Source organism: Plecotus auritus (assembly GCF_963455305.1).
Source record: "Plecotus auritus genome assembly, chromosome: 12".
Taxonomy (NCBI): domain Eukaryota; kingdom Metazoa; phylum Chordata; class Mammalia; order Chiroptera; family Vespertilionidae; genus Plecotus; species Plecotus auritus.
In genome coordinates, this window is record NC_137778.1 from 21,797,460 (window position 1) to 22,020,489 (window position 223,030).

General features: G+C 42.2%; 5 protein-coding genes and 2 pseudogenes across 15 annotated transcripts; 3 read left to right on the forward strand and 4 right to left on the reverse strand.

Annotated features, from left to right (window-relative positions):
- Positions 1-2,644: 2,644 nt before the first annotated feature.
- FAM163A (family with sequence similarity 163 member A) lies at positions 2,645-51,526 on the reverse strand. 4 transcript variants are annotated; one of them, XM_080648456.1, is made up of 6 exons: positions 50,857-51,050; positions 11,064-11,155; positions 7,455-7,475; positions 6,149-6,263; positions 5,535-5,679; positions 2,645-4,814 (listed from the first exon to the last, which is right to left on the reverse strand). In XM_080648456.1, exons 4-6 carry the CDS (start codon positions 6,239-6,241, stop codon positions 4,576-4,578), a joined length of 477 nt encoding a protein of 158 aa, XP_080504582.1. In that variant the 5' UTR covers positions 6,242-6,263; positions 7,455-7,475; positions 11,064-11,155; positions 50,857-51,050; the 3' UTR covers positions 2,645-4,575. The 4 variants fall into 4 exon arrangements, with proteins under 4 accessions (XP_080504582.1, XP_080504580.1, XP_080504579.1 ...); XM_080648454.1 differs by lacking the exon at positions 50,857-51,050 and adding an exon at positions 51,400-51,526 and having other exon boundaries at positions 2,645-5,679; XM_080648453.1 differs by having other exon boundaries at positions 2,645-5,679.
- A 29,044-nt stretch (positions 51,527-80,570) lies between these two features.
- On the reverse strand, positions 80,571-139,184 carry TDRD5 (tudor domain containing 5; the record flags this gene model as incomplete). 4 transcript variants are annotated; one of them, XM_080648807.1, is made up of 17 exons in its annotated part: positions 80,571-80,818; positions 88,876-89,086; positions 90,619-90,759; positions 92,743-92,922; positions 94,606-94,767; positions 96,893-97,048; positions 97,548-97,748; positions 112,641-112,707; positions 113,237-113,449; positions 116,990-117,210; positions 118,271-118,443; positions 123,286-123,439; positions 126,353-126,409; positions 130,339-130,422; positions 134,935-135,128; positions 137,941-138,348; positions 138,953-139,184. In XM_080648807.1, 17 exons carry the CDS (start codon positions 139,182-139,184, stop codon positions 80,571-80,573), a joined length of 3,102 nt encoding a protein of 1,033 aa, XP_080504933.1. The 4 variants fall into 4 exon arrangements, with proteins under 4 accessions (XP_080504933.1, XP_080504934.1, XP_080504932.1 ...); XM_080648808.1 differs by having other exon boundaries at positions 94,606-94,716; positions 118,271-118,479; XM_080648806.1 differs by having other exon boundaries at positions 118,271-118,479.
- On the forward strand, positions 98,435-99,116 carry LOC308237518 (U2 small nuclear ribonucleoprotein B''-like; annotated as a pseudogene). Its single transcript has one exon. The product of its transcript is annotated as a U2 small nuclear ribonucleoprotein B''-like (transcript).
- Positions 139,185-148,294: 9,110 nt separating the features above from the next.
- Positions 148,295-162,108, forward strand: NPHS2 (NPHS2 stomatin family member, podocin). 3 transcript variants are annotated; one of them, XM_080647627.1, is made up of 8 exons: positions 148,295-148,641; positions 150,093-150,196; positions 151,823-151,895; positions 152,941-153,023; positions 156,228-156,431; positions 158,573-158,628; positions 159,957-160,035; positions 161,173-162,108. In XM_080647627.1, exons 1-8 carry the CDS (start codon positions 148,362-148,364, stop codon positions 161,449-161,451), a joined length of 1,158 nt encoding a protein of 385 aa, XP_080503753.1. In that variant the 5' UTR covers positions 148,295-148,361; the 3' UTR covers positions 161,452-162,108. The 3 variants fall into 3 exon arrangements, with proteins under 3 accessions (XP_080503753.1, XP_080503755.1, XP_080503754.1); XM_080647629.1 differs by having other exon boundaries at positions 161,031-162,066; XM_080647628.1 differs by lacking the exons at positions 158,573-158,628; positions 159,957-160,035 and having other exon boundaries at positions 161,173-162,060.
- A 3,046-nt stretch (positions 162,109-165,154) lies between these two features.
- Positions 165,155-220,665, reverse strand: AXDND1 (axonemal dynein light chain domain containing 1; the record flags this gene model as incomplete). Its single annotated transcript, XM_080647806.1, has 25 exons — positions 165,155-165,348; positions 168,308-168,537; positions 169,775-169,857; positions 170,960-171,064; positions 172,711-172,815; positions 176,137-176,247; positions 180,285-180,381; positions 181,171-181,370; positions 183,268-183,361; positions 184,387-184,588; positions 187,585-187,819; positions 189,658-189,733; positions 191,400-191,563; positions 192,702-192,803; positions 194,220-194,340; positions 198,508-198,612; positions 199,386-199,526; positions 202,613-202,734; positions 205,819-205,921; positions 209,961-210,017; positions 211,629-211,714; positions 212,575-212,695; positions 218,385-218,488; positions 218,907-219,079; positions 220,590-220,665. The coding sequence occupies 25 exons, from the start codon at positions 220,663-220,665 to the stop codon at positions 165,263-165,265; spliced, it is 3,099 nt and encodes a 1,032-aa protein (XP_080503932.1). The 3' UTR covers positions 165,155-165,262.
- LOC308237165 (tubulin alpha-1A chain-like) lies at positions 214,262-215,610 on the forward strand (annotated as a pseudogene). Its single transcript has one exon. The product of its transcript is annotated as a tubulin alpha-1A chain-like (transcript).
- LOC308237166 (chromatin target of PRMT1 protein-like) lies at positions 216,281-216,981 on the reverse strand (the record flags this gene model as incomplete). Its single annotated transcript, XM_080647725.1, is given in 2 exon segments — positions 216,281-216,486; positions 216,489-216,981. Coding segments are annotated over 2 exon segments (693 nt in total). The 5' UTR covers positions 216,976-216,981.
- Positions 220,666-223,030: the final 2,365 nt, after the last annotated feature.

Sequence of the window (223,030 nt, forward strand, 5' to 3'; positions counted from 1 at the left end):
TAAATTAAGATATCCGTGTAAAACAGTGTCTCCAGATGACGTCATTCCTATTTGTTCACAGTGTAGGTGTCAGGTTGTGGTCTAAATTTGCCTCAGTGACACTGAGACTGGGCTCTTGAAACTCGTTTCTAATAAACTGCCCTGTCACAACGAGGCTTCTCTACCTGTTTTTAAAAATACATATGTAAACTAAGGAAGAGCCTAAGCACATGACCAGCATCCTCTAATCTGCAAACGATCTGTAAAGGTAAGTAAGTGATTTGGTTTTCAGTGACTTCCCTTCCAGTACTACCTGCAATAAGTATCTAGTTCAGCTTGTTCTGTCTTTAAAAAATCCAGAGATCGGTTCCTGTCCTGGGAAATGATCGCCCACTTTCCTCATTGGGGCTCATAAACTAAATTTGCTGTTGGCTAAGAGCACTTACCTGAATGAAAAAGAGTGCTTTGGACTTGGGAAGCAGCAGGCCGAGTAACGTCAAGGCAGGGTAGAGCTAGCAAGACCTCAGGCACAGCGATCTCCATCTTCCTTTCCCCGAGACCACACTGGGCCGCAGCCTCATCAGCACCAAGCTTAGGCAGCTGCTCCTCGCTGATCACATGACACGAGATGTAAACCTATTCGCCACCCTTGCACCAAATAAAGAAGAGCACGTTGACTTTCAAACACAACTGCCTTTTGCTTTTTTTCTGTTTTTTCTGTTTAACAAAAAAGAATGGGCTTTGCCAGTGTTCGTGTCAAGGGTCTTGGTGTTCCCCTTCATCCCTCGCTGTGACCGCTTTTGCATTTGTTTCTTATGGATGTTGAAGAACGTGCCTTATTCAAATCAGTCGTCTGGTTTTACCAAAAATAAAGTTCCTTCCTTTTTCACAGTTGACTGATTCTTGAATTATATCTCCAAAAATAGCAGGTTTATAGAGATGGGCACGTGGTCATCAATGGAAGGAAAGAAGATTGCCCTCAATTGGCAAATTCAAAAACCGAAGAACCCTGTGTGGAGTGGTGACCTCGTGGCCAGGTGAAGGATGCGGGGCACCTGCGCCTGGAATCTGCTGCTCTCATTGGGCTTCGCCGCTGCTCGGCCTACTTAACGGGGCTGTTTGGTTTTGGAGTTGTGAGCTGGAGCTTGGGAATGGCTCCGAACCTGGGGTGTGCTGATAGAAAACGTGTTCAGTTGTGTGTGGGGAGTGGGAGAATCCAGACAGTGCGGACAGTTTCTGCCTTGGACTGCTGCCGAAGGAGAATCAGAGCAGAAGCACTGCAATACCCATCTCAGCCCCTTCCCCCATTCTCCTGGCTTCCTACCCCCACTATTCTGTCCTCAACCAAAACAACAACCTACTGACATAGGCACAGAATAGCTTCCTACCACACCTGAATTTGATTTTGAAAACCTGGTTTAGTGTTTGCAGTTTAGAATAATAGGCCTTTGTGTTTGGAGGAAGAATTCAGGGGATGCTGTCAGGAGGGTCAGGCCTCTGCTTTGATTTTAGGATGTTTAGTTAGACCCCGAACACACATCCTCTCAGGAGAGCAGTCCGTCGTTAGGAATAAGGATGCAATTCCCACTGGGTAGGAAACCTCTGGCCCAAGGGAAAACCCAGCCCAGGAGGATACCTGGGTACCAGGACGGGCTGGAGTGCAGCGGGAGTGCACGTACCTGCAGGCCAGCACAGAAGCTCCGTGTTCCTCCAGGTGGTCAGGTGCCTGTGGGCAGAGCCAGGGAGCCTTGTCCTCTTCTGGGGAGACCTGGAGGGAAGGCGATCTCGGGTGCCCCGTGTGAGCCAGCCACAAAGCCTCTGGCCACTAGCTCCTGTGAAGATCCAAACTGTCCTGCCCACTGCGGGAGAGGGCTGCGTCACCACCCCCCAACTCCTAGCTGTGTTTTGGGCTCCTTGCTGGTGGTGGTATGTGTGTGTAGAACAGGGGTGAGGGGTGGGGTGGTTGATGACGGGAAACACAGGAAGGGTGGGAGCCAAGTGCTGCCCTTGGGGCCTGGGCACATCCTCCCCCAGGGACCAGCCACCCTTGGAAGAGGACCCCCTGGGGAAGTAGCTCACCTGAGATGGTGGGGGTCTTCTGGAGAGGGCGCTGGACTGCGCAGCCAGGCTGCCCACTCAGCTGCAGTCAGGGCTCTGGATGGCCTGGGGTGGGGAGAGCGTCTCGCTCTCTCTCACACACACACTCCCGGACACACATGCAGACCGACATTCCGTGCCCCCGCCCCCCCCACCCCCGCCGCCCCCTTCCCTGAATGTCCCTCTTGCACACAAAGCTGTTTCCTGGTTCCCTGGCCCTCACCCCCACTGCTCCTCCCTCTGCCGGGGGTCAGAGCTGAGGGTCTGGTCCTCAAAGTCTCTTCTCACCCTGAGGAGCCCCATCCTTGGCAGGCAGGACTGCATCTACCTCAGGGAGCAGCAGCTAGCTACACCGCAAGTCCCCTTTCCCACAGCAACACATCTCCCTGGACACAGCTGGGACTGAGGCAATGGGGTGGGGATGGCAGGACACATGGGGGGGGGGGAGGGGCGGGGAGAAGGAGGGAGCCAAACTCGCTAGCGTGGAAGCAGGAGGGGAAAGGAAGCTGGTAGTCGACCTTACATCCATGCCCAGCTCCCCCGGTGAAGAACGGAGGACCCTGTGGGATTTCTGTTTCAAATGCCTCATTTATTGACATTCACTTGGTTGTGACTCCAAGTTATCGAAGACGCAGGAGAAGTCTGCAGCAGGAGCAGTGGTGGAGAGAGGGTGGCAGGAGGACGGGGTGTTCCCAGCCTCTCCTCTGCCTGTTTAGGGTGCAGTTTGGAAAGTGTCCAGATAGTGTCCCATCACTAAAAAGTGCAGTGCAGTTGAATGGGCTGAGCTTCTCCTTGCACAGGTGAGGCCCTGGCGGCTACAGGGAGGCAGGCGGGCTACATGGGGCTGTATGTGGGGGAGCCGGCGCCCACCATCTCTCCAATGCCTCCAAACACATTTTCATTTGTGGGGTGACAGGATTTAGGCTGGGAAAGCTAAGGAGACAGGACTGCACACGATGGTTCTCACTTGGGGACCCTAATAGATCAGGGGTCAGAAGCAGGTGACCATTGACCAGGTTGTCTTGATTTCTGCAAAGGCAAGAGGTAAGATGACACTTTTTTTTGCGGGGGAGGAGGGACAGCCCTTGCTCAGGGTGATTGGCTGTGGAATTCCAGGGCAGCAAGGCCCTGGGCTGGTGGTCAGGATGCGGCCAGGGCTGCCAGGCCCAGCTACCCATGTCAAGGGGGTGCACTTGACCCGGTCAGGGCTGGCGGTGGCGTGGGGTATGTTAAAGCTGCTGTCCTAAGCTGGTCCCTCTTGACTCAGAGACAGGTCTCATTACACCCACCTAGGGCTGCCTCCTGGTCTAAGAGAAATGGTACCATTTGAGGTCACTCATGGGAGAGTCAAACGTGTGCTTTTCACATACATTTCCAATTGCTTTGCCTGCTAACCCCATGTCTGACTGTGGTCTTTCACCCCTTAGCACGCGTCCCTGCACACAGGATCAGGCAGCTGGCAAGTGTGTCCAGCTCCTGCCAGGACCGGGGCGAGAGAGCGTGGCTGGCTGGCAGACCTTTGCAGGCAGTCCTCAAAGGGCCCTTGGAGTCCATCTGGGCAAGTCTCAGTCCCCTGGAGGAAATGGGGTCTCAGAGAAGATAAGTGACTGGTTCTGGAGCTAATGAGTGACCAAAGTGTGGCTCGACCGAGGTCCTCTGGTTCTCAACCCAGTGAGCCTTACAGATTGAGATGCAGGGTGCCCCGAGCCTGAACGGTGATGCAAAGGTGTGGTGAATCCCCCCCATGCTGCACCCCTCTCCTGGCCGCACCCCGCCCTTTCTCCAATACAAAATCAGTATTTCAGCAGAGGGGCCAGCTCCTTTCCTGCCCCACCCTCTGCAGCATTCAGTGATTCTGGATGGGTGGGGGTTAGTTATGCCCTTAAGAGGGGTGCAGCCACTCCTTACTACAGAGGCAACTAGAAAACTCATCGGATGCACTCACTCAAATGGTGTAAGGCCAAGGCTGAGTTAGAAGTGGGAAGTGGGAGTTGGACTTGGGTGAGAGTGAGACAGCCATGAGAAGGCCCTCACCCAGAGAGTGGGGGTCAGAGTCAGGCAGCGGAGGGAGGGCAGCAAGCAGAATCCAATCGCTACGTCAGAGCCCTCTGGTCCTCAGGCGCTGTCCCTGGTGGAACCAGCGGTCTGGCCCTGCAGCGTCGCGGCTGAATGACAGAGTAGAGGGGCTTACAGGGCAGCAGCATGCCATGGGAGGCGCCCGGCCTCTTCCTGTAGCAGCCACCTCACTGCAGTGGCACTGGTCACCTTTAGCACCCGCTGCCCATGCTGTCTGCGGGTCAGACTTTCCCTCCTAGTTGCTACATCCGAGACCCTCCCACTCTGCAGCTCCTGGGCGCAGCAAAGCCCGGTGTTGGTGGTGACAGGTGTGTGCACACCCCAGAGAATGCACACGCCCTCGCGGGGCTGTACCCTCTCGGTGTGGGGGACCACAGCCCCAGAGACCGTCAGCAGGACCTCACTGGCTAAGCTACTCGAACTCTAGTAACAACTCTTAAAAAAGGTTCTCAGCGGGGCAGCTGGTTCCCGAAGCAAAGAAAGGATGTGGGGCGGGCAGGAGTGGGGGACAAGGTTAGACAGCCGCTCTTTGGTGCATTCCTCACAACAACCCGATGCCTTTAAAGCCAACTCAACATGGTCCACAAGGAAGGGTGCAGTCACAGCTGTGCTGTGGTCAGGAATCAGCATCTGTATTTGAGCAGTTACAGGCTTTGCAGTCTCTATGACAACCGAAAAGACAAAACTAAATTGTGAACTGGCTTTTGGATTTGTTTTAGCAAGTCCTGAAGCGGTCCCTTTAACACCACCCTCTTCCTTCTCAAATTCTGCGGTTTTACTGTGCCCTGGCCCCTGCCCTGTGTCCCCCTTCTTCTTTCACCCCCCAAGGATGCTGGAGGCCTCCAGGCCTTTGCACAGCTTTCCTTCCTCTCACAAGACTGGCCAAGCCAGGGGTGGGGGTGGGGCACGAGAGGGCCTGGGGGTGCTGGAGGTGGCCCGAGGCCGGCACAGCTGCCATCAAAGCACCCAATGGCTTCAATCCTGGGGAACCTCCCACGGCGGGGCAAGGAAAGCCAAGGAAACAGACAGTCCTGTGGGGCGTTGGGAGGCAGCCGTGGGCCCAGTGCCCCTGACGGAGCAGCCTGTTGGTGTGTGTGGGGGGGTCCGGGGTGAGAGGGGTTACACTTCTGTACTAATAGCCCTTGGATTAGTGAAAGCCTCACGCCCAGAGCCTGGCCACGTCACCGGGTAACTCTGGGGTGCTGCCAACTGGAGGGACGGGAATCCCCCCTCCTTGTAATATGTGGGAGCGAAGGAGAACCTCTCGCTTCCGCCCCCATTGGGCACCATGTCGGCTGTCTGTATGTAAAAGGGGGAGCTGTATGGGGAGCAGGTGGCGCAGTGGCCGGCTGCCACCCCACCCGGCTGGCCGCAGGGCTCACTGGTGATGGGCGCCACGCTGCCTCTGCCGTCCAGGGCTTGGGCGCTGCAGGCATTGCAGGGGGGGCCTCTGGAGGGTGTGGGCAGGTCGTGCTCCTCCTCCTCCTCCTCTGCATCCTCCTCTCCGCTCTTCTTGCAGCAGTAATACTGAGGGGAGAGGCGGAGGGCCCCTCTGAGTGGCACAGGCAACCACGCCCCTGCTCCACTGTTGATCAACTCAACCCGAGACCACCTTCCACAGGTACAGATTCCCAGCCTTGCAAAACTTTCCCTTTTCCTTCCCCGACTCCCTAGTGTATTAACTCCAGGCCGTGGCTGGGGAGGCAGGGCGACAGAGGGAGGGACATACAATCACACTGAGGACAGGGCTGGGGCGGCTGGCAGCAGCTGTCAGAGTCCCCCCAGATGGCGCCCTTCCCACCACTCAGTCCCGGGGAGACAGCACAGTGAGCTCTCTGGGTGCTCCCTTCTGACCGCCCTCCAACTCCCAGCCCCCTTGACTTGTGCTTCCCACAGCCCACAGCTCTGGGCCTTGTCACCCTGAAGTGGGCTCCAGGGTCGGCCTCCATAATGGGAAGTGGTTTGCTGGTGGCGTCTGGCTGGGCCCGGAACTGACCTGGAGCCTACAGTAGCACAGGACGGCGATGATGGAGAGGAGGATGACCGCAGCTAGGATTCCGCCAGTGATCACAACTGTTCCCGCTGTCATCCGCCCGATGCCCCATCCAACTCTGCGGAGAGATGGGTGGGCAGGTGAGGGAGCCGCCGTGAGCTGGGAGCCTCCGGGAACTTCCTGCACAGCTGGAGCCAGGAAGGCCCCACCCCCTGAGCCCGGGGACACCTGAGGCTTCCTGAAGACGGGGCGACAGCCTCACACAGGGGCTTACAGCTGAGGGAGGATAGAGAGGAGGCCGAATGCTCACTGAGGCATAATTCTGCTTCCTGTTTCTACCCAGTTTCAATCTCCTTTAATTCTCTTTTCCTTCTCCTATCTCCCGTCCTCACACCCTCTTAAACTTAAACTACACCCCTCCCCCACCCTATGGTCCAAGACACAAAGGAAAATAGCTTCTGTTCGCAGTGCCCTAAGCACTCCCCTGGTTATCTCAGTTAATCCTCCACGCAATCTTTGGGCTAGTTCTTTTTTGGTTTTTGTTTTACTTCTCCTCATCCGAGGATATTTTTCCATTGACTCTTAGGGAGAGTGGAAGAGAGAGGGAAAGACAGAGAGGAACTTCAGTGTGAGAGAACCACGTTGTTTGGCTGCCTCCTGCATGCCCGACCAGGGCCCAGCCCAGGGAGGAGCCGCAACTAACCTTGATCAGAATGGAACCCTTTGGTCCATAGGCCGACGCTCTATCCACTGAGCCAAAACTGCTAGGGCTGGGCTAGTTCTTAATTATCCCTATTTCACAGGTGATGAACCAGGCTTTGATTTAGCTGAGATCCCACCCAGCATGGTTCACCCCAATGGCTATTCTCTCAATCACTGCCCTCCAGAGTCCAGACACCAGTGGTCTCTGAGCCCTTGATCCAGGTGGAGAGGACAGGGTCTGAATCTCAAAAATTCTCCCCAATTCTGCCCTGGCTCAAACCCACACTCCTTTTGGGGGGAATCTCTCCTCTTCCCAACTCTGTGGAAAACAAGGGCAGATGAGCCTAGAGGAAGCAGGTAGGTGGCCTTCTGGCTCCGGGAAGGTTGTGGCAAGGCTGGGGAGACGGTCCTGGCTAATGTGGGTTCACAGAACAGAGGCCAGCTCGATGCGAGGCTGTCTGGCCTCAGGCCGACTCCCCTTGCAGGACACTGAATGGGATTTCCAAGTCCCGGGTTCATGGGGACCAAGATTGGTTTTGCCAACAGGGCAGGAGGGTGGGAGGAGCCTTGGCATCTTGAGGATGGAAGAATGACTGTGAGCACTTACGTTCAGTAAGGGAACGGTGACCTGCAAGACAATAAAAGGGACAGAGATGTTGGAAGCAGAGTGTTACCCCTGAAGAAGGTCCCACAGGTTAGACTGGTCCCTGAGCTCCACCTCACCTCCTCCTGCTTCCCTCACTGTGTGCTCCATCGACAGGAAGCCTACAGGTCCCAAGGCTGGGTCTCCAGCTCTGTCTCCTACTGCCAGTGGACAGACATCTTGCTTGGATGTCCCACCGGCAGCTCGAACTCAGGCTAAGTGATCACCCGCTCTCCACATGGGTCCCCGCTCCGACCTCTGTCTGTTAGGGTTCCCCAGAGCTGCTATGAAGGCCCTTGCAGGTTGTTCATTACTCAAAGGGCAAGTGGGGGTGGGGCCTCACATTGCATTCTGCTCAAGAAGCCACGCACCACCGTGCTGTGTTCAGGTGGAGGAAGGAGCACCTTTTCTTCACCCAAAGACACCATCTGCTCCTCACCATGTGCTCCTGGAGCACAGCATGTACCCCAGCCCTACTTCTAATTCACTCAACCTGCTCACAGTGAGGGCTCTGGACCACCTGGGAGCCAGTTAGAAACGCAGCATCTCAGGCCCCACCCCAGGCCTAATGAGGCAGAATCTGCATTGTAACAAGGTCCCAGATGGTTAATTTGCATAGTAGAGTTTGACAAGGCTTCAGCATGTTCCCCTAGTTGCCCAGACGTTCAAATCCTCAAATTCTTCTAAGGCTCCCCTAGTCTTCTGTTGTTCATCAGTGAAGACGCTTTGCATGTCATGCCTGCCCCGGTGCAATGGCTTCCTGATCGATTTCACTAGTTTGTCTCTGAGCAGCCACCCACACTTTAGCCTTTCATCATGCCCCAATGCCCTTCTCTTCCTCCAGAGCCTTCCCAGCATCACACTGCCTGCAGGGTACGCTTACCTGGGCAGGAACTTTTAGACCAAACTTCAAAAGCTTTGTCCTGCCCCACATCCCTGCATGCTCACCACCAATTCATGTTCCCCCTTCTCCCCCCGCAGGGTCCCCCTACACGAATCCTCTGCCCATCAGGCAGGCCTCATTCTTAAGAAGCTTAAAGCCTGGGATGAAATGACACTTAGTAGCTTCCAATATGGTGTTTACAGCCTAGTGGTGAAAAGACACTGAATGTGCCTTATGATCTGGTGTAAGACACACAAGAAGAGACACACAGACCAAGGGCGGGGGAACACAGAGGAGGGGCCCCTAAGTATCGGGGAAAGGTTACAAGGAAGGTGTAAGCATGAGCAGAATCCTAAAAGCTGAGAAGCTTGTCCAGTAGACATGGTGGAGAGGGCATGAGGTGCTCCAGGACCTGGAAGGAACCTGGAAGGGCCTGGACGGGGGCGGGGGGAGGCACGAAGCTGGACAGGCTGTAAGCCAGGCAAGGGATTTAACTCTCGGAGATGATCAGGTTCCCAAAGGGCTTTCGGGAGGGGAGTGCATGACCTCACTTTCTCCGTCTATTTAAGTCCTGCCCATATTTGGAGGCTCCAGGAAGCCTCCCTGACTGCCCCACCGCGATGCTCTCTCTTTCTGTGCTCTTCACAATGCCTTTCCGTGTGTCACGTTTCAAACCCTGACTTGGTAGGACGCTTGTCAACATCCATGTGCGAACATCTTGACTCCTCTACTAAATTATGAGTCCTTTGGGATTAGGAGTTGTGCTTTATATTGCTCTGTATCTCCCTGCAGCATTATACACAGCAACTCATCTGGTATAGTATTTCTGGCAGTTATGACTCTGATCCACCACCAGGGGGCAGCAAGTTGCATGTCTCAGCTCACATCCTATATGCAGATGTGGTTCAAGACAAGTGTGACTTTGTCCAGGTGACATGGTGGGCTATGCTTCAAGGGTCCAATGGACATTTGATATGGGATGAAGCTCAGCCTAGGGAGGATTTATGTACCTTCACATTTATGTACCACTGAGGGCTGCTTAAGAGACACAGGCCCATGGAGTGAACTGAAGTTGGGGGAGGCAGCAGTGACCACTCTGCTGAAAGTTCTGGCCTAGTCCCCTGGGGTGTGCCCAGCCCATTAGGAGACAGGGGATTGTGATGCCTTATGAGAACAGTGCCCTCCCTCCTGCCCTCCATGCCTGGTCTCCCTTCTTTCAGTACCTTGAAGGCTGTAGAGCAGAAATGGCCCAGAAATGGTTGGGGGTGGAAGGGAGAAGAAGGCAATGAAAGCAGTCATGGGTATGAAAGCCCATTCAAGACCCAATTTTACCACTTACCAGCCACCCCAGCTTGGAAACTGATCACCTTTCTCACTTGTAAAAGAGAAATTAACCAAAAACTCAGTTTACAGGTATGATTCTGAGCAAAAAGTAAGATTCATGTCTGCAAGGGCCCCTTGTAAACTAAAAGATCCTTAGTTGTGGGAGAAAGAAAGACCTAGACATTTTGTGGCTGCTTAAGTCTGGCCTTACAATCATAAACCAGGAAGGCTTGCAGTGAGCTAGCGAGGCCCCAGTCGGTTTCCCTGAGGGCCCAGAGCTAATGGTACAATTTAGCATTTAAACTCCCACATCCAGTGGCTCTCTATTACTTCAGATGGGCTAACTTTCTCTTTGTAACTATATGCGAATGATAATAATAACTCAGTACATCTAAATAGCATGCTACAGTTTACAACATGCTTTCATTTGTATCCCCTCCTATGATGGGCAGGCTCTAAGGCCCCAAATGAGCCCCGTGTCCTGTGTACAACCCTCCTCTTCAGGCTAGGTGTGACCTGTGACCTCTTCCACCCAACACAATACAGTAAGGTGATGGAACGTCACTTCTGTGGATAGATTATATAAGATTCTGACATCCCCTTCTTGCTGGCCAACTTTTTCCCTTGCTGGTTTTGACACAGTAAGTTGCCATGTTGAGGAGGCCCATGTGACAAGGAACTGAAGATTCTTCTGTCCTTCAGTCCACTGGACAGAAGGAATGGAGGCCCTCAGGCCAATGGCCCAAAAGGGACTAAATAATCACTAAATAATCACATAAGAGTGGAAGTGGATCCTTCCCCAGTTGAGCTTTCAAAGGAAAATGTAACCCCAGTGGACACCTTGAATGCAGCCTCAAGTCAGACCCTGAAGCAGTGGACCAGCGAGCCACGCCTGGAGTCCTGACCCACAGGAACTGTGAGATCATCAATATGTGCTGTTTTAAGCTGCTCAGTTTGTGGTAGTCTGTTATGGAGCAAAAGAGACCTAACACCTCTTTTGGACTGTACAGAAAGTCCACACACGAGGGGAACCCAGGCCATTGAATGACTTGCCTGGTCATAAAACAACAACAGTCTCAGTTAGGACCCAAGGATCCTTGCTGTGGAGTTTCCATCATACCAGCCTCCTCCTGAGGACAGGAGAACGAGGTCCCCATGTTTCCTCCCAGGGCCTCACAGATCTGGACAGAATGGATTCAGTGGGGGCCAACTCAGGGGCTGCGGGCAGCCAAGAAGGACAAACCTGTTGCCAACTCACTACTCTGAGGCTCTGCCCTCTGTGACCAGGACTCACTGGAGCTCCCTCCCCACTAACACTCATCACCTTGTTTTTTTGGGGAGAGGGTTGGCCTGAGCCTCACACTTACCTGAAACACCTGGGGCAGCGATGACTCAGTCAAACAGGCTGAGCCTGAGCAGACAGTGGTTGGGGCTGCGTCATGGCCAAGGGCATCAGTCCCTGCCGAAGAAGAGAGGGGGAGGTCAGTGAGAGCTAGAGGGGAGGCCAAGAGGATAGACAGGCTCACTCTGGCACCAGGTTGTGACCCCAAGACTCTGGAGTGGATGTCCCCAAAAGGTCTTCCTTCTGAACTCCGCAGCTGCCTTGGTTTCTGAGGTCCCTGGCCTAAGAACCCGAGGCCACATTCTATCTCAGTGCCACTGTCCAGAGCAGCAGCAAGGCGCTGGCAGGAGTCTCTGCCTGTTCTTGGAAGTGAGGCTCAGTGGGTGAAGAGAGTTCTGTCTCATGCTTCCCTGGAGAATGCTGACCTGTCTGCTGGTGAGGTGTCCTTGTTTCCTGCACGGATGATACCTTTCTCAGTGGCCCTGCATCCCTCTTTCCCATTCTCTCCTCCATTCTCCTCTGGGCCTGTCCACATTCCCAAAAGCTGCACACTCCTTTCCCTTTCTGTGATATCCCGACACCCCTCAGGCCAGCATAGCCACTGGACAGTTGGATGAACAAGTCCGACAAGATGACAAGATCATTATGTGATAATAAGATCATCATTCTGACGTGCTCATGGAGGATGGAGGAGGCAGGATCCAACGGAAACATTTAGAAACCCAGTGTAGACTAATTAGTGGGGGTTCCTTCAAACCAAAAACTTTTAAATATCCTCTCAACATTATTTAGAGGAGTATGAGCCTTACACTGGGAATGGGGTGTGGGAGAAGAAGGACACTCTCTGGTGGTGATGCCCCATCCGACCTAAGCAGGGCCGGTCCCACTGGGTGTGTGTTTGATTGGGGAAGGAACCCAACCATTAACAGGACTGGCAAAGCCGCCTTCTTTGGGGACAGAGCAGGTCAGGAGCAGGGCTCCAGAAGACAGATGGTCATCTACAGCATTGCCCCATCCCTGCCTTCACCTCCCTTCTAGATCTAGGCTTTAATACTGTCACCAGCCCTGCCTTGGGTGTACCAGTACTCAGGTTTTCTTTTCCCAAGATGTTCTCACTCTCATTAAAATGAAAGTCATATGGAGCTGGATGCCAGAGCAGGACTCTTCCTCCCTAAGTTTTGATTGAGTTGTGAGTTTGGGATGGGTCCCTCTTCCTGGATTATGTGCAGGAGACTGGACATGGGAAGGTCAGAACATCTGTTTCAGGATCCATGAACCCTTCCCTCCACTTTGTAAAATACAAATGGGTCAAAAACTTGGTGAGGAAGATCTCCTTGGCAAGAACTGTAGCTGAGCCATGAATCCCTCATTCTAGGCCCCAAGGGAGGAGGGCTGTGGAGCTGGCCTGGGTGGCTGTCTTAAGTCCTGTCCAATAGTGCCACCTGGAGGCCTGAGAAGACCCCAGCCGATGAGGCTAGAGGTGACCTCCAGAGGCCCAGGTGCTGGGCAAGTTGTAGGGGACACCTGGGCTAAGGGAACTACAGAAAAGGGGGACCCAGCAGAGAACCTCAAAAGAGACCACAAGAACATTCACAAAAGCAAGAGCCATCTTGAAGCATCTTCCTGGTCTCTAAGAATTTCCATTTCAATTCTGGCATTTAGTCACACGGCAGATTGGGGGTGGGGTGTAAGAGTCAGGGAGTATAGATAGCAGATGGACATGGCCTGCCACCCCACCTGCTTCCAGACTGAAGCAGATCCAAACTGGAGGAAAGAAGAAGCCTAACACTATCAAATTAGGAGTGGATTTAAAAAATATATACATTTTTATTGATTTCAGAGAGGAAGGGAGAGGGAGAAATAGAAACATCAATGATGAGAGAGAATTATTGATTGGCAACCTCTTGCACGCCCCCTAATGGGGATCAAGTCGCAACCCAGGCATGTGCCCTTGGCCAGAATTGAACCTGCGACCCTTCAGTCTGCAGGCCGACGCTCTATCCACTGAGCCAAACCAGCTAGAGCAGATTAGGAGTGCTTTGATTACTACTCATTTTGATTTAATTTCTGAGTTTAGATGGCATCTGTAACTTGGAGTGCCTACCTATATATATAAAAGCTTAAGCGACCGAACAACCGAACAACCAGTCACTGTGACACACACTGACCACAAGGGGGACAGATGCTCAATGCATAGGATCGGGCTCCCTCCTATCTGGATTGGGCCTGCAGGGATCCGGCTGAAACCGGCTATCCAACATCCCCGAGGGGTCCCGGATTGTGAGAGGGCACAGGCCAGGCCGAGGAACCCCCACCGGTGCACGAATCTATACACCAGGCCTCTAGTAAGACTATAAGAATGGACGAGAAAGCAATGGGACTGGCCCAAGTTTTTATCTCAGGTCAGGGGAAGACTTCTCCCAGTAAAGGTTTGGCCTGGCCGGCATGGCTCAGTGGTTGAGCATTGACCTACGAACCAGGAGGTCACAGTTAGATTCCTGGTCAGGGCATATGCCCAGGTTGGGGGTCGATACCCAGTGTAGGGTGTGCAGAAGGCAGCTAATCAATGATTCTCTTTCATCATTGATGTTTCTCTCTCTCTCTCCCTTTCTCTCTGAAATCAATAAAAATATATTTTAAAATAATAAAGGGATGCTTGAAGAAAAAAAATCAGTTGTTTTTTGAGGACAAACCATGCAATATGCTTAACATGCCAATTACTTATAGAAAAATGATCCACAGAAATGGAAAAACTCTAAGAGAACTGGATCAATATTTTTATTTTCTAGATGAAGAAACCAAGCTCAGAGAGCACAGGTGACTTGCTTAACCATACACAGCAAGACAGAGACAGAGCGGGAAAGGCACTGGGAGCAGAGCCAGGGCCCTGCCGTTAAGGATGCTGCTCTCCTTCCGGAAGATCTGCACGTATTTCGCCAGGAACTGAGGTGTCCCCTAGAGTAGGGTTTCTCAAACTGGATGATGGTAAGAATCACCTGAGCCATGTATTAAAAAAAACAGAGACTCCAGACTTCCTAAAATAGCATCTCCAGGCAGGGGCCCCAGAATCTGTGTTTACAACAGGGCTGAGCCTTACCATCTGGCCCTTTGGGAAACGATGTAGGGATAAAGGTCTCTGGGAGGATTTCAGGCTGGAGGCCCAGGGAAGGTGGGTGACCTTGCAGAGCCTGCTGCCCATAACAAGACTGGCACTGGATTCTGCGTCCTTGGGGTGAACGGGCCAGAGAGTAGCAGGAGGAGGGGAGTGAAGAGAACCAAAGGTACGTGGGTCCCTGTGAGGGATGGAGCCAATAAAGAGGTCAGGATGGGACCTTAAAGGCCATTCTTCTAGTGGAGGCTGGGGCACATGAAAAGCCCTGAAAGAACGTGATGGGAAGTAGGTTTCCCACTCTCTACAGGCCGGGGTCTGTGCTCTCTCTGAAGGGTCCCTGCCCTCAGTGACTTCATTGCGCTGAGGCAGGGTCACCTACCTCACTGCCTGGGTGAACACAGGAAGGAAACGCCAGCCACAGCTGGCACCAGCACATGTAATTAATGATGGCCGTCCCCTGCTCCCTGCCCGGCCCCCTTAGGAGCAGAGGTTAATTGAGTGGGGCATAAGCTCTGGCTGATCTCAATTTCTTCTGATGCAATTAAGCCTTCTCCAATCATTTATTAGCTCATGAAATTGACACAGCAGGTTAGCAGGCCTGGGAAAGAAAAATATTTTTTTTCCTTGTTACCTGTCTTCCTGGACAGCAAGCCTCAGGCAAGCCTGGCAGAGGGTATGGGAGGAAGGGGCTCCTTTTACTTGGACTGGACCTATGGCCATTACCAAGCCCCGACCCCCAGGATGAAGGTATGAGGAGTCAGTGGTCAGATCGGTTCCTTTGCCCCAGATGAGCAACTACAGCATTGAAGAGGCCTGCGCTGTTTGAGAAGGGACCTAAGAGATATGAGGAACCTTTGCAAATCATCCAGGGGGAAAAAAGAGCCTCAGTATAATAATGGGCCATGGGCAGGTGGGTTATAAAAGAGGAAACCCAGAAACTAACAAGAAAATGAAGTGATGTCCAAACTCAAGAGTAATCTGACAAACACAAATTGAAACCAGAAAGAGCTATCACTCTATAGGTAGGACTGGCAAAAATGAAGAAGCTGGATAATGCCAAGTGTTGACACAGATGTGGGAATTTAGAGGCACTGCCAGTTAGGATATAGCTAGGGCAGCTGTTGAGGGAAAGACGGTACTACTTGGTCACATTAAGTTCACACATACCCCATAAAACAGCAATTCTACTCATGTGTCTGTCCACAAAATTTCTCAACACATTCATAAGGGGAAGTCAAAATAAAAAATGGAAGAGGAGATGTTAAAGTGATACCACAGAAATACCAAGGGTCATAAGAGTATACTATAAACAATTATATCCCAACAAATTGGACAATCTAGAAGAAATGGAGAAATTTCTATAAACACACAACCTACCAAGACTGAATCATGATGAAACACAAAATCTGAATAGATCAGTTACTAGTAAGGAGACTGAATCCGTAATTAAAAACCTCCAACAGCCGGCCAGCCTGGCTCAGTGGTTAAGCACCAACCTATGAAACAGGAGGTCAAGGTTTGATTCTGGTCAGGGTACATGCCTGAGTTGCGGGCTCGATTCCCCAGTGCAGGGCGTGTAGGAGGCAGCTGATCAATGATTCTCTCTCATCATTAATGTTTTTTTCTCTCTCTCCCACTTCCTTCTTCTCTAAATCAATAAAAATATATTTTGAAAAACACACAAAAAAATCCTCCCAACAAAGTCCAGGATCAGATGGCTTCACTGGTGAATTCTACCAAACATTCACAGAAGAATACCAATCCTTCTCAAACGCTTCCAAAAAATGCAATAGAAGGGAACTCTTCCACACTCACTTTATGAGGCCAGCATTATCAAATACCAAAACCAGACAAGGATGCCACAAGATGGATGAGATGAAGCCGATGGGAGCAGATTGATGGTGAACCCCAACAACAATGATCCCATAACAGATGGCCGAGAGGACATCCACAACAGTGGTTTTCCTACCAGAACTCAGGCATAATCCCAATATCAGAGGCATTGGACGCCGAGAAAGGAGCTGGCGTTGGGCCTTGAACTTGGGCCTTCAAACTACTAGCTGAGCCAGCTTCTCCCCCTACCATCTGAGCTGATGACTTGGGTGTTTGCTTGCAAGATAAAGCTCAAGTTCAAGGCTCTCTGGAGCTCTGTGCCCTTTATTAGTTGTGTGACCTTGGATGGAGCTCTTAATTACTTTTTAGTTTGTATTCTCATCCTGCAAAATGTGGGTGGTGATATTACTTCATTATTGGATGACTTTACTTTCCTGCTAGGGTGGGTGGGTGGCCCAACAAAGATAATATGACAGCACTTTGTCAACTTAAATCCTTCAGCAAATACAGTATTGAGTTTTTAGTCATTGCAGGACTGGTCCAGGACACTCTTTGTCTTTCCCTTTTAAGGGACACCTCAAGGCAAACTTCCTCCTGGTTGGATAATCAGATGGAGGACTTGAGACTTGTATTGGTCTTCACAGGCTTTGACACATACAGGGAGGCAATAGGGTCAGTGGAAGAGCAGGCTTCCCTGAGGTCAAGGAAGCCCCTCTAAGAGGAGGTAAATGGGCTCTGAATGGTTAAAGTGCAGTTGGGAGTAACAGTCCTATTTAAAACCAGAGGAATATCACTTGGATTTACCAAATATATGAACTGGTGTGTGGATGGTGGGAAAGAGGGAGGATTAGTCACTTTCCAAATGGGTCCCTTGTGTTTCCCTTAGCTGGAGAAGAATTCTCTGCCTTGAAGGGTCCGAGGCTGGAGGACTAGGAGTGGACGGTCAGGCCTCACATTGAGAGATGTGATCTGGGGATATTTGACAAAATGACTTTTACAGAGAAAAATCCTGAGAAACATATCACTCTTATTTGCCTAGCATTTTATAGCTACAACGCCTATAGGTTAATTCATTGTCTTTTAGAAGCTCTGATCTAGAGGACACATGGCCAGGAGTTCCCAAGCAGGCACCAACTTCATCTGGGAGTTTTATTACCATCCAGACCCATGGAATCAGAAGCTCTGCAGGTGGGGAGCTGAATGGCTAAATGCTCCCACGGGGCTTGGATTTGGGCACTGCTTTCAACCAGGCTGACAACCACTGCCTCCCATGGTCTCTCTCCTGGGCCCTGCAGTGGGCTCCTGTCTCCAGTTCTTCTCTGCCCAGTCCCTTCAATCTGCCCCCAGACTAAGCTCCCTAAAACACATCTCATCAGGCCCCTCCCCTACCACCCTCCCTAACTCCCTCAGGGTAAAGGCTGGCACTTCAGGGGCTCTGTGGAGTGAATATTTAGACCTCACTGTTACCACTCCCAACTTCTTGTGCAAAGCCCCTCTGTGAAGTGTTTCCTGATTTCACCCCAGGCCTGTAATAGGTGCTATGTATCTTCTATTACCATTGCTCTCTACGCAGTTATTTGATTTTAGACCCAAAAGAATGTAGGTTAGGGGCTGGGTCTTGTTCATTTCTGTATCGCACGTGTCAGGTCAGGACCAACACATGCTAGCAGCTCTACAAACACTGAATGAATGAATGAATGAATGAATGCCTGGTTGCAGGTACCTTGAGCTGTCATTTATGTTCACTTTAGATCAAGCAAGTCTCAAGAACAAATGTGTTTAGGGTGAACGCTCCTTGCTCAAAGGCCTAATAGTGCTGCTACATAGCTTACTGTATTTACCACAAATTAAGAGGAGCCTGGGCTAAAGAGATTGCCAAGGAGTTGGAAGACTCTGCTTTGGGTTTGATACCACTTATTTCATGACCACTAAATGTTTCTGAAATAATCTCATTTCCAACATTATTAATAATACGGTTTCTAAGTCAAAGGATGTCAAGGTTCGCCTAATGGATGTTATCTAATTCACCCTCCCATATTCCTGATGGTTAGGGAGGTCCCCTTCCCTTTTCCTGGCAGCAGGCCTCTTGTGGCCAGTGTGCAGGCAGAGCTGGTGGCACAGTGCCAGTGTGAGGCACAGGTGCCCTGCTCTCCCAGCCAGCCCATCCTCTGCCAGGCCCCGGAGAGAGGGCCCTGGACAGGGACCCTTCACTAACCTGTGCCTGGTACTAGATCTACCTGGGGGGACCTGGGACCTTGGTGCTGTCTCTGTCACCCTCCTGAGGGTGAGGATCGCAGAGGAGCCTAGCTGAAGGTGGGGGGAAGGAGCATCCACTGCAGGTTAAGCTCCTGGGGGTTCTGGGAGCTTCCGTGATGTGTGAGGAGGTGCTAAGTGATGGTTTAGATTAGAAAAACATGACAGCTTTTATGAATCCACCAAATTGGTCGTCAGTTTGTCTCAGGAAGTGAGGAAATGGCCACAAGCATACACTAGTGAAGTGTAACTATGTTAAACCTTCTAGAACAGCGATTTTCAACCAGTGTGTTGCAAAAATTTTTTGTTTAATGGACTTAGCCTGGAATAGCCCAGCCAAGGCCCAAGAGCCCAATCTAGTCCCAAAGGAATGACACTGGTTCCAAAAAGCCTGGCCTAACCCCTAAGACCCCAATCTAGTCCCGAATAAACAATGCCAGTCCCGAAGGGTGAAGCCTAGCCCCGAAGATGGGAGCCCAGAATCCGAACAGCTTTAGCCAGACCACGAGAGCCCAGGCCAGTCCCGAAGGGTGAGCCTAGCCCTGAGTAATGGAGCCCAGGATCCGAACAGCTTTAGCCAGACCACGAGAGCCCATGCCAGTCCTGAAGGGTGAGCCTAGCCCTGAGTAATGGAGCCCAGGATCCAAACAGCTTTAGCTAGCCCCGCAGGGCGGAGCCTAGTCCCCAAGAACCAAGTTCAGACCCAAAGCACCGAACCCAGACAAGAAGAGTGGAGGCCCCATGCCTAGGCCCGGACCTAGCCTGGAATAGCCCAGCCAAGGCCTAAGAGCCCAATCTAGTCCCAAAGGGCTGACACTGGTTCCGAAGAGCCATGCCTAGCCCCTAAGACCCCAATCTAGTCCCGAACAGCCAGAGCCAGTGTCTGCTGCCAGAATTTTTAAAACATGGAATACGTATCTATTAATTAGGGGCAATGATTTTTTTTTCTGTAGATTTTTTTTAAAAATATATTTTATTGATATTTCACAGAGAGGAAGGGAGAGGGATAGAGAGCTAGAAACATCGATGAGAGAGAGACATCGATCAGCTGCCTCCTGCACACCCCCCACTGGGGATGTGCCCGCATCCAAGGTACATGCCCTTGACCGGAATCGAACCCGGGACCCTTCAGTCCACAGGCCAACGCTCTATCCACTGAGCCAAACCGGTTTTGGCTCTGTAGATTTTTTTTAATGTAATAAATCTTTATTGTTCAGATTATTACAATTGTTCCTCTTTTTTCCCCCATAGCTCCTCTCCACCCAGCTCCCACCCCACCCTCTGCCCTTACCCGCCCCCCGACTGTCCTCATCCACAGGTGTACGATTTTTGTCCAGTCTCTTCCCGCACCCCCACACCCCTTTCCCCCTGAGAATTGTCATTCCACTCCCTTTCTATGCCCCTGATTCTATTATATTCACCAGTTTATTCTGTTCATCAGATTTCTTTATTCACTTGATTTTTAGATTCACTTGTTGATAGATATGTATTGGTTGTTCATAATTTTTATCTTTACCTTTTTTTTCTTCTTCCTCTTCTTAAAGAATACCTTTCAGCATTTCATATAATACTGGTTTGGTGGTGATGAACTCCTTTAGCTTTTTCTTATCTGTGAAGCTCTTTATCTGCCCTTCAATTCTGAATGATAGCTTTGCTGGGTAGAGTAATCTTGGTTGTAGGTTCTTGCTATTCATCACCTTAAATATTTCTTGCCACTCCCATCTGGCCTGCATAGTTTCTGTTGAGAAGTCCACTGACAGTCGTATGGGTGCTTCCTTGTAGGTAACTGTTTTTCTCTTGCTGCTTTTAATATTCTCTCTTTGTCTTTTGCTCTTGGCATTTTAATTATAATGTGTCTTGGTGTGGTCCTCTTTGGATTCCTTTTGTTTGGGGTTCTCTGTGCTTCCTGGACTTGTAAGTCTATTTCTTTCACCAGGTGGGGGGAGTTTTCTGTCATTATTTCTTCAAATAGGTCTTCAGTATCTTGCTCTCTCTCTTCTTCTGGCACCCCCATAATTATGATGTTGGTACGCTTAAAGTTGTCCCAGAGGCTCCTTACACTATCTTCATATTTCTGGATTCTTTTTTCTTTTTTCTTTTCCGGTTGAGTGTTGTTTGCTTCTTTGTATTTCAAATCTTTGACTTGATTCTTGCGATCCTCTAGTCTGCTGTTAGATCTCTGTATAATAATATTTTTTATTTCAGTCAGTGTATGCTTAATTTCTAGTTGGTCCTTTTTCATATCCTCGAGGGTCTCGCTAAATTTATCGGCCTTTTCTAGAAAATTCTTGAAAAACCTTATAACTGTGGTTTTGAACTCTATATTCAGTCGTTTGCTTTCCTCCATTTCTTTCATTTGTGAACTCTTCCTTTGTCTCCACATTTTGGCTGCTTGTCTGAGTTGACAGAGTGGCTTTGTGTGCTAGGTGTCCTATAGGGCCCAGTGGCTCAGCCTCCCCAGTTACCTGAGGTGGACACTCTTGATGCATCCCTTTGTGGGCTGTGTGCACAGTCTTGTTATAGTTAAGCCTTGATTGTTGTTGGTATCACTGGGAGGAATTGACCTCCAGGACAATTGGCTGTTAGGATCAGCTGTGTCTACTCTGGGAGAACTTCTGTGCTGGAGACACCCTTATGGGAGAAGACTTGCAAAAGCCTCTGTGCTCAGCTTGAATGGGGCGGAGTCTCAGGGCAGAGCAGACAGCATTGGTTTCCTGTCAGCCCTGCCCTAATAGGCCCCTGTGTCTCAGTGTCTCATGGTAATTGCTGCAAGCACCTCTGAGAGAAAGCCGCCCTCGAGTTCCACCCACTGCCAAACAGTCCAGTTTCTCCCCTAATGAGTCTGGGTCCCCAGAGTCTTGCCCGGAACCAGAGTTAAGAGCAGTCGGGAGCTTTTGTCTCCCTCCTGCTTGAGAAAGCCAGCCGTGCACTCAGTTGCCAGTCCTCCCTTCACGCGCGCGCACGCGCGCCTCAGTACCTCTGCTTCCTGCAGCTCCTCTGAATCTCAGTGTGCTTTTCTCTTTCCTTCTAGTTGTAGAATTTCCACTCAGCCAGCCTTCCTGTGGTTCTGGATGATGTCCGTTTTGTCTTTTAGTTGTAGTTTTGAAATTGTTGTGTGAGGCAGAAGTTTAGGTGTTTACCTATGCCGCCATCTTGGTTTCTCCTCTGTAGATTGTTAATAAAAAAAATTACACCAGCCAACACAACACAGCAATAGCTGTCCAGTGTGAATGAATCAAAATTATACCTTTTTTAAAAAATCAGATCAGCATAAGATACAACATATTTTTGGCGTGCTGCAGAATTTTAATAATTAGTTTTTGTGTGCCAGGAAATGAAATAGGTTGAAAATTGCTTTTGTAGAAAGCTATGTGTCAATATGTGCCAGTGTAAAAAATCAAGGACCTATCACATCCACTTCACATTTTTATCCAAAAGAAGTAGTTACCACTCGGCTGGCATGGGTGAACATAGACCTATGAACCAGGAGATCACGGTTCAATTCCCAGTTGGGGGCACATGCCTGGGTTGTGGGCTTGATTCCCAGAGTGGAATGTGCAGGAGGCAGCTGATTTATGATTCTCTCTCATCACTGATGTTTCTATCTCTCCCTTCCTCTCCCTTCCTCTCTGAAATCAATGAAAATATATTTTAATAAAGAAGTAGTTATGGCTATCTGCAAACTATAAGTCAATAATGTTCACTGCAGCATTACATATGAGTAATAGTCTGGAAGCAATCTACACGCTTAACAGCAAGGGCAATATTGAATACATTATGGTACCTATAGAATACTATGGGAAAATAATCCTATATAATAAATGGGTAATATGCAAATTGACCCTGATGGCAGAACGACTACTGGGCCAGTCACTATGAGGCGCACTGACCACCTCTTGGTCTCTTGCTCCTGCCGGCAGGCTCCGATTGCCTGATGGCCACCCACTGCGAGGGCGGGGCCAGTGAGCAGGCGGAAACAGCTGACCTCTCGGTCCCTTCCCCCGGCCGTCAGGTACCAATCACCCGATGGTGAATGAGGAACCGGGGGTGGGTGGCGGCAGGGGGCAGGGCCAGCTGCGGGCAGCTGGGGAAGATGGCCCTGATCGCAGGCCAGGCCTAGGGACCGTACTCGTGCATGAATTTTGTGCGCTAGGCCTCTAGTATTAACATAAATACCACTGAGGAACCAGACTACAAAATAGCATTACTAAATGATAGTCTTTAAACATGTTTTTGTAAAGAAAAATATGTATATATACAGCCCAGTGGGGGAAAAGCCTAGAATAATCTATAATAACTAGAGGCCCGGTGCACGAATTCGTGCATGGGTGGGGTCCAGCTGGCCTGCCCCAATCAGACCAGTTGTTCTCATAGTGACCGGTCATTCCGGTCGCTTGGCTTTTATATATATAGATAGATAAAAGTGTAATATGCTAATTAGACTAGATGTCCTTCCGGACAACCTTCCAGACAAAGCCGTGGCTGCGAGGGAAGCCCGGGTCCCAGGTGCCGGAGGGAAGGAAGGCCTAATCTTGCATGAATTTTGTGCACTGGGCCTCTAGTTGATTATAAATCTCAGAATATGGACACAACTCCTTTCCAATGCATCCTTCTCTGTACCAGTGGGCTTTGTCTCCCACAGGTAGCACCAGTGACTTACCTGTGAATGAGCAGCCAACCCAAGCGGTACCCGGCCCAAGGAAGGACCCTATCAGCCTTTCCGTTGGGCATGTCTCTCACCTTCATTGTTCAGTTTTATAATAGCATCGGAGAGAAATTCCACACACAAAATACCCAGCTTTATCTGCTCTGAACAGGTATGGAAGTCAATGACCCTATGGCAGAAATTCTTGCAGGTTAGGCTAGTGTAATCTAAAATGCTAACAGATTATTTGTAAGGGGTAGGACTATATGCCATTATTTGTCCATTTTGCTTTCCAGTGTTTTCCAGGTTTTTACCTTTAACTCATATACCTTTTATACATCGTGAATAATTGCTATGAAGAAAACCAAAACCAAACCAGGAGTCTGGTGAGGTGCCTGGGGCACACCGTCCCACCAGAGGCTCGGCATTCCCAGGTGCACCCAGACGGCGCTTCAAAGTGAGCTTTTTTGACCCCCAGCGGGATGTTCTCTCATTTTGCCAAAGGAAAACCTCAGCTGGAAGATGTGGGTGTGGAGGAGGGAACGTGCTACAGACTTCTCCCACTCGTGCTTTAGAAACGCCTATATTTATAGCCTGTGCAGTGACCTTTCTAGTCGACAGCAATTTATCGTTTCTTAATTGGTTTTCTTGAAACAGGCAGTGGTAACTTATGTCCCAGGCAAGGGAGGAGCAAATCCCACCAGAGGCCTGGGTGAGGGTTGGGAGTGGATGGGAGGGGTAGGGATAGGATGGGAGGACAGGGAGGTAGCAGGAGAGGCTGGACCTGGTCTCTTCACAGCCTCCCTGACATACTGAATTACCGTGCCTTTCATCGATCCGGTGAATCACAGCAAGGAGATGTTGGGAGGCTGGGCTCCAAATGAATAATTCTTGATGTCCTATATTTATTTGTCCTCCTGCAGTGATGTCCGTGGCCAACTTCTAAGGTTGGGCAGCTTTTTTCCCCACACTGGGCCCACCTGCCTGGTAGCCAGGCAATGGAAGCGTCCAGCTTGCCGGGCAGCATTGAAGGGACAGGGATGGGGAGGATTCAAGTCACTTGTTAAGTCGCTGAAAGAAAAGAATCACAGGAAGGGGACTGGAAGGAACGCCTCACACCCCCCAGCATCTAGCTTTGTGCACTGCGCTGTGTCTTCATTCTGGGCCATCTCCTACATAAAAGAAACGAGACACAGTACCCTTTTCTTTTTCTGGCATTTAACAGGAATGCAGCAAAAGTATATTTTTCTTTCCAATTTTATGTTTCATATGTGCAGGTGTTTCTGCCCTTCACAAGTTAAGCCCCTCTAGGGACGATGCCACGTCGTATTTTCTCTGGACTTGGGTATGTAGGTACAGTTGTCCCCTGAACAACACAGTTTGAACTGTGCAGGGCCATTTATTCGCACACTGTTTTCAATAAATATATACAGTACTGTAAGCGCATTTTCTTTTCCTTGTGATTTTCTTAATGTAATTTTCTTTTCTATGGCTTACTTTAGTCTAAGAATACAGTATATAATGCATATAACATACAAAATATGTGTTAACCCACTGTTTTTATTATTGATAAGGCTTCTGGTCAACAGTAGGTTATTAGGAGTTAAGCTTTTGGGGGAGTCAAAAGTTACACGTGGATTTTTTACTGTGTGGGGGATAAGGGTGGCACATCTAACCCCCATGTTGTTCAAGCATCAACTGTATTTAGGACAATACTGGACACAGAGTGTGAAGGGAAGTGCAGGAGGTTACACCAGAGGAATATCTTTATTGTCCCAGGCACTGCGTTAGCTGCAAATTTATTCATCCTCACGGCAGAGTCTATAACACAGACTTGTCTTTCTTTTCAAACCAGGCAAGAGTTTCAGGGATTAAAGTAACCTGCCCAGGTCACTAGGAAGCAGCAAGGCTGGGATGTGGACTTAGGCAGCACGGCTTTGAGTCCCCCACACTTACCCCTCCACCCCTGCTCTCAAAAAGGAGGCCTGGACCTGGGGGGGAGGTGGTAGTGAGAGGGGAGGGCATGGGGACAAGTGTAGCTGTGGCCAGGTCATTCTTAGAGAGGACAGGAGGTTCTGGAAGACTAAAGGTTCTAGGGGTGTAGGACAAGCTTATCTTCAAATATAACCAACTCTGCCCAACCCTGAACAACCCAGCCTTCCAGAAATCCTCCAGCTCGGTCACTGCAGACCAGAGCCAGCCTCCAGCTCGTGTGCAGATGGCAGGCCTCTCGGTGGGCTCGGAGGAGGCAGGAAGCTCACGTACACATCTCTCTTTAGGGACTTCTATTCCCAATGTATCCCCAAGGGTGAAAATGGCCAGGGTTGAGCAAACTCCGGAGCCAGGAGGTATACTTAGGGAAATGTCCCTTAGAGCCTCTAGCCTAGCCCACCAGGAAGCACAATTAGGTTTTTTATGTGCTCAATTGTAGAAAATTTGGGAAGTGTAGAGAAGTGGCTGTCCCAGATAGTGACTAAGGTTTCACATAGACTTAGCATCAGTATCAAGGTGATCTTGGGCAATTTTTAAACCTTTCTGTGTCCTGCTTTCCTCCTATCTACACTAATAAAAGAAAAACATGCAAATTACCGTCACTCCGCTACACTACCAGCCAATCAGAGTGAGTATGCAAATTAACCTGAAAACATGGCGGCAGCCCCACCCCCACCGCTCTGGGCCTGTGGGGGTTGGAGAAGTCAGGTGCCAGCGCCTGAGGCTAGCTGCAGCCTAGGAGACAAAGAAGCCTCCTGCCCCGTGATCCCAGGCCGCAGCCAACAGCAGAAGCCTCATGTACGCCTGCCCCACGTCCTGGGGTAGACGGAGAAACCGGGCCCCAGCGCCTGAGGCTGGGTGCGGCCCGGGAGACGGAGAAGCCGCCTGCCCCATGATCCCAGGCCGCAGCCAGCCGGAGAAGTCACCCACACTGCATCCCAGGGAAGACGGAGAAGCCGCCTGCCTGCGGTCCAGGCGCCAGCCCCTGTGGCTGGCTACAGCCTGGTAGACGGAGAAGCTGCCCACCCCAAAGTCCCGGGCACAAGTACCTGGGGCTGGCTATGGCCCAGGAGATGGAGAAGCCCTCCACCCCACAGTCCCGGGCACCAGTACCTGGGGCTGGCTGTGGCCTGGGAGATGGAGAAACCGCCCACCTCGTGGTCCCGGGCGCCAGCACTTGCGACTGCAGCCCAGGTGAAGCCACCTGCCCACCATCCCCTGCAGCTGCAGCCGGCCTGGGCACCTATGGCTGACCAGAGGGAGGGAAGCCCGGATCCCGGGTGCCTGTGGTCAGCTGGAGGAGGGAATCCTGGGTCCTGGATGTGGGGCCAAGGCAGAGGTGGTTAGGGGCAATCAAGCAAGCAGGGGAGCAGTTAGGGACAATCAGGCTGGCAGGCAGAAGTTAGGGGCAATCAGGCAGGCAGGCGAGCGGTAAGGAGCCAGCAGTTCTGGATTGTGAGAGGGATGTCTGAATGCCGGTTATCTCCTGAGGGGTCCCAGATTGGAGAAGGTGCAGGCTGGGCTGAGGGACACCCCCGCCCCGTGCACGAATTTCGTGCACTGGGCCACTAGTATAAAATAAAATGATCTTCTCCTACTTCTGTTGTTTCAGTGGAATGTTGGTGGGGGGGGGGGGGGCGTGTAGAAAACAGACCTAGGGAGACCTGGATTGCAACCCTGACACAGTCTCTAACAAGGTGGGTGGTCTCAGATAAGCTTCTAAACTTATTTGCAAAAGGAAGGTGTGGACTCAGGACCTTTAAGGATCACTTTGGCCCTCATGTTCTTCATTCTCAACCAGGAGGGCTGCCTGGTGGAGTGGGCCTAAAACTGTGGGTTCTAGAAAGGGAGGAGACGGCAGTAGCTGCAGAGTCCATGGGAAGGCAGATGGACACAGGAAACTGTCCAGAACCCTGGCAATGGCCCTTAAGAACCAGGTCTCCATGAACAAAGGCCCCTCCCCCGCATATCAGAACATAAGGAGGCTCTGCCCCACACCTCCTTACACAGCTCTTGAGACAAATGAAAGACATTCAAAGGCAGCCCCCTGACCACATCACCTGGCCTCACTGTGTTCCTGCTGACAGATGCCTACCAGGCCTCCTTGGCCCCTGATCATCTCTACCCCAGCACCCCTCACATTAGCGCCCTTCTCATCCCCCTCTGCATTTGCTAATTCAATGAGTCACAGGTCTGTTAAATTAAGCCCACTGCTGCCCTGCCAGAATCCTCTAACAGCCCTAATTGGAAAAACAGCCTCAACCTCTGCCTATCACAGCTGATTACATCTGCGAGCAGAGGGGCCTGGTCCTTGTCCAGGCTGCACGCTCCACCCAGGCCCGTGAGATCATGCCGTCCGGTTCCCTGGGGCTGTCTGAGTGGGTAGGAGTCAGCCCGGGGAGGCGCCTTCTCCACACTGAGGGGCAGCAGCTGGCCTCCTGGGCTTTGCCTCTGACGGCATAAACCGATTTGTGCTCATCACAGGGAACTGGAAGCAACTCGCTCTCCAAGCAGGAAGTCTTTTTTTCTCTAACCTGCGTCCACAATCCCAGTGGAATCTCGAACTAGAGGGGAGGATTTACTCCAACAAAGGGTACACTTGCCTCCGGAAGCCATCCTGAGGGACCACAGTCCAACCATGTCTTAATCCTCAGGTGCCTGCACATTTGAGTTCCTTTCTCAGGGCTCAGAGCAGTCAACCGATCAACAGAGAGCTCTCTGGGCATCTATGATGTGCCCCAGCCATAGGTGGCTGAAGGCAGGGGGTGGGGTGGGGGGGGGAAGCACACAGAAGTTTAATCACTCTTCCTCATTAAAATACCATTACAAAACTTTTTGAGATAAAATTCAAATTTTAACCATTTAAACGTATACAATTTGGTAGTATTTTAGAATACTCACAATGTTGTCAACCATCACTACCTACTTCCAAAATATTTTCATCACCCCAAAATAAACCCTGTATCCATTAGGCAGTCACTCCTCATTCTCCCCTCTTCCTCGGGCCCTGGAAAACCACTATCTCCTTTCTGCCTCTATTAAATCACAGGGTTTAATAGTCATCCTGCATACCTGCTTCCCCTCTTTCCATCTCTACATTTTTTCATAACTGGGTACCAAGAGGCCTATTGCATGAAGCACACTGGATGCTTTCACTTCCAAGATCTCAAAGCACTTAGAAACGGCAGGTTCCTCGGTTCTTGCCACACATTGTGATTGACAGGTGCCTTCTGTCCCTACATCACCAAGATGCTGAGAAGCACACTCCTGGTCCTTTGGTTTATGTCTGGAATATTGCTCCAGTCTAGCTGATACAAGTAGATAGTGTCAGATGGCTCACCCGTGTTAAGAACTTGAGTTACTTTGGCATGAAAAGTAAGGCATTTTAAGCAAACATGAGAAACCACAAAGAAAGTTAATGCAAACTGTTTTGGGCCAGGTACTGGAATAGGAATCAGGAAATGTTTAGCGAGCACCAGAATGGGAGGGCTGGTTACAATGCATTGCCGGCCCCAGCCCCAGAGCTTCTGATTCAGCAGGTCTGGGGTGGGCTGGAGAACGTGCATTTCTAACAAGCTCCCAGGTGATGCGCGTGCTCCTGGCCCAGCACCACACTCAAAGGAGCACTGAGGTGTGGACTCAGGATCCCCACCCCTGTGTGGACTAATGGCCACAGCACAGAAGAACAGTCACCATCTCATGCATTTGGCTTTGTTTATGGGTCGCTTCTTCAAGCTCACTGATTATAGTCACTGGTAAATTACATTGCCTGTATTTTCATAAGTATGTTTCACATTCAAAATTTTCCATTGCGCTCTAGAGAGACAAGCTCAGCAAATCCTTAATGTGCTTGCAAAGGGCATAATCAAGTAGTAAATGATTCTCTTTCTGAATAGAACCGTGACTATAAATTTACATGTTATAGTCTCCTACTACTTATGGTCCCCTTGGAGATCCTTACCCATAACATAAAAATACACTTGCGCCCTAACCGGTTTGGCTCAGTGGATAGAGCGTCAGCTTGCAGACTGAAAGGTCCCAGGTTCAATTCCGGTCAAGGGCATGTACCTTGGTTGTGGGCACATCCCCAGGAGGAGGCGTGCAGGAGGCAGCTGATTGATGTTTCTAACTCTCTATCCCTCTCCCTTCCTCTCTGTAAAAAAGCAATAAAATATATTTAAAAAAAAAAATACACTTGCGTAGTCCTGCGCCCTTTTGGCCCATCACGTATAGGGCTCTCTTTTGAAAAAGCGTGTCTAGCCTTGTCTCATAATATCCACATGCTCGGTTCCAGCCCCCCAGGGATGGAGCCAATAGCAGACTTTGGGTTATGGCCAGACATCCTTCAGGGCATGCATGCTTTGTAAAAAAAATTATATCTCATTGGAAAATAAATGATAATATTCACAACAGTAACTTCATACACACATACACGCACAAGCACATATAGTATTTTCACATCATCTGATATAAAGCTCAAAGCTACCCTGTGACATAAGTGATATAAGGTGGGATGGTATTATTATTCTATTTAACACATACATCAACTGGGGCTCAGTGTACTGAGGTGATTTTCTCAAGAACCCCCAGCCAGTGGAAGCCAGGCCTCTAACCAAGGCCATGGCCACCTATCACCGCTTTCTCATTCACATGAATCCCCAGAGTTAAAACCCCACTTGTTGCCCTGGCCAATGTTGCTCAGCGGTAGAGCATTGGCCTGTGTACTAAAGGATTGTGGGTTCGAATCCTGGTCAAGGGCACGTACCTGAGTTGAAGGTTTGACCCACAGCCCTAGTCGGGGCATGTGAGGGAGGCAACCAATCAATGTGTCTCTCTCACATCAAAGTTTCTCTCTCTCTTTCCCCTTCCCTCTCTTGCACTCTCTCTAAAATCAATGGAAAAAATATCCTCAGGTGAGGATTAAAACAACAACAAAAAACAAAACTCCACCTGTCTTTATGGAGGCTTTGGGACATCCACTTGAAAACAACTTAAATCTATCAGTTTATCTACAGTGGAACAGCAAAAAACAATGGGAGAAGATAAGCAGGAAATGAGAATGCATATTAGTATTCAGTTTTTAGTCTCAAATGCCAAAATGCAAAACCATGTTCCCTGGAACATTTCGGTCTATTCATTTAGCTGAAACATCATCTTATAACTGCCTGGGCTCCTTCTCTGAGACCCACTAACCAAGTCCCACTGGGGCTTTTGAGGCCTTGGGAGGAAGCAGTTCTCTGTGCCAGCTAGGAGCCACCTGACTCTCATTAAACTACGGGGCGGTCAGGAACACTGATGGGCCAGGGGCACCTGGGCTCTCCGGGGGCTGCTTTACTATGAAGTAAAGGAAGGATCCCCACCCCTCCAGCCAAGTCTTCCCCACCCTCACCCCCCTCAGCCTAGGCTAACTCCCTCTTCAAACCCAACCCTTCTTCTCCTTCTGCCACCAATACCTTGGTTCAGAGCCCTGTGACCCATCTCATGCTATGGACAGTATAAAGTATTTTAAATGCTTATTTTGACATAAGTTTTACTGACTCCTTTCCTAATAACATAAATAGTAGTAAATATTTTTTTTTAAAGTCTAAGGAAAATAAAAACCACCAAGATTCATAACCCAGGATAATCACTGTCAATATTTTCTACCATGTTTCAATATATGAGTATATATTGAAATATGTAGGTTTTACCTCTGAGATAAAGATAAAACCTAAACACTCCTTGCCTCCCTGGGTCAGTCTTATCTCGGCCCAGAACCTCTTTCTCAAGCCCTGTAATTCTAGCTTAGAGCCCGAGACACACAGCCATCAAGTGTGTGTCTGTGTGTTTGGCTGGCTGGTCTGTTAGGCCCTGCAGTGTTTGAAAGGACAGTGTTACTAGGCAGGGTGGGTGGTACCAGACCCCACTATGAGCCCTTTGGTACCTACTACCTTACACACACACACACACACACACACACACACACACACACACACACACACACGGCTTTTAGAGATGTATGTCAACTGAACAGCCCCTCTGCCTGTGTGTGGAGCTGCCTATAAGCCTTTGCTGGAGAGAGTTCCCCTGCCTGGAATGCTAGTATCCTTCCAGCTGTATAGAAAACCTGGATCAAATCCTCGTTTTGTTTTAGGTTCCATGGTACGAAAAAATGTCTTGCTCCCCTTTGCTCCTGGGGCATGTGACAATTGCTCCACTTCTATGTAACTAACCACCGTCCTTAATGCACATGCTATCTTGCTCTCTAGAATTCCTAGTAGCCTGAAATCATCCCTATGCTGCCTTTTATTTTTATAAAGTTCTATTCACAAGTAGGTGCTCAGGGTCGGTTAAACTGAAATTGATAATGGATGGATAGGGCCTTGGGCCCATCCACCTTCACCTGATCTGTCCTGGGTGGCATCTTCTTGAAGCCAAGGTCAGTGGGGTATGAGGAGGCTGCTCTGGCCTCCCACCATCTTTCCTGGGTCAGCGGGATTCTGTGCTAGAGTTTATGGTGGGAGGACAAGTATAGTCACGACTGCTAAGATGAGAAAATGTGTCTTTATATCTTACTTCAACCCACAAAGGATTTCAGGTGCTTCAGAAATACATTAGCATTCAGTAGAGTAAAAATTAAATAGATGGAGATGGCAAGGAGGGTAGCATAGCAATGTGTGGCCAGCCATAACGCCGATATACAGAATGACTGGATATGGGCTGCAAATCTAACACTGAGATTCTTAGCAACCAAAGCAAAGAGGGAAATATGGTCAGTTAGAGCAAATCACAGTTTAGAAGGAGCTCAGTTTGCTTTCCACTAAGCCTTGTGAGGAACGTCTCCTGAGGATCCTCTCAGAGGGGAGCTGAGATCTATAGAGGAAGGTTGATAGCTCCTACATTATCAGCAATATAAAAAGGCAGCTCCTAACACTATCTCCCAGGGCGGAGGACCTAACAGCCAAGCACAACTCTCTGAAAGGAAGTGTGCTGGAGGTGGCAGTGTTCACACCCACAGCTCTCGATGGGGGAGCTTCATCTGGAGCTTAGGGCATCCGGAGCGGTTCTGTTGGTGGCTGCCCAGAGCCCAGGAGGTCTAGGGAGCCTCCTCGAGTCTTCGGGGGTGGGAGAGGGCAGGTGGCAGAGTGGCTGGTGGTGTAGAGAGGCTGATTTCACAGACCTTCTGGCCTCCTCATCCATCTCACCCAGAGCATTTCTGCTCTTCTTTTTTACATAATAGAGTTTGGGGTCAGCTGTTTGACAAAAGAGTTTTGCATCAAAAAACTCAAGCTCAAAAACCTGTCATGAGTAATATTTCTCTTCGCTGACCTTTTGACAAGCATTTGCCAGCAGAATTTAAATTCATGTTTAAATTTTAGGGCAAAAACTTAGAAGGTTTCTATTACTAACTATATACCCAGAAGAACTGAAAACAGGTATTCACACAAATACATGTGCACACATGTTCATGGAAGTACTACTCACAATAGTGAAAAGGTTGAAACAGCCCAAATATTCACCAGTGGGTGAATGGATAAAAAATTGTGGCATATACTTACAATGGAATATTATTCAACTATAAAAATGAATGACATTTTGATGCTACAACACAGATGAACCTCAGAAACATTATGTTAGCCCTGGCTGACATGCTCAGTGATTAGAGCATTGGCCCACGCACTGAAGGGTCTCAGGTCAAGGGCATGTATATACCTGGGTTGCAGGGCGCGTGCAGGAAGCAACCAACTGATGTGTCTCTCATATCAATCTCTCTTCCCCCCCCCCCCTTCACTCTCTAAAAAAATCAATGGAATAAGTATCCTAGGGTGAGGATTAACAACAACAAAAAACATTGTTAAGTGAAAGAAGCCAGGCACAAAAGTTCATATATTGCATGATTCCATTTAGATAAAATTTTCAGAATGCAAACGGGAGAAACTACTTAATGGGTATGGGGTTTTATTTTGGAGTGATGAAAATGCAGAACTGGATACAGGTGGTGATTGCACAGCACTGTGAATGTACTAAATACCACCGAATTGTACACTTTGAAATGGTTATTTTATGTTATGTGAATTTCACTTTAATAAATTAAACAGAGAAAGTTGGAAGGCAAATCATCAATGTTGCCAATGAAAGGCCATGTCACAATCTGACAATTAATCAAGCAGAGGGTATGGCTGACATCCTTGTGGAAATTAAAGGGTTCCATCTGGACCGACACATACATTCCCCTTACAGAGCAAGCTGAGGGAATAAATGGCCGTGGTGGATGTTAGGGTGGCAAAGTTGCAGGTTGCTTTTCTTTCATGTGATTCCTGCCTAGGATTCACACTGCTCTTATCTCTTCAGCACCTGGCTCACAATAAGTACTCTTAAAATGCTAATTGGCCGACTAGACCACAAATCAGTGTAGGCCCCTGTCATTCTGACTCCATGACTCACCTACTTCACTTACCCTCAAATGTAACTATTTCCCTATTGTCCTTCACCCTCATCAATTTATTTGGCCTCATCTGCTTTTGAATAGATAACCAAGAATTAATGAGAATAAATCTTTCCTGCCAAGGACTCCACGGAATGTGTAGAAGTAGGCTTAACCTCAAGGAAGATACAAAGTCAGACTCATCTTTCTCCTGTTCTTTTCTGCTCAATTAAAGTCCAGGCTCATCTGCTTTCTGAGGGTCCTCAAACTAATCCCAGGGTGTCATGTGCTCACTCATAAGACAATATACTCTTTCCTATTTCCATCCATCCATCCAGTTGATATTTATTGACTATTGAGTGTCTATCACCTGCCAGGCACTAGGCGAGCCCACCACTGGGGCTGCAACTGTGGACAAGACAGGCAGGGCCAGAAGAGGGAAGTGCAAACCCAGGCACTCTGACAAGGGTGCTGGGGCTTTGACAGGAAGTGCAGGGGGCTACGGGAGTGGTTTTCCAGTGGGGCAGACAGGTCTGGGGCTCTGAGCTTGAGGGATTCACTAAACTGAGATCAAGAATTAGATCAGTGGGAGCCAACATGCAGAAGGGCTCCTCCAGGATCTGGGAGTGGAAACAGGCTGTCCTGGCTACCCTAGTCTTGACCTCCACCGGACTGAGAGCAGCTCAGGACATCGAACTCCACAGGGAACTGAGAGGATCAGTGCTGCTGGTACCAGCTCAGCCACAGCTAAGTACTTTTCCACATGCTTTCTACTCTGGCCCTTTACCTACAACTCCCTCCCCGCTCAAGCCCCCTTTCTTTATCATCAGGTATCATTCTCAGCTTTTAGTGGTTTGTGCACCCTTTTGAAAATCTGATGTATGACATGGACACTCTCCTGAAAAATAAACCCATCCTCACAGAATTCTGCCCACAAATTCAGGGAATTCATGGAACCCTCCAGAGCCCATCCTGGACCCAACTCTTCCCCCCTCACTCTCTTTTCTCTCTCTCCCTCCCCCATCCCCCAGAGTTCATGAACTCAGGGTTGAGAGGTCCTGACCTGCAGCCCAGGAGGCTTCTCCCACTTCATTGGCCTGGCTGATGGCCCTTGTCCCTCAACGTGCTTGTCCCTCAGGGCCTGGGGGAGCTCTGCCAGGGGTGTTTCCATGTTCTCTTTCCAGGCCCTTTAATGCTGGCTCTGCCTGACCCCCTTCCTCCTCATGTTCCCTGGCCTGTGCCCTTTTTCTTTCTCCAGATGCCTGTCCCTCTCTCTCTTCAGGATCTTTCTACCACCGAGGGCCCTTTTTCCATGGCTGAGGCTCCACTCCAGGCCCTCGATCCCTCCCTCCTCACCAGCTCACAGCAGTGCTGCCCTTGGCTGGGAACAGCCTCCGGAAATGGGAGGATTCCGGTGGAGCAGAAGCTCCTGACAAGCAGTGTACTTCCTTCCCATGGGGGCACACTCAAGTTCAGCAAAGCTGCCCAAGGCCGAGACAGCAGCTGGTGCTAGAAAATGCCTTGAGGAAAGAGCACCAGAACTTGGAGGGAGGGAGGACAGGCTGGGTTCTTTCAAAGTCATTTTAAAATATGCTTCAGTATGTCCTGCTCTCACTGTATCTTGTTTAAGCCACTTTTTTTTTTTTTTTAGTTGTTATATCCATCTGAACTTAATCCTAACTCAGTGGTCGGCAAACTCATTAGTCAACAGAGCGGCAAACTGCGGCTCGTGAGCTGCATGTGGCTCACGAGCCACAGTTTGCCGACCACTGTCCTAACTAATCAAAGTGTTTTAACTTTTTTTGTTTACTTATTTTTATTTTTAAGATCTTTATTGCTGAGAGTAGTACAGATGTCCCTCTTTTTTTGTTTTACCCCCTTTGCCTTCCTTCACCTGGTTCCCACCCCTAACTTTTTAAGCAGAGGAGAAACTTGCTTAATGCTGGTTTAGGGCAGTGATTCTCCAACTTCAGTATTCATCAGAATCACCCAACACAGACTTCTGGGTCCCTCTCGGAGCTTCTGAACCAGTAGGTGTGGAGTGGGGGCTCAGAGGATGCACTTCCCAGCTGATGCTGAAGCTGCAGGTCCAGGCCTGCACCTGGAAAACCACTTCAGTAGATGGATAGACTTGGTAGCAGAATGAACAGTGGACTAGAGGCATAAAGACTGAAAAAATGATCTAGGGGAGGAGGGGGTGATCAACGGCTCCTGCCAGCAGCAGTGAGACCTAAACCAAGGGTGGGGGCAAGGAACTCAAAGGGATGGGTGTGAGAAGCTCAGGGGCAGCAGAAGTGACCGGGCCCATGAGCTTCTCACACACATCCGGATGTGAGCAGAGGAAGGTGCTGAAGGCGGCTGTGGGCATTTGAGCCTGGGCACCAGCGGAGGACAGTACCACTAACAGGAGAGCAGTTTGAGTTTGGCCTCCTTCAGCAATGTTAAAAATAGGGCAGGAGAGACTTTTGGCCTGGAGACCATGACCTGGGCGCTGTCCACTTACGGGGTCTTTTGGAGCGGCTGGGTAAATGGTGTTAGGAAGAGGACAGATTCTCAAAAACACAATCTGAGGTTAGGAAGATGGGATGTGCCAGCAGACAAGTCAGAAAGAGTGACAAGGACAAAAGCCAAGGTAGGCTGGCTTGGTCAGTGCCAGGGAGCCCCAGAGTGTCCGAGAGAAGAGGATGTCACCGGTGTCCAAGGCAGCAGAGAGGCCCCGGAGGCTGCCTAGGATTTGAGACTGGATGGGCATGGGTAGTTTGATGATGACTGTGAGGCCACGGGGTAAGGAGTGAATGACACAGAGGCAGTGAGACTTCCCTGGTGAGGAAAGGAAACAGAGACAGGAGGTATACTTCTCGGGGTTATGGTGGGAGGGGGGAATTTTGTAAGAGTGACTATCCAAGCAGGAGTGCAGACAGAAGGGAAGAACACAGGCAAGAGGGAGACAAAGATACTAGAAAAAGGGGCAGTGGTGGTACAAGGTCCTAAACGAGGGAGGAGAGGATGGGGTGGGAGCACAGGCTAGAGCAGTGGTCGGCAAACTGCGGCTCGCGAGCCACATGTGGCTCACGAGTCACGGTTTGCCACTCTGTTGACTAATGAGTTTGCCGACCACTGGGCTAGAGGGACACTTCAGAGACAAGATGACAGAAGGGAAAGGACAGAAACATTGCGAAGGAGAGAAGAGAAGTGATAGTAGCTCTCATTGGAGTGCCTCAGGAAGGCCCAGGGATCCAAGAGTGGACGCTGATGGATTTGGAGCATCTAAGGGGCAGAAGAGGACCCCAGTGTTGGGTGGGGCTCTGTGGGTGCAGAAGTGGCAGAGCTACAAACACACGAGACGCACCTGGGCAGGACCCTCAACGAGGGCTGGAGAGGAGAGACCACTGGGCAGACCACCTGGGAAGGCCCAGCTCCTCCAATCAAAGCGGGCATGTCCAGAGGGCACTGAGCAGGTCCTGCACGGGGGGTGCAGTGGAGGGGGGGTGGGGAGGGTAAGAAGACAGACCGAGGAGGGTAAGTGACAGATACAAAAAAGAGGGTGAGGTCACGTGGTGAACAAGCAGGCCCTGCCAGCAGAGGGTGGCACGAGGGCTTCAACTGCAACTGGAAAACTGTCAATGATAATAGGACCAAGAATATCTGTGGGATGACTGAGAGAGCACGGGACACCTAGCACTTCTTGTTACAACATACACTGCCATACTTACCCTTTCTTTCAAATCAAACGTATTTCCAGAACACCTACAATAAGTGGGCCTAAGTGCTATGATGGGGGAATTACATGGTGAGCTCAGAGAAGGCACACCGAATGACCCGGTCAAGGAACGCTTCTAGGAGGCAGTGAGGTTTGGCTGAGACCTGCGGGATGGCTACGTCATCCAGGTGGGGTGAAGAGTGTCCTAAGCAGAGGGAACAGTATGTACAAAAAGGCCTGGAAATGAGGAAGCACACTGTGTTTTGAGAAACAATTTCAGGGTGGCTGGGGCACAGGGAAGAGGAGTGGGGGTGAAAAATGAGTCTGGAGAGGCACGTAGAGTCAGGAGCCAAGGACTTACCTGTAAGGCACAGCCAGAGCTTAGAGTTCATCCCAAGGGTCTTAGTAAGGAGATCTTGTCACAGACCACGTGGATGAACCTCAAAGACAATATTTATGCCAAGCAAAAGGAGCCGGTCACAAAAGGACAAACACTGCATGATTCCACTCATATGAAGTATGAGAAATGTAAAGTGGAAAGGTGGCTGCCAGAGACTGGGGGAAGGGGAGACTTGTGTCCAATGGGTAAGAGTTTCACTGTTGCAAGATGACAAAGTCTAATATTTGTTGCACAACAATGTGAATATACTGAAAGCTACTGGACTGTACACTTCACATGGTTAAGATGGTAATTTTTATGTTGTTTCTCATCACAATAAAAAGCAAACAGAAAACAACCTCTGAGGGCCATTCTGGCTGTCGGGGTTGGAGGGACATAAAATCCTGGGATGCTGCTACTTTGATTTGTGGTGGAAGGCGTATCAGAACACCATTACTTTCCTTCAGGGCAATGTGGTGGTAGGGAAGCTGTATTTGGAACCTTATCAACTTTGGCTGAATCATTAGGAAGCACGAGGCTGCATCCCAGCTGGCTGCAGGTAGGGGGCGCCAGGGGGCTGGACAGGCTCTGTAATGTAGGAGTTGGGGGCTGGGGCTGAGGTTCACCAAATAAGAGAAATAAAAGCAAGTAGAAGCCTTTATCACCACCGGGCTGTCCTTGGGGAACATTCTGGGAAGAAAGGAGAAGGCCCAGTTGGCCGGAAGCAGCCATGCGGCGGGATCAGAAGTGACAGATACAAATGTGTAGTACACTGGGCAGACATGTGGGAGATGAGTGTGCAGCTGCTGACAGCAGGAGGTGGGGGGAGGACCTGGGGAGATTGGTTCCCTGAATCTCTTCCCAGGGCGGCACTGGCTGCAGTGCTCTTAGCACTCGTTATCATAAGCCTGGCCGCAGGGAGCCCAGGTGGCAGTGGGCAGAAGTGGTTGTCCAGCTCCACCTCTCACACGGCTCCTGGGAAGGTTCCTCTGGAATCTGTACAGGCCAGAGAGCTGAGACCACGTTCACTGCTCTGGCCGGCAGTATGAATTTGGTGCCGGGGAGAGGGATGGAAGGAGGACTAGAGTTCCAAGCTTCCAAAAAGGGAGCAAAGATGCCTCAGATGCGAGGGCTGCGCTCTTCATGCTTATTTTGATACTCAGATTGTTCGTTTGGGAGAGTTGGATCCATCCATCCAAAGTGGAGGCACAGGATGCAGACCCATCTGAAGTGGCCAAGGCCCAGGCCAGCTCCCTGCAGGGAGTGCGGAGTAGGGAGGCTGGAGGCCCAGCTTTGGGGCTGTCCCTTCAGGCCAGCAGTTCTGAACCTTTCCGCAGTCACCCCCTGGGTCCGTCACAGTCACTGTGCGTGACTCCTGGGCACTGGTGGTGCATGCACTCCTCTGTCTACCATTCAAGGGAGCACCCCATGGACCCAGTGAGCGAGAAGGGTATGACGGAAGAACTGGTCTAGAACCAGCTCTGATCTGAAAATAAGTTGTAACACTTCTCACCACGGATCTCGACACCCGCCTAGAGTCTTGGTGCCCTGCTGGCGTCTCCAGGCCCTGAGCTGCTCTTTGCTAATGCTCTAACAACTCCCACCCCTGCCCCCGTACTGAGGCTCTAATCCACGGAACTGCATTTGGACATGAACTTCACAGTTTTCTCAGACTCGCACAGGCCTGGTGTGGCATTGGTCTCAGAGTGTTGTCTCTGGACCAGCAGCATGGAGGAGCTTGTTAGAAATGCAGAATCTGGGACCCCACCCAATCAGAACCCACATCTAACTAGATCCCCTGGTGAACGTGTGCACATTCAAGTCCGAGAGGTACTCAGACATCTCGGCCGGCCTGTCCTGCCACCAGGGAAAGTGGCATCCACTGTGAGGTGGATGAAACAAACCTGCACCAGCTGCAGCTGTTACCACTGTGGGAGGAGGCTAAGGGGGCAGGAGGTGGACACGGAAGGCAGGGTCACTATAGTGCGTGATGTGCATTTAAATCCGGGGGCACTGAGAGAAAATCTATGAAGACATCCAGTCAATTCTGAGATCCTGTGATCTTTGTCATCCATTAGCAGACATATGCTGACAAAATAACAGTTGTTCCTAACTTTTACTGAGCTCTTATTATGAGACAGGCACTGTTTTAAATAAAAGTGCTTTACATGTGTTTATTTATATGATTTTACATAGCAACCCCTTGAGGTATAGATTATCATTATCCCCATTTTACAGATGAGGCAACTGAGGCACAGAAGTCAAGTGACTTGTCCCAGCGTCTGGCATGAATGCGTGCCAGAGCCAGGCTCTGCATCCTGGCCAGGTGCCCAGAGCCCACCCCCTTGATTACCATGTGAGACCATCTCCAGAAGGGAAGCATTCTTCCCCGACAGGAGTTTCTTTGGAAGCTATGACATACCTTTAGGGTGACCAACCATCTTGGATGGCCCAGAACTCAGAGCGGTCCCTGGATGTGAGACTTTCAGTGCTAAAAGTGGGAGAATCTTGGGCAAGTTTATTGCTCTAATGATACCTGACACCTCGCCTCGCACAGAAGAGTAACAGAGGGGAGGAAATTAAATGTAACAGGAAATCCTCGGGATTCTAGAATCTGAGCTGTTGGAGCACTGACTCATGTCTGGGCACCTGCTTCTGTTTGAGGAACCCAAAGCCTATCCACAGGACCTTAACCAGTGCTCGTTCTCCGTCTGTGGCTCAATTTCCTTACCCCTCAAATACCTGTACTTGTATTTGCCTCGCCCTCTTTTCCTGCTTCTGCCCCACGTAGAGCTGGAAAGAGGAATTTGTGAGCTCTTTCCAAGCACAGTAAGCAAGGTGAATAAGGAGATAATGAGAACCCAAGTGTCCCTCACTTTCTACTTTCCGACCCAATAACCAATCTCCAGTATTCCTAAAGCTGACAGCACACAACTGTACATGAAAACCAGTTCTTCATTTAAGCCAGGGGTGGGGAACCTTTTTTCTGCCAACGGCCATTATTCACAGGCCATACAAAATTATCAACTTAAAAATTAGCCTGCTATGTTTGGTCAGAAATTTAATTAATTCACCCCTGCTGCGATGGCAGGGCCAGACCAAATGATTTCTCGGGCCTTATACGGCTCTGGGGCTGGACGTTCCCCGGCCCTGATGTAAGCCAAGAGAAAGAAGGCTGTCAGTTTGATACAACCTTGTAAAAAAATGAAAATAAAGCATTTTTCTAACAAGTGGCCCAGGAAGCACGCTGTTTGGGCCTCCTTGCTGCTCTGTGTCCCCTAGACCATGAGGACAGAGCCATGCAGGCAAAGAGCTAGGACACCCGGTAACCAATTTGCAAATGAAAACAACAGACTTCCATCTTTGTGCCTGGGAACCAGGATTGCACTGCTTCTCCCCAGGACTGAGGACTGACTGGCCCTCATACCCAGCAAGAGCCCAGTTCTCTCCAGCACTTGAAAAATGACTCTCCTAGTGCTCACTCCCATTAAAGTCATATACTTGTAAATCTTGGGCAGGGAACAGAAAGAACTATTGAATCCCGGTCACATCCATTTGTAGCGATTATCTATGAGCTAGGTTACTAATGTGATTACTAGTATCTCTCTTTCTTTATGTGGTTATATGACTTTTTAAAAATCATTCTTTCTTTCGTTCACTCATTCACTCATCCACTTAACAGTAACATTTGGCGTCTTCTCCATGCTATGTAACTTCTAAGCCCAAATCAAGAGGACATTTTCCAAGCTTTAAAACTCCCTGCCTTTAAGCAGTATCCTTAACTAGGGAGATGGGGGAGGGGGTTGTTTAGTGAAGAAACAGCTAAGTTAAAACCTAAGCTCTGTTACTAACTACTTATCATTCTCTCTGAGCCTCAGTTTCAACAACTCTAAAACAGGAATAATTCCTCTTAGAACTGTTGTGAAGTTTAAACGGAGAACAGTGTATAAAGAACAATACTCAATGCTTGGCACAAAAAAAGACCTTCAATAAATGTTAGCTTAAAGACATTGACCCTAGAATCCAGTTTGTCCCTCAACTCTCAATTCACCTGACACCTCACCAACCCCAGTCAATATTCTTTCAAGCTCATCCTGCCTCCTCGGGCAGTGTTCTCGTTGCCTTGACCCTCTGCGGAGCTGGCCCTGACTTTATTCTGACGGCTAGGCTGTACGAGTTGGAGAATGTGAGCTGTATCTAAGAAGGCTGTGGAGGTCCTGGAGCGTGTGGGAGGAGGGACACACAAAGTCCCGTTAATAAATAAACACGCAGACATCAAGGCTACCGGCTGTCGTAGCAACAAGACTTTAATGCTTTCCTGGCTCCTGTCATCTTCAGGACTGAAAGCACTTAATGAATTAGTCTCGCTTGCAGTCCTGGACAAAAATACTGCGGGGTCTACAAGGAGCGATCAGGGTAAGCAGCCAGAGGCCAATCACTCTGGGGAGCGTGGTCAACCAGAGAGATCCCTAGAGCAGCTTTGCTTGTAAAAGTAGTAACTGTGTATTAGAAAAATGTGAAATTATAGACATTAAAAAAGTAAAAATTAACTGACTCTTCCACTTGCTGATAAGCAATGTTAACATTCTGTCACACTCTCATACACATACTTACTGTGTTCATGCTGGTTTCTAATTTAACAACAGATCATGAATATATTTTCATGTAAAATATGTTTCTACATCACTTTAAGTAGCTGCTGGTTTATTAGAAAAGACCCCTATTTTTTAAACATTTCAATGGATAGTAGTTATTTTCACTGTGAGAACAATCTTGTGATTTCTCTTTTTGGGATTTCCTTTTAGGATTTAGGGAGCAGCATGAGGGAGGGCGCATGGAAGAGAGGGCTGGGTTTGCAAAAGTAACCGTCGCTGGTGCGCCAGGAGTGGAATGGGATAAGGACACTCAGAGCCACAGTGGAAAACCTCATGGAGCACAGAGGGGAACACTGAACAGTCTTACGAGGTTCTAGACTTTAGAAAGAACCCTGTGGTAGCAAGAGGAGGGATGCATTGGAGGAGACTAGAGTGGGAGCTTGGAGACCCCACACCTCTCATCTGCTCCTGTTTCCACCACGTAGTCACTTGCCCCTTGAGACCCAAAGGTGGCATCTGCTGTCAGGATCTGGCCTTTGCCAACCTCCCAGCCTCCTCTCACCTCTACCTGTCCCAGGTTTTATGCTTCTTCCCTGGGTAAACATTTGGGAAGATTAACTGGATTGAGGAAACTCTGAAATCCAAATAGGCACTCTCGCCCAGGTCATATCAGCATGTTCTCGCCCAATCTACTTTTCCACATTTGACCTTTCAATTAATGAGGCATCAGGAATCCAGTAACACATCAACACCTTTTAGCCCATGTCACTCGGCACTCAGAGACTCTCCCACAGCAAGCACTGACCCTCTCATCGGTTTCTCCTCCCCCTTGCTCTGTTATGCAGTCTGGAGGCTGGAGAGGATGCTGGCTTTTGACAGCCATGTACCCATGAGATAGTCTCACCACCTGTAGGACTTGTTCTTATTGGTTCCCTGTTACTGCCCCAAATTTAACATGCTCAAAAATGTCCCTCCCATTCTCCCAAGTGTTCCCCCAAATAACTCCCATTTCTATCAACACAATCTTCACTGTTCAGTTGTCTGGGCTTAAAAACTTGAAGCTTTTAGTCACAATATTTCTATTCCCCTTAGAGACTGTCCCAAACCTTCATCCTTCTTCTCATGACCTCATTGGAACCCCATCTTCTTCATTCTTCACACACAACTTTGTCTACATCATGGAGGGTACTGATGCCTTCAAGGGTGAACTACGTGATCTCCTGCCCTCATCCCTAGCCTAACCCAAAATCTTATCTAGGATGATCCCAAACTGTGATACAGTCATTACAACAAGATCTGGTCAGATTAATATCTGAGGGCAGAAACCACTCCTATTCATCTCTGCCTCTCAGCCTGGGTACAGGCCTGGCTCAAAGTTGGCTTCAACAGATATTATGAAAGGAATAAAGGAATGAATCCCGTAAATGCCTTGTCCTCTGTTATATGAATGAGGTCAGGGGAGATTGGGCTCTTGAATTAATTGAACCTCTTCTCTCTTCACCCTGGCCCAGTGCCCTGCCCGTATGATTAAATTCCTTAATAGAATCTGCCCTGGCTAAGCACCACATACAAATCCCTCAGCATTAAGTAGTGAAAAAGCTTCCAAGTGCTTAGAGAAGAAAGAGATTGGTGCTTCAGCATTGGGATGTGAGACAAGTGTTGATGGAGGAATGTCCATCTACTCCTTAGGTACTAACAATCTGGGAGTATTGATAGCTGTTTCATACCAAAACCAATTCTGTGTTCAGCACTGCACTGACAGTGAGGATGAAAATCAAAACAGCAGCCCACGTTTGCTGTGGGCCAGGCACAACTCTGGAGTAGGCAACCTCATTACCACTCGCATCTTACAGGTAGGAGAACGGGCTCAGTGTCACATAGCTAATAAGTGCTCCAATGTTATCATCTTTCTTTAGTTTCTTCACCCTTTCTCTTCACTGTCCTCATCACTTTCATTAATTAAACTGACTCCTCCGTCCTGTCTCCCAGCTAGCCACCCTTCCTCCGTGGCAACACCCTCGTCTTCCCACCACCACAGACAAATATACTGACATCTGCCCTTATCCTCTCCTCCTCCTCTTCTCGGCCCAAAGAACGGTCCCTCCTCTTCTCAAAGCCAGTCCCTCCACCTGTATATTTGATGCTGTCCACACATCTTCTTAGAAATCTTATTATGAATTATCCTTCCTTAACCTATAACTTTTCCATTCAAGTGGATCCTTTCTGTTGGCATTTAAATGTGCTCAACTGTCTCTCATTTTAAAAACGTAATGAAACCACAAACATTGTATCCCCTGTGACATTCAATACTATTTGCCACTCAATAAATATTTGTTGACATCTTGTGAATGCAATCCTCACTTTTCAACCCAACTCTGTCTAGGTTCTGGCCTCATTACTCCTCTGAAGTTGCCCTTGCTAAAGTCATCAACAGCCTTCAAACTGCCAACACTGTGCTCCTGAGGAGCCCTGGGGTTCTACCAGCTGGACTGAGGGTTTCCTGCACTAAAATAGAATCTTGGCAGTCCTTCCCCAATTCACAGAAAAATGAGCTGGCAGAAAATTCTCAATTAAAAGTTTTTGTTCTATAAAGTTTTCTTAATATAGTGCCTGCTATTCTATGTCTGTGGTAGAATCTAGCATAAGATGCTCTCTGATTTAAAAATTATCATATATTCAGCCATTTTAATATGTAAATATTTCACAGTGTTATCCGGAGAGCATCACAGTTTCCATGGAGTTCAGGACATGAACAAGTGTTTGATACTCACTGGCCAAATCCAAAGAAATAATGTTTTGCTCTCTGATTTGTTCTCTTAAAGGTATCTGGTACTGTTTATCATGCTGTTTATTTATTTTAGCAACCAGCATGTATTGAACATACATTTCCCCATTGCCCTTTGTCCCTATTTTCCCTAAGGCATTTATTACCTTCTCTTGTGATCTCTCCCATGTACAGGCATATCTTGTTTTATGGGGCTTCACAGATACTGCGCTTTTTACACACTTGAAGGTTTGTGGCAGTTCCATGCTGAGTGAGTCTATTGGTACAAATTTTGCAACAGTACTTGCTCACTCCATGTCACTATGTCACATTTTGGTAATTCTCATAATATTTCAAACTTTTTTCATTATTATTATGCTTGTGATGGTGATCTGTGATCAGTGATCTTTGATGCTGCTAGGGTTAAACCCTCCACCAGCAAAAGGATTACAATTCACTGAAGGCTCAGATAACGATTAGCATTTTTTAGCAAGAAAGCATTTTTTACTTAAAGTATGTAAACTTTTTAGACATAATGGTATTGCACATTTAATAGACTACAGTATAGTGTAAACGTAACTTTTATATGCACTAGGAAACCAAAAAATTTCTCTGACTTGCTTTATTGCAATGTTCACTTTATTGCAGTGGTCTAGAACCGAACCTGCCCTATGTCCGAGGTCCACCTTTGGAGGCGTTCCCTTTGATCTTCCTGTGGAATCTCCTTTTCTCTCCCCCTAGCCGCCACGCTCTTGGCTCAGACACACGGATTACGTCTGTTGAATGCGGGAATAACTGGATGGGTGAGTAAGCATGAATATGGTCAGGAGGAAGGTGAATCCTCCTCCCAGTGCTCCTCCTGGGCCCTGCTGCCTCCTCACTGAAAAACCAACGGTGACAGCAGTTTGCTGAACAGAAATGTTGATCTTACATGTGTAAAACACCATCCGTTATTTTTTAAAGCAAAAGAATCTGATATAAACTTGTTATAGCTTTATAGATCTTGGGCTTGTGGCCTTCACTTTTAATATCTAATCTATGATCAAGCCCTGTTGATTTTACCACCCCCAAAAGCATAGTGATTGATTATTTTTATGGGGATATAAACAGTTTCATTCTGTTGAGTGCCTAAAAAATACTATGTACTGTGCCTAAGACAGGAGTTGGGTAATGATGACATTACAGATATTGATTTACCTTTAAACACTCCATATTCTATTGTAACCCTATGCTTTTGGCTAAGCTGTTCTCTTAGCCACTTCTACTGAGCTTGCTTATCAAAATCATACTTAACATTCAAAGTCCAATTAAAAACTCACCTCCTCCAAAAGGACCTTAATAATCGACCAGAGTTACTTGGGCCAGCCTTGGATTCACTTTAGCCCCTCTGCACATGACAACATATTGCTTGTATCTCTCCTTAGGGTGAACTTTAGTCTGCAGAGCCCTCTTGGTGATGTGAATGCTCCTCTCCCAACTCTGCCTTGTGGGCAACTCAAGCCCAGGGACCATGCCACCCACATCTTTCTGTCTTCCAGGGCCTTGAACAATAGATATTTTCTAAATTGAAGCGGTCAAACTGGTCATCCATTACAGTATGCTGCATAAACAACACGTTTTTGTGTGTGATATAAGGTGACTAAAAAAAAAAATCGTTGGGGCGCCCTCCTGGCTAGGTTCTGGCGGCCGTGGCCAAGAGCCCGCTCCAGCTTCTTGCTCTCACCCCTGTGGGCGAAGCAGCACACGAAGCAGCAGCTGCCCAGAGTGCTCCAGAATTTATCTGGGGGAAATTCAAGCTGTTCTTTCTGAAGTGGAATGTGAGTCAGAGGTGAGCCCAGGCCTGTGAGCTGCGTGGGAGGAGAAAGGTTTGCAATGAGCGGGGCTCTGAGTTCTCAGGCTATTTTTTCCAAACAGACTCCCAGCACAGACCTGCGGTTCAGAGACCATCCCGATCACTTTCCTCCTTGGGTGCAGACACAGGGCCTCATAAGCCCATCCTCACCGCCCTTCTCAGCACTACATCTGGACCAAAGCAGAGACAATCGCTCCTTCTCCTCCCTCCGTCCCTGGGGAACATCACACACAGTCCACTCAGCCCAGCCCTAATGTACACACAGAGATAGAAGCAAGACAGATGGAAATCTAAACCAAGGACGCTGCTTTGTCCCTGAACTGTGCCTTGTCCAAACCTATCCAGACTGCAAAGATTCCAGATCATCTATCAAGACATGAAATGCTCAGCCACATGCTGTTAATACCCAAACTGAGTTAGTGAGCACCTGTGTGCAGGTTACTGTGCAGAGAACAGAAAAGCCACTGAAGGGGGAGCAGAAAGGTGTTGTTTGCTTGATGGCAATGAGCCTGGGCTCTCACACATCCCCAGTTAAGAGATTAAATGACATAAAGTAGGCAGAGTGCTTAGCAGAGTAACTGAAATGAAGCTGAACCACCCAACAGTGCAAGGGAGCCCCGTCTGGTGTGGCTGGAAGCAAGCCTTTCTTCCACTGTTCCTGCTGCTCAACAGCCTGTCCTACCTGAAGGAGGGGAGGCAGTGCCTGATACCTGCCTCCCTCCCCTTCGTGCATCCGTTGGCCTCAAGGCTGGGTGATCAAGAAGGGAATTCTTGGGGGAGCGGGGACACAACTGAGCAGGGCATCTGTGCTGATAAAAAGCACCCAAAGGGGCATCCAGGGACACATAGACTGATAGTGTGACAACTCAAATAACCTTCCCTCCTCCTCTGGGGCAATAGAGCCCCAGACCCCAGAATAATTTCCAACCCTTTTCTTTCAAGGGGATCTCTCTTCCTCTCCAAATACAACACCATAAATAAACGGACATACCTTCTGCCCCTCAGATACTCAACCACAGTGCTCCTCCCATGCCCTTATTAATGCCATCTGATTGCTGATGCTTTATCCTGTATAGGGGAACATTGGGGCAATAAAAAATTTCTAGTTCTCCATTTTGCTTTCAAAGTTGGAGGATAAGATCTTGCCTATCCAGCTCAGAGAGTTCTAAACACACACACACACACACACACACACACACACTTCCAGCACACACACACACTTCCAGTTTTCCAAGCACAACCTGCAAAGTGAAAGGAATTTTGGATGGCTAGATACTAGGGGTTCTGTGTGGTCTCACAGCCTGTTGGCTTTTATTACAGTGGGAACCTCTTAGCAACATGAGCGTGTGCGTGGGGGGTGTAGTCCCACACCATTCAGCTGGAAAAGAGCTTGAAAGAATGTCAGGCACAGAGCAAGGAGAATAATTTTTAAAATAGTTAATGCAATCACAAGGTTCAATATTGAAAAGATACAAAGGGTTTACAGGTCCACTCTCCCTGGAGGCAACAGATATTATTAGGTTTTGTGTATATAGTTATGCACTGACAAGCAAATATCCTGGAACTCTCCCTTTTCCTCCTCCCTTATAACATGAACAGTAGCATATTATAAACACTCTATGCATGTTTTCCACTTAGCCATGTATCTTGCAAATTGTTCCATGTCAGTTTTAGAGTAAGCTTCTCCTACTTTTTTTTTTTTTTAATGGATGAAGAGGACAGTATTTGACTATCTGGAAGTACCACGAAGTATTTAACTACCCCCTGTGATGAGTATATAGGTTGTTCTTTCACAGCTCAAATAATGCTACAATATACATATGTTTCTTTGTGCCCATAGGCAAGTATAACAGCAAGATAAATGTCTTAAAAAAATGGAACCACTGTGTCAATGGCATGGGCATTTCAAATGTTGAGAGATGCTTCTAAAATGCCTTCCAGAGAAGTTGTACCAATTTATTCTCCTACCATCAGCATATGAAAGTGCCTGTTCAGAACCTCATCAGCAGTTTATCAGTCTTTATGAAGTTTGCTAACTGAATGGTAAATAAGTATGTCATTGTAGTTTGCATTTTAAATGTTAAAGAATTAAGCCTTGTGCATTAATTAAATCCCTGAGTCCTACGTGGAGTGAAGAGCATGCATTTACCAGGCCAGCACTAGCCGGGAAGCCTAACCGGCTCACAAACCTCTCTTGTACACAGTGGCTCTGGGTTTTCAGTTACCGCGAATGTGTCAGTTCATGGGAGGGGAGTGAGTGGCCCTGTGGAAGGAGCAGGGACTTTGGAACCAGAGAGACCTGCATTTCAAGCACCGCTCTGCCACTTACCAGCTTAAAGATCTTAGCAAATTATTTAACCTCTTCCAAACTCAGTCTCCTCACATGAAATATGGGGATAATAATACTGATTTCACAAAGCCTTGTGTATGGCACATAGAAGGTACTTAATAAATGGCAGCAACTTTCCATCAGGCCAGATCCTAGACCTCAGGGCACTTTTCACAGCTGACAGACCTTGGAACAGCACAGCTAGGGCCAAACAGCTCTTTGTTAAATAGCTACCCGGAGGATTCCCAGCTCCTCCTCTGATCCACCCAGCCTCCTTCCACAGTTAGCAGGAGATATCACGAAAACCCCTCCCTGTGCCTGGGGGCAGGGGGGCTGTTTCTGTGCCAGGCTTCCCTGTTACCAGATGATGTTTGCATTCAGACAGAGGCACTCTCTGGACTAAGCAGAGCTCATTTCCAATTACAGACGGGCAAGCTAGAGACAAAACAGAGATCCTTGGGCAAAACATGAGGGATTTGCCCTCATCAGCATCGGAGCCTTTCCCAAGCACAGTTTTTGATGAGGTCACAAAATGCAGAAATGCCAGTGATGCCCCAAACAAGGTTTCTATGTACAAATGGGACCCCCACCCCCACCCCCACCCCAAAGAACTTCAGAGGCTTTTCCCATTCCCACACGGTCCCGTCTCATTTCGTACCCCAGGCTGTAGAACCTATAGCCATGCCCCTTATGTGCGAGGGGAAACGATGCTATTGACTCAGCTAATGCCACAGCTAAACCTTGGGGAGCACATTTTAGTTCCTGTCTGGGTGCCAACATGACCCCCTATCTCTATATGTGGTTTAGGTCCCCTCAGGCATGGAGCTGAGCCATCCTGAGAGAGAACTGAGAAGTTATAACTGCTTTTAGGGCATATTCCTTTGCTCTGTGTTCCCCTAGAAGGAAAGGGGCAGGATCTGCATGTACTTAGGAGCACTGCACTAGCACACAAAGGAAACCGCCTTTCCCCTGAAGTCTCCGAATCCCCCGATTCTGAAGCAGAATGGATACACGGGATCTAAAGTCCCTGCATCATTGTTGGTCTCTTACTCGACATAAAATGTGGGTCTGGCTCAGACACTGGAGGATGTGGCAGGGCATTGGGCTCTGACTGCAGAGACTTCCACCCCTGCCAGTTACACTGCCGCCTCTTCAGAAGCCCCTAGCCCAGCCCATGAGGCTCCCCTCCTCCCAAACCCTGCCTCCAGCCAGGCCATGAATGTGGGCTGGGGTTAGTTTAGGGTTAGGGCTCCTGGCTGGATACCTACCCCCCTAAGTTGATAGAAGAGCAAACTTCCAGAGCTCCACAAACCCACTCAGAGAAAAGGAATGCCCAAGTGTGGCTGAAAAACATGGGTGGTGTATGGATCCCCAGAGTGCTGATGGAGAAGACAGATCTCCACCCCTGCCTCCTTTGCTGCCGTGGGGGACCCAGGACGCCACCCTTGCCGCCGGCCTGCTGCAGCCCCGCACTTGGTTCGCTCCGCCTTGGCCAGAGACTCAGAATGAAGGAGCAGAACTAGGCTTTCTTTCTGATCCGAGGCTTTTTGCTCGCTCCCTTGTCTCTCTACTTGGGCCAAATCCTCTTCTAAGGCCACTGAGCGAGGGGCAGGGAGGGTGGCTTCGCTGGAGCTGAAGTCTGGAGCCCAGAAGGCCACACCAGCCCCAAGGGATGGGGGTGCGGGCCACCGGCTCTGGGGCCTTAGGAAGACTTGCCTGGCGGCCCAGGTGAGGGTCCGGTCTCTCTAATCCTGTTCTGGACCCTAATGCACAGGCGGAGATATTGAAGCACGCCGCTAACGCACCGCCTCCCTCCTCATTTTATACAACTCCAGGAAAATCTCCAGCAAACCTAGCCCGGCGGCCAGGCGGGCCCAGAGGTGCCTGCGCTCTCGGACCCACCTGGCCGCACAGATGACCGGGCTGCTCCCCCCACTCGGTCCCCGCGCTTCTCACTCACGCGCGCCCAGCGCTCAGGCCACTGCATGGTCCTCGGGTGGTGGCGGCACGGAGGAGCAGCAGCCGCGTCCTGTGGGGTCCAGCTGAAGGAGGAAGGTGCCGCGGAGGAGATCGAGGAGATCGGCGAGGCGGGGCGGAGGCAAGCGCTAGCGCTGCACTCTGGGGCAGGGACTCCGCGAGTCCTGCCAGGAGGCGGGGACGCTCGACCTGCAGCCTGGCTACCAGGCCGGAGCCGCCCACCTCCCCCAGCACACCCGCGCCCTTCAGAGTGAACGGCTTACTGTGCAGAGAGGGAGAGCCAACTGCAGCCCCAGCCCCAGCCCCAGCCCAGCCCGACAGCGCCAAGGTCAAGATCGAGATGGACAGTGGGAGGCAGCCCCGGACGCGCTTAACCGGGTATAGAGGCGCACTTTCGAGGGACATCCGCACGCGGAGCCCGGTGTCCTGCGGGGTCCTCCACTAGCCCCGGACCCCGTTTCCTCTCTCCTTTTCCTTCCATGGAGGAACCCAGGTGCCCAGGAGCGCCCCAACCCGTTACCATTACCGAGGCTGAGCCAGCTCCGCGCCTGAGGCAACTCCCGCGGGGTCTGCGCTCGTCCTTTCGGGCACCAGGGACTGGGGTGGCGCTCTGAGTCCTGGCCCTGCACGGAGCCGAGAACCTCATGGCCCCTCCAGGTGGCCAGGGCTGGGGGCAGGTACTGAGCAACCTGATTGGCGCTGGCCCCACCCTGGGAGAATCCCCCACCACAGAGCCTGTTCACACAAGAGCGAAGGGAAGGGATAACACGGCGCAGGCAGGTGCCTTCCAAAGAGCCTTCCTCTAGTTCCACTGTCCTTTTGCCCAAGAAATGGAAACGCGGACAGGGAACTTGGCGTGCCCTGTACGGATAGGTGCAGCACGGAAAACCCTGAGAGAACAAGCCTCAGGACCACGGTATGTCGCTGCCCACGGGGCTTTGCCTAGTGACCGCCTGAAAGGCTCTTACGTTTTCCTTTTTCTGGCCCACACGGGTCCCTGGAAGTCCAATGACACCTGATGTCCCTGCCGTTGAGGGGTACCCCGACCTCCCGGCTGAGCAGTGTGTAATTATAGTTGTGATGGGGAGATCTGACAGGAAAGAAGAAAAGCCAGCCGCCACTCCACCCACAGTTAATGTTTAAAAGTCTACCAGTTGCTTCTGTGCTGTACCTTTGACGACAATTTCTGACATCAGTCTGATCTGAGAACATGGCCGAAGGAGATGGAAGGGAACTGACACTTTTTAGCACGTCCAAAGCATCTCCACATGGAACCCTTCCCTGCCCTGGTCTTCTTCTCCTAACTCTGCTCTCCAATCCTGGCTGGACTGAAGACCGGGAGGAGGGAGAGATAGGGCCATCCAGGTTAATGCTCAAACAGGGAGTATTCTCCTCAAATCAAATGTGTTCTTTCTCATACCCTGGGTAGTCTGATGATTCAAGTCAAAGGTGAATAATGCATCAATAAAAAATAAAATAACATATAATAAAATAAAAAGCTTGGTCCCTCCGCCCAGGCCCAACTTGTAACGGAGAGGGAGTAAGAAATTTAGCACTTGGAGCAACCTGTATTATTCCCAAATCACTGTTCTAAAAAAACAAGCAAACATCCAAAGGCAAGCTACCCACCTGATCCCTCCAGCAGGTTTACCGGTGGCTTCAACACTCCACTTATTTCCTCTCTCTTATCACAGGTTTTTAATTTTGACCTCAGATTTTCACGTGCTGCCTTTTCTCACACAAACTTCACACCTACATTCCTCCATCTCATTTCTTCTCAAAGGCAAAACTGAAATATGAAGAGATGCGTTACTTGGTTATAAATTAGACAGAAAGTGAAGACAAGATACATGTACAGCCTCATGAGTCATCATAAACCAAAGCTGTGCGATCAGCACCCAGGTCATTGCCATCACCCCAGAACCTCCTCTGCCCACCAATTTCCATTCATAGCCCTTCCCTTCTCTTTCCCCTAAAGCAGGCGTCCTCAAACTAGGGCCCGCGGGCCACATGCGGCCCGCCGAGGACATTTATCCGGCCCGTCGGGTGCCGCTGCCTGTCCTGCTTAGCAGCCGACTCGTCCAGGGCCCACAGTGCGCATAGGAATTTGTTCATATATTTTTTTTAAACTATAGTCCGGCCCTCCAACGGTCTGAGGGACAGTGAACTGGCCCCCAGTTTTAAAAGTTTGAGGACCCCTGCCCTAAAGCAACAGCGATCCTTTAGTACTTACTTCCTCTATATCTTTAAAGTTTTATAAAATTGTTAAGCATCCCTAAACATGACCATTTAGTTTTACTTTCTGTTTAGCATGAACTTGTGTGTGTGTGTGTGCACGCGCACTTCTGGCCTCTTTTTTCACTTGGTTATGACTGTGAGGTCATTCATTTTTGTTGCATGTAGTTGTAGTTGGAGCCACTACAAATAATACTGCTAATAAAGTCCTTGTATATATCTCCAGGTGTGCAAGTGCAAATATTTTAGGTGTATACCTTGGAGTAGAATTGCTGGGCTATAGGGTATGCTTATATAACTTCATTAAAGAATACCATATTGTTTTCCAAGGTGGTCATTCAAATTTACACTCCCACCAAAGATGGATGGTAGCTCCAGTTGCTCTACATCCTTGCCAAAACATCATATTGTTAGACTTCTTAATTTCTATCAATCTGGTGGATGTGTAATTGTATCAAAATTGTGATCTTCATTTCATACCCTTAATTTCTAATAAGGCTGTGTGCTTTTACATGTTTTTGTAGCCTATTTGAATTTTGTCTTGTGAAGTGCTTGTTCAAATCTTTACCTATTTCTACAGTGAGTCATCTGACTTTTTCTTGATTCATAAAAGCTTGTTGTTTATTCTGGCTATATGCCTTTGTCAGTTATAGGCTGCAAGTATCTTCTTCTACTTGTTAATCTTGATCATTTGATCAAGAATAATTTTTAAAATCAGAATGTTTATTTTGAGATAATTGTAGATTCACATGCAATTGTAAGAAATAAGACAGATAGATCCCAGGTACCCTTTACCCAGTTTGTCCCACTGTTAACATCTTGCAAAACTTCAGTGCAATATCAAAACCAGGATATTGACATTGACATTGGCATTGAGACACTCAAGATACAGAACAAAACCAGAAGAATCCCTCATATTTCCCTTTTATAGTCACTTCTACTTCCCTTTGACTCCCCTCCCCATCCCTAACCTCTAGAGACCACTTATCTGTTTACCATTTATAAAATTGTGGAATTTCAAGAATGTTATATAAAGGAAATCATACAGTATGTAATCTTTTTAAATTTTTCCAGTGTAATTTTTGGGAGATTCATCTAGGTTTATTTATTGGGTGGTATGGATGTATCATGGTTTGTTTAACCATTCACTCACTCATATAAAAGACATTTGGCTGTTGTTCCTTACCCCACTCCCAGTTTTGAGCTATTACTAATAAACCTGCTATAAACATTCATGTACAAGTTTTTTTGTGAACCTGAGTTTCATATCTCTGGGATAAATGCCAAGGAGTAAAATTGCTGGATCATATGGTAGTTGCATGCTTCGATTTTTAAGAGACTGCCAACTTGTTTTCCAAGATAGCTGTACCATTTTGCATTCCACTAGCAATGTATAAGTGACCCAGGTTCTCCACATCCTTGCAAACATTTTATGTTGTCACTAGTTTTTAAGTTTTAGCCATTTGACAGGTGTGTAGTGATATCTTATTGTAGCTTTAATTTTCATTTCCCGATAGCTAATGATGTTGAACATCTTTCCACTTACTTATTTGGCAACTATATTCCCATCTATATATTTTTGGCTATCTATTTATCTTTTGGCCATTTCTAATTGGATTTTTTGGTTTGGTTTTGTTTTACAAAAACATTGTTGAATTTTGACAGTTCTTTAGTCTAGTCCTTAGGCAGATATGTAGTTTGAAAATATTTTCTCCGAGTCTGTAGCTTGACTTTTTACCCCTTCTACATTGATTTTACAGAGAAAGTTTTTAATTTTAATAAGGTCCAAATTTTCACTTTTTCATACAATGGGTCATGCTATTGGTGTAAATCTATCTAAGACTCTTAACCTAGCCCTAGATACCAAAGATTTAGATGTCGGTATCAAGTTGACAAATTTTCCTTCTATTCCTATTTTTGTGAAAGTTTTTGTTATAAATGGGTATTGAATTTTGTTGAGTGCTTTTTTTTTTAATATATTTTATTGATATTTTACAGAGAGGAAGGGAGAGGGATAGAGAGCTAGAAACATCGATGAGAGAGAAACATCGATCAGCTGCCTCCTGCACACCCCCTACTGGGGATGTGCCTGCAACCAAGGTACATGCCCTTGACCGGAATCGAACCCGGGACCCTTCAGTCCACAGGCCAATGCTCTATCCACTGAGCCAAACCGGTTTCGGCTTGTTGAGTGCTTTTACATCGGGTTATATAATCATGTGATTTTGTTCCTTTTTTAGCCTGTTAACATGGTAGATTACATTGATTGAAAACAACCAGACTTGCATTCCTGGAATAAAGCCCACATGGTTTAGTATATAAATTTTTTTATATTGCTTGAAACAATATTTACTAATATGTTTTAAAGCATTTTTGCATCTATATTTATGACAGACATTGGTCAGTAGTTTTATTTTTGGTTTTGGTATCAGGGTAACACTACTGTCATAAAATGAATTGGGAAGTGTTCCTTCCTCTTCTATTAATGGAATAGTTTGTAAGGGATTGGTGTTAATTCACCTTTAAACATTGTAATTCATCAGTTATCTGGGACTAGATTTTTCTTTGTGAGTAGTTTTTAAATTATCAATCAATATCTACTTGCTATAGGTATATTCAGATTTTTTTATTCTTGAGTCAGTGTCAGTAGTTTGCATCTTTGTAGGAATTTGTCCATTTTATTTAGGTTTTCTAATTTGTTGGTGTACAATTGTTTATAGCATTCCATGATCATCCATTTTATTTCTGTACAGTTGGTAGATTACCTCCCTTTCATTCTTAAGCTTAGTAATTTGAGTTTTTTTTTTTTTTTGTCAGTCTAGCTAAAGGTTTGTCAATATTGTAGATTTTTTCCAATAACTTGCTTTGGTTTCATTGATTTTACATTTATTTTCTATTATACTTATTTCCAACTTAATCTTTTTATTATTTCCTTCCTTCCTTCTTGCTTTGGGTTTAGTTTATTTTTTCTAGTTTTCTATGGTGGAAGTTTAGGTAATGAATTTGAGAGCTTTCTTATTTTTTAATATTGCTGTTTAGAGGTATAAATTTTTCTCTTAGCACTGCTTTTGCTGCATAAGTTTTGGTGTGTTGTTTTTATTTTCATTCAGCTCAAATTTTCTAATGTCCCATGTGATTTCTTCCTTGACCTATTGGTTATATGGAGTGTATTAATTTATTCATATTTCTGAAATTTCCAAATGTATTTCTGTTAGTATTATCTAATTTTATTCCATTCTGGTAAGAGAACATGCTTCCTATGATATCAGACCTTTAGAATTTATTGAGGCTTATTTATGGCCTAACATATGGTCTATCCTAGAGAATGTTTCATGTGCTGTTGGGTGGAGTGTACTATAGATGTATATCTAGTTGTTTTATAGTGTTGTTCAAGTCTTCTATATCATTATTGATCTTCTGTCTAGTTTTCTATGATTGGAAGTGGGATTTTGGAAGTTTCCAACTTTTGTTTGTTGAACTGTCTCTCCCTTCAATTCTATCACTTTTTATTTATTTTTGAGCTACAATGCCATTTTTCAGATCTGAATATGCAAGCACAACTTTTAAAGTTTCACCATTAAGTATAACATTTGCAGGTCTTTGTAGATGCTCTTTATACAGAAGGAAACTTCTCTCATTCCAGTGGCCATGGCATTCTGCAGTATGACTTTGTACTTCTCCCCTGAAGAGGTGGGGTCTCTTTCTTCACCTCCTAGACTCTGGCTGTCCTTGGGACTTACTAACAGAATACAGTGGAATATGGTGCAAGTAACATTGTATGAGTTCCAAAGTCCAAGGCTTAAGAAAGAAGCCTCGTAACATCTTCCCTTGTCATCTTAGAGCCCCAAGACCACCATGGTGTAAAGAAACCCAGGATGAAAGACCATGTAGAGAAAGAGCATCCACCACTTTTGCCATATACTGTTCATTAGGAGTAAGTCACTAAATCCAGCCCACACCCAAGTATAAGTACTGTTCCCCTTCCCATTGACCTTACCCTAGAGTATATGATCCCAACCCAGAGCAGGGGGTGGGGCAGCAGCCACACCTTGGGTGAACCATGGACTCCAACTTTAGACCTCTAACCAGAATCCCCAAATGCCCCCAGTGGCCCCAACTGTAAAGCTCATTTCTTTGTACTTCTATCTTCTCTTGGTGCTTAAAGCTAGTAATTCTTCATTAACTTGTTAGCTCTTTGGTGTTTTTCAGACTTAAAGCATATTTTAATTTAGAAAATAAACTTTTAACCAACCTTTTATTTATCTTCAGCTTATACTTCAGGAGGCTGGGTCTGAATTACTTAATCTGCCACTATCGGAAGCCATGGCATGCGTTCATGTTCTGTTGTTTTAATCTGCGGGGACTTATTTTGGCTGAAAACATCCTTTCTGCTAAAGATATATAGGATAAGATCAAGGGAAAAAGTACCCATATCCTTTGCTCTCTTAGTAAAGTAGCTTGCAAAGTCAATAATATTTATCTACTGACTTTCATTATAAAATCAAAGGACCGTTTGCCTGGCCGTTGTGGCTCAGTTGGTAGGGGTGTGGACCTGTACACAAAAAGATCACAGGTTCCATTCCCGGTCAGGGCACATACCTAGGCTGTGGATTCAATCCCTGGTTGGGGCACATACCTAGGCTGTGGGTTCAATCCCTGGTTGGGGTACATGCTGGAGGCAACCAATCAATGTTTCTCTCTCTCCCCTTCTCTTATCTCTAAAAATCAATGAAAAATGTCCTCAAGTGAAGATTTTTAAAAAAGCAAAGTAACATTTAGACAGGGGCCACATCACTTAACAGAAGTGAGATGATACTCAGATATCAATCTAGTCTCCTTGGCCAGTGGGAACATTTCCTCCTCCCTTACCTGAGGAGGCTGTCCTTCATTTTCCAAAGCAGTTTTGGTGATATTGGTATAACTGGGGGAAAATATTTTTTAAATCTAAAAACAGGTTCTTCTATTGCAAGCTTCCGGATATATCAAAAAGGAGAGTTAGTTTAATTTCTTCCATATGGCCAACTCTGCCATCTGACATTCACGCCATGTATTAAATCAGCGTTAGGATTTAAGTTTGCTTTTTAAAGATGTCATGTACTGCTTAATCAGCAATTAAGACCACAGATTTCTCTAGAGAGGGACCAGATTATGAAGCCTAGATCAATGGGTTTTCTCTTATACAAGCCTATAATTCCTTATCCACAATTTGAAATTTAAAAATGTCCAAAAGTTAGTTTCTTTCTATGGCATTGGTTTCTACTTTATATCAAATGACAAGAAAGGGAAGGTTACCAGGGGGCTTCTTCCTTCCCAGAAGCTCACTGCCAGTCCTCTGAGGCCAGAGTCCAAGTGCTGCTTTGACGCAGCAAAGCCACAGCAGAGACCAGATGTGAAGGCTGTAACATCTGTCACCGTGATCGCCAGGACTGTTTGGAATGACTTTGCCTACTTTGATAAGAGTGGGGGCTCTCCTCTTTGGTTTCCCCGGAAGAGGAAACCCATTCCTTTTCAAAGGTGTACAAAGGTTACAGAGGCTTGGCGTTGATTTTCCACTACTGTTTTAAAACCACTTTATGGATGCCAGCACATGGCCTTCTGATGGCTTCCCAAATGCAGTCAGTGCTTGCAAGTGGGAGGATAAATGCCCCTGTGCAATATGAAAGGTGAGTAGGCTGAAAGGTTGGTGGGTAAGGGCTCTTTGAAATACCCAACCTATCTTTCTTCCAATCTCAAACACCATCCTCATTTCTGCCAGGGCTGATGGGAGGCCAGGCCCCAGAGGTAGGAGGCTGATGCTCAAATCTCCTAATGGAGCTTGACAGCAGCAGGATTAAAAGCACAAATGCAACACCCAGAAAGCAGTGCAGGAAAGCATATGCACCCTTTCTATGCCCATTCTCCTGCTATTGGCACTTTCTTTTAGAGAGGGAGCTGAACCATAAGATAAATCTTTTCATAGAAACAGAGGCTTAGAAAAATAATAGTGATGAAAGAGCTTTGGGTAGTGAGTGGGGAAAGAGGGCAGAAGGAAAGTTTGCTGTGAGGTTTCCAAGGGCCAGGAGCTGGGATGGTCTGCAGAACAAATTCCTTTTGGGAAGCAGAGATCAGTGTGCAAAGGACAAAATGACAGTTGCGGTAATACTACCATGCTAGCGAGATTCATTTGTCAAACCAGGCCAACTCTGAAGGCAACTACTGACTTCTCTCAGGACACAGTGAGGACTGTTACAGGCAAGTACAAGCTTTCTCAGACTGGCCCGGCCTCGTGACTTTCTCTCCCCTGACATCCTCAGCATAGGACCTCCCGGCTCTACATTTCCACGCTGGCATGAAGTTGTTGCCTTGCCCTGTTATTGCACTGTTTCATCTGGTTATCCCTTGCCTCCCCAGTGAAATTCTAAGATCCTTGAGGGTAAAGCAATGCATTACAACTAATTCAAAAGTATTTACAGAATGTCTGTCTATACTCTATATTCAACTGAAAGGAATTCAAAGAAGTTTAAAGGGGCTCACAGTCACAGTTGGAAAAACAAGATGCACACAAAACAACTATATGTCAGTGCAAGGCAATGGATGATTGAAGTCACAAATACATGGGATGATATAATGAACATACACTGTATTGCTTTGGGAAAAGGAGACTGCTAGAGAGACAACAAGGGAGGACTTTTAAGAAGCAACAACTCCAAGGGAAGAAGCTTCAGGGTGCTTGCTGCCTTTCAGCCGGCAGGAGAAGAGCAGAGGGTCTATTCTGACTGTCAGCCATGAAGATGAGAAGGAATGTTCTCTTCCCAGAACAATAGCCAGCTGGGTACAAACAGGTGCATTTACTGAGAATGCTGGGATTAACTGATTCTTCAACAGGACTTGGGGCACAGATGCCGAGGTTTGGAAACATCTGGATCTGCTGCCTGGGAAGTGAGTTCGTGCCTTGCAGAACAGCACTGCAGTGAGTTAAGGAGGAAGATCATCAGCCCACTTTCCCTTCTACAAGTTGCTTCTGCAAGTTGCTTTGTCTTTTTATCCCCGTGATAGTCTTTGGCCATTTAAGTGATGACAACTAGGGTAAGGTGTCTATTTGGCAGACATTTAGCAAACAAAAGACCAAATAAACCACAAACATGCCAACACCACCCCTCTGGATTTGTCTGGAAAATACGGAAATGCCAGAAAACCTCTCTAGAGACAACAAATTCCCTGTGCTCTCACATCTGCCCTATGACCAAGCTGAAGGTCTGACAGAGCAGCAGAGAAAAAAGGAGAAAGATCACTTACTGTCTGAGATTTGTACTTCGCAGCATCTTCCAACGCATGATTTCAAGCTGAAATGAGCTGTCATCTAAGTGCATCCTATCAGCACCAAATGCACTCTGACAGGCCACTTAAAACGCAAAGCCCTTCCATTACAATTTCTCAAAGAGTAGCTTTTGGCCAACAGTGGCCAGAGATACACCATGATTCATAATTTCAGGTAACTCTCTGAGTCACTGTACATTCCCAGGGCTCAAATAAAACAATCATAGATGGAAAACATTCTAAGGAAAAAATGAACTTGGACTAGACATAGAAAGGACTAGGGATAGGAAACATAATACTAAGAACAACTATGTGCCACTCTGTGCCAGGCGCTGGGCTCAGCACTTGATATGCACTACTTCACTTAGCCTGCACAACAGTCCAGCTACTGCCCATCTCTCTGCTCACTCACAGCTGATCTCTAGAGTGAGTGTCTAACATGGTCTCCACTCTTACAGGCTAACACTGTCTCACTTTCTAGTCATTCTTTTGCCCATTATAATCCAGCTCCTTTCCCTACCCTCCACTGCCAAGGTCACCAACCATCTTCATGTTGGGATACCTTATAGACATACCACTATATCTCACTCCCTACTTAACCATTTGGCAACATTTACCAGAGCTGACCATGATCTCCTCGAGAATCTCAAAGGCTGGTCCTTCTCAGGCTACTTTATTTTTCTCATAGGATTTATCAATAACTAAAGCTCTTTTGTGTCTCTCTAGACTAGAATGTGAGTTCACTGAGGATAGGGGCTCTGTTTTGTTCGCTGCTCTATCTACCGGACCTAGAATAGTACTTGGCATCACTGCCCCTGGGACAAACACTGGAGGATTAAGGGAATGGATGGGAGGGAGATATTTTTCTGTAGATACTTTTGAATCTTCTAAGTTTTATACAATATGTATGTTAGTAGCTATAAAAATAATAATTGCACAAAATTTACCAAACATTGGGTTTTACACTATGGGTAGTTAAGGAATCTTGAGAAGTCCTTCATCCCTCTCCCCTAACTTTTACAGGGCCATACCAAACTGCCCTACATATTATTTTAGAGGAAGAGGAAAGAACACAGATGGGAAATGATTTTTGTATGTCATCTTGATAGTCAATTTTGGTTTTCTTGTCATCTCACTCAAACCCTACTATATTAGCAGTTATTTTTGTTAGATATTATTGGTAGCCATTCATCAATCTGAGAAAATATTATACTTGGGGAAGATTGACATTTTTCATCAACCCCATAATCCTGGGAATGTTTGCAGTGGGATTCCTTGGATATTGACTGTCCTTGGAAACTGGGAGCCAATTCAGGTTTTATTAAACCTGGCCCAGGTTCTGGCCACAGATGCAAACTTCTCATCTATAATTAAGCAGACGATAACTTTGCAGGGAAGAAAGGTGATTCGTGAGCCCAAGATAGATTCAAGATGGTGTATGCCCCTCTCTCTGCCAAAATGTCAGACATGGCCTCTGTGGGTCTGGACCACATCGTGGGAGTCACCACCAAGGTGTGGGGGTCATAAATCATAAAAACAGACGAAGGCACTCTGCAGGGTTCTTGCCATGAGTCATTCTTCTTTTTTTGGGACCCAATTTGCTTGGAACAATCCTCGAGAGTTTGTGTTCTAATACTTGCCAAGAATGAGGTTGTGAGCAACAGGCTTACCTACACAATGCCAATTCAGTGATGGAGATTTCTAGTTTTCACTAGAATTCACATTTACTTTTAAACAAATTAATCCTTATGCCAATTCTTTTTATTCCAAAGGCATTGCAAGTATTATTACAAAAGCTACTATTCCAAATCCCACTAGGGAAAGCTGTTCATTCCTAAAGATCTAGGGGTTCAGACATAAATTGCCATAAGGGAAAACAAATGTCACTTGAGTACCTCTAACATGCCTGCATTGAAATTTGGAAAAGAAGGACCAGTGACTAATATACTCTGTAAATACTCTTCATGAAACATGAGGGGTAGGACAAAAATCATCGCTAAATCCAAGATCACGAAGATTTATGCCTATATTTTCCTTTAAGAGTTTTACAGTTGCAGTTCTTAAATTAGGTCTTTGATCCACTTTCTGTTAATTTTGTATATGATGCAAGGTAGGGTCCAACTTAATTTTTCATGTGGCTATCCATTTGTCCCAGCACCATTTGTTGAAAAGACAATCCTTTTCCCAAGGGTGCAATCCTTGGCACCCTTGTCAAAAGTCAATTGACCACAAATGTATGGGTTTATTACCTATCAATTCTGTCCCATTGATTTACATGTCTATACTTATGCAAGTACCCACAGTTTTGATTACTGTAGCTTTATAGTAAGTTTTGAAATCTGAAAGTGTAAATCCTTTAACTTGGTTCTCTTTTTTCCCCCACCCAAGGTTGTTTTGGCTATTCTGAGTCCCCTGAATTAATATATTTAAATTTTAGGACCAGCTTATCAATTTCTACAGAAAACCAGCTGGGATTTTGATAAGGGTTGTATTGATCAGTTTAGAAATATTGACTTCTTAACTATATTAAGTTTTCCAATACGTGAACCTGGACTGTCTTTTCATTTATTTAGGTTTCCTTTCTTTCAGTAACATTTTGTAGTTTTAGTGTACAGGTCTTGGACTTCTGTTAAATTTATTCCTACGTGTTTTATTCTTTTTAATGCTATTGTAAATTGAATTGTTTTCTTAATTTCATTTTCAGATTGTTCATTGCTAGTGTAAAGGAAAACAATTGATTTTTGTATATGGATCTTATATCTGAAACCTTGCTGAATTTATTTCTTAGCTCTAATAGGTTTTGTGTGTGTTTATTAGGGTTTTCATTTATATGAGATCATGTTATATACAAATTGAGATAGATTTTCTTCCTCTTTTCCAATCTGAATGCCTTTTGTTTTAGTTATCTGATTGTCCAAACTTGAATCTCCAGTATAATGTTGAATAGAAGTCACACAAGTACACATATTGTCTTGTTCCTGATCTTTTGGGGAAAGCTTTCAGTCTTTCACCACTATGTACAATATTACCAGTGGGTTTTCTTCAAGGCCCTTAATCAGTTGAGGAAGTTCCTTTCTATTCCTAGTTTGTTGAGTGTTTTAATAATAAAAGGGTGTTGGATTATGGCAAATGCTTTTCTGTATCTATTGAGATAATCTTGTGGTTTCTGTATATATTTTTAGTTAATGTTTTAGTGGTTGCTATAGGGATTACAATTAACATCCTAAATCAGCAGTCACCAACCTTTCAGACCTCACAGACCACCAGTGGCCCATGGACCACCGGTTGGCGACCACTATCCTAAATTATAGCAAATACTTCAGATTAATGCCAACTTTCAATTCAATTTCAATAGTGTGATGGTTAATTTTATGTAAAAACTTGACTGGGTCATGTTTTTGGTATTTGGTCAAACATTATTCTGGGTGGGTGTCTCTTTAAGGTTTTTTTTTTATGAGATTAACATTTAAATTTCATGGACTGAATAAAGCAGATTACCCTCCCAGGTGTAGGTGGACCTTATTTAATCAGTAGAAGGCCTGAACTGAACAAAAGGAGTGATTTTCTCTTGAGTAACAGAGAATTCTCCCGCCTGACTGTCTTTAAACTGGAACACTGGCTTTTTCTTACCTTCAGGCTTGAGCTGAAACACTGGCTCTTCCTGGGTCTTGAGCCTGCTGGCCTTCGGACATGAACTGCACCATTGGCTCTCCTGCGTCTTCAGCTTGTTGACTAACCCTGCAAATCTTGGGATCTGTCAGACTCCATGATCACATAAACCAACTCAGAATGAATGAATGAATGAATGAATGAATGAATGAATGAATATCCTACTGGTTCTGTTTCTCCTATATGGTGCCACTTCCCTCCTTCTTCATGTAACTGTTTTCATACAAATTACATTTTTATACATTACATATCCATCAATACAAATTTATAATTATTAGCTTATACATTTGTATTTTAAATAAGAAGAAAAAGAGTTAAAACAAAATATATATTTTACCATCTTATATATTTATCTATGTAGTTACCATTACTGGTGCTCTTTATTTCTTCATGTGGATTTGAGTTACTGTCTAATGTCATTTCAGCATGAAAGGGCTCATTATATTATTTCTTACGGAGCAAGTCTGCTAATAACAAATTCAGTTTTTAATTTATTTTGGAATGTCATAATTTCTCACTCATTTTCAAAGGATATTTTTACTGGCTATAGAATTTTTTTTAAAAAATATATTTTATTGATTTTTTACAGAGAGGAAGGGAGAGGGATAGAGAGCCAGAAACATCGATGAGAGAGATACATCGATCAGCTGCCTCCTGCACACTCCCCACTGGGTATGTGCCCACAACCAAGGTACATGCCCTTGACCAGAATCGAATCTGGGACCCTTGAGTCCACAGGCCGACGCTCTATCCACTGAGCCAAACCAGTTAGGGCTGGCTATAGAATTTTTATTGACAGTCTTTTTCTTTCAGCATTTTGAATAGGTCATCTCATTGCCTTCTGGTCCCAATAGTTTCTGATGAGAAACAAGCTGTTTGAGGATTCCTCGTATGTGATGAATTACTTCTCTCTTGTTGCTTTCAATATTATTTATCTTTGGATAGCTTGATTATGATGTGTCTCGGTGTGGATGTGTTTGAGCTTATTTGATTGGAGTCCATTTGGTTTTTATTTTGTATCAAATTTGGGAAGTTTTTGGCCATTATTTCTACAAATATTTCTCTTACAGCCTATTCCTCAAGTTAAAATGTGTCCTTTGACATTGGTCTTAGTGGTGTTTTTGTGAATTTGACTCCAAAGGTAAGTTAAACAAAAGTAAATAAACAAATGGTACTACATCAAACTAAAAGTTTTATACAGCAAAGGAAACCATCAACAAAACAAAAAGGCAACCAACTGAATGGGAAAATATATTTGCATAAGATTATTTCCAATAAGAGGTTTAATAACCAAAATATATAAAGAACTTACACAATTCAACAACAGAAAACAAACAACACAATTAAAAAATTGTCAGAGGATCAGAACAGAAATTTTTCCATGAAGGCATATAGATGGCAAACAGGCACATGAAAAGATGTTCAATATTACTAATTATTAGGGAAATGAAATCAATACCACAATAAGCTATCACCTCACACCTGTTAGAATGGCTAATATAAAAAATAAAAAATAACAAGTGTTAGGATATGGAGAAAAGGGAACCATCATACACTGTTGGTGGGATTGTAAATTGGAACAATCACTATGAAAAACAGTATGGAGATTCCTCCAAAGATTTAGAGCTACGATATTATCCAGTAATTCCTCTCTGGGTATTAATTCAGAGAATAGATAAACCTAAATTGAAAAGCTCTCGTGTACCCCTATGTTCTTTGCAGCATTATTTACTATAGTCAAAATATAGAAACAACCTAAGTGTTTATCAATAGATCCACAGATAAAGAAGATAGGTACAATGGAATGCTACTCAGCCATAAAAAAAGATGTAATATTGTCATTTGTGACAACATGGATAGATTTAAGGGTATTATACTAAGTGGAATAAGTCAAACGGAAAAGGACAAAAACCATATGATTCCACTCATGGAATACTCTAAAATAAAAAAGTAACAAATGTACAAACAAAAAAACTTCAACTATGGATACAGGGCAGGGGAACTTTGTCATGGCATACAGTGAACAAAGGTCAGAGGAAAAGAGCTGAAAATGAAAATCAGAGAATGCTGAGGATAAATAGGCTCCCTCCCAATTTTGCTGGGACAATCTTGCTTTATAAGATCTTCCAGGGATAGGATTTCCCTGTAGAACCCAGGTTGTCACCAAAGGTGTCCTGAGACATCTGGTCATTTTTACAAGAAAAAAGAACAAATTCTTGCTACTGGCATTACTGGCATCTAGTTTATCCCCAGGGCTACTTTTATCCCCTCGATGCCTGGTCAGCTGCAACAGGCGTTGTCTTCTTTTGGTAAAGGATGAGCTCTTTTTTACCATGGAAACAGGAAGCTACACAGCCTGCGTCAAATAGGCCCAAAGTAAATGTTCATTGAATTAGAAGATGACAGCCCTCTCATTTAGCGACTAGTACATGTCAAGGTGCATCTAGAGTGACGGGGAGAAGGAAGAAGAGAAAGCCATCTGCCACCAAAGATACTTCTCTCTCCATCTTTCAGTTTCTGCATTTTAGCCATGTTACTACTACACGCCTGTAAACTGCCCTAGATTTTTTTACTTAGCAATTGCTTATGAAGGTGGTAATGTCTCAAATCAATAATTCAGGAACATAGTAGTGCGGAAATAAGGTGGGTTGAAAATTTATACAAGGGTATTGAGTAAACATTGTCATCTCAGGCATAACATACTTTGTTTTATTCCCCCTCCTAAGACGTTGTGGAGGAAAATGATTTTCAGCAGCAAATCTGCTTCTCTGTGCCCATGTGTACACTCACACATTCTCCCTCTCCCTTTCCACCTTCCTGTTGGCGTCATTCGAGACTGACGCCAACCGGCTTCCTGCACTTGCTTTAATTTATCTCTGCTGAGCTACTGCATTGGGGTCACAGGGAGGTTAAAGCAGATGTTCTTCTCACTGCCCCTGCTTAATATTCACTTCGTTTTTCTCTTGGGGTTTACCAGAGTAGAAAAAAAAACCTAGGGGAGATACAAGATACAAAGGGGGCTTGGAAGCTGGGAGATGACAAGATACAAAGGAAATTGGAAACGGTAGTGCTTTCTTTGGAAAGGGGCAAATGTGACTAGAGAGGTCCAATTAATTCCCTTTCACTGTATCAGACAGGCAGGAACTTCAACCTCACTGTAAGGTCTTTCTAGGTAGGAATGATCTTGTTTATCCTCATATCCTTGGAATTTTGCATAGGGCCTGGCATATAGAAAATAAACAAGTTTTATGTTAGGAGGTAATGCTGAGAGTCTGGGGACATGGTGATTGCCTGGGCAGAGCGTTGTCAATCCCGTGCCTTGACCCAGAATGTTCCAGCAGAAGGACCATAACAACTCGGAGGTAAGTGCACTCCCCACGATGCCAATATCTCCTCTCCGGATCAGACTCTCCACGGTTCTTCAAATATTTGTCATAAGACAAGTTGAAATCGAGGGGCTATAATGCAGTGGAAAGGAGCACAGGCTTTTGAAATCACTCATTCATTCAACAGGTACTGGTGTACCCAGGTGTTATTGTTTTAGTCTGTTAGGGTACAATAATGAACAAAATGGACAAAACCCATGCCCTGTGGAATTTATAATGTGGTTGTTGGAGACAGACAATAAACAGTTATATTGTATCTTTAAAAGTAGGTGCTATGGGAAAAAGTAGAGGAGAGTAAGAGGGATCAGGATGAGCAGTGATTTCCAAAATGTCATCTCTGAGAAGATGCAGATACTGGAGGGAGAACAGCCAAGGCAAAGCCCAGAGGTGGGAGCTGCCTGTTTGGACTCAAAGAAAGCAAGGTTGGTGTGGGCAGTGAAGAGAGTAAGGAGGAGATTGTGGGAGGTGAGGTCAGATAGATAATGGGGGGCACATATCATGTAGGGCCTGTTGGTAGGGTTGGCAGAATTAGCAAATATTAATTCCCAGTTAAATGTGAATTTCAGATAATGAATATTTTAAAAGTATAACTATGTCCCAAATATTGCATGAGAGATACTAAAAAACTATTTGCTGTTTTCCTGAAATTCAAATTTAACTGGCCATCTTGCATTTATCTGGCAACACCACGTGAAGACCATTGTAGGAGCTCTGAGTAAAACCGGGAGTCCTTGGAGGGTCTGAGCAGAGGAGGGATTCCTAGGGTGCCTTGTGGAAAAGAGTGAAAGAGCAATGTAGGAAGCAGGGGCACCAGATGATGGTGTTGATTCAGACCAGGTGGCAGGAGTGCAGGTGGAGAGAAGGGGCCAGATTCCAGATACATTTTTTAAAAAAATATATTTTTATTGATTTCAGAGAGGAAGGGAGAGGGATAGAGAGATAGAAACATCATTGATGAGAGAGAATCATTGATCGGCTGCCTCCTGCATGCCCCCTACTGGGTTCAAGCCTACAACCCAGGCATGTGCCCTTGGCTGGAACCAAACCTGGGACCCTTCAGTCCGCAGGCCGACGCTCTATCCACTGAGCCAAACCGGCTAGGGCTCCAGATACATTTTGAAGGTACAGCCAACAGTATATCCTGTCTGACAGGGTGTGGAGTTGGAGAGAAAGGGAAGAGTCAGTGATAACTCTGAGCATTCTGGCTGTGTAGTTAGATGGAGGGAGTTGCAATCAACTGGGTTAGTGAAGACTGTAGGTGGTATGATCTGATGCAGATGGGACGAGGATATTGAGCTCCATGTTGAAACTGCTAAGTTTGACATCAGAGTGAAGAGGTCAAATAAGCATTTTACTATGGAGTTCAGGAAAGAGGTCCATGCTGGTGATACAAATGGAATCTTCAGCATATAGCAATTAAAGCCACGAGATTGGAGAAACTCGGTAAATGAGACCTGCTGCCCTCCTGCACTAAGAGGAGGAGCTGGGAAAGGAGATGCGAAGGACTGACCAGCAAGTAGGAGGGAACCCTGGAGAATGTGATATCCCTGAAGGGGAGATACGTCAGGCTACTGATAGGTCAGGCGAGATGAGGACTGAGGGCTTACTCTTGGATTCAGCAACAGGAGGTCACTGGAGACCTCAATAGGAGCACTTTTGGTAGAGTGGAGTTGGTGAAATTGGAATGGGTTAAAGAGGGAAAAGAAGAAGCATAATAGGAGACAATATAGGCAACCCTTTAGAGGAACCAGACATATTTAGTTCCTGCCACTTACTAGATGTGACTTTGGGTAAATTACTTAATTTTCTCAGCCTTAAGTTTCTCCTCTTGTAAAAAAGGAATAGCAATTGGGACACTGTGAGAATTAAATAAAATATGTAAAGGGTATGGCATATACTGTTAACAATATTATGACAAAATATGAATTTGTCATAGTGTGGGCAAGATACCTGGTACTTAACCTTTCTGTGCTTCAATTTCCTTATGTGTAAAATGGGAGTAATAATAATACCTACCCCATGGTGTTGTTGAAAGATTAAGTGAGATAATCTACATAAAGCACTTGGAAAAAGCCACTGGCGGCACATTATCTGAACTCAATAAAGCTGTTAATATCCAACCAATTCTCTCATAAATGCTAGTCTACCTCTTTTGTAAATGCACTGCTACCCAGAAGTGAACAGGGTACTGAACTTATAACTTCCCATCTTAGATACTATCCTTGTGTTAATGTGATCTAAACTCATTCACTTTTGATGGCAGTGTCTCTGCTGCTTGGTGATACGTAAACCTGTGCACAAGTGATGGTTATCATAACTGACTCAAGATCTTGTTGTGAGCTAAGCCCACTCTCTGAACCACAGAAGTTGCTTGTCTTCACTTGAGAGTCACAAAGGTTAGTAGTTGTTTTCCATCTTCCCAGAGAACCCAGAAAGCATACAGGTTTACTAACTCAGAGTGCAGAATTTCTGCAGGCATTCTTAATCATTTTTGAGAATCTAAGGAGGCTAAGAACTTTCCTCCAGAAAATATACAACCATCCATAATTTAACATGCAGAGATTTAAAAAAATCCTCCTAAAGACTCAAAATGTGTTTAAATTGTAAGAATTTTGCATTTTTCTACAACAGAAACCTATAAAGGAGGTAAAAACGTATCTACTTGGAAAGTCCAAAAGAAAGATGGAAAGGCGACTTTTCCCCATTGAACTTCTTCAGTGGAGCAAGATAGAATTAGTTGCTGTAGCTTCCGAATAAGATGAGGGGCTGGTGGGTGTTTCCCCACCATCTTATGTAATAAAGACAGACAGAAAGACAGACAGACAGACAGTATTAAAGTCTAAGTTCTGTAAACACAGAAAGCTCTGTGGCAGCTTTCAGCAGGGTTAAATTAGGAGAAACTTCAAATTACTCTAAGACCCTTACTTCCCAAAGGATTCACTAATGTCACAACTTGTTTTCACAAGTAAAGAGAGGTTAGATGAAGTGAGTTCCAAGTTCCATTTCCAACTCTGAAACGACAGGCCATGGAACCAAATATTTCAAGGAAAGGAATTTTATTTTAGCACAGGGCTTGGCACCAAAATTCCTGTCCTAGAGCGCCACCTAGCAGTGAGGAGAGAGCAAAACCTAATCTCCAAAGAAAAGCTATTTCATTTGACTTTTAGAACAAAACAAAATTTTAAAAATAAAAGATGATAAACTAAAAGATGCCAATTTGGTAAATCAAACTTTTCAAAAGGAGGGTGAGAGGCTGATTGTTGAGAACCTGCAAATGTCAAACTGCTTTTTTTTCTTTAATACTTTCTTTTACAAACCAAACTAGAAAAATAATCAAATATGGTTTGTGCAGAAGAATAACCCAGACAAAATATTTCCAGTCTTCCTACTCAGTTCTTATCTGGAGGGCACACTCTTTAATTCTAAATGCAAAGTTTAAATGAGATGTTGTTTGCTCGTGTGTGATTAGACTCTTCCCAACAAAGCCTTCTGTTTTATATTCAGAACATAGCAATGTAGAAAAGAGATCAAGGTTTCAATGGACCTTATTTGTATCTTATTCTTTGTCCTGTTTACTTATTCATTTACTCAATAAGACTGACTGAAGTTCTACTACGTGCGAGAAAAGACATGAAGGTGGCTTGGCCTACGTTAGTGGCAGCAGGTCTGCAGGAAAACAGGTGGACTAATGAGGTACTCAGGAGGTAGAATCTGATTTTAATGTGGCAATGAAGGGCAAGGAGCAGTCAAGGATAATTCTACTCCTGGGTTTATATCTGAGGCAACTAGTGGGTGGTGGCAGGGAATACAGGGGTAGAGGTGGGACAGGGGAGGAAGGAGATTTTTCTCACTTTTTTCTGTTCAAGAAAGTGTAAAGAGGGTTTCAGGAGTCATGGACTCCTAAAATTAGGGAACATGTGTATGAATGTGTGCTTTCTGGGGAGACAGTCCTCAGTGTTGGATATTTATTTAAAATAAAGTTAATGACCCCACAAAAGATTAGGGATCACTCCCCCATAGCATAGAGAACTTGGAAATTTTTAAATATTAAACTCATGACAAACAGAGGGCTCTACCAAGTTGCTCAAGCTCATGGTCTTTAACAGGACTCTCTCTCAGGAGTACCCATGTTGATGATCTGGTCCAAGGACAAAGCAGGACCAGTGAGCATGAATTTTTCACCTTAGCTGAGAGACTTGACAAAAATTCCATGGAACTCTAGGTTTGATACCACAAATTCATTTCCACAATATGTTGAATGACTGTGAATCTGAAAAGATCCTAAGTAAAGCCAGTACTGATAATTACATGATGTTTTCTACAACTGATTTGGCTATTATTGTTAAGCTCACCATTTTTCTCTTAAATCAAGTTTTTGAGGCAACTTTCCCGAGTCTCATGAATCCTGGTAAAGTCAACAATTGGACCAATTCCAAGTAGAAACTAGATAAGGAGTTATGTTTTTGAATCTAAAAAGTTTAGCAAATATAAATCTGCATCAATTGAAGAAAAGATTGTTGAAAAACCCATTCTGTCTACTTGATCATAACAGATGTTCCACTGCCTAAAATGTAAGATGTTACAACCAAATGTTTCACCCCTCTACTCCCAATTTGTTTAACTGCCCTACTCCAGATCAGTACAGGAACACTGTTACTTTTAAAATTCATAAAAGGATAAACCTTTGACTCTAGCCCATATCATGTATCTTTGCTTAAGTTTCATCCTGCTAAGCAAAGGGGAAACATATCCGTTAAGGTATCGTGAGGAGGAAATACGGAACATCCCTCAGGGATATGCTTTGCCTAATAGTATCCTAAATGATACGCACAGAGTTTTATTTAACTGGCAGATATTTTCATATGTGTGGTATAAGAGTAGGCTTTCCATACTCAACACTACAGTAATAGGATGCTTTGTCAAGAAGTAATTTTTCTAGTAAGTTATGAACTTAGCTGTCTTTGGTTTCTACTTAAGAGTCCAGTGGGATGACAGATGAGAGAAAAGTTTGTAGGAAATGTCACCTGAGAGGAGTGTGAGGACCACGAGTAAATAATCTGCTTTAGGCAGGAGAATTACTGCAGCAGAGGCTCTGAATGTGGCTTCAGGAAATCAAGGCAATGCAGCCACAAGATGCGACGAGGACTGGTATTCAGTAATTTAAGAATTTAAGGAACCGTAAGATGGCTTATAAGGGTTTGATATGTTCCTATAAACATAAGAAAACAAGTCTTAGAAATGTGACTGTCAGATATTTAAGAAGTGGTTCCAGTGCGAGTTAATTTCCAACTTCATGGAATAAAGGTATTTATCTGTAATATAGCAAAGGTTTACAAAGGCCAAAGTAAGAATAAAGAGGTAGTGCCAAAAATGAAGACAAATATTTTAGTCAAGAAGAATATCAAATCTGTTTTCACAATTACACAAGGAAATTGTGTATTTTACTCAAGTTCTTTCAGTCACATATTTAAGTGAAGTTTTCATTTCTGCAGAATCATCACAACAAAAAGCTAATTAAAAAAAACCCAGCTTAGACACTTTTGACGAAACCAATTCCAACTTCATAAATATTTAAATAAAGCAAGCAAAATGCTGTTACAAATGCCAAAGATTAGGTTAATAATTCCTTAAAACCAATAGCTATCTGTTTGTTCTATAACAAAAGTTTAAAGAGCAGAGATTCATAAATTTGGTTTTCTCACCAATTTATCTAAATTGCATCAAGAATATTAAACACATTGTTATATGACCATTTTTCCATAAATTAAAAAATATTTTAAAGACTGACTTGCCTCCAGTCACATTGCTTAAATTCCCACATCTGCTGGCTCCTAGCTCTGTGCCTTCTCCACAGGAAAATATTTTTTTTTTTTAAATAAATCTTTATTGTTCAGATTATTACAGGTGTTCCTCTTTTTTTCCCCCTAGGTCCCCTCCACCTGATTCCCCACCCCACCCCATGCCCTTATCCCCCTCCACTGTCTTCATCCATGGGTGTAAGCTTTTTGTCCAGTCTCTTCCCGCACCCCTCACACCCCCTGAGAATTGTCAGTCCACTCCCTTTCTATGTCCCTGATTCTATTATATTCACCAGTCCATTCTGTTCTTCAGATTTTTTATTCACTTGATTTTTAGATTCACTTGTTGGTAGGTATGTATTTGATGTCATTTTGTTGTTCATAATTTTTATCTTTACCTTTTTCTTCTTCTTCCTCTTCTTAAAGAACACCCTTCAGCATTTCATGTAATCCTGGTTTGGTGGTGATGAACTCCTTTAGCTTTTTCTTGTCTGTGAAGCTCTTTATCTGACCTTCAACCCTGAATGATAGCTTTGCTGGGTAGAGTAATCTTGGTTGTAGGTTCTTGCTGTTCATCACTTTGAATATTTCTTGCCACTCCCTTCTGGCCTGCATAGTTTCTGCCGAGAAATCAGCTGACAGTCGTATGGGTGCTCCCTTGTAGGTAACTAACCGTTTTTCTCTTGCTGCTTTCAAGATTCTCTCTTTGTCTTTTGCTCTTGGCATTTTAATTATGATGTGTCTTGGTGTGGTCCTCTTTGGATTCCTCTTGTATGGGGTTCTGTGCGCTTCCTGAACTTGTAAGTCTATTTCTTTCACCAGGTAGGGAAAGTTTTCTGTCATTATTTCTTCTAATAGGTTTTCAATATTTTGCTCTTTCTCTTCTTCTGGCACCCCAAAAATTCGGATGTTGGTACGCTTAAAGTTGTCCCAGAGGCTCCTTACACTATCTTCATATTTTTGGATTTTTTCTTTTTGTTTTTCTGGTTGGGTGTTTTTTGTTTCCTCATATTTCAGATCTTTGGTTTGATTCTTGGGGTACGTTGATCTACAGTTGAGTTTCGGTATATTCTTTATTTCAGACAGTGTATGCTTAATTTCTGACTGGTCCTTTTCCATTTTTTTGGCATTCTCATTAAGGTCCTTGAAGGTCTCATCAAGTTTCTCGGCGGTTTTTAGAAGATTCTTGAGTAACCTTATAAATGTGGTTCTGAACACTATGTCGTCCATTAGTTTGCTTTCCTCCATTTCTCTCATTCGTGACATGTTTCTTTGTCTCCGCATTTTGCTGCTTCCTTATGTTGATGGAGTGGCTTTGTGTGGTAGGTGACCTATAGGGGCCAGTAGCTCAGCCTCCCCAATCACCTGAGGTGGACGCCTTTGGTACACCTCTTTATGGGCTGAGTGCAAAGTCTTGGTGTAGTTAAGCCTTGATTGCTGTTGGTACACTGGGAGGAATTGACCTCCAGGCCAATTGGCTGTGAGGACCCACTGTGTCTATAATGGAAGAACTGCTGCGCTGGAGACACACTTATGGTGCAGGGCTTGTTTCAGTGGGGCTTTGGTGCTCACTGAGTCTGCCTTTTGAATGTATCACTTATGGATGTGAGGAGTTGAAATCTGGTGTCTCACACTGACCACTAGGTACACTGGCTTCTGGATCTCCAATGGGGTGCAGGTCAGCTACTGTCTGAGGCCACCCAGCAGGAGCTACAGCAAGAACTACAGTTTTCTCCTCTTTGCTTGGAGTTTGGAGGTTTTGGAGCTGTCTGACCCGGGCTGCAAGTGTGCTAGGTTAAGCTGCGATAGGGCAGGCCATTCATATGCTAAAGCTGCTGCTTGGAGCTTGGGTGGGTTCGTAGATTGTGCAGGGCGGGGTCTCAGGGCGTGACTAGGCTAGGGCGTGGCAAACAGCGATGGCTGCCAGTAAGCCGGCTCTGCGGCTCCGACCCTGTCCCCGCGTCCCGCGCCCCAGCACAATAAACAATTGTTCCTGCGCGCAGCCCTGCAAGCAAGCCTCCCTCACTTTCCGACCCCACGGCAGACAGTCCAGCTTCTCCCTGTAGGAGTTTGGGTCCCCCGCGTCTCCCCAGAAACGAGTTCGGAGTAATCGGGAGCTTATCTCCCTTCGGGTTGAAAACAGCAGCGCTTTCAGGCACCCGTCGCCAGCCCAATTCGCGCGTCTCCGTACCTCAGCTTTTCAGCGCTTGTGCACCCCTCAATGCTGTTTGCTCTTTCCTTCTAGTTGTAGAACTTCCACTCAGCCAGCTTTCCCGTGGTTCTGGGTGACAAACGTTCTGTCTTTTAGTTGTAGTTTTGAAATTGTTGTGCGAGGCAGCAGTTTAGGTGCTTACCTATGCCGCCATCTTGGTTTCGCTCCTCCACAGGAAAATATTTAAAAAAAATTTTTTTAACAATAATATAAAACAAAATTTAAAGTAAAATAGAAAGCTAAAAGCATTTCCTGAAAACTATGTTTATAACCAAGAAAATTTACCTGTGTATAAATTCTCTACTCAGTTTTGGGGTAGATCAAAGAATTTCATGTGAAAAGTGGCCCACCAACCAGTCATGGTTCTAAATATCAGACAGTCCTTGACTGCGAAGTTAAAACAATTTCTGTCTACATGATTCAAACAGCAGAGTTTACGTATTCTGGTTCCAATTGGATGACTCCAAAAACTTAGTAGGCTGACTGGTGACTAACAATATGAGACAAATGAGTAGGGCTAAGTTCAAAGTAAACAGACAGATTTAGTTGATATGCGCCTTGGAAAACAACAAGATCTGAATGGGCTATAGGAAATGAAATTTTTAAATGTCTTAGTGATGACTCCTGCAAAATTATGAATACTCTCTGTGGCACTGTATATATAAACAGGACGAATTTAAGTCTGAAAAGACATCAGAAGTTTGTTAGAAAAGCCTTGCTACACAGTATAAACATTAATAGGAAGCTTCAGGAAGATGGCTTTATAAGACGTTGGTTTTTCATCCCTTACAATGCCCCCTTCCAGGTTTGTTTTTTTTTTAAATATATTTTTATTGATTTCAGAGAAAAAGGGAGAGGGGGAGAGAAATAGAAACATCAATGATGAGAATCATCTATCAGCTGCCTCCTGCACGCCCCCTACTGGGGATGAAACCCACAATTCAGGCATGTGCCCTGACCAGGAATCGACAGTGACCTCCTAGTTCATAGGTCGACACTCAACCACTGAGCCATGCCGGCCGGGCCCCTTCCAGGTTCTTCAGTAGAGCTAGTCCACTGCTATTTAAGCTGCCCATGTTCAAGAATATGAGCTCTTACACATGAAAACATGCTCAAAGTCACTAATTATCTGGGAGATGCAAATCAAAACGACAATGCGGTACCATCTCACACCTGTCAGAATGGCTACCATCAACAAATCAACAAAAGACAAGTGCTGGCGAGGATGCGGAGAAAAAGGAACCCTCGTGCACTGCTGGTGGGAATGCAGACTGGTGCAGCCACTGTGGAGATCAGTATGGAGTTTCCTCAAAAAACTGAAAATGGAACTCCCATTTGACCCAGTAATCCCACTCCTGGGAATATATCCTAAGAAACCAGAAACACCAATCAGAAAGGATATATGCACCCCTATGTTCATAGCAGCACAATTTACAATAGCTAAGATTTGGAAACAGCCTAGGTGCCCGTCAGCAGATGACTGGATCAGAAAACTATGGTACATCTACACAATGGAATACTATGCTGCCATAAAAAGAAGGAATTCTTACTATTTGTAGCAACCTGGATGGAATTGGAGAACATTATGCTAAGTGAAATAAGCCAGTCAATGAAAGAAAAATACCACATGATCTCACTCATTTGGGGATAATAAAAAACATTATAAACTGATGAACAAAAAGATAGATACAGAGGCAGTAAAGCATCAAAAAGACTGTCATATTACAGCGTGAAGGTTAGGGAGAGGTGGGGGAAATAAGAGATCAACTGAAGGACTTATATGCATGCATATAAGAGTAACCAACGGATGCAAAACATTGGGGGGTGAGGGCATATATGGGAGTGGGGTGGTGGGGGGCAATGGTAAGATATGTACACATATAATACCTTAATAAAAAAAATTAAAAAAAAAAAAGAATATGAGCTCTTAGCAAACCCACCCTGCCCCCACTTCCAAAACCAGGGGTGTTTCTTCAGCTATCAGAACCACCTTTCTTCAGGATGTACCGACGACACACTGTCTTCTTGCATCAAATCATTTAAACTTCACAAGAGAGAGTTGCAATATTTTCCTGTGGAGAGGGCACTGAGCTACGAGTCAGCAGATATGGGCATTTAAGCAGTGTGACTGGAGGCAAGTCAGTCTTTCTAGGCTTCTAATGTCCTCATCTAAGGTCCCTTCTAGACCAAATGTCTACAATCCTAAGTCTCTCAGACATAGTCTGACTGCAGGCTGAAGCCTCTAGTTACCCCCCTTCAAATGGACAACTGGCACCTCAATGTGTGAAACTCAGAGGGAAGAGGCAGGGCTGGCTGTAGCTGAAATGACCCCTTTTTTTGATACCCCATGGTGTTTTTAGAAGGAAGAGGGGTATTGGCGACAAGCCACTGGAGTCAAAATCTGAGGTCTATTAGTAAAGCCACTCCCTCTTCCATCCCTAAAGAGTTTATAACCAGGAATTTCCTGTATGTCCTCACCCTCTCTCACACACCTCAGGCTCCTACTTCCCAGTCAACATTTCTTAGGCACCTCCATTATTTCTAATAGATCCTTAACACCAAATATGTGGGAAGGGGGGCTGTTCTAAGTACAGTAAATGTCAACCCATCTTTTAACAATAAAATGTAAGTAATTTAACCCTAAACCACGGAGCATCTACCTATCTTTTGAACAGTTCTTGGTGCTGTTCCAGTTAAACAGAGACCTATTTACTCATCTTCAAATGACCTATTAAATTTGTTTCATGCTTTAACTACCAAACAAAGCCCACCTTTTGGGAGAAGACAGGTAAACAGACAGGCAGATTGGCTGTCCTAGTCAAAGCCAAGTGGTTAAAATATAAAGCCACTCAAAGGTCCATTCTTTACTCTGCTAACTCAAACAGGATGTTAACTATTATTAAATAGGTTTCTAAGCATGTTGACAGACAGTGTGAGATGGCACTGTCTAAATGATTCTTCTCTATCAGGGCATTTGCAATTGGATAGGATTCTGAAAGAGCCTTCACACAGGGATTTCCTAATCCTATCTAACCGGCAAAGTGTAACATTAGTCACTGCCAGGTTACTCAGCATTGGCAGAGTTCCTGCTGGTAGCTGAATGCTTTTCAGAGGAAAATGTAAATATTAACCAAAATGTAAATATTGCTTCTACCAAATTTACCTGACCACAAACCCAATGACTGCCCATCCGGACAAATGAAGTATGTTACTCAAACTTGGTTTCTTCTTTAAAGAAAGAATTCTAAGATAAATTTTCTCCTTTAGAAACAAATTGTGAATAATTACCTAAACTTACAGGAAAAACAAAGCTTTTCCAGGCCATATGACAATATCACATATGCTATTTAACTGCCATATTGACCATTTATTGACCCTCCGTGTTACTCTTCAAATGTCTTCTCCAATAAAAAAAATGTCTTGATATAAAATCACAAAAATCCAAATGAGTAACTGTTATTTCCGGTGGGTCAATGATGTTTCCAGATTACTATTTTTTGGGTTAATTGTTATCATTCTTTGAGATCATTGGAATTAAAGGTGAATCTAGATTTTTAAATTTTATTGCAGTACACATGTTTTTTCTAAGGTCTTTAAACCAAAAACTATCAGTAGTTAGCGACTCTGGGTTTAACTTTGTTGTATGAGTACTTACTTCTAAGAAAGTAGTTTCAGCCAATAAGATTATAAATTTAAGTGCATTTCCATATCCACTGTCATCTCACTCCCTTCCTCAGTGGACATTGTGCTGATTAAGTAGCCGAGAAGGAAAGAGGAGAGATTCCTTATTGTAGAAAGAGAGAAAGGAACTAGGGGGCAGCTCTGCTGTTCAGTGCTCAAACAGGAGGCTGCAGGGGAGGGGCCAAGAAAGTGAGAACCTAGTTACATGCAGCACACCAGTAATTCACACCTCTTTCTCTGATTTTGTGTCTAAGAAATGCTTCTGTATAGGGTTTTTAGATTTTGGGGATAAGTCTGGTATTTTACCACACAAAAAATGAGTATCATTCAGATTCTTTAATTCACCTTTGTAAAGCTTTTCTTTCCTCTTGATGTTTTATACTATGAGTTTAATAGGTCATATAATATTTCACACAATTAAACTTCAGAGAACATAATGTTATATAAATGCTTAAATACCATGGTTGAACTACTGCGACATTAAGGCTCCTAGGAACTGTGATGACTACAGAATGTTCAGCTCAGTTTCAATAGTCAGCCTCTAATTTAGTTATTTGTCTTCAAAGAATTGCCTATACTGAGAGACAGCTTTTTTTTTTTTAACATATTTTATTGATTTTTTACAGAGAGAAAGGGAGAGGGAGAGAGTTAGAAACATCGATGAGAGAGAAACATCAATCAGCTGCCTCCTGCACACCCCTTACTGGGGATGTACCCGCAACCAAGGTACATGCCCTTGACCGGAATCGAACCTGGGACCCTTCAGTCTGCAGGCCGACGCTCTATCCACTGAGCCAAACTGGTTAGGGCGACAGCTTAATTTTTTTTAATGTAAAAGTATTTCTATGACCAAAGCTTCAGATGTGGATTTTCTTACTGATCGTAGTATTCCAAAGAAATACAGATGGTAAGAAGTCAAGCCCTGAATTCTTTCTCTGATAGAGAAGATTGCAAATGAATCGAAAAAGCAGCTTCAAGATTCAGACATCCTTTTTCTGGAGATAGAGATGTGAGATAATTTTTATCTTACTAAATATGGATCACAAAACATTAGTTTTTCAGTTTTCATTTATCAGTCATGATATGTACAAGAAAAACATTTATATGTAGCAACATAAAGAAACAACAAATATAAAAACTCCATTAAACTACTACATTAAACAAAGGTGAACAAAACTATACAGAATAAAAAACAACATCAATAAAAAATTAACAATAAATACCAATATTTACACAACAAAATGGACTATCAGCACAATAAAGATAACACACAGTCACACAGAGAGACAAAGGCCTCAACTACCAAAATACTATTTTGTCTCAACAGGTCCTCCTATTTTTGGCCTGGGAAATCACCACGCCCTAAGCAGTGGGTTTATTTTCTCCCCTCTCCCTCCCTCCTTCCTTCATCCCCCCTCCTTCATGCTTCCATCCCTTTCACACTGGGGTACCAGTGTAGGAAGCTCCTGGACGTGGCTAACCGGGCAGCAGCTCCTAAGGCGGCCGTGGCTGTACTTCGAGGAATGTAGAATTTCTGGGAAATCTGGTGCTCAGGAGACAAAATCAAAGAGAGCTGGTCCATGGCTCCATAGCTTTTATCTTTGAACACTGTGATAGCATGGCTACTAGAAAAATCTTCATTCTTTAGGCTCTCTGGAGAGCTTTCCACTGAAATAGAAAGAAAGCACAAGTCTTTTCAAGGGATTCTCACACGGCCTTCTCTCTCCTAGTCTAGATCTCTACTGTGTGTTACAAATATCTTCTGTTAGGTGGTGATAAGAACCAATGGCAAATCAGAGAGGATGAGACTTAGAAACTAATCAACAAGTGGAAAGGAAATGAGGATGAGGAATCATGCTTTGAGATAAAATAAACTCGTGTCTGGATGAGGGCAAAAAGAGAGAGAAAAAAAATGCACCCTGAACAAGGAAAGTAAATTTTCTTTCTAGGGCATCTCATCTTATATCCAAAGATTGGATATAATTCCAATTCCAGGGGAGAGTCCTGAAGCACTCCTATTTCCTTCCCTGGCCATTGTCTATTGCCAAAGTGGTCCCAATTCCAAGTCTGTGGCAGTGTAAAAATAAAACTGACCAAGACTGTGGTTGCTATGAAGTTCTAAAAACCAGTTATCAGCTATAACATGAATTCTTTAGGAATTAGTTTTAACTAAGAAGAAAGAACCTTTCTGGTGAAGGGATTAAGCAGTAGAAATTGGTAGTTGTAGACTAGTCACACAGATGTGGACTGCAGCATGGAGAATATAGTCCATGATGGTGAGATAATGAGGTGTGGGGCCAGGCAGGTGCTTAGGGCAGCAGGGGACCACTCTGTAGAGTGCATGGTGTTCTGGCCACTTTGCTGTACATCTGGAACTGGTGTGAAATGGTACCAGAATGTAAACTGTGGTTGAAAAATAATCTATATATATATAAAAGCCTAAGCAACTGGCTGACTGGCTGACCATCCGGGAGCTATGACGTGCACTGATCACCAGGGGGTAGACACTTAACGCAGGAGCTGCTGAACGACAGCAACTTTGTAGAATGCCCTCTTGCATTCCGGGACCCCTCAGGGGATGTCAGATGGCTGGTTTCAGTCTGTGCACCGGGCCTCCAACATCCCCTGAGGGGTCCCGGATTGCAAGAGGGCGCAAGCCAGGCCGAGGGACCCCATAGATGCATGAATCCGTGCACAGGAAGGAAGGAAGGAAGGAAGGAAGGAAGGAAGGAAGGAAGGAAGGAAGGAAGGAAGGAAGGAAGGAAGGAAGGAAGGAAGGGCCTTTTAAATGAAATAAATTGCTGGGAACTCATATTTCTCAGAGTTCCAAATAGCCAAAAAAGGGAATGCTAGGCATTCCCACATGTGTACTCTAGACAGTTCTACTAAAAGTAGCTGCTCTATGAAGTATTTATTACTTGCCTACCATGAGAGAAGTAGCTTTTTCCAGCATTCTGCTTCCTTTAACAAAGTCCTGCTTTAGAAAAAAAATCTACGTGAGCTAGACAATGCTCTATTGTGCAGTCCACCATATAAACAGTTCACACACTGGCATCAGTATGCTGACTACATTTTGAAAGCACTGCTCTATACCATGAAAACACAGGTTTAAAAAAAAATTCAGAGAAGCCCTGTTTACTCAGTGGATAGAGCATCAGCCTGCGGACTGAAGGGTCCCAGGTTTGATTCCGGCCAAGGGCACATGCCCGGGTTGTGGGCTCGATCCCTGGTGGGGGTATGCAGAAGGCAGCCAATCAATGATTCTCTCTCATCATTGATTTTCTATCTCTCTCTCCCTCACCCTTCCTCACTGAAATCAATAAAGATATATTTTTAAAAATAATAATTTTTAAAAATCAGAGAAAATAGCAGGTATAATCCAACATTTTATTCACATCTGCATCTTTAGCACTAGCTACAGTAGTAGCATGTGATATATGTTCCATACATTTCTGATTAACTAATTATATTCAAGATTTGACAGGTTATTCTAAAAAGTAAGCCTGCAATCATTAAAACTATAATTGATGCCCACAAGAGAGGAAAAGAGATGGTGTGTTCTAATGCAATAATGTGGTTTGACAGGAAGTCTTTGGTGAGTTCAGGTTTCCAAAAGTATAAAAATATCAAAGCAGGGTCATGTGATCAAAAATTTAAAAGAGCAGCAAAACTTCTGTTCCCAGACATGATGTTAATTTAACAAGGATTGAAAAACAAACTTCCTGCTTTAAGCAACTGGAGAACTGGACAAAATATAGGAAAAAACAGCTTTCAGACCTGAACAACAAATGTGCAGGACAGAGATCTCGCAGAGGAGGTGAAAAAACAAAGTGAGCCCAACGAGTGCCTCAGCTCACTGGGGATGGTTTCCAGGCTGCAGTACAGGAGGAAGAATCCAAACTGAGCCTGGAGGTCTTACTGGGCTCAGAAGACCGAGTCTGGAATTTGGGAGGAAAGTATCAGAGATGGAGAGAGAAGCGGCTGGCAGTCTGTGAGAGGTCCCTTTGAGTCTTAGGTCAAGCAGTGATCTGGCCACAATGTAAAATTAATAGTGTCTACCACCCAATAAAAAATTACCAGTTATGCAAAGAAGCAGAAAAAATGACCTGTTATCAGGAGAAAAATCAACCAATAGAGGCTGATTCAAAAAATGATAGAGATGACAGAATGCAGAAATGATATATATGCTAGAATCGCAAGACAAGGGTATGACAATAGCTGTTATACGGAAATGCCAAGTTTTCAAGAAGGCAGAGGAAAAATATGACTATGATGAGGAGAGGAATGGAAGATATAAAAAAGATCCAAACAAAACCTCTAGGGATGAAAAACATAGTTTCTCAGATGAAAATATATTGAATGGGAAAAGAACATATAACACATGGAACAAGAAAAAGTTAGTATACTTGAAGACATAGTAATACAAACTATCCCAAATGAAACACAGAAAGGAAAGACTGGGGAAAAAGAAAGTGTATTAGTGAGCTGTGGAACAACATCAAGTGGTCTATCACATGTGTAATGTGAAAATGGAGTAAAAGAAGTGGGGAGGGTGACTGAAAAAAACATTTAAAGAAGTAATGATTTAAATTCTTCCAAATTTAATGAAAACTAAAAACTTACAGACCAAGAAGCTCAATGAACCCCAGGCAGAAGAAATAGGAAGAGAACCACAACAAGGCACCTCATAATCAGATTGCCATAAACCAGTAATAAGAGAGAAAAATCTCAAAGCATCCAGAGAAAATACCACATTACAGCAGTGTCCTCCCCTTATCCATGAAGGATATGTCTCAAGAACCCCAGTGGATGCCTGAAACCATGAACAGTACTGAACATTATATATACTATTTTTCCATATATATATATATATATATATAGATATGTGTGTGTGTGTGTATGTATAATTATGATAAAGTTTGATTTATAAATTAGGCACATTAACAGATCAACAACAATAAGAAATAATAAAATAGAATAATACTAACATACTGTAATAAAAGTTATGAGAATGTGGTGTGTGTGTGTGTGTGTGTGTGTCTTCCTCTATCTCATAACTGATCTGATAACCCAGATGGCTACTAAGTGATTAAAGGGTGGTTAATGCATATAGTGTGACTATTCTGGAAAAAAAGATGATTCATATCTTGGGCATGAAGAATCAGGATGGCATAGGATTTCATCATGCTACTCAGAACAGCATGCAATTTAAAACTTATCAATTATCTCTGAAATCATAGAAAGCAAAACCATGAATAAGGGAGGACTACTATACAGAGGAACAAAAATAAGAACGACAACAGACTTCTTGTTAGAAACAGTGACAAGCAGAGTGACATCTTTTAATGCACTGAAAATTTGTCCACCTATAACTTTATATCCAGAAAAATAATCTTAAAGAAATGAAGGAAAAATAAAGACTTTTTGTAATGTACAAAAGCTGAGAGAATACACCAGTAGCAGACCTGTATTACAAAAAAATTTAAAGTTCTTCAAGCAAAAAATAATAATAATAATAATAATACCAGATGGAAAGTTGGATTTACAACAGGCATTGGCAAACTACGGCCGATGGGCCAACACCAGCCTATCACTTGTTTTTTAAATAAATTTTTATTGAAACACAGCTATGCTCATTCATTTGCATATTATCTATGGCTTCTTTGGGGCTATATTATAGAGGTATTTGCAAAATAGTCCATATGGTCTATGTAAATATGGTCTATTTACTTTCTGGCCCTTTACAGAATAGGGTTGCTGTAAAAATCAGATTTCCTAATTTACACAATAAAATAGAGAACACTTGATATAACAGACAAATGAATAAACAAAAGAGAATTTTCTCATTTTTAATTTGTTTAAAAAAATTGACTGTAGCAAAAATAGTGAGAATGGAGTTTGAGATTTACAATATATGAAGAAGTAAAATATATAACAATAGCTCAAAGGCTGGGATGGGAAAAATGGAAGTATTTTATTACAATGTTTTCATACTATACACATGATAATAAACACTGATCTTTATATCACACCATTTGCAAAAAATCAATGAACTGGATCACAGACCTAAATGTAAGATCTAAAATTATAGAATTTGGAGGAGAAACCAAGATGGCGGCATAGGTAAACACCTAAACTGCTGCCTCACACAACAATTTCAAAACTACAACTAAAAGACAAAACAGACATCATCCAGAACCACAGGAAGGCTGGCTGAGTGGAAATTCTACAACTAGAAGGAAAGAGAAAAGCACACTGAGACTCAGAGGAGCTGCGGAAGGCAGAGGTACTGAGACGTGTGCGTGTGGAAAGGACTGGCAACTTGAGTGTGCAGCTGGCTTTCTCAAGCGGGAGGGAGACGAAAGCTCCCGACTGCGTTGAACTCCAGTTCCGGGCAAGACTCTGGGGACCCAGACTCATTCGGGGTGAAACTGGACTGTCTGTCAGCGGGCGGAACTCAAGGGCGGCTTTCTCTCAGAGGTGCTTGCAGGACACTGAGACACAGAGGTCTATTAAGGAAACCAATGCTGTCTGCTCCGCCCTGAGACTCCGCCCCATCCAAGCTGAGCACAGAGGCTTTTGCAAGTTTTGTCTCATAAGGGTGTCTCCAGCACAGAAGTTCTCCCAGTGTAGACACAGCTGATACTCACAGCCAACTGGCCTGGAGGTCAATTCCTCCCTGTGATACCAACAACAATCAAGACTTAACTACAACAAGACTGTGCACACAGCCCACAAAGGGGTGCATCAAGAGTGTCCACCTCAGGTAACTGGGGAGGCTGAGCCACTGGGCCCTATAGGACACCTAGCACACAAAGCCACTCTATCAACTCAGGGAAGCAGCCAAATTGCGGAGACAAAGAAACAGTTCACAAATGAAAGAAATGGGGGAAAGCAAACTATTGGATATAGAGTTCAAAACCACGGTTATAAGGTTTTTCAAGAATTGTCTAGAAAAGGCCGATAAATTTAGCGAGACCCTCGAGGATATGAAAAAGGACCAACTAGAAATTAAGCATACACTGACTGAAATAAAAAATATTATACAGAGATCTAAAAGCAGACTAGAGCAGTGGTCGGCGAACTCATTAGTCAACAGAGTGGCAAACCATGGCTCACGAGCCGCATGTGGCTCGCGAGCCGTAGTTTGCCGACCACTGGACTGGAGGATCGCAAGAATCAAGTCAAAGATTTGAAATACAAAGAAGCAAAAAACACTCAACTGGAAAAGCAAAAAGAAAAAAGAATCCAGAAATATGAAGATAGTGTAAGGATCCTTTGGGATAACTTCAAGTGTACCAACATCAGAATTATGGGGGTGCCATAAAAAGAGAGAGAGCAGGATACTGAAAACCTATTTGAAGAAATAATGACAAAAAACTCCCCCCACCTGGTGAAAGAAATAGACTTACAAGTCCAGGAAGCGCACAGAACCCCAAACAAAAGGAACCCAAAGAGGACCACACCAAGACACATCATAATTAAAATGCCAAGAGCAAAAGACAAAGAGAGAATCTTAAAAGCAGCAAGAGAAAAACAGTTAGTTACCTACAAGGGAGCACCCATACGACTGTCAGCTGATTTCTCAACAGAAACTATGCAGGCCAGACAGGAGTGGCAAGAAATCTTCAAAGTGATGAATAGCAAGAACCTACAACCAAGATTACTCTACCCAGCAAAGCTATCATTCAGAATTGAAGGGCAGATAAAGATCTTCACAGATAAGAAAAAGCTAAAGGAGTTCATCACCACCAAATCAGTATTATATGAAATGCTGAAAGGTATTCTTAAAGAAGAGGAAGAAGAAAAAAGTAAAGATAAAAATTATGAACAACAAATACATATCTATCAACAAGTCAATCTAAAAATCAAGTGAATAAAAAAATCTGATGAACAGAATAAACTGGTGAATATAATAGAATCAGGGGCATAGAAAGGGAGTGGACTGACAATTCTAGGGGGGAAAGGGGTGTGGGGGGTGCAGGAAGAGACTGGACAAAAATCGTACACCTATGGATGAGGACAGTGTGTGTGTGGGGGGGGGGTAAGGGCAGAGGGTGGGGTGGGAACCAGGTGGAGTGGAGCTATGGGGGGAAAAAAGAGGAACAATTGTAATAATCTGAACAATAAAGATTTATTAAATTAAAAAAATAAAAATAAAAATAAATAAAATTATAGAATTTTCCTAAGAAAATATAAGAGAAAATCTTACTTGGGTTAGAAAAGATTTCTACATAGAACAAAAAACAAACAAACAAAAAAACAACTCAAAACTTTAAAGAAAAATAAATCAACAAATCTGACTTCATCAAAATGAAAGCTTTGTTCTTCCAAAGAAATTAAAAGGCAAGCCACGAACTGGGAGAAAATATTTCCCATATTATATTTGACAAAGGATTTATGTCTACAATAAAGAATATTTTACAAATCAATAAAAAAGGAGATAGTCCAATAAAAATTAGCCAAGCCCTGGCTGGTACTGTTCAGTGGTTGGAGTGTCGGACAGCACACCAAAGAATTTTGGGTTTGATTCCCAGTCAAAGGCACATCCCTGGGTTGCGGGTTCGCTCCCTGCCCTGATCAGGGCGCATGTGGGAGGCAACCAGTTGATGTGTGTCTCTCACATCCATGTTTCTCTCTTTCTCTTTCCCCTTTCTCCACTCTCTCTTCTTTTCCTTCCCTCCCTCCCTCCCACTCTGTCTGAAAAGCAATGGAAAAATATCCTCATGTGAGGATTAACAAAACAAAACAAAAAAAATGAGCCAATACTTGAACAGGTAATCCACTAAAGGAGATATACAGATGGTACATAAGCACATGAAAAAATGGTCAAAATCATTGGCAAATAGGGAAATGTAAATTAAAACCACAATAAGATACTACTACACACATACTAAAATGGCAAAATTTAAAAAGATTGATGATATCATGTGTTGGCAAGGATGTGGAGCAATCACAACTTTCATACGTTGCTGGTATAAATACAAAAGGCACAGCCACTTTGGAAAACACTTTGGCAGTTTTTAAAACTTTCGGATTGATGTAGTGACCATGTGGCCCAGCGATTCCACTCTGAAATATGTACAGAAAAGAAATAGAAACCATCATATCTACACAAAGAGCTGTACGCAAATCTCACAGCTGCTTTATTCATAACGGCACAAGCCCTGAAACAACCTGAATGGCTGTCATCTGGGGAAGAGATAAACCACCTGTATAACCCAGCACACCTGGTTACTACTCAGCGAGAAACGGGAACACACTTTCGACACTAGTAACAACTTGAATGAATCTCTGAACATTTTGCTAAATAAAAGAAGTCACTTTCTTCTTCACACATAAAAACTATAAACTTGATGAAATTCTAGAAAAGGGAAAGTAACATGCCAGAAGCCAGCAAGTAGGGGGAGGGATTGACTGCACAGGAACATGACAAAACTTTCGGATTGATGTAAATGTCCCATATCACAATTGTGGTGGTAGTTATGAGACTGTATACATTTGTCAAAATTCAAAGGATTGTAAAAACTGGCAAATTTTACTGTACGTAAACCTGACACCTCTCAAACGGCAGGAAGAAAAGAAGAGTGGCAACGTGAAAGGGAACAACTGAGCCCAGGACTTGAGACAAATGCTAAAGTCAGCATTTTCCAATTCATATTCTGGAAAAGACACGTTTTTTAGCAACATGGTGAGTCACATTTGTCGGTTTTATGTACACCTACCTGAACCAGAGTGTTTTTCTGGGGAATCCACCATGGTCGGGGGTGAGTCGAGTGCTGCTGCACAGAGCTGAGCCGGCTGTGGCTGCGTCTGGATGCTGTGCAGCTCGCACGGGCTCCCTTCTGCTGACTGCTGTGACTGGATAAGAGAGATGTAGAACTCTTCCAATTTGGGCAATGGGGAAGAATAGGAAGAACCTTCTGAGTTTGGTTGCTGCAGAATGGGAAAAAGGAGGCAAAACCATGGAAAGTAACTTAATATAATGGAAGGATTAAGCCTGATTTGTTTGCTTACTTAAAAATAAAAGATAAATATTTTTATATCATAAATTTTAAAAATCATTTTTAAGAATCTATATACTTTCTGGAAAAAACAAGTCCACTAACTTAGTGACCATCAAAACATTCACTGAACACATATTTTGAGCAAACATGGCGCCTACCAACCACTGCCACACACAGCGAAGGAAGAGTAGCAGGAAACGAGAGACAGTGCTAGGTTATTTGCAAATGTTCTTCATTTCAATATCAGAATGACCACTTTTTGGTTAGGTGTTATGTTTTTGTATTACAGAGAGCTAGAGTAAGTTATCCAATGTCAATCAGTAAATGACAAGACAGAGATCTGAACTCAGTCCAGTGTGTGTTCTCTGTGCTCAACCACACCATTTTCCAGGAAGATGTGATCCTGGTCCCTAAGGAGCTCATGGTCCTCAGTTAGGGAAACGGTGTGTGCTGCAGCTAGCCATGAAGACGCATTAACTGCAACACAAAGGAGTTAAATGGAAGGCTCCTCAGAAGAAGTGACACAACAGAGTATTAAGAAACCATGGCTTCCAGAAACACCAATCAGAAAGAATATATGCACCCCTATGTTCATAGCAGCACAATTTAACAATAGCTAAGATTTGGAAACAGCCCAAGTGCCCATCAGCAGATGAGTGGATTAAAAAGCTGTGGTACATCTACACAATGAAATACCATGCCGCTATAAAAAAGAAGGAACTTTTGCAACAGCATAGATGGAACTGGAGAGCATTATGCTAAGCGAAATAAGCCAGTCGGAGAAAGATGAGTATCACATGATCTCATATGTGGGATATAATGATTAACATAATTTGATGAACAACAATAGATTGATCTAGAGACAAATGGTAGGGGAGGGGGGGTTAGAGAGCAACTAAAGGACTTGTATGCATGCATATTAGCATAACCAATGGACACAGACACTGGGGCAGTGGGGGCTTGTCCTCGGGGGTGGAAGAGGCAGGCGGGGTCAATGGGGGAAAAAGGAGACATATGTAAAACTTTAGAAAAAAAAAAAAAGAAAAGAAACCATGGCTTAAGAGAAAAAGATGAATGTCCCAAAGAGAGACTGAATTTAACACACAAACCCACAAATTGTCCTGCTGTTTTCAGGAAGCTCATAACATAGTTGAGAAACAAAAAAAACAAATGTATTTTATTCCAGGGTTAGTGCGCCTGCCAAACAACATACAGCTAAGTTATAAAAAAATACCTGTTTATCTATCCCTAACATAGATGCTTAATCAATCTTTTAATTTTAGGCTCAGGATTTTCTTTTTAAGTATTAAGTTCACTGACATTTTAAAATCAACATACATTGTATGTATATGTATTCTACAAAATGCTAAGGGAGGGATCATTAACCAGAATTTTACTTTCTAAAAATGAAAGCACTTTCCTCATGCAAACCTGTGAAAATAACATTCATTAGACATTTACCTTTTGAATGCTGGTTGTCCCAGTATTTTTTTCCTGAGCACCCAGTCCTTCTTGTTTTTGAGCTTCTACTTGCATTCCATTCACAAGGCCTAAAGGCTGACATGAATCATCCCATGTATCTTGTGTAGAAAAACACCAATCCTACAGAGAAAAAATTCCAACAATAAACTGAGAAATAGTGACACATGGCCCCAACAGAGGATAATTTGGGCAAGGTAAAGATAAGAAATCAGTGTATATTAAACAAGAAAAGGTACTTATTAATTTTCTGTGACTTTTCCTCCTTTCATTATTGATTGATCCATACCCAGTATCCTAAATTCCTCTGAATACTCATCCTATCTAATAAGAGTAATATGCAAATTGACTGTACCTCTGCTACACCCACAAGACACGCCCACAAGCCACGCCCACAAGCCAATCAGGAGCGAATATGCAAATAAACCCAACCAAGATGGCTGCAGCCACAGAGAGAGCAGGAGGGAGGCTTGAGTTTCCTCCAATGAGGAAGCCAAGCTTTCCACCTGCCCTTGCCGGCCCAGGCCTCTACTCAATGCTACAAAGTTTCAATGATAGAAGATAAATAAATCCCAACAAAAATGGCAGCAGCCACAGAGATGGAGAGAGCAGGAGGTTAGGGTTGCCCCCGGTGATGGAGGAAGCCAAGCTTCTGCAGCCCTGGCCTGCCTTGGCCTCTGCTTAAGGCTACAAAGTTTCAATTATAGAAGATAAATAAATCCCAACAGAAATGGCTGCCGACACGGAGCGAGCAGAAGGCTTGGCTCCACTCCAGGCTACAAAGTTTCAATTGTAGAAGATAAATAAATCCCAGATACCAGGGCTTCCGCTTGGGTCGCCGGGAGGTGTGGCTGGCCTGCAAACCACCACAGGCTCCTTGCCCAGGCCACCCCATGCCCCAAGGGAACCCCCACCCTGATCCAGGACACCCTTCAGGGCAAACCAGCTGGCCCCTACCCATGCACCAGACCTCTATCCTATCTAATCCTATCTAATAAAAGAATAATATGCAAATTGACCATCACTCCAACACACAAGATGGCTGCCCCCATGTGGACACAAGATGGCCGCCACAAGATGGCCAGCAGGGGAGGGCAGTTGGTTGGGACCAGGACTGCAAGGGAAGGCAGTTGGGGGCAATCAAGCCTGCAGAGGAGGGCAGTTAGGGGTGACCAGGCCGGCAGAGGAGGGGAGTTGGGGGCAACCAGGCCTGCAGGAAAGGGCAGTTGGGGAGGACCAGGCCTGCAGGGGAGGGCAGTTAGGGGAAAACAGGCTGGCAGGGAAGCAGTTAGGCATCAATCAGGCTGGCAGGGGAGTGGTTAGGGGGTGATCAGGCTGGCAGGCAGAAGCGGTTAGGGGCAATCAGAAAGGCAGGCAGGCGAGCAGTTGGGAGCCAGCAGTCCTGGATTGTGAGAGGGATGTCTGACTGCCCGTTTAGGCCTGATCCTACAGTCAGACATCCCTCGAGGGGTCCCAGATTGGAGAGGGTGCAGGCTGGGCTGAGGGACACACAACCCTGTGCATGAATTTTGTGCACCGGGCCTCTAGTATCTCATAAAAACAAATATTAGTTATTTGCAGTATTTTCCTCAATACTCTTTTCATGGCTAGATGATATTTTATGATCATATAGTATTTAAATGGCATAAATTAGAAGGAGCACCTTAATTGCAGATATTTCTTCTTTTTCATAACCTGTGGGAAATAAATTAAAATTTAAATATGTAGTTAGGACCAATATTAGCAAATGTTCTCTCACTGCTGACATCCAGAAGTTATATTACAAGACTAATGCAGCAAAAACAAAATTCGGGAAAACAGTTTACTTATAGATCCTAATGCCCTGACCAGATGACAATGATGAAACAAAAATCATGATTGAAAGGGTAGAAAGGCACAATAAGTCCATGGTTTATTTGTCCCTGCTTCATTCTATCCCACTTCCTACCATGACTAACTTTAAAAGAAACAGTGCATTTTTTGAATTATCTTCTGATAAATCATTTTGAATTGAAGAATGTATGGCTTTCTTGAGGTGTCAACAGTTGAGTTTACATTTGCTTTTTTTTTCAGTAGTGATTCACTTTTTTTTCTCAAGGATCTAACCTTCTCTGGCATTTCTTTACATGACAGGTATGGCTTCTTTCCACCATGGCTGGAGGTAAGTAAGAGGGAGGCATCGCCCTCTTTTCCCATTTTAGCTCGCAAAGGTAACCAGTTTTCATCCCAAATATCATCACCTATGGTCACTGACTCCAGGCATGGCATTCCAGTGGGGATCTCATCCTAGAATGTATCAGAAGACAGAAAAGCTTTAATTTATAGTTCCTATATGAGCACATTTTAAAATTTAGGTTTATAATTTTTTCCTGATTCCAGTTAAAGATGGTAGTTTGAATACACAATTTATTACTCTCTCCCTCCTGAAATATCACCAAAATAAAATAAAGAAATTTAAGGTATAAACTCATGGTCAAAAGGAACAAAAGAGCAGAAAATACCATCTACATTCTGGATACGGGAAAGCAGACAAGTGACAGTTGATCAGCAGTCCTGAGAAAGTGGAATCCTAAGCTTAGAGTGGAAAAAACTAAGAAGAAACCCAAATTTATACCACTGATACCACAAAAGTGCAGGAATTGGCACACAAGGTTTTTTTAAGTAAGGGGCTAAAGTGGAAATGAAACAAAAGCACTGGTTTAAAGTCTGAGTAAGAAGCAGGTAGATTCAAATAAAATTGAAACAGACTCACAGACACAGAGATCTGGCTGGTGGTTGCCAGATAGACTGGAGGGTGAAAAAGGTGAAGGGATTAAATTATAAATTGGTAGTTACAAAACAGTCATGGGGATATAAAATACAGCAAAGGGAATATAGTCAATATTATTGCGATAACTGTGTTGGTGCCAGGTGGGCACTGGAAATATCAGGGGTACCACTCTGAAAAGGATATGACTGTCTAACTCTAACCATTATGCTGTACCCCTGAAACAAATGCAAAACAATACTGAAAGTAAACTGTGATGGAAATATAAAAAACGCCAAAGGAAAAAAAAAAAGCAGTAGTAGTTAGAGCACCAGATTCAAGGACCCCCATATCTCAAGGAACCAGGAAGCTACAAGTCTTCCTCCCTCTGGAAGGCCAGAGGGTCTTCTCAAGAGAAAAAATTGAGGGTGGAGCACAAAACTATACATGTGTTAAAACTGACAGGGCAGTGCATCAAAATAAAGTCAATTTTATTGTATGCTGGGTTAAAAAGAAACATTAACACAAGAAAATAGAAGTTATGCAGAGAAGGAAAGCTGCCATAACAAATTGGCTGTGAACAGCATCTACAGAGTCATAACACTAAATATTGAATGGTGAGCTAACAGAAAGTTTGGTAACTATATTAGTGAGATGGTGGGAGGAGGTAAAAAGGATATGGTTGTGTGTGGCCCATACATACACAGTTAACTGAGAAATCAATAAATAACATAAGCATGTTATGTAATGAAAAAAGCAGCAGCTAAAAGAGATGAAAACGATTGCTCTGTGAAACAGGAAATGTAGGGGGTGGAGTTATGTAGGGGGGGACTCTAAGCTATGTGCTCATAAGCATTTGACTAAAATAAAAATATGTCCTCCAAAAAAGTGGTCAGCATTTTTTCCTGATGGGCTTTCCTAATACTGTTTCTCAATACTAGTTTCTAATCACTGCATAATTCCTGAAGACTGCTCAAAGCTATGGGTAGTAACTGACACAGCAAAGCCAGATAAGGCCCTTTCTTTTTTGTGATCAAGACTATGTTGCTTCTACTTTGGTCTTGGTGACTGCTGAAGGGAGAATTTATAATTCATCTGTGGCAGATGCTCTGACTGCACTGAGAGCAACAGTAAGGTTTAAAGAGCTATTTCATTCCAGCCCCCTTCACTTATGGATTATTAGTATTACATTAATTACAGTTAAAAAAAATCTTTCCTTCTACCTCATTTTCTTCCTTCAGATCCTTTAGTTTAGGGATAGAACACTTTGTATCTTCTCCATAGCTCTTATCTTGAGTTTTCAAAGAGCTGAATTCAGAATCCTTTAATGGCTTCTTTGACTCATATTCAAAGTCAATGACAGCCTTTTCATCATTAATATCTTGCTAGTAGATATGAAAGATAAATTATTATTGTTATTTTTATTAATCCACACCTGAGGATATTTTTTCCATTGTTTTTTGGAGAGAGTGGACGGGAGTGGGGGAGAGGGGAAAGAAACATCGATGTGAGAGACACACATTGACTGGTTGCCTCCTGTAGGTACTCTGACAGGGGGCAGAGAGCAACGCTCTAACCACTGAGCACATCGGCCAGGGCTATTTTATTTAATTTTTATACTAATGCTGTTTCCAAAAGCTACATGCCTATATTCGGGAAGGGGAGGATTATTTTGCTGTGGTTCACACAAATGCCATATTGTTTTCTAACTTTATTCATGACCCTCGGACTTCCCATCCTGCTAAACTAGTTTAGGCCAATAAACTTAGTACATATTATGAAATGTGTACAAGGTAGTTCTATGAATTTAAAGATGAGTGCAACAGGTTCCAGCTCTAAAAGAACTCAAATATAGCAGGAAAACACACAACTGGATAATCACAGTACAACCAATAGTGCAGATCCCTCTCAGTGCTAGAACTAAAATATTACCAGGGAAGGAGGATGTTCTGAGAAGATGCAATAAAGAATTGAACACAAACTGTTGGAATGCTTAAAAGAAGAGTGGGAATTACAGGGAACTCGGTGTATGTCTGTGTAGCATAAAGGAGTATTAATATGTTAAAATATAGGCTGGATGGAATAGGGGAATTTTAAGACTTCTCTCTTTTGCAGAAAAGATGGCCTTATTTTATTTCTAGGGCTGAACTATGATTATTTAAAGACATAAACAGAATGACGATAGTATATTCTACAAATATTAAAGGTTGAATTCAATTCATTATTTTAAAATCAGGAAATATAATTGTTCTAATCAAATAATGATGACTAAGAAAACTTTAGGCTTAAGAAAGCCAAACAAACCCAATTAATTTTAACGTAAACTAGAAAGAAAAAAATCTTTATATTACATTAAACATGCAGCAATAGCCCTAGCTGGTTTGGCTCAGTGGATAGAGGACTGAAGGGTCCCAGGTTCAATTCCAGTCAAGGGCACATGCCTGGGTTGTGGGCTCGATCCCAGTAGGGGCTTGCAGGAGGCAGCCAATCAATGATCCTCTCTCATCATTGATGTTTCTATCTCTCTTCCCTCTCCCTTCCTCTCTGAAATCAATAAAAATATATTTTTAAAAACAAGCAGCAATAAACTTTCACACATATTTTTCAAAGCCAGTTAATTTCCCCAGTAGTCAAATTTGCTTTTTCTTTTCTCTTTTTGTAATAACTAGTGTCTACTAAAAAATATAATCCTATCAATAATTTTAAAATCACATATGTAAAACATACTAATATTTTCCTATTTTATTAAAAGAAAATAAGTCCTATTGTGTCCAGAAAAACACTTTTTTGGCACTCCAATTTGAACATACCCTATATTCTTAGCCCAGTACTTGCTGTCAGGAAGAATATAAGACTCAGAGGACATGTTTATTTGTTCACTGGTTGAAAATCATTTAAGTTCTTACTATGTGCTTCATTTATATGTAAAGTGGAGATATGAAAGTACCAACCTGGTAAAGTGGTTGTAAAAATAAATTAACTAGTACATGTGAGTACTTACAACAGTGCCTGCCACACAGTATGAGTGCAATAAATGTTGCTGTTGTTTTATGTTATTACTGCTACTGGAATAATAATAATGTTTGTATTGCTGTGGGTGGGAGCTGCAAAAAGGTTTACAGAGAAATGAAAACATAAGAACACCTGAAGAAGAAGCTGAGGAGTGTCAGCATTTGGATTGGTGTAAGTGAAGTCACAATCGCACCAAGGCAGCTATGGAATTGAGTGCAGAAGAATTCGTGCAGGAGGAAGCATTACTGAAGCAAAGGGTGAAACCAGAAATTTATGAGAGGTATAGGTAAATGTCTCTCACTAGACATTTCCTAGGTTTGGAAAGCCTCAGTGTCTTTACCTATTAGATACAATTATTATAGTAACTATGTCACAGGGACTTTATGAAGATTAATATATCATACTTCAAGTTCTATTTATAGTGTTTGGCATATAGTAAGCACTAATTAAATGTTAACAATAAAAATAATTATAATCATATTTGCAAAAACCTATTACCGGGGTATATAAATCACTCTCTTTTGACTGTGGACTTATCTCTCGGTCTTCATTAAAATAGTGGTTCTGGGAAGGACAACCAAGTACTGTCAAGACATCCTCTGGTGCATCACTGGATTTAGTGTATAAAACTAAAGGATTGAGTTCGCTGAAACCCTAGGATAAAATAAAGAAGAAAGTGTTTAATTACTCAGAGAAAAGTGAAAAAGTTAGTACTTCATAATTTTCAATTGTTGTGGAAATGTATTATCTTCTAAAATTAATTAATTATAGTTAAAAATAATGAGTTTTTCCAAGTCAGAAAAATTCTCAACATCAATATTAATGGTAATGCAAACATTGCTATCAATAATTGCAAAATAAGAGAGTACTGTTCTTCTCTAAGTACACCTGAGAGAATTAAATACTTCAGGGTAAATTCTCAATCAATTATTTAAAATAAAAGTATTCATACATAGTCTAAAGGACAGGAAGCTAATTGCAGTTTTTTGTGGTCATCTGAAAATGAAGAGAGTGCTCTGCATTGAGAAGGCAGGAATCTCACAGGTATCTAAGACTAGAGAATAAATAAAATAACCTTCTGTATTAAAATCTCTTCTAAATTCTCTTATACCTGTTGAGATTAAATAAAACAAATTACAAAATACTGCTCCACCTTAGAAGGGACATTTTCTCGGCAAACAATAGCATGGCCCTCTGTTCTCAAGACATGATGGAAATAGATGTCTTCATTTGAGGATGTATCACACAGAAAAATGTTAAGGATTCCATCTATGTATTCATCTACTACCCCAACTAATGGCTTCAAACCACACAACTTCTGGAACTGCAAAATGGCTCTGGATGTCCAATATTCCTGAAATAGAATCAAGATATAAAATTCACATGGTAAACTCAAACATCAATTGTATATAGTAAGCATATGCAAAAGTGAATTCCCTGCTATGCTGCAAGTTCATTTATTAGGTCTAGTAGTTTCCTGATGGAGTTTTGGGGTTTTCTATGTATAGTATTCATGTCATCTGAGAATGAGGACAGTTTTACTTCTTCTTAACCAATTTGGATGCCTTTTATTTCTTCTTGTCTGATCGCTATGGCTCGCACTTCCAGTACTATATCGAACAGGAATGGTGAAAGTGGGCATCCCTGTCTTGTTCCTGTTCTTAGGGGAAGTGAGTTTAGTTTTGCCCATTGAGTATGATGTTGGCTGTAGGTTTGTCATATAAGGCTTTTATTATGTTGAGGTATGATCCCTCTATTCCCATTTTGCTGAGAGTTTTTATCAAGAAAGGGTGTTGGATTTTGTCAAATTCTTTTTCTGCATCAACTGATACAATTATGTGATTTTTGTCTCTCAGTTTGTTTATGTGATGTATCACATTTATTGATTTGTAAATATTGTACCATCCTTGCATCCCTGGAATAAATCCCACTTGGTCATGGTGTATGATCTTTCTAATGTAATGCTGAATCCGATTTTCTAGAATTTTGTTAAGAATTTTAGCAACCCGGTTGTTTCGGGACACCGAGCCATTCTCAGGCTGTTTGGATGGTTTAACCCAAAAGATGGATATCAGACCAACTCATACAATTTATATCAACAATATGAATGACAAAATTAAAAAAGAAGAATTGAAGAGATCCCTGTATGCCCTGTTTTCTCAGTTTGGCCATGTTGTAGATATTGTAGCTTTAAAGACCATGAAAATGAGGGGGCAAGCTTTTGTTATATTTAAAGAATTGGGCTCATCCACAAATGCCTTGAGACAGCTACAAGGATTTCCATTTTATGGTAAATCAATGCGAATTCAGTATGCAAAAACAGATTCAGATATAATATCTAAAATGCGTGGCACCTTTGCTGACAAAGAAAAAGGAAAAGAAGAAAGCCAAAACTGTGGAACAGACAGCGCTGACTGGTCTGGGAGCACCAAATTCAGTTAACACCCAAGGAAATGCAACGCCAAATCCTCAGGTCCCTGATTACCCTCCAAACTATATTTTATTCCTTAATAATTTACCAGAAGAGACTAATGAGATGATGTTATCCATTCTATTTAATCAGTTCCCTGGTTTCAAGGAAGTACGTTTGGTACCTGGGAGGCATGACATTGCATTAGTTGAATTTGAAAATGATGGACAGGCTGGAGCTGCCACGGATGCTTTACAAGGATTTAAGATCACACCATCTCATGTCACGAAGATCACCTATGCCAAGAAATAACATTTGGGACACTTGTCTTTAAAGGACTTGGTGTTATTTATAGTGTTTGTTTTCATAACAATTGGTCAGGCCATTTTAATAGATGGGGCTGGAAGAAATGCAAGTAAAATTTTTGTGTAGGTTTTTAAAAATTACCTACTAGTGAACTATGAAATGTGAAGGCCTTAGTTTTGTACAATAAAGTTTTATACATAAAAAAAAAGAATTTTAGCATTTATGTTCATCAAGGATATTGGCCTGTAGTTCTCTTTTTACTTTATTTTTTTTTTATTTTATTTATTTATTTATTTATTTATTTATTTTTTTTAATAAATCTTTATTCAGATTATTACAATTATTTCTCCTTTTTTCCCCCATAGTTCCCCTCCAGCCATTTCCCACCCCACCTTCTGCCCTTACCTACCCCCCACTGTCCTCATCCATAGGTGTATGATTTTTGTCCAGTCTCTTTATGAACCCCCCCATACCCCTTTCCCCCTGAGAATTATCAGTCCACTCCCTTTCTATGCCCCTGATTCTATTGTATTCACCAGATTATTCTGTTCCTCAGGTTTTTAATTCACTTGATTTTTAGGTTCACTTGTTGATAGATATGTATTTGTTGTTCATAATTTTTATCTTTCCTTTTTTCTTCTTCCTCTTCTTTAAGAATGCCTTTCAGCATTTCATATAATACTGGTTTGGTGGTGATGAACTCCTTTAGCTTTTTCTTGTCTGTGAAACTCTTTATCTGCCCTTCAATTCTGAATGATAGCTTTGCTGGGTAGAGTAATCTTGGTTGTAGGTTCTTGCTATTCATCACATTGAAAATTTCTTGCCACTCCCGTCTGGCCTGCATAGTTTCTGTTGAAAAGTCAGCTGACAGTCGTATGGGTGCTCCCTTGTAGGTAACTAACTGTTTTTCTCTTGCTGCTTTTAATATTCTCTCTTTGTCTTTTGCTCTTGGCATTTTAATTATGATGTGTCTTGGTGTAGTCCTCTTTGGATTCCTTTTGTTTGGGGTTCTGTGGGCTTCCTGGACTTGTAAGTCTATTTCTTTCACCAGGTGGGGGAAGTTTTCGGTCATTATTTCTTCAAATAGGTTTTCAGTATTTTGCTCTCTCTCTTCTTCTGGCACCCCCATAATTCTGATGTTGGTACGCTTGAAGTTGTCCCAGAGTCTTCTTACATTATCTTCAACTTTTTGGATTTTTTTTTTTGCTTTTTGCTTTTTCGGTTGAGTGTTTTTTGCTTCTTTGTATTTCAATTCTTTGACTTGATTTTTGTGTTCCCCTTGTCTGTTTTTGGGTCTCTGTATAATATTTTTTATTTCAGTCAGTGTATGTTTAATTTCTAGTTGGTCCTTTTTCATCTCTTCGAGGGTCTCGTTATATTTATCGGCCTTTTCTAGGATATTCTTAAAAAGCCTTATAACCGTGGTTTTGAATTCTATATCCAGTCGTTTGTTTTCCTCCATTTCTTTCGTTTGTGATCTGATTCTTAGACGCCGCATTTTCACTGCTTCCCTGAGTTGTTAGATTTGTGTGCTAGGTTTCCAATTTGGCCCAGTGGGTCTGCCTCCCCAGTTAACCTGAGGTGGACACTCTTGGTGCACACCTTTGTGGACTGTGTGTACAGCCTTGTTGTAATTAAGTCTTTATTGTTGTTGGTATCACTGGGAAGAATTGACCTCCAGGCCAGTTGGCTGTAAGGATCAGCTGTGTCTATGCTGGGAGAAGTCCGGTGCTGGAGACAGCCTTATAGGATTAGACTTGCCAAATTGCAATAGCCTCTGTGCTCAGCTTGGATGGGGTGGAGTCTCAGTCTTGGCTTCCCATCAGCCTTGCCCTTGCTAGCACGTGTGTGCCTTCAGTCCTCTGCCTTCCCGGCTCCCGATTCTCCGCCCGAGAGTCCAGACTCCCCCCACAAGAGCGTGGGTCTCCGGGGGCTCGCCTGGAACTGGGGTTCACTGCAGTCAGAACTGGGGCTCACTTCAGTCAGAACTGGTGTTCAGTGCCGTCAGGAGCCTCTCACTCCCTTCCGCTAGGGAAAGCCTGTGGCAGCCTCCCGCAGCCTTTGTGCGCACTGGCGCGAGCGGACTTTCAGTCTTCCGCCTTCCCCGGCTCCCGAGTCTCCGCCCGAGAGTCCAGACTCCCCCCACAAGAGCGTGGGTCCCCGGGGGCTCGCCTGGAACTGGGGTTCACTGCAGTCAGAACTGGGGCTCACTTCAGTCAGAACTGGGGTTTTTTGCCGTCAGGAGCCTCTCACTCCCTTCCGCTAGGGAAAGCCTGTGGCAGCCTCCCGCAGCCTTTGTGCGCACTGGCGCGAGCGGACTTTCAGTCTTCCGCCTTCCCCGGCTCCCGAGTCTCCGCCCGAGAGTCCAGACTCCCCCCACAAGAGCGTGGGTCCCCAGGGGCTCGCCCGGAATAGGTGTTCAGTGCAGTCAGAACTGGGGTTCAATGTGGTCGGGGGCTCCCTTCCCCCTTCCGCCAGAGAAAGCCAGCCAGGCACTCCGCCGCCCTTCCTCTCTGCGCGCACCAAGACCCTTTGCCGTACCTCCAATTCTCTGTGAGCTTTTCTCCTTCCTTCTAGTTGTAGAATTTTCACTCAGTCAGCTTTCCTGCGGTTCTGGATGGTGTCCGTTCTGTCTTTTAGTTGTAGTTTTGAAATTGTTGTGCGAGGCAGCAGTTTAGTTGTTTACCTATGCCGCCATCTTGGTTTCTCCCTGTAGTTCTCTTTTTTTGTGGTGTCTTTATCTGGTTTTGAGATTAGGGTAATGCTGGCTTCATAGAAAGAGCATGCCTTCCTCTTTTTTGGAATAGTCTGAGGAGGAAAGTTCTTCTTTGAATGCTTGTTAGAACTCCCCTATAAAGTCGTCTGGACAGGGCTTTTGTTTGCTGGAAGATTTTTGTTTGCTGCTTCAATTTCTTCGTAGTTATTGGTCTATTCAGGTTTTTTTATTCTTCCTGATTGGGTTTTGGGAGCTTGTATTTTTCTAAGAATATGTCTATTTCATCTAGGTTGTCCATTTTGTTGGAATAGAATTAACACCCAGAAATCTATGGCCTTTTTATATACCAATAATGAACTCACAGAAAGAGAAACGAAAAAAACAATCCTATTTACCACTGCACCAAAAAAATTAAGATACCTAGGAATAAACTTAACTAAGGACATAAAAAACCTATACTCAGAAAACTTCAGGACACTGAAAAAAGAGATAGAGGAAGACATAAACAAATGGAAGAACATACCATATTCATGGATTGGTAGAATCAACATCATTAAAATGTCCATACTACCCAAAGCAATCTACAGATTCAATGCAATCCCCATTAAAATACCAACTGCATATTTCAAAGATCTAGAACAAACTCTCCAAAAATTCATCTGGAATAAAAAAAGACCCCAAATAGCCACAGCAATCCTGAGAAAGAAGAACAAAGTTGGAGGGGTCACATTACCAGATATCAAGATATATTACCAAGCCACGGTTCTCAAAACAGACTGGTACTGGCACAAGAACAGACATATAGACCAATGGAACAGAACAGAGAACCCAGAAATTGACCCAAGCCATTATGCTCAATTAATATTTGACAAAGGAGGCAAGAGCATACAATGGAGTCAAAACAGTCTCCTTAGTAAATGGTGCTGGGAAATTTGGATACATGTAAAAAAAATGAAACTAGATCACCAACTTACACTATACACAAAAACAAACTCAAAATGGCTAAAGAACTTGAATGTAAGATGGGAAACCATAAAAATCCTACAAGACTCCATAGGCAGCAAAATAGCAGACATATGTCGTAGCAATATCTTTACAGACACAGCTCCTAGGGCAATGGAGACTAAGAAGAAAAAAACAAATGGGACTACATCAAAATAATAAAGCTTCTTCACAGCAAAAGAAACCATCAACAAAACAACAAGAAAGCCCACTGCATGGGAGAACATATTTACCAATGATATTTCAGATAAGGGTTTAATCTTGAAAATTTACAGGGAACTCATACAACTTAACAAAAGGAAGATAAATGATCCAATTGAAAAATGGTCAAAGGATCTAAATAGACACTTTTCAAAAGAGGACATACAGAAGGCCCAGAAACATATGAAAACATGCTCAAAGTCACTAATCATCTGAGAGATACAAATCAAAACAACAAGATACCATCTCATACCTGTCAGAATGGCTATCATCAACAAATCAACAAATGACAAGTGCTGGTGAGGATGTGGAGAAAAAGGAACTCTCCTGCACTGCTAGTGGGAATGCAGATTGGTGCAGTCACTGTGGAGAACAGTATGGAGTTTCCTCAAAAAGTAAAAATGGAACTCCCATTTGACCCAGTAATACCACTTCTAGGAATATATCCCAAGAAGCTAGAAACATCAATCAGAAAGGATATATGCACCCCTATGTTCATAGCAGCGCAATTCACCATAGCTAAGATTGGAAACAGCCTAAGTGCCCATTGGCAGATGAGTGGATTAAAAAACTGTGGTACATCTATACAATGGAATACTATGCTGCTATAAAAAAGAAAGAACTTTTACCATTTGCAACAACATGGATGGAACTGGAGAGCATTATGCTAAGTGAAATAAGCCAGTCCAAGAAAGATGAATATCACATGATCTCACTCATATGTGGGATATAATGATCAACATAATTTGATGAACAAGAATAGATCCAGAGACAAATGGTAGGGGAGGGAGGATCAGAGAGCAACTAAAGGACTTGTATGCATGCATATTAGCATAACCAATGGACACAGACACTGGGCGGCAAGGGCTTGCCCAGGGTGGGAATGGCTGGGGGAGGGTGTCAACTGGGGAAAAAGGAGACATATGTAAAACTTTAGGCAATAAAATAAAAATAAAGAATTTACTGCAAAGGGGGGAAAAAGTGAATTCCCGATGAACTAGAGATTTTAGTGGACAACACATTTGAGGATATTTATGACTTGTAGATGACAAAAGTCAGAATTAAGGAAAAATCATGAAAAATGTGATCATAGAAAAAAATTTTAATTTGGTGAAAGCTTTCATTTTCAGATATGATTCAGTAAGATTACTGGACCAGTCCTCTTATAAAAGTAACTAAATATTCTAAATAAAATACTTTAAAAATGTGTTCAAATTTTGAAAAAAAAACTGGTAAGAAAGTAACAAAATTATCAAGCCAAAATTAAAGGGAAAATGGGAACTATTTTTGCCTTAAAGGCATCTACTAATCCAGGCAAATTTGAACTTTAGCTCTGATGCTTTCAAAGGTCAAAGGGAACAGAAATCAAATCCCATGGTATGGAGTGGAGTAGAGAACTCTCCTTCATTCCTGAGTCCCTGTAAGAGTACGCACTCAGGATAAGGAGGAAAAGAAATACACTAGCCTCCTTCACATGGATTTGCAACTTTATTTTCACATCACCTGTGTGGTATACAAATCCTCAAGCTGTTCATTAAATTAACAAGGTTCCATACTGGTAGTATTCCTAGACTCTCAATTCAAATAATTACAGGCTGTTGTTGTTCCTTGTGATTAAGCCCCTATCCCAGTGGTCGGCAAACTCATTAGTCAACAGAGCGACAAACCACGGCTCGCGAGCCACAGTTTGCCAACCACTGGTCTAGACAAATTATAAAACAACTAAACTTACTCTGCTTAAAGTAAAAACAAACAAAAAACATTAATTTGAAAGCCTCTGCAGAGATTATCTATCTATAATAATAAAAGTGTAGTATGCTAATTAGACCAGATGACCTTCTGGACGAAGCTGGGGCTGAGATTGCCTCAGGCCCAGGCAAGCTGCTGCGGTTGGCGAGGGCCGAGCCCCTCGCACAAATTTCGTGCATCAGGCCTCTTGTCAATCTATAATAATCAATCTAGCAGAATTAAAGAACTAAGAGAGCTTTAAAAATACAGTAACATTTAAAACGTAATAGATTGATTTTAATAGATTAGATATAATTAAATCAAAAAGTAGAAGATAACTTGAAAAAAAGTACCCAGAATGTAACATGCAAAGCATGTGTAAAATACAAAAGAGAGGCTAAAGGATATAGACAATAAATTGAGAATAATTATGGTCCCAGAAAGAGAGAGGCAGAAACAGACAGAGAGAATATATATCTACATTAATATATGTATATACATTCATATATATGGATTAATATATATATGAATATGGGGAAACCTAATTGAAAAGAAAATGGCTAGGAATTTTCCAGATTTAATGAAAAGTAATAAGGCACAGATTTTAAAAAAAATCTAATGAACCACAAAAGTAGGGTAAATAAGAATAAATCTACACATAAACATACTAAAACTGAAGAACACAAGCAACAAACAGGAAATCTTAAAAACAGCTACAAAAAGGACATTGGCTACAAAATAACATCCATTAGACTGACTTCTCAAATATGATAGGGAAACCAGAAACCAGTGCAATGATATCTTCAAGGCTGTAAAGATATTTACTGCCAAACATAAAATTCTATACCTAGGGAATACAGCTTTCAAGAATAAACACAAAATTATATTTTCAAGTAAACATAACTAAGTCTGCCATCATCAAACCCTCACAAAATGAAATCCTAACGGATACAGTTCAAACAGAAGGAAACTGTTCCCAGATAAAGGAGAGAATAAAGAGCTAAGAAAATGAGAAATATGTAACTAAATCTACATGGATGTTATCATTTTATGTGGTCAATTTCTTGAGGGGTCGAAAACTATAACATTAACTACACAACAAAAAAAAGACCAGAAAATTAGGTTAAAGAATAATTTTTCAGGGCCTGGGTTCTCTCCAGTGCTTGCAAAGTTTAGTAGTGACCTAATAATCTGGGCAGATTGTGTGCATTGATTATAGAATTCACCCAATCTGTGGCTCCCTCCCTTCATGTGTGTTTCCTCCTAACTTCTAACTATATTGCCAGTCCCAAACAATGTCCTCTAACTCTTCAAACCAGCAAGGCTGTAGATTCAGCTTACAAGGGTAGCCTGCTTTTCTGCCCCCTTTGGATTTTGTCTCTGGGAGTTAGTCCCACCATGCTACTCTGCCATTATAAATTATACTAGAGGCTCGGTGCATGAAAATTCATGCACTGGAGTGGGGGGTCCCTCAGCCTGGCCTGCCCCCTCTCACAGTCCGGGAGCCCTCAGGTGGCCCTGGACGGCTGGGCAGCCACCATCTGAGGCTTGCCTGCGGCTTGGGCCAGCCCTGGGTGGCTGGGGGGCTGAGGGGACTGGGCGCTGCCATCCTGTAGCTGTGGGCACTGCCATCTTTGAGGGCGGGGCAGTCAATTAGCATATTCCCTCTTTATTAGATAGGATTAACTTTTTTTCAAAACCATAAAAAAGATAGAAATAAAGTGAAATATTATGAACAACAAATATATATCTATCAACAAGTAAACCTAAAAATCAAGTGAATTAAAAATCTGAGGAACAGAATAAACTGGTGAATATAATAGAATCAGGGGCATAGAAAGGGAGTGAACTGATAATTCTCAGGGGGAAAGGGGTATGGGGGTGCAGGAAGAGACTGGACAAAAATCGTACACCTATGGATGAGGACAGTGCGGGGGAGGTAAGGGCAGAGGGTGGGGTGGGAACCGGGTAGAGGGGAGCTATGGGGGGAAAAAGGAGAAACAATTGTAATAATCTGAACAATAAAGATTTATTAAATTAAAAAAAAAGAAATAAAGTGAAATACATTCATTTAGTTAAAAACATTTACTGAGCACGTATCATGGTCCAAGCATTGATTTATGCACTGGTGATCTAGTGAACAAGATAATGTACCTGACCTCAGGAGCTTACACTTTTGTGTGTGAACAAATAATTAAAATAATACCAGATAGTGTTATGAAGATAAAATAAAGTCACCATGAAGGATGGAAGTGGAAAGGTGCATTTTAATTTGGCGGGTCAAGGAAGTCCTTGGGGAAATAACATTTGGGCTTAAAACTGAATGACAAAAAGGAGCCAACCATGAGAATTCTTTGCATAAACTATTCCATTGATCAGAAAGGGCAAATCCCTAAGGCCAGAAGCCTTAAGTTCAGGAAAGAAATAAGAAAACAAAGCAAAGAGAATCAGTAATGGTAGCGATATGGCAGATATAAGAGTAATGAACATTGGCTACAAGTGGATCACGAATTTAGCGCTGAGCTTCATGATGTAAGTCAGGGCTACAATGCACCCTTAGAAAACAATCCTGAATACTGACTTGCACAAAAAACATACACTGCATACATTATTTATAATACTAAAAATTCAGAAGCAGATTAAATGTCTAACAATAAAGGGATAAACAGGCCATGATGCACATTTACCTAACAGATTACTGTGAGTCTATTAAAATTGAGAATTATGGTAACATAAACATATTTATGCTATAATGCCGAGTGAAAACATGAAATATGAAATAACAGGATTACTATTTTATGAAATGCTCAAGACTACAAAAATCCTCACCCCCAACAACCAATAAGCTAAACTGAAAGAAACATACATCAAATTTCTAAATTTAATGTGTTTAGTGGTAAAATTATACATAATGTTTTTTCTTCTTCTTTCCTCTTTACTGTGTTTTTTGGATTAAAAAAATTTTAAAGGGAAAAATCCATGTATATGTAAGCAACTGATAAACAGACAAATATGGTATATTAATATGTATGGTATGTACAACTAAGAGTTCTGAGGGAAAAACATATATTAGGTACATAAATATAACTATATAAACAAATTTAACTACCTGGGTGAAAATGCATCCTGCTTCATCTCACTACAATCATTTCCCACAAAGATGTTACTAGAGAATCTTTAAAAAACATAGATTGACTGTGGCAGTTCCCCATGGATACTCTTTAGCTGCTCTTTAGCATCTAAAGGACAATGTCCAGATTCCTGAACAGGAATATGGATCCCCCTTAGGTTTCTGTCTATTTCTCTGACATCATTTGCCATGCCTCAACTCCAGTTCATCCTATATTACGTTGCCAAACAGAACCACTTTAAACTTCTCAAATTTGAGATGCTTTGTGCTATTCTCATTTTGCCTGGAATGTCTTCTCTTTTTTGTCCAGTTATAGTCTTAATCTTCCTTCATAATTCCACTCAAATACCACCTGTATTATGGGGCCTTCCCTAATTACCTTGAACAGAGATGTATATTCTTCCTCATACACCTCTACCATACACAGCAGAAATCTCTATAGCAAATATGGCACAGTACAATTATTTTTATCTACACATCTGTCCTCCATATTTTCTACAATGATTTCTTTGAGGGCTTATTTTATGTTTTATTTATTTATTTTTATTTTTTTTTAATATATTTTATTGATTTTTTTACAGAGAGGAAGGGAGAGAGATAGTTAGAAACATCGATGAGAGAGAAACATCGATCAGCTGCCTCCTGCACACTCCCCACTGGGGATGTGCCCGCAACCAAGGTACATGCCCTTGACCGGAATCGAACCTGGGACCCTTGAGTCCACAGGCCGACGCTCTATCCACTGAGCCAAACTGGTTAGGGTAGGGGTGGGCAAACTTTTTGACTCGAGGGCCACAATGGATTCTTAAACTGGACCGGAGGGCTGGAACAAAAGCATGGATGGAGTGTTTGTGTGAACTAATATAAATTCAAAGTAAACATCATTACATAAAAGGGTACGGTCTTTTTTTTTTTATTTCAATAGTTTTATTCATTTCAAACATTTTAACAAGAAGAATGTAAACACTAATTATTATAATTTGAAACTTCAAAAAATGGAGGAATCATAGCACAATAACGTAACTTATATTAAAGATGGCAAAGGCAAAATAAAATTGCCTAACAAAGGAAAGGTTCAAAAGCCTTTCAAATTAAACTTAAATATAATAAAATAATTTAAAACTAAAACAAATAGAAAAGAACAAAATGTGTAAACAGTAAATTAAACATTTTCTTTAGTGCAACTTCCAAATTATGCCCGGGATGTAGATGTAGATGGCAATGTAGACTGGGTTGAAAGGTTTTTGGTCTTTAAAACATCAACTTCAGTGGGAACAGTGTTGTTGGTCTCCTTTTTTAGCTAATGCATCAAAGTCTGGAGTTAGTTTTGTTGTGGCTATTCTCAGGATAGATCTGAGGTGTTCGTCAGTTAAGCTGGATCTATGAAGGGCTTTGTTGATGTTCATGACGCTAAATGTCTGCTCACAAACATAGGTTGACCCAAACAGCACCAGTATCTTCTGTGCCATCCTCTGGATGTTTGGAAAAGTGGCTTCATTAAGTGAAGCATAAAAGTCTCTTAGTTCAAGAGAGCTGAATTTCTCCTTTAGGACAAAGTCAGACTGAAGATTGATGAGTTCCAGTTGCACCTCTTCTGGTGCTGTTTCAGGGTTTTGTGACAAAGGACAGGCCACCAGTTGAAGTGACTGGTCAATTTTTTCAACATCAGAAAACCGACGACAGAATTCTGCATGCAGGTCATCCAGTGATTTGCTGTATTTCTTCATGTTTTGGATGGTCTCCTTCTGTGTGGCTAGTGTGGCAAAATGAGTGAAGACTTTGTCTGAAATTTGTCTGGAAAAGAAAATCAGCTTCGATTTAAAGGCTTTCACATTAGTGTACATGTCATGTACATACTGATCTTTTCCCTGTAGCTTCACATTTAGCTCATTCAAATGTGAAAATATATCTACAGCAAATGCAAAGTCACACAGCTAATTCTTGTCACTCAGCTCAGTAAATTCATCAGACTTCCCCTTTAATTTCAAAAATGCACCAATCTCTTCTTTGAGCCCCCACACTCGTTGGAAAACTTTGCCCAAACTCAACCAGCGGACACGAGAGTGGTAAAGTAAGTCATGGTGATCTGCATCAGTTTCCTCCAGAAACTTAATGAACTGACGGTGCTGAAGTCCCTTTGCTCGAATGAAATTAACAAGCTTTACGACTGGATTAACAACATGATTAAGTTGTAATATAGACTTGCACAATGATTCCTGGTGAATAATACAATGAAGAAAAATAACATCTTGGTTAGGGTTCTCCTCTTTCACTTTATCCTGAATTCTTTTTAGCAGTCCCAACATTTTTTCCAGTTAAATTTGGAGATCCATCTGTCATGACATTAGCAAGTTTACTCCATGGTAGCTTCATTTTCTCGATGACAGTAGACACCCGGTCATACAAGTCCTCTCCCCGTGTTTTTCCTTTCAGTGGCTCCATGGCTAAAAACTCCTCCGTAATTTCAAAATTGTCACTAATCCCTGGGATAAAAATTAAGAGCTGAGCAGTGTCCTTTACGTCATTACTTTCATCCAATGCTAGTGAATAAAACTTAAAGAACTCTGCCTTACTATTTAACTTGCTGGCCAAGTCTTCATCAATCAGTTCCACTCGAGGAGTCACTGTCCTGCACGATAAGCTGAGTTTTTCAAACTTGCCTTTGCTCTCTGGACACAAGAGACCTGCTGTCTCTATCATACATTCTTTCAAAAACTCGCCTTCAGAGAGAGGTTTGCTAGCTTTTGCTAATTTGAATGATAGCATAAAACTTGCTTTGGTAGTTGTCTCTTGAATTGCAGTTTGTCTGTGAAAGACATTTTGCTGAGCCTGTAATTTAGCCATCAACCTCTGTGCAGTAGCCTCCTGTTCATGTGGTGACTGCTTGCTAGCATAGTTGCCATGCTTTGTGGCAAAGTGACGTCTGAGATTGTACTCTTTGAAGACTGCAAGTGTTTCCTGGCATATCAGACATACCAGCATTGATCGGACTCCGGTGAAAAAATATTTTGTTGTCCACTCCCTCTTAAACACTCGGCATTCACTGTCCACTTTCCTTTTCTTTGGTCCACTCATGTTTAATATTGGGCTAAAACCAACAGTACCGTTCTCTTATTAAATTCTTTACTAAAATAAGACAGTAAAGTATAAAAACAAGTGATTAAATTTGCTCTACTATAACATTTTTGGTCTTCTAAAAAATATATATATAACAAAATCATCTGAAAAAGTTCAGACATGGGACAGAGGCACACCCTGACCATAGAGAACAATCCCTTTCCTCCATAGGAAACCTATGTATCTTTCACATAGGCCCTTTGTTTATGGTAACACACATAGCTGCACATTGCTGTGTCTTCCAGACACACTTGTATGGGAGGTGCTAGGGCAGTGTAAACATGGGTAACCAGTAGTTACCACTAGCACTTCCGTTACTGGCAAAAAACAGCCGCAGTGCACATAGTGTGCCCATTATCAATGTCAGATTGCATCCACTGGACTCTATAAAAACAACCAAGTGCCACTTTTAAATGCCCATTGCAACAGTTTTTCTTATTAAAAGCTGGAAACGGCAGGATATTTATATATATACCCCTACTGTGACAGCCTGGCAGAGCATTACAAAGGAGAAAACCCAACATCTGGTGATGTCCATAAGTACAAGACTTCAGGCTGTCATTACCAGGAAAGGGTTTCATCCAAGTATTAGATATGAACATTTGATTTTCAGTTTTTCATTTGTCCAATTACTTCTGAAACCCTGAAATTAAGTGATTTTGTAATAAAATCTTTAGTTCATCACATTTCTATACAATCTTTTTGTTCAACCCACTGAATTAGGGTTCGTTCACACTAGCCGTGCTGCCGTTGTAGTGTGGTGCAGTACTGCAATGCAGCGCAGCTAGGGTTAATGCAGGGTACACAGGTTTCCATGTTTGTGTTGATGCTAATGTGCAGTGGTGCATGTTAACACAAATGCCCTGTAGCACGCATTTTTACAGGCGCAAGGGGGAGAAGCAAACGCAGCGCAAAATGCATGTTTTGCCGCTAACACATGTGGTTAGTGGCCACGGTAGCATTACTGATACCGCATCTGTATCAGCAAAAAAATGCAGCCGCAGCATGGCTAGTGTGACATGTCCTCTGTGTGTCTTTTTCCCTGCTGCGCACATCCGCAGTGGGGAAAAAAACTGCAGTGGATACAAGCCCTAAAAGCTGAAAGTCTTTGTTGTTTTATTAACAAGTCATTGTGATGTACAGAATGTAGGAACAGGAAAAAATTGTGTTTGAGTAGAGCTCTTAATCTTACCTCAGAAAGGCTCTGATACTGTGCTCTCCAGGGGCGTGTCTCCCTACACATCACCACGATAACATGTCTACGCATTCCCAGGGTGATGTCGGGGGACGCGTCCGCAGGCATTACAAGGAGCCTCTGGAAGATTAAGAGGTTGTTCCTTCTACTGAATGGGCGGATATAAATCCGCCCACTCAGAAGAAGGAGCTGCGGCCATGTTTCCCGACATTGCCATGTTAACACTGCTGCTGGTGAAGGAGCGGAGGGGAGAGCAAGAGAACCCTCCGCTCTTTCGGCTCCGCGGGCCGGACAGAACAGCCAAATGGGCCGGATCTGGCCTGCGGGCCGTAGTTTGCCCACGGCTGGGTTAGGGCTATGTTTTATTTTTGTATCCTGAGAAACTAAATCTATTCTTGGCATCAGATGTTTTCTGATTAAGAGGAAAACAAGCAAACATACCTCTACTGGTCTCACCCAAGCCAAAGAACAAGGGATAGCCTGAGCTGGAAGCTTTGTGTAGCAGCATCTGCAATTGATAATCAAATATATTAATATTTAATTATGTTTTTATACTGTATGCTATGGAATTTCTAAACCATTTCTTGATTTTAGCTATTCACACCATTTCAGAGTATTTTATTCATGCATTTTTAAATAAATGTCTTATACTTTAAAGCACTCTAAGAAATACTAGTAACATTATTAAATATAGTAGTTTTTTAAAACCATGCAAATAGGTAGGAAGAAGAAATCTTCATGCTATATAAAAGCAACTCTTAGCATAACCCAAAGAAAAATTTTCTTAATAAGAGGTTGAAATTCAATCTCATAGTCCAGTCAGATTCACAGTCATGTGAAAAAAAGACACAAGAGATTATAATCCAACTGTGAACCTAAATGACCATTTGCCAAGTCTGCACTAAGAAGAAAGAAGGATGGTAAGCAGCGAAGGATAGAGAGAGGAAGGCAAAAGAAAACAAAGAGGTCTCCTAACCACACAAAGCTTTGGCAGTGATTCAAAACTTGAGTTGTCCTTTCTAAATTTCTTAACTCACTTGAGGAACCTCAAGGAGGACTTCTGAACAGTTCCAATATTTCCAAAGTCTGGGTAGAACACTTCAACTTCCTGTTTCCCAAGAACTCGATGGATAATGACTCGATACCACCACTTATCCTCAGAAATCTTTACACAACAGAGATGTCCTGGTTGGATAAAATATTCTGGCATGGCATATCGATCAGAAACCAGTTGATTAGAATAACAGCGCCTGTGGAATTCCATAACATGGAAACATAGGGGAAGAACAATTTTTACTAGTGTATCAAAAGCAAGGAAGTCTGGGCAAAAAGCAAAGGAAAAAACCCTCACTTTTTCTGATTTGTTAATGCTTATTAATACCAATTAGTTTAATTTTCCCTTTTCTTTTCTAAATCCCTCTCTTCATCAACAAACATCTTTAAACAGAAAACTCATACACTCATTTTGCCTCACATTCTCTGCTGAAGAATGCAATCTAACTTCATTCCCCAGAACTTCCTAAAATGGACATTGTAAAAATATCAATGGTCTGTTAATTCCCAAATCCAATAGCCTTTCTCTTCAGCTTTCAATATACTTGCTCTCTCTTCAGAATGGCCCTGATACTTTCCTCTTTCAAATTCTATCCTACTTAGTTTCCAAGACACTCTTTTCTCCTACTACTTCCTTGTCCATAATTATTCCCTTACTGGCTCTGTAACTGCCTTAAAAGTTTGGGTTCTCCGGGGGCTTTTCTTTAGGGAGTGTAACATGCTCAGGCTCTGAAACCAGTAACCTGGGTTCACATCCATCATTTACTAGCTGTGTGATGACTTTATCTTTCTGTGCTTCAGCTTACTTGTTGAAGATGGGGATGGTGATAATAAAGCCTTACTTAAAATATGTCAATGTTTAGCCAAGTCCAAATATAGTAAACACACAAATATTAACTATTTATTATTATCCTTGCTGTATACCATCTCATCCATTTTTTTAACTTTTTGGTTTTTTTTTCTTTACTGCCTCATCCATTTTCATACCTTATACTACTACTGATAAATTGATGATTCTCCATCTCTATGTTTGACTCTGCATCCCTTCTTCCCTTTTAAAACTTTATTTCTAACTGTATGGAAAAGATGCAGGTTGTTGCCAATTTCCATTCTCCTCTCTTTTTTTGTAGTAATAGCATCCCTATTTTTTAAAAAAATATTATTTATCCTCACTGGATGACATGTTTCATTGATTTTTATTTTTCATTTTAAGAATTTATTATTAATTTTTAATTGATTTCAGAGAGGAAGAGAGAGATAGAAACATCAATGATGAGAGAGAATCATTGATCGGCTGCCTCCTACATGCCCCACACTGGGATTGGGCATGTGCCCTGACCAGTAATTGAACCAAACCATGACCTCCTGGTTCACTGGTCAACGCTCAACCACTGAGCCATGCCGGTCAGGCTGTTTCACTGATTTTTAGAGAGAGAGGGAGAGACAGAGAAACACTGATGTGAGAGAGAAACATTGATCAGCTGCTTCCCAGACATGCCTAGGTATGTGTCCTCCAGGGAATTGAACTCATAACCTTTTGGTGTATGGGATGGCATTCCAACCAACCCAGTCACCTGGCCAGGCAATAGAATCCCTATTTTTAACTGATTTCCCAGGCTCCCTTACATCTAAATGTGGCTACGTGAATACTAAGTTCTGGCCAATGGGATGTGAGATTGTGAATTCGTGTGTATTTTATCACAAGTTTTAAAAAAGTAAAGTGTGAAAATCCACCTTGTGTCTTTCAAAGAAAAAGGGATGCCTCCAACCCTCTACTTCCCCTACTTCCCCTTCCTACTGGCTGGAATAAAGGATCTGGTGGTGAGCTACATCCTGGACCATGTGGGTGGGCCAATATATTATCTTGAGCAGCAAGACAGAAAACACTGTTGTCCCTAACACCTGGAGCTATCCTATCCGCAAGTATTACTTATACACAAACTATTATGGGAAGAAGAAATAAACTTTTATCTTCATGCTACTATAGCTAACTATGTCTTTGTAACACTGTCTAAACCCTAATCCTAATATTACCCACACAACATTACCAATTCAGTATCTCATGATCACCTTAGATTCACTATCTGTAAACTTCTAACTTCCAAGCCCAGCTGAAACCTACCTAATCTCTAAAATCAGCAGTTTTCATATTTTCCTTTTCTCTCATCCTTTTCAACTACATTCTTGTCATCAAGACTTGACAATTCTATTTTCCTAATTTCCCTCCTCCTTTCCACTCTCTTTCACCAACACTAGCCTATAATGGATCTTCTCCCCTTCACTCCTTCAATCCTCCACACTGCAACCAGAGTTATCCTTCTAAAATACAAACCTGATGTTTTCTTTCTTTCTTAAAACCTTTAAAAGTTCCTCGCTGTATACAGAAGAAATAAAAATCCCTTCCCATAGTGTCCATACTCTAGCTTTTCCCTAGTCTTCCACTTTCACATCCAGTCATTGTCCCCACAACCTCACCCAGTGGTGACTTTAATTCCCTATTTGTTACTCCCAGAGTACACGGCTCACTCCTTTGTTAACGTTGGCTTTGGTGCCAGTGACTGGATCTGCATACATCCTCCTCGTCTAGAAAATTGTTACTTATATTTGAGGCCTAGCTCAAGTGTCTCCTTAATAAAGCTCTCCTCCACCTTGCCCAGGCAGAACTCCTGCCTCATACAATATCCCCCTTATCCCTCATCTATTTTCCTAGCTAATCATTATGTTCACAAAGGCAAAGACCATGACTGCGTTCTCCTTGTACAGCCAGTGCCTCAACATCCCAACACCAAGCAACAGCAGATACAGTATTAATAATAATAGCAGCCAACATTTGAGCTAGACTCTATTCTAAGTACTTCCACATTCACAACTCTGAGTTAAATACTATCATTATCCCTATTTTGGAGATTAGAAGACCAGACCCAGAGAAGTAAAGTAACTTCAAAGTCACAGAGCCAGTAAGTGTGCTTTAAAATGTAGATATATAAAATGGACCATACAAGAATATATTTACCAAGTGATTATTATGTGACTTACATTATTCCAAGTATTCTTGGTGGGACATGAGTATATAATGTAAAATTAGAAAAAAACATGAAGTGCTTTTGAAGAGATACAAAATAAATAACAAAAAAAAAACAACTTGTATGTGACACTAATATAAAAAATAGACATTATTGTTCATGAATAATGTATACATTTTACATGGTGTTTATTAATAAAGGACATCATTTTTCAGTAGAGAAAAGAGATAACTTAGAGCAGCAGTTCTCCAAGTATAGTTCACGAACCCCTGGAATCCTGTTAATATCCTTCGGGAAGTCCATAAGAGCAACGCTATTTTAATATTTTAGTATTATTATGAAAATAGTTATTTGCCCTTTTCACTGTGTTAACATTTCAACCAAAACAACATATCTCAAAACAGGAGCAGATATTTAAAAAAATCCAAGTTTCTTCTATTAAGCTAGATATTAAAGAGATCTGCAAAAAATGTAAACCATGCCACTCTTCTAATTTACAAAAATATTTTCATAAAAATGTCATTTATATTCACACAATTGGATTTACTAAATTTTTAAAAAGATATTTTTAAAATCTTGTCCTTTTAATTTCTATATGATAAATATCAATAAACGAAAGCTCTATTGGGTCCTTAATTTTTAAGAGTCTTGAAGCCAAAAGATTTGAGAACCGCTGATTTAGAATGAGATACATTGAAAACAAGAGACTCCTACCGCATTTCAATCATCATGTCTTCAAGTAACTCTGATGAATCCCTGCTATATATTTGGATGTAGAATTGACTAGGAGAGATGATATTTTCCACAAAGACTCCCACGAGGGTACTGGTATCTAATGGCGGCAGTCTGCATAATTTCTTGTCCCAGGCAGCATCTGGTGGGATATCATGATTTGCCATTGCTAGATTAAGCTGTGATTTGTCGATTTCTACTTGCTACAAGTTAAAAAAGAAATCAAAGAAGCCAACATAAATCTTCGGGTGACATTTCAAACTTCATGACAACATTTCTCCAAGTATATTTCATGAATCACCTTTATCAGAATCACCTAGGAAATTATAAAAATGAAGATTCTTGGGCTTTAGTCTGCACTTACTAATTCAGAATACCTGGAAGTGGGGCCCACAAGTATGTATTTAAAAAATTCCCTAGGTGATTCTTACCTATGATAAAATATGAAAACCTACTGCCTTATGATATTAGGTAGAGTTAAAAGTGTATTGCTCAACTACCCTATACAACACTAAAATATGGTATTTCAAATATTCAGATTGAACTAAGATTCTCATCTTACCCAACCTTACCAACAAAGGTAACCTGAAAGAATAGATTAAATTTCAAACTAGTCTTGTAATAAAAAATAGGGTTTCTCAAACACTCATTCTAAAATATATTATTTTCCTTTAGGCCTTCCTATTGTCCTATAGAAAACACAGCAGACTCTCCTAAAACAATGTTTCCCTTCCATGAAAGAAGCAGGTATAGAGGGTAGAAGGGAAGGAGCGTAAGTATCAATAGAATAAGTAATAGGAGATGAGAACACAAAAAGGGAAAATGTGTGTGGTAATGTAATAAAGGATAAAAAAAAAAGCTCCCTATAACTGAGCATAGGGTGGGGTAATCTGCAGCAACTGTTGAGGCATACAGCTGACACAAAGCTCCTCAAGTCTTCCCTTCTAAAGCAGTCCAGGGTTTTCAAGCTTAAATCTGAAAAACCTGGACAGAGAATCAGCAATGTCATCTTAAGAGAACTGTCAAATCTTCAAAGCCATGTGAAAACTTAAAAGTGAGACTTGAGGGAAAGCTAGTTAAAAAAAAAAAAAAAAAGATTGAAAACCAGAATAAATGCTGCATAAAGTGACTTCAGACCAAAGCTCTAGTCTCTTCCAAGAAATCAAATTCCCAGAAATAAGACTTTCTAAAATAGAATTTTGGATTAATGAAGCAGTCATCCAGTTACTCTCCACAATGCACAAGTCTATAAACCTCACTCACCAGCTGTAAAGGCTTCACCACCAGGTTAGGCTTCTTGTAAATTCTCTGTTCTGGCTCTTTATGATTTTTAAAAGACCAAATCCATGGGGTTTCCTTAATAGTAGCAGTAGACAATGCATTTCTAGGGGGACTGGAGACACAAGTTTTGGCTTCTATTTTCTTATCTGATTGAGCTAAATATGAACTTCTTACTGATGAAACAGCTCCATCTGAAATGACCAATAGAGTAGCCTAAGAATATCTGTTAAAATATTTTTATAACTGCTATTAAGCACATTCTATGTGCCAGGCACTGGGGAGATAGTGCTGAGTAAGAGATACGAACCTGTCTTTGCAGAACCTTTCAATATGGAGACATATAAGGGAAGTTCTAGATGGGAACAAATCTTAATTATGTAGGGGGAAGAGGGTAATTCTGATAAGGCTTCTTAAGCTTTGGTGGAAAGTTTTTTTTATCTTTCAACATTTTGAGTTCAACTTATTTCTCCTTCAACTTTAGCAGTGAGCATTCATTGTTGCTTCATGTAGCGTGTCTGTGACTACTTAGTAGTCCATAATACGATGCCTTAATTTTTAGGGGAATTCCCAAATCAATCACATATTTTGTTGAAATGTACATGTGTATGATGATTATAAGAGTTTGGCACATTAAAACAGACCCCAGATACATCTAAAACCATAGTGGCTCCTAAAAAATAAAATAAGTGCACAAAGAGATACAATATTTATCACTGCAGTTTTTCATAATTAACATGTCCATTAATAGATTAGTTAAGTGAATTATAATATAGTCATATAAAAGAATTATATGTAGTTAAAAAGAATGAAATCAACCTGTATATGCTATGGGAAAACATCCACAATATATGAAGCATAAAAAACAAGGACTAATACAATATCCTATCTAATAAAAGAGTAATATGCAAATTGACTGTCACTCCAAGAAACAAGATGGCCACCCCCATGTGGTCAAAGATGGCTGCCCCTATGTGGACACAAGATGGCCGCCACAAGATGGCCTGCAGGGGAGGGCAGTTGTGGGAAGTTAGGGTGACCAGGCCAGCAGAGGAGAGCAGATGGGGGTGTGACAAGGCCAGTAAAGGAGGGCAGTTGGGGGAGACCAGGCCAGCAAGGGAGGGCAGTTGGGGGGAAACCAGGCCTGTAGGGCAGTTGCGGGAGATCCAGGCCTGCAGGGGAGGGCAGTTGGGGGAGACCAGGCCAGCAAGGGAGGGCAGTTGGGGGGGACCCAGGACTGCAGGGGAGGGCAATTGTGGGGAGGACAAGGCCTGCAGGGAAGGACAGTTGGGGGGGACCAGGACTGCAGCGGAGGGCAGTTGGACATCCCTCAAGGGGTCCCAGATTGGAGAGGGTGCAGGGTGGGCTGAGGGACACCCCTGCCCCGTGCACAAATTTTGTGCACCGGGCCTCTAGTTTATATATACTAGTATTGTCTTGTGTAAGAAAAGTTTACAAACATTATGTAACTACTAGAGGCCCGATGCATGAAATTCATGCAAGAGTAGGCGCCTACTTCCTTCCCCCGGCTGCTGGTACCAACTTCCCTCTGACACCTGGGACCCGGGCTTCCCTCGCAGCCCCGGCTTCGTCCAGAAGTTCGTCTGGAAGGACATCCAGTCTAACTAGCATATTATGCTTTTATTATAGAATAGAGTGGCTCGGTATACGAATTCGTGCATGGGTGGGGTTCGGCCGGCCCAACCTGATCAGGGCCGATTGGGTCAGGCCGGCTTGGGGGAGGGAACATGGGCAGTTGGCCAGCTGGCCCTGCCCCCTGGTTGAACTCCTGGTTGAGGGGACAATTTGCATATTAGCCTTTTATTATATGCAATACGATGTCATACAGAAGAAGTCCATAAGTAGACCCTCTAAACTACTAACACTAGTTACCACCTCTGCATTGTTTGAAATGTTTAAAGAAGCAAATATTATTTTTGTAATATTTTAAAAATCTAGCTATGCTTACATATATATTGAAAAAAGTCTGGCCCTACCCGGTTTGGCTCAGTGGCTAGAGCTTCTGACCAAAGATTGAAGGTTTCCGGGTTCGATTCCGGTGAAGTACACATACCTTAGTTGCAGGCTTGATCCCTAGCCTGTCAGGGCACATTCGGGAGGAAAGCAATTGATGTCTCTCTCACATTGATGTTTCTCACTCTCTGTCTCTCCTCCCTCCCTTCCACTCTCTCTCTAAAATTCAATGGAAAAAATATCCCCAGATGAGGATTAACAAAAAAAACAACAAAAAGGTCTGGAAGGCTACACAAAAATTCTAATAGCATTTTTGTGGGGGTAAAATTATGAGAAATGTCCACTTCCAACTTTCTACTCATTTGTGCTATTTGAATCTTTTAGAATGAACATGGATTATTTTAATCAGAAAAATATACAAAGAAACATTATACTTTGGAAGAAAATAGCTGTTCATTGTAACCATTTGCAGAAACTTATCTCTATATATAAAAGGCTAATATGCTGTGTCCTTCCCACTGTCCAACCAGTTGCTATGATGCACACTGACCACCAGGGGGCAGATGCTCAACACAGGAGCTGCCGTGATGCACACTTTCCATTTACAGAGAAACAGCAGCGCGGACCTGGCCGACAAAGCAACACTTGGCTTCCCCCAAGTGGGACACAGGCCCTGCCACCACTCCTGAGCGACAGCCCACCAAATCACAGCCGACGCTGCTGAGACCCCATGGCCAGCCCAAAAATGGCCGCTGTGGGTGCCAGGTAATGATGTCACATAGCAACGCCTGGCTTCTTCTCCCTAGCAACTAGCCTCCTTGGAGTTTCTTCAGCCCAGGAACATAACTTGCTTTATATCCAGGAAACATTTACACTTTAACCAAATGTCTGTAAAGCGTTTTCCCATGCCTCATCTCATTTGATCCTCACAGAAGTCTTGGAGTAGGTAGGTAGGAGATTAGGTGGAATCCTATTTTCTTTTCATTAGCTGGAAAACGGAGATTTAGAAAGCTTAGAAACCTGACCCAACTGAAAAGCAATAAATGGTGGGCCTAGAAAATGACTTCAGGTTTTCTCACTGCACAGAATATAGTCAAACACTGCTGCAGTTAAATATTTTACCCTTTGTTCTCCCTGTGCGATCTACAATAATAATCGGCTTTGTGATGATATTTACTGCTGTGTTGCTGACAATTACCTGAAAGAGAATTGGGGAGCTTCACTGGCTGAAAAAAGTTTAGCTACATCAGAAAGCAGGTCTAATTAAGCAAGTTTATTCTATATCTATAAAAGGCTAAGTTGACTCACGTATGCGCGATACATATAAAGCTCTCACTGGCGCCAATCGCATGGGTGTGTTTCCATCTGTCATTGTGGATTGTGAATTTGGTTGACACTTTTCTTATAGAGAAAGGGCAAATAGCGGTATTAACACATTGCGGATGGATCATGAGAATTCTCGTGTTTTCTGTTCTAAGGCTTGTGGCCAATCACGAGAATTCTTTTAAAAGATATTAGCTTGTAAGAACATGTAATAAAATAACTTCAAAATGCAATGGGTATTTTAAAGTGTGCCTTTAACATTTATGTAAAACGTTTTTTATACTCGTTCAATAGAAACTTATCTGGCCATTGGGTAAAGCTAGCAATAACACTGGTCCTCAATGTGTTAAAATATTTCTTCTAATTAATTTCCTTTCAATGTGCAGGAATTCATGCACCCGCCACTAGTGAAAATATAAGTACAGCCCTAACCGGTTTGGCTCAGTGGATAGAGCGCCGGCCTGTGGACTGAAGGGTCCCTGGTTCGATTCCGGTCAAGGGCATGTACCTTGGTTGCGGGCACATCCCCAGTAGGAGGTGTGCAAGAGGCTGCTGATCGATGTTTCTCTCCCATTGAAGTTTCTAACTCTCTATCCCTCTCCCTTCCTCTCTGTAAAATATCAATAAAGTATATTTTAAATATATATATATAAGTACAATATTGTACTATTGGTTGGAAAGACATTATCAATGAGGGAACTGAGGAAAGAATACATGGGATCTGCCTGTATTAATTCTTAATAAGTGTATTTGAATCTACAGTAATGTCAATAAAAATTTCAAAAGAAAAAAATTAAGCCACATTAAAAACAAAAATAAAACAAACAAAAACCAAGTGCCTTAATTGCAATGCGGTGTCCTGAAGTGGATCCAGAAATAGAAAAAGAACAATTTTTTGAAAACTGGTAAAATAGGAATAAACTCTGGAGTTCAGTTAATGTAATGTACCAATGTTAATTTATTAGTTTTAATAAATGTATCATGGTAAGATGTTACTATTAGGAGACACTGGATGAAGGGCATATGGGAACTGTGTACTATCTTTCCAACTTTTCTGTAAACCTAAAATCACAAAATAAAATGTTCACTTTTAGAAAAGCACAAGTGCTGGATGCCAAGGCACACTCATTTATTCTGAATTTACATGTATTTCTTTTTTTTTTTTTTAAATAAGTTAATTATTTTAGAGATAGAAGCAGAGAGAGGGACAGAGAGATAGAAACATCAACATCTATCGGCTGCCTCCTGCAAGTCCCCTACTGGGGAATGAGCCTGCAACCTCAAATCGAACCAGTGCCCTCTTGGAGCAGGGACTGATGCTCAATCACTGAGCCACACAGCTGGGCTGAATCGCCATGTATTTCTAAATAGCTTTTGATACACAGCCAGAGTTAAGAACTACCTAGTGCTTCCCCATCAGATCACCGTTTCAGAAAACCGTTTTCTTCAGAATCATCCAAAAATCTGGACAATGAAGAAAGTAAATTTTTTAAAAATCAGATGATCTTGAATAGTAATACAGGTTAGCCTATTATAACAAATATCACCAGAAATAAGGTCATTATAAACAAAACATTTTCAAGACTGACGTGTGATCTGTTTGGTTATAACAAAGAATCGTACACATACAAATGCTTTCTTTTTCCTTGTCCTTACAGGGACAACTAAAAATCAGGTTTGCTTCATATTGTAATTAAACTCACCACGTGGTAGAGGCTTCATATCAGCATCAAACACGAGTAAGTCTTGCTCTCCTTCCCTGAACTCCACATGGAGAATGTCACTAAGAGCTCCAACCAGTTCTATCACATTTAAGAAGCCCAATTTTTTTGGTGAAAGTTGTTCTTTAAAAATTAACTGTCATACACACACACAAAACAAACAAACAGAAACAACATGAAACAGCAATGTTAGATAACAGGAATATAATATCTACAGACACCTTGGACAGTGCTTTAATTTGGATTTAGCCAAGCTAAATCTGTAAGGATCGGTGAACTCAGGTTCTACAGTAAAGGCTTGCTTCCATACAAGTATAATACAAACCAAGAGACCTATATAATCCCTCACTATAACACTTATAGGCCAATCATGAATATCCCAAGAAATAAAGAATTGGTTGAGGACACAGGAAGGGTAGTGGTGAATTAAACTTAGTATCTTTACTTCTTTGTACCTTACATATGTATTATGGTTTCTTTACCTTTTATGTTCATTAGTTACTTTAATGGTTTCTCTATCTTCTCTGTAGGTACCTAGTACTATGAAAATGCAATTCAGTGAGCAAAAGGCTAGTTTACAAAGAATTTTTTTAATATGAATTATTTAAATAAATGATATTTAAAAGTCTCAGGAAGGTACAGAGCAAAAAAACAGTCTCTATCCCACTCCCATCCATCAGTCACCCAAGAGATCACCTCCCAGGATGTAACCCTTTTCACCAGTTTCTTGTGCAATTTATATTACCCCATTTTATTATATACATTATCTGTGAATTTTTGGTTTTGCTATCTGGTTTCTCTCATCTTTTTTTAAAATATATTTTTATTGATTTCAGAAAGGAAGGAAGAGGAGACAGCGATAGAAACATCAATGATGAGAGAGAATCATTGATTGGCTGCTTCCTGGACGTCCCCTACTGGGGATCGAGCCCACAACCTGGGCATGTGCCCTTGATCAGAATCGAACCTGGGACCCTTCAGTCCGCAAGCTGATGCTCTATCCGCTGAGCCAAACCGGCTAGGGCTCTCTCTTCATCTTTATGTGGAGCTGCAGGAAGATCCCAAAACTATACTGCTGATATATTATCTTCTCTTCAATTAGCAATTTAATAAGGGATGTTGAAAGAATGGCAGAGTGTTGACCAGGTATTTCAAGAGAAAAAAATCATACAGGTAGCTTTTATATCATGTTGGATAAAATAAAGGGAAGGGTTGGCAGGTGTTGTTACAATTTAGAATAAAAGTTAAATTAAATCTATACTCACTATATAGTTATAATCATAAAATTGAATTTCTGCCAAAGTCTATTTATTAAGAAAGGCAAAGAGCTTCCCTGCAACATTAAAAGACTTATTTTAATTTCTCCTTAACCTTTGTAATCTTAACACCCTGAACTTTTATTACACAAAGTACATTTGCTAAAATGTTTGTGACAGAAAACTGCTCACTCTGAGCTGTAAGTCTGGTATAGGAGGTTGATTTTACCCGTAAATTTTATATTAAATAATATTTTATTACTCTCAGACTTTATTCTGTAATTTCACTGATAAGTGACTTTACTTGTTAATCCAAAACACATCAGAGCCTTTGTTTTAGCTTCTCCCATTGGTCTACTTGAAAAACACTTCGTGGCTCTAGAAGATACATTTCTTTAAAACAAGATGAATTTAAATTTTCTCCATCTCTATCCTGAGGGATGATATGTATTTTCTAAGTTTTCTTCTGTTAACATTTACTGAATAACTACTATATGGCAGACACTGATCTAAGTACTTTATTTTTAAGTCATTTAAACTTCACAAAACTATAATATTAGGTAATATTATCCTGACTTTACATATAATCCATAAAATAGCACAAAGCGATGTATCTTACCCATTATGCTATAGTATCTCACAATATCTGTATTCATATCTATAAATATATGTCAGCTTTTATGGTATAGTAGTTAAGAGGTAGGATTCTGAAACCAGACTGCCTGGGGTTCAAATCTTGCCTCCTCCATACTCGCTATCTATAGGCCCGTAGGAAAGTTACTTCTTTGTGCCTCAGTTTGTTGTAAAAATCTAATGCAAAACATTCAGAACAGAGTGTTGCACACAGCTAACATATGTATAGGTTTTAACCATTTTTAAAAATTGGATATATGGCAGTATCTGAACTATCATTCTGCAACTTGATTTTTTTTTCCCACCAAACATGATGGTTCCAAAAATGTTCCAGGTTTCAAAACAAATCTAGTTCATTTATTTTACCCACTACATATTATTCCATTGTACAAATGTCAATTCCAATTTATTTATCCATTCTCCTATTGATGGTCATGTAATCTGTTTCCAATTTTTTCACTATTCTGCAACGTCACATGCCTTATGAATGTCTTCATGTGCACGTGTCTAAGAGTTTTCTCTAAAGTGCATGTGTAGAAGTGGAGCTGCTGGATCAGTGAGGTGCATATCTTAAGCTTTTCTTGGTACTGCCAAAATGCTCTCCAAATGGGGATTTGTCACACAAGCAGCATAGAGGTATTTTGTTTCTCCACAACCTCTCTGCTACTTGGTATTATCAGATATGAAAAATAATGTTTTTTTCTAATAATATTGTAACGATAAGCAGTAAAAATATCCTTCCTATGCATCATGAATTATTTATTAAGGATCATATTCTTGACTCTTTTAGTAAAGAAAAAGACATCAGAAATCAAAACAAGATGTTTAAGCTCTAGCAGGGGTCCTCAAACTTTTTAAACAGGGGCCAGTTCACTGTCCATTGGAGGGCCGGACTATAGTTTAAAAAAAAAAACTATGAACAAATTCCTATGTGCACTGCGGGCCCGGGACGAGTCGGCTGCTAAGCAGGACAGGCAGCGGCACCCGGCGGGCCGGATAAATGTCCTCGGCGGGCCGCATGTGGCCCGCGGGCCGTAGTTTGAGGATGCCTGCTCTAGAGCATAGACTTGGAGGGTCCAAGAAGTAGCAACAAAATTTCTATCTATCAGGAAAAGATAAGCTATAAAAAAACCATGGTTGATGAAAAAGGAAACACTCACCTCAAACTCTCTAAGCAGTTTAGAAATAAGTAAACCCTCTGGAAACTTGGACACAACCTAATAAATAGAAAATGAAATAGAATATAAATAGGTAACATTGGAGTGTTGGGTGATAAAATATAAGACAGTATAAGTTTAAATATTAATAAAGATAAAAGCAGCATGTTATTGAGTGAATGAAATAGTCACAATATTTTTCAGTTTCCAGTTTTAAAAAACATTAGAACAACAAAAAGCAGTGACTTCCAACATTTCCAGAGTTAAGAAATCATTCTTGCACAACACTGCAATTCCACAGCTCTCCACAAATTCCTGTAAGTTCTTTAGCTTAGATAGCATACTTACCATTAGTTCACATTTTTTAAAAAAAAATCTAAAAAAGAATCCTATAGCATAAATTCAAGCATTTTAAATGGTAGAAAAGAAATACAATGGTCATTATAAAAAAACTTTGAAAAATACAGTACAGAGAAAATATTCAGTTAGCCATTGTTGTCTATGTGTACATAAAATACCTATATTTAACATAAAATAGGTCATTATTTCTATAATCAGTTTTTAAATATCAAACCAAACACATCTTCCATGTCAGTAAATATGCATCAACATGTTTCTGGCTTGAGTTTTCAAAATATTGAATATACTTAAATTTGCTTGCTCAGTCCCCTAGAGCTATTTCCTATTTTTCATAACCACAAACACTGAAGTGATTATCCTCATAGTTGCACCTTTTACTTGTCCAGTTATTTTTTAGGATAAATTCCTGGAAGTGGATTCAGTCTATCCCAATAAAGTATAAAAAGCTTTGCACTGGCCATGGCCAGGTAGCTCAGTTGGTTAGTGTTGTCCTGATACTCCAAGGTTTCGGGTTTGATCCCCGGTGAGGGCATATACAAGAATCAATCAATGAATGCATAAATAAGTGGAAGAGCAAATCAATGTTTCTCTCTGTGTATATATCTCTTTCATCTCTCTCTTTAAAAATCAATAAAAATTTTTAAAGCTTTGCATTTTCCTAGATTTTTCAAGATACTATATATTTTATTTTAATTCAAGTTTCAGAAAAATGCAAAGTAGAAATGATTATAAAATCCTACGATTCAGAGATAGTTGTTGATGCATTTCAGAAACCAACTTATGCACAAACATATTCAAATTATTTATGATTTACATTAAAGGATAACACTAACCATGTCACTCTATAAAATCTGTTTTTAGAGTCCAACAGTATGTCAAGGAGATACTTCATGTAAATTAATTGAGATACACATAAACTTTCTTATAAGCCACATGACATTCCCTAGTTTAGGTGGATAATTTAACCAATCCTTTATCAATGAATGCTTACTATTTCTCTAATATTTTGTTAACATAAAAAAGTCATATTGAACAAATGTCCAAACAAGAAGACAGGGCCTGAATGCCCGAAAGTTTTTGCATTTTTCCTAGTAAAACCACGTAGCTCAAATGAAAGTAAGGCAGAAAGAGTCACAATGGCACTCTGATTATTCAAATTGCAATTAACAGCTACCACCAAAATTTTAAGTGTACAAAGAGCTTTTACAAATTAATAAGGAGCAACAGTAAATTAGGCCAAAGACGTAAGAAATATAAATGACTACTAAGCATATGAAAACATGCTCAATGTAAAAATCAAGAGATATAAGTTAAAACTACATAATTAGACAGTAACATTTCACTGTCAATAGGAGTGAAAATCTGATCAAATCTTTTAGAGGGAAAAGTAGTAATGTTTATCAAAACTTAATCAATACCTCTGTCAATTCCACTTCTAGATAAATGTTCAGACATTAACTACAGCATTTTTTAACAGCCAAGGCTAGAAATAACCCAAATGTTAATCAATAACAAATCTCATAAGTGAAATATTGTATATCAACACGATGGGATACCATACACAATTTAGAATAGTATTTGACATAAATATATAGAAAACTGGTATTGGAAAGAACTTGACAATGATTCATTAGGGTAAGGAGAGGAAAACTGGGAAGAGAGCACATTTATGAAGGAACTTAACATTTTCTAAAGAATTTTTTTAAAAATTTTAAGACTGTAATTTATTTACTGGTTTTTTCCTGATCTTAAGCGAATAGCCACTCCATTTGCAATATATTTGAAAAGATCGGGCATAAATATAAATTTTTTTAAAATAAATCTTTATTGTTCAGATTACAGATGTCCCTCTTTTTTTCCCCCCATAGCTCCCCTCCACCTGATTCCCCACCCCATCCCATGCCCTTGTTCCCCGCCACTGTCTTCATCCATAGGTGTAAGATTTTTGTCCAATCTCTTCCCGCACCCCTCACACCCCTTTCCCCCTGAGAAATGTCAGTCCACTCCTTTCTATGTCCCTGATTCTATTATTTTCATCAGTCCATTCTGTTCATCAGATTTTTTATTCACTTGATTTTTAGATTCACTTGTTGGTAGGTATGTATTTGTTGTCATTTTGTTGTTCATAATTTTTATCTTTATCTTTTTCTTCTTCTTCCTCTTCTTAAAGAATACCTTTCAGCATTTCAGATAATACTGGTTTGGTGGTGATGAACTCCTTTAGCTTTTTCTTGTCTGTGAAGCTCTTTATCTGACCTTCAACTCTGAATGATAGCTTTGCTGGGTAGAGTAATCTTGGTTGTAGGTTCTTGCTGTTCATCACTTTGAATATTTCTTGCCACTCCCTTCTGGCCTGCATAGTTTCTGCCGAGAAATCAGCTGACAGTCGTATGGGTACTCCCTTGTATGTAACTAACCGTTTTTCTCTTGCTGCCTTCAAGATTCTCTCTTTATCTTTTGCCCTTGGCATTTTAATTATGATGTGTCTTGGTGTGGTCCTCTTTGGATTCCTCTTGAATGAGGTTCTGTGCGCTTCCTGGACTTGTAAGTCTGTTTCTTTCACCAGGTAGGGAAAGTTTTCTGTCATTATTTCTTCTAATAAGTTTTCAATATTTTGTTAAACCTCCAAACCCCAAGCAAAGAGGAGAAAACTGTAGTTCTCGCTGTAGCTCCTGCTGGGTGGCCTCAGACAGTAGCTGACCTGCACACCATTGGAGATACAGAAGCCAGTGTATCTAGTGGTCAGTGTGAGACAACACCAGATTTCAACTACTCACATCCGTAAGTGACACATTCAAGAGGCAGACTCAGTGAACACCAAAGCCCCACTGAAGCAAGTCCTGCCCCATAAGGGTGTCTCCAGCACAGCAGTTCTTCCATTATAGACACAGCGGGTCCTCACAGCCAATTGGCCTGGAGGTCAATTCCTCCCAGTGTACCAACAGCAATCAAGGCTTAACTACACCAAGACTTTGCACTCAGCCCACAAAGGGGTGCACCAAGAGTGTCCACCTCAGGTGATAGGGGAGGCTGAACGACTGGGCCCTATATGTCACCTACCACAGAGAACCACTGCATCAACACAGGGAAGCAGCAAAATGCGGAGACAACGAAACATGTCACGAATGAAAGAAATGGAGGAAAGCAAACTACTGGACATAGAGTTCAAAACCACATTTATAAGGTTACTCAAGAATCTTCTAAAAACCGCCGAGAAACTTGATGAGACCTCTGAGGAGCTTAGTGAGACCTTCAAGGACCTTAATGAGAATGCCAAAAAAATGGAAATGGACCAATCAGAAATTAAGCATACACTGTCTGAAATAAAGAATATACAGAAATTCAACTGTAGATCAAAGGACCCCAAGAATCAAACCAAAGATCTGAAATATGAGGAAACAAAAAACACCCAACCAGAAAAACAAAAAGAAAAAAGAATCCAAAAATATGAAGATAGTATAAGGAGCCTCTGGGACAACTTTAAGCGTACCAACATCCAAATTATTGGGGTGTCATAAATATAAATATTAAACTAATAAATACTCTTAAGCAAGTTAACTTGGCCACAAATAATATCTAAATGTATAATCAAGTATTCTTACCATTTTCCAGAAACAGAAAATACTTACAAATTTTATTTTATGTTTTAATTCTGGATTAATAGTCCCACCAGGTCCAATCTGTGCAATAACTGATTTGAAGGTGTTCTCCAACTATGAAAAAGAAAGAAAAGTTCAAGTTATAGTCCAAAAAAAGTCAAAGATAAATCTGAATAATATGCAAAGGAAATATCTATTAAAGGAAATGTATTTCAAGCAAATGGATAAAAAACTGTACTCAAGAGTCACTGTAACATTTCATACATACAAAATACATTTATAGTAGATAAAATATTTATTAAAATTAAATACTCAAACTTTTCAGAGAATTAACATTCTCTATAACAATTTGATTCTAGAGTCTTCAATTACTCAATCCCATACTCTTACCCAGAAAAAAAATTTGTTACTAATTTTCTCCTCTTTATAAAAGTATTCAATGTTTATTAAACACATACTTAGTGCAGGGAAGAGATGGGATGGTGAAAGGTCCCTGGGAGGCAGGATTCAGTGTGAACCAGGGCACTGGTGGAATGACTGGCCATAAAGGGCAGAAGGAAAAGCTCTTCTGTTGAAATAGAAATGAAGGAGGAAAGAACCAATAGGGATGCAGAAAAATCTGTGAATGTGGGGTCAGAAAATAGAGTTACTATCTAGTGTATTCTGAGTTTAGAAGCAAGGCTCACTCCTAAAGATAGAGGGAAAGGGGAGGAAGTTCACAAAGTTGAGCAAGTGGAAAAATAAAGTTAAGGAAACAACGGATGATTATCTGAACTCAACAGATAGTAAAGACAGGAGCGGCCCAAGTTAAGACAGCAGGGATCTAAAAAACAAAACAAAACAAAACCAGCAGGGATCTGAGGATTTTATCGGAGAAAAGCCAATGGCAAAGGGAGACCCCAATAAAGTAAAAAGATGAAGAGACTATTACAGAAAAGTGATAGAGAGGGCAATGAAGGTAGAAGGAACTTCACAAAGAAAAAAGAATAGTTTTCCTGAAGGCATCAGAAAAGTAGTGGAAGAAGAAACTGAAAAAGGGAGACTCAAATCCTATTACAGAATATGCCAAACTAACAAATTTTTCTTAGTTCCATAAACAAAAACTGATAAGAGATTTTTAGCAAGGGAGAGACATTATCAGAATTTTAATCTGGCAGAAAATTAGATTTGGAGGGATGAGCAATCAGGAGACTAGGGTGCTAAGAGAGTAAGAATAGAAACAGGAAATAATAAAGGTGGAACCAACAGAAATCAGGAAAGAATACAATGAAGAAGGAATTGCTGATCCTACAGAGACAAATAAGAAACCAAGGAAAAAGACTCAGTGACCTCAAGTTTTATGCAGAAAGCTAAAGGACCTTGGACATAAAGGTAGGTTTTTGCTGTTTTTTTCACTCAATTTCAAGAATTTGGGAAACTGGGAAGTAAATGGCAGGATACTGAATATAAATGTGATTTGTTTCTATAAGAATGGCTTGTAACAGGGTCAGCAAACTATGACCCATGGGTCAAAACTGGCTCACCATCTGTCTTTGCATAGTCCATGAACTAAGAACGGTTTTGACATTTTTAAATGGTTGGGGGGAAATAAAAAAGAATATTTTGTGACACATGAAAATGATACAAAACTCAAATTTCAGTATCCATCAATAAAGTTTTATTGGAACACAGACTCACTCACTATTGTTCAAGGTTATTTTAGCACTACAAGGGCAGAGTTGGATAATTACAACAGAGACAATTTGGCCCTCAAAGCCTCAACTATGTACTATGTGACCTTTTAGAGAAAATATTTTCCAAGCCTGGTTTCAAGATGTCAAAATGATGGGCTCTTACTAGGAAAAGAATGCTTCTCAAGAAGATGAATATGGTTTTTGCCTCAAATTAAGAGACTTAAAATGAATGGAGTGAGGGAGATTTTTTAAAGTCCAGGTAATCTTGAGGATATCTATAATTAGAGGGTAGAAGTTATAATGTGGGGGAAAGTAAGAACAGCAGGTGATCAGTGATTGACATAAAGAAACTAATCAAGAGGGTCCCTGATTTCACAATGCCCGCCCGTATACAAAATACAAAGAATGGGCAATAAATCAAGTGAACAAAAGATTACAACACAGGGGCATAAATAAAGATGTAAATTGACCCTCCCTCCCCCAAAAGCCATATTCAGATAGAAACCTATAGGACCAGAGAAAAAGCAGAAAAGAGCTTTGAATCAAAGATATATATTCCTTAGCAAAATGGATAAACAATGAATAGGCAATTGATAAAAATTAACACTAAATAGATAATAAAAGCATAAAGTTTAACCTCTAATAATCAGACAGTAATAGTTATTTACCAATCAAATTGGAAAATTATTTTTACAAAAGAAATATGCACTTTCACTCTTTAATATTTTTTCTGAAATTTTCAATCAGTAGATAAATTTAGAAAATGAAAATGAGAACTTTACATACTGAAAAAGACAAAGGAAAATTATTTATAAACATTATTATGGTGTATTTGGAAAACCTATGAGAAAATGATTAAACAAGTTCAAAGTTCAGTAAGGTGGCCAGTTTCAAAATAATATTTCAAAAAACTAATTTCTTTCCTCATAAGCCTTAAGTAGTTAGAACCCCATTCTCAATAGCAGCAAAAGTGTCACACTATACAATACCTAAGAATACACTTACAAGACATGCACCAAACTCTAATAAAGAAAACTATACATCTGCACTGAAGACCATAAGATAATACTGAATGAATAGAAAACTGCATATGTTATTGAATAAATCTATTAAATGTAATGTGTGAAGTCTTCAAACTTTTTAAAATTTAATTCTAAAGAGAAATCTCATTGAAATCTTAGAATTTACAAAAATAATTATAAACTTCCAGGAAAAAATACATTAGACTAGATAAAAAGTCTGAAAAGGGACTAATTAGTGGAGACTTGCCCTAACAAAATTAAGGTGAATTTAAAAACACCAAAATAGAACTGGCACAGAAACACCCCCCCCCCCCAAATTATAATCCAGCTAGATTAAAACTTGATCCATACCAGGTACGTTATACAACAAAGAACATGAAATCAATAATAGACCTAAAAACTAAAATCATAAAACGTCTAAAAGAAAACACAAGAGAACATTTTGTAACTTTGTATTAAGCAAAAATCTATTATGTAGGCAAGAATCAAAAGAAAAATGTAAATTCAATTTCATCAAAAATACAGACTTTTCCACAGAAGTCAGATTAAAGAAATAAAGAGAGAAGTACAGACCAGAGAAAATATTTCTCTGATAAAGGACTTATGTCTAGATTATATATATAATTCTTCCAACTCAATACAAAGACTACTCAATTTTTAAGAATGAGCAAAAATATGAATAGACACTTCAAAGAAGATATACAAACGGAAAATACTCATATGAAAACATGCCCAACATTATTCATCATAAGAGAAATTTCAATTAAAACTAATGAGATCCCATTATACACCCACTGGAATGGTTAATAGTTTAAAAACTGACAATATCAAATGTTAACAAAGCTGCAATGTAGCTCATGAGAAAGTAAAATTGTACAGACAATTTAGAAAACAGTTTGGCAATTTCTTATAAAGTTCTTAAACACACACTTAGTGTATGACCCAACAATCCTACTCCCAGGTATTTACTCAAGAGAAATGAAGTCTATATTCATACAAAGTGCATGTAAATGTTCATAGCAGATTTATTCATAATACCCCAAACAGGAAATAACATCTAATTGAAGTATATCAATACAGTGGAATGATATTCAGCAAGAAAAAGGAACGGCTGATATATGCTGGATGAATTTCAAAAGCATCATGCTAAGTTAAAGAAGATAAACACAAAACTAGATGTTATTTAATTTCATTTATATGAAACTCCTGGGAAGTCAAAATTACAGTTATAGAAAGCAGTGATTGTCTGTAGCTGCAGGCAGAGAAAGAGATAAACTACAAAGTGCCATGAAGGAACTTTGGGGGGATGATGGAAATGTTCTGTTTCTTGATTTTTATGGTTCTTACATGACTAGATACAGTTGTCAAAACTCAAACTTTCCATTTAAAATGTGTAAATTTTATTATATATGTTACTAAAGCTAGTATTTTAAGTTATAGAAATAAGGCACTTTTATGTCTCAAATTTAATTTCCATGTACTTATTCTGAGCTCAACTTGTTCTCTTGCTAACTTAACCAGGCCTTTGTTGGTTATATTTTAGTAGTTTTTATTCAAAGTCCTTCAGCATTACAGCCACACAAAGATGCCAGGATTGTAGTGCTCAGGGGCCAGCCATTCAGGTGAAGATATTCCTGAGGTATATTTATGCTTCTGTAACTTTGGTGAGAAGCTGGAACTAGAGATACAGATCTGGGAATCATCTGCAGAAAATAGTAGAAACCCTGGAGTTGACAAAAGTGTCCTCTTTTCTCACGGCCACTTCTCATTTCTTACTAACCGAGAGAACCATAGAAAATGCTTAAGTCACATCTGAAATTAGTGAATGACTTGAATTTTAAAAGACCAGCTTTTCCATCAGATAGAAGTAATAACCACTGAATTTAAACACATTTTCAGTATATTTATATCTCCAAACTCCAATATCTCACCTGGTTTAATTTTTCAGTGTGATTCAGCCTTGAAGTCTCCACTACATTTGACTTAGAAGTCTTTTCCATGTTCAATATTTGCTTCAATGGCTCCATGTTTGAAGTGGGTCGTGAAAAGCGTGTCTTTGCTACTGGGAAGCTTGGAGAGTATGATCCTTCTTGTTTCATTCTAAAAGGCTGGGTAAAAATTCTACCTTTTGTGAATAAAAGGAGAGAAAAATTGTCACTAGAAATTTCTAGTTTATTTTCTGGTGGTTATATACGAGGCTACCGTGAGCTAAATTGCCCTCAACTTAGAACTCAAAATTAATGCAAGTAAGCTTACATTTTAAACATTAAGTCAATAAAATGTATGTGTAATGGAAGCAATTAGTCATCAATAGAAGAAAACCAAGAGATCCTAAGTGTGTTACTGAAAAAGGGGACTTCTAAAACTCCACTTAAGGTCATCCCATCCTATCTAATAAAAGGGTAATATGCAAATTAACCATCACTCTGTCACAAAGATGGCGGCACCCACGGCCACAAGATGGCGGCGCCCACTCCTCTCAGCCCCGCCGGAGTCCCCCAGTCCCGGGGTGGCGGCTGTTGAGAGCGGGCAGCGTGAGCAGCCTGGCGGAATGCTTGCTTCATCACTGTGGCAATGAGACTGGCCAGGCTGGAATGTGGAACATTTGTGTTGTTGCCCCAGCAACGAGACAAGCCTTCTGCATCCGGCCACGGAACGGCCAGGCCCCGCAGAGAGCTACTGGCACACAGATTCGTGCGCAGGGCTACTAGTCTGAATATAATTACAGAGATGCAGGATTCAATAGGTAAAAACTCAAAAAGCTGTATCTTGTGTAGGAGACCAAAAAGTCTCCAAGCAAGGAGTCTGCTTAGGACTATGCTTCTCAAACTTCATAACCACCTAGCAAGCAGTATGTGGAAGGGGAAGGGGAATGGGAGGAATGACAAGATATAGAATAAAAGATATTATTCTAGACTGTAGAGTTTTTTCTTCAACATTTGTAGGAAGGAGAATAGCACTGGAGATGTTTATTCTGTTGTACAACATGAAAGATGCATCATTGGGGCTCACCTCTTTCTTTATCCTAAGTTTAAGCTCACCAAAAAAAAACAATTATTTCCAAGATAGCCTGATGATAGAAAGAAGGGCCATGGATTGGGAACATGAACCTCTTGTAAGTTTAATCACATGAGTTAGTCTCCCTAAGCTTGAGCACCTCAAGAATCCTATATAATAAAAGCCTAATATGCTAAGTGTCTGGTCGACCGGTCCGCCATTCAACCAATCAAAGCATACTATGCTAATGATATGCTAAGGCCACTCAACCGCTCGCTATGATGTGCACTGACCACTAAGGGGAAGACGCTTGGACCAGTAGGTTAGCTTATTGCTGGAGTCCGGCCAATCAGGACTGAGTGAGACAGGCCACACATGCCCTGGAGACCTCCCACTGTCCCTCCCCAGCTGGCCAACCTCCCGTGTCTCTCCTCAGCCCCGATTGTGCACCGGTGGGGTCCCTTGGCCTGGCCTGAGCCCTCTTGCAATCTGGGACCCCTCGGCAGATGTTGGAGAGCCGGTTTCAGCCCAATCCTGCAGGCCAGGCCAAGGGACCCCACTGGTGCACGAATTCGTGCACCGGGCCTCTAGTACTAATATAATTGAGGACTAGACTCTAAACACGTAGTGGCCCCAAGGCCTTTCCTGACCAGAATATGTAAACCCTCCAGCATATCTTTGTCCAACTATATTATCCACCACTGTTTAAATATTTATTTGTAAACTCCTGACATTCTCATGTTCACCTATATTAATCTAAATGTAGATTTTGGAGCAAAAGAAAAAACCACTGAAATAGCCATAGAATCCCCCAAAAGGCTCAGTATATATAGATTCTTAACTGTCAAGGGTCTAGAGCAGTGGTCGGCCAACTCATTAGTCAACAGAGCAGCAAACCGCGGTTCGCAAGCCGCAGTTTGCCCACCACTGGTCTAGAGAAACAATATACAAATGACTATACTGGTTTCTGAGCCTTTGAGAATGACAGTGATTGGGAAGGAAAAACAATGAAGGAGCAGTAATAAGAACTGGGTGTCTAACCTGGCTCTAGCACTTTTCCAACCATGTGTCTTTGGAAAAATCATTTGGCTTTCCTGAGCTTTGGTATCCTTATCTGTAAGACAGGGATACTCACACTACTTGCCTATGGTATGGCAATGACAACCCAAGGTCAAATGCTATATAAATAAGGTGGTTATCATTACACTACATACATTAATGCAGTGCCTGCTATGACATCAAAGATCAATGACTGCAAAGATCAGATGGCAAATGCTACTAACTAGTATGATTTTTAAAACTTCATTTTCCATGTTTCATCTTCTTTACATGAACACATAGACCTAATGTTCATTTACAGTGCTCTAGAGAGAGCTGATTTTGTGTTTTTATAACAGACTAGAGGCCCAATGCACGAAATTTGTGCAAGAGTAGGCCTTCCTTCCCCCGGCTGCTGGCACTGGCTGCCCTCTGGCACCCGGGACCGTGGCTGCCCTCTGGCCAGCCAGCAGGCACCCAGGACCTGGGCTTTCCTCTGGCCGCCTGCAGGCACCCAGGACCCAGGCTTTCCTCCAGCCCCGGCTTCGTCCGGAATGATGTCCAGAAGGACGTCCGGTCTAATTAGCATATTACCCTTTTATTATTATAGATACTAGTTATTATGACCTTACTAAATCCCAGGCACTTTACAGACCTCATCTCATTTCATCCTCAGCACAATTCCAAGGTGCAAGTATTATTACTTCTATTCTAGAGATGAGGAAACTAATGCTTAGATGTTTTAAGTAACATGCCTGACATCATCACCCAGCTAGTGAATGGTAAAGCCAACATTTAACTTCAACAAATTGGTGGAGCTTAGCCATTTCATGCCTCTCTCTGTGTCACGAGTGCTCCGAAATTTGTTCATCCACAATAGTTACCAATGCTAATATGCTTACCTGCTGGCCACCCTCTCTGCTTTTCTTCTGATATGCTCTTCTTTAACATCAACAAAGAACCTGCTCTGGTCTGCTCTACAGAAATAATATCCGAAGCCGCATTCAGCACTTCAAACATGGACAGGAACCCATATTGCATGTACTGGAATGATCGTCCAAATCGCTTGGCAAATGCCTTTTCAAAATCAGACAGAAGAACAGGAGATAACGCCAAGAGGTCCTTCAACTCACTCTTCACAACAGCTGGAAGAATAGGGGGCACCCTTCCTCGGTAAGGTACTCGTCGGTGAAAGCTTGGCCCAGAGCAAACACTGGTCCTTCCCTTCTGCATGGAGTTTCGAACCTTATGACCGCTCCTCTGTTTTGCAACTAAACTTGCTATTCCTTTGGTGGATTCATCTGGAATGGCTGAAGAAATGAACAAAGAAATCATATGTAGGTGAAAACTTACTCCCTTCTTTATCCTTTGTATCTGTGGTTGTATAGACATTTTTTAACTCTCCATGTAGATGTGTATCTGGATAGCATAAATATGAACCCCTGGCTCTTTTATTTATTTATTTATTTATTTTGCATTTTGGACAACAGCTTATTAGTTCCTCTACCAGAGGGTGAAGAGAGAAAGGTAAAACCCAATATGTCATTATTACTGCTAACTGACTCCTTGAAAGGTTTGAAAATCTTGAGATGAACAACAAACTTTCCTTCAATTTTGTGTGTGTGTGCTATGTGGAATTAAAAATATGATTTTATAATAAAAAAAAAGTCCCATTGCCATGTTTCTCCCAACTAAAGGTGCCATCATCTGAAATAATATGCAAAACGCAGTTTTTGTCAATGTACATTTTTTGGGGGGAAAGGTTTCTTAATTTTGCTAAAGCTCTAACTTAGCCCACAACTTCAAAGGTAGATATGCCTATGATCCTCTTTGCCCCCCCAAATTAAAATACCCTGCCTAAGATGCAGGATAATTGCTAAAACTTTACTAAGTGATTATGATTACAAAGTTTACCTTTCAGTATTACAGTACCGTCCCTGCAGGGGCAGACACTGACAACATCAGGCATGTCCAACACCAGCTCCATAGTGGACCGATACCCAAGGATTCGGAGCGGTAAATGGTTCCCAACCATCAAAAGGTACTCCTTTTCCAGCTGCTGTGGGGTCAAACCATCTTTGGTGGAAATGAGAAGTGACCTTATTTCTTTCCTCAGGCATTCCAGTATGCGCTCTTGTTCAGACATTGCACCCTACGGGATTTAAACCAGAAACACAGCTCTTCAGCTTAAAACGACCAATAGTGAAAAATAAACAACGGAGACACGGGTTTTAAAAGTGTTGAAGGGAGAAGCAACGTCATGAGAATCCTCTGAAACTTGCGCTTCGCAAAGGCCTGCCCCCTCCCGCACCGGCAACTCAAACTCTCCATCCCAATAAATCTTCAACAGCGTTGATTTCACCCACACGCCTCTCCAGAAATCACTCCCTGCGCCCGCCCCGTCCCACTCCGCGGCGTGAGAGGCCCCCTTCCCCGCCCCCAACGTCTCACTGACCCTGGCCGTGTGCGGAGCGGTCCGTCCACCCGTCCCGGGCTGCGCACCGCCAGGGCGCCGAGGCCCAGGAAGGGGCAGGAGGACCACCGCTCAGCGGCCTGGCCTCGTGTGGCCGCCACTCACCCGTCTGGCCCCGGCGCTGCCGCCGTTGTGGGCGCGGAGGGTCAGAGGCGTTGGGTCCGACGACGGAAGAGCGCGATGGAGGCGGCCCACGCGCCTGCGCGCCTGCGCACCGCAGCCCGAGGGACGCCGCTGGCGCTCCGGCGCCACGTGCCAGCCCGAGGGCGCGCGCCCCTGGGACGGTTGGGCAGGGCTGACCGCTCCGGGGTCCAGTCTGGGGCCTGCCCCAGTGGCGGGGCCGCTTGGACCCACTCCCAGCAGCGTTGTGGCTGCCTTCTGGGATGGCCGCGGCCTACCTTCTTGGACGTGGTTGCTAGATGCAAGGTGGGGATGAGAACCTCTCCAACCACCGCGGCCCTGCCCTGGGGCCGGGCAGCCGGGCAGCCGGGAGGAGAAGGTCTAGGTTCTAAACCTGGGTGGGCCTCAGAATCACCAGTGCGGCTTATTTAAGAGGGGCGGGGAGTGCGGGGTGGGGGGGCGTGTGCGGGGAAGATGTCCGGGCCTGATCAGCAGATTCTGGTTCAGTGGGTGTAGGTCTGTTAGGGATAATCGCAGGCAATTCTGATCCTTGGGGGAGAATCACTGCAGAGCTAAGGAATGCCTGGGGGGGTCGGGGGGGGCTTCCTGAATGAGTGACCATTCCAGGTGCCACTGGAGATAAAGGAGCTGGGAAGCTAAAGGTGAGGATGTACTTGGGAAACTAACCTAGGGATGTATTTATTGGATAGGTGGAATGAGCCAGATTTACTGGTATAAGGTCCTTGAAAACCAGAAAAGAGTAGAATAGAGAGGCATAACATATTACCTTAAAATGTACAATCTAAAACAGATCCAGAGACAGAGGAACATCGATCAGACCATCAAACCTCAGAGGGAAGGTAGGGGAGGGTGGGGGTAAGGGGGAGAGATCAACCAAAGGATTTGTGTGCATGCATATAAGCCTAACCAATGGACACAGACAACAGGGGGTGAGGGCATGAGTGGGGGGTTAGAGGGGGTAATGGGGAAATAAGGACACATATGTAACACCTTAATCAATAAAGAAATTTTTTTAATTTAATAAATCTTTATGTTCATATTGTCCACCGGGTTCCCACCCCACCCTCTACCCTTACCCCCCCACACACTGTTCTCATCCATAGGTGTACGATTTTTGTCCAGTCTCTTCCCGCACCCCCCACACCCCTTTCCCCCGAGAATTGTCAATCCACTCCCTTTCTATGCCCCTGATTCTATTATTCACAGGTTTATTCTGTTCATCAGATTTTTTTATTCACTTGATTTTTAGATTCATTTGATAGATATGTATTCGTTGTTCATAATTTTTATCTTTACCTTTTTCTTCTTCTTCCTCTTCTTAAAGAATACCTTTCAGCATTTCATGTAATACTGCTTTGGTGGTGATGAACTCCTTTAGCTTTTTCTTATCTGTGAAGCTCTTTATCTGCCCTTCAATTCTGAATCATAGCTTTGCTGGGTAGAGTAATCTTGGTTGTAGGTTCTTGCTGTTCATCACTTTGAATATTTCTTGCCACTCCCGTCTGGCCTGCATAGTTTCTGTTGAGAAATCCGCTGACAGTCGTATGGGTGCTCCCTTGTAGGTAACTAACTGTTTTTCTCTTGCTGCTTTTAATATTCTCTCTTTGTCTTTTGCTCTTGGCATTTTAATTATGATTTGTCTTGGTGTGGTCCTCTTTGGATTCCTTTTGTTTGGGGTTTCTGTGTGCTTCCTGAACTTGTAAGTCTATTTCTTTCACCAGGTGGGGGAAGTTTTCAGTCATTATTTCTTCAAATAGGTTTTCAGTATCTTGCTCTCTCTCTTCTTCTGGCACCCCCATAATTCTGATGTTGGTACGCTTGAAGTTGTACCAGAGGCTCCTTACACTATCTTCATATTTTTGGATTCTTTTTGCTTTTTCGGTTGAGTGTTTTTTGCTTCTTTGTATTTCAAATTTTTGACTTGATTCTTGCAATCCTCTAGTCTGGTGTTAGATCTCTGTATAATATTTTTATTTCAGTCAGTGTATGCTTAATTTCTAGTTGGTCCTTTTTCATATCTCGAGGGTCTCGCTAAATTTATCAGCCTTTTCTAGAAAATTCTTGAAAAACCTTATAACCGTGGTTTTGAACTCTATATCCAGTCATTTGTGTGAGGTTCGCGGTGCAGGGAACAAAGACAGAGAAGACAGGCCAGTCAAAAGGAAGAACTTTTAATCTTGTACTCCCAGGCGAGATTCATCGGTCCTAAGGGTAGGGCCGGAGATGTCGCACTGGGAGGGAGCTGAGGAACTTTTTTTATATAGGTGTTCAGTGAGGGCGGAGGACCATGAGCTGAGGGCGGGTGGAATTTCTGCCACTGGCAGGGGTTCCAGGAATGGAGCCAATATCTGCGCCACCATTTGCCTGGAGCACTGGTCCATCACGGGTTCCAGGAAGGGACCAGCATTTGTGTCGCCATCTATTTGGTGCACTAGTCTGTTATCTGCGTCACCATCGGTTGCATGCATCGGCTTCTGGAATTCCTCTGACCTAACAGTTTGCTTTCCTCCATTTCTTTCATTTGTGAACTCTTTCTTTGTCTCCGCATTTTGGCTGCTTCCCTGAGTTGATAGAGTGGCTTTGTGTGCTAGGTGTCCTATAGGGCCCAGTGCCTCAGCCTCCCCAGTTACCTGAGGTGGACACTCTTGGTGCAACCCTTTGTGGGCTGTGTGCACAGTCTTGTTGTAGTTAAGCCTTGATTGTTGTTGGTATCACAGGGAGGAATTGACCTCCTCCAGGCCAATTGGCTGTGAGGATCAGCTGTGTCTACGCTGGGAGAACTTCTGTGCTGGAGACACCCTTATGAGACAAAACTTGCAAAAGCCTCTGTGCTCAGCTTGAATGGGGCGGAGTCTCAGGGCAGAGCAGAAAGCATTGGTTTCCCATCAGCCCTGCCCTAATAGGCCCCTGTGTCTCAGTGTCCTGTGGTAATCGCTGCAAGCACCTCTGAGAGAAAGCCGCCCTTGAGTTCCGCCTGCTGTCACAGTCCAGTTTCTCTCCAAATGAGTCTGGGTCCCCAGACTCTCACCTGGAACTGGAGTTCAGTGCAGTCGGGAGCTTTTGTCTCCCTCCCACTTGAGAAAGCCAGCCGCGTACTCAGTTGCCCGCCCTCTCCGTGCACCCGCCTCGGTACCTCTGCCTTCTGGAGTTCCTCTGAGTCTCAGTGTGCTTTTCTCTTTCCTTCTAGTTGTAGAATTTCCACTCAGCCAGCCTTCCTGTGGTTCTGGATGATGTCTGTTTTGTCTTTTAGTTGTAGTTTTGAAATTGTTGTGTGAGGCAGCAGTTTAGGAGTTTACCTATGCCACCATCTTGGTTTCTCCAATAAAGAAATTAAAAAAAAAAATAGTCAGTCAAAAAAAAATGTACAATCTAATTAAAGGAGCAAGACAAACCAAAAGATAACCAAGGAATTTGAATCAAGAAGGAAATCTGAGCACACACGTGTACCTTACCTTCTATCTAAAATTCCAGAGCATAATAAATCCAAAAGAAACCCTAGAGAACAAAATGTTCCATGAATGAGCCAGGAATATTGAAGAATCCCTTAAAGACAGAAAATAGGAAGGATGAAATGATAAGCTGGCATATAGCAGAATGGATAGAGATAAATAGCAAATAAAAAGAAAAAGGATGAGATGGGAAGAATGGATCCAGACATTTCAACATCTGAATGACAGGTGTTACAGAAACAACAAAGAATGGTGGTGAGGGTTGGGGGTTTCAAAAGAAGAAAATGTCCCAGATTCGAAGAAAAAGACAAATTTTCAAATTAAAAGGACCCACCAAGTCCTTGGAATACTAGTAACTAATGAAATAGGTTACCTATTAAGCAAGGGAAATTAGATTGCCATTGGGTTTCTCAATGACGCAATATTTTCAAAAGTAAAACTGAAATCCTATACCCAGCCAATTCCATATTGAAGTGGGAGAAAAGACATTTTTAGATATGCAAGGATTCAGAAAGTTTATCATCTCACTGGAGAATGACTACTGCAAAATGAATTGGGAAAAACAACAACATTATCCCAGATTCTCATCCCCAATCATCTCAGATAATAGGTAACACATATCAAACATTTACTACATGTTCTTTACATAAATTATCTAATTTCCCAATTACACTGTGGGAAGATACAATTATGATCCCCATTTGAAAGTGAAGAGACTGACGTTCAGACATAAACAAGTATATAACAAAAAGTGATAGGCAATAAAAAACTTACGCTTGAAAAAAAAGGATTTTCAAAAAAGATATTCTGGAGCTGAATCCCAGATCACTAACTGCAAACCAAGTGTCAGGGGCAGTTTGGGTTGCTTCAATAAGAAGACCCCGTCTGGAAGAGGCCCTACAATTGGAGTCCTCACTTGGGTTTACAATAATGCACTATCATTCATTCTCCATGACGGGCAGTCCTTTGTGGTGACTAACCCAGGAAATGAATGGGAATGAGGTGGGAACGGTCACACCTGGCATCTGTCACACCATTGATGGTGACACTCACCTCTGCAATTCTTCGGGGATGTGGTAATGCTTTTGATGTATTATTTTGGCACTCCAGTTGGCATTTTCTACCAGATTAGCCCTTACTCAATGAGTGAACTCAGCAATGAAGAAATTCTGTCAGCTGCTAAGATGACCTATTTCAGCTATTCACTTGTCAAATAGGGTACCTAACCGTAAGATGCATTCAGTACCACCAGCCCTACCCAAAGGTAAACTTGGGCCAGAATTCAGTTATTTATCACCTAACCCCTATATAAGCGCAGAATGTTCATGGCAAACCATGACATTTTGGTACCAGAAATTAGTGATAGTCTCTGAGCAGTTTGGGTACTTTCTTTTCTCCAGAGCAGTTATCCATAAGGGATCACAAGGCCTTTGGGGAAAGGCTGGGACAAAGGTTTGTAGTACTGAGGTAGTGCTTCAGCAACATCCTTCCTTAGGAATACCTGGGCTACGCTCAAGAGGCTCCGGGTTTGGGATCTGAGTTAGCTCTGTGAATGGGGTGACAAGTCATGTCGCTCACTCATGTGATGCCTCTGTTCCCAGACCTAGAATTGTGTTTTCTTGGTGTTTTGCTTTTTGTTGTTACACGGAGTTGTTAAGTTCACTCCTTGGATCCTACAATTAACCACAACCAGAGAGCCTGTGAGTCAAGACCAACGTGTTTTCCACCCTGCTGCCTATTGTGATGACTAGAGCCCATTTTCTTCTGTAATTAACTGTCTCCACCTGGCCTCCCAGCCCTGCTTGCTTTGGGGAGTGTATTTCAACTGCAGTGCTCCCACCAACATTCCTGCCTTAGAAGACAGCCAGTAAGGAGAGAAAGAGAGAGTGTGTGCTTAAGCTTCTGAAGCTTTAATATATGCCTCATAACAAGAATGACTCTTTTGAAAAACCTACTGAGGAATGAGTGAGGATTGAAAAAAACACATTGTCCCATCCACCTGCTCTGGAACCACATGTTGAGAAACCAATGTCATAGAGGTTAAACAAAAGTGTTATTCCTATACTCCATTTAAAGCAGCCCCTTCTCACTCCCTTACTCTGGTTGATTTTTCTTAAGAGCACTTGGCCTTACTTGATATTATGTATTACATACGATTTTAATGTCAATTATACCTCAATAAAGCGGGTAAATAAATACATAAGTTTAAAAAATTTTAATTGTGTGAACATGTTTCTCATCAACAGTAACAAAAATTTAAAGAGCTTATCATTAAAAATCCTTGATTAGACATTTCATGTAGCCATTTCAAACATGAAATTATTTTTGTGGAAGCTCAAGCTTTTTTCCCCCATTTAAAGTGTAATTTTTTACTTATGTAACATTAATGTCAGGTGAACAACATAAGGATTCCATATTTGCATATGTTGCAAAATGATCACCACAGTAAATCTAGTTAACATCCACCCTCATACATAGTTACAAAACCGTTTTCCTTGTAATGAGGACTTTAAAGATCTCTCTCAGCAACTTTCAAATATGCAACCCAGATGCTTGAGGTCAGTACAATTAGGGAAACTGGCTCTGACAGCTGCCTGCAGTTTTAACCAACTGCTCTGCCTATAAAGGTAGAAATTTCCATCTTTCTCAAGTCCCCACCCCACCTCCCATGACCCCATGTAGTCTCCAAATTCTATTGATTCTCCATCTCAGATATTTCCAGAATCCAAGCCATCTCCACTGCAAAGCCTCGGACCCAGCTTTCATCGGTATCAGTTTCCTGGGCCACTGCTGTGCACGCCTGGTTGGTCTCTTCGCCATCTACAAACCGAGGAAGTCAAAGTCAAATAGGAAAAAAAAAGTCAAATTTAAGTCTCCTTAGTTTCTTACAGCTCTAAAATAAGATTTGCAATTTTATCTAGTGACAATGAATTCCAGCCTTTTCATTAAGTAATTCATATAAATCAATATTCACTCCTTTATTTATCCAAATGGATATAACATTTCAAAACAATAAGTGAAATAAGTATAATTTTTAAAGCCTTGAAATCTTTGATGACCTTTTGTCTCGGAAACAAACCCAAAAGTCAACAAATTTAATTGTTCCTCCCCTTCTTCTAATAACCCCATTCGCACATACGTCAGTCTCTTAACAAATCCAAACAAGAAGGGAAGTATTAAGAGTTTTAAAATGTCTACATATAATATTTTCAACAAAGGGATGGCCAACATTAATTAAAAAGGAATCTGAAAGAAAACAGCAACATCCTAAGAGTCGATGAGGCCAGCGAGCTAGAGACTCATGTTGCTGCCTCAGCACTCCCCACCTCCCGCACCTTTCAGAGATGCTGTGCTGACCTTTTTACCATGGAATGCGATGCACTTTCTCAGCATCATTGTCATTTATAATCCCAACAGGCCTGTGTTACAAGCAGGTGCCTGTATCGATTGCTGTTAAAATAAGGCTATAAGAAGTGAAGAAATTATTACGTACCTTGTCAGTGGTCATACAGCGTAAGAGACTGAAAACAGACACCCAACGCAGGGCCTTTTCCAAACAGTTTTTCTTCTGCAGGAAATCCCTCCGTCTGATTGGGAGACAGGGTACAGTTTCGAGAGCATCATTTATCCAGATATCTTGCCAATTCTTGGAGTGAAAATTGAGGTAAAATTTTGGTTCGAGTTTGGGGCTCTAGATTGAATTAATTTGTAACAATCCAAGGCTGAGAAAAAAATATCAGTAAGCGCTACCAACAGTTTCATACTTTTTCAAACAGGGAAATCTTTACAGGATGATAAGCTAGCTATGTATAACAGCAGCTATGAATTTGAGCGAATACTAAATAATCATGATACTTTTCCCTCTGTGGGCCAAATGCCGCCTCAGAATTTTTCTCATTGTGCTGCTCTCGGCAGGAACGTTCACTGAGGCAGGCACCTGAGAGGAAACATTTGCCGCCCCCCCCCCCCCCTTAGGGAACCCAGGCAATAAAAAGGTTTAGAGAGTAAAAACCACATCTACTCAACTTGCTTTATTACTAATCTTTTAATTACTTTATTCTCAGAAGCCTAAACTTGGACTATATGGAAGAAAGTAGTGGCATGGTTTTTCCAAACCCTTTGGTGTTACTTCAGGTTCTCGTTCTCCAGGAAGATTTTTGAGAGAGGAAAAAAGCTACTGCTGTGTAAATTCAAATATTGAAAAAGAAAGATAAGTGAACGTTATTTCTACCATCATGCGATCTGAGCTACTTGAGTAGAATCATAAATCTGGAGTTTGTAGGGTTACCTAGACCAACCTCGAATTCAGCGTGAAACAGATTATGAGCAGAGAGGAAAAGAGAAGCTTATTCATTGTCCCACGTTCCTGGGCAGAGAGAGTGGCCGCTCCGGGTGGGGTCTGCTGCCCGATGGAGCGCTGCCAGGGAACCTCGGAAAAGCAGAGCTGCTGCCCTCAGCCAGGAAGCAGAACAGGCCTGGTCAGGGACAGCAGTGTCCCTCCCCTAAAAACGGAAGTTTAATCGGATCTCTTCCCTCCTAAGACCCTTCAAGGAGCATGACACATCAACAGGCTCAAGCCCTAGTAAAAATAACACATTAATAAAAATAAAACGTCAGTGTGTGCGGGAGAGAGGACAGAGATCCAAAAGACGTCCTTTCCACCTTTTAAAGTCTAACTCCTCCAAGAGTAGTGCCAACACCATTGCCAGCCAGAGCATTCGCAGGAAGAGCAGGGCCAGGACGTGAAGTCAGTGAGGGGAGGGGACGGGCTTGAGGAGGACCCCGGGGCGGGAGGACGGGCCTGGGGAGGACCCCCGGGGGCGGGAGGACGGGCTTGGGGAGGACCCCGGGGGCGGGAGGACGGGCCTGGGGAGAAGTTTCTCATTTCACCTTCCAGTTACCCCACTTGGACGGCTTTTCTGTTCCCTCGAGCTCGCTCGCTCGCAGCGCCCAGGCCCCTGAGCAGAGCGCCCTCACGGCCCCTGCGCCGGCATTTCAGGTGCATCGTCCCCAGGAGACACATTTTAAACACCGCGACCCGGCACGCGGGCCGCACACACTCACCGTGGGAGGTCACACCCCGTTGGCGGGCGCGTCTCTAGCTCCCCTGAGAGGCAGCTGCCCCGGGTCCACCCCTCGCCCCCGCCAGGCGACCCGCCCCGGGTCCACCCCTCGCCCCCGCCCACGTTCAAGACCGTCCCCCAGGGCCACACCGCAGGCCACTCTGCAGGGACCGCGCTCCCGGCCGGCCGCTCGGAGGATGGAAAGGAGGGCGCGGAGCTCCTCCAGAGAGGCCCGGGGCAGTGGCGGCGGGGCCCCCCACCAGGAGAACAAGAGGGCGAAGGCCGAGAGGGGAGGCCGCGGGCGCCGGGATGCGGGGCGCGAGCGGCGGGACGTCGGGCGGGAAGGGAGCCCCCGGGAGGCCCGCGCGCCCGCAGCCGCCGTGGCCGCCACCGTGGTGGACGTGGATGAGGTGCGGGGCTCCGGCGAGGAGGGCGCCGAGGTGATGGCGCCGCTGGAGAGCGAGCGGCCCGAGGAAGGTACAGCGGGCAGGTCCGGGGCCCGGGAGGGAGAGCGGCCTTTCCAAGTGGCACCCAAGGGATGTCGGATAAAGTGGAATGAGCCACCATGCCCAGAGCCACCGAGGCCAGAGCCGGATAGACATCCCCCCACAAGGGGCCGCTCCCAGATGCATCCGAAGAAATACAAATAACAACAACTAAGTACCGCTGGTCTCAGGGGCCAGTCAAGAATGGGAGGTCGGAGGGAGTGTGGTCTAGGTTAGGGCCCAACGCACAGGCGAAGAAACCATGCAGCTGGCTTTTATGGCCAGGGAAGAGGTTATGGGCACCTAATTTAAGTGAAGATATGCATGAGCTGGTGGCTCTGGGCAACTGTGCAACTTATTTTTCCATCCTCATCCCCACCTTCAATCCTATGGAAAAGCATTTAAAGCTTCTTTGGGATGATCAGTTTTCTAGAAGTAGAGGAAGCAGACCCGAGTTTAAATCTCAGCATTGCCACCAACCAGCTGTGGCCTTGGGCAAGTAGTTTCATCCGTGCGGCTTCATTCGGTGTCTCCAGCTATCAAGTGACTGCCTAGGACCCTAAGCAATGGATGAGAAGTCTCATGGAGGATGAGGCGGCCTTGTGGAGCCCCTGTCTGGGAGGTTTCTGTGGCTCCCAGGACGAAGGGGAGCAAGAGGCAGCAACATCCACTCCTCTGCCTCACTTAGCCCACCCTCCCCCTTCCAGGCTACTTAAGATTTAGGGGAAACGAAAAGGCACTTCCCTTTACCAAAATGCTGGGGATTCTCAGACTATGTCATATCTAAAGGCTCTTCCTACTTTAACATTTAATGGTTCACTAGTCACTTAAATCAAACAACTTGGATATTCAAGGAACTGATTCCAAGAGAATATTTTGTGAGCAAAGCTTTCAGTTAGGTTTTGGGTATAGATATTAGTTTTCTGTTCATATCCTTAATTACTGTGTGAAGGAATGTTGAGGCCTTTCTTCACTTATAAAATGTAATTTTGTCTGTATGTGCGTTTATTTGTTTTTACTTGGCATGGTTACCACTGTAAGTGAAATATTTTTATTTACTAATTAAACATGGCAATAACACTGTTATTGCTCTTAAGGAAGAATAAGAAAAAAAAAAAAAAGCTAGTATGATGTTAATGGAGCAGCATTTTCCAAAGTAGATTACATGAGAAACCAATTCCATAGAACATAATTTCCTTGGAGAAAACATTGCCTGGTCAAATGTTTGGGAAACAGTCATCAGGGGCCTGCTCCGCCTTCCATAGGCCCACATGGCCCTTCACACAGACAATACCTAGCCCTGTGGACTGACTTCCCTGATACCCAGCTTATTCTAATATTCCCACAGAAGTCTACAACTGTTCTGACCCTAAACCAAGGACTGGACAACACATGCTAGTCAGTGAAGATGGTGAAGTTTCAATATACTTCTTTTTTTTTAAGGTACCAAGTCTTCTGGGTTAGGGGCCTGTGAGTGGCTTCTTGTCCTCTCATCCCTGCTCGTCATCATCCTGACCTTCCCTTTTTCTGTCTGGTTCTGCATAAAGGTGAGATCCTTTAAGTAATTTCCTGTAGCCTCTCAGTAACCACAATATGCCCACTTTTACTTCTGTGTTTCAATAAGGGGTGTCTGTCTGCTCCCCATGGAATGCCCTCCCCACTCACCTTCTGGGAGAGCACCTACTCCTTTAAGACGTTGCTCACATGTAACTGTGAAGACTTCCTTGACTTCCCGGGACTGTCATTCCCTTCCTCGCACTCTTGTGTCATTCTGCTTCCACATCCATTGTAGCACTTACCACATGTATATTTGTTGACACCCCATCTCTCCGATTACATGGAGAGCCCCTTCAAGACAGGGACCACACCTAGGTCATCTGCACTCTGTAACACAAATGATGCCATTGTAATAACCTGGTTATTATTTAACAGGAAAGGGAAAAAGGGAAGACTAGATAGACTACATATAATAGGCATGCCATTTATACAGCTTTGCCAAAAAGCTGCCTTTAACATTCTCCAAGTCTGTTCCCCACTGATTGATGGGGGATGGGACTAGACAAAGGCAGTTTAGATACATGCCCAGTAAGGTCAGTGATGTGGGAGGGTGCCTGCCCTTCTGCCAGTCATACTTGGGAACAAATTAGTGGCCAGGATGGGGGAGAACTTGTGACTAACCTATATTATTTTTTCTTTAAATGTTTGGCAGAATTCACCAGCGAAGCCATCTAACCATGGATTTTTCTTAGTGTGAAATTTTTAAACTACTAATTTAATCTCTTACTCCTAGTTCTTTTCCGTTTTTCTTTTTCTTCTTGAGTCAGTTTTGGTAGTTTGTGTATCTATAAGATTTTGTCCATTTCATCTAAGTTATCTAATTTGTTGGTGTATAGTTCATAGTATTTTTCTTAAAATATTTTTATTTCTTTAAGGACAGTAGTGATGACCCTGTATCATTCCTCTTTGCTTCCTGGTTTTAGCAATTTGAGTCTTCTTTTTTATTGGTCAGTCTAGATAAATATTGGTCAATTTTGTTGATGTTTTCAAAGAACCAACTTTTGGTTCTGCTGATTTTTCTCTATTGGTTTTCCCTTTCTATTGCATTTATTTCCACTCTAATCTTCACTATCTTCTTTCTTCTTGCTTTAGGTTTAGTTTGCTCTTCTATTTCCAATGTCCTAAGGTAGAAGATTCAGGTGTTATTTTGCGATACTTCTCACAGTTTGAAACAAAATATAAGAAGTGATATTAAAATATACTCCCTCTTTCTGTTAAATAACTGTTAATTGATACATATAAAAACTAATCATGCAGAAGACACAGAAAGATACAAGATTGAACATGCTGTGGAAAACATTCTCTGACTTCTTTGAGTCAGGGACTGTTGAACATTAGTGGAAGCATTTTTTTTTTTTTTTAGGTAATCATGGCTCTTTAATCAAAATTCTGTTCATGGGCTCAAAAATGAACATGGCCAATATAGTTTTTTTTTTTATTGGTTTCTGAAACTATATACTTACTAAATGTAGATTTTGGAAACCTATATAGCAAGTTTTTTCTTCGTTCTCAAAACAAAAGATTCCTGATACCTAGAATTACTCTCATGTGAAGGCCTTTTGAAGACTTTCTTTTTCTTTCTTGGAGTGATTCAAAAGTATTAAATTTGCTTTTAGGTTGTACAAGAATATGAGAGAGTAATTATATTTCGACTGGGACATCTGCTTCCTGGGAGAGCCAAAGGCCCTGGTAAGGAACAGTTTTTTAACCCCCTATAGACTTGCCAATTTCTTTAATCCATGCATATTTGTAATATGGACCTTAGATTACATGAAATAACTTGATTCATGATATCTCCATTTTCCAATCTGGTACTTGTAACATGGTTTATTAAAAAATTCTTCAGAGAGCATTACTACCAGGTCACAATAACCAAAAGAGGAGATGGGTTCAGAGAACTAAATGCCAGGGTCAGGCTGGCCAAAGTAACAGGTAGGCTTAGAACCCATGTCCAGGCACGAGTTTTAGTAGAATGTGTGTATGGCCAGAGTTCTGTGATTCAAAGTCTAGAGGGTCAGACCAAACTATGGGAAATAGACAAAGTTCAGCAACCAGGTAACACATTGGTTTTTAGTTGATGGGATTGAAGAAAAACAGATTGAGCACTTCTTATATTTCACATACTATATAACTACCAGAGATATCAACATGAATGAGACATGGTTTCTGAATCCTAGGGCCTAAAGTCCAGTGGAGCTGATGTTCAGAGGTCCAAGCTGATGACGGGCACTGACAGAAGCATGGTTAGTCTGAAAGGCCTAGTAGTTGGGATCTGGAGAGCCAAGGGAGCCAGGAAGGCATGAAAAGGAGCCAAGTCCCGCAGTGCATGTATTGGAAAGGGTCCAAAATTCCAAGCCAGCTCTACAGAAAAAGGTAGAGAATAGAGACCAGACTAGACATAAATCAGAGTTAGAAGATTCATAATCAACAGACCAAGGTGATCATACAGCCTATTTTGCCAAGGATAATCTCTGTTTATGCCTGTTGTCCTGGAGTCGGTTGTAACTGTGCTCTTTTCACTCTCAAAAGGGTTCCGGATTGAACAACAAATTATATAGTAACCTTAGCAACAACAAACACTATAGGGGTAGTGGTGGGGTTGCCCAATGGCCTGTGTGTAGTTGCAGGTTAAGAAAAACAATGAAATGTGCAGCCTGACCCCCGCCCAAAAGTGAACCCCAAACAGTCTCCATGCTAGCCATTCACCTGTAACTTTCTCCTCTCCCTCTTCTAGGTCTTTTCTTCTTTTTGCCCCACCTGGATACCTACCACAAGGTTGACCTTCGTCTCCAAACCTTGGAGATTCCCTTTCATGAGGTAAGCCAAATGATGGAATTTGCTTTCTCTACATTTTACATGGCTGGTCTAGGGCAAAATGACTACTTAGGATCAAAAGTAGAAAAGGGAAATAGAAATATGGACTACATTAAAATGAAAAAATTCCTGTACATCAAAGGACACAATCAACAGAAAGAACAGGCACTCTATGGGATGGAAGAAAATAACATGTCTGATAAAGGGTTAATATCTAATATATAAAAAGAAATCTTACAACTCAACAAGAAAACAAACAACAACAAAAAAAGGACTTATGATGGTTAATTTTTATGTATCAACTTGACTAAGCTATGGTACCTAGATATTTGGTCAGGAACATCTGGATGTTGCTGTGAAAGTACTTTCAGATAAGATTAATATTAAATCAGTAGACTTTGAGTAAGGCAGATTACGTTCTATAACGTGGCTGGGCCTCACCCAATCGGTTGGAGGCTTCAAGAGAAAGACTGCACTCCCCTTGAGGAGGAGAGAATTCTGCCAACAGACTGCTCTCAGGCTGGAGCGGCAACATCAACTTTTCCTTGAGTTTCCTGTTGACCTCTCCTGAAGATTTTGGACATACCAGCTGGGCTAGCATGAGTTTTTGTCAGCCTCTACAATTGTGTAAGCCAATTCTTTAAAATATCTTTCACACACACACACACACACACACACACACACCCCGATTCTATTTCTCTGGAGAGATCTGGATAATACAGACTGAAATAGCACGTCTCCAAAGAAAATATACAAGTTGTCAACAAACACATGAACAAATGTTCAAAATCACTAATCATTACAAAAATGCAAATCAAAACCACAATGAGATCCCACCTCACATCTATTAGGGTGGCTACCAAAGCGAAGGAAAAAAAAAAGCCACAAAATAACAAGTGCAGGCATTGCAACCCTTGTATACTATTACTGACAATGTAAAATGGTACTGCTGCTGTGGAAAACAGTACAGCAATTCCTCAAAAAATTTAAAACAGAATTGCCATTTAGTCCAGCAATTTCACTTCTGGGTATATACCCCAAGAGACTGAAAGCAAAATTTTGAAGAGGTATTTATATATCTATGTCCATAGCAGTATTAGTTACAATGACCAAGAGGTGAAAGAAACCCAGGTGTCCATCAGTGGCTGAATAAACAAAATGTGGTATATACCTACCATGGAAAATTATTCAACCTTGGAAAGTAAGGAAATTCAGACACTTACTATATCATGGACGAACCTGGAGAACATTAAGCTAAGTGAAATAAACCAGTCATGAAAAGACAATACTGTATGATTCCACTTATATGAGGTACCTAGAGTAGTCAAACTCATGGACACAGAAAGTAGAGTGGGAGGTTACAGGGGTTGGGGAGAGGAATGGAAAGTTCTTGCTTAATGGGTTTCAGTTTTACAAGATGAAAAGAGTTCTGGAGGTTCGTTGTACAACAATATGAATGTACTTAACACTACTGAACTGTACACTTAAAAATGGTTAAGATGGTAAATTTGATGTTATGTGTATTTTACCACAAATAAGAAATTTAAGAAGTAGAGGTAACACCTAGATTTTTTCTATTAGTAATTTAGATTTATAAGCCTTTCCTAACTGTCCCCCACTTTCAGTTTGAAGATCTTTCTTATGCTTTTTGTTAAATAAAAACAGAAAGTATATATATTTAAAGGCTTATTTCACATAATAAAATGTAAGAAAGAAAAATAAAATTTACCCCTAATCCTATTACCTATAGACAGATGTAGATATTTTGGAATATATCCTTTCAGACTTATCTATGTGTGTGGTTATATTTACAGATAGGAATATATATCAAACCATACATTCCATAGTAGCATGACTTATTTTTAATATATTTTAATTGATTTCTTTTAGAGAGAGAGGGAGACGGAGAGAGAGAGAGAGAGAGGGGGAGAGAGAGAGAGAGAGAGAGAGAGAGAGAGAGAGAGAGAGGAACATCAATGACAGAAAAACATCAACATCAATCAGCTGCCTCCTGCACGCTCCCTACTAGAGATCGAGCCCACAACCCGGGCATGCGCCTTGACCAGAATTGAATCCTTAGCTCTCTCTTTTTTTTTTTTTTTTTCAAATCGTTGCCTCTTGGTTCCTGGGTTGACACTCAACCACTGAGCCACACCATCTGGCCTAGCTTGACTTTTTCTTTTACCCAACAACTTTTTAAAATTTCTTTATTGACTGTGGTATTACATATGTGTCCTTATTCCCCCATTACCCCCCAACCACCCCCATTCATGCCTTTACCCCCTGTACCCAACAATTTTTGTGGTCATCTTTTCATATATTAGTTACGTTTCTACCCTTTTATTTTATTTTATTTTATTTATTTTTAATATATTTTATTGGTTTTTTACAGAGAGGAAGGGAGAGGGATAGAGAGCCAGAAACATTGATGAGAGAGAAACATCAATCAGCTACTTCCTGCACACCCCCCACGGGGGATGTGCCTGCAACCAAGGTACATGCCCTTGGCCGGAATCGAACCTGGGACCCCTGAGTCCACAGGCCGACGCTCTATCCACTGAGCCAAACCGGCCAGGGCTACCCTTTTATTTTACATGGACACAAAGCATTCTAGTGTATGGACGTATGTACCACAATTTATAGTTCCCTATTGTTGACATTAGGTTGTTTCCAATTTCTTATTACAGTAAGCAATACTGTGAATAACATCCTTGCAGCTAAATTCTTATAATATGTCCTTGTGAAGGGTCTGAACATGGAAATGCTGAGCACATGCGTCTGTGAGGGCACTGGGCGTGCATTACCAGCCTGCCCTCTAGTGTACACCCAGCACTCAGAGCATGCGCGTGCTTGTTTCCCAAACCATGCTTCTCTTTAGCACATTTTTGGGGGCATCAGTTTAAAAAGACCTGATAAACGACTGATTTTTTCATGTAAGAAAATTCTTCCTAATTTTTTTTTCAAAAATATTTACAACAGGATTCCCTTAAATTGTGAGTGCTTTGGTGTAATTAATAAAAACTCCTTAATCTTCAGAAACATGTCTATTTTGAATAATGGGTAGGCCAACTACTCTGGTTTTTTTCTTGCTAAAATCTTCCTTTGAGAAAATTCCCCTTGGACACATTTAGTTCCAGTTCCTTTAATCCTGAATGGGAAAGGAGTCCAAGAATCAGGCCTGTCAGCCACACTCTCTTTTCTGCGTAGGTTGTGACCAAAGACATGTTTATAATGGAGATAGATGCCATCTGCTACTACCGAATAGAAAATGCCTCTCTTCTCCTAAGAAGCCTTGCTCATGTGTCCAAAACTATTCAGTTCCTCGTGCAAACCACCATGAAGCGTCTGCTAGCACATCGATCCCTCACTGAAATTCTTCTAGAGAGGAAGAGCATCGCCCAAGATGTAAAGGTACTTCAGTAAATTTAACATGGAATGTGTTGAAATTTATCTTTATCTTTTATTCATTTTCTTCATTGGTCATTTATAGACTCTGCCATGTGCCAGGCCTTCACTGTTGAAGGTGCTACCCCTTAAGAAACTGATGGCTAAGTAAAGATTATCACATTGACCCTGAACCAATCATAGTCACCAGTGTGGTGCGGGTTAGGCAGTCATTGCCATAGTATTTGCTCTCAACCCTACTCCAGCAGCTTCAGACTCATTGTAAAGTGCCCACATAGCACAAAGTGGTAGGAGTGGGAGCTGGCTGGGTGAGGATGGGGGCTGGATGGGAAAGGTTGGTGGCATACCAAGATGGTCAGTAATGTCTCCTGGGAGCTGTCTAGTTGGGGAAACAAAAGTTAAACAATGATAAGTTCAAATCAGACTTTCAGATAAAAAGATGTCACAGACCCTTACATGATTAATTTCCCAGTCATCTAGATTTAACTGATTTGGAATTGGGGGGAGCGGTGCGGGGAGAGAAGGGCCAGAACTGCCTCTCAAGATTGGGAAAGGTATTAAGAAGAGAGGCAAGAACAAAGCAGGATTCCAGAAAACTGACCAGTCAAGTGGTAGTTACCACCAGTGACAGAGCCTGTCATGAGGCCATGGGGCACAGAACTGAGTTAGGGGGTGATGAATCATGACTAGCTGAAAGGGGGACCTCCTAAAGGAGGCTCTAAGGACCAAAGGCATTGATAATAATTGTGCTGATGGGGCCTGAGCAGACTAATCGGAGAAAATGAAGTACCCAAATGTTTGTAAGTTGTCCCACTTGTTACTGATAAAACAGAGTTTAGCATCCTGGTTGTAAATAAAGGGAAGAATTCAGTAAATAAGAGATGCTAAAAAGAGGAAAAGTTATAACAAGAGGGACACAGAAGAGTTGTTGCTCTGGAATTTAAAAACCATTCAAGTGTGCCCCCGCCCCTCTGTCCCCGTTCATCCGCTCTTCCTGTTCTTCCCTCCCCATTAAAGGATAAAGTCCAGATTCTTGACATCCAAGCTTGCCTTGTTACACTGAATTATATTTTATGTATTTATACATTTGTCTTCCAGGTTATGAACTCCGTATGGCAGGGGCCATATTTTATTCATCTCTCTGTCTCAGAGCCTGGCACAGGGCGATCACACAGCAGCCGATAATGCTCTTTGGTTGAGTGAGGGAACAGCCCAGCTGTTGCAGCCTCACTTCTTGCTGTCCTTCCCCCATTAAGGAGGCTGTTAAGGAGGCTGTATCTGATACTCCAGCCTCCTTAACATTCCGCCGGCTTCCTTGCCTCCTCTTAGGCTGTCTCCTCTGCATGGAATACTTCCCTTTCTCCACAGGCAAAATCCTATTTGTTCTTTACGATGCCACCTCCTCTGTGACGGCTTTTTCAACATTCCTTCCTCTCACCAAACTCCCAAATTAGTCAATCTTCTCAGGTTTCTCAATGCACTATGCTTACTAGTTATCTAACAACTAAGAAATCATCAGAAATAATTAAAAAGGAAAAGAATATGAGCCCACATGTGGAGCTCCATGCCTTGTCCATTTTTCTCCAGAATTTACAGTTCATTTTCTCCCGCCTCCTGGGACTGGACGTCGGGGAAATGGATGCCACCAACAGGAAGGCCGTGCAAGCACCTGTCATTGAAAACACCTGTTATTTGAGAGAGAGACTACAGACTCTGGGTTTCTAATAAATGCATTTTAAAACAGATTTAACAAATAAGCCATCTGTAGCATTTCCCATTGCTTTTATGACAAATTGCCACAAGCTTGGTGGCTTAAAACAACATCCATTTAATCTTTAACAGTTTTGAAGGCCAGAAGTCCAGAGTTAGTTTCACTGGGCCAAAGTCAAGGTGTCAGCAGGGCTGGTGCCCAATGGAGGCTCTGAAAGGAGAATCCGTTTCCTTGCCTATTTCAGCTTCTAGCAGCCGCCTGCATTTTTTAGCTCGCTGCCCTTCCTCCATCTTCAAAGTACATCACTCCGCTGTCTGCTTCCGTCATCACATCGCCTTCTCTTCTGTAGTCAGATCTCCCTCTGCTTCCCTCTTGTAAGGACACTTACAAGCACCACCTGGAGGTTGTCACTGACATCTCAACTCTTCCCCTACAGGTCGCCTTGGATTCAGTGACCTGTATTTGGGGAATCAAAGTGGAGAGAACAGAAATGTGGGTAGGAAACTAACTGGGAAGAACAATATGATAAATGGAAATATTTTGGTTTTATTAAAAATTTTTATTTGATAAGTTATTTTTCATTGCGTGATTATATGACTATAGCCATAATAGCCTAAATTTGGGGGAGAAAAGAGAAAAAACACCTATACCTATTATTTCATAAACATAACACAAACATTGTGACATTTGGGCCAATTACTTTCATTTTCTCTGTATGAATGAAAACATTTTTTGAGATAAAATCACATAACATAAAACTCACCTTTTAAACCACTTTAAAGTACAATGCAGTGGTTTTTAGTATATTCACAAAGTGGTTCAACCGTCACTACCAACTAATTCTAGAATATTTTCATCACCCCAAAAAGAAAGCCTGCGCCCTTAGCAGAAACCCCTCATTTTCCCTCCTCCCCAGGCCCTGATAACCACTCTCTCTCTCTGGATTTGCCTGTTCTGGCCATTGTATATAAAAGCAATTATACAATATGTGGCCTCTGTGTCTGGCTTCTTTCACTTAGCATAATGTTTCCAAAGTTCACCCATGCTGAAGCATGAATTAGTACGTCATTCCTTTTTATGGTTGAATATTATTCCACTGTGTGACTAGACCACATTTTGTTTATCTTCGCATCGACTGATGGACATCTGGGTTGTTTCCACTTTGGGGCTATTATGAATAATGCTGCAACGAACAGTCACGTGCAAGTTTTTATGTGAACATGTTTTCAATTCTCTTGGGTAGATACCTAGGAGTGGAATTACTGGGTCACATGGTAACTCTACATTTAACTTTCTGAGGAATTGCCGGGTGTTTTCTACCCATGTATTTTTCACTGTTGCATTCAGGGTAAAGGTAAAATGTTGTATCTTTTTTGTAATACGTTAAGTATTGTTCTTATTGGGTCAGTTCTGTGCTTTTCAAAACAATTCTCTTGTATAAACTTAGATAACTTCCCTTATTCTTATTATTAATAACGTGGTTCTTCAAGGCTTTTTTTCATTGTTCTAATTTAATAGCTGGGATTTAGATTAAACTAAGTGGGGGGAAAAGCAACATAATCCATCAACACAAAATTTGTTCTCCATGGAAAGAGAAAACCATAGCTCTACTGTAGCATCAGTGATAATAAAAATCTGCAATAAGGCACTGACCCTTGAGACACCCCCTTAGCCGACTGTCTGCCCAGGGATCTAGGGATGGCACTCTGTTAACCAGAATTTTCTGTGAAACAACAGTAGGGAAGGAGGTAAGACTGTACGGAAGCTGACTGCCGAGAGCAGTGCCGCAAACCTACCTGGCCACGTTCTTTCTCTTTCAGTAAGGATGTGAGGCTGCCGGCCGGGCTTCAGCACTCCCTGGCTGTGGAAGCCGAAGCGCAGAGACAGGCCCGAGTGCGGGTGAGCCAGCACTGAGCAGGCCATCTGCCCTCCGAGGCTGTTCTTTGAGGAGCACTGGAGAATCTGGAAGGCCTGCTCATGCAGAGCATTTCCCCTTTGCTTCCCCACCTCCCATTCGTCCAGGCCCTGGGAGGAATCTGGCTTGTGCCCCCCACTCCAACCAACTGTATTAAAATCGCTAGTGTGCTAGTAGCTCCTAAATGACTAATGCAACGTCTCCTCCCCCTACTCCCTCTCTCTGAGGCCATTGGTAACAGTGAGCATCTCATCCAGCTTGAGTCTTGTCTTCATTCTCTCTCCCTAAAGGCATCTCACCACACTTCATCCTTCTTCTCTTGTGCTGGCATCTGTCCTGGGTAATATCAGTCACCTGTCACCTATAGGTTAATGACACCCAGACCTGTCTCCCTAGCTCTGCACAAGCTCTGGAGAGACACCCATGCTCAGGGGCCAGTTTCCTCAACACCAGAGCCAAGAGAAGGCTGTGCGACCCATAGCCTCTACTCAGACATGCCAGTGAGAAGCAAGGATGTGGCTGCCAGCAACTCCTGACTTGTGTGGGTGGAATGGGAAGAGGAAAATGAGGACTGAAGGGGAGGCAGATTTCTTTTAAGGAACAGGAAAAACCCCTAACCACATAGAAGGTTGATATAACTGAGGGGAAGTGGAGGAGGACGGGGAGGAAGATGGTCTTCTGGGCAGAATGGTATATAACCCTCTCTGCCCACTTTAAAGTGGCATTTAGGTGGTGAGATGGGTGTTTTTTCCTTCTGAAAGGCTTTCCCACTCATTTTGCTTGAGTTGGGAATTACCCTTTCAGGATTCCATGTTTTTGCCTGGAATATTGGCCAACCTTTTCTGTATATGGCAAAATCCTTTTAATCTTTCAAGGCCCACTAGACATAACTCCCAAACCCTTCACTATACTTGCCATTTGTTGCCTCAACAAATTCTGCCCTTAAATTACAATTAATAGTGTAATCTGTCTTCCCTAGAGCAAGATCCTTGAAAACGAAGACCGTCTGTTCTATGCTTCACAGAACCTGCCACATAATAGATGCTTGCTGAATAGTGATTAAAACTATCAAGGAACGAAGAAGGGAACTCACTTTGCTTTTCTTCACGTCTGTTCTCTAGATGATCGCTGCAGAAGGGGAGAAAGCCACCTCCGAGTCCCTGAGAATGGCAGCTGAGATTCTATCAGGCACTCCAGCTGCTGTTCAGCTTCGATACCTCCACACTCTTCAATCCTTGTTCACAGAGAAACCTTCCACTGTGGTTATACCTTTGCCATTTGACATGTTAAATTTCGTGTCTTCTCCTAGCAACAGAACTCAAGGAAGCATCCCCTTCCCAAATCCTTCCAAACCTGTTGAACCATTTAATCCTAGAAAGAAAGACTCTCCCATGTTATAAGAGGGGCGAAGGATCATATGTGGGAGCCTGCCATGTAACAGCCACATCCCTGAGTGTTCTCACTTCCTGCTCTTTCTTTGGTTGCCAGATAGAATGCCCTTGGAATGTATGAAGTTGCAATGCAGCAACCTACCTGCATGAGAAGACAGTGAAATCCTGTAATGACCAAGAAGAGATACAACAAGTTTAAGTAGATCATCTAGTCAGAGTAATGATGGGAAAGAGCTTTAGCCAACATTCTACTTGGGGAAGAATTTTGAGTCCATATATGGCTAAACTTAGATGTGGTTCAAATGTCCTTTTTGCTGTGTGCCCTCTGGCCCCTTTGGCAAGGTCTTTGTTGCTCCCACGGCCCTTTCTACAAGCCCTGGTCATTGTGTTTATCACACTGTGTTGTATAATCCTGTACTTAACATGCAGGCTTCTCTCCAACTATACTATGAACTCCTCAAAGGTACATCTTAGTCCTTCTCCCCCGACCACACTCAACCTTGTACAATCTACCCCATTGTCCTCACTCCTAATCCTGATACCTGCACTACAGTGACACTTAAATGTCTCTGAGTGAATGAAAGTAAAAGAGATATAGTTGGGCTAAATATAAATAAAGAATTTAAAAGGAATTATTTTTTATAAAGACTCCTTTTTGAAATACAGAAATAAAAGAACAAAAACATTTATCTGATACATGTTGCTTAAAATCGGAGGAAGCATCACTATAAATATGGGGCCAATGTATTTTCAGTATAGAATTGACCAGTTTGCTTATTTTTCAAACAGTAACATTATGTGATCTATACATACTTTGAAGTATTCTTTTCTTGTATGTATTCCCTAATACGAATACATTTATATAATTGGTCTTATTTTCTATTAACTTGCCTATACAATTAGAAATACATATCTATAGAAAAAAAATTAGTTAAGTAAATAAGAATATATATAGTGAATCTTCTTATAAACTTAAAAAATCAGTAACATTATAAAACATTACTAACATTACAAAAAAATGATTAAAAATCATTATGAAGAGACATATGATAGAGATGGACCCTGGGATTTCCCATGTTGCTGTAGCAGAAAGAAATGGTGGTAGCTACCCCAGTGCTCACGAGTTGGTGATTTCTCTCCATCAAAGTGCCTCTTTACTTTTCATGTTATCTGATGTTATTATTGGAGATGTCTTCCTGCTAGCCCGTGAGAACTTTAAATTTTTGGCATAAAAATACCGGTAAAGGACTTTTGTTTATGAATGTTATCCCATAAAACCCTGTTGAACATTATTTCAGAGAGAAATGTATTCTGAGCTCCTAACAGTGGACCTAGAAATTTTGTTAGCATTTTATCTGTTGGAGACAGGCTGTTTTCCCACTATGTTTAAATAACAGACAAGGCTCCAAACCAAGGGTGCTTTGCCTATCCTATTATCTCTCAATCATTCCAATACTCCTACCCTCTGCCATCCTTCTGTCCTCTAAAAAAGAACAAAAACTCCCTAGCAGTTTAATACAGCAGTGCATCACGAGGCCAACCTCAGGGTCATCTCTGTCATATGTCTCTAGGCCATCTCATCACCTCCATCCACACTGGGATAACCATACATTCTAGCCCAGGGGTGGGCAAACTTTTTGACTCGAGGGCCACAATGGGTTCTTAAACTGGACCGGAGGGCCGGAATAAAAGCATGGATGGAGTGTTTGTGTGAACTAATATAAATTCAAAGTAAAGGAGCGGAGGGGAGAGCAAGAGAACCCTCCGCTCTTTCGGCTCCGTGGCCGGATAGAACAGCCGAATGGGCCGAATCCGGCCCGCGGGCCGTAGTTTGCCCACGGCTGCTCTAAACCATGTTCAAGTGCCAAAATAGAAAGTGTGGAATCCAAAAGGCGGTCAAATCCAAGTAAGCCAAAGGCCAGTAATGAAATCTGCCAAGCCAGGAGTATGGTGTCAAAGAGAGGAAAGCAAGCACTAATGAGGCAGACAGAATGGGAAAGGGGTAAACTCCTGGGTGATTTCCTAGAATGTCTAATCCATTAGGCTTTGCAGTTTGTTTTTGTGCACCAGCCAGGGCACCGTCATAGGTGGCCCAGCCCATTTAAAGGGCCAATGGCAATTAGAGCATTCCTGAAGCGGGAAGAATTTTTCATTACCACTGTGTTGGCCTGTACCCATTCCAGTGTACTGTTGATTGAAGTTAAGATGACATCAAGATGGTCACTTTTCATCCCCTATAGATGGTTCTTTTTTTTTTTTTTTATAAAAAATATATTTTATTGATTTTTTACAGAGAGGAAGAGGGATAGATAGAAACATCGATGAGAGAGAAACATCGATCAGCCGCCTCCTACACACCTCCTACTGGGGATGTGCCCGCAACCAAGTTACGTGCCCTTGACCGGAATCGAACCTGGGACCCTTCAGTCCACAGGCTGACGCTCTATCCACTGAGCCAAACCGGTTTTGGCTATAGATGGTTCTTGATATTGGGTTGGCAGATGTTGGAATGACTAATGAAAAAAGGAGGTAGGGTCATGCTGGTTCAGGTAAAACCAGAGCCAGGAATGGAACAGTGAGAAGTGAATGCCAGGGTGACAATGTAACAATGGCTTGTATGGACCTTTAATAATTCCTAAGACCCCTGACGTTAACAAAAAGTATTCTGAAAAACTAAGAATTCTTTGTTGCCATGTTGAAAATGCGAATTCCTCCTCCATATTTTTGTGAATCCGAAAGTCTGAATAAAGTTTACTATGTCTTAAAAAAAAAAAAAAAAAGAATTCTTAAGTCCCACCTAAATTTGTTAGGATCATCCAAGATCTGTTTGGGAAAGCAAAAGGGTACAGCTGGGTATGCCCGTCAGGTGGTAACTGTACCTGTTAGTCTCAGCCTTGGCTTTCATTTAACCATGAACACAGCCAACTGTCTGAAAAATTTTATGTTTTCTTCCCCCAGATCTAAAGAACCATCCAGTAGGCTCAGAAGTTCTGAAACCCATCCCATACACACTTTGATGATGGCCAGGGCAGGCCTGGCCAGGGGTTTGGTTTAAATAAGGCGGGTTCTAGCGTCGGGGTGGGGTTGTCTGAGGCTTAAGGAACAGGCAAAGGTCTAAAATTTCAGGAGATAAATCCAAAGGAACACCAAATATGTGAGCCAAGGCAATAAAAGCAAAGAATGAAGATTCTGGGTGAACCTTCAGCAACACCGGCCTCTGTGAAGGAAACCGTTTGAACAATGATGGCCCATGGCCATTGTCAAACAATCTAGACACCCATTCAAGCTGGGGGCTCTGATACCGATCAGCTCAGTGACCTAGGGGGAGGCTTATAACTATTTAGGGCTTCAGTTTCATCTTTGGAGAAATGAGGATAACAGTATGACCCCACCTACCTTATAGGGTTATTGTGAAAATCAGATAAACCATAAGAATGCCTGAAACCATAAGAAATTTGAAAATGATGCAGAAACCTCCGAGTAATATCAGGATCCTCTCTTTTAAATTGAAAAAGAATGCTTTTTATTTGTCATTCTTCTCTTCAAAAACAGACACTTTTCACAGACCTCTGGTAGGAAATAATTGAGGAGGTTAGCAAACTTTTGCACAAGCTCTTTTTAATCTGGGAAGTAAACTGATACACTGATTCCCTACAGCCGTCACTCTGACTTTTAAAGGAAATGTTTTTGTGTGGTATGTCGTGGCTTTTCTCATAGCTATTGCAATGGAAGTCCTTCAGTTGAGGCACAGTGTCAGCTCAACAGCACAGAGATGCCTGGGGTGCACTCAGGTAGGGGAGCCATGGTGATGCCCAGCATCCTAGGGATGCGGCTTTTGTTTACCCTTACTGGATTTAGTCCGGATTCTGGATTTGCTGCTCAAAGAACTCTCCTTGCGTCGTGCCTCTGAAAGACAAAAGCAATTAGAATGTTACACTAACACGATCTCATATTTACTAAATACTTTTTACTTTATAAAGCATTTTTTTGTAAATTACCTTTACCTGAAGGTACTTTTTCCATTGATCTTTAGAGAGAATGGAAGGGAGGGAGGGAGGGAGAGAAAAACAAACATCGATATGAGAGTAACACATTAAATGGTTGCCTCCCACACACAGCCTGACCAGAACCAGGAATAGAACCTGCAACTCAGGTATGTGCCCTTGACGCACCACCCTCCAGTGTGTGGTGCGTGGACCAACGCTCTAACCACTGAGCTACCAGCCAGGGCTACAAAGCAAGTTTAAAGTTCTATTCTGCCTGAGTAACTGCTAAGCTACCAACACATTCTGTGCCCAAAATTTGACTCTAAATTTGATATTGGAATTCAGAATGCATTTTCCTAAAGTTTAAGTGTAATCAGTTAGCCTGAAGTCTGGGTCCTGGAAGGGGACCATGTGGTCAAGGAGAGAAGAGAAAGAGGAAGAACATTTTCTTCTTCCATCTTGTACACACCCCAAGCTTGGTGAGAAAATATTCAAATAGAGCTAGTATCCAGAATCCTGCCAGATCCATCCCTGTAACCCTGTTCTTTCTTTCCAGCCTCCTGAACACAGACCCTACACAAGCCCTATCCTTGGAATGGGTACAGGAGGCCTTCTGCCATCACACCTGCTATGTCTGGCTGCTCCATGACACAAACTTCGTAATCTGAATCCTTCTGACTGGCTACTGCCACCTCGATCCCACACTTGGTCACCTTGTTCGAACCCTTGTCTTGCTTTTAAATGTATCTTCCCACTCCTAATCATGGGCTTCACTGAGTTCAGATTCAGCTTTGTAAACACCCCTCTCGATTCCTTTCTTCGTTCACAGCTCAGAGCAAAATTATTAAAAATATTGATATAAAACAAAAATAAATATCTCTCCCTACTCTGTCCAGATCTTCTCTTTACTTGGCACGCACAAGGCTTTTTCCTTTACCGTATAGAATCTTCCATTCTTTCACTGCACAACTCTCAGGAGAAGAGTGGTCTGCCTGCACTAACTCGTACAGATATGATATTGTATATGCCATATGGGTATTACATTGCTCCAGAGCTGTCTGCTAACTCAAAGGAATGTCTAACTTAGGATTTTCTAGAGAAAATGTTCCAGTCACCTGCATAGCATGGGGACTGCCTTACATAGGAGCCAATTCCCCTAAACTTTTCAGAGCTTCCCATCCGTTGTCCTGGGAACAGACCATAGGTTGAAGATGACAGCAAAAATAAAAAATCAGTCTCCAATGTTGGAGATATTGAGAACTGCTTGAGGGAATATTATAGCACTCATTAGAGGTAAAAAAATAAAGAACTGGCGGAGCGGGGGGGCCAATGGGGAGATAAGGACACATATGTAATACCTTAATCAGTAAAGAAAAAAAGAAAAGAAAAGAAACTACTAAATGCCAAGCCCTAGCTGGTTTGGCTCAGTGGATAGAGCATTGGTCTGCAGACTGAAAGGTCCCGGGTTCAATTCTAGTCAAGGGTACATGCCCAGGTTGCTTGATCCCCACTGTGGGATGTGCAGGAGATAGCTGATCAATGATTCTCTCTCATTATTTATGTTTCTATCTCTCTCTCCCTCTCCCTCTCCTTTCCTCTCTGTAATCAATAAAAATACATATATTTTAAAAAGAACAAAATGCCTTTTCCATTTAGTATAATAAAGGAGATATTTTCATCACAGAAAATCCAACAAGTACACAAAAATAAAGACAAAATTTCCCATAAAATTCCAGAAACAATGTCTGTCAGTATTTGGGTATATTTACTTCTGGCCTTTTTCTAGCTTTAAAAAATAGTATTGTATGCATGCAAATAGGCATAACCAATGGACACAGACGCTGGGGCAGTGGGGGCTTGCCCGGGGTGGGAATGGCTTGGCGGGGTTAATCAGGGAAAAAGGAGACATATATAAAACTTTAGACAATAAATAAATAAATAAAATAGCATTATAATTTATTTCTTGTATTTGATATGTTACAAGAATTTGTCATGTCTTATAACATGTAAGCACCATTTTACTGTATTCAGGTATATTAATGTATCATAACTTATTTAATTTTTCTTCCATAATTGGAGACATTATTTTTTTCCTATTATATATATAATGATGCACTGAACATCTTTATGCATTAATTTTTTTTTCTGTATTTAGGATTATTTCCTTAGATTCTCAAGTGAAATTATTAGGTCAAAGTATATGTTGCTTTAGAGGCATATCCACACATACTCTCAAGTTATTTTTGTCTGTCTACTCACAAGTTTTCTGTAAAACTAACTACTTTGCCCCTCTGATCAGCATTGTATTTTTTCGTTTTAAACAATCTTTGCCAGTTTTATAAGTTAAAAATGTATCTCAAGTTAGTTTACTAGTCTACAATTCTTAGTCATTTGGTTTTCTTTTTTTATGTTTTCTGAATAAGTTATATAGTTAAATGTATGTGCAATTCTATGAGAAGTATGAAGTAGATCAACACTAAATTTATTGATATTCTTCTAAAATATCTGTGACCCTTGCCCTGGCCATTGGTGCTCAATGGTTTGAGTGTTGGTTCACATACCAAGGGTCTCAGGTTGGATTCCCAGTTAAGGGCACATACCTGGGTTGCAGATTTGATCCCTGGCCCAGGTTTGGATGTGTGCAGGAGGCATCCAATTGATGTGTCCCTCTCACATCCATGCTTCCCTGTCTCTCTTATTCTCTCTCTCCCCTCCTTTCTCCCACTCTCTCTAAAAAACAAACAAAAACAAAAACAATGAAAAAAATATCCTCAGGTGAGGATTAACAAAGAAATATATAAAATAAAATATCTGGGGCTCAATCAAGTTTTCTTTCATAAATACAACCTAAATAAAGCAAATTAGAAAGCAAGCCTCACCTTTCTGTAAAGGTTTTGAGGAACTTCCTGCTGAATTGTCGTCGTCGTCTTTTTCTTCTTCTGCTCTTTCGCCTTCATTTTCTTCTTCTCCTTCAAGCTCCTTTTTCCTAGTCTTCGTTATTTCCTCCAGTTCTTTCTCCAATTCTTTATTTCTTATAAGGGTAAAATGAAGTTGTTCATTTGCATCATCAAACTTCTCCTCTGCTCGTCTGGCTCGGTTTTCAACCTCTCTGATGTGGAAAAAGTCCAGAGAAACATTACAAAATGGAAAGGTTCAAAAAAGTATCATTCATATATAAAAACTCATTGCCTAAAAAAGGCAGTAGGATGAGGTAAATCTATCTAATGATGAAGGGTGCAAATAAGGGAAGCAGCAGCATCAATGATTAGCCAAGAACTGGAGGCCTGAGAGCTACTCTGGGTGATAATGTCAGAATTGCAGTCATTTAAGAACATACTTATCATTTCTTAATGAAATCTGATTTGGGGTATTTGGAAGGCTTCATCAATACCCAAGGAACCCCTTTTCAGAAGTTAATTTCAGCTTCTCCTCATTGATGTGACCCAATAAACCAAATCCAACAGTATCCCTTTGTTAAAAAAATAAATAAAAAAAAATTCCTAAGCATAAGTGCCCAGAAACACACAGTCTTTTTTTTTTTTTCTTCATTCCTTTCTTTTTCAGCACCTTTAAAACCAGACTTTACAATCAAGAAAACCAGCTTGAGATGTGCTTCTTAATTACTAGAGCACATAACTTATATGGCTATGCTTCCGTTTTGGCATTCTCAGCCATCTTAACTATATTGTTCCTCCTACTTTTGGGTTTTTGTAAACTTTTTGTTGTTGTTAATCCTCACCTGAGGATATTTTTCCCATTGATTTCTAGAGAAGAGTGGAAGAGAGGAAGGGATGAGGAGGGAGGAAGGGAGAGAAGAAGGGAAAGAGTCAGAGAGGGAGGGAGGGAGGGAGGAACATCTATGTGAGAGAGACACATAGACTGGTTGCCTCTCGCATGTGCCCCAGAGCTAGAGATCAAACCTGCAACCCAGGTACATGCCCTTGACCAGTAATCAAACCCATGACCTTCCAGTGCTCGGGCTGATGCTCTAAGCACTGAGCAACGCCAGGAAGTGCTACATTCCTTCTTGTACACAGTAGTGTCTCCCTGTTTCATCTGTTTATCTAGTTCATGTATTAGAAACATACTGAATTGGATCACTTCTAATTCCTCCTTCCCCCTCCCCCACTTTGACTTCCTCCATCTCTACTGTGAGTGAGGACAGGTATTCCTTCTACAGCATGTAGTAGTTCACTGACTCTAGCAGAAGATTTGGAGATACCCTTCCCACTAGTGAGGATGGGAAGAAGCAAGAGAACCAAAGTCAGCCAAGAAGTGTGGATTTCTCAGCCAAACCTCCTGGCCAGCATCTTCATCTTCTTACCATTGTAGCACCTCATACTTACATTAACTTGTCCTGTATGTGTTCAATTATAGATATTGCTTCACGATACTTTGAGGCCAATGTGCCTTCATTAGCTGCTTCTCTCTGACAAAGAACATATGCGCAATGAATAAATTGAAAGTCCCAACAGTTAATACTCTACTTCCTCAGGATGTTCTGGACCAAGCCTTTCCAAATATGTTTTCTACTATCCATATTTACATAGTAGATAATTAAGCCCACTCTTAACAACAACAAAAATAGGGATTTCCTGTGGCCAAACAGCATCTCAGCTTTCAAATTATTTATGCTGCAGGTGGATATAGATTTGATTAGAGTTGTAAAGAAGAAGCAGAGAAACAATATCAACAGAAAGAAACAGGGAAGGAAGAAAAGGCTTAATAATAAATAAAAGATAAACATGTTTCTCTATCAAATCAAATTAAATATCAAGGAAATCATCTATATTTATCTTAATAACTTACTTTACACTAAGCACATAACATTGCAAAATCCAATAAGATCTTTTAGTTTGATACGGAACTTCATAAATATCAGGGCAGTAAAAATATGAGACAGGGGAACACCTCTATAATGGTCCTAGAACTTTGTGGAGGAATTTTAAATCTGTTTTTCTGCTGAGTTTCTATAGCCACTGTCTAAAAGTTTCTAATTTCCCAGTAATTCTTATGGTTGGAGGTATGTGCTTATCATAGGTCTCAATAGAATCTGCTTAATAGATTTAAAAATTGGTCAAATATTGACCCATAAATTGTTAAATTAAGGAAAGGAATGTGATGCTTATTTTAAAATAAGGTTTACACCCAGCAGGTGTGGCTCAGTGGTTGAGCGACGGACTATGAACTAGAAGGTCACTGTTCAATTCCCGGTCAGGGCACATGCCCAGGTTGTCAGATCAATCCCCAGTGGGGGGTGTGCAAGAGGCAACCAATCAATGATTCTCTCTCATCATTGACGTTTCCATCTCTCTCTCCCTATCCCTTCCTCTCTAAAATCAATATGAGAGTTTTCTAGGGATGATGCTGGGAAGAAAAAAAATAGGATCTGGAAAATATATTATTTAGAAGCCCCTGGTCCTCTTGGAGGAGATACAAGTTATGTTAGAGCTGTACCATTTTTGTAAAATGTTAAATTTCCTAGCTTTTCTCTCTAGCTTTGAATTTACTAGTTGGTTTCAGATACATACCCAGGAAGATAACCTATTTGCTCCAGATAGAGGTTTGGAATAAACGTTTTCATCATTTCCAATGAATCGAATAAGTTTTTCATCCTCTGTAGATGTTGAAGGTTCCTAGGGCATAGAAATACCACAGACCTGTCAGTGAGCTCGTGTGTGACACAGTGGCATGGCAATTGCCTGGCGCCATGTCTAAGCTTCCATTTTCCGTTTGCTTTAATCATTTAACAAGCATTTTTGGAAGACTTACAGCAAATACCGTGCGATAATTTAGTGTGGATGGGGAAGTACTGTTGGACAAAGGGAGATACTGTGAGAAAAACAAAGCAGATTTCTTCTAGACCTCAGGAACTTATAGCACTGGAGAGATAGACAATAAAGTAATTATAGTATATGTGATTACTGCTAGCATACAGACATATTCCAAGGGCTGTGTATACCCAGAAAAGGGCCCTTCATTCTGCCTAGACACTCAGAGAATTTTCTACAGAGAAAATGATCTTTGAAGGCTAAATAGGAGTTTGTAAAATAGAGAGGAAATGGCCTGATCTAAGGCCACAGAAGAAGGAAAGGGAAAAAGGAGGTGATGCTCTATAGATTTAAAAGGTATGACAGAGTTTAGTGGCCAAATAATAATGTTTCCATTTATGTTGCACCTTCTATATGCAAGCACTGTATCATAAATAGAACAGAAAATGCTGGTCCAAAGAGGCTTGAGTGTTGTGCAATATTTTTGTTCTGTTGTCCTGCATGTACAGTGAGTAGAGAACCTAGGACAGATCCTGGGTCATGCCAACATTTAAACTATTTGCAGAGAAGAAACGTCAGGAAAGTAAATTAAGACAGTATAAAGAGTGTTAGAAAATCAAAATAAGTTCTGAAAGCCAAAGATGGCATTCATTTTAGGAATTAACCAGGACTTATCTGGGTTTGAATGCTACTTAGAGTCATGTGATTTTTGGTAAGTCAACCTTTCTGATTTTCAGTTTTCTAATCTGTAAAACGGGAGTGGTAATATTTACTTTGAAATCATGTTGTGTAGATAAAAGATAACATGTGCGAAGCATATAGCTCATGCTAGGCATCAGTTATTGGTAATTATCATTGTATTTTGTCATTATTACAAGTGCCCCAGGAGAGGTTATTACTACTAATGCCTCAACAGGGGTGGAGACAGGGTAAGGAAAGAGAGATGTGGAGATGGGCTTGGGAGGAGAAGGGAAAGGCAGCTCAGAATGGGAGCTGAAGAAGTGGAAAAGGGAGTTTACACTATTTAAAGAATTTGGCTCCTGGCTGGTGCTCAGCAGTTGAGCATCAGCCCATGAACCAGGAGGTCACAGTTGGGTGCTCAGGTTGCAGGCTCGATCCCCAATAGGGGGCGTGCAGGAGGCAGCTGATTGATGTTGATGTTTCTCTCTCATGGATGTTTCTCTCTCTTTCCCTCTCCCTTCCTCTCTGAAATCAATAAAAACATATTTTTAAAAAAGAATTTGGCAATGAAAGAAAAATGAAACAGTTAGTAGGTTATTTAGTTAGTAGGAATATAGGTGTGAATGAGGCTAATGGAAATGGCTGGATTTGAAATGAAAGGAAAAAGGACACTTCTTCAGAAAATTAAGAGATAAGTTGTCTTCAGATATGACTGCATCTATATGAGAAAAGGCATTTTGTTGAAGTTGAAGAGTTTATTCCAGGTGATCTATTTTTATTTTCAACAGTACATATGAAGTTCTTTAAAAAACGATACTAAATAATCTTACTTCTGCTTTCTCCCCTTCTTTCTTCTCAAATTTCTCAGTACTTTCTTCTTTATCCTCTTTAAAAGGCATGTCTATTTTAGTCTGCATTAATTCTTTTATAATGTCCTGTGAGATAAAACAATAACAATTATTTAGTATAGCTTAATATATATTAAGTATAGCTTGATATATATAAAAAATATATATATAATGTTCTGTGAGATAAAACTATAACATAATTATTTAGTATAGCTTAATATGTATATTTAGTATTGCTTTACATATATACTAGAGGCCCGGTGCACGAAATTCGTGCACAGGGGTGTGTGTCCCTCAGCCTAGCTTGCACCCTCTCCAATCTGGGACCCCTCGAGGGATGTCTGACTGCCCGATACAATCCAGGACTGCTGGCTCCCAACTGCTCGCCTGCCTGCCTTTCTGATTGCCCCTAAGCACTTCTGCCTGCCAACCTGATCACCCCCTAACCACTCCCCTGCCAGCCTGTTTGCCCCTAACTGCCCTCCCCTGCAGGCCTGGTCACCCCTAACTGCCCTCCCCTGCAGGCCTGGTCCCCCCTAACTGCCCTCCCCTGCAGGCCTGGTCCCCCCCAACTGCTCTCCCCTGCAGGCCTGGGTCCCCCCCAACTGCTCTCCCCTGCAGGCCTGGGTCCTCCCCAACTGCCCTTCCCTGCAGACCCAGTCGCCCCCAACTTCCCTCCTCTGCCCTCTCCTACAGGCTTGATTGCCCCCAACTGCCCTCCCTTGCAGGCCTGGTCCCTCCCAAATGCCCTCCCCTACTGGCCATCTTATGGCGGCCATCTTGTGTCCACATGGGGGCAGCCATCTTGTGTGTTGGAGTGATGGTCAATTTGAATATTACTCTTTTATTAGATAGGAGGATATAATATAGCACTAAGATATATATACATATATATATCTTAGTGCTATATTAGCAATTATTCATTCAAAAATATTTAAAGGGCACTAATCCTGTGACTGGGCCCTGTGCTAAGGATAAGGATACAAAAGTTAATAAGAATGGTCTCTGCCCTCAAGACGCTTACAATTTAGTGTACAAGGAAATGCTATGGATTCATATAGTCAAATACTAGAAATACCCCATCTTGCTCTGGTAGAGTATAGGGGTAAAAGAAAGAGTGGTCAGGAAGGTTTCCTGAAGAAGATAATGTCTGGTTTCTTCCTGACAGGTGAGTGAAAGAAAAACAGATGGCACAAGGGAGAGGATACTAATATGCACATATTGGTAATTGGCTCTGAGAACAGAAGTACTGTAGTTCAATAGGACAGAAACTTGGGAGACAAGGGCACAATCACAGTATGTCATGCAAGAAGACTGTATTTTATCATGAAGGCAATGAGACACAAAAGGGAGAGGACAATGACATGGGATGAAGCGCCCAAAGGAAGAAAAAACGTTGATGGGAAGACGAAGACTGCAGGGGAGGAGGAGGGTGCGTGTGCAGAAGCAGGTAAGTCTGAGGATATGCCTCAGGAAGGGGCAGGCTGCTCTCCACTGACAGCCATCCTTTCCTTTCTGAAGTGGGAGACATCATTCACCAAGAAAGTGAAGACAGGGCGGGGGCAGCAGCGGGTTCGGTTGCGGGTGGCGCACGGGGTTGGAGCGGAGCCCAGGCCGCAAACAGGCACTGCCGCCGTCAACCATGGCGGAACGCGTTGGCCGCTAGAGCTAGCTCGCCGTCCACCCTCTCCTTGGGCTTCATGCTGCCGCCGCTCAGGGGAGGCCTGGGCGCTGGGGCTGGCGCGGGTCGAGGTTCAGAACGCACCCCCTGTACTGCAGGCGCCGGTCCGCCAGGACAGCGGGGGCGATGGGGCCTGCAGCTGCCTTCCCAAACCCTGCTCGTTCGCTGAGTGCCTCCGCAAGTGCAAGGAGCTGTTTCCTATTCAGATGGAAGGTGTCAAGCTCACAGTCAACAAAGGTTTGAGTAACCATTTTCCGGTGAACTACACAATAGCCCTCCACACAATCGGGGAGTCCAACTATCATTTTGGGGTCACATATGTGGGGACAAAGCAGCTGAGTCCCACAGAGGCATTCCCCGTGTTGGTGGGTGACATGGACAATAGTGGCAGCCTCAATGCTCAGGTCATTCACCAGCTGGGTCCCGGTCAGGTCCAAGGTGGCCATCCAGACCCAGCAGTCAGTTTGTGAACTGGCAGGTGGACGAGGAGTATTGGGGTTCTGACTTCACAGCAGCTGTCACTCTCAGGAACCCAGACGTCCTTGCAGCCCACTTACCTCCAAAGCATCCTGCCAGGTGGATGCTTCTACCACCGGCGGCCTGGGGAGGAGGGTACTGTCATGTCTCCAGCTGGGAAATGCATGTTGAACAACTGGTTGGCGACAGTAACGTTGGGCCAGGCGGGCATGCACCACATACTACCACATACTACCACATACTACCACATACTACCACAAAGCCAGTGACCAGCTGCAGGTAGGCGTGGAGTTTGAGACCAGCACAAGGATGCAAGACACGAATGTCTCCTTCGGGTACCAGCTGGACTTGCCCAAGGCCAACACCTTTTCAAAGTCTCTGTGGACAGCAACCGGATCATGGGTGCCATGCGGGAGAAGAAGCTCCCACCCCTGCCCCCGACGCTGGCCCTTGGGTCTTCCTGAATCACCTAAGGGACCAGTTCCAGTGTGGCTTTGGCCTCACCATCGGCTGAGCCCCTCCTGGCTCCTGCCTCCCACTCCCTCCCTCCGTGAGATTCGCCCTGCTCCTCCCGCATAGGGAGGGGAGACCTAAGCGCCCATCCTCTCCCTTCCCTCCCTCCTTGGTGATGGTGATGGGGGCAGCAGAAATGAGGGGGCCATCACCCCAGCAGCTGAGTGGGGAATTCTAGAACCACGGGTGCTTTAGGATTCAGAGCACCGGGAGCTGTGTGCCCAGTGGACCTGGGACCCAGAAGGAGTTCTGGAATCGAGGGGCACGCCAGATTCTGAGCACCAGGGGCAGAGGCTGCCAGGCAACCTCAGGGAGGTGTTGGGGCACCTCCACCCCCCCCCTCCGCCCGCAAGATCTTGGGGCCCCACTCCGAGGGGGTAGCAAGAAGAGGAGCTTCCCCATCCCAGGTCTGCCCCCACCCACTTCCCCATCCACTCCTCAGTATAAATCACGTTTATAAGTTATGGAAGAACCAGGACATTTTACCAAAACAAACAAACAAACAATATATATATATGAAAAAAAAAAAAAGTGAGGAGAGATGTTTGGGTGGATAACTCTCTCCCTGAGAAGGGAGAAGACCTGGCAATGCTCTTGGTTGGAGCCGAAATTCTCTTCTGATGGAGTAAGTGAATAAGGAGGATTCGGAACACTGATTGCAAAAAGTTACTGACCCCTTATCTATTAAAATACAGGAAGAACCTGAATAATGATGCATGCTAGCACATGACAAATACCTCTTCTTCAATCAGGTGGTCCTCTTCTTCATCTGTCAATAACTTTACTTTCCTGCCTTTGATCCCAGAGAGGAGTTGAGAGCATGTGGTGATCCACTCACAACATTCCTTCTGAGAAGAGATAAAAAGATCATTACTAAGCAGAAAAAAATCAGAGTATACCAACTCATTTATTCATTCACTCCTGAGGAGCTGTTAAATACAATTCTCTAAATGTAACTTCAATTAACATTGTATCACTTCAGTTCATTGATTTGTGCAGAAGTGTTTTTCTATAGACCTAAAACCCCATTGTTTGCTTATTGACATCATTATAATGGGATAAGAAGTAATGAAGTGTCATATAAAATTAGATGCAGAAACATTGTTGGATTTACTATGGGCAAGCAGTCTGTCCCAACAAATATACAACTGACCAGCTCACGCTCTGGCTGGTGTTGCTCAGTTGTTAAGAGCACTGGCCCAAAGGGTCGTGGGTTCAATTCCCGGTCAAGGGCATGTACCTGGGTTGCAGTTTTGATCCCTGGTCCTGGTCAGGGCATGTGTGGGAGACAACTGTTACTGTTTAGATGTCTCAACTACTAACTAACCAAAAGAGAAGGCAATTTAATATTTTGTGTTTTTTTTAGTTTTATTGATATAAGCAACATATAACATTGTATGTAAGTTTAAGATGTATGACATAATGATCTGATAAATATATAAATATATATATCAAAATGATTACATTAAATTTAGTTAATATCCATCACCTCACATAGTTCAGTTTTTTTCTTGTGATGAAAACTTTTAAGACCTATTCTCTTTAGCAACATTAAAATATATATTTCACCAAAGGAGATATAGAAATGAAAAATAAACATATGAAAAGATGTTCAACATCAATGGTCATTAAGGAAATGCAAATTAAAACCACGATGGTGAAGAGGATCCAAGATGGCGGCATAGGTAAACACCTAAACTGGTGCCTCGCACAACAATTTCAAAACTACAACTAAAAGACAAAACGTCTATCACCCAGAACCACAGGAAAGCTGGCTGAGTGGAAGTTCTACAACTAGAAGGAAAGAGAAAAGAGCATTGAGACATGCACAAACCCTGAAAAGCTGAGGTACGGAGGCGCGCAAATCGGGCTGGTGGCGGGCGACTGGGAGCGCTGCTTTTTTCAACCCAAAGGGAGACAAGCCCCCAATTACTCCAAACTCCAGTCTCTGGGGAGACGCAGGGACCCAAACTCCTACGGGGAGAAGCTGGACTGTCTGCCATTGGGTCGGAAAGTGAGGGTGGCTTGCTTGCAGGGCTGCGCGCAGGAATAATTGTTTACTGTGCTGGGGCGTGGGACGCGGGGACGCAGTTGGAGACGCAGAGCCGGCTAACTGGCAGCCATCGCTGTTTGCCATGCCCTAGCCTAGTGATGCCCTGAGACCCCGCCCCGCACAACCTACAAACCCACCCAAGCTCCAAGCAGCGGCTTTAGCATATGAATGGCCTGCCCTATCACAGCCTAACCTAGCAAACTAGCAGCCCAGGTCAGACAGCTCCAAAACCTCCAAACCCCAAGCAAAGAGGAGAAAACTGTAGTTCTCGCTGTAGCTCCTACTGGGTGGCCTCAGACAGGAGCTGACCTGCACCCCATTAGAGATCCAGAAGCCAGTGTACCTAGTGGTCAGTGTGAGACACCAGATTTCAACTCCTCACATCCATAAGTGACACATTCAAGAGGCAGACTCAGTGAGCACCAAAGCCCCACTGAAACAAGTCTGCACCATAAGCGTGTCTCCAGCACAGCAGTTCTTCCATTATAGACACAGCAGGTCCTCACAGCCAATTGGCCTGGAGGTCAATTCCTCCCAGTGTACCAACAGCAATCAAGGCTTAACTACACCAAGACTTTGCACTCAGCCCACAAAAGGGTGTACCAAGAGCGTCCACCTCAGGTGATTGGGGAGGCTGAGCTACTGGCCCCTACAGGTCACCTACCACACAAAGCCACTCCATCAACACAGGGAAGCAGCAAAATGCGGAGACAAAGAAACATGTCATGAATGAAAGAAATGGAGAAAAGCAAACTACTGGACGACATAGAGTTCAGAACCACATTTATAAGGTTACTCAAGAATCTTCTAAAAACTGCTGAGGAACTTAGTGAGACCTTTAAGGATCTTAATGAGAATGCCAAAAAAATGGAAAAGGACCAGTCAGAAATTAAGCATACACTGCCTGAAATAAAGAATATATAGAAACTCAACTGTAGATCAAAGGACCCCAAGAATCAAACCAAAGATCTGAAATATGAGGAAACAAAAAACACCCAACCAGAAAAACAAAAAGAAAAAAGAATCCAAAAATATGAAGATAGTGTAAGGAGCCTCTGGGACAACTTTAAGCATACCAACATCTGAATTATTGGGGTGCCAGAAGAAGAGAGAGAGCAAAATATTGAAAACCTATTAGAAGAAATAATGACAGAAAACTGTCCCTACCTGGTGAAAGAAATAGACTTACAAGTTCAGGAAACGCATAGAACCCCATACAAGAGGAATCCAAAGAGGACCACACCAAGACACATCATAATTAAAAGGCCAAGGGCAAAAGACAAAGAGAGAATCTTGAAAGCAGCAAGAGAAAAATGGTTAGTTACCTATAAGGGACTACCCATACGACTGTCAGCTGATTTCTCAACAGAAACTATGCAGGCCAGAAGGGAGTGGCAAGAAATATTCAAATTGATGAACAGCAAGAACCTACAATCCAGATTACTCCACCCAGCAAAGCTATCATTCAGAATTGAAGGTCAGATAAAGAGCTTCACAGACAAGAAAAAGCTAAAGGAGTTTATCACCACCAAACCAGGATTATATGAAATGCTGAAGGGTATTCTTTAAGAAGAGGAAGAAGAAGAAAAAGGTAAAGATAAAAATTATGAGCAACAAAATGACAACAAATACATACCTACCAACAAGTGAATATAAAAATCAAGTGAATAAAAAATCTGATGAACAGAATGGACTGATGAATATAATAGAATTAGGGACATAGAAAGGGAGTGGACTAACAATTCTCAGGGGAAAGGGGGTGTGAGGGGTGCGGGAAGAGATTGGACAAAAATCTTACACCTATAGATGATGACAGTGGAGGGGGGTAAGGGCATGGGGTGGGGTTTGGAATCTGGTGGAGGGGAGCTATGGGGGAAAAAAAAAGAGGAACACCTGTAATAATCTGAACAATAGAGATTTATTTTAAAAAATAATAAAAAGAAATAAAAATTGTAAAAAGAAAAAAGAAAAAAAAAGAAAACCTAAATAAATAAATAAATAAATAAATAAATAAATAAATAAAACCACGATGGCATACCACTACCCACCTATTAGAATGTCTAAACTTGAAAAGACTGATCATTATCAAGTGTTGGTGAGGATGTGAAGCAACTAGGACTCTCATATACTACTGACAGGAGTATAACATGGCTTAACCACTTTAGAAGAAAGTTTGATAGTTTCTTAAAAAGTTAAACATACACATGCCATATGACTCAGCCACTCCATTCCTAGATATTTACTTAACCAGTTAACTGCCACGATATTTTGAATTTAATTAAAAAAGGTTGGCCGCATGCGTCTATAGACGCTTATGGCATACAAATGATTAAGAGAAATGAAAACAATGCACATATACATAAATATGCATTGAAGCTTTATTCATTATAATTGAAAAGTGGAAACAATTCAAATGCCCATCAACAGAGAATGGGCAAATTGTGTATATCCATACAATGAATACTACTCAGCACTAAAAAACATAAAATACGCTTTATGATAAAAGCAACAATGTGTGAACCTCAAAAAAATTTTGCTTAGTCAAAGAAATCAGACCAAAAGCATACATTTTATATGATTCCATTTATATAAATTCTAGAATATGAAAAATAATCTTTGGTATTAGAAAGGTGATCAAACATTGCCTGGGATGAGGACGGTGTACAAGGAAACTTATTTCTTAACACGGTAATTATTTTATGGCTGTATACACATTTTAGAAATTATCAAATTGTACACTTTAAATATGTGTAGTTTGTTGTACATCAATTAAACCTAAAATGTCTGCTCAGAACAAACAAAACAAAAGCAAGGGGAAGACAGGGTAGTTACCTTCATGTTATTCAGATCATGAAGTTCCTTAGCAGGATTTTTTTGAAGGTTGCCGGCTATACTCAGAGCCATAGCTGTTACCATCCCTTTGCAACAACTGGGGGGAAAGCACACACACACACAGAACATGACCTATCATTGTTGGTTCCCCTCTTACGTGTTTTAAATCCAAATACAGTGGAAGTTTACCATTAACAATTAAGCTACTGACTCACCAAAGAGTATAATTTGTCTCTTTCTCAATTTTTCACTCTTGTCTTCTTCACTCCCCTCCATGCCTCTCACTTTTGACCATTGGTAACATTGAATGGAAATGAAGTGGGTAATTGGCTAGATTATAAAAGCTACTTCCCAAATTTGAAGTAATCAGAGACAGTATGCTTACTAGTTAATATTTTACAATTTTCCAGACTTCGTCTTTATTTGGTGGGAATCCTCTAGCTTTCCAGACATAAGGTTTTTAAAAAGAGATGTTTTGGTTGGTGTTTATTGAAATACAGAAAAGTATACATTCAGCTTTGCGTGGAATTACACAGACACTATAAGCTTCTTCATAAATGCCCCAACCTGAGCAAAAGTGCAAAACATTTCTTACTTATGCAAGTTAAGTGAGTCTTTTTGTTTTGTTACTAATTGTCACTCCCACATCTGTACATACTTCCCATCCTGACCATGCTAATATTGTTTTCAAAAGAATTCTAAAGCCATTGGGAAAACACCAAAATCTCATATTCCAACTGGGCAGTGTCAAAGCTAGTTTAGTGAAGAATTAGTGCTTCTTTCAAGGTTTTAGAACAATTCCTTATTGCTGCCTTCCTCTCCTCTGCTTTATGTCACATTTAATCTTTAAAGGGGCAGAAATAAAAAGAAAAACAGATAGTTTTACCCGTTCAAATAACTGGAGTATTGGGACAGATTTTTGGCCAGTGCAATTGCGTCTAGCTCTAACTTTGCAACTCCTATATCATGTTTTTCATCACTTTCCTCCTCCAACTTTGGGACGCTGTCTCGATCAGTAAAGTCAGGTACCATTATTATCAGCAAATGTACCATCCACTTGATCATAGATATATGCAATTCATCCATCTGTTAAAAAAAAGTTATAATACAAATGACCCATTTTAAATAAATCAAACAGTAAAAACCATGCCAAATTTAAAAATAGATGGTCATAACCTGCATCCAATTTTTAGCAATGCTATCATCACTATGCAGCTGATATAACCATATATTTTTTTTTCCTTGCTCATTATACTACATTAAACTCTTCTTTAGCTTGGTCAAGGGTATTAAAACTGCAGTTACCAAATTGTTCACCAAGGTATCCTAGGGCTCCACAGTGAACTCTCAAGGATGCTATGGGATTTTAAATTTTTGAGGGAAATAACAGTGATATTTGACATCTGTCAGACATAGCATGAACCTGACATAGTTCACACTCTCAACATCAGATGCACTATATCATTTTTGCAAAGCTGATTTTATTGGTGGTGATATGGTAAAAACAAGCTGTGTGTGAGCCCTGGCCAGTGTGTTTCGGTGGTTAGAGCATCGGGCTGCACACTGAAAGGTGGAGGGCTTGATTCCTGGTCAAGGGCATGACCCTTGGTTGCAGGTTCCATCCCCAGCCCCAGTGGGAGGCAGGGTGCGTGTGGGAGGCAACCAATCGATGTATCTCTCTCACATTGATGTTTCTCTCTGCCCCCACTCCAAAAATCATTGGAAAAAATATTCTCTGGTGAAGATTAAAAAATTTAAAAAAACGAGTACTGTGTGAAAATCTAAGTGAAACAGAAAGTGAAGGTGGCAACATTAAATCTGACTCCAAGGTTAGAAAAGTTGTACAGTGCCCCAGTACATACATCCCTTAGTAATTTTGATTGAGAATAAGTTTTTTCCCAATGTTTATATATGTAAAAAGGTAAACTGAGACATTAAATTTTACAAAGTTTATTTCAGAAAAAAACAATTTCAATCGGGCAATGCCAAACCTGGAAAATGGTTAGGGGTGCTCTGTGGGCAGGGGGTAGGGCAGAGATGTTTATAATTAGCTGTAATTATTTACATGTTTGCCTTATTTGGGAAAATTTAGTTATTTGGCTATTATGATAATTGTTCTTCCAAATCACAGAAATTTCCCCCAACCCTGGATCCATACTTCCAGTCTTCATATATTTGCTCCTCAACTCTTGGTTCTATATATTTATAATATGTTGTGATATACTGTAATGTAATACTTCATAAGTAGTATTCCCATATAACTGATGAGCTCTGCTTTTCAAATTCATAATTTAAGCAATATTAAAATGAATTAAGTTCATTTTATATTAAGTTTACTTATAATAATTTTTTCCAATGTAAATTTAGATTGTAATTATGAGGTGAGAGTAAATGTAATAAACTAAGACATCCTCTAGAAATTATTTCATGTTGTGCTGGCTAAGAAGTCAATGTAAATTCCCATTTTGCCCTCCCAATCTCCTGCTTTAATTGCATAGGCATGACCTGATTTTTTCTTAAAGAAAACTCTCAGCCAAGGCAAAATTAACCTCACAAATAAGTACATATGTGGCGCTGAAGTCAATGGGTTAAGTTCTTCAGAATTGTTCTAATAATTAGTATTGTGGCATCTTGTCTTTTCTCCCAGTAACATGTTTCTGTCATCCCTTCAACCAGTCAGGGGAACCAACATAAATCCTTAACATGGCCACATCCCTACTAAGGGAAAATATTCAGTATACTGAGTAAAGAATAAATATAATAATTAGAAGCCAAACATTTTTTAACATCTCTGAAACTTAATTCTGGTGGCAGAAACATACTGCATTTAAAAATGCACTGAAAATCATTTGAGTAATTATGTAAGTTCCCATTTTCCCCTCCCAATCTCCTGCTTTCATTGCATAGGCATGACCTGATTTTTCCTTAAAGAAAACTCTTAGCCAAGGCAAAATTAACCTCACAAATCTCTGTAAGTACATACGTGGCGCTGAAGTTCAATGTTACCATTAGTAATCTCATTGCCTATCTTCAAATGCCATTGTTTAATCATGCTAAATATATGTGCTGCAAGTGCCCTGAAGGAAAAATTAAGCAAAATAAAGATAAGTGACTTACTTAGAATATAAAAGTAACTATCAGTTAAAGGAAAGGGTTTTATTTGGGTGCCTAGTATACTTAGTGTTGACAAATGTTTGCGAATTCAAGGAAAGGTGAATGAAAACCTTGAATTATCTGGTATATTGGTTAACCCATGGACATGGCTTCCTAACATCCATAGCAATCAGCATGATGCACTTTGGATAATGTAGATCTTACCTTCAGCGCTAGCTCTCTACTGTAAAAACTCACACTCACATCCTTTATATTCACTCTTAGACCAGTGAGAATGAATTTTTAAATTCTCTCAAGAAATCAGCTTTCAGCATGACAGTGTGAGGAGCAAAGCTGACCCATTTCCCAGTGAAATTGGTGAGAATTATTTCTTTAAAAAAGAAATCGAGCCCTGGCTCATTTGGCTCAGTGGATAGAGTGTCGGCCTGCGGACAGAAGGGTCCCGGGTTTGATTCTGGTCAAGGGCACATACCTTGGTTGCAGGCACCTCCCTGGCCCGGGCCCAGGTCAGGGCACATGCAAGAGGCAACTAATTGATGTGTTTCTCTCACATCGATGTTTCTGTCTGTCTTTCCCTCTCTCTTACACTCTCTCTTTATAAAAATCAATGGAAAAATATCCTTGGGTGAGGATAAAAAAGAAAAAATCGAAAGCCTCTAGAAATGGTCCCAAGAACAAACAGCAACTGAAGAGACATCTCTTCAAGACTGTCTATGAAGATTCAGTAAGAAAGACAAGAATCTATGTATGGTATCTGAACCATGATTGCTCCCACTCTTCCCCTTCCCAGCTCAGTGAGGCAGAAACTCCACTGTGGACTACTGCAGTCATGAACACAGGACTCCCTCACCTTCCTGCTCCCAGTCAGATGGGCTTTCTTCCTGGGAGGAACAGGATTTTAAGGTTTGTCATCTGACCCCAGCTACCTGCGGCTGAGGCTAGGTATTGGGAAAATGCAATTGAGAAGCAGAGAGCTATGGGAACTTACGAGCCAGAATCTGCGTCAAAGTACTGTGGAACAGTACCAACAATGTTTAACAATGTATCCATCTGAGATACCATTTCATTAATTTTTTCTGTAAGTGCCTCCCATTCTTCAAGAAGAATTTCAGGAAACTCCAGATGGTCTTCGATCTTGAAAGAATAGAAGTCAAGAGTACTAATCAAATTTAAAAGAATTTTAGAGATACCTAGAAAAGTGAGAAAAGCATGAATTGTTAGAAGTATTTGTAAGTTTATTATTTCCTTTTTTAAAATATATTTTTATTGATTTCAGAGAGGAAGAGGGAGGGAGGAAGGAAGGGAGGAAGGGAGGGAGGGAGGAGGGGAAGGAGGAAGGAAAGGAGGAAGGGAAGGAGGAAGGAAGGGAGGGAGGGAGGAAGGGACGGAGGGAGGGAGGAAGGGACGGAGGGAGGGAGGGAAGAAGGAAAGGAGGAAGGGAGGGAAAAAGGGAAGGAGGGAGGAAGGGACGGAGGGAGGGTGAGGGAGAGAGAGAGAAACATCAATGATGAGAGAGAATCATTGATCGGCTGCTTCCTGCATGCCCCCTGCTGGGGATCGAGCTCGCAACCCAGTCATGTGCCCTTGACTGGAATCAAACCTAGGACCCTTCAGTCCGCAGGCTGATGCTCTAGCCACTGAGCCAAACCAGCTAGGGCTAAGTTTACTATTTCAATAATCCTATATAATAAAAGGCTAATGTGCAAATAGACTGAATGGCAGAACAACCGGAACAACTGAACAATTGGTCAATATGAAGTGCACTGACCACCAGGGGCGTGTACAGAATATAGTGGGCACTGGCCGCGGTGGGATAGTGGAGCAGGTGAGCAGAAGCGCCAGACCAACATGGGGCGCTGGTCGCTGTCATCACGGCAAGCCTCTGGTGGTTACTGAAAATTCTTTGCTCCCATGTGCCACGGTCCTGCCCAGCACTCACACCTGCTGCCAGCGCCAGCCTCACTTGCACCCACAGCCAGCACCAGAGCTGCTGCTCACACCCCCTGCCAGTGCCTGGCACCAGTAGCAGGTGCAAGCAGCGGCTGCCAGCCCAATTGGGGCAGCAGCCGCTGCTCGCACCCACTGCTGGCGCTGTCAGCGAGTGTGAGCGTGGCCGGCACCATCAGCACGTGGGAGCAGCAGGAGTGGGGCTGCCAGCAGACAGGGGATCAGGGGCCACGGCGGGAGGGTCCAGGAAGGGGCACGGAGTATGAGCCAAAATCCACCCTTGTGCCCACTGCAGCCTCACGGCCCACAGTTCCTTTCTAGGTGCACGAATTAGTGCACTGGGCGCTTGGTAAATTATAAAATACTAATGGGCAGGGGCATATCTTTTTTCACCTTTTTATTATCCTATAGCTTGCTTAGCAAAAATCTTATAAAGAGCAGTTCCTAAATAAATGTTTAGAGAATAAATACAATATAATTAGTGCTTTTCTGACTGATAGACTATTTATTTGATGGCAACTTATACTCTGTCTCTTATCTTCTCAGCTGAGAACCAAACACATTAAACCCAGAAACTATGAACTACAGTTTTCTGAAAAAGGCGTTAATTCACTGAGTCTTTCTGTTATGAAGACAATGGTGATAAACAGGTTCTTCATAATTATAGGATAGTTAATAAAGAGAAATGAAATATAGTTCTTGAGTTATTTTTAAGTCATTGTTCAGGTTTTCATAATTTCATAGTTTTAGTCTGAACCAGAATCAAATATGGATCCTAGTCTTTGAATTGATTCACGTGAGATCATGGCAAAATAACCGCTTTAGACCTATGTCTTATCTCATTTGCAAAATAAGAAATACAAATGCTCCCATCTCAGAGATATGTAAAGAGAAATAATTTAAAAGCAAACTTTTTCTTATCTTTGATGAAAATATTTTCAATGCCTTCATCAGTAAACTTTAACCCCTTAGGAGTATTCAAAGTGATCTGTTAATTTCACTATCACTCTTCATTTTGACTCTCATTATTGTAAACCATTTACTAACTCATTTTTGTCTGCCCACAATAGGTATATTCTCATAGATAAGTATTGCCATTTTATCTGTAACTATATTACTGCTGTAACAGATCATAAAGATTGTGTCTCCCCATCTAGAATAGTTTGATATTGAACAACAGTGGCAGTCAATGCATCAGAGTTGCCTGGAACACTTTACAGAGAAGGATTGATTCTTAGGTAACATGATGACATAGGGATTAAAAGTGTTTTGATGGATTTTTAATGTCTCTCATGGGTTTTGGAGGACGAATTTTCAATATGTCTCAAGGAAAACTGGGATATTAGGTCACCCCACTGGGGAAATAAAATTGAAGTTCAAAATCTGCTAAGGAGTAGAGGCCCTGGTAAACGTACCAGGCTTTCACTTGGGACCCCTGAATCCCTGAAGGGCTACACCTGAGAAGTAAGGGTGGGATAGAATAGACTGGTCTTGCCACACTTCATCTCAGCCTGGAGCCACACTTCATCTCAGTTCAGTCCCTTTTTGGATTAAAATGATCTACTCCTATCCTAAATAACCTGCCAGAATAAAAACTAAAACCATTCTTTTGAAATATAGCATCATCCCGAGTCTTAATTATTTCTAGAATTTATCACACATGATGTCCAACATCAATCAGAAACAACCAGGAATATGAAAAGAATAGATTCAAAACCAAGACAAATTACAGACAATAAAAAAGACCTAAGCAAAAAAGGAGAGAGAGAGAGAACACACTATGGACATAGAAAACAGTGTGGTGATTGTGGGGTGGGGCGGGGGGTGGAGATGGAAGAGGGTATGGGGGGGGGTAAATGGTGATGGGAAAAAATAAAATAAAAATTTAAAAAATACTTAGTATACCTGAAACTAAGATAATATCATGTCAACTGTAATTTAAAAAGTGAAAAAAAGACCTATAGGAGAATTAGATATCATCCAATTATCTAAAACTGACTGTAGGGATGGTTGCACACGTCTGTGAATACACTAAAAATAATCTAATTGTACACTTTAAACAGGTAAACTGTATTGTATAAGAATTACATCTCAACAAAGTGATGCTCAATGGTTTATTTTGCTTTATTTCTAAAACTATTCAAGTAATATCTTGATTTTAACTATTAATTGTATTGAAAATAATTATTATTAAAATCCTTTATGTCAAGCAACCTAATTATCATTGTTTTTTTCTTACCATTATCCCCAGTTATCCTTAATTTAAATTCTTTGTAGAGTCTGTCTGTGTTTTTAATAATTTCCTCCATGTGTTGGAGCTCTGGTGGCATTGCCCCCTCCATACTTTTATGGCGATGAAATATCCCAAATCCAACATCTGTCCAGTTTTCCTGTAAATATTTAATAATCTTGAGAGAATCATATTTTGACACTAGAGAACTTCCAGTAAACTTCTCTTTATCTTCATTCAGTATCTAGAGAGTGAAAGGGAGGTAATGAAATTAGCACATTATCCACTAATGATTTCATCAAAGTCGAATCAGATCTTTATTTCAATTATTTTGGAGTTAAATATCCTATTATTATTTGTTCATACCATTTCTTCATCTGACATACATTTTATTTTCAAAATTAAAGTAAATTTAAATTAATTTGCTATCTTATAAGATTATCCATCGTTTACCAGGATGAAAATAATTGTTAAATCTATATGGGTAAAAAGTTGGTGATAGGCAGTTAAGTACCAGAGAGCTAAGCATGTTTAATTACTATATGCTTTGGTAAGGATATAATACATTTGTTTACATGATCCCCACTTTCTGTGTCCACTAGACTGGGAAAGTTCCTAGAATGTAATGGTTGTGTTTTATTCATACTTTATTTATCTGTCTAACCCCAAGTCCAAAACATGACATATCAATAAATATTTATAGAAGAAATAAAGTACTATTTATATATAAAGTTTGCCATTACCTGTGATTCAGATAATGGAATCAAATCATCCACACTTCAATAAGAATGACCATTACAGGGAAGCCATGTTGCAGAGCATTGAGGGTAGGAATTTTGGAGTTGGAGAGACATGGACTCAAACTCTGATTCAGCCACTTACCATTTGTAAGTAACTTAGGCAAGTTACTTAACATTTCTGTGAGTTGGGGATTATAAAACCTGCATCATGTGGCTGCTTAAAGAGTAAGATCACATATGAAAATCACCATTAGCCTAACAGAGTGTTTAATGAATGAATGGTTATCCCTACTAAATGAAGAAGCATGGATTATTTCAATTTTATCTAAGCAATGTCAAAATTACCAGAAAAACAGTTAAAAAAACAACCACCAGGTCACTAAACCAACTATATTGTGTATAAGACAACAAACCTTCAATTCTGAGAATATCCTGCTCAAGTCATTCCAAAAGAAAAGAAAATGGCTCACTGGGATCTGGATAACATTTTATCAAGTCACAAGTTTGATATTCACTTTGGAGGAATTTCAGTATATTATGTATTTTCCTCTGTCAAACTACTATAACCTGATAGTAATTTGATTAATAAAACCTATTTTGATAGTTCAAACACTTTTTAAAAGAGGTTACTAATAAACAAAATGTGGATTATACAGACAATGGATAGAAAGGAAATTTGACACGTGCTACGACATGAATAAATATTAAGAACATTATGCTGAAGGAAGGATGACAGTCACAAAGGCCAAATCTAAATGATTCCACTTATATGAGGTGCCCAGAGACAGAAAGTAGAGTGGTGGTTGCCAGGGACTAGGGCAGGAGGAAATGGGCATTAGTGTTTAATGGGTGGGTAGAGTTTCAATTTGGGAAGATGAAAAAAGTTTTAGAGATGGATGGTGGTGATGTTTGCACAAGAATGTAAATGTACTTAATGCCACTGAACTGTACACTTAAATTGGTAAATTTTATGTTTATGTATATTTTATAATTTTAAAAATGATGTTATTGATTTTAAAAGTCCAATTTGTCCTTAAGACAAAAGCCAGGTATAGGAGAAGCACAAATGTTACATCTTACAGTTAGAGAACTGTAATTGAAAAAAAGAAAAAAGAAAAGAAAAAAACCTATAGGAGAATCAGATATCTCCTCCCTGCCTTTTTTTCTGGCAGCTTAACTTATTTGACCCAAAAATCTGAAATAGAACTGAAAATAAAATGTTTAAGCGTATTTTTAAAAGCCCCTGTAGTCTTGCTGTTTTCCTTGTCTTACCCAAAACTTAGTATGGCATTTTAAAGATTGAGATGTGACTCAGTTGGAGGTGAGGAGTGGCAAGTCTTACCTTTAGCCAGTTCTTGAAGTCTGGAAGAATTGATTCAAATATATTTCCTTTACCAAGGGATAAAATATCTTCTACACTGAAAGAAGGAAAAAAAAAAAAAAGAGCAGGGTCTCAGAACATGGTATAAAGAAAGAAAATCATGAATCCATACACCATATAACAATATTATGCTTCTCCTTAATGATTTTCAAGCATACCTTCCAGGTTCAGCTCCCCTTCCATAGGCATTCATCTTTAAATTTACAAATAAAAACATAAATTCAGATTCTACTCAGGCCTGAATAACCAAGTTACAGGGTCAGAGGCCATAGTAGTATTAAAAAGGTCATTTCGCCCTAGTTGGTTTGGCTCAATGGATAGAGCTTTCTATGGACTAAAGGGTCTTGGGTTCGATTCCGGTCAAGGACACATACCTAGGTTGCAGCTCAATTCCTGGCCCTGGTCAGGGCGCATGCAGGAGGCAACCAGTCGATGTGTCTCTCTTGTATTGATGTTTCTGTCTCTCCCTCTCCCTTCCATTCTCTCTAAAAATCAATGGGAAAATACCCTCAGGTGAGGATTAAAAAAAAAAAAAGGTGATCTATGGGTCTTCGGTATCCAAAATTAGATCACCATAAGAATAATTCCTGTTGAATACAGCTGTCAAAACAACATGTAAATAGAAAGGAAGCCTAATGAATAATTTAGGTCAGGAGCCCCAACTTCTGATAGGAAAGTTTCCTGTCATATCTCTAAAGTCTCACAAGAAAGCTGTTGATAAAGAAGTTCCTAGAGAGAAAGGGAGAAGAGAACCACTGCCATCTGTGCTCCCCTCCCAGCTAAGGGTCAATCAATGGGAATGGCAGCAGCAACCAGCCTGGATATGTACCAGCTTCAACTTTCAGAACTTCCAAATCTACTAACTGGGAAACCTCTCAGAGGATATGGAAAAAACTGAAACCACCATTCTCAATTTGAAATGCAAATGATACTTAAATGTGTTGAGTCTAACCTGCATTCAAAGTATAGATTCCCACTAACTTTGGCTGTGATCCAGCCTAGACTTAACTACTTGATAGACAGCCTTTTCCACTGTCAGATTTTTCTATTGTTATACAATATAAGAGCCAATCAAAACCAATCTCCTTACAACTGCCACCTGTGGATTTCACTTCTCTGCACATGCGATGCGCTATGCTAAAGAATTTGCAAACAGATCCAGATAGCATCCAAGTTTGCCAATAGTAAAGAGGAAAGAAAAGAAAGAGTTGGACTTTAAACAGAAGTAGTAGCAGATGGACAGAGGGATCAGGATGGACTGCCAAGATGATTAGCACTAGAAACCATTAGAAAATTCAAACTCCTGCCAAAACCGGTTTGGCTCAGTGGATAGAGCGTCGGCCTGCGGACTGAAGGGTCCCGGGTTCGATTCCGGTCAAGGGCATGTACATTGGTTGCGGGCACATCCCCAGTGGGAGGTGTGCAGGAGGCAGCTGATCGATGTTTCTCTCTCATCGATGTTTCTGGCTCTCTATCCCTCTTCCTTCCTCTCTGTAAAATATCAATAAAATATATTAAAAAAAAAAAAAAGAAAAAAAAAAAAGAAAATTCAAACTCCCAAAACTGTGTCCTTGTAAGGGTTGCTGGTACATTACCAAAATCAATGGTAGAGTAATTACAAGGCAAAAGAGAGAGGAAGAATTGAACTGAGTTATCAGACATGACACAGTATAATCAGAAACACAAGATTCCTGGAGGCTCACTTATTAGTTTTGAAGAACTTCTGCCATTTGATAAGGCCATCCTTAATCACGAGCAATTTCTGCCTTGTAGATTCTTCGTTTTCTTCCACTTCCTGTTTAAATTTACTCACTAAGTTTCTCCATTTCTGTGTCAACTTCTGCAACAATGCAAGGTCCGAAGTGTCCTAGATAAAATGCATGGAATCAAACCATCTTTTCATTTATTAATGTAACAAATAGTTATTAGCATACACCAAGCCATTATTAATATTGAAATACCAGAGAAATCCATAGAAAATGGATTACAAAATTAAAAAGATATTCCTCTTTCAAAATATCATCAGTGACACTACTATATAGCCCCTTCAGTGGTATATTTTCCGTGGAACAAGTATTGGAGGCAAAATTTTTTTCCTTTGCAACAAGAGCCCAATTTCCCCATGAAACTTTCATGGGAGGTAGTGCAGTACACTGGAAAGAACAGAAATTCAAAGCCAAACAGAACCAAATGTAAATCTGAGACATTTAACTGGCTGTGGAACCTGGGGGAATGTTATTTAATCTATTTGAGATTAATTTTCTTATCCATTATAATAGGACTAAAGGCCCAGTGCACGAAAATTCGTGCAAGTGGGGTGGGGGCCCCCTCAGCCTAGCCTGCCCCCTCTCGCAGCCCAGGAGCCCTCAGGAGATGTCCTACTGATGGCTTAGGCCTAAGCCACAGTCTGGCCTCCCTCTGCAGGAGGTGACCGGGACGATCAGGGGAAGGCGCCACACCCATCACCCTGCTGCTGCTGCCACAGCCGGCCCTCCTCAGCCCTCACAGGTGCTGCAGCTTTGTCCGGAAGGACATCTGGAAGACATCCAGTCTATCGGGTGTAATTAGCATATTACCCTTTTATTAGTATAGATTGTCAAAAGAATTAAATGAAATGACTAGGGTAAATGGTTTGACTCTAGAAACACTGAGTACCACTTTCCTCCTTGTGTGCTCACTGAATTTCCGTATTAAATTGCAGAGAATGAATCAATAATACAACTATTTTAATAAACACAGCTCATTACAACTTTTTTAGTTTAACTAATAAATAGAGTAACTATAAATAACATTTACAGTGTTATTAACTTAGATAAACTGCTTAACTTGCTTTGATTAGAAGACCTTTATTCACCTTTCCTTCGATTTTTCATTCTGCCACAATAAAGCACAAATGTAAAACTATATTTAAAATTTAACCTATAAATTTAGCAAAAGCCTCTTATAGTCTCAACCCTCGACAGCTGGAGTCTCTTTTTCCATAAGTTACGTGAACTGAGGTTTACCTTCGTTGACAGCAGTATAATGAAATGCTTAGCATATTTATTCCAGGCTTTTTCATTGAGGTAAAGGTTTTTAGCCAATATGACTCTATTTTTTTGAATTACCTATATTAAAAAAGAACTGAAATTAAGATCCTAAATCATTAACAAATCACTTTAATTTATTAAACCAACTTTACACTGAACTATGAACTCAATCACAATGATTTATATAAATCATGAACTAGTTTGAATCACAAATTTATATTTTCTAAAACTACTAAACTAGAACCAAATTGGAGTATAGTATGTAGCAGAAGTTCTCACACAATTTGATACCAAACACATGTTACAGCCATAGCTGGTTTGGCCCAGTGGACAGAGTATCGGCCTGCAGACTGAAGAGTCCTGGGTTTGATTCCGGTCAAGGACACATGCCCAGGTTGTGGGTTCAATCCCCAGTGTGGGGTGTGCAAGAGGCAGCCGATCAGTGAGTTTCTCTTATCATCGTGTTTCTATTTCTCCCTCTCTCTTCCTCTCTGAAATCAATAAAAAATATATTAAAATACACACACACACACACACACACAAAAAGTCATACTCTTAATAATTATTGAGAACTTCAAAGAGCTTTTCTATATATGATTTTATCTATTGATATTTACTATATTGCTAGTTAAAACTGAAAATATTTAAAATCCATTTGTTAATTCACTTAAATATAACATTAATAAATTAACATACGTTAACATAAATAACATTTTTATGAAAAAATAATTTTATTTTCCAAAACAAAAAAAATTGGAGAAAAGATCACCACTTTCACATTTTTAAAAAATCTCTTTAATAGAACTGAATTTTCATATTTGCTTCTGCATTCAATCTGTTGCAATATTCCATATCATGTAACTTCAAAAAAATCCACTACACTCATGTGAGAATGACAGTGAGGCAAATAACATTCTAGCATTAAGATGAAAGTAGTTTTAACATAAATAAATAAGTGAAGAAAAAAAGATGAAAGTAGTTTTGACCTCATGAAAAGGTCTCATAGACCCCCAAGAGGTCATACTTTGAGAACCACTTATATAATGAATCAATTACCAGTATATAGTCATTCAGTGAATGACTATTCTAGACACTGTGCATGTAGCTGTAAACAAAAGAAATAAAGTCCTTATTTTCAGGGAGTTGACATGCTAGCTGTCATTTCCTGTTGGAAGGAACTTTAGGGTGATTTAACACAAAGCCCCATCAATTCGAGGCATTCTTTTAGAGAACCCTCTGCCAGCGGTCAATTCTCTACTGATTAAATACTTCTAGAGCGAGGGAACTCACTTGTCTTCTTTATTTTTCCTAATGAATATGCCTAGCTCCCGGATTTGTTTCTTATATATTTACTGTCATGACTATTACCCCTTTACCCTCCTCCCCTTGGCTCCCACCCCATCATTTTTTAACTTTTTGTCCAATTGAAATTTGTAAAATGAAATTTTATTCAAACAAAAAGGAAGTTCAAGTTATGATTCCTGATGAACCAACCTTTAGGGCCAATTCATATGTGGCTGTGCTCCAGATATCTCTTTCTGCCATTAATTGTTTAATATCATTCTCCATCCTTCCTCTTTGTAACATATATAAGTCATGGTAATCTTCTACAATTCTAAAAGAAAAATTAAGAAACAGCTATATTGCCGAAACCGGTTTGGCTCAGTGGATAGAGCGTTGGCCTGCGGACTGAAAGGTCCCGGGTTCAATTCCGGTCAAGGGCATGTGCCTTGGTTGCGGGCACATCCCCGGTGGGAGGTATGCAGGAGGCAGCTGATCGATGTTTCTCTCTCATCGATGTTTCTAGCTTTCTATCCCTCTCCCTTCCTCTCTGCGAAATATCAATAAAATATATTAAAAAAAAAAAAGAAACAGCTATAAAGGACATTTTTAAAAAGAAGAACTTTTTTTTTTTTTTAAAGCAAGTTGTCCCTTTAAAACTGATCATAAGGTAATTATAGTCTAATTGCTGGATATTTTGATAATAGAAATAGAAGAAAAATATTCATAGTTCATTTAAAAATCTCACAAAAGTTAAAGTAAAGCCCTAACTGGTTTGGCTCAGCGGATAGAGCATCGGCCTGCAGACTGAAGGGTCCCAGGTTCGATTCCAGTCAAGGGCATCTACCTTGGTTGCAGGCACATCCCTAGTAGGGGGAGTGCAAGAGGCAGCTGACTGATGTTTCTCTCTCATCGATGTTTCTAACTCTCTATCCTTCTCCCTTCCTCTATGTAAAAAAATCAATAAAGTATATTTAAAAAAGAAAAAGTTAAAGTAAAAAGTTCAATATACTGTTCCCTGCTCTAAATATTTTTCATTATATTCTTCTAATAGAATTTTCACAGCATGGTATTCCAATAACATAACACTATATCTAATAAAAATTTTAGAAAACAAGTAGCAATAATACAGTAATGTTATTGTTAAGCTTGTATTTCTCAAAGACTTAGGATTCTTTACTAAAGGCATAAAGCCCAATTGTTGTGAGACATTACATTTTAAAATTACATGTAATTAGTATAAGATTTAAAGAAATTCACTTGCCGTGAAAAGAAATTCTCCACCAACCAACCAAAAGCTAAGTATAGAGGAGAGAAACCAAGATGGCGGCATAGGTAAGCACCTAAACTGCTGCCTCGCACAACAATTTCAAAACTACAACTAAAAGACAGAACGGACACCATCCAGAACCACAGGAAAGCTGGCTAGGTGGAAATTCTACAACTAGAAGGAAAGAGAAGAGCTCACAGAGAATTGGAGGTACGGCAAAGGGTCTTTGTGCGCGCGCAGAGAGGAAGGGCGGCTGAGAGCCTGGATGACTTTCTCTGGCGGAAGGGGGAAGGAAGCCCCCGACCGCACTGAACCCCAGGTCTGACTGCACTGAACCCCAGTTCCGGGCAAGCCCCTGGGGACCCACGCTCTTATGGGGGGAGTCTGGACTCTCGGGTGGAGACTCGGGAGCTGGGGAAGGCAGAGGTCTGAAGGCACGCGCGTGCCAGTGAGCACAAAGGCTGCAGAGGTTGCCACAGGCTTTCCCTAGTGGAAGGGAGTCAGAGGCTCCTGACTGCACTGAGCCCCAGTTCTGACTGCACTGGACCCCAGTTCCAGGTGAGCCCCTGGAGACCCACGTTCTTGTGGGGGGAATCTGGACTCTCGGGCGGAGATTCGGGAGCCAGGGAAGGCGGAGGTCTGAAGGCGCGCGCGCACCAGTGCGCACAAAGGCTGCGGAGGTTACCACAGGCTTTCCCTAGTGGAAGGGAGTCGGAGACTCCTGACTGCACTGGGCCCCAGTTCTGACTGCACTGAACCCCGGTTCCAGGCGAGCCCCTGGGGACCCACGCTCTTATGGGGGGAGTCTGGACTCTCAGGCGGAGACTCGGGAGCCGGAGAAGACAGAGGTCTGAAGGTGCGCGCGTGCACGCAAGGGCAAGGCTGACAGGAAGCCAAGACTGTCTGCTCCGCCCTGAGACTCCACCCCATCCAAGCTGAACACAGAGGCTATTGCAATTTGGCAAGTCTAATCCTATAAGGCTGTCTCCAGCACAGAAGTTCTCCCAGCGTAGACACAGCTGATCCTTACAGCCAACTGGCCTGGAGGTCAATTCCTCCCAGTGATACCAACAACAATCAAGACTCAATTACAACAAGGCTGTACACACAGTCCACAAAGGGGTGCACCAAGAGTGTCCACCTCAGGTTAACTGGGGAGGCCGACCCACTGGGCCATATAGGAAACCTAGCACACAAATCTACCCTACCAACTCAGGGAAGCAGTGAAAACGCCGTGTCAAAGAAACAGATCACAAATGAAAGAAATGGAGGAAAACAAATGACTGGATATAGAATTCAAAACCACGGTTATAAGGCTTTTTAAGAATATCCTAGAAAAGGCCGATAAATATAACGAGACCCTCGAAGATATGAAAAAGGACCAACTAGAAATTAAACATACACTGACTGAAATAAAAAATATTATACAGAGGCCCAAAAACAGACTAGAGGAACACAAGAATCAAGTTAAAGAATTGAAATACAAAGAAGCAAAAAACACTTAACCGAAAAAGCAAAAAGAAAAAAAAAAAAAATCCAAAAAGTTGAAGATAGTGTAAGAAGCCTCTGGGACAACTTCAAGCGTACCAACATCAGAATTATGGGGGTGCTAGAAAAGAGAGAGAGCAAGATCCTGAAAATCTATTTGAAGAAATAATGACAGAAAACTTCCCCCACCTGGTGAAAGAAATAGAATTACAAGTCCAGGAAGCGCACAGAACCCCAAACAAAAGGAATCCAAAGAGGACCACACCAAGACACATCATAATTAAAATGCCAAGAGCAAAAGACAAAGAGAGAATATTAAAAGCAGCAAGAGAAAAACAGTTAATTACCTACAAAGGAGCACCCATAGGACTGTCAACTGATTTCTCAACAGAAACTATGCAGGCCAGATGGGAGTGGCAAGAAATTTTCAATGTGATGAATAGCAAGAACCTACAACCAAGATTACTCTACCCAGCAAAGCTATCATTCAGAATTGAAGGGCAGATAAAGAGCTTCACAGATAAGAAAAAGCTAAAGGAGTTCATCACCACCAAACCAGTATTATATGAAATGCTGAAAGGTAATTTTAAAGAAGAGGAAGAAGAAAAAAGTAAAGATAAAAATTATGAACAACAAATACATATCTATCAACAAGTGAACCTAAAAATCAAGTGAGTTAAAAACCTGAGGAACAGAATAATCTGGTGAATAGAATCAGGGGCATAGAAAGGGAGTGGACTGATAATTCTCAGGGGAAAAGGGGTACAGGGGGTTTAGGAAGAGACTGGACAAAAATCATACACCTATGGATGAGGACAGTGGGGGGGAGGTAAGGGCAGAAAGTGGGGTGGGAACCGGGTGGAGGGGAGCTATGGGGGGAAAAAGGAGAAACAATTGTAATAATCTGAATAAAGATTTATTAAAAAAAAAAAAAAGCTAAGTATAATTAAGTACCTTTTTCTTAAATATGTTTCCTTTGTGTTTACCAGAATATACCCTTTCCTTCTAACCTACTGAAGCTTCTCTTAGAATTAAAAGCCTTTCTGAGATTAAATACAAACACAGAAGTAGTAAAATGAATAGAAGCATTTGATAAACCTTTTAAAACACATCCTCCTAAGGAATATTAACTTTGCTACATGAATTAAAAGCCAGCAAAGCATTGAACCCTGGCTGCTTTCAAACTACAATGGCACGTTACAGAGGCAAAACTGACTGAGTAATTGCATCAGAAATCATATCTCACCATTTGACCCTTTACAGAAAAAAAATTGCTAACCCCAAGTAGAGAATAAAACATTAAGACCATAGTAGAATCACTAAAATCCTCCCCCCAAAAACTAGACTCACACTATTCATTACGAAAATGCAAACAAAAACCAGGTATCTTTTCATACCTATCCAATTAATAAAATATGGGCAAAAGGCAACTCTCCCATACTGATGAATGGATATATACTGGTGCAACTACTTTGTGGAATATTTGGCAACATCTAGCAAGACAAGGCTATGCATATTATATGACACAGTAACTCCACTTCTAGGTATACACCCCTAGAAGACTATCACTCAAGAAGACATTAGACATCTACAAGATGTGCATTACAACAGTGCCTGGAGGAGTTAATATATTTAATGAACTTTACACTGTTGTAATTTTAAAACACCTTCAAATGTTTCTATAAAATTTTGAAATAAAGTGAGAAGCAAGTATGACATAATGACAAACATTTGGTAACTCACTTGGCATTCTTTTCAGCATCTAAAAGAGCTTGTGCCAAATCCTGGTGGGTCTTCTCTGCATCCTTTGTTAACTTCATATCATGTGCCCGAACCAAACACAGCTCCCTGAAATAAAGCAAAGAACTTTTATAATCATATAAAAGTCGATTATAACTTTTATAATCATCATCAATATAAAAGTTGATTTGGTATCAGTTAAAGATTTCCAAAACTTTCTACCCAGGAAAATCAGGTTTATACTCAAGAATCTTCGCAGTTATCACTGTACATCTCTTCCTAGTTTTTCCACTTTACAAACCAAATCAATAAACCTAGTGTACATATGGATGGACTCTTGCCAGGTTTGTCAATGGAATCAGGCTGGCTAGAAAAGGCAGAAAGAAAATGTGGGGGTATCCTCTAGAATGGAGTGAAGGTAGGTGCTGACAGGCAAGGCCTCCAGGCTGCTCTATCCTACCCTCTGACCTGCCTATACTACCCTTTTCATTCTTGCCACTAATTATCTTGCTATGAGTTTAGGTGATCACTGACCTTGATTGCTATATAATGCTTATTTTCTTTGGCATTTGAACCTTAACATCCATAATCAAGGCACTGCTCTGTAAACCTGATTTAAAAAAATCTCTATCTTAGACAGAAGAACCAGATCTTTTCCCTACTGAATATACACAGAGCCCTAGTTTTGTGTTAACCTGTGTAATCCATGACTGTATATCTATATCTACATCTACATCTATATCCAGTCCTTTCTGTTCTCTTGCTAAACATGAAAAGAAAACAAGAGTCCTCACCTTTAACCATTCTACTTTCCCTGAGTATTCTTGACTCACTTTAGAGACATGGCTTTGACTTTTGTGTTTAAGATAATCAATTTTTACCTGGTCAGTTCCTCAATAACATTCTTAAAATTGTACAATTCTTGCAAAATGCGCTGATCCATCAATCGCTGAGTTACCAAGTCCTTGTAGAAGTCAATCATCTGCCGGGCAATTTGGTCAAGCATTTGTACATACCGTTCTCTGCATGATAAAGTAGGAAACCAAGACATCATGCAGAAGAAAAGGAAAAAGGAGCAAAAATATGAGAGAGAAAGTAATGTTAGAGAAACACTGAACAGACACAAATACAGAAAAAGAAATGCCAAATTAGAATGAGGATAGGAACAACTAAAGTCTGAGGTGTCAACCTAAGAACAAAGCCAGGAGGGATAGGTGAGGAATCCTGGCAAAGGAACTAGATGACCTAGAGTGTATCCAAACCTTCCCCTTCTGAGGAGTTGGTGTAAGCAGGAATCTTCTAGCTGACTTTAGGCGTTCGCTTCTAGAGGCCAAAATAGGGTGGGGTTCTATCCCAGGAAGTCTAAACAGAAAGAGACAGGCAGGCAAGCCAAAGCCCTTTAAGAAAAGTTGAGTCAGACACTGGGGAGACAAAAATACTAACTCCAAAGTTCCAGAGATAGGATCAGAATAGGTCTTCAAAGCTAAGGATTTAGAATAGGGTAAAGTTGGAGTTAAGAATACAAAGTAGGTGAGAATAGGCAATGAGGTCTCGGGGTGATTGCTGCCAACATTCATGATGTGTTGTGGAATGGTGAAACATTCCGTAGGTCCAGAATAATCTAGTGGCCAGCATTTCGTTGTGGTAGGAGCTCTTTAGAAGGTCTAGGGGCAATCTTCAATTAGAAAGTCTTTTGTAGTCCTGAGCCTGGTATCTTAGAGCAGCAGTCACCAACCTTTCGGACCTGGTGGACCACTGTCTTAGAGAGTTTTCCCTGCTTCACAAGTTTGTTGTGAGGATCCATTAGAAGTCCCCAGGAAATGGTACCACCATGCATGCCCTGGGAATCATGCTTGGTATCAGCCTCGAACCTCCTCTCTCTGCATGTTACTGTAGCTTTGTGCTCTGTCTCATTGAGTGCTTTCCAGTCAGCTAGAGTGTGTCTCTGCTTTTTAGGAACCTGCCTCTGAGGCCTGTTGCTGCAGAAGGAGGATTTCATATGAAACAGCATTTCATAATAACTGTTTTTTATAGGGGGAAGAATAACCGCCAGATGGGTGTGAGAGGGGTGTGAGCTGAACAGGACTCTCTGATTACACAGAAATAGGGCTGACGCTGTAATTCTTTTTGGTTGATACTATAAATATCTCTGGATGCAGGCACCTGACTTTTTTTCAGTTGTTATTTTCCCCCAACATTTTATTATGGAAATTTCCAAATACCTATAAAAATCAATTGGATTTTACTGTGAGTTCATATATACCTACCCCCTAGATTCTGTCATTTTAGTCAACTTGCTTTATCATTTTTCTAGCCATCTAGCTATTCTTTTATTCATCCATCAATTTCATGCACTGCAGAGTAAATTGCAGACATCTGTGTATTTTCTCTTAAATATTTCCACATGTATATTATTAACCAGAGTTTATTATTAGTCTGTAAAATTTATATGTAAAATTTACATATACTGAAATGCACAGATCTTGTACTTATTGACTTTTGACAAATACATATAGAGCCCAAACCCTTATAAAGAATTGAGTATTACCATCACCCCACAAAGTTCCCTAATGCTCTCTCCCAGTAGATACCTACCCCCACTTCTCCAGAAGTTCCTATTTCTTGCCATCTTAGATTAGCTTTGCCTATTTAGGAACTTTCCATAAATGGGATCATGTACTATCCATTGTTATATGTAAGACATTTCAAGTAGTATGTTTTTGAGATCCATCCATATCGTTGCATGTATTGGTGGTTTGTTCCTTTTTACTCTGAGTATGGTATGATGGAACAAAAACCAGTTTGTTTATCTGTCCCCCTATTGATGAACACTGGGTTGTTTCCAGTTTGGGGGTATTTTGAAAAAATACTATGAACATAATTGTTTAAATTTTTAAAATGTACTTTAATTTCTTGGATAAATATGTAGGAGTGAGAGTGCCAGTTCATACGGTAGATTTACATTTATTTTTATAAGAAATTGTCATATCTTTTCCCAAAGTGGCTGTACCATTGTATACCTCCACTGACAATGTAGGAGTGTTCTGGTTACTGCATATTTTTGCTCACATTTGGTTTTGCAAGTCTTTCTATTTTTAACAATTCTGGTGGGTGTGTATGTTATTATAGTTTTAACTTGCATTTCCCTGCCAATTGATTATGTTGAGCACTTTTTCATGAGCTTATTGAGGATGTGTTCTTTTTGTGAAATGTTTTAAATGTTTGCCTATTTTAAAATTGTGTTGCCTCTTTATTATTGAGCTGTAGTTCTTTATGTATCCTAGAAACTAGCTCTTGATGATGTTCCAACAACTTACTCCGTATCTAATCTTGACCGTCTCTTATTAATGGCTTTGTTCCTAGTGTCTCAGCACTGTCAGACAGGGGAGGTCAGCTTCCATAAATTACAGTGGACAAATAGGGCAAATTCATGTTATTAATGCCCATTCAGGAGAAACAGATATGACTCTATAGCAAGTAAGCTGCAGAACGCAGTATTTTAATTCTCCTGTTTCTTTCAGCTTTTGGAAAGTACCAGTGTTGTGAGGAGGATAATAATAATAATAATAGTATTTATTATCATCATCTATAATAATTACATTTATTGAGTATCTAATTCTGTGCTTTCATTTAAACCTTACCACAATCCTAAGAAGCATCTTAATGCTTGACAGAGTAGACAATCAATAAATATTACTGACTGAGTAATGATCAAATAAACAAATGAAAATTTTCACAGTAGCTATTATCTTCATTTACAGATGGGAAATATAAGGCTCAGACTTTTACCTAGATCACAAACAGGTGATATTTTGAAACCAGATCAGTCTATCTTCAGAATCTATACTTTTTCCACCATTTCACATAACAGTTCACTCCCAAACATAAAAGAACATGGTGTCAAACATCTCAATAGCAATCATCTTAAGGAAATTCTCAATTATTATATTTTTATTATAGAAAATACAATAAAAATGTAATTAGGCTCCTTCTTATCAATAGGACAGAGAAGTGTACTTTTGTGATTTTCTCAGATGCAGAGATAAAAACAGAATTCTAATATAAAATTCTGGAATAGAAATTGGAATACTCTAATAACAGCTCTCACCTGATTTTGGACAGTAGTTCTCCTCTATCTGCACAGTCCACACTGACTTGTCGAATAAGTTCATGAAATACTGTATTATAAATGGTCTGTTCCTTCTTCAATGTATGTAGCAGTTTGTGCATCTGGCAGAAGATAAGTTAATTAGCATTTATCATGGTCTTGTCAGTAAAAAATGTTTTAGGATTTAATCACCCTGAATGTGAACTAAGTTTTAGAAACACCTTGATTACTTTATTTCACTTACATTTTCTGTTATAAATATTTATATACAAAAATTATATCTTATTTTTTAAAATCTGTGTCTAATCATTGAACCTCTTTATATGATGCACTGAGGTCACAATATCACTTTTATGTTATTTCTGCCAAAATACAAAACCTGAATCTAATTATGACTACACATTAGACAAACCAAAATTGAGGGACATTCTACAGAATAACTGGCCTGTGCTCTCCTAAATATCAAGATCAAGACACACAAAGAACTCTTTCAGATTATAGTTGTCTAAAGGAAAGTGACAGCCTGGCCGGTGTGGTTCAGTGGTTGAGTCACTATTAGATACCTAGTCAGGGCACATTCCCAGGTTGTGGGCTTGATCCCCAGTAGGGAGGGTGCAGGAGGCAGCCAATTAATGATTCTCTATCATCATTGATGTTTCTATCTCTCCCTCTCCCTCCCTCTCTGCAATCAATAAAAATACTTTTTTTTTTTTTAAAGAAAAGTGACAAGAAAAAGCACTGTGTGATCCTGGGATCCTGAAAGAGCAGGAAAAATAGTGATGAAAGCCATTATAGGGACAATTGTTATCAATGTTAAATTCCCTGATTTTGAAAACTGTACTATGAATATGTAAGAGAATGTCCTCATCCATAAGAAATATACCCTGATTGGGAAAATTGGACAGATACATGCAAAAAAAAAAAAAAAAAGAAACTAGATCACCAACTTACACCATACACAAAAATAAACTCAAAATGGATAAAGGACTTAAACATAAGAAGGGAAACCATAAAAATACTAGAGGAATCCACAGACAGAGAAATCTCAGACATATGCCGAAGCAGTTTCTTCACCGATACCGCTCCTAGGGCAATGGAAGCTAAAGAGAAAATAAACAAATGGGACTACATCAAAATAAAAAGCTTTTGCACAGCAAAAGAAACCATCAACAAAACAACAAGAAATCCCACAGTATGGGAGAACATATTTGCAAATGTTATTACTGATAAAGGTTTAATCTCCAACATCTACAGGGAACTTATACAACTTAATAAAAGGAAGATAAATGATCCAATAAAAAAATGGGCAATGGACCTAAATAGAATCTTTTCAAAAGAAGACAGAAGGAAGACCAAGAGACATGTGAAAACATGCTCAAAGTCACTAATTATCCGAGAGATGCAAATCAAAACAACAATGCGGTACCATCTCACACCTGTCAGAATGGCAATCAACAAATCAACAAACAACAAGTGCTGGCGAGGATGTGGAGAAAAAGGAACCCTGGTGCACTGCTGGTGGGAATGCAGACTGGTGCAGCCACTGTGGAGAACAGTATGGTGTTTCCTCAAAAAACTAAAAATGGAACTCCCATTTGACCCAGTAATCACTTCTAGGATTATATCCCAAGGAACTAGAAACACCAATCAGAAAGGATATATGCACCCCTATGTTCATAGCAACACAATTCACCATAGCTAAGATTTGGAAACAGCCTAAATGCCCATCAGCAGATGAGTGGATTAGAAAACTATGGTACATCTACACAATGGAATAGTACGCTGCTTTAAAAAAGAAGGAACTCTTACCATTTGCAGCATGGATGGACCTGGAGAGCATTATGTTAAGTGAAATAAGCCAGGCAATGAAAGAATAATACCACATGATCTCACTCATTTATGGAAAATAAAGAACATTATAACCTGATGAACAAAAAGATAGATACAGAGGAAGCAAAGCACTGAACAGACTGTCAAATTATAGCAGGAAGGCTGGGGAGTGTTGGGGACGGAGGGAAAGAGATCAACCAAAGGACTTGTATGCATGCATATAAGCGCAACCAATGGACACAAGACACTGGGGGGGTGGGATGAGGGCATGCGACAGGGGGTAGGGGAGGCTGGGGGAAGGTCAATGGGGGGAAAAAAAGGAGATATATGTACTACTATATGTAATACTTTAAACAATAAAAATTAAAAAAAGAAATATACCCTGAAATGTGTTTGGTGATAAAAAGGCATGATGTTTTCAGCTTACTCTAAAATGGTTCAGAAAAAAACTATACTTAAAGAGATACGCAGAGAAGGAGAATGATAAAGCGTATAAGGCACAATGTAAACAAATGGTGAATCTGGGTAAAGGTTACATAAGAGTGTCTTATTTTGAACTGTTTCCAATTCTATAAAAATAAAGATTTATAAAACAAAAAATAGCCTCATAAAACCTCTATATCTATGTAAGATTGAAAGAGCCCTTCCATTAAGCACAAAATAAAAATTACAAGTGGTAAGAACGCACAACTTAACTGGCAGTGCTTTTTATTGGTATGCAAAATAATAAGGGTCTTATAATCTATAGTGCTTAATATTCAATGAAATACAGTAATAATAATACATTTGACCCTGGAACAATGCAGGGGTTAGGAGCATCAACGCCCATGCAGTCAAAAGTCATGCACAACTTTTGACTTCCCCAAAACATAACTACTAATAGTCTACTGTTGACCGGAAGCTTTGCCAATAACATAAACAGTCGATTAACACATATTTTGTATATTATATTTATTATATATATTCTTACAATAAAGTAATCTAAATAAAATTTTATTAAGAAAATCATAAGGAAGAGAAAATATGTTTACATTATTTACTGAAAAAAAAATGCACATATAAATGGATGGCATAGTTCAAACCCCTGTTGCTCAAAGGTCAGCTGTACTAACAATTAATTATACAAGGTTTACCACATACCGAGCACTGTTCGCAGTCCTTTACATTCATTATGTCATTAATCTCCACAACTCTATGAAGTAAATATTATTATCATCTCTAATTTACAGGTGAGGAAAATGAGGCACAAATACATTAAATGACTTGCCCAGGGTCACCAGCTAATAAATGGCAGAGTCAGGATCCAATACAGGCATTTTACCATCCAGAGTGTATGCTTGTAACCACTAACAGGTCACACAGATCTTTACAATTACCTGGGTTGGCCCTGTATACTCCTGACTGTCCACACCAGCCCTCTCTAGCATAGTATCCATCACATCATTCAGTTGGACCACTTCTACTCTTTTATTGGGTTTCCTAAAAGATTAAGGTGGCAGACTTAGTAATTAGTGTTACAATAGGTCATCCCAAAATCACAAAAAAATATATAATATGTATAAATAAAATGCATATATTATGGAATACTAATGGTATCTTAAAGCATTAGACCTGTAAGTATTGATCTAATGGGCATATCAGTAATACTTTTTTTAAAATAAAGAATGCACGTAATATGATCCTCTCTTTCATAAAAAAAAATAATGCTCCCTCCCCCCAAAATTCAATTCACCTATTGTGTATGATTGTAAGAACAAAAAAAATGTGGAGAGGCAGATCTGAACCAAGATGGCGGCATAGGTAAACACCTAAACTGCTGCCTCGCACAACAATTTCAAAACTACAACTAAAAGACAAAACATCTATCACCCAGAACCATGGGAAAGCTGGCTGAGTGGAAGTTCTACAACTAGAAGGAAAGAGAAAAGAGCATTGAGACGTGCACAAGCGCTGAAAAGCTGAGGTATGGAGGCGCGCAAATCTGGCTGGCGGCAGGCGACAGGGTGCGCTGCTTTTTTCAACCCGAAGGGAGACAAGCTCCCGATTACTCCAAACTCCAGTCTCTGGGGAGACGTTGGGGACCCAAACTCCTATGGGGAGAAGCTGCATTGTCTGCCATTGGGTCGGAAAGTGAGGGTGGCTTTCTTGCAGAGGTGCATGGAGCAATCATTGTTTACTGTGCTGGAGCGCGGAACGCAGGGACTTGGAAACGCGGAGACGCAGAGACGGCTGACTGGCAGCCATTGCTGTTTGCCACGCCTTAGCCTAGTGACTCCCTGAGACCCTGCCCCACACAATCTACAAACCCACCCAAGCTCCAAGCAACAGCTTTTACATATAAATGGTCTGCCCTATTGCAGCTTAACCTAACAAACTGCAGCTCTGGTCAGACAGCTCCAAAACCTCCAAACCCCAAGCAAAGAGGAGAAAACTGTAGTTCTCGCTATAGCTCCTGCTGGGTGGCCTCAGATAGTAGCTGACGTGCACCCCATTGGAGATCCAGAAGCTAGTGTATCTAGTAGTCAGTGTGAGACGACACCAGATTTCTACTACTCACATCCATAAGTGACACATTCAAGAGGCATACTCAGTGAGCACCAAAGCCCCACTGAAACAAGTCCTGCCCCATAAGCGTGTCTCCAGCACAGCAGTTCTTCCATTATAGACACAGCGGGTCCTCACAGCCAATTGGCCTGGAGGTCAATTCCTCCCAGTGTACCAACAGCAATCAAGGCTTAACTACACCAAGACTTTGCACTCAGCCCACAAAGGGGTGCACCAAGAGTGTCCACCTCAGGTGATAGGCTGAACCACTGGTCACCTACCACAGAAAACCACTCCATCAACACAGGGAAGCAGCAAAATGCGGAGACAAAGAAACATGTCATGAATGAAAGAAATGGAGGAAAGCAAATTACTGGACATAGAGTTCAAAACCACATTTATAAGGTTACTCAAGAATCTTCTAAAAACCGCCGAGAAACTTGATGAGACCTCCAAGGAGCTTAGTGAGACCTTCAAGGACCTTAATGAGAATGCCAAAAAAATGGAAAAGGACCAGTTAGAAATTAAGCATACACTGTCTGAAATAAAGAATATACAGAAATTCAACTGTAGATCAAAGGACCCCAAGAATCAAACCAAAGATCTGAAATATGAGGAAACAAAAAACACCCAACCAGAAAAACAAAAAGAAAAAAGAATCCAAAAATATGAAGATAGTGTAAGGAGCCTCTGGGACAACTTTAAGCATACCAACATCCGAATTTTTGGGGTGCCAGAAGAAGAGAAAGAGCAAAATAGTGAAAACCTATTAGAAGAAATAATGACAGAAAACTTTCCCTACCTGGTGAAAGAAATAGACTTACAAGTCCAGGAAGCGCAGAGAACCCCAAACAAGAGGAATCCAAAGAGGACCACACCAAGACACATCATAATTTTTTTTTAATATATTTTATTGATATCTTACAGAGAGGAAGGAAGAGGGATAGAGAGTTAGAAACATCGATGAGAGAGAAACATCGATCAGCTGCCTCCTGCACACCTCCCACTGGGGATGTGCCCGCAACCAAGGCACATGCCCTTGACCGGAATCGAACCTGGGACCTTTCAGTCCGCAGGCCGACGCTCTATCCACTGAGCCAAACCGGTTTTGGCAGGACACATCATAATTAAAAGGCCAAGGGCAAAAGACAAAGAGAGAATCTTGAAAGTAGCAAGAGAAAAACAGTTAGTTACCTACAAGGGAGTACCCATACGACTGTCAGCTGATTTCTCAACAGAAACTATGCATGCCAGAAGGGAGTGGCAAGAAATATTCAAAGTGATGAACAGCAAGAACCTACAACCAAGATTACTCTACCCAGCAAAGCTATCATTCAGAATTGAAGGGCAGATAAAGAGCTTCACAGACAAGAAAAAGCTAAAGGAGTTTATCACCACCAAACCAGGATTATATGAAATGCTGAAGGGTATTCTTTAAGAAGAGGAAGAAGAAGAAAAAGGTAAAGATAAAAATTATGAACAACAAAATGACAACAAATACATACCTACCAACAAGTGAATCTAAAAATCAAGTGAATAAAAAATCTGATGAACAGAATGGACTGATGGAATAAAATAGAATCAGGGACATAGAAAGGGAATGGACTGACAATTCTCAGGGGGAAGGGGGTGTTAGGGGTGCAGGAAGAGACTGGACAAAAATCTTACACCTATAGATGAAGACAGTGGCGGGGGGTAAGGGCATGGGGTGGGGTGGGGTATTAGGTGGAGGGGCGCTATGGGGGAAAAAAAAGAGAAACACCTATAATAATCTGAACAATAAAGATTTAAAAAAAAAGAAAAAAAATGTGGAGAGATAAACACATAATATTTCACAATGTAAGACAGGAAAAGGACAAAGAAGAAGAGAGTGAGAAAAAAAAAAAAAAAGATTGTATCAGGCTAGCTGGCATGGCTCAGTGATTGATCATCGACCCACGAACCAAGAGGTCATGGTTCGATTCCGGGTCGGGGCACATGCCTGGCTTGCGGGCTCAATCCCCCGTAGCGAGCATGCAGGAGGCAGCTGATCAATGATTCTCTGTCATCATTGATGTTTCCATCTCTCCCTTCCTCTCTAAAATCAATAAAAATATTTTTTTAAAAAAAGACTAGTAAAATGAAGAAATACTAATGGTTAAATGTAGCATATAAAAGTATTCTGTGTATTTTATATATGATCCCACAATCCCACTTCTGAGTATTCATCCAAAAGAATTGAAATCAGCATCTCAAAGAGATTAATAGCACCCCCATATTCACTGCAACACTAGTCACAATATGTAGAAACAACATAGATGTCCATGGATGAATGAATGGATGGAGAAAAAGTGGTATATACAGACACTGAAATATGATTCAGCTTTAAAAAAGAAAGAAATTCTGCTACATACAACAACGTGTATGAACCTGGAGGATATGACACAAAGTGAAGTAAGTCAGTTACAGAGGGACAATACTGCATGATTCCACTCACGTGAAGCATCTAAAATAGTCAAACTCATAGAATTACAGACTGGAATTGTGGTTTCCAGGGGCTGGCAGGAGAGGGAAACAGGAAATTGCTAATTAACAGGCATGAAGTTTCTGTTATGCAAGGTAAGTTCTGCAGATTTTCTGTACAACACTATACTTATAGTTAACACCGTATTGCACAAACATTTGTTAAGAGAGTAGATCTCACGTTATGTTCTTACCACAATAAAATAAAATTTAAAAACAATCAAAACGATTTTAAAACTGCTAAAAAGCATTTTATAGTACTTAAATATAATAAATATGTAAAAATTGAATATGCAATTGGACAAATGAAAACACCGATTAGATAACAGAATTGTGGGCAATTATTATCTTGGGTTTCTGCTGTCATCTTAATATTTTTATGTAATAAAGTACCAAGAAAACTGTATATTTTATATATACTATATACAGTTATCCTTTCAAAGAAACACTTTCAAAAATAAATTATACTTACATGGATGGGAAGAGCAATAGCCTGTTTTCACTATCTTTGAGGAGAGTCGTATATTTGCTGCAATAAATAAGACAGGTAAATGTTACTATAAGAAAATTACCTGGCCTGTTTATCACATATCACAACCTGATCAACTCAAGACCTCATGGAACTGAGAAGCTGGACGGTAATCAGAGAGGTACACCATTTTGCACACAACATCAAGCCTAAATAGTCTCAGACATCTACAGATACAGGTGTAATGACATTTATCATATTTGGAGCTTTTTTTAAATAAAGGACTTTAATCATATTCCTTAATATGTCACAATATGAAATTTTCCTCTATTCATTTAAAAAACGGCCTTTTTGAAGAATCAGGGAAGGAAAAAATGGCAGCAGAGTAAGTGGATGCTGCATGGACATGCTCCCAGGAACAAACTGGAATTACAAATAAAAGGCAGCCTTTCAAAGGTGGAAGAGTTTTCTAAGAACACTGAAGCAAAGTTAAGTGACTAAGCAGAACCCAGTTTTCCTGACTCCCAGCCTTATCTGTCCTCTGGAAGTGCTTGTTTAGAGTTAAATGAGTATCGTGAGGAGTATGATCTGCTAATCCTTTAAATTCATTATTATTTATACATCTTTTTTCCTCCCCCTAGTTAATAAGCATTTCCTTTGGTTCTTCCCCCTACCGGAACACAGTTGGTTAATAAGGTCCATTTTCAGAATTTAGATCAGTGAAAAATCTCCAGGAAATATAAAGATTCAGTTTTAAAAATGAGTATGTGAGGAGGTATTCCAGGGGCAATGAGCACACCTAGCACCCAGATCTTGCTTTCTAAATATTATTTCATATCTGAAAACTTTTGAACATTGAAATAAATATCATAGTGAAGAATTATAACCCATTGAAAACAAAAAGAAATCCCTGAGTCCATATGATAAAATGTGAACTAATAAATATAGAAGAAATGATGGAGGTAGAAAGTCATCAAAAAGATCTATAACTAGTGGGTTGCTAGGAAATATAAAATAAGTATTTTTGGTAAAGGGTCATGATGTCTCCAACTTACTCTTGAATAGTTTGTGTGTGTGTGTGTGTGTATGTGTGTGTATGTGTGTGTGTCTGTAAAGCAAATGAAGTACTAGGTGAATCAGGATAGAGGGTATAGGGAATTTCTTGTCCTATTTTTGTAACTTTTTAATAATTTTAATTACATAAAAATTAAAAGTTATCCCCAAAAATCAGTTCTATTTAGTTACTTGGCAAAATATTGTTCTGAAACCCATCATCACAAGGAAATGCCATATAACATATGTATTGGATAAGGTAAAAAGAGTGAGACATTCTGGATATCTATAATAATAAAAGTGTAATATGCTAATCAGACCACATGTCCTTCTGAACAACCTTCCGGACGAAGCCGGGGCTGCGAGGGAAGCCTGGGTCTGGGTGCCAGAGAGAAGCCGGTGCCGGCAGCCAAGAGAAGGAAGGCCTACCCTTGCGCGAAATTCACGCATTGGGCCTCTAGTTTCATTATAAAACATTAATCCAGTCCTAGTTTGCTGTTGTTAATCCTCACCCAAGGATATATTTTCCATTGATTTAAAATTTTTTAGAGAGAGTGGAAGGGAGGGTGGGAGAGGGAGAGGGAGATGGAGATATGCAGTATATAACATAGTACTCACTCATCAAAGCACTCTAAACCCGAAACTCCTGTATTTGACACAATGTGAAATTCTTCAGGAATCAAAGTATCTGTTAGTTTCTTTGGCTTAAGAAGAATGACAAGAATGAAAACATTAGATTTTTTTAAAAAAATGAATTGCCCAAATCCTAATTCCTGTCCCAAAGGGATGCTATTTATTAAGAGATTTTGATTAGAAAAATATTATTAGTAATAAGGGGCATGGCATGTAGTAAAAAAAAAATTTGGCAGAGCATGTCTTTTAAAAAAAACTTGAATTAGCCCTAACTGGTTTGGCTCAGTGGATAGAGCGTCGGCCTGCGGACTGAAGGGTCCCAGGTTCGATTCCGGTCAAGGGCATGTACCTTGGTTGTGGGCACATCCCCAGTAGGAAGTGTGCAGGAGGCAGCTGATTGATGTTTCTCTCTCATCAATGTTTCTAATTCTCTATCCCTCTCCCTTCCTCTCTGTAAAAAATCAATAAAATATATATTTTTAAAAACTTGAATTACATAATAACTTTGATCTTTTAGTTATAGGTGTCCCATATACTATTCAGAAATCCATTGACTTTAAAATTAAATAGGAATTTAAAATTCACCTTAGCAATGTCCCCCAAATAAGAATTCTACAACTTTAAACTGTGGATTCTAAAAAAAATTTTTTTTAATCTCCTAAACACCATTTTTTAGAAATAATTAAAAGCACTATGAAAACTGATAAGCAATGCAGATTGTATTACTTTATATTTTGGGAAAACATTTTTTTTAAGTAAAAAGAGGAAGATGAAATTATCAAATTTCTTTTTTCCCAAAGCCAGTCCCAAAAGGCAGAGCCTAGCCCCGAACAGCTGAAGCCAGTCCCAAAGGGTGAAGCCCAACCCCGAAGAGCCTGGCAAAGAACTAAGAGCCAAATCTAGTCCCCAAAGGCTCCCAATCTTTCTTTACCTTATGAGGCACAATGGCACCATCATGTGACTGTAATGAATGGTGGGAACGTGGGGGACAAAGTACACTCTCCCGAGGCTCTCCTTTAACATATTTAACATCATACAGAAAAGAAATATCCCTAAAAATTAAGAAAAATATATTTATAAAATCGATTTTCAGTCTGGCAACGGGGTGAGAGTTGGTAAGGTCCACACATAGCCTTCTCATGGGTAGAAAGGGGCTCAAAACTGGTCTCCGTACCTCATACTTACTAGGGCTGAGGCATTAGACCCGAGTTCTCCCCATATTCTTCTCTCCTCCACCTCAAATTTCTCACTCACATCACAAATAAATTCCTTTCCTTCAATCACAGTTTAAGATATATTCCCTTTCTTGGGATTATTTCCTCCACTTATGTCCTTGATTTCATCTTTGCCCACATCCTTGGGGATCTCATTTCACCAATCATAACCTCTGTGTATCTCCCCCCTCTATTGGAACATTCTCCTTGGCCTATACCTGAAGTCTTTCCCCCTTCTAAAAACTTCCTTGACCATGCACTGTCATTTTACCACGATGATTGGTTTATCGATCAATGGATCTATCATCTATCTCTCATTTTCAGTTAAACATCAAACTTCTTGAAATTTCCCCAAAACCTGATTTCCATCTTAATCTCTGTTCTGAAACTACTCTCCAGGAAGCCGACAATGACTTTCCACTGCTAAGTTATCAGTTCTTATCTTCCACTACTTCCCTGGGTTTTTTCCAGGGTTGGTCACCTATCTTTTTAAAAACACTCTCTTCTATCCTGTGTTGCTGGAATCCCCTGGTTCTTCCATCCTCTCTCTCTAACTACTTCTCCTTGGACTTCTGTGACCTCTTGGCTATTAAATGGAAATGTTCCACAACACTCTGTCCTCATCCCTCTGTTCTTTACCTACACTTTCTCCCTTGTCAATGTCATCAAATCTTACCTTATGACATTTGTTACCTCCAGGCACAGCTGAGATCTTACTCCATTCTAACTTTCATCCTCCAATATTCACTAATTCTGTCAGTTGGCACCACCACTCTACTCATCAAAATCTCGGCATCCATAATTGATTGCTTCCCATCCTTAGCCCTCGATATCCACCTATCACTAACACATTAATTTTACAGCCACCCTTGTATCTTTCCATTAGTTGGTCCTCTTGTCTTTTGCCAATGCCAAAATCACTCCTCCAAGTTATCGTTATTATTTATGTGCATTCTCAAGTTTCTCTGGTATATCCTACATGCTTCCACTAGATTTATCTCCCTACAGAGGTTATAATCATGTCACTTACACTGCACATAATTTTCACAAGTCTCTGTCCCTTCCCCCAATAGTCATTATGGAATACAGTCTATTGGTTCCCCTGGATGGTTGTCAGCTAAGGGCCATTCCCAGCTTCTAGTGGCCAATGACAATTCTTAGCTTGTTTTCTCACTTCCTCCATCTTCGAAGCCAGCAATGGCAGGCTGAATCCCTCTTAGATTTCAAATGTCATCCTTCTTCTCCTGTCACATCTCTCCAACCCATTCAACTGCCTTCCTTTTCCACTTTTAAAGACTTGGGCAGAGGTTCTCTTACATCGACCGCCTAAGAGTCGCGCTGTAAGAAGCAACAACCCCTCCTCTTCCTCTCCGCCATCCACTCGGCAGCCTCAAAGCAGCAACCATGCATGAGAGCATCTCCATCCATGTTGGCCAGGCTGGTGTCCAGATCGGCAATGCCTGTTGGGAGCTCTACTGCCTGGAACACGGCATCCAGCCTGATGGCCAGATGCCAAGTGACAAGACCATTGGCGGGGAGATGACTCCTTCAACACCTTCTTCAGTGAGACAGGCGCTGGCAAGTACCCAGGGCAGTGTTTGTAGACCTGGAACCCACAGTCATTGATGAAGTTCGCACTGGTACCTACCGCCAGCTCTTCCACCCTGAGCAGCTGATCATAGGCCAGAAAGATGCTGCCAATAACTATGCCCGTGGACACTACACCATTGGCAAGGAGATCATTGACATCATCCTGGACCGAATTCAGAAACTGGCTGACCAGTGCACAGGCCTTCAGGGCTTCTTGATTTTCCACAGCTTTGGTGGGGGAACTGGTTCTGGGTTCACATCTCTGCTGATGGAACGTCTCTCCGTCAATTATGGCAAGAAGTCCAAGCTGGAATTCTCCATTTACTCAGCCCCCCAGGTCTCCACAGCTGTAGTTGAGCCCTACAACTCCATCCTCACCACCCACACCACCCTGGAGCACTCTGATTGTGTCTTCATGGTTGACAACGGGGCCACCTATGACATCTGTCGTAGAAACCTCGATATTGAGCGCCCAACCTACACTAACTTGAATAGGTTGATAGGTCAAATTGTGTCCTCCATCACTGCATCCCTCAGGTTTGATGGGGCCCTGAATGTTGATCTGACTGAATTCCAGACCAACCTGGTGCCCTATCCCCGCATCCACTTCCCTCTGGCCACATATGCCCCTGTCATCTCTGCTGAGAAAGCCTACCATGAACAGCTTTCTGTAGCAGAAATCACCAATGCGTGCTTTGAGCCAGCCAACCAGATGGTGAAATGTGACCCTCGCCATGGTAAATACATGGCTTGCTACCTGTTGTATCGTGGTGACGTGGTTCCCAAAGATGTCAATGCTGCCATTGCCACCATCAAGACCAAGCATACCATACAGTTTGTGGACTGGTGTCCCACCGGCTTCAAAGTTGGCATTAATTACCAGCCTCCCACTGTGGTCCCTGGTGGAGACCTGGCCAAAGTACAGCGCTGTGTGCATGCTGAGCAACACCACAGCTATTGCTGAGGCCTGGGCTCGCCTGGACCACAAGTTTGACCTGATGTATGCCAGGCGTGCCTTTGTCCACTGGTACGTAGGTGAGGGCATGGAGGAAGGAGAGTTTTCTGAGGCCTGTGAGGACATGGCTGCCCTTGAGAAGGATTATGAGGAAGTTGGTGTGGATTCTGTTGAAGGAGAGGGTGAGGAAGAAGGAGAGGAATACTAAATTTAAAATGTCACAATGGTGCTGCTTTTACAGGGAAACTTATTCTGTTTTAAACATTGAAAAGTTCTGATCAGTTCATTTGTATGTAGAGCAGTGTACACTCTCATATACAATTACTGGCCTATGCTTTAAAACAATGCTTTGTTACAGATCCAAATTGTCAATTTCTCTGATGGGTTTGAATAAAGTATTCCCTGTCTTAAAAAAAAAAAAAAAAAAGACTTGGGCAATTAATTTGGGCCCATCCTGATAATCCAGAATAATCTCTCCATCTCAAGGTCCTTAACCTTAATCACATCTGACAAGTCCCTTTTGCCATGTAAGCTTCCGAGGGTTACAGTGAGAACATTTTGGGGGAAGCCATTATCCTGCCCACCACAAAACAGATCTTCACATTTAAAAAATTACATTCAGGAGTCATTTGACATTGAAGCTTTAATGTCAGTTAATTGCCATATTCAGATATAGCTAATTATTTTTTTCAAAGTACTTCAAACATCTCATAACTACTAATTATTACTATTTTTTTTGGCAAGTAAGTCCATAGTCTATTGTGATAGGAGGTCCTTCCAGCATCAATCAGGTAGGCTCTTCTCATCTGTTATCTCAAGGTTATTTACAGACATGGTAATTTTTTAACAAGAGTCTCTCAGAGGAGGGAAGGCAGGCTTCAATCATTCGTTTCAGGATCTGTCTGTGCCATACAGGCATCCAACTCCGCATCCAGGTGTCCTTTTGTTTTTGACATGTATGCATCCAATTGGTTGTCCAGCTGTTCCTTGGTCAGTACAGGGCGAGTAAGGGCACCTCTCCCTCGTCCACGGCCTCGGCCTCCAAAGCCCCCTCTTCCCCGACCTATCATACCCCGACCTCTACACCGATTCCGCCACGACCCATAGCTCCACGCCCTAGGCCCCCTCTCCCAGGACCTCCACGACCTCGAACACCACCTCTTCTTAAGCCCATTCGGGGAGCTACGGCTCGTCCACCTCGGAGCAGGTTTTGACCTCGGAGCGACATCCCGCCCCTAAGTAGGGTTCTTGTGGCACGTCCCCCACGTAGTCCTCCTCTAGGCAAGCCTCTCTGGATTATGGGTAGGCCTCGTCCTCCGATCGCTCCCCTGGCCAGGGCCCCTATGGGTTGGCCTAACCGTGCCTGGATGTTACTCTTACCCAGGCGCTGCTTTAAGCTCTTCTGCTTAAGTTTTAATGCTGCCTGGACAGAGGGTCTATTTTCCATGTGCTGGGCCAGTCTTCTGTTTCTGGCACTGGCTAGCCGCTGCTGTTGCTGCATCGAAGCCCGAATATTCACTGGCATCGGCTGTTTGTTCTTCAGCATATTAGTAAAGCGCTCATTTAGAGACATCTTGGTGGTGCTGACTGTACAGCCATCTTCAAATCCCGAGGATCGAAGGAAAAGGACGCCAGTGCTCCTCCCGGGGCTGCCACGACGGCTGCGGAAGGCGGCCGGGGGCGGCCGAACCTGAGTTGCTGGTGAAGGGGCTCGGGTTAACTTGTTTCGTTGGTAGACTGCTAGGTTAGTTCGTTGTTGGCTGGCTGGCTGCTGGGCTCAGCTGGTCCACCTGCTCACACGGCCTGCCCTTTCCTGCCTTTCGTCTGTGCCACCACAACCGCTCTAATTATTACTATTAATAATTATAGCCATGATCTGATGGCATAAAATATACTTTATAACACTTAGACCCCAGGACACAAAAGTCAATGGTCCAAGTTTCTACCACCTTTTCTAGTACTGATATAGCTAACACCTTATATTTAAATAGCACTGTGTAGTTTTACAAGTGCTCTTCCATTCATCATTTCATTTGTTGTTCTATATCCCTGGGAAGTGCACAAAATGGAGCATGTCTATTATTCTCTTTTCATAAATGAGAAAACAGGACTCAGAAAGACTAAATAACCTACCCAAGTACCAGTAAACATTTTTTTTTCAGATCAAGTGATATTTCAGTAAGAAGCAAACAGAGAGTTAAGTTGACAAATGGGCCATGCACAGAAAATGAGCAGGTCACAATCTTTCACTGGAAAATGTTGACATTTAGAATATTTTTAGGAATGATAGGAAAACAACAAGGAGTATTTACGGATTTGATCTGAAACAGTGTAAAGGTTAAGCGTTCACTTTGAGGAAAACCAGGGTTTAAGCACTTATTTGTCAAGGTTTTCCACATCTTGAGGCTATGTTACCCAGCATCCCTCAGATATACAAATACAAGAGGCACTAGAGGCATTCTGCTTGTATGATCTTGTCCCTTTTACTAGGGCACAAGGAATAGACAAATAAGGGGACAAATAAAGAAAGGCATGCAAAAAGAAAATTTACAGACTGTTGAACCTCAGAGGGAAGGCAGGGGAGGGTAGGTGGGAAGAGATTAAGCAATGAACTTGTAAGCATATATGTATAACCCGTGGACATGGACAATGGAATGGTGAAGGCCTGGGGCGGCCGCAGGCTAGAAGAGGTTAATGGTGGAAAAAGGATAATCTATGTAATACTTTCAACAATGAAGATTTTTTTTTTTAAAAAAAGATATACAAAAAATTTTTTAAACAAACTAAAATTACAGTTAGCACCTATTGCCATCCTACTGATAAGGCGGTCCCTCTTCAGATTGTATTGTGATTCATCAAAGACACTGAAAGCTTCAAAATGTTTGATTATGATTTTTCCAATGCTGCCTCTCCCAAGGAAATCATACGAAATAAAAAAACAAATATTCATCTGCATCTACCCCTACTATCTTCCCTTTTTACCTTCCAGCTCCCGTTAGGGAAACAGGATGGTCAATCAGATATTTGAACTTATTCCTTCGAATAGGGTGATGCCAGACGTGATCAACAGTGCGCGGAAGGGTACCCTGGTAAAGAACAAAAACGTGAATACACAGCAGAGGGCGCACTAGTCAAATAAAACTTATTAATCATTTTGAGTATTTACATTAGGGCATTTGTTTATTCTACATAGAAAAAGAGAGAGCAAAATTCTTATTCAATATTATGGAGAAAGACTGAAACTAGAACAATTCAATATGAAAGAAAAATATCAAGACTAAGAGTAGTAGTGATCATTTAGGTAAATCACACAAAAACAAGTTAATGGAAATACTCCAAGTATTTCCTTAGAAACATCCATGTAAAAGATTTTAGTTTTCAATATAGGAAATTAATGTAAACATACTTTTTAAGACACCTTGGAATATATAACATATGCTCAAATAAATAATGGGTACCAAAAAGCTAAGTGTTCCAAAGTACTTTATACATGTATATACACACCTTTGGGGTTTTAATTTTCTTAGGAGGCAGTAAGTTTTCAGGACAAGAACCAGCATTGGCTGCAGAGGTCAGAGAAAGAAGAACTTCCTGAGGGATGAACTCGTTCTGAAGGGAAGTAGGACCGGGTTTTGAGACATCCACCATATTTTTTTTCTCTCTTAGTTCAGGAAGTCCTAAGAAAGTAATGGGGGAAAAAGCGTACTGTGGCTTTTTTGGAGTTAGTTGGAGGTTCCCAGGCTGTCTCATCAATCCCATTTATATGTTTCTAGCAGAAGAAACACTGCATTTAGTTGCCAAGAATATTTAAAATACTCGACAGCACCTGATCAAGAAAAAGAAACTCATATTGCCTGCCCTACTTACACTTCCATCAGACACAGGTTCAAAAGCTCATTATTCCTACTCCAAATTCAAAGTTGGAAAATAAATTCACTTCACTTGCTCAATTAACTTGGACAGCCTTAAGATGATGGGGGTGTCTGTTTTCCCATTGATGTGAAAATGACAAAAGAAGCCTCCTGTTCTCAAAACTGTCAAATTATTTAGTATATTTTTTCTATATAAGTTCAAAGGTGGAAATGATTACATTAAATTGGGCATTTATAGAGTGGGTGGGATCTGGATTAGGTTTAAAAGTAAAAGCAGAATTGGGATTGTTGGAAATGAAGAGAGTGGAATAATCTGAGCAAATTGTTAGAGGAAGAACAGTACAGAGTGTCCTACTCAGCCTGGCTAGGGCAGAGGAATTATAAAGGCAGGCCCCCAAACCGGTTTGGCTCAGTGGATAGAGCGTCGGCCTGCAGACTGAAGGGTCCCGGGTTCGATTCCGGTCAAGGGCATGTACCTTGGTTGCGGGCACATCCCCAGTGGGAGGTGTGCAGGAGGCAGCCGATCGATGTTTCTCTCTCATCGATGTTTCTAGCTCTCTATCCCTCTCCCTTCCTCTCTGTAAAATATCAATAAAAAATAAATAAATAAATATAAAGGCAGGGCTAATACTGGAAAAGGTCTATAAAGTCAGTCAAGGAAAATTAGGTTGTCACTCTTAAAGAACTCTCCACTAGTTTCTGCCCCTCCCTTAGTATGGCTTGTGTTAATTTCTATAAGGAGGTATCATGCTTCGATCACCACCAAAACCTTTAAAGTTCACATTATCAAATCTCTGTTTCTTGAAAGTTTGGGGTGGTAATCAGAGTTATCAGAGGAAACAGAAAACAAAGTTCAGATGTGGCTTTAGCATAATTTCTCCTACAAACAAAGAATGAGTCCAGCTGATTCTTATTCTAATACAGATCTACATTCATCTGTATAGGAATGAGTATCTTAAATAAGGTATTATTTTCATTTAGAATAATTACAAAAACCTGATACACACTGGTTCCTTACTAAGTACCAAAAAAAAGTACTGTTTCATACAATTATTGGTATTTAAAATAGGGTGAATTTAAAACAATATAAATCATCAGCCTTTGAAAATAAATTACACAGGTGGAGTAGTGAAACAGCAGACTCAAAAATACTATAAAAGGAATGGCTTTTACTGCAACAAGTGTATTGAAAAAAAAACACACGAAGCTAATTAAGGTATCCTGAAATCTCAGATGAAAGAAAAGGGTGGCCGGATCATGATTTCTGTCTATGGCCATGATTATTTACGTCTGTAGGGCCCTTGAAGAACTTTACCTGTCTCTTCCTTGGATACAGAGACTTTTAATTTTTTGCCCTCGAGAGATGTGGAGGGCGTTTTCGGGTGAGCCATAATAAACAATGCCTCAAATCACTCTCCTTAGTAATTTGAAATATCCTTCCAGAAAGCTAACCTAGAAACAAATCAGCAGCATGTTAGGCAGGGCTGCCACAGTGACCTGCAGGCAAAAAAAGAGGGAGAGACTCGTTATGAGCTTATGTTAAATATCGGAATTAACAATTCGTCTATCATGGGTTTGTCTTCCTTGAGGAGACTTCTGCGCCCCACCCAACGCGACTAAGAAGCTTGTGGGTGGGTCAGGGTCAGCGTCCGAGTGGAAGGACACGCTGGCCTCCCACCGACCGCTGGCACCCCGTCGGCCCAGTCTCCGGCTACCCCACGAGCAGCGCCTCGCACGCCAGCTCCACAGGCTCGGGTCGGGCACCGTTCGCACCGTTTCTGTCTTATACCTGAAGGGAAACGGACACTTGCAACCCGTATTCGTAATCACATTTCCCGCCAGACATCTTGTACCCCGCCTTTTCTTGGAACGCCTACGTGTCGTCATAGCAACCTAGGACCCCGACCCTTAGCCGCTCTTAATGAGGGCTGCCTTCGGCGGTGCCTGAGAAGGAGGGAGGCAGCTAAGAATCCCAACAGTCGCTCGGGGACTCAATGTGTTTTAAATCGCAGCACAAGTTCAGTAGCAACAGAATAAAAATGTTTAATCGGGCCGTTCTCACAGAGCCCGAGAGTGTCCGGAGGGCTCCCACCCACGGGCTGGCGATACTGCGCATGCGCCACCCCCTCCGCCGGGGGCCACCTCTGGCTGACGGCTCGAGGCGCCGCTGGATTTGAGTTACCGTCCCTTAAGCGTTGTTCGTGTTTCCTCCCCATCTCACCCCCTACCCCCGCCCAATTTTTCGCTGTTTTGCATATTTTTCTAAAAGCCAAATTCTGGGGGGAAATAGGCAATTAAAACCTGAGTTGCCTTTGGTTGAGGCTTTATTGTAGGAGTTGCCCCGTCCTTGCAATCTGGATCAAGTCTTCCTAGGACACTTAAGCAACGTCCTCCCGAGCACGCGGAAGGCATTCCTTGGTCGGAACATTTGGGGCAAGGGGGCGGGGGGGGGGGGGCGAGGGGGAGGGGGCGGAAACAAAAAGAAATTGCCCTTAAGTCGGAGCCAACCGAGGCAAAATAGTTGGGTTTTGCTCGAAAACCTGTTCTCAGGAAAGAGTGTGATAAACACCTTTGCACCATGGAGTTAAACCCATGGCCCCTTGCAGCCACCAGAGATCACTTTGTACATGATGGAGCCTTTAATGCCAAATAGTGCCGCTGAAACCCCAGCGTCTGATGGCTCTAGTCTAGAAAATAACTTTCAGAAGGAAAGAAAACTTACCTTGTTCAATCGTCATATTCCTTAGTGCCAAGCACAGTGCTTGGCACAAGCACCCTTCAAAACGTGACGTTTGAAAATCAACTAGACAGTTCTATTGCTTTTGTATTGATAGACAAATTTCTGGTTTCCAGGGCAATGGTAATGAGAAATATAAGCAAAATGTTGAAAATAAAAACTATCTCTAAGACCCCTTTTCATTCTCCTAATCAAACACTTTTAGCCTTTACAGTGTTTAGCCCTGTCTTCCATCATTCTAATTTTTCTCTAGATTTTCCAAGAATTAAAACACATACAGCATGCACATAGCACACACAGTTCACCATTAAGGAGTGGCAACCTTCAAAACCGGTGATGCAATGCACAAGCAGGTGTAAGGTAATTTTCTCCCAAAGTGTACCGTATTTGCTTTCCTCGCCCCTCACTGCTGTTGTGACTGCATTATAATTAGGAACCATACCAAGATAATGAACTCAAAGGTCCCAAAACTCCAACATCAGTTTATACATGGTTTCAAGCATTTGGGTACTGAAAGAACAAAGTGCCACCTTGCATAAACTTAACCTAGTTTTAAAAAAATCTAAGTAGGACATTGATAGACGAGATAGAGATAAGTGAACAGATTAAAGAGATACACAGTAAAGTCTATAGGATTTGGGAAGTGATTGAAACTGTGGTGGACACATCAAAGGTTACTTCTCGCCCTAGCCGGTTTGGCTCAGTGCATAGAGCACTGGCCTGCGGACTAAAGGGTCCCAGGTTCGATTTCAGCTAAGGGCACAAGGCTGGGTTGCGGCTCGATTGCTTCGCCCCAGTAGGGGGCGTGCAGGAGGCAGCCAATCAATGATTCTCATCATTGATGTTTCTCTCTGCCTTCCTCTCTGAAATCAATGAAAAAATATATTAAAAAGGAAAAGAATATGGTTCCTTAAATGTAAAAAAAAAAAAAAAAAAAAGGTTACCGAAACCGGTTTGGCTCAGTGGATAGAGCGTCGGCCTGTGGACTGAAGGGTCCCGGGTTCGATTTCCGTCAAGGG

What these genes read in the sequence shown, in the direction of transcription:
- FAM163A (XM_080648454.1), bottom strand. Translation starts at nt 6,241, where the DNA reads ATGACAGCGGGAACAGTTGTGATCACTGGCGGAATCCTAGCTGCGGTC. An exon ending in TGTGCTACTGTAGGCTCCAG is followed by an intron (nt 5,680 to 6,148) that starts GTCAGTTCCGGG and finishes CTCTCCCCTCAG; the next exon opens with TATTACTGCTGCAAGAAGAG.
- NPHS2 (XM_080647627.1), top strand. Translation starts at nt 148,362, where the DNA reads ATGGAAAGGAGGGCGCGGAGCTCCTCCAGAGAGGCCCGGGGCAGTGGC. An exon ending in GCATCGCCCAAGATGTAAAG is followed by an intron (nt 156,432 to 158,572) that starts GTACTTCAGTAA and finishes CTTCCCCTACAG; the next exon opens with GTCGCCTTGGATTCAGTGAC. An exon ending in AGAGACAGGCCCGAGTGCGG is followed by an intron (nt 160,036 to 161,172) that starts GTGAGCCAGCAC and finishes TCTGTTCTCTAG; the next exon opens with ATGATCGCTGCAGAAGGGGA.